Source organism: Cannabis sativa, chromosome 2, assembly GCF_029168945.1.
Source record: "Cannabis sativa cultivar Pink pepper isolate KNU-18-1 chromosome 2, ASM2916894v1, whole genome shotgun sequence".
Taxonomy (NCBI): Eukaryota; Viridiplantae; Streptophyta; class Magnoliopsida; order Rosales; family Cannabaceae; genus Cannabis; species Cannabis sativa.
Window position 1 is genome coordinate 73,219,105 of NC_083602.1, and position 288,358 is coordinate 73,507,462.

A 288,358-nucleotide genomic window follows, 5' to 3' on the forward strand; every position below is an offset into this window, starting at 1 on the left:
TGTTAGCTAGGTTTACTCAAGTTTGAGTTTAGAACTCAAAGCTTGAGCTTTAATGGTGATTTTTGATTATGTGCAATCTGGGTGGTTTTGAAGCTTTAGAAATGTTCTAGGGAATATATAGAACAGGTCTGGAAGGTTTCATGTGATTTGGAGTTGATTTGAGCAAGATATGAATTTTTGATGTTGCTGCCTGCAAGGAACCGGAATTCCGGTTGTGCATCTGGAATTCCGGATGGGGTTCTGAATTTTCCCAGAACCAGAATTCTGGTTGGGCAACCGGTCTACCGGTTGGGGAAAATTCTGAAACTCTAGTTTTCCTCGATTTTGTGTTTTTGGGGGTATTGCCATGCTTTTTATCGATAGGGAAACTTTTAGTTCCTAGTTTAAGTCCCCGGGAAGTGATTTAGCGTATCACTTATAGTGTTGTGATTTTTATGGTTTAGGAGCCTGTAATTCACCGCGCAGTTAAGTTCCAGTCAGGTTGACCGGCACACCTGAATTCGGAATCCAGGTAAGATTAGTATAACAGTATGCATATGTAGATTACATGTTTAGCATGCATGTAGGAAGCCTGTTAGATTACATTAGTTATGTACCCTGTCACGTCGGTACAGGCTGGCGTATGACCAGCAGCCGGAGTATGACCGGTTCGACCAATCAGGCTGACACTTAGGTTGGTGGTTCTGTACTATTGAAGTATCCCGTCGGTACAGGCTGGAGTATGACCAGCAGCCGGAGTATGACCGGTTCGACCGATCAGGCGGATACTGTAACACGTCGGTACAAGCTGGAGTATGACCAGCAGCCGGAGTATGACCGGTTCGACCGATCAGGCTGTTACTTGTCAATAGTACCGTCCCTATGAACGTTCAGAACTCAGTACCGTGTTGGACACGGCAGTTAGGGGGACTCAGTATCGTGTTGGACACCTGCTAGCTAGGGTTATGATCAGGGGTATGGGCGTCTGATCATGACCGGGTTTTATGTATGAATATTATTATGCTTTTCTTACTGAGTCTGTCGACTCACAGTTCTACGTTTATGTGTAGGTAAAGGCAAGGCTAAGCTGATGAACCGTGAACGAGCTTATGAAGGTTGTACATGTCGGGGCGGTTAGGCCTGGAGCGTACGATCCTCGGGACAGCAAGGCTAATTTTTGTAACTAGTCGCTAGGCGACAATTATTTTGTATGAACAGTAAACTTTTGTAAATGATTTTGTAATCGGGATCCCGAGTCTTTTGTATAAATGTTTTATAAGTTTAATTAAAAAGCAAAAATTTTTAATTAATCACGTTTTCCATAAACCTCGTTGATTAGCAACGAGCTGCACAGCATGTTTAAAAATCACGTAATACGCCTATGTTAGTTAGGGTGTTACAAGAACGTTCTTAATGCATCTGAAGCCTTGTAAATAGCTATATGGGTGCCTAGATGCAAGTTGGTATTATGTTATATGTTTTGTGCTTTTCTTACTGAGTTCATTGACTCACAGATATGTTTGCATGTGTAGGTCAAGAAAAGGCAAAAGCTGAGTACCATTGAGTCTAGAGCTTGAGGATGATTGTACATATTAAGATGGTTAGACCTGAAGAGTTTGGTCTCAGGTTGACTTGGGCCTTTATTTTGTAGTCGTTGAACGACATGTTTATAAAATGTATTTTGGCTATTATTATAAATTTTAAAGATGAGATTCCAACTTTTTGTGCGGATATATGTATAATTTTAATGTTTAATTAAAAGTTTAAATTTGACATAATTTTCGAGAATCTCTTTGAATAGGAAAGGCATGCACAATAAGTAGAAAATTACTGTAGCATGCCTAAGCAAATAGGGCTTTACAAGACAAGTTCTTAACACTAAGGTATAATGAGTCTTGGAGGAGTACGAATGGAGAATGTGTGTTTTACGCCCTGAAAGCATGTAAAGACATTTTCAATTATTAATAAGAGTTAAACATTTTGATATATGCATGAATGTTAAATTATTAATATATTTTTTTTTGACGCATCAAATTACTAATATTTAATATGAAATAATTTATATATAAATATCAAAAATCATAATTCTCTCAATTTTAATCGAAATTAAGTTCTATAAAAAAAGAAATTTTCTTAATTTTTCCCAAACTATCTAAATAAAATAATTCCAAATCGTAAATGATATTATTCTTCATAAAATTTTTGCAATTTACAAATAATCATCAATTAAACACATAGATCAACATGAACACTTCAAATCATACAGTAATCATTTTAAATCCATATTTCATAAAAATAAATCAATATCATGACTCAAAGACCAGTTGTTAAAAATTATTTTACTAGAATATAGATTTACTAACATGTATGTTTGATTATATTCTATAATCTAACATCCTAAACATGAATTTCCTAAAACAATGAAATAAACATATATAAAGTTGTAGAAAGCCTTATATTGGTGGCAACAGAATATTATGGCTCCTTCCATTCAGATCTTTAATCTTTGTTCCTTTTTGTCGCAAAGTATTGTCAAGATATGAACCTGGATTTCCTTTAGTGATAGAATTCTTCACAATCTTCCACACTATGATTAGTATTGACTTGATATTTGTGGGCATGTACTCTCTTCACTATAGGTTTGAAATTCAAGAAGGAGAAGAGAAGAGACTTTCAAAAATTATAGGAGCTCTCTTATTTGTCTGACAATGTGATTTCTAGTTATCAGCAACTCTACAAATAAGAGCCTATAATTATCTATCTATACTATACCTATTAAGGTTAAGTTAGGATTTAAATATAAATTAAAAAGATAAAAGATAAAATGGCTTTAAATTAAACTCTTTTGTGGTGAACCCCTTGTGGACCCTACGTGTTTCAATTTTGATACTTTATTAAATAACATATATTTCTTTCTCAAAATACCATATTTTAACTCTAACTTTGTAAATATTATTTTTATCTATTTAACATAAAATTGTCATTTAATCTATTTATTAATTAGACCTATCAAAATCTCTGAATTAATAAACAAACCTTAAAAAAAATTCTCTAAGCCCTTGCTTAGTGAAAATTCACAAATAAGACATAGTCTAATTTAGAATTCTAATTGATTAATTTAAACTAATTAACTGAGTCTACAAGCCAATATTATATCAACTAGTGTGGGGACCATGGCCTATATAATCAAGTTCTCAATAAGTAGTTCTAAAATTTACTAAATAAATTCTCTATCTTATTGTTGTACCCAAAAGTGAGTGTTTTAATATTTATACTCGCAAGTGCACGAATCGTTTTTGAATATAGTGTTCACGTAAGTGCAAAGTTGAGCCCATGAGAGTTGACTAACATCAAAAGAAACTATTTCAAACAAAACAAGAATATTCTAACCTAACTCCAAATATTTGATGGGATTTTAGTTTTGAAAAATAAAATAAAAGACAAGTAACTAAAAGACTTAAGATTAAAGATGAGTGAATATGAAAATGATTTTCAAATAAGATGTGTAAAATAAGATTATTAAGATATTAGAATCCACAAAATGCAAGTTTTGATAGTATTTATAAGTATATTGATTTCTAAGTTTATATATAGTTGAAATAAATCACACTATATTATCCAAAATATATTTCGATTTAAGCACAAGTTATTTTAAAAAATGTAGGATTTTTCTTCACTTATAAAAGGTATAATTTGTAAGCATTAAATGTGTTACAATTTAATGAAACTACACAAAATCAAAGAAACTATGTTTAGGCAAAATGTAACACTTATATTCTAAGAATTAGATGTAAAAAATTTAATGAAAGACATTTAATCAAATAGTATTATATTTTTGCATAATGAAGAATTAAGTGGAAATATGTTTTAACAATCAAAAATACATGATATTGAAGATGACATAGACATATTTTTTCTAGAAAAATCCATGAACTTTATAGCACAAATGGGAAATCAACATACAAAAATAAATCATATCTAGTTACATTTTGCTTCATCATCATCTTAATAATCTTTAAAAGAGATTAGAAGCTCATAACTAGATTGAAATAAAAATTACAAAAGATAAACATACTTGACATGCTCTTCAAAATGTAAAAATGGTAGAAAGAAAATGGTAAAAATGAAGAGTGTGGAATGGAGAGTGAAAGATGTTTGAGATGGAGAGATGTTTTGGTAGTGAAGAGATGTTTTGAAATGGTCTTCCAACACTATATTTATAGGCAAAATTGGAGGATTAAATTAATCAAAATAAAATAAATAAATTGATTAATTTAATTAGTGTTGGGAAGAGAAGGGATAAATAGAGTATGTGTAAGAGTATTGGAAAAAATAAATGTTTTGTAAAGATGTAAAAGTAGTGAAATGATAGGCTAAAAATAAAATGGGAATGTTTATTTAGGTGAAACAAATTGAGAAGAGTAAATAGAGTATTTATGTGTAATGGGAGAAAATGTAATTTTTGGTGTTTGTGAATGTAATTTTCGTATAAAATAAATCAATTAACACTTCATTTTTTTTTCTTCTTCTTTTACTTCTGCAGTTGCCACTTGGCGCAATTTGGTTCGTGGAGGGGCTGACGACTGGGCAATATGGCGCGAGCTGGCTCGTTGTGGGGCTGGCGAGCTGGGGACCAGTGGGACAAGTAGCGCGAGCTGGTGGAAAGAGTAGCTCTAGGCGGGACCAGTTGGCATGGACAACTCTGACGCCCACTTGCTGCTGTCTTCGGGTGGAGCACACGCACACATGGGGGCCATTGGATCAGATGACGGACGGCCCGAATGGAAAGAAGACTTTGACCGAGAGTGGGCTCTATAAAGGCTGATTTGATTTCCTTTTTTAAAAGGAATAATTACATAAGACAATATTTTTTTAAAAAATATTTACATTTTTACGTTCAAATTTTTTTTTACATCTTTATGGTTTTCCAAAAAATACCACGAAAATAACATAAAATCAACAAGAAAACAACATAAAAGTAACATAAAAATAACAATAAAAAAATAACAAAAAATAACATACATATAACAAAAAATTAACAACAAATGAACAAAATTTCAACATAAAAATACCGTATTTTATGTAAATAAAATCAAAAAAATCGTAAAAATGTTTAAAATTTCGTAAAACCGTATTTTTGTTGTTTTTGTGCATTTGTGAAATTAACCCTTTTTAAAATTATGTTTTTGACCCATCTTCTGAAGTTTTTCTTCATTTTAATCCCACATTTCATTCCACAAACACACCTAAAAATATATAAAATTAATTAGAAATTTACAATAAAGTTACAAATAAATAACACATAACATATTATAATGAAAATAAATATAAAAACACAGAAAAACCTATAAAATAAAATAAAGCTTATAAATTCAAAAATAATTAAAAACTTATTAAATTATTAAAAACTTAAGAACTAAACCAATTTTAGTTCAAAAAAATGTGAAAAATAACTCTAATTTCTAGAGTTATCACTTATTAATTTCTTCTGACTCCACTATAGATTTGAAATTGAACTCCTGTTTATATAGAACGCTCTATATGTTCTAAATATAGATACACTATTAATTATTCATTGTTTCAATCTAAATAATCAATGATCCTCTATAGATGATCTACATCGAGTAGGAAAAATTTTACCGTTCTACCCTTCAACATATTTTATTCTTAAAATACTTAGCTCCTTGTAAATAATATTTCAGTATACTAGTAAAAATTACTAAAATGAGTACTCCACCATTTAATCTTGTTTAGCCAAGCTCGAAGGAAATCATCATTTCACTTCTATGCATTTATAGAAGCTATATATTCCGTGTCTATGATTAGAGCTCCCATTTAATTCTACTACCATGTTCTCAAGATGTAAGTATTAGGAAGATCCAATTGGTCAACTTTAATGAACAAGTCAAAGAACACAAATAATACAATTGAACCAGAACTTAACCATCTCAGGATTGAGATCATTGATCTAAGATCAACTAAATGATATTTACTTAGAAAGATATTATGGTAAGTTTATGATATCTATTCTATGTGAATATCAGTCCAGTCCGATGTATAATAATACATCCATTACAAGCTTACTTTACCAATGTCTTAGAAAAGACATACCACTATCTAAGTGTAAGTAAACTACATTGTTGATTATCATATCAGAAAAATCCTGTGTATTATAAATCATGGGGCTAATGTTTAATCACATAATCTTGATAACTTTTCACTGTGTAAACAACATAGTAATCATAAATAACAATGTGATAACGATTTAAAAGAATTTAAAAATCAAATAAATGACCATGAAACAAACATGTGAACCAAGCATTAAATAAGTAATAAAATAATTCTATTCCTTTATTAATAAATAAAATTCAAGATAACATTGAAATAGAATTTTAGTTAGGGCATAAAATCCAACATATGCATGAGTTCAAATCATAAATGTTATTCAGGAGGAAGCTGAAATCTCATATCCAACTGGTGTTATATGCTATGTTTATGATGTATTTAACACACTGCTTCCTTGGCCTAAAGAATTGATTTTGACTGAACAAGTATGCAATAATTTACTTGTATTTACATTAATGTTATATTTTGTATGAATTGTATTATAATTTTACTTGAAATTATCCAGGATTCTCTAATTAAGAAACTTCATAGTTCAAACTATTCAAAGGAAAAAGAGAAATGGAAAGGAAAAGAAACAGAAAAAACAACTAAAAGTAAAGGAAACAAGAAGGCACTGGAACATCTTGATTCAGTTGAAACTTATGTGTCATTTATTGAGAAGGTCCTCAAAAAGACTCATATTTCTCTTCAACCCATGTTCTTGGAATTTATGAGAGTAAAAGTTCAAAATGTGTACGGGAGGGTTCTTGTCAATCCATCCTTATTCTTCCAACTTCATATTTACATAAATTTCGAAGATGTCATACAAGTGGCCACCCAAGATAAACTTATGAGTTCAGCTATGTTATTTGGACTAAGGTATCTCTTTAACTTTGACTAATATGTCATTTATATTATGTTAGTGGAGTTTGAATATCTTAGATATTCATTCGTAGTGAAGTAGGTTCTATGTAACACCCTAACTACCTTAGGCGTATCACGTGATTTTTAAACGTACTGTGCAGCTCGTTGCTAATCAACGAGGTTTATGGAAAAACGTGATTAATTAAAATTTTGCTTTTTGATTAAACTTGTAAAACATATTACAAAAGACTCGGGATCCCGATTATAAAAATATTTACAAAAAGTTTAACTGTTTAACTATTACATCAAAATTAAAGTCGTCTAACGACAGTTACAAAAAATCTCAGCCTTGCTGTCCCGAGGATCGTACGCTCCAGGCCTGACCGCCCCGACATGTACAATCTCATAAGCTCGCTCACGGTCCATCAGCTACAGCCTTGCCTTTACCTACACATGAACATAAACTGTGAGTCGACAGACTCAGTAAGAAAAGCATAATAATATCATACATAACTAACTGCCGTGTCCAACACGATACTGAGTCCCGCTACTGCCATGTCCAACATGGTACTGAGCCACTACTGCCATGTCCAACATGGTACTGAGTTTTGAACGTTCATAGGGACGGTACTATTGACAAGTATCCTCCTGATCGGTCGAACCGGTCATACTCCGGCTGCTGGTCATACTCCAGCCTGTACCGACGGGATAGGTCAATAGCACTGAACCACCAACCAAATGTCAGCCTGATCGGTCGAACCGGTCATACTCCGGCTGCTGGTCATACTCCAGTATTTTGAACATAAAATAACAACAATCACAAGCAGCAGCAACAACATTCAAATTAACATGCATTTACTCATTTTTCATCAAAAACTCAAGAATTTAAGGAAGGAAGAAGATGAGCTAACCTAGCTTGCAAAGGATCTTAAGAATGGATGAAAGTTGCTTGGAAATCAAAGAGAAAATCAGTTCATGCACCCCAAATGCTTCAGCCGAAAATAGAGAGGAAAAGAGAGTGTTTCTTTGAAATTTTCTTTCTTTTCAACACTTAGTCAAATTTTGTAAAAATTGGAGAATAAAACAAAGTCATTTATCTCATTTATTTCAGCCACAAAACAATTAAAATAAACATTTAATTTCCAAATAAAAGTCACTAAAAGACAAAAAGTCATTGGGGCAAAAAGACCATTTTGCCCCTCCACCATAAAATCACATAAATCATACTAAAGAGGTATTTTTGGGAAATTCTAAATTCCCGGCCATTCCCGACATTCCCAATGTCTAAAACCTGTCCCCAAAATACTAACATACTAAGTTGTGATTTCTACTGAGCCAAACGCCGAGTTCCAAAATACCGGACACCGGAAATGCGAAATATAAAAGCTACTGATGACATAATCATGCATTTCTGAATTCCATAAATAACAATAATAAATTATTTAAATATCTATAAATAATTTCATAATTAAACATAAACAACTGCTAATTTCCAAATTAACTAAGCGGGCTTTACATTCTAGGTTTGATTGACTGCGGAGATATAAGAAAAAACTTTATATGTGTTGTTTGTTGTGTTGCTATTTACTTAAAAAATTTAGGGAATGTTATGAAAATAGAGGAAGCCCTCTCCATTTTTTTAGGACACATTATTTGAACTTTTTTTCTTTTTTAAATAGATGCATTTAGAAAAATTTAAATGAAAGAGAAAAAGAGTTATACAAGTTTTATGATATTGAGCTTCTTATTTATAATAACGACCACGACAAGGTGATAGCCATCAATCAATTGTCAACATGGTTAAACACTATGACTCAAATACGATAACATTATTTTATACCATGGAACATAGGGTAAGAATCACACTTTTATTTCACTTTCACTATAATATTTTATTTTTATATTAATTATCATTGTTAATTTTTTCAGCAAACATTAGATGTTGGTTATAACAATGACATTAGGAAGAATTGTATTCTTAAATCCGCTTAAATTTAATATCTCGTCAAACATTGCTGAGATGATAAAAATGTAAGTTTAGAACTTTAAGCTATTCGTTCTAATATAATGATCAATTACTAAATTTTAATAGCTTCACTTATAATTTTTTAATGTCTTTAATAGCGCATACACAAATATTAGTTCAAATACTATCGTCTTTGGCGCAAAAGAACCGCAAATATATACTTTTATTTGTCCAAAATAACTATATATTTACGAATGTGGTTACAATGTACTAACTTACATTTGTGATATACTTCAATATATATTCAAATCCTATCCAAGTCGTAAAATAAAAAGTATATACTCATCTTTACTATAAATACAAAGATATAAAAGTACTTTCCTTTTAATTAATTTTAACTTTTAATTTGAGAGTTTGGTGGCCTATCCCATTATCTCTTACCGCTTCGACAACAATGGTTAAGTCAATTGTTTCCCTTAATATATAATTATTGATTAGTAGTATTTTATTATATTTTTTTAGACACTATGTATAATATTTTAGAGATTTATACACAACATATGAAGTGTTATTTATTAATTGAAGTTACTAATTATTATTATTGTTTTTAAAAATTATATTAATTATTCATTTTTTAGTTAACTTTTTTTTATATACCTATTCCATATAATTATAAAAATAAAAAATTAGATTTATTATTTATTGTTTAAAAAATAAATGAAATGTAATATATTTAAAAAAAATAAATTGAAAACCTACATTTTATTTGCAAAATGTGGGATTAAAATGTCACATTTTATCCCATTTTTTTTTCTAAAAAAAAGTTAGATAAAAGGGTATCATCCTAATTTTTTTTTTATTATAAAAAGTGGGATAAAAAGTACCCTTTTATCCCTTTTTATTTTAATTTTTTTTTTGAAAAAATCGGTATAAAATGTATTTTTTATCTCGATTTTTAAATACTTTTTATCTCACTGGTATACATCATAGTTTTCATCATTTTAGCAAAAATAGAGATAAAAGACATTTGCTTATTGTAGTGTTATCTTAATAATATAGAATTAGAAAACCCTCAAAAAAATTTACAAAATAAAAAATAAAGCAATGTACATTACTAAAATTTGTAGGAATTTGATTTATACCTTAATATACGTTGAGATTCAACGTTTTCTCTACTAAAACCAGTGATCGGGAGTATAACCACCACAACCACTACCTCTACCTTTAGTTTACACTTACAATTGAGGAAAATGTGATTTTTTTGGTATAGTTTTGAGTATGGAACATAGAAGATTTTAAAAAAAAAAAAGAATTGAAATAGTGAAAAAATAGTGAAATGGGGGTAATTAACGTGGTGGTTAGTGGAGAGGGTTTGGAGTTTCTCTGGTTTGGGGGTTTTTGGGTTGGCTGATCGAATGAGGAAGACGAAGAGTTGGGGAGGATTATAAACCCCTTATTGCGTCATTTATTTGGGAATAACCGACAATATAAGGACACACGTGTTATTATTATCACGTCCTTATGGCGTCGGTTATTTCTAAAAAACTGACATCATAAGAGGTTTACAACCTTTCAGTAGATTAACAACCTTATATCGTCCCTTATTTTATTTATTTTTTTTTTTTGAGTGTATATCGTCCCTTATTTTAATTTCTAACAAAAATAACAAATTTTAAAGTTCATTATTGTAGTGGTGAACTAAATGATTGAGTCTAACTAATTCAAATAGGTACTAAGTGTAATAAAAATCCTTACAAATTACTACTCATGAGCTATCAAGAACAAAATAGGTAAGTTTTTATTTTTTATTTATGATATATTAATAAATTAAGGGATTTTTTTATATAAATGTACAACAAAAACAACATAATTACAAAAAATGTGCAAAAAAAAAAAATTATTTAAAGAATTATACATTTTGAAAATTTATTACATGAAACCATACATTTTAATCATTAAATAAAAAAACATGTTTATTAAAACTCAAAATAAAAAAGTTCGTAAAATTAATTAAACAGTTTTATAAAAATAAACAAGTTAAATTTTTTTAATTAAAAAATAAATGTTTATTATCTATTTTAGTATGAATTATTATAATTTAATAAGATTTTTTTTTAATAAAATACAATATCAAAATTATAAACATTAATGTATATAAATATAAATCAATACTTAAAATTACTAAAAATAAACAAGACACATAGAGTGATATAATAAACATATATGAATATTATTATTTTGTTTATTAAATTAGTATGTTTAATAAATAGAAAACAAAATAAATATATATGTAAAGTAATTTATATTATTAGTATGTTTATTATAATTGTAAACATAAAAATAAATATAGCCAATTTATACTATACTAAGATAAGTATATTTTCTTTCTATTATATATTGATTATTTTTTAATGAGTTACTGAACGAATTTTCTATTGAAGTATAATTTTTACATCAAAAAATAAATAAACAAATATAACTTTATAAACTCCAAAAATTATTTAATTAGAAAAAATAAACATGACACAATAAACAAAGAAAAAGATAAAGATAAACAATTTTTTTTATGTATATATTATTTATTTTCTAAGAAAACTAAAAAATAAACATAACACACATAGAGTGATATAATAAACCTATGTGAATATTATTATTATTTTTATTAGATTAGTATGTTTAATTAATAGAAAATAAAATAAACACGTATATAAAATATTTTATATTATTGGTATGTTTATTATAACTGTAAATATAAAAATAAACATAGCCAATATTACCATATATATAATAATCAATAATTATTATTATATATAATATAAAAAGATTAATTTTTTTTAATGATATATAAAAATGTATGAGAAAAGGGTAATAAATTTTTTTTTTTCACATATTTTATAATTAATTAAAATAATGTATATAAAATTGTAAAATGCACATAAATTAATCACACCAAACATACTACTAAAAGGGAAATTTACATGGTATACTAACTTTTGTCATTTTTTTTACAAAAATACTTCCAAGCAGTATTTTTTACTTTTTTACTGTGTTTTTTTATAAGTTTCATACTGCAGTATACTGTGTTAAGTTTTCACTAGTGTTCTACTGGTGTTTTACTGGTGTTCTACTATTGTTTTGAGTTATTCTGCTTTGTGTTTTACTGGTGTTTTATAAAAACACAGTATTTTGAAAATATTTCCGTGTGACAGTATTTTTGTAAAAGTTAACCCAAATTCCAGTATTTTTGTAAATTTTCCTACTAAAACCCTAAAATTAATATAAAGCCCACAATATTTGTTAAATGTCTACATCTTTCTTCTAACAATGAAGATAAGGCTACTAGCCCGTACCATTAATACCCCAAACATGGATTTTAGTGGCTCAATACAATATTGGTAGAAGTAGTTAATTTGGAAGCCCAAGAAATGAGAATTTTCCATAATATTTTATAGGTATTACTATAATACTTTTTACTTTTACACACAATAAAATTTATAATTAAACTTTAAAATTATAAGTGATTTGCTAACACTTTTATTTTTATATTTTTTAATCACAAAAATAAAGTAAAATTTTTGTTTTTAAAATTTTGTTTTTAAAAAATAAAAGAGTGTCTTATAACTATTTTTATTTTTTAATTTTAAAAACAAAAAAACAAAAGTGTGTTCTGTAAATTTATTTTCATTTTTATTTGTTGATTTTATTCAAGTCAGGTCCGAGACCAGTTCTGAGGTCGGGACTGGGGCGGGTTCAATATTAGGATCGAATCTAGGTTTAGTTTCCAAGATTTAAGTTAAGGTCAGAGTCCAAAATATTAATTAAAAAAGCTATTTAAAAAAAAAATTAAAATGGATTTTTTCTTATTTTTAAAATTTAGATTTTTAATTAAAAAATTAAAAAGTAAACAGTTTTATAAAATATGATTTTAAAAAATATTTTCATTTTTTTAATTTTAAAAACAAAAAACACAGAAAATTGTTAACACCCGAAAAATTTTATTTTATTTATTTATTTATATTTTTTTTTGTAACAAAGGGATTTTGAGCGGAAAACGGGAGAAAGTGACTATAATAATTTGCCAACCCCTGAAATTGTATATACATTCATGTATGCTTTTATTTTTATTAGATTTGTATAAATATAATTATTTCTATTTAGTCAAACAAAGAAAGCTATAGCTGGAACCATAACTTTGCGTGGCAGCAAAATATGCTATCCTCTAAAGTGATATACAGACAATAAATTTTGTTTTTTTTTTTTTGCTGAAAGCAATAAATTTGTATTTGAATTTAAAAAGGTCACACAGCTTGAAAAAAAGAGAAAAATTATGAATGAGATAAAGACGAACATTCCATCATTAATTAGCCATATATATTCAATCAAAAAAAAAAAAAACTCGTTTGTTGGAATCAATATTGGCGACTTGACAGATTACATTATTTTTCATATATTGAGTGAAAGTTTCTTTTATTATGCCAATTCAAAAGTAGAGAAGCACTATAATCTTGCATATATTCGTGGTGGAACATAAGGTTAGTGCATGGAAAAACTAGAGTTAACTAAAGAGTCCTTACCTTTACGCCACTACAAACTAAGCATCAATAATAACTATATGCACATATATTTATGAGCCAGTATTATATACTATAGTCTAGAACTATATCAAACTGTAGTTAGGTGAGGACCACATGCAAAACTCAAGTCATAAAAAAATAAGTGTTGTTGGGGAAGTAATATAGGTAAAAACATGGCACAATTATAAGTCAGAGTCGGCTATAATTTTTGTATAGGTGTTTAAAAGTATTAATATTTTACTTTGACAAAAACCAATAATTCTAGAAGACTATAATAATGATGGAGTGAAAAGACTAAATACACTAAATCGTGAATTTTGACCCAAATTGTTTTTAATGTCGATATTGCTTCCTTGTTTCAAAGTGGACACTCAAATAAAATAATATTCATTCTGCTTATGCATTCAGAGAATAGGTCCATTCTCAGTTAACACGGCGAAAAGGAAAAGTTTAAACTTTGCAAATCCATTATAATACAAAGCCATTGGTCAAAAACGGCCATTAGATAATACAAACATAATAACATATAATTTCTTTCTTAGTATATATCTTCGCCCACAGCCTGTATTTTTTCATTGAATTAATATGATATAATATCCTAATATTAATTTGTTAACGGGTGAAGATTGGTTCAACACTCAGCCATCAGGGAAAGATCATATTATATAAAATAAAATAGCCATAGTCAAGCATTATTAGAAAAAAAAAATTTATTTTTTTTTGGCGAACTGTATCTGTAAATACTGAATATTAGTCATGTTACATATACACTGGCCTTGTGAAGCCTAGCATTGATTAAAAAAATGAGAAAAAAACAAAGAAACAAATTAAAAAAAAGCTATTGACATTGTACACAAAAAAAAGGAGGGTTGGTCTTCGAAAAATGATTTAATTTTTGAAACTACCGGTAAAATTAAACCGGCGGCCGGACTGAGTTACTCCGTGGCACATCCGGCCCGATAATTCGTTCCGACGAGGTTCCTTCACCATCGTTTGCAGCTACCTTTGGAGATTTCATCGAAGACATTCTATTGAAAAAACTCCTCGAGAAATTCCAGCGGTCTGACTTAGTCAACCGGTCCACCCTCTTACCGAACCGGCCACCTCTGCTACTCCCTTCACCACCGCCTCGGTACCCACGCCTCGAACTATTTTCTCTAGGCAACACCAATAGGCTAGTGGCCCGTTCCAATTGACGGTGGATTATCTCCTTTCTCACTTCGGCCGGTAACCTCAGAGTGAACCGCTCAGTGTTCTCGCCCGGTTGGATCAACGAGTGTCCGGTCGAGTGAGAACGCGGAAAAAATCTGCTTATCCTGCTTGATCGTGATCCACGTGTACGGTTCCGATTCAAAGTCTTGTTCATATCCAAAACATATGGTTCGGTAGCCGACACAGATGACGGAAGTTGTTCCTCATGGGTTCTTTCTTCCGCTGCTGGTTCAACTCCAGCGGCGTCGTTTTGAGCCTCGATGTCTGCAGCCTGCGTGGGGAACTCGGGTCGGTGCAAGGACTCGTCGGGTCCGGGTACGAGATTGGCCCGGCAAACGGGGCAAGTGGTGTGTGACTCTAGCCACGCGTCAATACATTCGGGGTGGAAAACATGATCGCACTTGGGGATTAAACGCAGCGTTTCATCGTCTTCAAACTCACACAAACACACGGCGCACTCTAACGCGCCTTTTCCAATCTTCAGCCCCTTCACCGCCGAATACTCCAGAGTCGGGAAAGTCTCAAGTACCGCCGCATCGATTCCACGAGCAGCCCTTCTTGACCTCCCCGCTCCAGCTCCGGCGGCGGCGCTATCAGCTGCTGCTTGGGCATCAGAGCAGTGACGAATGTAGATCGAGAAGAATCCCATAAAGAATAACGCTGCTATGAGGACGACGATGATGATCGCCATCGACGGGCTGAACCGGTTATACGCATACGGATCGTTTTCATTATTACTCGGCGGCTGAGCTCCAGCGTAGGGTAACGCCGCCGGCAATAGAAGACAGAGGAAAATGAGAGCATCAATCTCTCGTTTAGAGAACCATAAACTTGGATTTGTCATAGTGTGAGCAGAAGTTGTAGAGTTGTGGGGTTTTGGCGGCTGAAGAAGTGGTGGTGGAGGCTAACGTACGCCTGGGTGGGGGCGTGGGCATAGAGAGCAAATTAAGGAAAGAAATAAGAAAAGAAGAAGGCTTATAAATATGATACAGAGAGAGATAAGAGAGAGAAAAGAATGGTGTGTGAAAGTGTCGTGGGGGTGAAGACACTAGGTGAGTTGGGGCCCACATTGACATTTCAGCATTTATAAGTTCGGTTTTCGTGGGTGCGGAAAGCGATGACGTCAGCAAGAACAGTCGTTTATGGTGTGCCACGTGGACTGACGCGATCCGAGGGGAAGGTTCCTAACATTCTTGACTCCCCAACTCTTTTGAGTTTCTCAGCTCCAAAGTCGCGGGGCATAAATGAGAATGGGAGACAGCAAAGCTAGCAGAGTGCTGTGTTGATGAACTTTTTAGTAGTAAATTTCGTACTTTATTTTTCTAGAAAAAAATAATCTTTTATTAGTTTAGGATTTATTTACGCTACAAGAATCGATCGTATACTAATATAATAGTAGACATTTCTTGGAAATTGTAATCTTTCTTGTTAGTTTAATTAATTAGTTAATTTTAATGGGGTATAAGTAATCTAAACAAATATTATTATAAAAAGTTTTTCGACTTAGACTTTGGTAACATTTTGTTTTTAAAATTTTTAAAATAAAAATATAACAAAATTTGTGCTTTTAAAATTATGTTTTTAAAAAAAATTGTTGCATTTGATAACACTTTTTTAATCAGTTTTTTATTTTTAAAATTGGAAAAGTGAAAATATTTTTTAAAAAACATATTCTCTAAAATTGTTTTCACTTTTCAATTTTTTAATTATAAATCAAAATTTTGAAAAAAAAAAAATTACGTTCAATATTTTTTTAAACAGTTTTTTTTTTTTTCCTAAATCAATATTTTGAACTCCGACCAGATTTGGACCCAAATCCTCCCATTCCCCACGGCCCTGGCGCTAATCTAACTTCTGACCGGAACTTGAGTCTTACCTAGGGTCGGCCCTGACTTTTAGTGGGCCTTAAAAAAAAAATTTGGGCCTTATTTAAAAAAATATGGTATTTTTCAAAATCAATAAAAAAAATTGTATAATTTTAAAAGGAAAATATTTTTTTTGGGCCACTGGACTAGGTGGGCCCTAGGCACAGGCCTAGCCCGCCTATGCCCAGGGCCGAGCCTGGTCTTACCCCAGATCTAGACTCGACTTAAATAAAATCAAAAAATAAAAATAAAAATAAACTTTACAGAGCACACTTTTATTTATTTTTTTTTTAAATTGAAAAACAAAAGTGGTTAGAGAACATATTTTTGTTTTTCATAATCAAAAATTTTAAAAACAAAAATTTTACTTGCATTTCGTAATTAAAAAATTAGAAAGTAAAAGTGTTACCAAACGACACTAAAATGTATTGTATAACCACTTTTGTTTTTAAATTTTAAAAACAAAAAACAAAAGCGTGTTCTATAATTATCATTTTTATTTTTATTTTTTTGACTTTATTTAAGTCAGGTTTAGGTTTGGGTCTGGGACGGGGGTCATGGTCCTGATGGAAATATTTTACCAGGATCTAGATTTACTAACAAGTATGTTTCATTAACATCCTAAATATGAATATCTATAATATGATGAAATTAAACACATAAGAGTTTAAAAAATATTGCATTGATTGCAGCGGAATAATATGACTCATTTTAATTAAAATATAATACATTTTAGTCTATTTATTTTAAATAAATCATCAATGAAAATTACATGATTTAATTAAGTTGAATTTTTAACTTTAATCTAATTTTTAAAATTGAAAATTTTTAAAATATCTACATTTAAAATAAATGTATTTCGAATTTTATGTGGAAAATGATTATTAAAATAAAATAAAATACATTCTGAAAATTATTCTAATATAAGTTGATCTGAAATTGAAAAAATTTCCAATTTAAATATAATGTTATATTTAATTAAATTTATTAAAATAGAAAAAATAATTAATTATCTTGAATAAAATCAACTTAATTATTAATTCTAATGTAATACTTAAGAAAATATTTTAATTTAAGTTGGTCTAAAATTAATTTTTAACTTAAATATATTTTACTATCTAATTAAATTTTTGAAATGGAAATAAATAATTAAGTATCTTGAATAAAAATTATGATATTTTATTTAGCAACAACAACCTATATCCATCTATAACAAAATTAAACATGTAGGCTCACACAGGCACACACTTGGATGGATCCTATCATGTTGTTAGGTCATACACAGATGAAAGAAAATTGTAAAATTTACCTGTTACAAATTATTTACTTGACCTATTGACAATCGAACCATGGGTTAAAATCAGATCATTGGATCTGTCAACAAGTTAACCATGACAATTTAGATCAACCAATAATAGGTTTTATAAAACTTACAAACAAGCTAAAACACATACTCCTGCAACAAGATGAATTAGATAGTTGGATGTAGGAATTATTTAATTTTAAATAATAATTTTCGAAAATATTTAAATAATTAAAAAAAAAATCGATATTTAAATAAAATAATAAAAAAAATTTAAAATTAAACCTACAATTTTTGAAAAATTAGGTTTCAACTAACCTGAATATCATTTCAAAATAATTGCTAACCACCTTTTAAATTTTTAAAGTTTTTTTATAAATTAAATATAAAATAAAAAAAATATTTATTTTTTCAGATTTTATAATTTAATAAAAATAACAAAAAAATTTAAAAGTTAGCAAAATATCTTACTTCTATTTAAAATTACATGATTATAGTAATCTTATTTTAAATTTAAATAAGGTCAAATAATTTTAAAAAAAAATTAATATCTGACCTTTAATTTTTTTAAAAAAAAATAAGATTAAATAATCAAATTTAAAAATAAGATATAAAATCAAGCAATAAGATAGATTTTTACTTGTTTTTCAAATTCAAATTACACTAATATCTGAAATTAAATTTTAAAAAAATTCAAATTAATTTATTTATGATATTAGATTTGAAAATTGAAAAGTAAAAATCAAAATACAAAACTACACAAAAAATCGAAAGTTAATTCCATGAAATAGCATGAAAAAACGAAGAAAAACAAAAAAATTGCGAGCTGTACGGACAGTATGCATTGCATACTGTCCGCGCGCGGGCTAGGGAGGACCTGATCGAGAAATGCCGGCGCAGGAGGCTGCATATTATTGTATGGTATGTGATTTTTGCTATCTATAATATATTATTTATTTAATATGATTTTTAGTTTCTATTTTATTATATATAAATTAATTTTTTGGTATGTATTATTTTAATGGTGGTATATATAATTTTGTTAGCATGATATATATATTTTTTTATGTATTAATTTAGCATTATTATAATTTCTTTGTGGTATATAATTTTATTACTACGGTATATTAATTTTCTGTACTAGGATATATCTAATACTGCTGTATATATTTAAATGATCTAATATATTTATTTATTTTTGTTACAATATAATAATATGCAATACTAAAAAAATTATGTAACTTAATTTTATTATTATATATTTTTTTTTTTTAAAAAAATATGTGATAAATGTATTTTTATAATTTTTATTAGCTTTATTAGATTTGACCATTTTCTTAATTTTTTTAAAAAATGGACATTTACTAACTTAGTTACCAAATTTAGGGCCATTTGTATCTCAATAGCAACCTAGTCCATTTAAATTATTTAGAATTAAATGGGCTTCCTATATGCATCTAAGCCCAAAAGCAAACATATAGGCGTACACAGGTCAAACTGATTTGGATGTGTCCTATCATGTTTCTAGGTTTATCACAGATGAAAGAAAATTAAAAAATTTACATGTTACAAATTATTTATATGATCTATTTACAATTGGACTATGATTAAAATCAGATCATTGGATCTGTGAACAAGTTAATCATAACAATTTAGATCAAATAAATAATAGGTTTTTTTTTTAAAAAAAAATTGATAAACAATTAAAAAAAATAATATCCATGTAACAAATGTGAAATAAGATATTTAAACTTCTATAATTAAATTATCATTTTACTAACCAACCAGATTTTGAAAATTTAAGGTTGTAGAAACAACTTTAAATACCTTTTCAAAATTTAAAATTTAAACTAATTTTAAAATATCTAAGTTTATTTAGATTATTTTATCAAATCAAATTAAATATCTAATAAGATAAATGATTTGAAAATAACCAAATAGATATTTTCAATATCATTTTCTAGTCTTAAAATTTAATAAAATTAAAATAACAAAATAAACTAATTTTAAAATTGATATGGTTAGGCAATTATTATTTTAAGAATAAAGTAATAAAAGAAATGATAATTATCTAAATAATATGTGAAAATATCTTAAATTAAGCCTTTTCAAATTTCTACAAAAATATCTAAAATATTTAACATACTATTTATAGATTTGTGATCAATAAAATGATATAATATTGCAATAAATATCATTTTTCTAACTTATAATTCATAAATAATAAAATATTTCACAAAATAACTAATTTTGAATTTGAAATTTTTATTGTTAGGAATCTATAAAAATATCTACGTTAATTTCAAATTTATTATTATTTAATTTGTCATATAAGATATAATTTGAATATAATATTTCAAATTAAAAAGATAATGCTATGTTTTAATTTAAAATATACCCAATATTAAAATATCTAACCTTATTACTAAATAATATATAAATTTTAACAAATTAACAATTTTTTTAAAATCTGACCATAATTTAAAATATAAAATAGTTAATTTTTTAATTAAACCTCAAAATATCAAAATTAATAATAATCGATTAAATAATTAAATATTATTAATTTAAAAAATTTGATATTTAAGTTTAAATGTAAAAATAATATTTTATTTAAATATTTATGGTTTTGAAAACAAAAATTTGAAATTTGTGAAAAAATATCATAAAAATCGCAATTTTGGTGGAAAATCACTTGTCTGCCCAAGAAGGGTGCACACATCCTCCCTACATGCGCGCAAGTGGAAGTTGCAGGGTGGGATGTGCGAGAAACCTCAGTGGGTTGTAGGGTCATCGTGGGCGGATGTAGCATCACTCGTGTCTGAAGCCTGGGTTTGACCGAGTTCAGACAAGCTTTGTCCCCTTCATGCATGTGCAAATCCTCCTTGTCTGAGGGTCTGTGTGTGCATGGTGCTCGAGTGCTCGACACTCAATGAACCAAAATTTCAACACACCATATCTCTCTCATTTTTTATTGAAATTGAGTTCCGTAAAAATAAAAATTGCTTAATTTTTCACAAGGAATCCAAATAAATTATTTTTATGATTTTTTTTTTAATTCAAATAACATCACCAAATAACACATAAACTACCATGAACACATCCAAATCAACAAATTAACAAATTCATCTTTTTAAATTCATATTTTATGAAAGTAAATCATTACCATGGCTCTGAGGCCAGTTGTTTGGATTTATTTTACCAAGATCTAGATTTACTAACAAGTATGTTTCATTAACATCCTAAATATGAATATCTCTAATACAATGAAATTAAACACAAAAGATTTTAGAAAACCTTACATTGATTGCACCAGAATAATATGACTCATTCCGCTCAGATGTCTAACTCGTATTTCTTTCTCTCGTAGAGTATTAATAAGATCTCAGCCTGGATCTCTTTCTCTCCTTCGGGTTGGTTACCACCGTCTTTCGCACTATGATTGAGTACTTGACTTGATATGTGTGGGTATAGAACTCTATCACTATGGCTCGAGTATGAAGAACAATGAAAGATGTTTGAAATTCTAGAAGGCGTCTCTTATCTACTAGTTGTCTGACAGAGTAAGAAACTAGATTTGGTAGGTTGAAAGTGTTGGATGAGATGAGAGCATCATATTCCTTTTATAGTCTTTCAACTAGGGCTTATGTTTGAATTATATGGATTAAAAAAGAATAAAATAATGGACAAAAATTACACATAGTGGCCGGCCACTAAAGGGCCTTTTACAAGTTACAATTTTGTCACTTTATTTCAACCAATTATTCTTCTTTCAATAATACCATATTTTCCAATTTCAATCATATAAATGTCCAAATTATTTATTTAATAGTTATAATTAATTATCAAATAAAATTACCATTTATATTATTTATTAATTAGACCATGCAAAATCTCTTAATTAATAAATAAACTCCAAAATCTATTTTCTTCACAATTAAGCCCTTGCTTAGTGAAAATTCATAAATAAGACATAGTCTAATTTTAGAATTATAATTGATTAATTAAAACTAATTAATTGAGTCTACAGCAGTATTATCTCAACTAGTGAGGGGATCATGGGCCTATATAACGAGCTTTAATTTCAATAAGTAGATCTAGCATTTATCAAGTAAATTCACTAACTTTTTTAATTTCTCCTTGCACCACTATAGATTCGAAATTGCACTCTCAATTATATAAAACGCTCTATATGTACCAAGATATAGGTGCGTTATGATTATTAATTGTTACAATCTTAATAGTCGAAGATCCTCTATCGATGATCTACACCGAATAGGGACAACTTTACCGTTCTACCCTTCAATTTATTTTATCCTTAAAACACTTAGCTACCTATAAATGATATTTCAGTAAACTAATATAGTTACTAAAATGAGGCCTCAATGATTTATCTCTATTAAGCCAAGCTCAAAGGAAATTATCGTTTCACTTCTAAATACTTATAGAAGCTGTAAATTCTATATCCATGATTAGCGCTCCCACTCAATTGAACTATCATGTTCTTAAGAGTAAGTGTTCAGCCAACCAAACATTAACGAACAACTCTAAGAACATAAATAATACAACTAAGATCGAACCTAACCATATCACGATTAAGATTTTAGACCTATGATCAACTGAAGATATTGACTTAGAAAGATGTAACGGTAAGTTTATGATATTTTATCCAAGTTTAATATTAGTCTAATCCAATGTATACTCCATACATCTGATATTGGTAAACTTTGCCAATACCCTAGAAAGGACATAACACTGACAAATCATGTCAGTCTAAATCCAGTACACTGACATATCATGGGACATAAACTTTTGAACATATAATCTTGATTAAATTTTACTGTGTTGACGACACCATAATTATGAACAAATATATATGTTCTGGACTTAATAGAATTTATGCATTAAATATAATCATGAAATGAATCATGTGAACCATACAACATAGAATGATTTCTGATCTTTTATTAATTAGTAAATCTAATTATATTGAAATAAGTTTTATTTAGGGCAGAAAACCCAACAGGTCTGTATCCATGACTGGGGCCGAGACCAAAAATTATACAGACAGTAAATAAAAGGAAAAAAGAAACTACGAATACTCTACTTATATTAGCAAGTATTCAACAGGAAACTGTTGGAAATTATTTTACCAGGATCTTAGATCTACTCACAAGTATGTTGATTAACACCCTAAATATGAACTTCTAAAACGATTATAAAATTAAACACATATAAAGTATGAGAAACCTTACATTGGGTGCAGCGGAATAAAATGTCTCCTTCCGTAAAGATCTCTAACCCTTGTATCCTTTCTGTCATAGAGTATTATCAAGATCTGAAACTGGATCTCTTTCTCTCCTTTCTTTAGTGCTGAATCTCCTTCTTGTTGAATGTCTTTCTTCACGATCTTCCTCACTATGATTGAGGTATCACTTGCTGTGTGTGGGCACTACTCTATCACTAAGAGGTTCGAAATTTACAAGAGAGAAGAAGAGAGTGAAGGTGGCGACTAGGTATAGAGAGAGAACGCTCAGGTTTTTCTCTGAAGGAAACAAGATGTGAAAAGTGTTAAGTGTAAATTTCCCGAAGCCTTCACTATCTATTTATAGCATACCACATAGGGTTAGGTTTGAATTATTTGGCATTAAAATAATGAAAATATCAGATGATAAAGCCTATAAAAGTGGCCGGCCATGGCATTATGGATTTGAGCCTCACTTTTGCAATTTTACAGTTTTATCATTTCTGCATCTCATTTTCTCAAAAACGTTAATTTTCAAATTCAACCATTTAAATGCCAATTCTAACTATTTAATAACTATAAATAATTATTAAATAATATTTTCATTTATCATATTTATTAATTGAACCATACAAAGTATCTTAATAAACAAATATGCCCTAAAAACTCTTTCTTTACAATTTTGCCATTACTTAGTGAAAAATTCACAAATAGACATAGTCTAATTTGAGAATTATAATTGATTAATTAAAACCAATTAAATGAGTCTTACAAGTAATATTGTCTCAACTAGTGGGGGGACCATGGGTCTATATAACCGAGCTTCCAATGAGCAGATCAAGAATTTATAACCTAAATTCACTGACTTATTAATTCTTCGTTGAATCCACGCATAGAACTTAGAATTGCACTCTCAGTATATAAAACGCTCTATATGTTCCACCATATAGATACGTCATTAGTTATCCATTGTTATAATCCTAATTTGATCAATGATCCTCTATATGAATGATCTACACTGTAAAGGGATTAGATTACCGTAACACCCTACAATGTATTTTATCCTTAAAATACTTAACCCCGTATAAATGATATTTCAGCTATGTGAAATGAGTACTCCACCATTTATTTTCGTTTGGTCAAGCTCGAAGGAAATCATCCTTTACTTTCTATTCGCCAGATAGAAGCTATAGATTCCATATTTATGTTAGCACTCCCACTCAATGGCACTACCGTGTTCCCAAAATGTACGTATCACCCTAACCCAAAAGTAGGCTTAACTAACAAATCAAAGAACACGAATAACACTCTTGAGATTGAGCCTAATCATATCAGGATTAAGATCATTTGATCTAGGATCAACTAGGCGATATTGACTTGAATAGATATTACTGTCAGTTTAATTAATCTATGCCAAAGTTCAATATCGGTCCCTTCCGATGCATACTCCATGCACCCAACTTGAGCTTTACTTTAACCAATGCTATGGAAAGAACATAGCATTTCTCCAAATGCAAGTAAACTCTGTTGTAGATTATCATATCAGTAAAACCCTGTGTCTAATAAACCTAGGAATCTTTATTCACATAGTCATGTTTACTTTCCAATGTGTTGACAACACAATAAACAGGATCAAGTATGTGAAAAGGGTTTCAGATGAATTTATAAATCAAATAGACAAGCAATTGATAAGATGAACCAAAACATACACAAATGAATGAAAAATACTTCTGTTTCTTTATTGATGTTCAATAAAATGGATTACATTGAAATGGAGTTTTATTTAGGGCATAAAACCCAACAAACTCCCACTTGCACTAATATAAAACTAATCAGTACATATCAATTAATCCTAGATTCTGACGGTGCTTTTCAAATGCAGTTACTGCCAAGACTTTGGTGAATGGATCTGCTAAGTTGTCTTGTGTGTCCACTTTCTCAATCAGTACATCCCCTCTTGCCACATATTCTCTGATGATGTGATAGTTGCTTTCTATGTGTTTGCTTCTCTTGTGGCTTCGAGGTTCCTTACTATTGTCTATTGCTCCATTATTATCACAAAGTAGGACAAGAGGCTTTTCCATTCCAGGCACGACACCGATACTGGTGAAGAACTTTCTTAGCCAGACAAGCTCTTTAACAACTTCTGCTGCAGCTATGTATTCTGCTTCCATCGTCGAGTCCGATATCGCGGTTTGTTTAGCACTTCTCCAAACCACTGCTCCACCCCCAAGAGTAAACACCATCCCAGATGTAGATTTTCTGTCTTCAAGACATGCTTGGAAATCTTAATCGGTATAGCCTATGGGATTTAAAGCACCACCCTTGTAGACTAATACAAGAATTCTTGTACTCTTTAAGTATTTCAGAATATACTTAACTGCATTCCAATGTTCCTGTCCTGGATTTGATTGATACCTGCTCACGATTCCAACTGCATAGCAGATGTCAGGTCTAGTGCATAACATTGCATACATTAGACTTCCGACTGCAGAAGCATAAGGAATTGTTACCATGTCCTCTATCTCTTGAGGATCAGTAGGAGACTGTTCCTTAGATAGACAGATACCATATCTAGAAGGCATGTTCGCGCCATTGGTATTGTTCATGGAGAATCTCTCTAAAACTTTGTCAATATAGGTTGTTTGAGAGAGAGCAAGAGATCTGTTCTTCCGGTTTCTGATAATCTGAATACCAAGAACATAGGCTGCCTCACCCAAATCTTTCATATCGAATTGAGTGTTAAGCCATTCCTTGATGTTAGTCATTTTCTTGATATTGTTTCCAATAATCAAAATGTCGTCAACATATAGGACCAGGAATACTACTACTTGGTCTTCCTTGAGTTGGTAAACACAAGGTTCATCTTCATTCTGAAGAAAGCCGTAGGTCTTGATGATTTCATCAAACCTTTTGTTCCACGAGCGAGAAGCTTGCTTAAGTCCATAGATAGACTTATTTAATTTGCAAACTTTCTTTTCTTGCCCGGGAAGAGCATAGCCTTCTGGTTGCTCCATATAGATGGTTTCTTCAAGTACCCCATTAAGGAAGGCAGTCTTGACATCCATTTGCCAGATTTCATAATCGAAGTAGCAGCTATGGAGAGAAGAATTCAGATGGATTTGTGTTGGAAATTATTTTACCAGGGTCTTAGATCTACTCACAAGTATGTTCATTAACACCCTAAATATGAACTTTCTAAAACGATGAAATAAACACATATAAAGTTTAGTAAACCTTACATTGGGTGCAGCGGAATATAATGACTCCTTCCGTTCAGATATCTAGCCCTTGATTCCTTTCTGTAGCAGAGCATTATCAATATCTGAACCTGGATCTCTTTCTCTGATTCTTTAGTGCTGAAACTCCTTCTTGCTGAAAGTCTTTCTTCACGATCATCCTCACTATGATTGAGGTATCACTTGCTGTGTGTGGGCACTACTCTCACACTAAGAATTTTGAAATTCAAGAGGGAAGAGAAAGAAGAAGTGGCGGCTAAAGATAGGGAGAGAGAAAGGCTCAGGTTTTTCTCTGAAGGAAAAACAGAAAATTTAAGTGTAATTTTCCTGAAGCCTTCACTATCTATTTATAGCATTCCACTAGGGTTAGGTTTGAATTATTTGGCATTAAAATAATGAAAATATCAGTTTAAATTCCCTACAAAAGTGGCCGACCTTATACAAGTGGATTTGGGCCTCACTTTTTGCAATTTTGCAGTTTTATCTTTTCTGCATCTAATTTTCTCAAAAACGCCAACTTTCTAATTCAACCATTTACATGCCAATTTTAACTATTTAATAACTATAAATAATTATTAAATAATATTATCATTTATCATATTTATTAATTGAACTATACAAAGTATCATAATTAACAAATATGCCCCTAATAACTCTTTCTTTACAATTTCGCCCTTACTTAGTGAAAAATTCACAAATAGACATAGTTTAATTTGAGAATTATAATTGATTAATCAAAACCAATTATATGAGTCTTACAAGCAATATTATCTCAACTAGTGCGGGGACCATGGGTCTATATAACCGAGCTTCCAATAAGTAGATCAAGAATTCATTACTAAAATTCACTGACTTATCAATTCTTCGTTGAATCCACGCATAGAACTTAGAATTGCACTCTCAGTATATAGAATGCTCTATATGCTCCACCATATAGACACATCATTAGTTATCCATTGTTATAATCCTAATTTGATCAATGATCCTCTATATGAATGATCTACACAGTAAAGGGATTAGATTACCGTTACACCCTACAATGTATTTAATCCTTAAAACACTTAACCCCGTATAAATGATATTTCAGCTTATGTGAAATGAGATCTCCACCATTTATTTTCGTTTGGTCAAGCTCGAAGGAGATCATCCTTTACTTACTATTCGCCAGATAGAAGCTATAAATTCCATGTTTATGTTAGCTGTAATGGCCGCTTTAGTAATTTGGTTTAGTAAAGGCAATTAGCACTAATTTTTATTATTTTACTATTATTTGTGAATTTATTTAATTATGGACCCCAATATTTAGAAATAGATATTAGAGTTATAATTTCTCAATTTCGGAGATTTTATTAAACTCTAGGGGTATTATTTAGTTTATATGTGAAATATGTTATTTTTGTAATTTTTTGTTCGGCGACAACAGAAAATGCGATGGATGGCTAGTTTGATCACATGGGTAAGTTTAAAACCTTATTTCATAGTGGGAAATATTTTAGAGAAAGTAAATTATCGGGATTGAGCAGGGTTATGGATTTTGACCATTTTACCCCTAGCTTTAGAAAAGTCATAGTTTTTGAGTTAAGGGCATTTTAGACATTTGGTTTATGTTGGAAATTATTTTACCAGGATCTTAGATCTACTCACAAGTATGTTTATTAACATCCTAAATAAGAACTTTCTAAAACGATAAATTAAACACATATAAAGTTTAAGAAACCTTACATTGGGTGCAGCGGAATAATATGACTCCTTCCGTTCAAATATCTAGCCCTTGATTCCTTTCTGTAGCAGAGCATTATCAATATCTGAACCTGGATCTCTTTCTCTGAATCTTTGATGCTGAAACTCCTTTGCTGATGATCTTTCTTCACGATCTTCCTCACTATGATTGAGGTATTACTTGATGTGTGTGGGCACTACTCATACACTAAGGATTTCGAAATTATCAAGGAAGAAGAGAGAGAGTGGTCAGCTAAAGATAGGGAGAGAGAAGGCTCAGTTTTTCTGAATAGAAAAAGTCAGAAGAAAAGTATATGTTTTCTGAAGCCTTCACTATCTATTTATAGCATTCCACTAGGGTTAGATTTGAATTATATGGCATTAAAATAATGAAAAAATCAATTTAAAACACAACAATAGGTGGCCGGCCATACACTAATGGATTGGGCCTTGGGCTTTGCAATTTTGCAATTTTACCACCTTTTGTATCTGATTTTCTCAAAAATGCCAATTTCCTAATTCAATCATTTAAATGCCAATTCTAACTATTTAATAACTATAAATAATTATTAAATAATATTGTCATTTATCATATTTATTAATTGAACCATACAAAGTATCATAATTAACAAATATGCCCCTATAAACTCTTTCTTTACAATTTCGCCCTTACTTAGTGAAAATTTCACAAATAGACATAGTCTAATTCGTGAATTATAATTGATTAATCAAAACCAATTACATGAGTCTTACAAGCAATATTATCTCAACTAGTGGGGGGACCATGGGTCTATATAACTGAGCTTCCAATAAGTAGATCAAGAATTTAGCACTAAAATTCACTAACTTATTAATTCTTCGTTGAATCCACGCATAGAACTTAGAATTGCACTCTCAGTATATAGAATGCTCTATATGTTCCACCATATAGACACATCATTAGTTATCCATTGTTATAATCCTAATTTGATCAATGATCCTCTATATGAATGATCTACACTGTAAAGGGATTAAATTACCGTTACACCCTACAATGTATTTATTCCTTAAAACACTTGACCCCGTATAAATGATATTTCAGCTTATGTGAAATGAGTACTCCACCATTTATGTTCGTTTGGTCAAGCTCGAAGGAGATCATCCTTTGCTTACTATTCGCCAGATAGAAGCTATAGATTCCATGTTTATGCTAGCGCTCCCACTCAATTGCACTACCGTGTTCCCAAAATGTACGTATCACCCTGACCTAAAAGTAGGCTTAACTAACAAATCAAAGAACACGAATAGCCTTTCAAGATTGAGCCTAATCATAACAGGATTAAGAACATTTGATCTAGGATCAACTAGGCGATACTGACTTGAATAGATATTACGGTAAGTTTAATAAATCTAAGTCAAAGTTCAATATCGGTCCCTTCCGATGCATACTCCATGCATCCAACCTGAGCTCTACTTTAACCAATGTTCTGGAAAGAACATAGTATTTCTCCAAATACAAGTAAACTCTGTTGTAGATTATCATATCAGTAAAATCCTATGTCTGATAAATCTAGGAAAACTTTATTCACATAGTCATGTTTACTTTCCAATGTGTTGACGGCACAATAAACAGGATCAAGTATGTGAAAAGGGTTTCAGATGAATTTATACATTATGTACATATAATCATGAAATAAATCATGTGAACCATGCAACATTAAATGTTATTTCTGATCTATATTAATAAGTAAATCTGATTATATTGAAATAAGTTTTATTTATGGCATAAAACCCAACAAACTCCCACTTGCACTAATATAAAACAAAAGGTGCGTTTCAATTAATCTCAACACCTTGATATACAAATCAAGTGTAGTAGTAGTAAACTCCTCGTAATAGGATCTGAAAGGTTAAATTAACCACAACCTTTCCTCCACCATTACTCTTCCTTTAATCACAAAATCATTGATAATGTGAAATTCCTCTCTATATGTCTACTCTCTAGGGATACTGGATTCTATTCCTTTGGCAACTACTTTTGGTTAATCCGGAAATTAACACTAGTAGTTTAAGGCAATTTGGAATGGTGCCAAAGATGTATAGAACTTTCCTTAGACTGAATAAGTACCTTTCCTGCAGCTTTAACATTCAGTCTCTCTCTGGTAGACCTGGAGACTTCAGATAGGTTTTTACACTTCTCCAAAATCACTATTCCACCCCCAGAGTAACCACCATCTTATCAGAAATATTTACTAGCACATAGGCAAATTTCGAAATCTGATATGGTGTAGTCTAAGAGTTTTAAACACACCCTTATAGACTAACATATAGTTCCTCTTCTTTATCTTAGGATTTACTTGATTGTCTTCCAATGTTCTTCTCCTGGATTAATCTGATACCTACTCATTACTCCCACTCAACAGCAGGTGTCTGGTCTAAGGCATACAAAAGCATATCTAAGACCTCTCACTGTTGATATGAGAAATTCTTTCATGGCTTTATCTTTTCTGGAATAGTTGAGACTTTTCCTTAGATAAAATCTATGTCTAAGAAGTTGTGAAGCTTCTATAGATTGCCATTAGAAAGAAAATGCTTCAGCATCTTACTAAAGTAAGTTGCTTGCATTAGAGTAAGTAATAACCAGGTATACCACAAGCCATAGGTTTAGATAAACTCAAACCTATAATACTAGGAACAGGAAGTTTTGTTAAGTCCATTGAATGGACTTATAAACGAAAATTTCCTTTTATGTCCTTGTAATAGAAAACTTTAGGTTACTCCATGTGAATGGATTAAACCATAGTTCTATTGGCTTTCTTCTTAGTTTCTTATCTTGACAATCCATCACTTGTTTAAACTCACAATGGATTTTAATCACTAGTGTCTCCCAAGTCATAAGAAGGTGAGTTCCTAGAAACTCTCCCACTACGACAAGGCACCGTGAATTATGTCTAAGAAAACTAAATGGTATTGATCTCTTCTGTTTTGACAAGACAACAGAGGCAGTGGGATCATCATATGTTATATAAGATGATAGAACACTTTTGGAATCAAGAATTAAATATCTCCTTTATTTGCTACTTGTTTTTCAGACTTAGTCATTTTCTTAGAAAAGTAGTATTTGTTTAAACAAACACTTTCTTATCTATTGACAATGGGATGGTCCACCCCTAATCACTTAGAATAGCTAAGAAACCATGGTTAACAGTTCTAGCTTTTCTTAAGATTTTGATTAGGTCATCCATGAATCTAGTAATGATTTACATTAAGTATACAACCATTACATCATTCTGAAATTGTATTACCATAGAAGGAATTAGGCAACGACTAGTAACTAATCATCAACATGCAACTCGAAATTTCTGGGGAGGTAAGTTTGGATATAATTCAAAAATCAATTTAATGATCTTTGAACTGCATATCTACTAACTATTTTTCCACCCCTATCAGTTCGCAAGATCTTTAACCACTTACCTTAATGGTTTTAACCATTGCTAGAAATTAATGAAATTTTTTAAACATTTCAAATTTCTTTGCTAAAAGGTATAATCTAGAGTGATCGTTTTAAGAATACAACGAAAAACTCATATCCACCCCTGAATGTACATCCATCTGCGAATGAGATGAACTACTTTCAGTGGATATAGGCATATTAACTCTTTGCAGAGATTGATCTTGTCAAATCCACTATGAACAAGATACAAATGCCATAGATTAAGAAAAATGTGGTTGTGTCGTTTTGATGACTTAGGTATAGTTACATCAAAGAGTTCTTAGAATACTGCAAGTGGATCCTGGTCATAGAATACCTAACTCATATTCCATACAGTTTTAATCCATTAATAAAAGATGGATATTAAACACTTGAGAAAGTGTAACTGTATTGTATTCTGGAATTAGAAATATAAGAAAATTTCTGTTTGGATTCTAAAATTAAAGTCAAAGACTTAAATTCAACCAAATATAATGAGTAATTCTTTCTTGGACCAGCACTACTAATATAACTCTAAGTCTTATTTGCCCATACAAGTAGGAGATTTCTAAGATTGAGGATTTATATCAATTGGGAATAGAATTTTGGGATCATAATCATATGCGTCATATAAAATGACATGAAATGATTTATAGACCATTCATCCAATGATATGTTTTGAAAGCTAATTCGAAATGAATAAGCTAAGAGGAATTAGGATAATTTCGTTTAAAATAAGAATCCAACGATGCTTCGATTATCGAAAGTCAAAGTAATCTTATTTATATAATCTTCTTGTTTCATATCGTAAAAATACTAGTCTAAGGTGTCATCAATTGATGAACAACTAGATGTCGCATATACAATATTTATCTTTCGAGATCTAACACTATTATGTATGTCTAATGGTGAAAATCCACTAGGGATTTATCTCATTAGATAAACAAGCCAAGTTAGACCAACAATGAAGATTCGAAATTAAACTACAACTTAATAACAGAAAATAACATGGTTCAATATAAATTCATACATAATTCAGAAATTATAAGCATATAGCAAGTAGGAATGACAAGTGAAAATACTAAAACTTACAATCCTAAATAATTTCCAAGGTTTTTCAACAAACTGATACAGTGTCCCGTTTAGGCGAGAGTCAAAGCATCATCCATTGAATAGAGTTGTCAGCTCATCTAAAATGATAACCATTCTAGCAACCTTTTATTCGATCAAGATTGGAATTCAGCGTTGTCCCATTTAGGCGAGAGTCAAGGCAATTCTATCTTATGAGCTTCCACCATTGTTTCATAATTTGCAAGTCAAGTATGGTCGCCACCATTAGGGTGATCCATTCCATACAAAACACTTACAAACTACTTATCATGCGAGGTTAAACGGTGCGAAATTGCTAATGAACGTTCCTCCATTAGGGAGGATTACTCACTAAAACAAACGCGGTGTAAAATCCACAATGGAGATCGAATGTCTCTTGATAATAAAGCTCATTATTTAAAAAGAGTTGTATTTTCTTTTATTCTCTTTATTTTAAATATATATTTATTTAATTAAAATTTCCAATTTAGAATGAAAAATTCTAAATATAAATTTTAATTTAATATTTATAAATTTTACTTAGATGGATATGAAAATAACAGGAATTATTTCCATCTTAGTAATAATTTCCAATAAATATTTAGAAAAAAAAATATTTAAGTTGTTACAAAATTAATTTAAATTAATTTACAACTCAAATTTAATTTTCTATAAATATATATTGCATTTCAAAAAATTAAAGTATATAAGAATACAATTTTCGAAAAATGCATATTAAAATAAAAAATAAATCCTGGAAAAATTATTCTAATTTAATGTTGGCCCAAAATTAATTAATAAAATTAATTTACAACAAAAAATATAATTTTCCTATTTAATTAAATATATAAGAAAAATTACAAATATTTAAGTATGATGATGAAAATCAACTTAAATATTAATTTTCTATTTAATTAAATACACTAGAAAAATACTTCAAGCAAAAATATCATCTATCTAGATTTTCCTTTGACTAATTAATTCAATTTCTAATAATATACTTTAATTCAATTTATTTTAAATTAATCAATAAATGAAAAAATCATTGATTTAAGTTGATCCAAGAATTAATTAAAATAATTAATTTACAACTTAATCTATTTTTCAAGATAAAATTCAAAATTCTAGCATTTAAGAAATGCAATTTCGAAAATTGATTAATAAAATAAAGAAAAAATATATTTTGAAAATTATTTAAATTTAGTTGAAAAATTAAATTTCAACTAAAAATAATTTTCTATTTAATTAAATGTCATGAAAAAGAAATATTTAAGTATGATGATAAAAATCAACTTAGATATTTAATTTTCAAATTAATTAAATGTATTAAATTCAAGAAATAAATAATTAAGTGTAGAGAAGGCTTAATTATTAATCTCTAGTTTAATACTAGGAAAAAATATACTTAAAATAAATTGTACCAAAATTAATTATTTAAATAATTAATTTCACAATGTATAATATTTCCTATTTAATATTAGAAATAATAAGTAGTCTAGAAATAACTATCTAGAAAATATCTTATTTGCCTAAGTATCTTTTCCACAAAATTTGAAATAAAATATCTAATTTAAGTTGTACTAGAAAAATCTAGAACTTAAATATTTTCAAATTTAAATTTAATTAAATATCAAAAATTAAGTTGTAACCACTTAATTTGAAAATATTCTATTTTAAGTTAATATTCGAAAAGATATTAACTTAAAAAAAATATCTAAAGAATCTTAATAACCAATGCCTAAAATTCCTCAACTTAATTTTGAAATTTTGAATTCAAAAGATATTCAGATTTAAGTTGGTTAGTTGAAGATAACTAAATATCAACTTAAATAGGAATATTTAATGAAAAATTTAAATTAAGCTCCAGAAAGAATCTAGATGGTTATAATTCTATATTTAATTAAATACAAGAAAATACATATAGTTTAGCTTAGAATATAAAATTCCTTAAACTATATTTTTCTTAAATTAATTTAAAAAAAAAATGAAATTAATTATGTTGCTAATCAATTTTATTAGGTTAAACTAGTTTAATTAACCTAGTACAGTTATTCAAATCAGGCAAATGGGCCTTCACAATTGGGGTGGTTTGTGTGAGGGGGTGCTGGGTTCAGTATGTCGTACCCACTTCTATGGCTCCCAACTCTCACACAAGGCCCAAAAGAGAGGAATTTAACCTTAATAAGAACAACTGTTATTAATTGAATAAGCCCAATAACTAAATGGGCCTAAATAAATTCTATCAAGAACTATGATAATTTATTTTAGCAACAACAACCTATATGCATCTATAATAAAATTAAACATATAGGCTCACACAGGCACACTTTGGATGGGTCCTATCATGTTGCTAGGTCATACACAGATGAAAGAAGATTGTAAATATACCTGTTACAAATTATTAACTTGACCAAGGGAGCCATCAGATCATTAGATCTGGCAAAAAGTAACCATGGCTATTTGCAATCAAGTAATAATAAGTTTTGAAAACTTACAAACAAGCTAAAATACATACTCCTGCAACAAGGTTAGCTGGATAGTTGGATGTAGGATTTATTTAATTTTAAACTAAATAATTAATTTCGAAATAATTAATTAAATAAATAATAATTTTCGAAAATTAAAAAAAAATATTTCAAAAATTCGAAAGTTTAAAAATAATTTGAATTTAAAATTAAACCTACAATTTTGAAAAATTAGATTTCAACCAACCTAAATATCATTTCAAAATTTGCTAACTACTTTTAAATTTTAAATATTATTTTATAAATAAAAATTAAATAAAAAATTAGAAAAGATAAATAAATATCTTTTTTAAATTTTAAATGTAATTTAAATAAATAAAATAACAAAATTTAAAAAATTAGCAAAATATCTTATATCTATTTAAAATTACATGGTTATAAATATCTTATTTTAAATTTAAATATGGTCAAAATATCTAAAAAGATTTAATTAAAAAATCTTAAAAGATAAGATATTTTAAAAATATCTTAAAAGATATTATAAATATCTTTAAAAGATATTATAAATATCTTAAAAGATAAGATATTTTTAAATATCTTAAAAGATATTATAAATATCTTAAAAGATATTATAAATATCTTAAAATATCTGACTTTAAATTTAAAAAAAAATATAATCAAATTTAAAAATAAGATAGATTTTTAAGCAAAAAGATAAATACTAATTCTATTCAAATTCAAATTACACTAATATCTTGAATTAAATTAAAAAAAATTTAAATTAATTCAAAATGATAATTAGAATTGAATTAGGAATAGTAATAGTATATATACAAAACCATACAAAAAATTGGAAGCTAATTCCATGAAAAAGTATGAAAATTGAAGAAAAAAGGAAAAATTCGAAACTGTACGGACAGTTCTGCGATCGCAGGAAACTATCAGCACAACCCCGATTTTGTCAAATCTTCAAAAAATCATAACTAATTCAAATAAAATCCAAATTGAGTTCTGTAAAAGGCTAACTTGCTTAATTTTTTCCATACTATCCAATAAAAATAATTCCAGAAACGAAATCACAATTATTTTTCACGAAAATTTCACAAACATCAATCAATCATCAAATAACACTCAATACAACATGATACCATCCAAAGAACATACAAACAATCGTTTTAAAGTCCAAATTTCTTGCAAGTAAATCAATTACCATGGCTCTGAGGCCAGTTGTTGGAAATTATTTTACCAGAATCTTAGATCTACTCACAAGTATGTTTATTAACATCCTAAATAAGAACTTTCTAAAACGATAAATTAAACACATATAAAGTTTAAGAAACCTTACATTGGGTGCAGCGGAATAATATGACTCCTTCCGTTCAGATATCTAGCCCTTGATTCCTTTCTGTAGCAGAGCATTATCAATATCTGAACCTGGATCTCTTTCTCTGAATCTTTGATGCTGAAACTCCTTTGCTGATGATCTTTCTTCACGATCTTCCTCACTATGATTGAGGTATTACTTGATGTGTGTGGGCACTACTCATACACTAAGGATTTCGAAATTATCAAGGAAGAAGAGAGAGAGTGGTCAGCTAAAGATAGGGAGAGAGAAGGCTCAGTTTTTCTGAATAGAAAAAGTCAGAAGAAAAGTATATGTTTTCTGAAGCCTTCACTATCTATTTATAGCATTCCACTAGGGTTAGATTTGAATTATATGGCATTAAAATAATGAAAAAATCAATTTAAAACACAACAATAGGTGGCCGGCCATACACTAATGGATTGGGCCTTGGGCTTTGCAATTTTGCAATTTTACCACCTTTTGTATCTGATTTTCTCAAAAATGCCAATTTCCTAATTCAATCATTTAAATGCCAATTCTAACTATTTAATAACTATAAATAATTATTAAATAATATTGTCATTTATCATATTTATTAATTGAACCATACAAAGTATCATAATTAACAAATATGCCCCTATAAACTCTTTCTTTACAATTTCGCCCTTACTTAGTGAAAATTTCACAAATAGACATAGTCTAATTCGTGAATTATAATTGATTAATCAAAACCAATTACATGAGTCTTACAAGCAATATTATCTCAACTAGTGGGGGGACCATGGGTCTATATAACCGAGCTTCCAATAAGTAGATCAAGAATTTAGCACTAAAATTCACTAACTTATTAATTCTTCGTTGAATCCACGCATAGAACTTAGAATTGCACTCTCAGTATATAGAATGCTCTATATGTTCCACCATATAGACACATCATTAGTTATCCATTGTTATAATCCTAATTTGATCAATGATCCTCTATATGAATGATCTACACTGTAAAGGGATTAAATTACCGTTACACCCTACAATGTATTTATTCCTTAAAACACTTGACCCCGTATAAATGATATTTCAGCTTATGTGAAATGAGTACTCCACCATTTATGTTCGTTTGGTCAAGCTCGAAGGAGATCATCCTTTGCTTACTATTCGCCAGATAGAAGCTATAGATTCCATGTTTATGCTAGCGCTCCCACTCAATTGCACTACCGTGTTCCCAAAATGTACGTATCACCCTGACCTAAAAGTAGGCTTAACTAACAAATCAAAGAACACGAATAGCCTTTCAAGATTGAGCCTAATCATAACAGGATTAAGAACATTTGATCTAGGATCAACTAGGCGATATTGACTTGAATAGATATTACGGTAAGTTTAATAAATCTAAGTCAAAGTTCAATATCGGTCCCTTACGATGCATACTCCATGCATCCAACCTGAGCTCTACTTTAACCAATGTTCTGGAAAGAACATAGTATTTCTCCAAATACAAGTAAACTCTGTTGTAGATTATCATATCAGTAAAACCCTATGTCTGATAAATCTAGGAAAACTTTATTCACATAGTCATGTTTACTTTCCAATGTGTTGACGGCACAATAAACAGGATCAAGTATGTGAAAAGGGTTTCAGATGAATTTATACATTATGTACATATAATCATGAAATAAATCATGTGAACCATGCAACATTAAATGTTATTTCTGATCTATATTAATAAGTAAATCTGATTATATTGAAATGAGTTTTATTTAGGGCATAAAACCCAACAGTTTAATGGTGGATTAGGTGGCTGCCATGAATAGGTGACACCTAGCTAAGTTGATTTCAGCAAGGAAAATAGATTTTCCCAACCATTTACTTCATTTAGTGAAATTAAGAAAAACCAAAAAAATTGAAGAACAACTCTTGTCTCTCTCTCTCTCTCTCTCTCTCTCTCTCTCTCTCTCTCTCTCTCTCTCTCTCTCTCTCTCTCTCTCTCTCTCTCTCTCTCTCTCTCTCTCTCTCTCTCTCTCTCTCTCTTCGAAGGCAGCTAGAACAAGGGGAAGGGGCTGTGATTTTCTTGTGTTTCAGCCAAAGATTCAAGGGGAAATCAAACTAAGGTAAGCTCTAGCAACTCCTAGCCCTAATTCTTGAATTTAAGCTTAGGTTGAGTATGTGAAATTGAATTTCAGGGGCTGTTAGGTTTTGAAATGTTTAGGGTTCGAATTCTAGAGTTAGTTTGAGTTGATTTAAGTTCCTAGCAGCTGGTTTTGATGCTTGATGTTAGTTCTAAGCAAGCTTGAGTTTTGAAACTCAAGCTTTGAGCTTTAATGGCAACTTGAATTATAATGGTTTGTTCTGTGAATTGCTGGCTGGAATATGTTGTTTATGCCCTAATTAGGTACTCTGGAAGGTTTCATTGCATTTGGTGGAGAATTGAGCATTGAATGAAAAGTTTGGGGAAAACTGGTGCAAACCGGCTAGCCGGTTTGCAGTGCCACAAAAACCGGCTAGCCGGTTTTGGCAGGGTTCCCCGAGCCTTTCATTTTCTCAATTTTTGCCATTTCGATGCCTCGGTTGGGTGTTTCCCCATTTCCAGAGTTAAAATAACTCATTAAGAATATAACAGAACCTAGGGTTTCGGTTTTGAGTTTCCCGGGATTAGGGTTTTAATTCATGTGACTTACCCGGTTTCAATATATGATTAGGGCATCCATCTAGCACGAGAATTCCGTTCAGGTCGGCCAACACACTTGAATTTGGAAAACAGGTAAGAACTGTGTATAATGTATGATGTGATTATCTGAATGTATGTATGTGTTAATATGTATACATGCTTATTTGTTGTGATTCATACACTACCAACACTTGTACGGTTGCGGTACGGAGTGCATTGGTAATGTGTATGATGTTTGGAAGTACGTCATGGTGTTACCAGCACTTGTACGGGAAGGTATAAGGTGTTTGTGGTACAACACTTGATAGTACTCAAGGTGCGGTCATACCCTACCTACACTAGTACGACGGTATACTGAGTGCATGTGGTACATGGTACATGGTCGTATCCTAGTTAGAACGTTCATACTCATCTGTTAAGCTCTGTAAATAGGTGTATGGGCGCCTATTTACAGGTCGGAAATTATATGATATGTTATATGCATTTCTTACTGAGTCTATTGACTCACAGTTTCTTCTTCCTTGTGTAGGTAAAGGAAAGGCGAAGGCTGAACAGGAGTGAACCTGAGCTCAGATGGGATTGTACATGTCAAAGCAGCGCGACCTGGAGTGTTCGGTCTCGGGACATCTGGGGATCTTATTTTGATAGTCGCTGTGCGACCTGTAACAGTTATATATTTTGGAATGTTAACTTTTAAAAGTTTAAAAACGGGATCCCGATATATGTAAATATTTTATTACATTTCAAAGTTTAATAATTAGTATAAAAGTTTTAATTTGACACGTTTTTCGAGAAAATTCTTTGATTAGCAAAGACTGCACTATAATTGAAAAATCACTGTAGCGTGCCTTAGCATTAGGGCGTTACATTAGCGCTCCCACTCAATTGCACTACCGTGTTCCCAAAATGTACGTATCACCCTGACCTAAAAGTAGGCTTAACTAACAAATCAAAGAACACAAATAACCTCTTGAGATTGAGCCTAATCATAACAGGATTAAGATCATTTGATCTAGGATCAACTAGGCGATATTGACTTGAATAGATATTACGGTAAGTTTAATAAATCTAAGTCAAAGTTCAATATCGGTCCCTTCCGATGCATACTCCATGCATCCAACCTGAGCTTTACTTTAACCAATGCTCTGGAAAGAACATATCATTTCTCCAAATGCAAGTAAACTGTGTTGTAGATTATCATATCAGTAAAACCCTATGTCTGATAAATCTAGGAAACTTTATTCACATAGTCATGTTTACTTTCCAATGTGTTGACAGCACAATAAACAGGATCAAGTATGTGAAAAGGGTTTCAGATGAATTCATACATTATGTATATAATCATGAAATAAATCATGTGAACCATGCAACATTAAATGTTATTTCTGATCTATATTAATAAGTAAATCTGATTATATTGAAATGAGTTTTATTTACGGCATAAAACCCAACAAACTCCCACTTGCACTAATATAAAACAAAATGTGCATTTCAAATAATTTCAACACCTTGATATACAAATCAAGTGTAGTAGTAATAAACTCCTCGTAATAGGATCTGAAAGGTTGAATTAAACACAACCTTTTCTCCACCATCACTCTTCCTTTAATCACAAAATCATTGATAATGTGAAATTCCTCTCTATATGTCTACTCTCTTGGGATACTGGATTCTATACATACCTTTGGCAACTACTTTTGGTTAATAAGGAAATTAACACTAGTAGTTTAGGCAATTTAGAATGGTGCCAAAAATGTATAGAACTTTTCTTAGACTGAATAAGTACCTTTCCTGCAACTTTAACATTCAGTCCCTTTCTGGTAGACCTAGAGACTTCAGATAGGTTTTTACAATTCTCCAAAATCACTATTCCACCCCCAGAGTAATCACCATCTTATCAGAAGATTTTCTAGCACAAAGGCAAATTTCGAAATCTGATGTGGTGTAGTCTAAGAGTTTTAAACACACCCTTATAGACTAACATATAGTTCCTCTTCTTTATCTTAAGATTTACTTGATTGTCTTCCAATGTTCTTCTCCTGGATTAATCTGATACCTACTCATTACTCCCACTCAACAGCAGGTGTCTGGTCTAAGGCATACAAAAGCATATCTAAGACCTCTCACTGTTGATTTAAGAAATTCTTTCATGGCTTTATCTTTTCTGGAATAGTTGAGATTTTTCCTTAGATAAATAAAATCTATGTCTAAGAAGTTGTGAAGCTTCTATAGATTGCCATTAGAAAGAAAATGCTTCAGCATCTTACTAAAGTAAGTTGCTTGCATTAGAGTAAGTAATTACCAGGTATACCACAAGCCCTAGGTTTAGATAAACTCAAACCTATAGTACTAGGAACAGGAAGTTTTGTTAAGTCCATTGAACAGACTTATAAACGCAAATTTCCTTTTATGTCCTTGTAATAGAAAAATTTAGGTTACTCCATGTGAATGGATTAAACCATAGCTCTATTGGCTTTTTCTTCTTAGTTTCTTATCTTGACAATCCATTACTTGTTTAAACTCACAATGGATTTTAATCACTAGTGTCTCCCAAGTCATAAGAAGGTGAGTTCCTAGAAACTCTCCCACTACGACAACGTACCGTGAATTATGTCGAAGAAAACTAAATGGTATTGATCTCTTCGGTTGTGACAAGACAACAGAGGCAGTGGGATCATCATATGTCAAATAAGATTATAGAACACATTTGGAATCAAGAAAAATATCTCTTTTATTTGCTACTTTATTTTCAGACTTAGTCATTTTCTTAGAAAAGTAGTGTTTGTTTAAACAAACACTTTCTTATCTACTGACTATGGGATGGTCCACCCCTAATCACTTAGAATAGCTAACAAAACATGGTTAACAGTTCTAGCTTTTCTTAAGATTTTGATTAGGTCATCCATGAATCTAGTAATGATTTACATTAAGTATACAAGCATTACATCATTCTGAAATTGTATTACCATAGAAGGATTTAGGCAACGACTAGTAACTAATCATCAATATGCAACTCGAAATTTCTGGGGAGGTAAGTTTGGATATAATTCAAAAATCAAATTAATGATCTTTGAACTGCATATCTACTAACTATTTCTCCACCCCTATCAGTTCGCAAAATCTTTAACCACTTACCTTAATGGTTTTCCCCATTGCTAGAAATTATTGAAATTTTTTCAAACATTTCAAATTTCTTTGCCTAACGTATAATCTAGAGTGATCGTTTTAAGAATACAACGAAAAACTCATATCCACCCCTGAATGTACATCCATTTGCGAATGAGATGAACTACTTTCAGTGGATATAGGCATATTAACTCTTTGTAGAGATTGATCTTGTCAAATCCACTATGAACAAGATACAAATGCCATAGATTAATAAAAAATGTGGTTGTGTTTTTGATGACTTAGGTATAGTTACATCAAAGAGTTCTTAGAATAGTGCAAGTGGATCCTGGTCACAGAATACTAAACTCATATTCCATACAGTTTGAATCCATTAATAGAAGATGGATATTAAACACTTGGAAAGTGTAACTGTATTGCTTCCTGGAAATAGAAATTTAAGAAAATTTCTGTTTGGATTCTAAAATTAAAGTCAAAGACTTAAATTCAACCAAATATAATGAGTAATTCTATCTTGGACCACAACTACTAAGATAAATCTAAGTCTGATTTGCCCATACAAGTAGGAGATTTCTAAGATTGAGGATTTATATCAATTGGGAATAGAATTTCGGGATTATAATCATATGCGTCATTTAATTTCTTAAGAGAAAATATAGAATGACATGAAATGATTTATAGACCATTCATCCAATGATATGTTATTGAGCTAATTCAAAATGAATAAGCTAAGAGGAATTTAGGATAATTTCGTTGTTTAAATAAGAATCCAACGATGCTTCAATTAGCGAAAGTCAAAGTAATCTTATTTATATAATCTTCTTGTTTCATATCGTAAAAATACTAGTCTAAGGTGTCATCAATTGATGAACAGCTAGATGTCGCATATACAATATTTATCTTTTGAGATCTAACACTATTATGTATGTCTAATGGTGAAAATCCATTAGGGATTTATCTCATTAGATAAACAAACCAAGTTAGACCAACAATGAAGATTCGAAATTAAACTACAACTTAATAACAGAAAATAACATGGTTCAATATAAATTCATACATAATTCCGAAATTATTAAACATATAGCAAGTAGGAATGACAAGTGAAAATACTAAAACATACAAATCTAAATAATTTCCAAGGTTTTCAACAAACTGATATCAGTGTCGCGTTTAGGCGAGAGTCAAAGTTACCATTCATTGAATAGAGTTGTCAGCTCATCTAAAATGTTAAACATTCTAGCAACCTTTTATTCGATCAAGATTGGAATTCAGCGTTGTCCCGTTTAGGCGAGAGTCAAGGCAATTCTATCTTATGAGCTTCCACCATTGTTTCATAATTTGCAAGTCAAATATGGTCGCCACCATTAGGGTGATCCATACCATATAAAACACTTACAAACTACTTATCTTTCGAGATTAAACGGTACGAAATTGCTAATGAACGTTCCTCCATTAGGGAGGATTACTCACTAAAACAAACACGATGTAAAACCAACAATGGAGATCGAATATCTTAATAATAAAGCTCATTATTTAAAGAGAGGTATTTTTTCTTTGATTCTCTTTATTTAATCTATTTATTTTAAATATATATTTATTTAATTAAAATTTCCAATTTAGAATGAAAAAATTCTAAATATAAATTTTAATTTAATATTTATAAATTTTACTTAGATGGATATGAAAATAATATGAATTATTTCCATCTTAGTAATAATTTCCAATAAATATTTTGAAAAATATTCAATTTAAGTTGTTACAAAAGTAATTTAAATTAATTTACAACTCAAATTTAATTTTCTATAAATATATACTGCATTTCGAAAAAATTAAAGTATTTAAGAATACCATTTTCGAAAATGCATGTTAAAATAAAAATAAATCTTGGAAAAATTATTCTAATTTAATGTTGGCCCATAATTAATTAATAAAATTAATTTACAACAAAAAATATAATTTTCCTATTTAATTAAATATATAAGAAAAATTTCAAATATTTAAGTATGATGATGAAAATCAACTTAAATATTAATTTTCTATTTAATTAAATACACTAGAAAAATACTTCAAGCAAACACAGATAATATCTATCTAGATTTTCCTTTGACTAATTAATTTTGTAATTAAATATATTTTACTTCATTTATTTTAATTAATCATTAAATGAAAAAATCATTGATTAAAGTTGGTCCAAAATTAAAATAAATAATTTACAATTTTAATCTATTTTTCAAATAAAATTCAAAATTCCAGCATTTAAGAAATGCAATTTCGAAATTTGATTAATGAAATAAAGAAAAAATATATTTTGAAAATTATTTAAATTTAGTTAAAAAAATAAATTTCAACTAAAAATAATTTTCTATTTAATTAAGTGTCATGAAAATGAAATATTTAAGTATCATGATGAAAATCAACTTAGATATTTAATTTCAAATTAATTAAATGTATTAAATTTAAGAAATAAATAATTAAGTGTAGAGAAGGCTTAATTATTAATCTCTAGTTTAGTACTAGGAAAAATATACTTAAAATAAATTGTACCAAAATTAATTATTTAAATAATTAATTTCACAATGTATAATATTTTCCTATTTAATATTAGAAATAATAAGTAGTCTAGAAATAACTATCTAGAAAATATCTTATTTGACTAAGTATTTTTTCCACAAAATTTGAAAAAATTATCTAATTTAAGTTGTATTAGAAAAAAAAAATCTAGAACTTAAATATTTTCAAATTTAAATTTAATTAAATATCAAAAATTAAGTTGTAACCACTTAATTTGAATATATTCCATTTTAAGATATTCGAAAAGATATTAACTTAAAAAAAATATCTAAAGAATCTTAATAACCAATGCCTAAAATTCCTCAACTTAATCTTGAAATTTTAAATCCAAAAGATATTCAGATTTAAGTTGATTAGTTAGAGATAACTAAATATCAACTTAAATAGGAATATTTAATGAAAAATTTAAATTAAGCTTCAGAAAGAATCTAGATGGTTATAATTCTATATTTAATTAAATACAAGAAAATACATATAGTTTAGCTTAGAATATAAAATTCTTTAAACTATGGTTTTCTTAAATTAATTTCAAAATAAATGAAATTAATTATGTTGCTAATCAATTTTATTAGGTTAAACTAGTTTAATTAACCTAGTACAGTTATTCAAATCAGGCAAATGAGCCTTCACAATTGGGGTAGTTCATGTGAGAGGGTGCTGGGTTCAGTATGTCGTACCCACTACTATGGCTCCCAACTCTCACACAAGGCCTAAAAGAGAGGAATTTAACCATAAAATGAACAACTGTTATCAATTGAATAGGCCCAAAAAAAAAAAAAAAACTAAATGGGCCTAAATAAAATCTATCAAGAACTATGATAATTTATTGGGAAATTTACATGGTATACTAACTTTTGCCATTTTTTTTACAAAAATACTGCCAGGCGGAATTTTTTACTTTTTTACTGTATTTTTTTATAAGTTTCATACTGCAGTATACTGTGTTAAGTTTTCACTGGTGTTCTACTGGTGTTTTACTAGTGTTCTAATGTTGTTTTGAGTTGTTCTGCTTTGTGTTTTACTGGTGTTTTATAAAAACACAGTATTTTTGAAAAGATTTTCGTGTGACAGTATTTTTGTAAAAATTAACCCAAATTCCAGTATTTTTGTAAGTTTCCCTAATTTATTTATCAAGAACAACCTATATGCATCTATAATGAAATTAAACACATAGGCTCACACAGGCACACATTGGATGGATCCTATCATGTTGCTAGGTCATACACAGATGAAAGAAGATTGTAAATATACCTGTTACAAATTATTGACTTGACCGAGGGAGCCATCAGATCATTAGATCTAGCAAAAAGTTAACCATGGCTATTTGCAATCAAGCAATAATAGGTTTTGAAAACTTACAAACAAGCTAAAACATACACTCCTGCAACAAGGTTAGCTGGATAGTTGGATGTAGGATTTATTTAATTTTAAATAAATAATTTCGAAAAAAAAATAATTTATTAAATAAAAAAAATATTTTCGAAAAATTTAAAAATTAAAAAAAAATCGAAATATTTTAAAAAAAATTTAAATTAAACCTACAATTTTGAAAAATTAGGTTTCAACCAACCTAAATATCATTTCAAAATTTGCTAACTACTTTTAAAAATTAAATGTTATTTTATAAATAAAAATTAAATAAAAAATTAAAAAAGATAAATGAATATCTTTTTCAGATTTTAAATGTAATTTAAATAAATAAATTAACAAAATTTAAAAGTTAGCAAAATATCTTACATCTATTTAAAATTACATGATTATAGTTATCTTATTTTAAATTTAAATAAGGTCAAATTATTTAAAAAAAGATTTAATTTAAAAATTTAAAATTTGACCTTAAATTTAAAAATAAGATAAGATATAATCAAATTTAAAAATAAGATAGATAATTAAGCAAAAAAGATAGATATTTACTATTTTTAAATTCAAATTACACTAATATCATGAATTAAATTTAAAAAATATTAAATAAATTAATTATGATAATTAGAATTGAATTAGGAATAGTAAATGTATAAATACAGAACTACACAAAAAATCAGAAGTTAATTCCATGAAAAAGCATGAAAAAACTAAGAAAAACGAAAAAATTGCGAGCTGTACGGACAGTATGCCAAGCATACTGTCCATGGGCGCGCTAGGGGCTACATGGGCGTGTAACCTCGGCGTAGGGGGCTGCTAGCAGCCTCTCCGTGCGTGCACGTGCCATGTTGCTCAACCCCGATTTTTTTGAAACTTCAAAAAATCATAACTAATTCAAATTAATTTGAAATTGAGTTCTGTAAAAAAGTAACTTGCTTAATTGTTTCCATACTATCCAATAAAAATAATTCCAGAAACAGATATTCAATTATTTTTCACGAAAATTCACAAACATCAATCAATCATCAAATAACACTCAATACAACATGATACCATCCAAAACATCAAACAATCGTTTTAAAGTCCAAATTTCTTGCAAGCAAATCAATTACCATGGCTCTGAGGCCAGTTGTTGGAAATTATTTTACCAGAATCTTAGATCTACTCACAAGTATGTTGATTAACACCCTAAATATGAACTTTCTAAAACGATGAAATAAACACATATAAAGTTTAGTAAACCTTACATTGGGTGTAGCGGAATATAATGACTCCTTCCGTTCAGATATCTAGCCCTTGATTCCTTTCTGTAGCAGAGCATTATCAATATCTGAACCTGGATCTCTTTCTCTGATTCTTTAGTGCTGAAACTCCTTCTTGTTGAAAGTCTTTCTTCATGATCTTCCTCACTATGATTGAGGTATCACTTGCTGTGTGTGGGCACTACTCTCACACTAAGAATTTCGAAATTCAAGAGGGAAGAGAAAGAAGAAGTGGCGGCTAAAGATAGGGAGAGAGAAAGGCTCAGGTTTTTCTCTGAAGGAAAAACAGAAAATTTAAGTGTAATTTTCCTGAAGCCTTCACTATCTATTTATAGCATTCCACTAGGGTTAGGCTTGAATTATTTGGCATTAAAATAATGAAAATATCAGTTTAAATTCCCTACAAAAGTGGCCGGCCTTATACAAGTGGATTTGGGCCTCACTTTTTGCAATTTTGCAGTTTTATCTTTTCTGCATCTAATTTTCTCAAAAACACCAATTTTCTAATTCAACCATTTAAATGCCAATTCTAACTATTTAATAACTATAAATAATTATTAAATAATATTGTCATTTATCATATTTATTAATTGAACCATACAAAGTATCATAATTAATAAATATGCCCCTAATAACTCTTTCTTTACAATTTCGCCCTTACTTAGTGAAAAATTCACAAATAGACATAGTCTAATTTGAGAATTATAATTGATTAATCAAAACCAATTATATGAGTCTTACAAGCAATATTATCTCAACTAGTGCGGGGACCATGAGTCTATATAACCGAGCTTCCAATAAGTAGATCAAGAATTTATTACTAAAATTCACTGACTTATTAATTCTTCGTTGAATCCACGCATAGAACTTAGAATTGCACTCTCAGTATATAGAATGCTCTATATGTTCCACCATATAGACACATCATTAATTATCCATTGTTATAATCCTAATTTGATCAATGATCGTCTATATGAATGATCTACACTGTAAAGGGATTAGATTACCGTTACACCCTAAAATGTATTTAATCCTTAAAACACTTAACCCCGTATAAATGATATTTCAGCTTATGTGAAATGAGATCTCCACCATTTATTTTCGTTTGGTTAAGCTCGAAGGAGATCATCCTTTACTTACTATTCGCCAGATAGAAGCTATAGATTCCATGTTTATGTTAGCGCTCCCACTCAATTGCACTACCGTGTTCCCAAAATGTACGTACCACCCTGACCTAAAAGTAGGCTTAACTAACAAATCAAAGAACACGAATAGCCTCTTGAGATTGAGCCTAATCATAACAGGATTAAGATCATTTGATCTAGGATCAACTAGACGATATTGACTTGAATAGATATTACGGTAAGTTTAATAAATCTAAGTTAAAGTTCAATATCTGTCCCTTCCGATGCATACTACATGCATCCAACTTGAGCTTTACTTTAATCAATGCTCTGGAAAGAACATAGCATTTCTCCAAATGCAAGTAAACTCTGTTGTTGATTATCATATCACTAAAACCCTATGTCTGATAAATCTAGGAAACTTTATTCACATAGTCCTGTTTACTTTCCAATGTGTTGACAGCACAATAAACAGGATCAAGTATGTGAATAGGGTTTCAGATGAATTCATACATTATGTATATAATCATGAAATAAATCATGTGAACCATGCAACATTAAATGTTATTTCTTATCTATATTAATAAGTAAATCTGATTATATTGAAATGAGTTTTATTTAGGGCATAAAACCCAACAATTTGAGCATGGAAACAGGACTAAAAGTTTCCTCATAGTCCACACCTTCTCTTTGGGTATAACCCTTGGCTACAAGTCTAGCTTTAAAAGTTTCGACTTCGCCTCCAGCGCCTCTTTTCTTCTTGTAAACCCACTTACATCCGATTGGATGATAGTCATCAGGTGCGTCTACATATTCCCAGACTTTGTTCTTTTTCATGGAATCCATTTCTGAATCCATGCCGGTTGACCATCGTTTTTGTTACGGACTAGCCATTGCCTGTTTATAAGTTAATGGGTCGTCATTAATACCGTCACCAACGACCATATTGATTTCACCATCCAAGTCATAACGAGCTGGTTTTGTGAAAACCCTCCCACTACGACGAGGAGCGGTGATCTTCTGAACAAGAACTTTGGTAGTAGTTTTCTCAGTAGGTTCGACTGAGGGAGTGGGATTATCCTCTTTTTGAGTGGAAGAGGACGGAACAATGGAAGGAGTTATATCTGAAAGCATTTCCTCCAACACTACTTTACTTTGTGGTTTGAAATTCTTAATATAGTCATCTTCAAGGAAAGTGGCGTTTGTGGAAACAAACACTTTATCATCCTTGCGACTAGAAAATAGTCCACCCCTAGTCTCTTTAGAATTTTCGACAAACATGCAAACTTCAGTTCGTGATTCAAGTTTGCCATCTTTCTTTCTTAAGACACGAGCAGGGCACCCCCAGATTCTATAATGGCGTAAGCTAGGTGTACGACCATTCCATAGTTCTAAAGGTGTCTTAGGGATTGATTTAGATGGAACAACATTTAGAATGTCGGTTGCCATCTGAATCGCATATCCCCAGAAGGACGTAGGTAGAGTTGAATAACTAAGCATGGACCTAACCTTTTCCAAAAACGTGCGATTCCGTCTTTCTGCAACTCCATTTCGCTGTGGAGTGCTAGGGGCGATTAATTGGGATTCAATGCCTAGTTCGATCAAATGATCTTTGAACTGCATATCCATATATTCTCCACCCCTATCAGTTCGCAAGATCTTTAACGTTTTACCTAATTGGTTTTGAGCCAATGCTTGAAATTCCTGAAACTTTCAAACGTTTCAGATTTTTTATGCATAAGGTAAATATGTCCATATCTAGAGTAATCGTCAATGAAAGTGACAAAGTACTCATAACCACCTCGGGCTTTTACATTCAAAGGTCTGCAAACATCTGAATGCACTAACCCTAGGGGTTGTTTGGCACACTCTCCCTTTGCAGAGAAAGAACGTTTGGTCAGCTTTCCTTCTAGGCAAGACTCGCAAACAGGTAATTCACCTAAGACGACATTTTTCAATGGACCGTCTTTGGTTAACCTATTTAGTCTGTCATAGCCTATTTGACCTAAACGTAAATGCCATAGATATGTTTCATTATCATCATCGATCTTTTGCTTTTTGTGGTTTCTAGGTTTAGCTACTTTTAAAAGTTCGTTATGTAGGGTAAATGGTGTTTTTGGTCTAAGAACATAAAGCCCCTGTTCCATGGATGCAACACAAATATGAATGTCATTTCGAGAAATGGTAGAACCAGAACTCGAAAAATCTAATTTGTATTGTTGCAATTGTAAGCATGAAACAGAAACCAAGTTTCTACTGAAATTTGGAATGTATAAGACATTGTCTAATTCCAAAATTCTGTTTTGAAACTTGAGTTTGGCTTTTCCTCTAGCTCTAACCGAAACCATTTCGCCATTACCAACCTTAAGTTTCAACTCTCCGAATTTCAAATAATTCCATTTCTCAAGCCATTGCAATGAACAACTTACATGGTTTGTAGACCCAGAATCAAGAATCCAAATGGATTTATCATTCTCTAAAACACATGATTTGAAGACTAAAGCATCACTGCTTATTCGTTTGTGAATTGTTGTTCTTGCTGGTTCATTTTGTTGTGAAGTATAACTTGAGGAAGTGGAATCACTTTCTCTTATCTTCTCAACTAAGCTTGAAATAGTAGGATTTATGGAGTTATGAACTATTTGCTCTTCAGAGTGAACAATTCCCAGCTTACCTGCTTTCTGGAATTTCATGTTCATCATGAGCACATTTGAAGTATTACTCTGACCAGGAGTTTTATTCATATCTTCAAGTTCATTTGCTAAGATATTAACTAGGAGTGGATTGGGATGAGGGTTATTGGCACTACAATACATCAATAAAACAGAAGTAAGGTTTAGGTTCAAATTCATACACAAGTTCAGAAAATAACAAATAATCACATATGTTATAAAAATACCAAATCTAACATAGTTTATTTTCCAAGGTTTCCAACATAATGAAATACAGTGTTCCGGTAGGCGAGAGTCAAAGATAACATTATTTGAATAGAGTAGTCAGCTCATCTAAAATAAAACCATTTTAGCAATGTTAGGCTATTTTTAGCCTATGTTTTGGATCTAATTTATGTGCGTTTTTAGCTGTGTTAGGACGGAATTACGCTTGTTTTCTATGTTTTCAGGTTCTTTGGAATAAAAGATGTCTCGGGGGCAGAAATTAAACAAGAGACGGGCTGAGCCAAGAAAACGCAAATTACGGGTTATTTTGTACATCTGGCCGCGGCTAGATATAGCTTGGCCGCGGCTAGATCCCAAAATAACGAAAATTTAGAGCTGCTTCAGTGGCCGCGGCGAGGCTCCATATGGCCGCGGCTAAAAGGTGCTTACAGAAAGCACCCAATTTTGCAATATTCTCGCCGCGGCGAGAGGAAGCTTGGCCGCGGCGAGATCCCGTACGGACCAGGGGCATTTTCATCCATCGAACCCTAAATTTCAAGTATAAATAGAAAACTGCGATTGGAAGTCTGGGAGAGCGATTTGGAACCCTAAAACACAGCTGAGAGCGGCAGGAAGAGCATAGAGATTCGAGTGAAGATCCAGAATTCATCCTCAAACAGTTCTTTTCTTTATTCCTCTTTAATTTATTTATGTTGAATATTGCTATAGGAATGGTTATGGATTTATTTCTGAACTAAATTTCCCATTTAGGGAGGATGATGATTGTTGTTTAATGTTTTGCCTAGTTAATGTTTAATTACCATTCCTCAATTCTTGTGTGTGAAATTATCTTAGTTTGTTCTTAATTTCATGTTTAAGATTGATCACCTTGTGCATGCTCTATGATCTCAATTCAAAATCTGAAAAGTGAGAATTGAGAATGCTAAAATTAAGATAATCAATGTTCTATGTGAAACGAAAGTATTTGCATGACTTATGTGACGAGTAGATTATTACTTAATGCTGATTTCATGTTAGTTTAATTAAGGAATTAATTAGATAACATGTGATTTAGAATCTAGAAGATCTGAAAGGAGCTAGGTTATTTCATAATCTGTCATTCACTGCAAGAATAGGATAGTAATTAATCATTAACGATTTGGGTAAACAACAACAGGATTCTCCTCCCTATTGTCTCATCTTGCTCAACCTTAAATTGTGTTATTAAGTTTTCTGAATTTCTTTCATATTTTACTGTTTTTAAATCATACTTGCTTTCGATTTACCGAATAGAATCATAAGTATAATTTAGTGGTACTTAATCCAATTCCCTGTGGGATCGACCTCACCTGTGTGAGATTTACTACTTGATTGCGTATACTTGCGTAGTGTTTATAATTTTTCGCAACAAGTTTTTGGCGCCGTTGCCGGGGAATTGTTAAAGATTAATATTACATAAAATTATACTAACTTCTACTTTGGTATATTTTCTCTTGCTGATTTTTCTAACCTTTTTCTTGCAATATTTTCTTGATTTATTTCAGGAATCCTAAGTGCATGCGCCGTCAAGGACAAACAGTCATATTACCAGTTGATCCTGAAATTGAGAAAACTTGCAGGAGGAATCGAAAGAACAAGAGGCAAGAAAGAGTTTCAGCAACTGCTGAAACATCAGAGATCATGGCTGCGAATGTGAACAATAATGCTGGAAACAATGGGGGTAATAACGGTAATAATGGAGGTGCCGTGGAAGACCAAGCTAATGGCCGTAGCTTGAGAGATTACATTCTCCCTACTCTGACGGGAGTGCAGTCATGTATCAGGCCACCGGCAGTGGATGCAAACAATTTCGAGATTAAGCCTGCCATCCTTCAAATGGTGCAGTCTTCAGTTCAGTTTGGTGGTCTCCCTTCTGAAGATCCTAATTTGCATCTCTCTAACTTCATGGAACTTTGTGAAACTTTTAAAGTTAACGGAGTTAGCGATGATGCCATTCGACTGAGGTTGTTTCCATTCTCGCTCAGAGAACGAGCCAAGAGTTGGTTGAATTCTTTGCCACCTAATTCTATTGCTACATGGAATGATCTGGCAACAAAATTCTTGTCAAAGTTCTTTCCTCCAGCTAAGTCTGCAAAGCTGAGAGGAGAAATCAATAATTTCTGCCAACAAGATAATGAATCTCTCCATGAGGCTTGGGAGAGGTTTAAAGATCTGATCAGGAGGTGTCCTCATCATGGTATAGAGAAGTGGATGCTGGTTCATAACTTTTATAACGGGCTGGTTGGTAATACTAGAACTTTAATAGATGCAGCAGCGGGTGGAGCTTTTATGAGAAAGAGTGCTAATGAAGCGTATGATCTATTGGAGGAGATGGCTCTAAACAATCAGCAGTGGCCAACTGAAAGGAGTCAATCTAAGAAGGTAGCTGGTGTGTTAGAAGTTGATGCCATCACAAAGTTAACAGCTCAGGTTGAGGCATTGACTAAAATCATTGCAGGGCAAGCTAAACAAGCCCAAATTGTTTGTGAGTTATGTGGAGGAAGTCATCATTTTTCAGAGTGTCAAGCAGATGTGGATGATTTGCCAATGGATGAAGCTAAAGCCATTGGGAATTTTTCACAGAACAACAACAACAACAATTATGGGTTCAACCAGGGTAACAACCAAAGAAATAGTGGGTTCTATCAACAAAGAAATCAGAACCAACAGTTTAATCAGCAACAAGCCTCTGGTGGAAGTTCTAGTTTGCAGACAGATTTACTGCTCCAATTCATGACTGAAACTAGATCTTCAATTAAAGACCTGCAGACTCAGATGGGCCAGCTAGCAACTCAGGTAGCAACCCGCCCTCAAGGGAATTTGCCTAGCACAACTGAAGTTAATCCCAAAGAAAATTGCAAGGCAATTACCCTGAGGAGCGGTAAGAAGTATGATGGGCCCGAGTTACCACAACCAATTGAGGTAGACGAAGAAATAATTGCTCAACCAGTGCAAACACCAACACCAACAGCAGAGAAGGCTACTGACAGCCCAGCAGCATCACCACAGTCTCCACCAATTAGTATTGATCATCATGTAAAAATACCCTATCCTCAGAGGCTCAGAAAGTCAAGCTTAGATAAGCAGTTCACCAAGTTTCTAGAAGTCTTCAAAAGACTTCACATTAACATTCCTTTTGCTGAAGCTCTAGAGCAGATGCCAAGTTATGTGAAGTTTATGAAGGAAATTTTGTCAAAGAAGAGGAAGATGGAAGACTATGAGACAGTGGCTCTAACTGAAGAGTGTAGCGCTATTCTACAGAAGAAACTCCCTCCAAAACTCAGAGATCCAGGGAGTTTCACTATTCCTTGTACTATTGGTAAAATTGAAGGAATAAATGCACTATGTGATTTGGGAGCCAGTATAAACTTAATGCCTTTGTCAGTGTTTAAAAGATTGCAGCTAGGTGAAGCAAAGCCAACTACTGTAACTCTTCAATTGGCAGATCGATCGCTAGCTCACCCAAGAGGAGTCATTGAAGATGTGTTAGTAAAGGTGGACAAGTTCATCTTTCCAGCTGATTTCATTGTTCTGGATATGGAAGAAGATAGTAATGTTCCTATCATCCTGGGTAGACCTTTCTTGGCAACAGGGAAAGCACTAATTGATGTTCAGAAAGGAGAGTTAAAGCTAAGGGTACAAGGAGATGAAGTTGTATTTAATGTGCTCAAAGCAATGACCTATCCTACGGCTAGTGACAACTGTTTTGCAATTGATGTGGTGGACCAGTTGGTGGAGACAAAGACACATGCTGAAGATCCTCTTAATCTGAGTTTGGTACAAGAAGAGGTGGTGGAACAAGACGGTAAGGAAGCTTATGAGTATGCTTTGTGGCTCGATTCTTATGGACCACTGAATAGAAAATATTATGAAGAGTTAGGAGTCATACCAACAAAGCCTACCCCATCTACTGAAAAGCCTCCTCAACTAGAGTTAAAAGTCTTACCAGAGCATCTCAGGTATGAATATTTGGGAGAAAATAAGACACTTCCTGTTATTGTGGCTTCTTCCCTATCTTCTGTAGAGACAGATAAGCTATTACGGGTTCTAAGGAAGCATACAAAAGCCATTGGATGGACTTTAGCAGATATTAAAGGGATCAGCCCTTCAACTGTAATGCATAGAATCTTAATGGAGGAAGGAGTGAAGCCAACCATTGATGCACAACGTAGATTAAATCCACCAATGAAGGAGGTTGTCAGAAAAGAAGTCTTGAAGTGGTTAGATGCCGGGGTAGCGTATCCTATTTCAGACAGTAAATGGGTGAGTCCAGTCCAAGTTGTTCCAAAGAAAGGAGGGATGACGGTGGTAAAGAACGAGAAGAATGAACTCATCCCAACTAGAACTGTCACGGGATGGAGAATTTGCATTGACTACCAAAAACTCAACAAGGCCACAAGAAAAGATCACTTTCCACTCCCATTCATTGATCAGATGTTAGACAAGTTGGCAGGACAAGAGTACTATTGTTTCCTAGATGGGTACTCAGGGTATCACCAAATAGCTATAGCACCGGAGGATCAAGAGAAAACAACATTCACATGTCCATATGGTACTTTTGCTTTTCGACGAATGCCATTTGGGCTGTGTAATGCTCCAGCAACATTTCAGAGGTGTATGATGGCCATATTTTCAGATTTAATAGAAAAGTGCATCGAGGTGTTCATGGATGATTTTTCAGTGTTTGGCTCATCGTTTGACCAATGTCTGAGCAACTTGGAATTGGTTTTAGCAAGATGTGAAGACTCTAATTTGGTGCTGAACTGGGAAAAGTGCCATTTCATGGTTACAGAAGGAATAGTGCTGGGACATAAAATCTCAAAAGAAGGTATTGAGGTTGACAGAGCCAAAGTATCTACAATTGAGAACTTGCCTCCTCCAGTTTCAGTTAAGGGAGTTCGAAGCTTCTTGGGTCATGCCGGGTTTTATAGAAGATTTATCAAAGATTTCTCCAAAGTGGCCAAACCGCTATCCAATCTTCTAGCTAGTGGAGTACCTTTTGAATTTGGGAAAGATTGTCTTGAAGCATTCCAGATTCTCAAGGAGAAGTTAATCTCAGCACCGATCGTAACTACACCAAACTGGGAATTACCTTTTGAAATCATGTGCGATGCAAGTGATTATGCTATTGGAGCAGTTTTGGGACAACGGGTTGACAAGGTATTCAGAACCATTTACTATGCAAGCAAAACCTTGAATGATGCCCAACTAAACTACGCTACTACAGAAAAAGAGATGCTGGCTATAGTGTTTGCATGTGACAAATTTCGACCCTACTTGATTGGCAATAAAGTGATAGTGTATACAGATCATTCAGCAATCAAATACTTGATGACTAAGAAGGATGCCAAACCACGACTGATTCGATGGGTTCTTCTTTTGCAAGAATTTGATCTAGACATAAAAGACAAGAAGGGTACTGAGAATTTGGTGGCAGATCACTTATCAAGACTAGAACTTGAAGAAAGTCAGAATACGAAAGAGGTACAAATAAATGAACAATTTCCCGATGAACAACTCTTTAGTGTGAGGGAAAGTCTTATGGTACCATGGTATGCTGATTATGTTAACTACTTAGCTGCTAATATCACTCCTCCTGAGCTATCTCGCCAACAATTAAAGAAATTCTTTTCCGAGGTAAAACATTACTACTGGGAAGAGCCAATCCTCTACAAGCACTGTGCAGATCAGATAATAAGAAGGTGTGTGCCTGAAGAGGAGATGTACTCTATTCTTAATCACTGTCATGCTTTACCATGTGGGGGACACTTCAGTGGAACTAGAACAGCTGCCAAAGTGTTGCAAAGCGGGTTCTTTTGGCCAACGCTTTTCAAAGATGCTAGTACTTTTGTGAAGGCATGTGATCGTTGTCAGCGTACAGGTAACATCTCAAGGAGAAACGAAATGCCTTTGACAGGCATCTTGGAAGTAGAGTTGTTTGATGTATGGGGGATAGACTTTATGGGTCCTTTTCCTTCATCGTTTAGCAATCTATACATTTTACTAGCTGTGGATTACGTATCAAAATGGGTAGAAGCTGCGGAACACCACTAATGATGGAAAAACAGTTCTTCGGTTCCTTCAGAAGAATATATTCACACGGTTTGGTACTCCCCGAGCGATCATAAGCGATGAAGGGAGTCATTTCTGCAACAAACAGTTCGAAGCACTCCTTTCAAAGTATGGTGTTCGTCATCGAAATGCCCTTCCCTATCATCCGCAAAGTAATGGCCAAGCTGAGATTTCTAACCGGGAAATAAAGATGATTCTGGAGAAAACGGTGCAGAGATCAAGGAAAGATTGGTCAAGAAAGTTGGATGACGCATTGTGGGCCTACAGAACAGCGTTCAAAACGCCAATCGGGATGTCACCATATCGGTTGGTGTTTGGAAAGGCGTGTCATTTACCGGTGGAGTTAGAACACAAAGCTTATTGGGCAATGAGAACTCTAAACATGGACATAAAAGCTGCTGGGCAGAAAAGACTACTACAGTTGGATGAGTTGGAAGAATTTCGAAATGAAGCTTATGAAAACGCCAAGATTTACAAGGAAAGAACTAAGAGATGGCATGACCGAAATCTAGTCAGAAAGGAGTTTCAACCTGGTCAACAAGTTCTACTCTTCAACTCAAGACTAAAGTTGTTTCCTGGTAAATTAAAATCAAGGTGGTCAGGGCCATTTACGGTGATCAAAGTGTTTCCCTACGGAGCAGTGGAACTAAAAGGAGAAAGTCCTAATACTTTCAAAGTGAATGGACAGCGATTAAAGCTCTACTTGGGAGGTCAATTTGATCAAACCAAGTCCGCCATGATTCTGGCGCCACTATGAAGATCTCGATCAACGTCTAGCTAAGCGACGATAAAGTCAGCGCTAATTGGGAGGCAACCCAAATTTCTTTATGATTTAGTGAATTATTTTTAGTTCTTGCTGTTATTTTTCTTTCCTAAAAAAAAAAAAAAAAATGGGACTCGCTCAGTGGCCGCGGCGAGATAGACCTTGGCCGCGGCCAAAAGGTCCTTACAGAGAGGGCTAAAATTTATCGAAATCTAGCCGCGGCGAGGCTCCATATGGCCGCGGCTAGACTGGTCAGATTCCCCTTTTTAAACTCCAAATCCCTAACATTTTAAATCAAACCCCACATTCAACCCTTACATTCTCCAGCCGAAAAAAAACCCTCATCAACCTATCTTCTTCATCTAACCCCATTCAAACCAATTTTCATCAAAATTATCCATAAACTCTCATCCTAAATCATCATAATCCCTTATTTCTTTCATCTAACACCCTTTTCCCCTAAAAATCTACTCCAAAATCCCTATATCTCACTTAACTTTCAAAAAAAAAAAATCACTATTCACCTTCTTCTTCCCTAAAGCTTCAAGGTTCTCATCAATGGAGGTTGACTAAAGAGTGATTTTCATTGAGGTAACAAATTTTAATTTCTCTACACAAGTTTGATTGGATTATTTGTGGATTGCTAGAGAGTATTAGACTTTGTGTTGAAATTTTTGGAATTGTTGCTCATACATTGTTGAATATTATTGTGGTGAGTGCAATTGAGTGTGATTGTGTAAGGGTTAAATCCCGGGAAGTCAATTTTTAAGGGGAAGTGCTGTCAAAATTTTGAAAAATCTTGAGAGTTAGAAAAAAAAATTTGGGTGCTATGGGTCCAAAGAGGTCAAGAGTGAGTGAGGAAGTGGGAGCGTCATCATCCAACCCACCTAGGGGTCGCTCTAATCTTGATAGAGTAAGGTTTACCAACATGGATGCTCAAGAGTGGTTTTTGAAATTGAAAGATAGGCCATTCATTGAAGATAGGGGAATAGACATTGTAAACCTAAGCCAAACTGCAAACATCCCTCCTGCCTTTGCGTCTATTAGAGATCAAATCTTAAATAGGCAGTGGACTAAATTTGTAGATGTCACTGAGCGGGGTAACCAAACTCTAGCTTTAGAGTTCTTAGCCAACTGGCCTGAGAGAGAGGATGGCAAAGTAAGAGTTAGGGGGGTTAAGGTGCCTGCTTCCACAGCCGATATCCATGCTCTTTATGAACTTCCAACCTTTACTATAGAGCAGCAACCTTTGAAGCAGCAAATCCGAACAAAGAGTTTGGATTATGTGGATATAGCCGAAACTCTAGGGTATCCAGGACTTAGATTTCATACCTATGATGGAGAACCGTATCAATTGTTTCGGTGTGAACTCAACCAAATAGCCAAAGCGTGGCTGTACTTTGTCAGTGCAAGGTTGCTCCCGAACAAACACTTTTCTGATGCTCAGATTGACAGGCTCAAATATGTTTATGGAATTATGAAAGGGTATAATTTGAATGTGGGGGACATCGTTCGATTGACATTCGATATAATGGTTGAGGGTTCTTGTGGTGGTGGACTTGGGCTTGCTGGCATTATCACTGATCTATGTGAGAAACATAGAGTACCACAGTACTCTTATGATACTAAGGTAGCGCCGCAGCGTAGTATCAATTTATCCACTGTTATGCGACTCAAACCTCCTCATCCTCATGGTCAACCACCAGCTCGGGGAGATCCTCCCGCACAAGAACAAGAGGAGCATGACGACATTGAACCAGCACGTCTTGTCGGGCCTCTTGACCCTGCCATGCAGTACACTCACAATCAGCTGAATTATCTGATTCAGCAAAACATGCATATGCAAAATTACATGGCCCAGAGGAGTATCTTTGATGAGCAGCAGGTGGCTCAATTGAACACACTTGTCACGAGGATGAATATCGGTGTGGATGATCCAAACTATTTTCCCATGCCACCCCGTTTCAACCCTTATGACCAGCCACCGCCGCCAAACCCCTTTTAAGGGGCTCAGGTAAGTTTCTCTCACCCTGGTTTATTTTCACACATTGGGGACAATGTGCATTTTAGTTTGGGGGGGGGGGGAAACTTAATTTATTTTTTTCGCATTTATTTGTTCTAGTTTAGTTTGTTTTAGTTTTTTTTAGTCTTGCATGATAGCTAAATTGAAAGATTGATTGAACTGTTGTTATTCACTTGTGCAATGGATTAAAACATAAACTGTGTGCTTGACTTGCAACTGTTTGAATTAAGATGGATGTGTGCTAGGAAGTGATTCATGTAGACTTAAAACATTTGCTATTCTCACGTATCACCTCTGTTCTATTTGGTTTGTGGAATGATTGATTGAACATGGAATAGAATTTGTATGACATACTCTCTTGAAGCGAAATCCTTGATATTTTCTGTTTGGAAAGTGATTTAGGCAAGTTTTCTTTGGAATGATTGAGCCTTTCAAGCCTACCTAGAAATTTTTACCATAGTATACCCAAAGTTGAGCCTTAGCTTGTTTTTTTTTTTTAAAAAAAAAATTTCACCACTTAACTGAGCTGAATTCGTTATCTTAAACTCTTTTCACCCTGAACATACCTTATTATGCCATGAGCCTTGAAGCAAGTTTGGGGGGGATAAGTGCTGTAAGTGAAAAAAAAAAAAAACAAAACAAAATAAAGTGTAGGAATGAGAGATTGTGAAAAGAAAAGAAAAAAAGAATAATATTGTGTGTTGGGCCTATAAAAAAAAAGAAAGAAAAAATGTATTCTTGAAAAAAGTTAAGAAAATTATGAGGTACACACATAAGAAAAATTGCAATCTCTTATTTCTGTTTTTGGGATATATGGAAAGAAAGCAAAATAAATGGCTAGGCTTGCTTGGTTAAAAGTGTTCATGGTATAGTATAGCTTAAATGACTTCTCACCTACCCATGTACCTAAGCCATGTTGATGTTAACCGAAAAAGACCTATTGATTCTGAATAGAAATTTGTCAACATTAGTGGAGAGAGGTATGTCATTCAAACTTATTGATCATGTGTTAGTGGGATGTTGGAAAGTTTAGAACAGTTGTGATGTTGATGGCAATTGAGATGTTGTATGTTTGTATGAATTACTTACTTGTAAATTGCACATTCAACTTAGTTCTTAGAGTTGGCAAGTTGAAATTCTGGTTATTGATGGATTGAAGTTGTACAGGTGGTGGTAACAGTTAAATTGTCGGAAAGTTTAGCTATCATTGTCAGTTTTTTTAGTTTAGTCTTAGTACTCGGGGACGAGTAAAGAGTCAGTTTGGGGGAGTTTGTTAGGCTATTTTTAGCCTATGTTTTGGATCTAATTTATGTGCGTTTTTAGCTGTGTTAGGACGGAATTACGCTTGTTTTCTATGTTTTCAGGTTCTTTGGAATAAAAGATGTCTCGGGGGCAGAAATTAAACAAGAGACGGGCTGAGCCAAGAAAACGCAAATTACGGGTTATTTTGTACATCTGGCCGCGGCTAGATATAGCTTGGCCGCGGCTAGATCCCAAAATAACGAAAATTTAGAGCTGCTTCAGTGGCCGCGGCGAGGCTCCATATGGCCGCGGCTAAAAGGTGCTTACAGAAAGCACCCAATTTTGCAATATTCTCGCCGCGGCGAGAGGAAGCTTGGCCGCGGCGAGATCCCGTACGGACCAGGGGCATTTTCATCCATCGAACCCTAAATTTCAAGTATAAATAGAAAACTGCGATTGGAAGTCTGGGAGAGCGATTTGGAACCCTAAAACACAGCTGAGAGCGGCAGGAAGAGCATAGAGATTCGAGTGAAGATCCAGAATTCATCCTCAAACAGTTCTTTTCTTTATTCCTCTTTAATTTATTTATGTTGAATATTGCTATAGGAATGGTTATGGATTTATTTCTGAACTAAATTTCCCATTTAGGGAGGATGATGATTGTTGTTTAATGTTTTGCCTAGTTAATGTTTAATTACCATTCCTCAATTCTTGTGTGTGAAATTATCTTAGTTTGTTCTTAATTTCATGTTTAAGATTGATCACCTTGTGCATGCTCTATGATCTCAATTCAAAATCTGAAAAGTGAGAATTGAGAATGCTAAAATTAAGATAATCAATGTTCTATGTGAAACGAAAGTATTTGCATGACTTATGTGACGAGTAGATTATTACTTAATGCTGATTTCATGTTAGTTTAATTAAGGAATTAATTAGATAACATGTGATTTAGAATCTAGAAGATCTGAAAGGAGCTAGGTTATTTCATAATCTGTCATTCACTGCAAGAATAGGATAGTAATTAATCATTAACGATTTGGGTAAACAACAACAGGATTCTCCTCCCTATTGTCTCATCTTGCTCAACCTTAAATTGTGTTATTAAGTTTTCTGAATTTCTTTCATATTTTACTGTTTTTAAATCATACTTGCTTTCGATTTACCGAATAGAATCATAAGTATAATTTAGTGGTACTTAATCCAATTCCCTGTGGGATCGACCTCACCTGTGTGAGATTTACTACTTGATTGCGTATACTTGCGTAGTGTTTATAATTCTTCGCAACAAGCAACCTTTTATTCGATCAAAATGAGAATCCAACGCTGTCCCGGTAGGCGAGAGTCAAGGTTATTCTCACTTTATGAGCTTCCACCATTGTTTCATATTTTATGAGTTTATCTCTAAGTATTCACCGTAGGGGAGAGTCTAATAGAGACGAAAACTCACAAAACACTTATCAAATGAGATCTTACGGTGTTAAAAGTTTTCAACGAATAACCATCCATAAGGGGCACGAAGTCTAGCATCTCGAGGTTATATTGAAAAAATTTAACTATTGTAAGACCAACAATGGAGATTGAATATCTTTTGATTAAAGCTCATTATTTTAAAAATATGTATTTTATTTAATCATCTGTTCCATATTTAAATAATGAAAAATTACAAATTAAAGTTGGTTTAAATAAAAAATCAACTTTAATTAAATTTCAATTATTATTTAAATTCGAAAAATAAATTCGAATATAATGGAACAAATTTGAAAATATCTTGTTTAAGTTGTTTAGAAGAATCTAAAAAATCAACTTAAAAGTATCTTTCAAATTAGATTTAATTAAATATAAAATTAAGTTGTAACCACTTAATTTGAAAATATTCCATTTTAAGTTAATATTTGAAAAAATATCAACTTAAAAAATATCTTAAGGATCTTAATAACCAATTCCTAAAATTCCACAACTTAATTTTGAAATTTGAAATTCAAAAGATATTCAGATTTAAGTTGATTAGTTAGAGATAACTAATTTTCAACTTAAATAGGAATATTAAATGAAAAATTTAAATTAAGCTTCAGAAAGAATCTAATTGGTTATAATTCTATATTTAATTAAATACAAGAAAATACATATAGTTTAGCTTAGAAAATAATTTATTAAACTATGTTTTTCTTAAATTAATTCCAAAATAAATGAAATTAATTATGTTACTAATCAATTTTATTAGGTTAAACTAATTTAATTAACCTAGTACAGTTATCCAAATCAGGCAAATGGGCCTTCACAATTGGGGTAGTTCATGTGAGGGGGAGCTGGGTTCAGTATGTCGTACCCACTTTTATGGCCCCCAACTCTCACACAAGGCCCAAAAGAGAGGAATTTAACCTTAAAATGAACAAGTGTTATTAATTGAATAGGCCCAAAAACTAAATGGGCCTAAATAAAATCTATGAAAAACTATGATATTTTATTTAGCAACAACAACCTATATCCATCTATAAACAAAATTAAACATGTAGGCTCACACAGGCACACACTTGGATGGATCCTATCATGTTGCTAGGTCATACACAGATGAAAGAAAATTGTAAAATTTACCTGTTACAAATTATTTACTTGACCTATTGACAATCGAACCATGGGTTAAAATCAGATCATTGGATCTGTCAACAAGTTAACCATGACAATTTAGATCAAGCAATAATAGGTTTTATAAAACTTACAAACAAGCTAAAATACATACTCCTGCAACAAGATGAATTTGATAGTTGGATGTAGAAATTATTTAATTTTAAATAATAATTTTCGAAAAATATTTAAATAATTAAAAAAAAAATTCGATATTTAAATAAAATAATAAAAAAAATTTAAAATTAAACCTACAATTGCGAGCTGTACGGAAGTTAATTCCATGAAATAGCATGAAAAAACGAAGAAAAACGAAAAAATTGCGAGCTGTACGGACAGTATGCATTGCATACTGTCCGCACGCGGGCTAGGGAGGACCTGATCGAGAAATGCCGGCGCAGGAGGCTGCATATTATTGTATGGTATGTGATTTTTGTTATCTATAATATATTATTTATTTAATATGATTTTAGTTTCTATTTTATTATATATAAATTAATTTTTTGGTATGTATTCATATTTTAATGGTGGTTTATATAATTTTGTTAGCATGATATATATATATTTTATGTATTAATTTAGCATTGTTATAATTTCTTTGTGGTATATAATTTTATTATTACGGTATATTAATTTTCTGTACTACGATATATCTAATACTGCTGTATATATTTAAATGATCTAATATATTTATTTTTGTTACAATATAATAATATGCAATACTAAAAAAATTATGTAACTTAATTTTATTATTATATATTTTTTTAAAAAAAAATATGTGATAAATGTATTTTTATAATTTTTATTAGCTAATTTATTAGATTTGACCATTTTCTTAATATTTTTAAAAAATGGACATTTACTAACTTAGTTACTAAATTTAGGGCCATTTTGCATCTCAATAGCAACCTAGTCCATTTAAATTATTTAGAATTAAATGGGCTTCCTATATGCATCTAAGCCCAAAAACAAACATATAGGCGCACACAGGTCAAGCTGATTTGGATGTGTCCTATCATGTTTCTAGGTTTATCATAGATGAAAGAAAGTTACAAAATTTACATGTTACAAATTATTTATATGATCTATTTACAATTGGACTATGATTAAAATCAGATCATTGGATCTGTTAACAAGTTAATCATAACAATTTAGATCAAATAATAGGTCTTCTTAAAATAAAAATTTTTATAAACAATTAAAAAGAAATAATATCCATGTAACAAATGTGAAATAAGATATTTAAACTTCTATAATTAAATTATCATTTAACTAACCAACCAGATTTTGAAAATTTAAGGTTGTAGAAACAACTTTAAATACCTTTTCAAAATTTAAAATTTAAACTAATTTCAAAATATCTAAGTTTATTTAGATTATTTTATCAAATCAAATTAAATATCTAATAAGATAAATGATTTGAAAATAACCAAATAGCTATTTTCAATATCATTTTCTAATCTTAAAATTTAATAAAATTAAAATAACAAAATAAACTAATTTTAAAATTGATATGGTTAGGCAATTATTATTTTCAGAATAAAGTAATAAAAGAAATGATAATTATCTAAATAATATGTGAAAATATCTTAAATTAAGCCTTTTCAAATTTCTACAAAAATATCTAAAATATTTAACATACTATTTATAGATTTGTGATCAATAAAATGATATAATATTGCAATAAATATCATTTTTCTAACTTATAATTCATAAATAATAAAATATTTCACAAAATAACTAATTTTGAATTTGAAATTTTTATTGTTAGGAATCTATAAAAATATCTACGTTAATTTCAAATTTATTATTATTTAATTTGCCATATAAGATATAATTTGAATATAATATTTCAAATTAAAAAGATAATGCTATGTTTTAATTTAAAATATACCCAATATTAAAATATCTAACCTTATTATTAAATAATATATAAATTTTAACAAATTAACAATTTTTTGAAATTTGACCATAATTTAAAATATAAAATAATTAATTTTTTAATTTAAACCTCAATATATCAAAATTAATAATAATCTATTAAATAATTATATATTATTAATTTAAAAAATTTGATATTTAAGTGTAAATGTAAAAATAATATTTTATTTAGATATTTAGGGTTTTGAAAACAAAAATTTGAAATTTGTGAAAAAATATCACAAAAATCGCAATTTTGGTGGAGAATCACTTGTCTGCCCAAGAAGGGTGAACACATCCTCCCTACACGCGCGCAAGTGAAAGTTGCAGGGTGGGATGTGCGAGAAACCTCAGCGGGTTGTAGGGTCATCGTGGGCGGATGTAGCATCACTCGTGTCTGAAGCCTGGGTTTGACTGAGTTCAGACAAGCTTTGTCCCCTTCATGCGTGTGCAAATCCTCCTTGTCTGAGGGGCTGTGTGTGCATGGTGCTCGAGTGCTCGACACTCAATGAACCAAAATTTTAACACACCATATCTCTCTCATTTTTTATTGAAATTGAGTTCCGTAAATATAAAAATTGCTTAATTTTTCGCAAGGAATCCAAATAAATTATTTTCATGATTCTTTTTTAATTCATATAACATCATCAAATAACACATAAACTACCATGAACACATCGAAATCAACAAATTAACAAATTCATCATTTTAAATTCATATTTTATGAAAGTAAATCATTACCATGGCTCTGAGGCCAGTTGTTTGGATTTATTTTACCAAGATCTAGATTTACTAACAAGTATGTTTCATTAACATCCTAAATATGAATATCTCTAATACAATGAAATTAAACACAAAAGAGTTTAGAAAACCTTACATTGATTGCACCAGAATAATATGACTCATTCCGGTCAGATGTCTAACCCGTATTCCTTTCTCTCGTAGAGTATTAATAAGATCTCAGCCTGGATCTCTTTCTCTCCTTCGGGTTGGTTACCACCATCTTTCGCACTATGATTGAGTACTTGACTTGATATGTGTGGGTATAGAACTCTATCACTATGGCTCGAGTATGAAGAACAATGAAAGATGTTTGAAATTCTAGAAGGCGTCTCTTATCTACTAGTTGTCTGACAGAGTAAGAAACTAGATTTGGTAGGTTGAAAGTGTTGGATGAGATGAGAGCATCATATTCCTTTTGTAGTGTTTTAACTAGGGCTTAGTTTTGAATTATATGGATTAAAAAAGAATAAAATAATGGACAAAAATTACACATAGTGGCCGGCCACTAAAAGGCCTTTTACAAGTTACAATTTTGTCACTTTATTTCAACCAATTATTCTTCTTTCAATAATACCATATTTTCAAATTTCAATCATATAAATGTCCAAACTATTTATTTAATAGTTATAATTAATTATCAAATAAAATTACCATTTATATTATTTATTAATTAGACCATGCAAAGTCTCTTAATTAATAAATAAACCCCAAAATCTCTTTTCTTCACAATTAAGCCCTTGCTTAGTGAAAATTCATGAATAAGACATAGTCTAATTTTAGAATTATAATTGATGAATTAAACTAATTAATTGAGTCTACAGCAGTATTATCTCAACTAGTGAGGGGATCATGAGCCTATATAACGAGCTTTAATTTCAATAAGTAGATCTAGCATTTACCAAGTAAATTCACTAACTTTTTTAATTTCTCCTTGCACCACTATAGATTCGAAATTGCACTCTCAATTATATAAAACGCTCTATATGTACCAAGATATAGGTGCGTTATGATTATTAATTGTTACAACCTTAATAGTCGAAGATCCTCTATAGATGATCTACACCGAATAGGGACAACTTTACCGTTCTACCCTTCAATTTATTTTATCCTTAAAACACTTAGCTACCTATAAATGATATTTCAGTAAACTAATATAGTTACTAAAATGAGGCCTCAATGATTTATCTCTATTAAGCCAAGCTCAAAGGAAATTATCGTTTCACTTCTAAATACTTATAGAAGCTATAGATTCTATATCCATGATTAGCGCTCCCACTCAATTGAACTATCATGTTCCCAAGATGTAAGTGTTCAGCCAACCAAACATTAACGAACAACTCTAAGAACATAAATAATACAACTAAGATCGAACCTAACCATACACGATTAAGATTTTAGACCTATGATCAACTGATGATATTGACTTAGAAAGATGTAACGGTAAGTTTATGATATTTTATCCAAGTTTAATATTAGTCTAATCTAATGTATACTCCATACATCTGATACTGGTAAACTTTGCCAATACCCTAGAAAGGACATAACACTGACAAATCATGTCAGTCTAAATCCAGTACACTGACATATCATGGGACATAAACTTTTGAACATATAATCTTGATTAAATTTTACTGTGTTGACGACACCATAATTATGAACAAATATATATGTTCTGGACTTAATAGAATTTATTCATTAAATATAATCATGAAATAAATCATGTGAACCATACAACATAGAATGATTTCTGATCTTTTATTAATTAGTAAATCTGATTATATTGAAATAAGTTTTATTTAGGGCAGAAAACCCAACAGGTCTGTGTCCAGGACTGGGGCCGAGACCAAAAATTATACAGACAGTAAATAAAAGGAAAAAATAAACTACGAACACTTTACTTATATTAGCAAGTACATTCAACAGGAAACTGTTGGAAATTATTTTACCAGGATCTTAGATCTACTCACAAGTATGTTGATTAACACCCTAAATATGAACTTTTAAAACGATTATAAAATTAAACACATATAAAGTATGAGAAACCTTACATTGGGTGCAGCAGAATAAAATGTCTCCTTCCGTAAAGATCTCTAACCCTTGTATCCTTTCTGTCGCAGAGTATTATCAAGATCTGAACCTCGCTCTCTTTCTCTCCTTTTTTTAGTGCTGAATCTCCTTCTTGTTGAATGTCTTTCTTCACGATCTTCCTCACTATGATTGAGGTATCACTTGCTGTGTGTGGACACTACTCTATCACTAAGAGGTTCGAAATTTACAAGAGAGAAGAAGAGAGTGAAGGTGGCGACTAGGTATAAAGAGAGAAGGCTCAGGTTTTTCTCTGAAGGAAACAAGATGTGAAAAGTGTTAAGTGTAAATTTCCTGAAGCCTTCACTATCTATTTATAGCATTCCACTAGGGTTAGGTTTGAATTATTTGGCATTAAAATAATGAAAATATCAGATGATAAAGCCTATAAAAGTGACCGACCATGGCATAATGGATTTGGGCCTCACTTTTGCAATTTTGCAGTTTTATCATTTCTGCATCTCATTTTCTCAAAAACGCCAATTTTCAAATTCAACCATTTAAATGCCAATTCTAACTATTTAATAACTATAAATAATTATTAAATAATATTGTCATTTATCATATTTATTAATTTAACCATACAAAGTATCTTAATTAACAAATATGCCCTAAAAACTCTTTCTTTACAATTTCGCCCTTACTTAGTGAAAAATTCACAAATAGACATAGTCTAATTTGAGAATTATAATTGATTAATTAAAACCAATTAAATGAGTCTTACATGTAATATTGTCTCAACTAGTGGGGGGACCATGGGTCTATATAGCCGAGCTTCCAATAAGCAGATCAAGAATTTATAACCTAAATTCACTGACTTATTAATTCTTCGTTGAATCCACGCATAGAACTTAGAATTGCACTCTCAGTATATAGAACGCTCTATATGTTCCACCATATAGACACGTCATTAGTTATCCATTGTTATAATCCTAATTTGATCAATGATCCTCTATATGAATGATCTGTTGGGTTTTATGCCCTAAATAAAACTCATTTCAATATAATCTGATTTACTTATTAATAAAGATCAGAAATAACATTTTATGTTGCATGGTTCACATGATTTATTTCATTTCATATAATCAGATTTACTTATTAATAAAGATCAGAAATAACATTTTATGTTGCATGGTTCACATGATTTATTTCATGATTATATGTATATAATGTATGAATTATTATTATTTCTAGTACTAATTATTATTTCTAATATTAAATAGGAAAATATCATTGATTGTGAAATTAATTGTTTCATAATTAATTTTGGTACAATCTAAGTTTAGTATATTTTCCTAGTATTAAACTAGAATTAATAATTAAAGTTTTCTCTATACTTAATTATTTATTTCTTGAATTTAATACATTTAATTAAATTGAAAATTTTAATATCTAAGTTGATTTTCATCATGATACTTAAATATTGTTATTTTCATGTTATTTAATTAAAGTTGAAAATTATCTTAAGTTTGGAATCTTATTTCAGAATAACTTAAATCAATGATTAAATTTTGAAATTGCATTTCTTTAATGTAGAAATTTCGAATTTTATTTGAAAAATAGATTAAAGTTGAAAATTATTGATTTAATTTTGGACCAACTTAAATCAATGATTTTTCATTTAATGATTAATTAAAATAAATGAACTAAAATATATTATAATTAGAAATTAGATTAATTAGTCAATGAAAGTCTAGATAGATATTATCTGTTTTGCTTGAAGTATTTTTCTAGTGTATTTAATTAAATAGAAAATTACTATTTAAGTTGATTTTTAATCATGATACTTAAATATTTGAAATTTTTCTTAGATATTTAATTAAATAGGAAAATTATATTTTTTGTTGAAAATTAATTTTATTAATTAATTTTGGGCCAACATAAAATTAGAGTAATTTTCCTGGATTTATATTTATTTTATTTTAAAGCATTTTCGAAAGTTGTATTCTTATACACTTCATTTTTCGAAATGCAATATATATTTATAGAAAATTAAATTTGAGTTGTAAATTAATTTAAATTAATTTTGAAACAACTTAAATTGAATATTTTCTAAATATTTATGAAAATTATTACTAAGATGGAAATAATTCACGTTATTTTCATATCCATCTAAGTATAATTTATAATATTAAATTAAAATTTATATTTGGAATTTTTCATTCTAAATTGGAAATTTTGATTAAATAAATATATATTTAAAATAAATTGATTAAAATAAATATTAGGAGAAAATACAAGCTTCATTAAATAATGAGCTTTATTATAAGGATATTCGATCTCCATTGTTGGTTTTACATAGCTATTGTTTTAGTGAGTAATCCTCCCTAATGGAGGAACGTTCATTAGCAAGTTAGCACCGTTTAATCTCGAAAGATAAGTAATCTTGTAAGTTTTTTATATAGTTTATGATCACCCTAATGGTGGCGACTGTATAAGACTTGCAAGAATATGAAACAATGGTGGAAGCTCATAAGATAGAATAGCCTTGACTCTCGCCTAAACGGGACAACGCGGATTCACATCTTGATCGAATAAAAGGATGCTAGAATGTTGATCATTTTAGATCAGCTGACAACTCTATTCAATGAATGATAGCTTTGACTCTCGCCTAAACGGGACACTTGTAATAACCAAAATATTCAGGTATTATTTTTTTTTCTATGCTAGTCTAAATATCTTGATGTAGAAATACTAAATTGCAAAGAATATATTATTATTAATTTTTTTAATCTTGTTAGAAATGGATAAGAGATTGTATTAATTTTAAAAGAGTATTAGTAAATTAAAAGCCCAAATATAATATAATGAGAATTTAAGTTAAAGTAAATGGATAGATGAGTATAAATGGTATAGTATAATGCCTTGAGCCATGTATATTCGGCCAAGAAATGGATGATAAGCCCATGCATGATTATAATTATTATTATCATTTAATTAAGTAATAGTTAGTAAATGATATATGATGGTAGTGTATCATTTTATGATGAAATTAGAAATTGTAGTAGTGATATGGTGTAAGCCTTTTATGGCACGTAGAACCAAGTGCAATGAATATAATTTTTAGATATTAATTAAGTTAATGTTTATAAGCATGGACATGTGGCAGTGAGTGGGGTAAATGATGGGATAGAATGGAGAGATTCTAGCTGAGAAGTCACCACGTGGATGTCTATGAGAAATAGGGTCATATTAATAAAACAACTAAGACCAACTAAAACTATTTCAGGTTGCATAGTAGAGCTTCTCTCATTATCTAACAAATTTGACCGAGTAATAAGAGAAAGTCATGGCTTTTTAGTTGAGTATTTGAATATTTTTTTATTTTAACCTTGAGTACTACGGCTGGGTAAGGTTAGTAAAGGCCTATAAATAGAAGCTATCACTCACATATCTTCTCACAAAAAGCCAAAACTAGATATCATTCTCTCTCTCTCTCTCTCTCACTCAAATAATATTCTGCCGAAGTCACTTCTCTTTAAATCCCTTGTTTCAAAATTTACTTTGTTTCATTAAGGGCCAACACCATTACTGCCAAGATCATATATATATATATATTCTCTTTCCCTTAATGCTATCCTATAGTCATCTTCTTCAAGTTTATTAGTTATTTCAAAGGCCAAAAGTATTATCTCATATATATAGATATCTTTCATCTTATCGACGTCACCACCATTATTTTCACAATCAAATTTTAGTACTCTGCCAGATTTCTTTTTCAATTTAAGGTATTTTTATAATTTTAGATTTGTAGATTTAAGATTAAAAATTATATATTTATGTAGTACATATATATATACTATTATGATTAATCCTAACCATTAAGTATGAAATTTAGGTTTTTCGTAAGACCATTATTTCTCAAGGATCACTCTCATTACAATCAAGGCTAGAACTCCACATTCGAGGTAAGGAAATTAAGTAGAAAAACATAAGTTTTCTGTATGCAATAACATTCATAGAAAGGGTGGGAATAGTAAAAGAGAAATTAATTAAGGTCTTCTGCCGGACTCTTTATTGTTTGTTATTTAATGTACTGTATAATATATATTTAAATAATATGTTTATAAGATTCATGTTATTTATGTATATTTACAGTATTAGAGCATGGCCATTGCTAAAGGTATATATATTTAAATAATGTGTTTATAAGATTCATGTTATTTAAGTATGTATGTAAATAGTGTGTTTATAAGATTCACATTATTTAGTTATGATTGTTTTGTTATTTAAATAATGTATAGTAGTTTGCTATTATTTAAATTAGATAGATTATAGTTTATGTGACATGGTTTGGCTGAGAAGATAATGGTCAAATACTTGATTATTGGGTCTATATGGTAGATAGGGGCCATTTAGTAGTGAGTACGATTTTACTGAACCCAGCCCTCCGCCATTTAGTCGAATAGCTCGAGTTTATTTGCCAAAGTCGGACTCGGGCGTAATTATGTGATTTAGCTTAGAACCTAGTTATTAGTGACTAGTGATATAATTAAATTTATATTTTGCTATCTATCTAAATGTGTGCATGTGGATTTTAGTTTAGTGTTATTTTTATTTATGTGACTACTTGACACACATTTCCTTACTGAGTTTAGTAGCTCACCCATATTAAATTACCATGTGCAGACCAAAGTAACTAAAAGTCTAGAATACCGGTGGCGAGTGGAACTTTGGACGCTTGTGTGTGTGAACTCGCTGAGGGCCATATAACTGCGGGCGGTCTAGGGCACTCTGTTTATTTATTTACGTTATTAAACTTATGTCGCAATTATTTTAGTTATTAATTATTATGTTTTTTTTAACGAAAACTGGCCAGTTGTGAATATGTTCAAGTATTAAATAAAAATGCGACATTATAATTTTTCGCGTTTAACGCTTGTAAACAAAATTAATATTTTTTTTTATAAAAGTACGGGCGTTACAGTTTGGTATCAGAGCGACAGTTATATCGGTCCCGAACGTTCTCACGAGTTACACACATCAGCCAAAAAGTTTCCGCTTGCCACCAAGTAAGTCCATTATATATGCTTGTATTTTATGTGTATTTTATTTATTTATTTATTTATTTATTTTTTTTGTAATTTCTAAATTTGCATTTTACTTTTAAAAAAAAAAACCATAGTACCAACATCCAAGTTTAGGTACTACCCATATGAAATAATTTTTTTTTAATACATATAAATATATTTCAAGTTAGTTTAAAATAAAATTTTGGGTGAAATTTTAGAACTTGATGTTAGATAGCACCATATGACTCTTGAAAAAAAAAATCATAGAAATTTTTTCTTTAAGTAACCATATAAAGAAAAGAAAAATGTGTGTCTTATTATTTTATGTGATTATTTATTTTATCTTTGAATAAATAGAAATTATTTGTGAACTAGTTATGTAAGTATGGGCATTTTTTTTTTTGAAAATAGTGATATCTTATTTAAGTTTATCTTCTTTTAGAGATTCTTAGAAACAAACAAGAAACATTAGGAAATAATGTCTCCAAGAAGATCAGTTCGAATCAACGACAATAGAAACATCCACATGGATGCAGCTCCAGCACCCGCAAGGGGCGGAGGCCGAGGTGATGGTCGACGCGGAGGCCGACGTGGAGGCCAAAGCGGTAGGGGAGGTAGACAAGGAGCATTGGTAGCACCGGTAGATGAAGTAGCACTCGAACAACAACAAGCACCTCCCAATGCTCAAGCTGAGATACTCCGAGAAAACGCTCGTATACGTGAGGAGCTAACTTAAGAAATTGGAGGGCCACGAGCTCAGAATGAGGGAAAACGCCGAAATCAAAATCCACCAATTAGACACCTAGCTCTTCAACCAACTGCAGTGAATCCAGAACCAATTCAATGGGAACTCGGACTCACTTGAAGCTGAGGAATGGTTGCGCTCAGTGGAGTCCATATTGGAATATATGGACCTCAGGAGAACCAAGCCGCTCCTGCTCGAGTGTTTGCTCTCACCAGAGGAGAAGTGGCCACAAGCAACACTATTGTCTCAGGTGAGGTTTCTATTTACGGATTGCCTTGTAATGTTCTCTTTGATTCTGGAGCCACTCATTCTTATATAGCTACTAGGTTAATTGATAGTATAGATAAGCCATGTGACCTACTTAGATGTAGTATTGTGACAGAATTACCCTCGGGAGAAACCATGCTATCAACAAGAAGAATGCGAGATGTACCTATCATAATCGAAAGCAAAGAACTCATGGGCGACCTAATAGAGCTGGGAATGAAGGAATATGATGTTATACTTGGGATGGATTGGCTATCTAGTCACGGTGCGACAATCAATTGCCGAAAGAAACTGATCGTTTTTGAAACAAAGGCTGGGGATCGGTTTATATTCAAGGGTGACAAGCTAGCCCTTGGGACTCCATTAATCTCTTCCCTGAAAGCTAGTCAGCTAATGAAGGCGGGATGCATGGCATTCTTGGCCAGTGTAGTGGATCGAGCAATAGAGACGCAACTAAATGTGGAGAATGTGCACATAGTCTGTGAATTTCCAAAGGTCTTTCCAGAAGATCTACCGGGACTACCTCCAGACAGAGAGGTGGAGTTCATCATCGAATTAGCCCCAGGGACTAATCCAATTTCAAAGGCTCCATAAAGAATGGCACCTAATGAGTTAAAAGAGCTTAAAATACAACTACAGGAGCTCTTAGACAAAGGGTTCATTGGACCGAGTTACTCACCTTGGGGTGCGCCGGTACTCTTCGTCAAGAAGAAAGATGGAAGTATGAGGATGTGTGTGGACTACCGTGAGCTCAACAAGGTGACCATCAAGAATAAGTACCCTCTCCCAAGGATTGACGATCTCTTTGATCAATTGCAAGGCTCGGCTGTGTTCTCAAAGATAGATTTAAGATCTGGGTATCACCAGCTGAAGGTCCGGAAGGAAGATATACCCAAGACAACATTCAGAACACGGTATGGACACTATGAGTTCTTAGTAATGTCTTTCGGACTAACTAACGCCCCAGCAGCCTTCATGGATATGATGAATAGGGTGTTCAAGGAGTACCTAGATAAGTTTGTTGTTGTATTCATTGATGACATTCTTATCTACTCCAAAATCGTGGAGGAACATGAGGAACAACTGAGGATGACTCTAAGCCGACTTAAGGAGAACCAACTATATGCCAAATTCAAGAAATGTGAATTCTGGTTAGAGAAGGTGGCATTTCTTGGCCATATAGTTTCCAAAGAAGGAGTCGAGGTGGATCCTACAAAGATCGAAGCGGTCAAGAGCTGGCCAACACCTAAGACTGCAAGTGAAGTAAGAAGCTTCTTGGGACTAGCTGGTTACTATAGACGCTTCGTTGAAGGATTTTCAAAGATCGCAACTCCTCTAACCAACTTGACTCGAAAGACGCAAAAGTTTGTTTGGTCAGAAAAGTGTGAGGGTAGCTTCCAAACACTTAAGGACCAACTAATAACAGCCCCTGTATTATGTGTTCCCATTAACAAGGATAAGTTTGTGGTGTACTGCGATGCATCAAAACAAGGGCTGGGATGCGTGCTGATGCAAAATGACAAAGTAGTAGCGTATGCCTCAAGACAACTTAAGGAGTATGAACAGAGGTACCCAACACATGATCTGGAGTTGGCAGCAGTAGTTTTTGCGCTAAAAATATGGAGGCACTATCTCTACGGGGAGAAATATGAAATTTATACCGACCACAAGAGCCTGAAGTACTTCTTTACGCAAAAGGAACTCAACATGAGGCAGAGGGGATGGCTAGAGCTTGTTAAGGACTATGATTATGAAATCCACTACCATCCAGGGAAGGCCAACGTAGTAGCAGACGCGCTAAGTAGACGCAGTTATGCCAGCTTGGCAATACTGGCACAAATGGAGAAGCCCCTACAACAGGAACTCCAAAGAAGTGGTATAGAGATCATTACACAAGAACTAGCTAACCTAACCATTGTCTCAACGCTGCTACAGGAACTTAAAGATGCACAGATTGTTGATGAGTTCTTACAGAAGAAAAGAGCAGGCTTGCCAGAGAAAGAGGCAGAAAATTTCTCCGAAGGTACAGACAACATGTTGAGGTATAAGGGAAGAGTGTGTGTAGCCAATGACAAAGAGCTTAGAAGAAAGATCATGATGGAAGCACACACTACACCCTACTCAATGCATCCAGGGTCAACCAAAATGTACAATGACTTAAAAACCTTGTATTGGTGGCCAGGGATGAAGAAGGATGTAGCTGAATTTGTAGCTAGATGCCTCACATGTCAACAAGTTAAGGCTGAACATCAAAGACTAGTAGGGATGTTGCAACCCCTGGAAATCCCTGAATGGAAGTGGGAAGATATAGCCATGGATTTTGTGACAGGACTACCTCGAACAACCAAGCAACACGACTCAATTTGGGTAATTATAGATAGACTCACAAAGTCAGCACACTTTGTTCCAGTAAAGTCTACTTACAACGCAGAGCAGTACGCTGACTTGTACGTGCATGAGATATTGAGGTTGCATGGAGTTCCAAAGACAATAGTCTCTGATAGAGGTTCAGTATTCACCTCCAAGTTCTGGGAGAGTCTACATAAGGCAATGGGGACGCGATTGAAATTAAGTACAACATTTCATCCCCAAACAGATGGACAATCTGAACGCACCATCCAAATACTCGAGGATATGCTTCGAGCGTGTGTGCTAGACTTCACTGGCTCGTGGAGCAAGTATTTACCCCTAATGGAGTTCTCCTACAATAATAGTTATCAAGCCACAATCGGAATGGCGCCATATGAGATGTTGTATGGACGAAAATGCAGGACCCCGCTTCACTGGGATGAAGTTGGAGAAAGACGCTACTTAGGTCCAGAAGCAGTAAGAGAAGCTTCAGAAGCAGTTGAAAAGATACGGCAAAGGATGCTCACCGCCCAAAGTAGAGAGAAAAGTTATGCAGATCTGAAAAGACGGGAGGTTGAGTTTTCTGTAGGGGACTTAGTGTTCTTGAAGGTATCACCTATGAAGGGGATTATGCGTTTCGGAAAAAGGGGAAAGTTAAGCCCAAGATTTATAGGTCCTTTTGAAATACTGGACAGAATTGGTCAGGTAGCTTACCGTTTGGTCCTACCGCCAACATTAGCAGAAACGCATAATGTTTTCCATATTTTCATGTTACGGAAGTATGTACCTGATCCGACACATGTGCTTAAATACGAGAACTTGAACTTGCAGCAGGACATGAGTTATATGGCACGTCCTATGCGCGTGATAGAAAAAGGAACAAAAGTCTTACGAAATAAGACTATACCTTTAGTCAAAATCCTGTGGAGTGATAGTTCTGATAGAGAAGCAACATGGGAGTTGGAGAAGGACATGCAGAATTAGTATCCAGGGTTATTCTCTAGTAAGTAAATTTCGAGGACGAAATTCCTGTAAGGAGGGTAGATTGTAATAACCAAAATATTCAGGTATTATTTTTTTTTTCTATGCTAGTCTAAATATCTCGATGTGGAAATACTAAATTGCAAAGAATATATTATTATTATTATTATTTTAATCTTGTTAGAAATGGATAAGAGATTGTATTAATTTTAAAAGAGTATTAGTAAATTAAAAGCCCAAAAAAAAATATAATGAGAATTTAAGTTAAAGTAAATGGATATATGAGTATAAATGGTATAGTATAATGCCTTGGGCCATGTAAATTCGGCCAAGACATGGATGATAAGCCCATGCATGATTATAATTATTATTATCATTTAATCAAGTGATAGTTAGTAAATGATATATGGCATTGTATCATTTTACGATGAAATTAGAAATTATAGTAGTGATATGGTGTAAGCCTTTTATGGCACGTAGAACCAAGTGGAATGAATACAATTTTTAGATATTAATTAGGTTAATGTTTATAAGCATGGACATGTGGCAGTGAGTGGGGTAAATGATGGGATAGAATGGAGAGATTCTAGCTGAGAAGTCACTACGTGGATGTCTATGAGAAATAGGCTCATATTAATAAAACAACTAAGACCAACTAAAACCATTTCAGGCTGCATAGTAGAGCTTCTCTCATTATCTAACAAATTTGACCGAGTAATAAGAGAAAGTCATGGCTTTTTAGTTGAGTATTTGAATATTTTTTAATTTTAACCTTGAGTACTACGGCTGGGTAAGGTTAGTAGAGGCCTATAAATAGAAGCTATCACTCACATATCTTCCCACAAAAAGCCAAAACTAGATATCATTCTCTCTCTCTCTCACTCAAATAATATTCTGCCGAAGTCACTTCTCTTTAAATCCCTTGTTTCATTAAGGGCCAACACCATTACTGCCAAGATCATATATATATATATATATATATATTCTCTTTCCCTTAATGCTATCCTATAGTCATCTTCTTCAAGTTTACTAATTATTTCAAAGGCCAAAAGTATTATCTCATATATATAGATATCTTTCATCTTATCGACATCACCACCTCTATTTTCACAATCAAATTTTAGTACTCTGCCAGATTTCATTTTCAATTTAAGGTATTTTTATAATTTTAGATTTGTAGATTTAAGATTAAAAATTATATATTTATGTAGTACATATTATACCATTATGATTAATCCTAGCCATTAAGTATGAAATTTAGGTTTTTCGTAAGACCATTATTTCTCAAGGATCACTCTCATTACAATTAAGGCTAGAACTCCACATTCGAGGTAAGGAAATTAAGTAGAAAAACATAAGTTTTCTGTATGTAATAACATTCATAGAAAGGGTGGGAATAGTAAAAGAGAAGTTAACTAAGGTCTTCTGCCGGACTCTTTATTGTTTGTTATTTAGTGTGCTGCATAATATATATTTAAATAATATGTTTATAAGATTCATGTTATTTATGTATGTTTACAGTATTAGAGCATGGCCATTGCTAAAGGTATATATTTAAATAATGTGTTTATAAGATTCATGTTATTTAAGTATGTATGTAAATAGTGTGTTTATAAGATTCACATTATTTAGTTATGATTGTTTTGTTATTTAAATAATGTATAGTAGTTTGCCATTATTTAAATTAGATAGATTATAGTTTATGTGACATGGTTTAGCTCAGAAGATAATGGTTAAATACTTGATTATTGGGTCTATATGGTAGATAGGGGGCCATTTAGTAGTGGGTACGATTTTACTGAACCCAGCCCTCCGCCATTTAGTCCAATAGCTCGAGTTTATTTGCCAAAGTCGGACTCGGGCGTAATCATTATTATGTGATTTAGCTTAGAACCTAGTTATTAGTGACTAGTGATATAATTAAGTTTATATTTTACTATCTATCTAAATGTGTGCATGTGCATTTTAGTTTAGTGTTATTTTTATTTACGTGACTACCTGACACACATTTCCTTACTGAGTTTAGTAGCTCACCCTTATTAAATTACCCTGTGTAGACCAAAGTAACTAAAAGTCTAGAATGCCGGTGGCGAGTGGAACTTTGGACGCTTGTGTGTGTGAACTCGCTGAGGGCCATATAGCTGCGGGCGGTCTAGGGCACTCTGTTTATTTATTTACGTTATTAAACTTATTTCGCAATTATTTTAGTTATTAATTATTATGTTTTTTTTTTTTTACGAAAACTGGCCAGTTGTGAATGTTTTCAAGTATTAAATAAAAATGCGACATTATGATTTTTCGCGTTTAACGCTTGTAAACAAAATTAATATTTTTTTTAAAAAAAGTACGGGCGTTACAACACTGATATCAGTTTGTTGAAAACCTTGGAAATTATTTAGGATTGTATGTTTTAGTATTTTCACTTGTCATTCTTACTTGCTATGTGCTTCATAATTTCTGAATTGTGTATGAATTTGTATTGAACCATGTTATTTTCTGTTATTAAATTGTAGTTTAATTTCGAATCTTCATTATTGGTCTAACTTTTTTTGTTTTTCTAATGAGATAAATCCCTAATGGATTTTCACCATTAGACTAACATAATAGTGTTAGATCTCGAAAGATAAATATTGTATATGCAACATCTAGCTGTTCATCAATTGATGACACCTTAGACTAGTATTTTACAATATGAAACAAGAAGATTATATAAATAAGATTACTTTGACTCTCGCTAATCGGAGCATCGTTGGATTCTTATTTAAAACGAAATTATCCTAATTCCTCTTAGCTTATTCATTTCAAATTAGCTTAATGACATATCATTGGATGAATGGTCTATAAATCATATAAAGTCTTATTTTCTCTTAAGAAATTAGATGACGCATATGATTATATTCCCGAAATTCTATCCCAAAATGATATAAATCCTCAATCTTAGAAATCTCCTACTTGTATAGGCAAATCATAGGGTTAGATTAGTAATGGTGGTCCAAGAAAGAATTACTAATTATACAGTTTCACTTTCACAAGTGTTTCATAACCATTTTCTATTAATGGATTCAAACTGTATGAGTTTAGTATTCTGTGACCAGAATCCACTTGCACTATTCTAAGAACTTTTTGTTGTAATTAAAAGATACAACCACATTTTATAAATCTATGACATTTGTATCTTGTTCATAGTGGTTTTGACAAGATCATTCTCTGCAAAGAGTTAATATGCCTATATCCACTGAAAGTAATTTCATCTCATTCGCAGATGGATGTACATTCAGGGGTGGATATGAGTTTTCGTTGTATTCTTAAAACGATCACTCTAGATTTTACCTTACGCAAAAGAAATTTGAAATGTTTGAAAAATTTCATGAATTTCTGGCAAAGATAAGTGGTTAAAGATCTTGCGAACTGATAGGGGTGGAGAAAAACTTAGTAGATATGCAGTTCAAAGATCATTAATTTGATTTTTGAATTATATCCAAACTTACCTCCCCAGAAATTCAATTTGCATATTAATAATTTGTGACTAGTCGTTGCCTAAATCCTTCTATGGTAATATAATTTCAGAATGATACAATGGTTGTATACTTAATGTAAATCATTACTAGATTCATGGATGACCTAATCAAAATCTTAAGAAAAGCTAGAACTACTAACCCTGGTATGCATGTTTGTTAGCTATTCTAAGTGATTAGGGGTGGATCATCCCATAGTCATTAGATAAGAAAGTGTTTGTTTAAACAAATACTACTTTTCTAAGAAAATGACTAAGTCTGAAAATAAAGTAGCAAATAAAGGAGATAATTTTTTCTTGATTCCATAAGTGTTCCATCATCTTATTAGTTACAATATGATCCCACTGCCTCTGTTTTCTTAACACAACCGAAGAGGTCAATACCATTTAGTTTTCTTAGACATAATTCACGGTACCTTGTCGTAGTGGGAGAGTTTCAAGGAACTTTACCTTCTCATGACTTGGAAGAAACTAGTGATTAAAATCCATTGTGAGTTTAAACAAGTAATGGATTGTCAAGATAAGAAACTAAGAAGAAAGCCAATAGAACTATGGTTTGATCCATTCACAAGGAGTAACCTAAAGTTTTCTATTACAAGGACATGAAAGGAAATTTTCGTTCATAAGTCTATTCAATCGACTTAACAAAACTTCCTGTTCCTAGTATTATAGGTTTGAGTTTATCTAAACCTACGACTTGTGGTATACCTGGTAATTGCTTACTCTAATACAAGCATAAGATGCTGAAGCATTTTGTTTCAAATGGCAATCTATAGAAGCTTCACAACTTCTTAGATATAGATTTTGTTTATCTAAGGAAAAGTTTCAACTATTCCAGAAAAGATAAAGCCATGAAAGAATTCTTAAATCAACAGTGAGAGGTCTTAGATATGCTTTTGTATGCCTTAGACCATACACCTGCTATTGATTGGGAGTAATGAGTAAGTATCAAATTAATCCAGGAAAGAAACATTGGAAGACAATCAAGTAAATTTTAAGATTAAGAAGAGGAACTATATGTTAGTCAATAAGGGTGGTTTTGAAACTCTTAGACTACACCACATCAGATTTCGAGACTTCCCTGTGTGCTAGAAAGTCAGCTGATGAGATGGTGATTACTTTGGGGGTGGAGTAGTGATTTTGGAAAAGTGTAAAAACCTATCTGAAATCTCTTAGTCTACCAGAGAGAGACTGAATGTTAAAAGTTGCAGGAAAGATACTTATTCAGTCGAAGGAAAGTTCTATACATTTGTGGCATTATTCCAACTTGCCTTAACTACTAGGGTTACTTCCTCAATAACCAAGAAATAGTTGCCCAAAAGTATAGAATCCAGTATCCCAAGAGAGTATACATATAGAGAGGAATTTCACATTATCAAGGATTTTGTAATTTAGGAAAGTAATAGTGGAGAAAAGGTTGTGTTTAATTCAACCTGTCAGATCCTATTACGAGAAGTTTACTACTATTACACTTGATTGGTATATCAAGGTGTTAATGATTATTTGAAATACACTTTTTGTTTTATATTAGTGCAAGTGGGAGTTTGTTGGGTTTTATGCCCTAAATAAAACTCATTTCAATATAATCAGATTTACTTATTAATAAAGATCAGAAATAACATTTTATGTTGCATGGTTCACATGATTTATTTCATGATTATATGTATATAATGTATGAATTCTTTTTAAGTCCAGAACATATGAGTTTGTTAAAGATTATAGTGTTGTCAGCACAGTGGAATATAATCTTAATAATATGTTCAAAAGTTTATTCCCTGATTTGTCAGAACACTGGATTTAGACTGACATGGTATAATCAGCGATAGGTATTCTTACACCTTGGAAAAGTGTTATGTCCTTTCCAGGACATTGGCAAAGTTTACCAGTATCAGATGTATGGAGTATACATCGGAAGGGACCGATATTGAACTTTGATTAGATATATTAAAACTTACCGTAATATCTATTCAATTCAATATCACCTGTTGATCCTAGATCAAATGATCTTAATCCTGATATGGTTAGGTTCAATCTCAAGAGTGTTACTCGTGTTCTTTGATTTGTTAGTTAAGCCTACTTTTGGGTCAGGGTGATACGTACATTTTGGGAACACGGTAGTGCAATTGAGTGGGAGCGCTAACATAAATATGGAATCTATATCTTCTATTTGGCAAATAGAAAGTAAAGGATGATTTCCTTCGAGCCTAACCAAACGAAGATAAATGGTGGAGATCTCATTTCACTTAGCTGAAATATCATTTATACAGGGTTAAGTGTTTTAAGGATAAAATACATTGAAGGTGTAGCGATAACAGTAGTGCCTTTTCAATGTAGATCATCTATATAGAGGATCATTGATCACATTAGGGTTATAACAATGGATAACTAATGACGTGTCTATATCGTGGAACATATAGAGCGTTCTATATGACTGAGAGTGCAATTCCAAGTTCTAAGTGTGGATTCAGTGAGGAATTAATAAGTTAGGGAATTTACTTGGTAAATTCGGTTCGACTTATTGGAAGCTCAGTTATATAGACCCATGGTCCCCATACTAGTTGAGACCATACTGCTTGTAAGACTCAGTTAATTGATTTTGATTAATCAATTATAATTCTAAAAGTTAGACTATGTCTACTTTTTGAATTTTCACTAAGCAAGGGTGAAATTGTAAAGAAAAGAGGTTTTAGGTTTATTTATTGATTAAGAGACTTTATATGTCTAAATTAATAAATATATTAAATGACAATATTATTTAATAATTATTTCGAAGTTATTAAATAATTAGAATTGGCATTTAAAAGGTTAAATTGGAAAATTGGCATTTTTGAGAAAATGGGAATAGAAAATAACAAAATGGGAAAAATGCAAAGTGAGGCCCAAGACCCTTTGTATGGCCAGCCCTATGCATAGGAAATTCCATATGTAGTTTCCATTATTTTAATGCCATACAATTCTAACCTAAACCTAGAGGGTTTTCTATAAATAGAAAGTGTTGGCTTGAGGAAATTGACACACATCTTTGATCACTTTGTTTCTCTCAGAAAATGCCTCACACGCCTCTCTCTCTTTTCTTGTCTCTAAATTTTGAAACCTTTGAGTGAATGAGTAGTGCCCACACACATCAAGTGGTACCTCAATCATAGTATGTAAGACTATGGAATTTCTGCATCAAAGAAGTAGAAAAGAAGGTCCAGGTTCAGATCTTGGTGTTGCTCTGCTACAGAAAGGAATCAAGGGCTAGAGATCTGAACGGAAGGAGTCATATTATTCGGCTGCACCCACTGTAAGATTTTCTAACTTTATATGTGTTTATTTTCATTGTTTTAGAATTCATATTAGGGTGTTAATCAAACATACTTGTTAGTAAATCTAGATCCTGGTAAAATAATTTCCAACATGATCTACACTGTAAAGGGATTAGATTACCGTAACACCCTACAATGTATTTTATCCTTAAAACACTTAACCCCGTATAGATGATATTTCAGCTATGTTAAATGAGTACTCCACCATTTACATTCGTTTGGTCAAGCTCGAACGAAATCATCCTTTACTTTCTATTCGCCAAATAGAAGCTATAGATTCCATATTTATGTTAGCGCTCCCACTCAATTGCACTACCGTGTTCCCAAAATGTATGTATCACCCTGACCCAAAAGTAGCCTTAATTAACAAATCAAAGAACACGAATAACACTCTTGAGATTGAGCCTAATCATATTAGGATTAAGATCATTTGATCTAGGATCAACTAGGCGATATTGACTTGAATAGATATTACGGTAAGTTTGATTAATCTATGTCAAAGTTCGATATCGGTCCCTTCCGATGCATACTCCATGCACCCAATTTGAGCTTTACTTTAAATAATGCTCTGGAAAGAATATAGCATTTCTCCAAATGCAAGTCAACTCTGTTGTAGATTATCATATCAGTAAAACCTTGTGTCTGATAAATCTTGGAATCTTTATTCACATAGTCATGTTTACTTTCCAATGTGTTGACAACACAATAAACAGGATCAAGTATGTGAAAAGGGTTTCAGATGAATTTATAAATCAAATAGACAAGCAATTGATAATTAAGATGAACCAAAACATACACAAATGAATGAAAAATACTTCTGTTTCTTTATTGATGTTCAATAAAATGGATTACATTGAAATGGAGTTTTATTTAGGGCATAAAACCCAATAGAAACTACCAAGACAATTGAACAACTTGAAAATATAATGATCACAAGGGAATATATGTTGGGGATTATTTACCTGGATCTAGATTTACTACCATGTATGTTATTTAACACCCTAAATATGAATTTCTAAAACAATGTAATTTAAACACATATAAAGTTTAAGAAACCATACATTAGTTACAAAAGAATTAAATGACTCCTTGCACTCAGATCTCTAACCCTTGTATCATTTCTGTAGCAGAGTATCACCAAGATCTGAGCCCGATTCTCCTTCAGTTGAGTTGGATTCTTCACAGTCTTACACATTATGATTGAGTACCAACTTGCTATGTGTGGGGATGTACTCTATCACTATAGCTCGAATTTAATGGCGAAGAAAGACTAGAATTTCGAAATAGAGAAGATAAAAGAAGAAGAAGAAGTCTCAAACTCTCTAGTTGTGAAAACTAGGTCAAGAGTCATTCGTTGGATTATGAGTGTAAAGACCGCTTAGTTTAATTTGGAAATTAGCAGTTAATCACGTTTAATTATGGAAACTTATTTATAGCTATTTAAATAATTATTTATACTGTTATTATTGAATTCTGAAATGCATTTTATGTCATTTAGTGATTTTCATAAGTTTGCATTTCCGGTGCCCGGTAACATGGAACTCGGTGTTTGGCTCAGTAAAATCACAACTTAGTATATTAGTAGATTGGGACGGTTTATTAGACATTGGGAATGTCAGGATTGGCCGGGAATTTATAATTTCCCAAAATACCCTTTAGTGCTCTTTATGTTAATTTAGTGTGAAGGGGCAAAATGGTCATTTTGCCCCATTATTGTTTTGTCCTTTAGTGGACTTTATTTAGTTAAATTATATGCTTATTAATGTTAATTATTGGCTGAAATAAAGGGTTGGGTTGCATGTTTACTCTTTTTATTCAAAATCAAAGTTAGAAAAAATCAAGGAAAAGTATTTTCTCTCAACTCTCTCTCTCTCTCTATTTTTGGCCCCTTGAGCAGCAAGGTTCCTTGAGATTTTTCTTGTGAATTCATCTCCTTTTTGGTGTTCTAATCAAGCTAGGTTAGCTCCTAATCTTTCTCTCTTTAAGTTTGTTGAAAATGATGAAAAATTGAGTAATGCATGTATGGTTTTAATGTTGTTGTTGCTGTTAGTTGTTGTTGTTGTTTCTATGTTTAAAATGCTGAATTAAATGTGATTAGATAGGTTGAAATGCATGCTACTTATCCTTGCTCTAGTTTGACAATTTTCTTGTTCAAAAGTTATGGTTTTTCAAGTGAAAATGTGAAAAGAGCTGCTGTAAAGTTTGATTTTGTTTGAGTTTGGTTTCTGCAGTTTTTATATGCATGAATATGTGATTTTAATCAAGGTTTGATGCATGATAGGGTTGTTTAACCAAGTTTGAGTTTTGAACTCAAAGCTTGGAGCTTTAATGGTGATTTTTGATTCTGTGTGTTCTGGACTGTTTTGTTGCTTTAGAATTGTTCTATGGGATGTTTAGAACAGGTCTGGAAGGTTTGGGTTAAATTGGGTTTGAATTGAGTGAGTTATGAATTTTTGAAAGTGGTCTGCAAGGAACAAGAATTCCAGATGGGGGTTCAGGAATTTCCAGAACCGGAATTCCAGTTGTGCAACCGGTCTGCCGGTTGGGAAATTTTCAGGAACCCTAGATTTCCTCGTTTTTATGTTATTTGGGGTATTGCCATGCTTTTTATCGATAGGGAAACTTTTAGTTCCTAGTTTAAGTCCCCGGGAAGTGATTTAGCGTATCACTTATAGTGTTGTGATTGTTATGGTTTAGGAGCCTGTAAACCGCCGCGCAGTTCGTTCCAGTCAGGTTGACCGGCACACCTGAATTCGGAATTGAGGTAAGATTAGTATAACAGTATGCATATATATTACATGTTTAGCGTGCATGTAGGAAGCCTGTTAGATTACATTAGATATGTATGTTGGCTTCGAACCATCCGACTGTGTCACATCGGTACAGGCTAGAGTATGACTAGCAGCTGGAGTATGACCAGTGTACCGAGTATAGGCTGACACTATATCACATCGGCACAGGCTAGAGTACGACTAGCAGCTGGAGTATGACCAGTGTGCCGAGTATAGGCTGATACTCGGGTTGGTTGTGAGTATGACTAGCAGCTGGAGTATGACCAGTGTACTGAGTATAGGCTGATACTGTAATACATCGGTACTGGCTAGAGTATGACTAGCAGCTGGAGTATTACCAGTGTATCGAGTATAGGCTGTTACTTGTCAATAGTACCGTCTTATGAACGTTCAGGACTCAGTATCGGGTGGGACACGGCAGTTAGGGTTATGGTTAGGGGTATGGGCATCTGATCATAACTCGAAATTTATGTATGATATTTGTTTATGCTTTTCTTACTGAGTCTGTCGACTCACAGTGCTATGTTTATGTGTAGGTAAGGGCAAGGCTAAGGCTGAAGGACCGTGAGAGTGAGCCTGTGAAGATTGTACATGTCGGGGCGGTTAGGCCTGGAGCGTACGATCCTCGAGACAGCAAGGCTATTTTTGTAATTAGTCGCTAGGCGACAAGTATTTTGATTAGTCAATAAAGTTTTGTAAAGTGTTTTGTAATCGGGATCCCGAGTATTTTGTATAAATATTATATAAGTTTAATTAAAAAGCAAAAATTTTAATTAATCACGATTTTCATAAACCTCGTTGATTAGCAACGAGCTGCACAGTTTGCTTAAAAATCACGTAATACGCCTATGCTAGTTAGGGTGTTACAATTTGGTATCAGAGCCGCCAAGTTGTCTTCCGAAGATCGTCACGACTTGTACAATCATCATCAGCAGTTAGCTCGTTCTACGGTTCAGTAAGCTTTACTGCTTTAGTAGTTTATTATTTATTATGATATAAGAAAAGCCTGATAGGACGCATGTTAGTAGCATGATAGTAAAATAGGCGCATGTTTTTAATTTCCAAATTAAGCGGCATTAGCAAGCCCTCTTTGATCATGACCTGACGTGCCAACTCGGGGTTTCGAGGCTGTTCAGACTAGATGGACGCCAGACGAAATATTAGGAGTCAGGGCATCTCGGTCGGGTCAGATCAGGGTCAAGGAGCTCAGTTTTCCCCAAGTGTTATGGGTCGAGGTAGAGGTCCCAGGGGCAGGGTTCGTGGTCGGGGTGATGTTAACCCGCCTCAAGCTGCCCAAGCCAATCAAGAAGCCTAGAATTGGGATGCTAGGTTTGCAGAAATGCAAGCCAGAATAGAGGAGCAAGATAATGAGATTCAGAGATTGAGACAACAGGATGCTCCTGCAGTGCCCGTGCCAGAAGTTCCTGTGGCACCCGCCCCTGCTGCTCAGGCCCAGATAGTAGTAGCGATAAGCTGAATGGGACCCCTGTATGAAAGGTTCCGCGAGCAGATACCTCCGGTTTCTCTGGGAGGTCCGGACGTCATGGAAGCCGAGCAGTGGCTATCAGGAATTACGAGAATATTGAATTTTATGAGTGTGACGGAATACACTAGGCAGTTTGATCAGTTGGCGAGGTTGGCTTCGGGAGTTGTGCCAACCGATTTCAGTAAGAAAGAAAAATATCTTGATGGACTTAATGTGAAGATCAAGTATGACCTTATGATCACTACCGACGACAAGATCACCTCTGCTGAGACGGTGGAGAAAGCACTGCGAGCTGAGGGCGCAGTTGGATGTATGTTGGAGTCAGTTAGGACTCCAGTAAGTGGCGGGGCTCCTACCCCTCCTGCATCAGGTTTCAGCAGGGGAGGTAGTGGTTCGGCCATGGACCAGAGGAGGAAATCATCCACTGCATCCGGTGGCTCGGGGCAGAACAAGAGGTTCCGAGGGAACCAGAATTGAGGCAGTCGTCAGGGTAGTGTCGAGACCCGTTATTCCTACTCGGAGTGTTCCTTTTGTAAGAGGCATCATCCGGGTGAGTGCTAAGGTCAGGGATGCTTTTAGTGTGGCAGCCAGAATCTTTAGTAAATTGGATAGACCGTGTAATAGTTATGAATTAGGATTCGGAACCCTATTACCTGGCGGAGAGTTAGTTATCTCCAAAAGGTGGATTAGGTCTATGCCAATCAGAATAGATGGTAGAGAGTTAAGTGCTTACTTGATAGGAATGAGCCTAGTAGAGTTCGATATTATTTTAGGAATGGATTTCCTATCTAAATATTCGGCTAGTATTGATTGCAAAAGGAAGATGATGATCTTCCAACCGGAAAGTGATGAACCTTTTGTGTTTGTTGGTTCAGTTCGGGGATCTCAGATCCCGGTGATTTCGGCCATGTCAGCTAAGGAGTTATTACATGGCGGTTGTTTAGGGTTTCTGGCCGTGGTGATGGACACCACTCGGCCAGATACCATTCGGCCAGAGGATATCAGAGTGGTTCGGGAATTTCTAGATGTTTTTCTCGAAGAACTTCCAGGGTTACCACCTCAGCGGGAGATTGATTTCGTTATAAATCTGGCACCAGAAGTGGAATCGGTTTCCAAGGCTCCATATAGAATGGCTCCAGTTGAACTTAAGGAATTAAAGATTCAGCTCCACGGGTTGCTTGACATCGGGTTTTTTCGGCCTAGTGTGTCACCCTGGGGAGCCCCAGTTTTATTCGTCAAGAAGAAAGATGGAACTATGAGGATGTGTATCGATTACAGAGAATTGAACAAGCTAACAGTGAAGAATTAATATCCACTACCTAGAATCGATGATCTGTTTGATCAACTTCAGGGGAAGACGGTCTTTTCCAAGATTGATCTCCGTTCGGGTTATCATCAGTTGAAAATCTGAGAGGAGGACATTCCAAAGACGACTTTCCGTACTAGGTATGGACATTATGAATTTCTGGTTATGTCGTTTGGACTAACCAATGCTCCTGCAGCATTCATGGATTTGATGAATATAGTATTCAAGGATTTCCTGGATATCTGTGTGATTGTGTTTATCGACGACATCCTTGTGTACTCTCAGTCAGAAGAGGAGCATGAGTTACTGTTGGGTTTTATGCCCTAAATAAAACTCTATTTCAATGTAATCCAGATTATTAAATATCAATAAAGTAACAGAAGTATTTTTCATTCATTTGTGTATGTTTTGGTTCACTTAATCAATTGTTTGTCTATTTGATTTATAAATTCATCCAAACCTCTTTCACATACTTGATCATGTTTATTGTGTTGCCAACACAGTGGAAAGTAAACATGACTATGTGAATAAAGTATTCCTAGATTTATCAGAACACTGGGTTTTACTGATATGACAATCTACAACAGAGTTTACTTGCATTTGGAGAAATGCTATGTTCTTTCCAGAACATAGGTTAAAGTAAAGCTCAGGTTGGATGCATGGTGTATGTAATGGAATGGACCGATATTGAACTTTGAAATAGATTTATGAAACTTACCGTAAATATCTATTCAATTCAATATCATAAGTTGATCCTAGATCACATGATCGAAATCCTGATATGGTTAGGCTCAATCTCAAGAGTGTTATTCGTGTTCTTTGATTTGTTAGTTAAGCCTAATTTTTGGTCAGGGCAATACATACATTTTGGGAACACGGTAGTACGATTGAGTGGGAGCGCTAACATAAATATGGAATCTATAGCTTCTATCTGGCGAATAGTAAGCAAAGGGTGATTTCCTTCGAGCTTAACCAAACGAGATAAATGATTGAGTACTCATTTCACTTAGTTGAAATATCATTTATACAGGATTAAGTGTTTTAAGGATAAAATACATTGTAGGGTGTTACGGTAATTTAGTCCCTTTACAGTGTAAATCATCCATATAGAGGATCATTGATCACATTAGGATTATAACAATGGATAACTAATGATGTGTCTATATGGTGGAACATATAGAGCATTCTATATACTGAGAGTGCAATTCTGAGTTCTATGTGTGGATTCAACGAAGAATTAATAAGTTAGTGAATTTTAGTAGTAAATTCTAGATCTGCTTATTGGAAGCTCGGATATATAGACCCATGGTCCCCCCGCTAGTTGAGATAATATTACTTGTAAGACTCATTTAATTGATTTTAATTAATCAATTATAATTCTCAAGATAGACTGTGTCTATTTTGAGAATTTATCACTTATTAAGGGCAAAACAGTAAATAGAGATTTGAAGGACATATTTATTAATTAGGAAACTTTAATTAGTTTTATTATTAATAAAATAAATGACAATATATTATTGGATAATTATTTTTAATTATTAAATAATTAGATTTGACATTTATGTGGTTGAACAAAGGAATTGGCAGTTTTTAACAAAACAGGAAACTATCAATGTAGGAAAAGGAAAGTTGGAAAAGTGGCAAGCCTTGTTTCCACAATGCCTAGGCCGGCCACTTAAGCTTCCTTTTCTCTTTGATTTTTTCAATTTTAAATGTCAATTAATTCAATCATAGCCCTGGGTGGTCTTCTATAAATAGAAGGCAAAGGCTTCAGTTTTCAACAACACATTCATAACATTATTCTGACAGAATTTTCTCTCTGAGCTGCCACCCTCTCTCTCTCTATTCCTTCACTGTTTCAAAATCTATAAGTGTTAGGGTAGTGCCCACACACATCAAGTAATACCTCAATCATAGTGAGGAAGGCTGTGTAGAATTCAGAAACAACAAAGAAGGACTATCGGGCTCAGATCTTGATTATACTTTGCTACAGAAAGGAATCAAGGGTTAGAGATCTGAGTGGGAGGAGACATATATTCCGTTGCACCCAATGTAAGATTTCTGATACTTTTATGTGTTTAATTTTCCATCGTTTTAGAAGTTCATATTTAGGTTGTTAATTCAACATACTTGTAAGTAGACCTAAGTTCCTGGTAAAATAATTTCCAACAGTTACATCTTCAAATGGTTTTGCAACGGCTTCGGGAACACAAGCTTTATGCCAAATTCAAGAAATGTGAATTCTGGCTATCTCAGGTGTAACGCCCTAATGCTAAGGCACGCTACAGTGCTTTTTCAATTATTGTGCAATCTTTGCTAATCAAAGAAATTTCTCGAAAAACGTGTCAAGTTAAAACTTTTGTTTTAAATATTAAACTTTGTAATATAATATAATATTTACAAATTCCGGGATCCCGTTTTTAAACTTTGTAAAATTTACATTTTCAAATTATACATTCAAAATACACAAGTTCTAGGTCGCACAGCGACTTTCAAAATACAACTCCCAGATGTCCCGAGACCGAACACTCCAGGTCGCGCCGCTTGACATGTACAATCTCACCCGTGCTCAGGTTCATTCTTGTTCAGCCTTCGCCTTTCCTTTACCTACACATGGAAGCAGAAACTGTGAGTCAACAGACTCAGTAAGAAATGCATATAACATACCATATAATTTCCGACCTGTAAATAGGCGCCCATACACCTATCCACAGAGCTTCACAGATGAGTATGAACGTTCAATACCAAGGTACAACCACTATACCACATACACATCGTACCTCACTGTACGAGTGTTGGTAGGGTTTACCCCGATCACTGAGTAACACTAAGTGATATACCACACACCTTAGCATTTCCCATGCTTGTGTTGGTATCACTGTACCGTACTCACAATCACAATAATCACTATACCAATGCACTCTATAACTTATTCATACAAGTGTTGGTAGTGCTTAACATAATTCAAGCATGCATATATAAACACATATACACACATTCAGATAATCACATCATACATTATACACAGTTCTTACCTGTTTTCTGAATTCAAGTGTGCTGGCCGACCTGAACGGAATTCACGTGCTAGATGGATGCCCTAATCACAATAATTGCAACGCAGATGAGTGACTCGCTAAATAACTTTCCGGGACTTAAACTTGAAACTAAAAGTTTCCCTATCGATAAACCTCATGGTAATACCCTAAATATCTCAAAATTGGCCAAAACTAGGGTTCTGGAAATTCCCCCAACAGGCAGACCGGTTCCTAACCGGCAATCCGGTTCTGGGTCACCAACCGGTCGACCGGTTGGTACTGGACTCCCAGAACTGGAATTTCGGTTCTGCTGCTGGGAACCCAAAAATCATCCCCCTTAATTCAATTCAATCCCAAACCTTACCAAACTCTCCAGTATACCTATACAATGCATACACAATAGAATCCAAGCAGTATTTCACAGAACAAACCAATAAATCCAATTATGCCATTAAAGCTCAAAGCTTGAGTTTCAAAACTCAAGCTTGCTTAGAACCAATATCAAGCACCAAAACCAGAAGCTAGGGACTTAAATCAACTCAAAATAACTCTAGAATTCGAACCCTAAACATTTTAAAACCTAACAGCCACTTATTCTCAAAATCACAAGTTTAAACTAAGTAAAAAGCTCAATAATACATAAACAAGAGTTCTAGGGCTTACCTTAGATGAAACCTCCTTGAATCCTAGCTTAATCCCAGAAAAACAAGATGAAAACTTTGATCCTTTACCCTTGTTCTGCCCCAGCCGAAAGAAAGAGAGAGAGAGAGTTCATGAACAACTCAAATTCCAATTTTCCTTCTTTCTTAATTTTCTTTTCTTCAAAGTAATCTTTTTTTTTTCACTAACTAAAACAAGCTAGGTGTCATCACCCATGGCTGCCACCTACTCCCACCAAGAAAAAGACTAAAATACCCTTTAATGTATAACTTAGGTATTTCTAAAGCTAGGGGTAAAATGGTCAAATTCCATAACCCCGCTTAATCCCGATAATTTATTTTCTCTAAAATATTTCCCACTATGAAATAGAGTTCTAAACTTACCCATGTGATCAATCTAGCCATCCATCGCATTTTCCGTTGTCGCCGAGCAAAAATTACAAAATTAACATATTTCACATATAAGCTAAATAATACCCCTAGAGTTTAATAAAATCTCCGGAATTGAGAAATTATAACTCTAATATTTATTTCTAAATATTGGGATCCACAATAAAATAAATTCATAAATAATAATAATAAAGTAATAAAAATTAGTGCTAATTGCCTTTACTAATCCACATCACTAGAGCGGTCATTACATCAGGTGTCCTTCTTAGGGCACATTGTTAGCAAAGATGGGATCAAGGTGGATCCCGGGAAGATAGAATCCGTCAGGGATTGGCATAGACCGAAGACAGTGACAGAAATTAGAAGCTTCTTGGGTTTAGCTGGGTATTATCGTACATTCGTGGAAGGGTTTTCTAAAATTTCAACACCCTTAACCGAACTTACAAAGAAGAATCAGCTGTTTGTCTGGTCAGACAAGTGCGAAGCTAGTTTTCAGGAGCTTAAATAGAGATTGATTACCGCTCCAGTGCTAGCTTTGCCTTCAGACAACGAAAAATTTGTAGTTTATTGCGATGCATCCAGACAGGGTCTGGGATGTGTGCTGATGCAAGCCGATCGGGTTATCGCTTATGCCTCCCGTCAGCTAAAGGATTATGAACAGCGATACCCGACTCATGATCTAGAGTTAGTCGCGGTAGTTTTTGCTTTGAAGATTTTGCGGCATTACCTTTACGGAGAAAGGTGTGAAATCTATACCGACCATAAAAGTCTCAAATATTTCTTTACTCAGAAAGATTTGAATGTGAGACAGAGGCGTTGGTTGGAATTAGTAAAAGATTACGACTGTGAGATTCCTTATCACCCTGGGAAGGCCAATGTAGTGGCCGATGCCCTGAGCAGGAAGGGTCCCGGGCAGGTAGCTAGCATGGTTCAGATTTCACCTCTGTTAGCAGAGGACATGGTTAGATCCAGCATCGAGTTTGTGGCAGGTCAGCTTCACAACTTAACGCTACAATCTGATCTGTTGGAAAGGATTAAAGCCGCTCAGATGACTGATCCAAAGTTAGTGAAAATCAGAGATGAGGTTTTGGCTGGTCAAGCCAGGGACTTTTCAGTGACAGACAACAAGATGCTTCTGTATAAAGCTAGGGTTTGTGTTCCGAATAGTGTGGAACTCAGGAATGAGATCTTTGAGGAGGCTCATTCTACCCCTTACTCTCTGCATCCCGGGACCACTAAGATGTACCAAGATCTTAAACCGTACTTCTGATGGAGCGGTATGAAGAAGAATTTGGTAGAATTCGTATCGAGATGCCTCACTTGTCAGCAGATTAAGGCTGAACATCAGAGACCAGCAGGGTTGTTGCAGCCTTTAACCCTACCTGAATGGAAGTGGGAAGATATCACGATGGATTTCGTGGTTGGGTTACCTAGAACCACGAGCTTATTTGATTCCATCTGGGTAGTGGTGGATCGATTCACAAAATCTGCTCATTTTCTGCCTGTTAGAACAACCTTTACAGTGGATCAGTTGGCAGAATTGTATGTTAGAGAGATTGTAAGACTTCACAGGGTACCGAAGTCTATAGTTTCGGATAGAGATCCGAAGTTCACTTCCAAGTTTTGGCAGAGTTTGCAACGAGCTATGGGTACAAAACTGAAATTTAGTACAGCATTCCATCCTCAGACAGATGGTCAGACCGAAAGGACAATTCAGATATTGGAGGACATGTTACGAGCCTGTGTTATGGATTTCGAAGGCTCTTGGAATAAATACCTACCGTTGATAGAATTTTCTTACAACAACAGTTATCAGAGTACGATAGGGATGGCTCCCTATGAACTGTTATACGGTAGGAAGTGAAGATCTCTCATCCACTGGGATGAGACAGGGGAGAGGAAGTACTTAGGTCCGGAGCCAGTATAGCGGACCAATGAGGCAATAGAGAAAATAAAAGCTAGAATGCTTGCCTCACAGAGTAGACAGAAAAGTTACGCAGATCCGAAACGCAGAGATGTTGAGTTCCAAGTAGGGGACCATGTGTTTTTACGAGTGTCTCCAATGAAGGGGATCAAACGTTTCGGGAAAAGAGGCAAGTTATGCCCTAGATTTACAGGACCTTTCAAGATTCTCGAGAAGATAGGTCAAGTGGCATACCGGTTAGCATTGCCTCCAGCTTTATCAGCAGTTCACAACGAATTCCATGTCTCTATGTTGAGAAAGTACGTTTCAGATTCCTCTCATATACTCAGTTATGAGAGCCTTGAACTGCAGCCAGATATGTCTTACGAAGAACAGCCAGTGCAGATCCTGGATAGAAAGGATAAAGTCCTTCGAAATAAGACCATAGCATTGGTCAAAGTACTCTGGAGAAACAGCAAGGTGGAGGAAGCCACCTGGGAGCTAGAGTCTGATATGAGAGCTCAATATCCAGAGTTATTCAGGTTAGATTTCGGGGACGAAATCCTTTTAAGGGGGGAATAGTTGTAAAGACCGCTTAGTTTAATTTGGAAATTAGCAGTTAATCACGTTTAATTATGGAAAATTATTTATAGCTATTTAAATAATTATTTATACTGTTATTATTGAATTCTAAAATGCATTTTATGTCATTTAGTTATTTTCATAAGTTTGCATTTCCGGTGCCCGGTAACATGGAACTGGGTGTTTGGCTCAGTAAAATCACAACTTAGTATATTAGTAGATTGGGACTGTTTATTAGACATTGGGAATGTCGGGATTGGCTGGGAATTTAGAATATCCCAAAATACCCCTTTAGTGCTCTTTATCTTATTTTAGTGTGAAGGGGCAAAATGGTCATTTTGCCCCATTACTGTTTTGTCCTTTAGTGGACTTTATTTAGTTAAATTATATGTTTATTAATATTAATTATTGGCTAAAATAAAGGGTTGGGTTGCATGTTTACTCTTTTTATTCAATATCAAAGTTAGAAAAAATTAAGGAAAAGTATTTTCTCTCAACTCTCTCTCTCTCTCTATTTTTGGCCCCTTGAGCAGCAAGGTTCCTTGAGATTTTTCTTGTGAATTCATCTCCTTTTTGGTGTTCTAATCAAGCTAGGTTAGCTCCTAATCTTTCTCTCTTTAAGTTTGTTGAAAATGATGAAAAATTGAGTAATGCATGTTTGGTTTTAATGTTGTTGCTGCTGTTAGTTGTTGTTGTTGTTTCTATGTTTAAAATGCTGAATTAAATGTGATTAGATAGGTTGAAATGCATGCTAGTTATCCTTGCTCTAGTTTGACCATTTTCTTGTTCAAAAGTTATGGTTTTTCAAGTGAAAATGTGAAAAGAGTTGCTGTAAAGTTTGATTGTGTTTGAGTTTAGTTTTTGCAGTTTTTATATGCATGAATATGTGATTTTAATCAAGGTTTGATGCATGATAGGGTTGTTTAACCAAGTTTGAGTTTTGAACTCAAAGCTTGGAGCTTTAATGGTGATTTCTGATTCTGTGTGTTCTGGACTGTTTTGTTGCTTTAGAAATGTTCTATGGGATGTTTAGAACAGGTTTGGAAGGTTTGGGTTAAATTGGGTTTGAATTGAGTGAGTTATGAATTTTTGAAAGTGGTCTACGAGGAACCGGAATTCCGGTTGTGCATCCGGAATTCCGGATGGGGGTTCAGGAATTTCCAGAACCGGAATTCCGGTTGTGCAACCGGTCTGCCGGTTGGGAAATTTTCAGGAACCCTACATTTCCTCGTTTTTATGTTATTTGGGGTATTGCCATGCTTTTTATCGATAGGGAAACTTTTAGTTCCTAGTTTAAGTCCTCGGGAAGTGATTTAGCATATCACTTATAGTGTTGTGATTGTTATGGTTTAGGAGCCTGTAAACCGCCGCGCAGTTCGTTCCAGTCAGGTTGACCTGCACACCTGATTTCAGAATTGAGGTAAGATTAGTATAACAGTATGCATATATATTACATGTTTAGCGTGCATGTAGGAAGCCTGTTAGATTACATTAGATATGTATGTTGGCTTCGAACAATCCGACTGTGTCACATCGGTACAGGCTAGAGTATGACTAGCAGCTGGAGTATATTCAGTGTACCGAGTATAGGCTGACACTGTATCATATCGGCACAGGCTGGAGTACGACTAGCAGCTGGAGTATGACCAGTGTGCCGAGCATAGGCTGATACTCGGGTTGGTGGTTCTGTACTATTTGACGTATCACATCTGTACAGGCTAGAGTATGACTAGCAGCTGGAGTATGACCAGTGTACCGAGTATAGGCTGTTACTTGTCAATAGTACCGTCTTATGAACGTTCAGGACTCAGTATCGTGTGGGACACGACAGTTAGGGTTATGGTTAGGGGTATGGGCGTCTGATCATAACTCGAAATGTATGTATGATATTTGTTTATGCTTTTCTTACTGAGTCTGTCGACTCACAGTGCTATTTTTATCTGTAGGTAAGGGCAAGGCTAAGGCTGAAGGACCGTGAGAGCGAGCCGGTGAAGATTGTACATGTCGGGGCGGTTAGGCCTGGAGCGTACGATCCTTGGGACAGCAAGGCTATTTTTGTAATTAGTCGCTAGGCGACAAGTATTTTGATTAGTCAGTAAACTTTTGTAAAGTGCTTTGTAATCGGGATCCCGAGTATTTTGTATAAATATTTTATAAGTTTAATTAAAAAGCAAAAATTTTAATTAATCACGATTTCCATAAACCTCGTTGATTAGCAACGAGCTGCACAGTTTGTTTAAAAATCACGTAATGCGCCTATGCTAGTTGGGGTGTTACAATGAGACCTTACTCTTCTTTTTATACTAATTCTACTAGGGTTAGGGTTAATTTATTTGGAATAAAAAATGATAAAAATAGAGCAAAAATAGGCACTATTGGCTGGCCATGAAGTGGGCCCAACACTAGTTAGATTTTTGCCATTTAATATATTTATTAATTACACTTTAAAATTTCCATTTAATATATTTATTAATTAGACTTTAAAGTCTCTTAATTAACAAACAAACTCTAAAATTCTATTTCTTTACATTCAAGCCATATCTTAGTGAAAATTCATAAACTAAACATAGTCTAATTTTAGAATTATAATTGATTAATTAAAATCAATTAACTGAGTCTTACAAGCAGTATTGTCTCAACTAGTATGGGGACCATAAGCATATATAACCGAGCTTCCAATAAGCAGATCAAGAATTTACAAAGTAAAGTCCCTAACTTATTAATTCCTCATTGAACCACTATAGAACTTGGAATAGTACTCTCAGTTATATAGAACGCTCTATATGTTCCACGATATAGATATGCTATAAATATTTAACCATTGTTCTAATCTCAATAATCAAAGATGCTCTATAGATGATTTACACCGAGTGGGGACAAATTTACCGTTTCACCCCTCAATGTATTTTATCCTTAAAACACTTAGCTTCCTAAAAATGATATTTCAGTAAACTAATATAATCACTGAAAGAAGAGCTCTTCTATTTATCCCTATTAAGCCAAGCTCGAAGGAAATCATCATTTAACTTCTATGTCTAGATAGAAGCTATAGATTCCATAACTATGTTTAGCGCTCCCACTCAATTGTACTATCATGTTCCCAAAATGTACGTTTTACCCGAACCAAAAGGTAGGCTTAACTAACAAATCAAAGAACACAAATAACACTCTTGAGATTGAACCTAACCATGTCAGGATTAAGATCTTTTGATATAAGATCAACCAGTGATATTGACTTAGAAAGATACATCAGTAAGATTATAATATCTTTACTAAGATCAATATTTGTATACTCCATACATCCAAAACTAGCATACTTTGACAATGTTCTGGAAAGAACATAATACTTATCCAAGGTGTAAGTATAATTTATCGCTGACTATCACATCAGTGTAAATCCAGTGCACTGATGAATCAAGGGATATTATCTTTTGAAGCATATAATCACAATTCCACTGTGTTGACAATACTGTAATTGTGAATAAATATATGTTCTAGATTTAACAGATTTTGTACACATTAAACTATAAACATGAAAAATACATGTAAACATAAATGACTTCTAATCTTCTATTGATAACAAATCAGATTACATTGAAATGGGTTTTATTTAGGGCATAAAATCCCAACAAACTCCCACTTTCACTAACATAAAACAAGTAGTGTATTTCAATCAATCAATTGTCTTGATATCCAGATCAAGTGTAGTGTACTTGACTAAACCCAAATGATGTGTGTCGTAAGCCATAACAAATTTACAATTTTTTTTAATTCCAATACTTCCAATTATTTTAGTATAATCGTAAGTAAGGATCTATCCGACGAGGACTATGTTTATTCAATTATTCACAAATTAGTAACAAGAATTAGAAAAAGGGGAGTTTTGATGATAAAAAATAGCAATAATAAAAATTAAAGAAAACAAGTTTAAAGATAGACTACGATATGAGAAATTAGTTAAAGGTTATTCGCCACCCTGAACAACCATTCCTAATTCCTATTAAAGAATGTAATTTTCAGTTTTTAATCAAACTATTAATCCCGAAGATTACACTGAAGCAGTCAATTATCTCAATTTCTCTATTGTATGTAATCAAGGCGAGGCGCTCAATAATTAACTCTTTACCTAAAAAAGTAAATCCATGAAGCATGCAATTTATTTAACTTAAATAAAGCATTGAGATTTATGGAGATAGACTAATCTAAACAACAAATTAATGAAGCATATAATTCATTTAACTTAGGTTCTATTCTTCATCACAAATAAAAATTGTAATTTGTCAGAAACACTTAGAATCCTAGACTATTAGGTGAATAGTAATCCTAAGATGGGGGTAGATTAAAGTAAAACCTAATTTAGCAGCCATCTAAACAAGATTAAAACAATAATCATAACATTGAACATAGAAGAATAGAAGCAATATGGTATAATGAAAACTAGAAATTAACATTCAAGAAAGAAACTAAGAATTCATGTCTGGAGTTTTGAAATAACCTTTAACTAAAAGAAAACTACTCAAAACTAGACATTATAATGATAATCATAATAAATAGTAAGAGTGGAAGGAGAAGAAAAGAACTAGAATGAAGAACACTTCGAAGTCGCGATCTCCATCTCTTCCTTGCTCTCTCTCTGAGTTTCTCTCTCTAATTTGTAGCTTTTTGAGTTCCCTCAATTCGTAGTCTAAGAGGTCTTATTTATAGTAACGGAAAGTTAGATGAATCCTATTAGAATTAGGATTCTATTTATAGTGGATAGATAAATCCCCTTAGAATTAGGATTCTATTTATAATAGTATTTGGAAATATCTCACTAAAAGAAAAGATAACTCATCTTTTAAACAAAAGATAAAAAAATTGCAACTCTTCTTGAAAATCTATCTTTTCTTCGCTATCTTTTTTTCAGAAATTTCCTACTGCGACGAATGATTGTATTTTTGCCATAACTCTCTCGATATTACTCAGAATTGGACGATTCAAGATGTTCTGGAAAGCTAAGAACAAGATATAAAACTTTCATGTTGAGCTCCAAGTCCAATTCTACCTTTAAGGTCGTCTGCATTTACAATTAAGTTCACTTTGGCCTAACTGCTATATAAATCTGTCCACTTTGTACCCTTTCTTTTACAACAAGGAACTTGATGTGACTATATTTTGACTTCATCGAGCTCCTGTTGTTGTTGAAATACAACACAGCCAATTTATTGTCACAAAATAACTTAAGTGGTCTTTCAATTCCATCCACAATGTGCAGCCTGATAACAAAATTTCTCAGTCATATACCATGGTTATAACCAAAATTCCTAATTAGTGACACTTCTAAATATCACTATTATTAATATTTAGTGACACTTTATATTTTAGTGGCATTGTTTAAAAATGTAAGTTATTCTAATGTCACTAAAGATTGAAGTGTCACTAAACTAATTTTTATTGACATTTTTAAATGACATCTAAATATAAATTGTGACACTTCAAAATGTCACTATAATATTTATTATTTTTTTGTTTAATATTTTCAAAATGATTTAGTGACATTTTTAAAATGTCAAAAAAAAAAAAATAGTGACATTTTTTAAAAATGCCATTAATTTTTTTTTATATAATATATAATTTATTTTGATTAAAGATAATACTCATATTATATTTCTAAGAGTCATGTACACTATTTTTAAAAAAGTTGTTTATTTAAGAATTACGTAATTAATTTTATATAGTTTTTATGTATAAATAATATTTAATATATTTATATTTACTTATATAATATTAAACCAACATTCTAATTAATAATAAAATAAATTTTCTACACATATATTTTAATAATATAAAAGTATAGTATATAATAATTTGTGTTCTTACAACAAACATCAACAACAATAAAATTTATACACAAATTATCTATACAACACCAACAAATATATATAAATATATATACATATATTTACATGAGTCTATTCTTCTAAAATAACAAAGTCACATCATTAAATCATCAAGTTGTGTATGTGATTCTTCTGAAATCTGCATAATTTTTAACACAATATAAACAAACAAATAATCTTTTTAAGTATATATAATATGACGTTCAATAGATGATAAATGACTTAAAAAGTATATTCAACTTACCAAAAAGGTCGTCGGCCATACAATAGGTACACCAACAACTTTACCAATTATCTTAAATTGTCCATATGCTCTAATTAATTGCTCATCACACTTGATAGGAACTTGAACTATAACTTCGGAATAAAAATCTCCAAGCTCTTTTCTTCCAACTTATTTTGATGAATCTTTACTAATAACTAAAGCAATAGCAATTGAATTTAATTTATTAATAATTTTTTTAAAAATAATTTAGTAATACCTAAATTATAAAGTTACAATAATGTTTACCTCAACAACTGGAGTATCATATGATGAACATGAAAACAACAGCTGGCGTCGAGATTCCTTGTTATGTGATGTACAAGCCCTTTTGGCCTACACATATAACAACATTAGTAATTTACTTTAGTGGTTAGTAATCTTTACAATTATTTAAAAGTAAAATCTCAACTGGTTGTGAAGGCGCGACATTGTCATTATGGTTAAAATCTTGCACAAAAATACATTCAATTTTAAGAACTACAAAACATTGAATAATAATTAAAAAAAAAAAAGTGAGAGATTAAAGATCTAACCTTATCAAGTATAGTTAATGTATTATCAACATTGTCATTTTGAACTTTAGATCTGCAATCTTTTAGTTCAGATTCTAAAGCCTCTATATATTTGCTTTGATTTCACTTCTTACTAGATTTGCTTTCCCACACATTAGATGGGCAAACACCAAAACCATAAGTGCGAATTGAACCATATCTTTCCTTACCCATTATTTCAGAATAAGTGTCATTCATGCTTTTTTCTTTTGATATATCTCCATTTATTTCTTCTTTCTCTTGTAATTTTACCTATCATTAATTTCATATAAGTAATAAAACAACATACTAAGAATAATACATGAATTAAGAATTATTGAATTATACCATTGTTTCTTGTGTTGTTCATCCATTACACTCTTATCTTTTTTTGTGTAGCATAGATTAAACATAGCAACACGTGTTGGTGTACTTCCACCACTTTCTTTCTACAAATGAACATATTATTTATAGTTAAATATTAATCAAATTATGCATATTAATGAAACAATGTTCAACCTAAATGTTGAAAATAAATTTTGTAGTTTTACCTCTGCTGATCTAATTTGTGCAATACTTTTTGTACCAGTTGTATGATTGTATATCTTTTTAGCACGACTAGTCTTGTTTGTAGCACTCTTTTTTTGAAACAATATTGAGAATTACAATCAATAAATATAAAATTCATGAAACATGATAAAAATAACATAGTAAATTAAATGTTAAAACAAGAAGTACGTTTGCATCATCTGTTGCCCAATATTTTATTAATTGCTCCCATTGCTTATCATATACTCTTTTATCCTTATATTTTTTTTTGCTCCTCAAAAGATAAAGTTTCTGAATAATAAGTTTTCTTAAGATGAGCTTTCCAATTTTTAAGTTCCTTACCACAAGTTCTCATAGTCCAATTTTCTGCCAGATAAGGAATATCAAATTTTTCCTAGAAGATTCAAAGCATGCATTAAATATTAGAAATTTTAAATATACAAAATATGAATGTCAAAATTACTTTAACTAGTGATCTAAAATGCTAAATTATGTAAAACAAAAATATTAATTTTTACCTGTATGATTCTCCACATTGTAACTTTGTATTTGTCTAGTACTTTATGCCAATTTTCATAGTTAATTGGAGCATTTTTTCCATCTCGTACTAATGTCCCAATGAAGTTTGCAAGTCTACTTGCATTTTTATCATGTGGTTGTCCAAATTTATTACATGTGATTTGTATCTTTTTATCATCACGATTTCCCCAAATGTCACGCATTTGTGTAGGACCTCTACCATTCTTTTTGCCATTATTATTTGTCAACAAATCTGTAAATGATTCTACACTATCTTTATCTTGTTCAGCCAATCTATATTGCATATATCGATCCATAGCTGCAAACATTTTCAATAAAAAAGTAGAATAATTATGAATCTATGAGAATGGTTTAAATCAACAATGAAATTTTATAAACTGAAAAATTAAAAGAAAAAAATTACGAGTAAAGTCATATAAATAGTGATGACAAAAAAGATGCTAAATCAATTGATGGATACTTAAAATATCCATTAAAATAAATATTTACATCAAAATCAATTCATACTACTCTTAACTTCATACAAAATTAATATAATAATACAAAAATATTATTTTTCTAATTTTTACTTTCTATTATGCTTCCATAATAAAAAGTGCTGTTTTTTAATTTTACACTTTTGTTATGCATCCACAACAAAAATAATATTGTTAAAATACACAATTGCAGTTTTGTTATATTCAGGTCCAAAAATTCAAGAGATCCCAACTCAAATTTGGCAATTTAAACCTCACAAGAGTCAAAGACTCTTCTTAGTTGTTGGGCCCAAGAGTCAAACTCTTAACATTCTTCAATATTTGGTTCACTAAAAGGAGATTTCAGCCCAACAAGAACCAAACTCTAATGTATAACCCTAGTATATATATAGGGGGCTATTATGGTAGGGATTGGGTATTTTACCTATCAATAGGGATATTGATTTATAGCCCTTGATTTAATCCAATGGCTCAAATCAACTCTTGAAAACTACACCAAAATTAATATATTTTTTTATTTATAATTAATCTTTAATATTATTAATTGTAGGTTCAACTAACAAACTCCAAACCTAGCTCCAAACCTAATGTTTTTATCTTTCTATTTTTTTTCTATTTAAAATTTAGTTTTAATTATATTTTTTTTATTTTAAATTTACATAAAAAATATTTTAATTAAATTTATTTTAAAACAATAATTACACTTATAAAAACCTATAACATATTCAACTTATAATAATTTTATAATAAGTTGAATATAAAGTATTGAACTCGTGACATTTTAATTATTTTAAGAGTGATTATAATAAAATTATTATAAGTTGAATATGTTATAGGTTTTTATAAGTATAATTATTGTTTTCAAAATAAATTTAATTAAAATATTTTTTATGTAAATTTAAAATAAAAAAAATATAATTAAAACTTAATTTTAAATAGAAATCAAATAGAAAGATAAAAACATTAGGTTTGGAGTTAGGTTTGGAGTTTGTTAGTTGAACCTACAATTAATAATATTAAAGATTAATTATAAATAAAAAATTATATTAATTTTGGTGTAGTTTTCAAGAGTTGATTTGAGCCATTGGATTAAATCAAGGGCTATAAATTAATATCCCTATTGATAGGTAAAATACCCAATCCCTACCATAATAGCCCCCTATATATATAAGGTATATCTCAAACTTTATTACACTATACTCGGTAGCCACTATCCTCTCACACAAAGAGTTGAAAATTATTCAAGAAACACTAATTTTCTTCACTAACAGTAACACTTATTCACCAATTCATCTCATCTTCATCATAAGAGCTAAGTGGAGGCTGAAGAGGAAGCGATGAGCCAGCGATCCAAGTAGATTTTTCAATATATAAGTGATGTTTTCCCCTTTTTATCATTTTATTTCAGATGTTTTGAAATGTTTATTTTTAAATTAGTAAATCAAAACGCAGCTAGTGTTGTATGGGTTAAGAAAATTTATTCTCTTCTTCTTCTTGCTACAGCCACTCTGAGAGAAAAATTCTAAGGTTAGAGCTTTCCAAAAATATCTCTTCTTCTCTTCTAATGGCAGCAAAGGTTTGTATGAATTTTCTTATCTTCTTCTTTCCTTCTTCATCTACGAACGAACACGGGTTCTAGGGTTCTAAGGGTGTTCTTATTTTTCTTTACAACTTATTTTTCTTCTCTTGTTTTCAGCTTAATTGGGATTATGAAGGATCGTTTTATTTCATTGTACAGTGACCAAATTAAATTGAATACTATATCAAATCTAAAATATTTTGATGAGTCCCTAATAATCAAAAAGAGAGGCAGAAAAAGACACTTTCAAAGTGAGAGGCAATCACCAATGCTAGTGATGTTTAGACTCCAAAAGCCCAAAAGCTCAAAAGCTGAAAAATGAAAACCCAAATCAAATTGTTAGATTTTAAAACGTGAATCTATGAAAAATGAAAACAAAAACAAAATCAAATATTTGAAAATACATGACAAAGTAAAAAATACCCAGGAAAGATAAATGGGTGAGGGACAAACAAAACAGTAGAAAAGAAATCTTACCTTAGATGAAAAACTTCTAGCACAGTGGAGGCCGACGAGCTCCTGGCAGCAGCAAGACAAATGCTCCGATAAGAGGAGCCAGATTGAGAGAGATAAGTCACTTTGATAGTTTGCTGAAAATGGCTGAAAAACTAGAGGAAATAAAGAAACCAATTATAGGCCGGTACAATCCTGCTTTTTTTTTCGTTCTAACTTTTTTTTTAAAAAAAAATGTTCTTTTCTTTGTTTAAAAGATATATCAATGAAAAACGCAAAAAATTAAAAAATAAAGGATATAATTTTGTTTTATCTTTTTCTTGACATATAATACTATTTTTTAGGAAAAAATCATAACTATAATAGTGAAATGATAACATTTAATTTAAAATATATAGATACTTATTAAAATAGAATTCAACATAATTAATTTTTAATATTATTATATAATTAAATTTAAAATCTCACATAAGTATATATATATAAATATTATTAACTTTAATAAATAATAATATCTAATTTAAAATTTAGTAAGATATTTTTATTTTAAGTAAAAAATAAACAAAAATTATATTTATAACAAATCTTTTTTTTTTAAAAAAAAAAAAAATCCTATCTTAGAAAACTATATATATAATTGTTCGAAAGTTTTCATAGTACTCTTCTTCTAATACTTTTTATTGAAAAACATATAACAATATTTCCATTATTTTTGAAGTTGAAAAACAAACTTTCGGTAATAATATTATTCTACTTATAATTTTTATTTTATTATTTTAGTCTTTTTATGAATTGCTATGTTTCTTTCTATGTCTTCTTTTGTTTCTTTTTATGTTTTTTTCTAATTAATTTATCTTTTCGTTCATGTTTTCTTTTCAAAATATATATATACAAACTAACATTAAGGGTTTTAATAGGTGTGAATAAAAACTTTCAAAAGATAAATTATGGATAAGAGTTGGATGACACAATCTAGATTGAGTGTTTCATATCAAAACGGAGTTAATTTATTTCTTGATTTTGCATTTGAAAATGGAAGTCTTGAAGGAAAAATTGTATGTCCTTGTGTGAAGTGTGGCCTTATTAATCCTGTCACTCGATCAATCGCGTTTGAACATCTAATATGCAATGGATTTATGAATGGGTACACTAAATGGATATTACACGGAGAAACTTCTTCACATTCTCCACAGAACATTGAGACTATTAGTGATCCTCCTACTATTGATATGCAAGAAGTTATACATGATGCATGTAAGAATGATTGCATGTTGTATAGAAAGGACCATATAAATGATATAGAATGTCAAGTTTGCTCTATACCAAGGTACTGTTGGGTTTTGTGCCCTAAATAAAACTCATTTCAATATAATCAGATTTACTTACTAATAAAGATCAGAAATAACATTTTATGTTGCATGGTTCACATGATTTATTTCATGATTATTTATATAATGTATAAATTCTATTTAAGTCCAGAACATATGAATTTGTTAATGATTATAGTGTTGTCAGCACAGTGGAATATAATCTTGATTATATGTTCGAAAGTTTATTCCCTGATTTGTCAGTTCACTGGATTTAGATTGACATGATAATCAGCAATAGGTATTCTTACACCTTGGATAAGTGGTATGTACTTTCTAGGGCATTGGCAAAGTTTACCAGTATTGGATGTATGGAGTATACATCGAAAGGGACAGGTATTGAACTTTGATTAGATATATTAAAATTTACCGTAACATTTATTCAATTCAATATCACCTGTTGATCCTAGATCAAATGATCTTAATCCTCATATGGTTAGGTTCGATCTCAAGAGTACTATACATGTTATTTGATTTGTTAGTTAAGCCTACTTTCTAGTCAGGGTGATACGTACATTTTGGGAACATGATAGTATAATTGAGTGGGAGTGCTAACATAAATATGGAGTCTATAACTTCTATAGGAATTTAGAAATGAAACGATGATATCCTTCGAGCTTGGCTAAACAGAGATAAATGGTTGAGATCTCATTTCACTTCGCTGAAATATTATTTATACGGAGCTAAGTGTTTTAAGGATAAAATACATTGAAGGTGTAACGGTAATTTAGTTCCTATTCAATGTAGATCATCTATTAGAGGGTCATTGATCAAATTAGGATTATAACAATGGATAATTAATAGCGTATCTATATCGTGGAAATATAGAGCGTTCTATATGACTGAGAGTGCAATTCCAAGTTCTATGTGTGGATTTAATAAGGAATTAATAAGTTAGGGAATTTACTTGGTAAATTCGGTTCGGCTTATTGGAAGCTTGGTTATATAGGCCCATGGTCCCCATACTAATTGAGACCATACTGCTTGTAAGACTCAGTTAATTGATTTTAATCAATTATAATTCTAAAATTGGACTATGTCTACTTTATGAATTTTCACTAAGCAAGGGAAAAATTGTAAGAAAAGAGATTCTAGGTTTTATTTGTTAATTAAGAGACTTTATATATCTAATTAATAAATATATTAAATGACAATATTATTTAATAATTAATTTTTAGTTATTAAATAATTGGAATTGGCATTTAAATGGTTGAATTTAAAAATTGGCATTTTTGAGAAAATGAGATGGAGAAATGATAAAACAGCAAAATTGCATAAGTGAGGCCCATTATCTAAAGCCCATGGTCGGCCACACTTAATGGATTTTCATTTATTTTTTCATTATTTTAATGCCAAATAATTCTAACCTAAACCTAGGTGGTTACCTATAAATAGATAGTGATGGCTCTCATTCACACTTAACTTTGTCAGATGAAAGTTGAGCCTCCTATTCTATACATACCCGCCACCCTCTTCTTCTCTTTTCTTCTCTTCAATTTCAAACATTGAGTGAATGAGTGAGTGCCCAGACACATCAAGTGGTATCTCAATCATAGTGTGGAAGATTGTGTAGAATCCAATCAACAAGAAGGAGAATCAGCATCAAAGCAAGGAGAGAAAGAGATCCAGGTTCAGATCTTGGTGATGCTCTGCTACAGAAAGGAATCAAGGGCTAGAGATCTGAACGGGAGGAGTCATTATATTCCGCTGCACCCAATGTAAGGTTTCCTAAACTTTATATGTGTTTATTTCATTGTTTTAGAATTCATATTAGGATGTTAATGAAACATACATGGTAGTAAATCTAGATCCTGGTAACATATTTCCAACAGGTACACTATTAAATATAACACTTTTTTCTTCTTCTGGTTTTTTTTCTCACATATATTTTTCTAGATTAAAATAACTTTACCTTTTTTTTTATCAAAATAAGAGTGAAGCGAAAGTCTTGCGCCACTTTTCATTAATACCGAGATTATAAAGATTATTTATGTCATCAAAAACATCTGATTTTATGACTTGGCATCATAAAAAAGATTATGCAAATGATGGTTGTCTGAGACACCGAAGAGATTCTTTAGCATGGATGACTTTTAATCACAAACATAAAGATTTTGCTGCAGATCCTCGAAATGTTAGACTTGGGTTAGCTTATGATGGAATGAATCCTTTTAAGATATTAAGTGTAAGTCAAAGTACATGGCCAGTTATTATGATACCATATAATCTCCCTCCATGAATGTGTATGAAACAAACTAATTTTATTATGTCCTTGCTCATAACTGGTCCAGAAGCACCTGGGAATAATATTCATATATTTTTGGAGCCATTAATCGAAGAGTTAAAAACTTTACGGGAAGTGGGAGTTGAAACTTTTGATGCGTCCACGAAAAAAACTACATGTTACGAGCATCACTACTATGGACTATTAGTGATTTCCCAGCATATGCAAACTTATCAGGATGGAGCACTAAAGGGAAATATGCATGCCCGTCTTGTCATGAAGAAACTTATTCTTTGTGGTTGAAGCATAGCAAAAAGCATTGTTATATGGGTCATCGTCGTTGGTTAGAAAACAACCACTCATTTAGAAATGATGAAAAGTCTTTCGACGACAGAAAAGAGAAAAGATTGGCTCCAACACCATTGAATGGATCTATGATACTAGATAGGTTAGAAGGCTACCAAATTAAATTTAGAAAGACAGTTGTTAATCCTCAGTTGCTACATAGTTGGAAGAAAAGGAGTATATTTTTTTGAATTACCTTATTGGAAGAATAATTTATTACGACACAATCTTGATGTGATGCATATTAAAAAAAATGTATGCGAAAGTTTAATTGGGACATTATTCAGTTTAGACACAAAAAATAAAGATAATTTGAATGCACGTCTTGATTTAAAATTTATGGGCATTAGATCTGAACTTCATCCAAAGGAGAGCGAATCTAAGAGAACTATCATACCACCTGCTTGTTTTACTTTAAGCAAAGATGAAAAATTTATCTTTTGTCAATTTTTGAAGACAATTAAAGTTCTAGATGTTTTTGCTGCCAATATTTTAAGATGTGTTGATGAAAAACAACGAAAAATTCATGGCCTCAAAAGTCATGATTTCCATATTATTATGACTCAACTACTACCACTAGCATTGAAGGGAATGTCAAGTCCACATGTTCGTCTATATATAACTACTTTAAGTAACTATTTTCGAATGATGTATTCGAAAGTTGCTCGACAACAAGATTTTATGCAACTTGAACAGGAAATATCAGTTACTCTTTGCAATCTTGAAAAATTGTTTCCCCCATCATTTTTTGATATAATGGTTCATTTGGTGATCCACTTAGCATTTGAGGTGAGAATTGCTGGACCATCAGTTTATCGTTGCATGTACCCCATTGAAAGGTACGTAATATATATAAATTTATTAATTTTTATTTTATTAATTGTAAAAAGTTTCAATACTGCTTCTAATATTCCTATGACAATTATAGGTACTTATCTAAGTTGAAGTCATACACGTTCGAAGCAAAAGCAAACCGGAAGGTTGTATTGCCGAAGGATATCTAGCTGATGAATGCTTAACATTTTGCTCAAGATATATGGAAGGTGTGGGGACAAAATTTAATCGTCAACCTAGAAATTACAGTAACTCGGAACAAAATAGAGAAATTCTACCTATTTTCCAAATGACAGGTCGACATTTGGGGAAAATTGATACTAAGACTTTAGATGAGGATACGAAAACTAAGGCACATAGATATGTATTATTTAATTGTAATGTCGTGGACTTGTTTATTGAGTAGGTATTATTAAATATATATCTAATAATAATGAAATATTGAAACATCAAGTAATTATGTTTAATGCTTATTCATTTTGTAGGGAGCATCGCAATATCATTGCACAACAAAATTCTCGTCAAAGAGCAATGACTGTGAATCATCTTCATAGCCAATTATTTTCTTCCTGGTTTGCTGAAAAGGTAAGTTTATTTTAAATTCATAATTTTGCATTGACTTAATGAGTTCACAAGCACATTGAATGTAGTCATTTATTATATTTTTATCTATTTTTTGTCAAATTAGGTAGAAGAATTATATGATAATGGTGATAATCGAGTTTTTGAAGATCTGCGTTATTTGGCTAAAGGACCGAACAATATTTTCTTTCGATCTAAAATATATTTAATAAATGGTTTTAAGTTTCATACAAAGAAAGTCGAACCGAATTTACCAAGTAAATTCCCTAACTTATTAATTCCTTATTGAATCCACACATAGAACTTGGAATTGGACTCTCAGTCATATAGAATGCTCTATATTTCCACGATATAGATACGCTATTAATTATCTATTGTTATAATCCTAATTTGATCAATGACCCTCTAATAGATGATCTACATTGAATAGAAACTAAATTACCGTTACACCTTCAATGTATTTTCGATCTAAAAAATATTTAATAAATGGTTTTAAGTTTCATACAAAGAAAGCCGAAAAGAAGTTAACAACTCAAAATAGTGGGGTTATTATGACTGCCAAAACTCAAAGTTTTTCAAGTAGTAGGGATCCAAATCCTATTTTTGGAGATGTTACATTTTATGGGATATTAACAGATATTATAGAATTAGATTATTGTTCAGAAAATCGTGTTGTATTATTTAAGTGTGATTGAATTTCAGTAAGTGGCATCAAGAAAGAAGAAGATTGCACAAGAGTAAACTTATCAAAATTGATGCGTGAAGATGAACCATTTATATTAGCTTCGGAAGCAGAACAAGTAATGTATGTGGAAGACCTCAAACACGAAGGATGGCATGTAGCTTTAAAAATAAATCCTAGAGATTATTATAATATGAGCGCGCAATCAAAAAACAAGAATGTGAAGTCTTATTTGCAAAGTGAAGTTTATGGGGCAGCTTTTGATGCTGAGAATGAAAATATTAGTTTAATTAGGAAATATATGCCAGCCATAAGTATTGATACATCAGTGTTATTAGATGCAAATGACTTGGATGAAGAAGTTTAGATATTATTATTATTATTATTATTATTATTATTATTATTATTATTATTATTATTATTTTCTTAATATTTTTTTATAGAGATTAATTTTGTTTATTGAGAAAAAATTATTATGGTCCAATACTAATATTTACTTAGTTATTTTGAATCTACAAAATTAATAAGTAAACGTTAAAATTTAATTTATTGTTATAGATTTATATAATATGCATAACTTGAAAATAAATTATAAATGCCACTAAAATTTTTCACTAGTAACATTTTTGAAATGTCACTAAAATTACTTATTTAATAGACATTTTAAAATGTCACTAAATTTAATATTTTGTGTCATTTTTACAAATGTCACTATTAATTTATTTTTGTAACATTTTTAAAATACTACTAAAATTATATATTCACAAATTAGTGACACTTTTAATTAAATGTAACAAAATACATCAATAGTTACATTTAAAAAAAATGTCACTAATAAAAATGTCACTTATTCTTACTATAGTTACATTTTTAACAAATGTCATTAAAAAATTATTATTGTGATATTTTAAAAAAAAATTCACTAATAAAATGTCACTAATTTAGATTTTTGGTGTAGTGTTAGATGCCTCATAACACGCAACAAATTCTACTGCCATAGTGGATGAAGCTATGAGTATTTATTTTGCACTCCTCCACGATATAGCTCCACCACCAGTGGCGGACCCAGAATTTAAAGTGAGGGGGGGCATAAATAAATTTAAAAAGAAAATATAAAGTGTAGTTAGTGGGATTTGAACCTTTACCCTCTAACTTATTTACCAACTACCTTAACCATTACACCAAGGTTACTATTATGTCTATAATTATCATCTTTTAATACAAATATATGTTGTAACTTAGTAAAATACACATACATTTTTTTCTCGATTTTTTTTTTCAGGGGGGGCGACTGCCCCCCCTCGCTACAATGTGGGTTCGCCCCTGTCCACCACCTAACATAGATATGTAGCCCAAAGTGGATCTCCTACTGTCTTGGCATCTCACAAAGTCAGAGTTTGAATATCCAATGATCTCGAAGTGATTTGACCTCCTATATGTGAGCATATAATCTCTTGTTCTCTTCAAATATCTCATAACCTTTTTGGCTGCTTTTCAGTGATCAATTCCTGGATTGCTTAAGTATCTGCCTAACAGTCCAACAATGTACGTTATATCTGGATGCATACAAACTTGAGCATACATTAGACTCCCAACGGCCGAAGCGTAGTGAATCTTTTGCATTTCTTGAATTTCAAGGCTTCCTTTAGGGTATTGTTTCAGACAAAATTTTTCTCCTTTAACGGCAGTGTATTACCTGGTCTACAATCTTGCATGTCAAACCGTTTGAGTACTTTATCGATATAACTCTTTTGTGATAATCCAAGAATACCCGAATAACGGTCTCGTTGTATTTGAATTCCTAAAATAAAGGAGGCGTCACCAAGATCTTTCATCTCAAAATGCTTATATAGAAATCTCTTGGTTTCATGGAATAAGCCTATATCATTAGGGGCAAGTAATAAGTCATCGACATATAGAACCAAAAATATACACTTACTCCCATTAAACTTATGATACACACAATCATCAACAACATTCATCTCAATACCAAATAAGAGAACCACTTGATGAAATTTGTGATACCATTGACGAGAAGCTTGCTTAAGTCCATAGATGGATTTTTTTAATTTGCAAACCATTTTCTTTGGGTCACCACACACAAAGTTTTTTAGTTGCTCCATATAAATTGTCTCATCAATTTTGCCATTGAGAAACGTTGTTTTAACATCCATATAATGTAACTCAAGATCAAAGTGAGTAACAAGTGCTATTATTATTCTAAAAGAGTCTTTCGAAGAACCTGGAGAGAAAGTCTCTTTATAATCAATGCCTTATTTCTGAGTATAGTCTTTTACTACAGGATGTGCCTTAAACTACACCACATTACCATTTTCATCTCTCTTGGTTTTAAATATCTATTTACAACCAATTAGTTTTACACCTTCTGGTAATGGGATAACTTCTCAAACTTTATTGTCTTGCATTCATTCATGGCATCATTCCACTTTTGAGAGTTAGAACTTCTCATGACCTGATGAAAGCTTATTGGATCATCTTCCATCATTCCAATGTCATCATCATGTTCTTGAAGATACACTATGTATTTATCTAGATTTATAGCATTTTTTCTTTCTCTAGTGGATCGTCGCAAAGGTACTTATTCTTGAGGTTGTTGAGTTTGTACCTCTGGGGTTTGCTTGCTATGTTTGGTTGCTCTTGATCTAAAACTTGATCAATATTAGGATTGGAATCCTGAACATTGTCAAAAGTAACTAATGGAATAGGAATCAACTCATCTTCAAGGAGTGGTTGATTCTAAATCCTCCTAAAAAATAAAATCTTAAACAATATTTCTCCCCCAAACTCAATATCCTCAAAAAACTTTACAGTTCCAGCTTCAAATATATTTCTTACTTTGGGATCATAAGACTTGAAACTCCTAGATCGCTCATAATATCCAATAAAATAGCTGCTCATAGTTTTTGGGTTCCAACTTCTTTTAATTTTGCCTATAAGGCCTAGCCTCAACTGGACATCCCCAAACGTGAAAGTGCTTAAGACTAGGCTTTTGCCCCGTCCAAAGGTCATAAGGTGTTTTTGTAGCTGCTTTAGTTGGAACCCTATTCAAAATGTAGGCTGCTGTCTTAAGTGCCTCTCCCAAGAGTGATTCTGGTAAGGTTGAATGATTGATCATACTCCTTACCATATCTCTAAGAGTATGGTTTCGTCTTTCAGTAACACCATTCATGCTAGGAGATCTTGGCATAATGTACTGCGGGACAATTCCACACTCCTCTAGATATTTGGCAAAAAGTCTTGGACGTTGGATAGCTGATCTGTCACATATACCATAGTACTCACCACTACAGTCAGACCTGACTTTATTTATTCTTTTGCTAAGTTGATTCTCAACTTCAGTCTTAAAAGATTTGAACACGTCCAAGACTTGAGACTTTTCATGAAGTAGAAATAGGTATCATATCTTTATGAATGATACAAAATATTGTTGACCATTCTAAGAAGGTGTAGGAAATGGCCCACAAATATCCGTATGTATCAACTCTAAGACATCTATAGCTCTTTTTACACCAAATTTCTTTATTTTGGTCTGTTTGCCTCTGATGCATTCAATGCAAACATCCAAGTATAAAAAATCAATTGAATCTAAAATTCCATGAGACACAACTCACTCAACTCTTTTTATAGAGATGTGACCTAACTGTTTGCGCCATAAGGAACTTGATTTTTCATTATCTATTTTACGCTTAGTACCACGTGATTCCACATTCAAGGTTTCATTATAAGAAGCAACAACATCAAGAAAATATAAGTTGTTATAAACCATAAGAGAACTAGTTCCAACAATATTTGAATTAATAGATAAACTAAAACAGTTGTTTCCAATTGAACAATAATAACCCAATTTGTCCAAACAAAAAACGAAAAACTAAATTCTGTCTAAATGACGGTACAAAAAAAGTATCTATTAAGTCAAAATAGTAACCAATACTTAACAACAACCTAAAATGCCCTATTGCTTCCACATTCACCGACTTGCTGTCTCCCACATAAATGCTTCTTTCAACATCACTTGGCTTTCTGTTAATCAGGCAATCCTGCATTGAAACACCGATGTTAGTAGTAGCACTGGAATCTAACCACCAAGTGTTTCTTTGTTTCAAAGCTAAATTTACCTCAGAACAGACCAACGTAAGAAATGTACCTTTCTTTGCTCGCCATGTAATGTACTCAGCACATTCCTTCTTCATGTGTCCTTTCATGTTTCAAAAGAATGAACCATTATCATTGTTGACTTGAGTTTGTTTCTTATGTGCAGGACTTTTATCCTTAGCAGTCTCATTCTTCCTTTTCTTGCCCTTATCCTTAGAGGTGGTTGCCAGATGAGCACTTTCAGTCTTCTCTTGCTTCAGTCTTTCTTCCTCTTGAACATAAAATGAAATGAGCTCATTAATAATCCATTTCTCATTTTGGCAGTTGTAATTGACCTTGAATTAGCTAAATTGTGGAGGAAGAGAGATAAGCACTAAAGGCACAAGCAAGTCATTCGAAAGCTCAAGCTTTAGTGCCTTCAACTTTGAATCAAGGTGAAACATTTTCATAATGTAACTCTTATGTTTTCCTTCCCTCAATCTTCATGGAAATAAATTTCTTCATAAGAGTACTTGTTTGTGCCTTATCGCTTTTTGCAAAGCGTTTCTCAATTTCAGCAAGGAAAGTTGTGGCATCGTTGACCTCCGCGGACACTGCACCCCTAAAAGCCTCATGTATGATGCGCTTCATGATCATAAGATTCATGCGGTTTGATCAGTCCCACTTCTCATAAATCCTCTTTTGCTCGAAGTTACTGGTATCTGTAAGAGGAGCAGGACGATCCATCCTTAATAGAAGGTCAAGATCCATGCAGCCAAGAACAATGAAAATATTCTCCTTCCAGTCCTGAAAGTTATTACCATTAAGGACCAGTACCGAATTAAGGTTAGCAAATACACTAGTAACAACTGGAAAAAGAACAAATATCATTACATAAATTAACATGCTCATATATAAAACAAAATAAAAAAATAAATCCAAATAATAGTTAATTCCATCTCAAGATACCAAGCACATCATCAATATTAAGTCTTTAGACAATAATAGTAACTGTAAGCAATATTCTTGTTGTAGCGATCAAACATTGATAATAAATTATGTTATATAATATGCAATCTTTGAATTGACATATTATTCACATAAAATACCTTATAATTATCACACATTTATCACTACAAATATGCATGAAATTCAACTAAATATAAACTCATCTTTGGGTTAGTTAATAAATTTATGAATTACATACACACAATAATCTTAATATTTTTAATTAAATTAATCTACACAAAAGAGATCACTTTGGTGATTATTTTGCTTAAATTAATATAACTAAAATATTATATATCGTTAATAAATTTTAAATTAAAATTTAAATTTAATTGTTGCTGAAATACTTTCAAAATTAATCAACAGTATATATATATTATGTATACAGATAGAAAGATTTTTTTTTAAAAACAAAAGGGCTCGACATATACTGAAACTTTATCATATATATGTCGATTGTTCTTATATATACATGATAAAGTTTCACAAACTTCAATCGCTCTTTTAAAAAAAAAAACTAAATAAAACAAGTTTGAATATATATATTAATTGTAAGTTGACTTAATTGAATATATATAGTAAAACAAAATCTTATATACATGTATTTACAATCACATTTTAATCGCAAAACGTAATACAAAAATTTTAATCGCATAACCATATATATTTGAATGATTTAACTAAATAAAAAATATATATATTTGAGAGTTACCAAATGCAGGAAAAATAATTTAATTAAAGATAACAAATACTACTACATAAATTTCTCAAGAATTAATATAGGGATGCTCTGATACCACATGTTAAAATACTGTAAATCTAAAATTAACCCTACTTAATTCATGATAATCAAACGATAGAATTGTAGATTAGCAGAAGCATACCGGAGTCTATAGAATTGAATTTGAATGGTGTGATCTTCTAATTTTTACATCAAAATTTTTTCTCAGGAATAAACGTACGATATGTGAAGCGATGCAAAAATGGGGACCAATACTTGTTTATTAATAACTGAAAAAATAGTAATTAATCCTTTTTGACTATTTCCAATTTAGCCCTTCATCAAATTAAAAATTATCTTTATGGTATCAACATATTAAAATCATGACAATCATGCCCTTAAATTATAAACTTTATTCTAAAATAAACAACATAAATTTGACTTATTTATTTGATGACCCAACACACATTTTATATACAATCGTAATCCTAATAAATTTCTAACAATTTAGTCTTAACATTGATACATGGATCTAAACAAAAATCTTCATTTACATTACTATCCTTAGAATTTTTGTCTTGTGTGAAACCTCAAATGAAAGTGAGTGTAACACCCTAACTAGCATAGGCGTATTACGTGATTTTTAAACATATTGTTCAGCTCGTTGCTAATCAACGAGGTTTATAGAAAACGTGATTAATTTAAATTTTTGCTTTTTAATTAAACTTGTAAAATATTTATACATAATACTCAGGATCCCGATTACAAAATCATTTACAAAAGTTTACTGTCTATACAAAATATTTGTCGCCTGGCGACTAGTTACAAAAATAGCCTCGTTGTCCCGATGATCGTACGCTCCAGGCCTAACCGCCCCGACATGTACAATCTTCATAGGCTCGTCCTCACGGTCCATCAGCTCTAGTCTTGCCCTTACCTACACATAAACATAGTACTGTGAGTCGACAGACACAGTAAGAAAAGCATAATAATACTCATACATAAATCCCGGTCATGATCAGACGCCCATACCCCTGACCATAACCCTAACTGCCGTGTCCAACACGATACTGAGTCCCCCTAACTGTCGTGTCCAACACGGTACTGAGTTCTGAACGTTCATAGGGACGGTACTATTGACAAGTAACAGCCTAATCGGTCGAACCGGTCATACTCCGGCTGCTGGTCATACTCCAGCCTGTACCGACGTGTTACAGTATCAGCCTAATCGGTCGAACTGGTCATACTCCAGCTGCTGGTCATACTCCAGCCTGTACCGACGTGATACGTCAAATAGTACGGAACCACCAACCTAAGTATCAGCCTAATCGGTCGAACCGGTCATACTCCGGCTGCTGGTCATACTCCAGCCTGTACCGACGTGATACAGTGTCAGCCTAATCGGTCGAACTGGTCATACTCCAGCTGCTGGTCATACTCCAGCCTGTACCGACGTGACACAGTCGGATGGTTCGAAGCCAACATACATATCTAATGTAATCTAACAGGCTTCCTACATGCACGCTAAACATGTAATCTACATATGCATACTGTTATACTAATCTTACCTGGATTCCGAATTCAGGTGTGCCGGTCAACCTGACTGGAACTATCTGCGCGGCGGATTACAGGCTCCTAAACCATAAAAATCACAACACTATAAGTGATACGCTAAATCACTTCCCGGGGACTTAAACTAGGAACTAAAAGTTTCCCTATCGATAAAAAGCATGGCAATACCCCAAATAACATAAAAACGAGGAAATCTAGGGTTCCTGAAATTTCCCCAACCGGTAGACCGGTTGTCCAACCGGAATTCCGGTTCTGGAAATTCCTGGACCCTCATCCGGAATTCCTGATGCCCAACCGGAATTCCGGTTCCTCGCAGGCAGAATTTCAAAATTTCATAACTCAACCAAATCACACCCAAACAACCTCAAACCTTCCAGACCTGTTCTATAGGACCCAAATAACATATCTAAAGCAATAACACAACCCAGAATGCACAGATACAAAAAGTGCCATTAAAGCCCAAGCTTTGAGTTCCAAAACTCAAACTTGGTTAAAGCTCACTTACAACCCTCAAAACTAGATTAAAACCACATAATCATGCATACTAAAGCTGCAGAAAACCAAAACAAACTCATGCAATACTCACAGCCACAAATTTCGAAAATTCTCTTTGAAAACTAAACTTTGAGCTAAAACTTTCAATCTTGAAATCAAAGCAATTAACATGCATTACACTAGCTCTAATCTACTTAAAACAGCCAGATTAAACCTCTGAAACATCACAATAAATCACAGCAACAAGAACCACTAAAACAAGCATGCAACAACACTTCTTTTTCATCAAAATTTCAAGAAAACTTAGAATAAAGTTAGAGGAACATACCAACAACAAGAGATCACAATACTTGACTAAAGAGAGCTTGAAATCCAAGAAAAATGGCTAGAATCCTTGCTGCACAAGGAGGCCGAAAGAGAGAGGAAAAGAGAGAGAGTTTCCTTTGAAAATTTTGTAATTTTTCTAAGTTTGGGAAAAAATGAAATAAATGCCACAAAATCCCTTTTTACTTCAGCCAAAATAAAGCATAATTAAACATATATTTTCCAATTTATTAAGCCACAAAAAGACAAACCAACAATGGGGAAAAATGACCATTTTGCCCCTTCACACTAAAATAGAATAAATAACACTAAAGGGGTATTTTGGGAAATTCTAAATTCCCGGCCATTCCCGACATTTCCAATGTCTAATAAACCGTCCCAAAATACTAACATACTAAGTTGTGATTTTACTGAGCCAAACACCGAGTTCCATGTTATCGGGCACCGGAAATGCAAACTTATGATAATCACTAAATGACATAAAATGCATTTCAGAATTCAACAATAACAGCATAATAATTATTTAAATAGCTATAAATAATTTTCATAATTAAACATGATTAACTGCTAATTTCCAAATTAAACTAAGCGGTCTTTACAACTATTCCCCCCTTAAAAGGATTTCGTCCCCGAAATTTAACCTGAATAACTCTGGATATTGAGCTCTCATATCTGACTCTAGCTCCCAGGTGGCTTCCTCCACCTTACAGTTTCTCCAGAGAACTTTGACCAATGCTATGGTCTTATTCCGAAAGACTTTATCCTTTCTATCCAGGATCTGCACTGGCTGTTCTTCGTAAGTCATATCTGGCTGCAGTTTTAGGCTCTCATAACTAAGTATATGAGAGGGATCTGAAACGTATTTTCTCAACATCGAGACATGGAATACGTTGTGAACTGCTGATAAAGCTGGAGGCAACGCTAACCGGTATGCCACTTGACCTATCTTCTCGAGAATCTCGAAAGGTCCTGAAAAATCTAGGGCATAACTTGCCTCTTTTCCCGAAACGTTTGATCCCCTTCATCGGTGATACCCGTAAAAACACATGGTCCCCTACTTGGAACTCAACATCTCTGCGTTTCGGATCTACATAACTTTTCTGTCTACTCTGTGAGGCAAGCATTCTAGCTTTTATCTTCTCTATTGCCTCATTGGTCCGCTGCACTGACTCTGGACCTAAGTATTTTCTCTCCCCTGTTTCATCCCAGTGGATGGGAGATCTACACTTTCTACCGTATAACAGTTCATAGGGAGCCATCCCTATCGTACTCTGATAACTGTTGTTGTAAGAAAATTCTATCAACGGTAGATATTTATTCCAAGAGCCTTCAAAGTCCATAACACAGGCTCGTAACATGTCCTCCAATATCTGAATTGTCCTTTCGGACTGACTATCGGTCTGAGGATGGAATGTTGTACTGAATTTCAGCTTTGTACCCATTACTCGTTGTAAACTCTGCCAAAATTTGGAGGTGAACTTCGGATCCCTATCCGAAACTATAGACTTCGGTACCCCGTGAAGTCTTACAATCTCTCTGACATACAATTCTGCCAACTGATCCACTGTAAATGTTGTTCTAACAGGCAGAAAATGAGCAGATTTCGTGAATCGATCCACCACTACCCAGATGGAATCAAACAAACCCGTGGTCCTAGGTAACCCGACCACGAAATCCATCATGCTATCTTCCCACTTCCATTCACATATGGTTAGGGGCTGCAACAACCCTGGTGGTCTCTGATGTTCAGCCTTAATCTGCTGACAAGTGAGGCATCTCGATGCAAATTCTACCAAATTCTTTTTCATACCGCTCCACCAGAAGTACGGTTTAAGATCTTGGTACATCTTAGTGGTCCCGGGATGCAGAGAGTAAGGGGTAGAATGAGCCTCCTCAAAGATCTCATTCCTGAGTTCCACACTATTCGGAACACAAACCCTAGCTTTATACAGAAGCATCCTGTTGTCTGTCACTGAAAAGTCCCTGGCTTGACCAGCCAAAACCTCATCTCTGATCTTCACTAACTCTGGATCAGTCATCTGAGCGGCTTTAATTCTTTCCAACAGATCAGACTACAGTGTTAAGTTGTGAAGCTGACCTACCACAAACTCAATGCCGGATCTAACGATATCCGCTGCTAGCTGAGGCGAGATCTTAACCATACTAGCTACTTGCCCGGGACCCTTTCTGCTCAGGGCATCGGCCACTACATTGGCCTTCCCAGGGTGATAGAGAATTTCACAGTCGTAATCTTTGACTAATTCCAACCAACGTCTCTGTCTCATGTTCAAATCTTTCTGAGTAAAGAAATACTTGAGACTTTTATGGTCGGTATAGCTTTCACACCTTTCTCCGTAAAGGTAATGCCGCCAAATCTTCAATGCAAAAACCAACGCGGCTAACTCTAGATCATGAGTCGGGTATCGCAGTTCGTAATCCTTTAACTGACGGGAGGCATAAGCGATAACCCGATCGGCTTGCATCAACACACACCCCAGACCCTGTCTGGATGCATCGCAATAAACAACAAATTTCTCGTTGTCTGAAGGCAAAGCTAGCACTGGAGCGGTAATCAACCTCTGTTTCAGCTCCTGAAAACTAGCTTCGCACTTGTCTGACCAGACAAACCGCTGATTCTTCTTTGTAAGTTCGGTTAAGGGCATTGAAATTTTAGAAAACCCTTCCACGAACCTACGATAATACCCAGCTAAACCCAAGAAGCTTCTAATCTCTGTCACTGTCTTCGGTCTCGGCCAATCCCTGACGGATTCTATCTTCCCGGGATCCACCTTGATCCCATCTTTGCTGACGATGTGCCCTAAGAAGGACACCTGAGATAGCCAGAATTCACATTTCTTGAACTTGGCATAAAGCTTGAGTTCCCGAAGCCGTTGCAGTACCATCTGAAGATGTAATTCATGCTCCTCTTCTGATTGAGAGTACACAAGGATGTCGTCGATAAAAACAATCACACAGATATCGAGGAAATCCTTGAATACTCTATTCATCAAGTCCATAAATGCTGCAGGAGCATTGGTTAGTCCAAACGACATAACCAGAAATTCATAATGTCCATACCTAGTACGGAAAGCCGTCTTCAGAATGTCCTCCTCTCGGATTTTCAACTGATGATAACCCGAGCGGAGATCAATCTTAGAAAAGACCGTCTTCCCCTGAAGCTGATCGAACAGATCATCGATCCTAGGTAATGGATATTTATTCTTCACTGTCAACTTGTTCAATTCTCTGTAATCGATGCACATCCTCATAGTTCCATCTTTCTTCTTGACGAATAAAACCGAGGCTCCCCAGGGTGACACACTAGGCCGAATAAACCCTATGTCAAGCAATCCTTGGAGCTGAATCTTTAATTCCTTAAGTTCAGCTGGAGCCATTCTATTTTGAGCCTTGGAAACCGGTTCCACCCCTGGCGCCAAATCTATTACAAAGTCAATCTCCCGCTGAGGTGGTAACCTTGGAAGTTCTTCAGGAAAAACATCTAAAAATTCCCGAACTACCTTGATGTCCTCTGGCCGAATGGTATCTGGCCGAGTGGTGTCCACCACCACGGCCAGAAACCCTAAACAACCGCCATGCAATAATTCCTTAGCTGACATAGCCGAAATCACTGGGATACGAGATCCCCGAACTGAACCAACAAACACAAACCGTTCTTCACTTTCCGGTTGGAAGATCACCATCTTCCTTTTGCAATCAATACTCGCCGAATATTTAGATAGGAAATCCATTCCTAAAATAATATCGAACTCTACTAAGCTCATCTCTATCAAGTCAGCACTTAACTCTCTACCATCTATTCTGATCGGCATAGACCTAATCCACCTTTTGGAGATAACTAACTCTCCGCCAGGTAATAGGGTTCCAAACCCTGATTCATATCTATCACATGGTCTATCCAATTTACTAAAAAAAAAATTTTTTGGCAGCCACACCAAAAACATCCTTGACCTAAGCACTCACCCGGAGGACGCCTCTTACTAATGAGACATTCCAGTAGGAATAACGGGTCTCAACACTACCCTGACGACCGCCTTGATTCTGGTTCCCTCGGAACTTCTTGTTCTGCCCCGAGCCACCGGATGCAGTGGATGATTTCCTCCTCTACTCCATGGCTGAACCACTACCTCCCCTACTGAAACCCGACATAGGAGGGGTAGGAGCCCCGCCACATACTGGAGTCCTAACTGATTCCAACATACATCTAACTGCGCCCTCAGCTCACAGTGCTTTCTCCACCATCTCAGCATAGATGATCTTGTCTTCGGTAGTGATCATAAGGTCATACTTGATCTTCACATTAAGTCCATCAAGATATTTTTCTTTCTTACTGAAATCGGTTGGCACAAATATTGAGGCTAACCTCGCCAACCGGTTGAACTGAGTAATATACTCTGTCACGCTCATATTCTCCTGCTGTGTCAGGTGGGTGAACTCTTTCCTCTTGGCGCTTCTGACCGCCTCGTTATAATACTTGGCGTTGAAGAGTTCCTGGAACCTTTCCCAGGTCATAGTAATGACGTCATGGATCTGAGACACCATCTCCCACCAGACCAGAGCGTCTTCTTGGAACTAGAAGGTGGCACACACCACTCTATCATTCCCGGTGACACTCATAAAAATTAGAATTCTGGTGACCACCGTTAGCCACTGTTCGGCCTTCATCACATCTGGACCTCCCAGAAAACCGCAGGTGCTTGCTTCCGGAACCTTTCATACAAGGGTTCCATTCAGTTTGCCGCTACCATTAACTCGGCCTGAGCGGCAGGGGCGGGTGCCACTGGAACTTCTGGCACCGGCACTGTAGGAGCACCCTGCTGCCTGTATCTCTGAATCTCATTATCTTGCTCCTCTATTCTGGCTTGCATTTCAGCAACCTAACTTCCCAATTCTGGGCTTCCTGATTGACTTGGGCAGCCTGTGGCGAGTTGACATCACCCCGACCACGAGCCCTGCCCCTGGGACCTCTACCTCGGCCCATAACACTTGGGGGAAACTGAGCTCCTTGACCTTGATCTGACCCGACTGAGATGCCCTGACTCCTAATATTTCGTCTGGCGTCCATCTAGTCTGAACAGCCTCGAAACCCCGAGTTGGCACTTCAGTTCACGATCAACGAGAGCTTACTAATGCCGCTTAATTTGGAAATTAGAAACGAAACATGCGCCTATTCTACTATCAGGCTACTAACATGCTTCCTATGAGGCTTTTCTTATTCATAAATAAATAAATAAACTACTAAAGCAATAAAAGCTTACTGAACCGTGGAACGAGCTAACTGCTGATGATGATTGTACATGTCGTGACGATCTTCGGAAGACAACCTGGCAGCTCTGATACCAAATGTAACACCCTAACTAGCATAGGCGTATTACGTGATTTTTAAACATACTGTGCAGCTCGTTGCTAATCAACGAGGTTTATGGAAAACGTGATTAATTAAATTTTTTTCTTTTTAATTAAACTTGTAAAATATTTATACATAATACTCGGGATCCCGATTACAAAATCATTTACAAAAGTTTACTGTCTATACAAAATATTTGTCGCCTAGCGACTAGTTACAAAAATAGCCTCGCTGTCCCGATGATCGTACGCTCTAGGCCTAACCGCCCCGACATGTACAATCTTCATAGGCTCCTCCTCACGGTCCATCAGCTCTAGTCTTGCCCTTACCTACACATAAACATAGCACTGTGAGTCGACAGACTCAGTAAGAAAAGCATAATAATACTCATACATAAATCCCAGTCATGATCAGACGCCCATAACCTTGACCATAACCCTAACTGCCGTGTCCAACACGATACTGAGTCCCCCTAACAGTCGTGTCCAACACGGTACTGAGATCTGAACATTCATAGGGACGGTACTATTGACAAGTAACAGCCTAATCGGTCGAACCGGTCATACTCCGGCTGCTGGTCATACTCCAGCCTGTACCGACGTGTTACAGTATCAGCCTAATCGGTCGAACTGGTCATACTCCAGCTGCTGGTCATACTCCAGCCTGTACCGACGTGATACGTCAAATAGTACGGAACCACCAACCTAAGTATGAGCCTAATCGGTCGAACCGGTCATACTCCTGTTGGAAATTATTTTACCAGGATCTTGGATCTACTCACAAGTATGTTTATTAACACCCTAAATATGAACTTTCTAAAACGATGAAATAAACACATATAAAGTTTAGGAAACCTTACATTGGGTGAAGTGGAATAATATGACTCCTTCCGTTCAGATATCTAGCCCTTGATTCCTTCCTGTAGCAGAGCATTATCAATATCTGAACCTCGATCTCTTTCTCTGAATCTTTGATGCTGAAACTCCTTCTTGCTGAAAGTCTTTCTTCACGATCTTCCTCACTATGATTGAGGTATCACTTGCTGTGTGTGGGCACTACTCATACACTAAGTATTTCGAAATCTCAATGAGAAAGAGAAAGAGAGTGGATTCGGCCAAAGATAGGGAGAGAGAAGGCTCAGGTTTTTCTCTGAAGGAAAAATAGAAAATTTAAGTGTAATTTTCCTGAAGCCTTCACTATCTATTTATAGCATTCCACTAGGGTTAGGTTTGAACTATTTGGAATTAAAATAATGAAAATATCAGAGGGAAAAACCCTACAAAAGTGGTCGGCCCTACTTAGTGGATTTGGGCCTCACTTTTTGCAATTTTGCAGTTTTACCTTTTCTGCATTTGATTTTCTTAAAAACGCCAATTTTCTAATTCAACCATTTAAATGCCAATTCTAACTATTTAATAACTATAAATAATTATTAAATAATATTGTCATTTATCATATTTATTAATTGAACCATACAAAGTATCATAATTAACAAATATGCCCCTAAAACTCTTTTTTTTTACAATTTTGCCCTTACTTAGTGAAAAATTCACAAATAGACATAGTCTAATTTGAGAATTATAATTGATTAATCAAAACCAATTACATGAGTCTTACAAGCAATATTATCTCAACTAGTGCGGGGACCATGGGTCTATATAACCGAACTTCAAATAAGTAGATCAAGAATTTAGCACTTTCACTAACTTATTAATTCTTCGTTGAATCCACGCATAGAACTTAGAATTGCCCTCTCAGTTATGTAGAATGCTCTATATGTTCCACCATATAGACACTGTTGGGTTTTATGCCCTAAATAAAACTCATTTCAATATAATCAGATTTACTTATTAATATAGATCGGAAATAACATTTAATGTTGCATGGTTCACATGATTTATTTCATGATTATATGTACAGAATGTATGAATTCATCTGAAACCCTTTTCACATACTTGATCTTGTTTATTGTGCCGTCAACACATTGGAAAGTAAACATGACTATGTGAATAAAGTTTCCTAGATTTATCAGACATAGGGTTTTACTGATATGATAATCTACAACAAGAGTTTACTTGTATTTGGAGAAATACTATGTTCTTTACAGAGCATTGGTTAAAGTAAAGCTCAGGTTGGATGCATGGAGTATGCATCGGAAGGGACCGATATTGAACTTTGACTTAGATTAAATTAAACTTACCGTAAAATCTATTCAAGTCAATATCGCCTAGTTGATCCTAGATCAAATGATCTTAATCCTGTTATGATTAGGCTCAATCTTGAAAGGCTATTCGTGTTCTTTGATTTGTTAGTTAAGCCTACTTTTAGGTCAGGGTGATACGTACTTTTTGGGAACACGGTAGTGCAATTGAGTGGGAGCGCTATCATGAACATGGAATCTATAGCTTCTATCTGGCGAATAGTAAGCAAAGGATGATCTCCTTCAAGCTTGACCAAACGAAAATAAATGGTGGAGATCTCATTTCACATAAGCTGAAATATCATATATAGGGTCAAGTGTTTTAAGGATAAAATACATAGTAGGGTGTTACGGTAATTTAATCCCTTTACTGTGTAGATCATTCATATAGAGGATAATTGATCACATTAGGATTATAACAATGGATAACTAATGATGTGTCTATATGGTGGAACATATAGAGCATTCTATATACTCAGAGTGCAATTCTAAGTTCTATGCGTGGATTCAACGAAGAATTAATAAGTCAGTGAATTTTAGTCCTAAATTCTTGATCTACTTATTGGAAGCTCGGTTATATAGACCCATGGTCCCCCCACTAGTTGAGATAATATTGCTTGTAAGACTCATGTAATTGGTTTTGATTAATCAATTATAATTCTCAATTTAGACTATGTCTATTTGGGAATTTTTCACTAAGTAAGGGCAAAATTGTAAAGAAAGAGTTTTAGGGACATATTTGTTAATTATGATACTTTGTATGGTTCAATTAATAAATATAATAAATGACAATATTACTTAATAATTATTTATAGTTATTAAATAGTTAGAATTGGCATTTAAATGGTTGAATTAGAAAATTGGCGTTTTTGAGAAAATCAGATGCAGAAAAGATAAAACTGCAAAATTACAAAAAGTGAGGCCCAAATCCACTAGTATAGGGCCAGCCACTTTTGTAGGAAATTTAAACTGATATTTTCATTATTTTAATGCCAAATAATTCAAACCTAACCCTAGTGGAATGCTATAAATAGATAGTGAAGGCTTCAGGAAAATTACACTTAAATTTTCTATTTTTCCTTCAGAGAAAAACCTGAGCCTTTCTCTCTCCCTATCTTTAGCTGCCACTTCTTCTTTCTCTTCCCTCTTGAATTTTGAAATCCTTAGTGTATGAGTAGTGCCCACACAAAGCAAGTGATACCTCAATCATAGTGAGGAAGATCGTGAAGAAAGATCATCAGCAAAGGAGTTTCAGCATCAAAGATTCAGAGAAAGAGATCCAGGTTCAGATATTGATAATGCTCTGCTACAGAAAGGAATCAAGGGCTAGATATCTGAACGGAAGGAGTCATATTATTCCGCTGCACCCAATGTAAGGTTTCTTAAACTTTATATGTGTTTAATTTATCGTTTTAGAAAGTTCTTATTTAGGATGTTAATAAACATACTTGTGAGTAGATCTAAGATCCTGGTAAAATAATTTCCAACAACTGGCCTCAGAGCCATGGTAATTGATTTACTTGCAAGAGATTTGGACTTTAAAACGATTGTTTGTTTGTTTTTGGATGGTATCATGTTGTATTGAGTGTTATTTGATGATTGATTGATGTTTATAAATTTTCGTGAAAAATAATTGCGATTTTGTTTCTGGAATTATTTTTATTGGATAGTATGGAAAAAATTCAGCAAGTTAGCCTTTTACAGAACTCAATTTTGATTTTATTTGAATTAGTTATGATTTTTTGAAGATTTGAAAAAATCGGGGCTGTGCTGAAATTTTCCTGCGATCGCAAATCTGTCCGTACAGTTCACAATTTTTTCGTTTTTGTTCGATTTTTCATGCTTTTTCATGGAATTAACTTCCGATTTTTGGTATAGTTTTGTATTTATACTATTACTATTCCTAATTCAATTCTAATTATCATTTTGAATTAATTTAATATTTTTAAATTTAATTCAAGATATTAGTGTAATTTGAATTTGAATAGAATTAGTATCTATCTTCTTGCTTAAAAATCTATCTTATTTTAAAATTTGATTATATCTTATCTTATTTTAAATTTAAAAATAAGATATTTATAATCATGTAATTTTTAAATGATATAAGATATTTTGCTAATTTTTTAAATTTTGTTATTTTATTTATTTAAATTACATTTAAAATTTGAAAAAGATATTTATTTATCTTTTCTAATTTTTAATTTAATTTTTATTTATAAAATAACATTTAAAATTTAAAAGTAGTTAGCAAATTTTTCAAAAATTGTAGGTTTAATTTTAAATTTAAATTTTTTAAAAATTTCGAATTTTTCAAATTTTTTTTTAAATTTTCAAATTTTTTTTTATTATTTAATTAATTATTTTCGAAATTAAATATTTAATTTAAAATTAAATAAATCCTACATCCAACTATCCAACTAACCTTGTTGCAGGAGTATGTGTTTTAGCTTATGTGTAAGTTTTCAAAACCTATTATTACTTGATTGCAAATAGCCATGGTTACTTTTTGCCAGATCTAATGATCTGATGGCTCCCTTGGTCAAGATAATAATTTGTAACAGGTATATTTACAATCTTCTTTCATCTGTGTATGACCTAGCAACATGATAGGACCCATCCAAAGTGTGCCTGTGTGAGCCTATGTGTTTAATTTGATTATAGATACATATAGGTTGTTGTTGCTAAAATAAATTATCATAGTTCTTGATAGAATTTATTTAGGCCCATTTAGTTATTGGGCTTATTCAATTAATAACAGTTGTTCTTATTAAGGTTAAATTCCTCTCTTTTGGGCCTTGTGTGAGAGTTGGGAGCCATAGAAGTGGGTACGACATACTGAACCACCCCAATTGTGAAGGCCCATTTGCGTGATTTGAACAACTGTACTAGGTTAATTACACTAGTTTAACCTAATAAAATTGATTAGCAACATAATTAATTTCATTTATTTTGAAATTAATTTAAGAAAATTATAGTTTAAAGAATTTTTTATTCTAAGCTAAACTATATGTATTTTCTTGTATTTAATTAAATATAGAATTATAACCATCTAGATTCTTTCTGGAACTTAATTTAAATTTTTCATTAAATATTCTTATTTAAGTTGATATTTAGTTATCTACAACTAACCAACTTAAATCTGAATATCTTTTGAATTTCAAATTTCAAAATTAAGTTGAGGAATTTTAGGCATTGGTTATTAAGATTCTTTAGATATTTTTTAAGTTAATATCTTTTCGAATATTAACTTAAAATGGAATATTTTCAAATTAAGTGGTTACAACTTAATTTTTTATATTTAATTAAATTTAAATTTGAAAAATATTTAAGTTCTAGATTTTTTCTAATACAACTTAAATTAGATATTTTTTCAAATTTTGTGAAAAAGATACTTAGTCAAATAAGATATTTTCTAGATAGTTATTTCTAGACTACTTATTATTTCTAATATTAAATAGGAAAATATTATACATTGTGAAATTAATTATTTATATAATTAATTTTGGTACAATTTATTTTAAGTATATTTTTCCTAGTATTAAACTAGAGACTAATAATTAAGCCTTCTCTACACTTAATTATTTATTTCTTGAATTTAATACATTTAATTAATTTGAAAATTGAATATCTAAGTTGATTTTTATCATCATACTTAAATATTTCTTTTTCATGACATTTAATTAAATAGAAAATTATTTTTAGTTGAAATTTATTTTTTCAACTAAATTTAAATAATTTTCAAAATATATATTTTTTTTTATTTTATTAATCAATTTTCAAAATTGCATTTCTTAAATGCTAGAATTTCGAATTTTATCTTGAAAAATAGATTAAGTTGTAAATTAATTATTTATTTTAATTAATTCTTGGATCAACTTAAATCAATGATTTTTTCATTTATTGATTAATTTAAAATAAATTGAATTAAAGTATATTATTAGAAATTGAATTAATTAGTCAAAGGAAAATCTAGATAGATGATATTTTTGCTTGAAGTATTTTTCTAGTGTATTTAATTAAATAGAAAATTAATATTTAAGTTGATTTTCATCATCATACTTAAATATTTGAAATTTTTCTTATATATTTAATTAAATAGGAAAATTATATTTTTTGTTGTAAATTAATTTTATTAATTAATTTTGGGCCAACATTAAATTAGAATAATTTTTCCAGGATTAATTTTTTATTTTAACATGCATTTTCAAAAATTATATTCTTAAATACTTTAATTTTTCGAAATGCAATATATATTTATAGAAAATTAAATTTGAGTGGTAAATTAATTTATATTAATTTTGTAACAACTTAAATTGAATATTTTTCTAAATATTTATTGGAAATTATTACTAAGATGGAAATAATTCATGTTATTTTCATATCCATCTAAGTAAAATTTATAAATATTAAATTAAAATTTATATTTAGAATTTTTCATTCTAAATTGGAAATTTTAAATAAATATATATTAAAAATAAATAAATTAAATAAAGAGAATCAAAGAAAATACAACTCACTTTAAATAATGAGCTTGATTATTATTAAGATATTCGATCTCCATTGTTGGTCTTACAAAAGTTAAATGTTTTCAATATAACCTCGAGACGCTAGACTTCGTCCCCCTATGGATGGTTATTCGTTGAACGCATTTAACACCGTAAGATTTCATTTGATAAGTGTTTTGTGAGTTTTTGTCTCTATTTAGACTCTCCCCTACGGTGACTACTTAGAGATAAACTCATAAAACATGAAACAATGGTGGAAGCTCATAAAATGAGAATAACCTTGACTCTCGCCTACCGGGACAACGTTGGATTCTTATTTTGATCGAATAAAAGGTTGCTAGAATGGTTTCTATTTTAGATGAGCTGACAACTCTATTCAATAAATGATGCTTTGACTCTCGCCTACCGGGACACTGTATCAGTTTGTTGAAAACCTTAGAAATTATTTAGGATTGTATGTTTTAGTATTTTCACTAGTCATTCCTACTTGCTATATGTTTATAATTTCTGAATTGTGTATGAATTTATATTAAACCATGTTATTTTCTGTTATTAAGTTGTAGTTTAATTTCGAATCTTCATTGTTGGTCTAACATGTTTGTTTTTCTAATGAGATAAATCCCTAATGGATTTTCACCATTAGACATACATAATAGTGTAAGATCTCGAAAGATAAATATTGTATATGCAACATCTAGCTGTTCATCAATTGATGACACCTTAGACTAGTATTTTTACAATATGAAACAAGAAGATTACATAAATAAGATTACTTTGTCTTTCGCTAATCGAACCATCGTTGGATTCTTATTTATAAACGAAATTATCCTAATTCCTCTTAGCTTATTCATTTCGAATTAGCTTCATGATATATCATTGGATGAATGGTCTATAAATCATTTCATGTCATTCTATATTTTCTCTTAAGAAATTAAATGACGCATATGATTATAATCCCGAAATTCTATTCCCAATTGATATAAATCCTCAATCTTAGAAATCTCCTACTTGTATGGGCAAATCTGACTTAGAGTTTGTATTAGTAGTGGTGGTCCAAGATAGAATTACTCATTATATTTGGTATAAATTTAAGTCTTTGACTTTAATTTTAGATTCCAAACAAAAATTTTCTTATATTTCTAATTCCATAATACAATACAGTTACACTTTCTCAAGTGTTCAACATCCATCTTCTATTAATGGATTAAAACTGTATGGAATATGAGTTAGGTATTCTGTGACCAGGATCCACTTGTAGTATTCTAAGAACTCTTTGATGTAACTAAACCTATGTCATCAAAAGACACTACCACATTTTTTTTTAATCTATGGCATTTGTATCTTGTTCATAGTGGATTTGACAAGATCAATCTCTGCAAAAGAGTTAATATGCCTATATCCACTAAAAGTAGTTCATCTCATTCGCAGATGGATGTACATTCAGGGGTGGATATGAGTTTTTCGTTGTATTCTTAAAACGATAGCTCTAGATTATACCTTTTAGCAAAGAAATTTGAAATGTTTGAAAAATTTCATTAATTTCTAGCAATGGTTAAAACCATTAAGGTAAGTGGTTAAAGATCTTGCGAACTGATAGGGGTGGAGAAATAGTTAGTAGATATGCAGTTCAAAGATCATTAAATTGATTTTTGAATTATATCCAAACTTAGCTCCCCAGAAATTTCGAGTTGCATATTAATGATTAGTTACTAGTCGTTGCCTAAATCCTTCTATGGTAATACAATTTCAGAATGATGTAATGGTTGGGTACTTAATGTAAATCATTACTAGATTCATGGATAACCTAATCAAAATCTTAAGAAAAACTAGAACTATTAACCATAGTTTGTTAGCTATTCTAAGTGATTAGGGGTGGACCATCCCATTGTCAATAGATAAGAAAGTGTTTGTTCAAACAAATACTACTTTTCTAAGAAAATGACTAAGTCTGAAAAACAAGTAGCAAATAAAGGAGATATTTAATTCTTGATTCCAAAAGTGTTCTATCATCTTATATAACATAGGATGATCCCACTGCCTCTATTGTCTTGTCACAACCAAAGAGGTTAATACCATTTAGTTTTCTTCGACATAATTCACGGTACCTTGTCGTAGTGGGAGAGTTTCTAGGAACTCACCTTCTTATGACTTGGGAGACACTAGTGATTAAAATCCATTGTGAGTTTAAACAAATAATGGATTGTCAAGATAAGAAACTAAGAAGAAAGCCAATAGAACTATGGTTTAATCCATTCACATGGAGTAACCTAAAGTTTTCTATTACAAGGACATAAAAGGAAATTTTAGTTAATAAGTCTATTCTATGGACTTAACAAACTTCCTGTTCCTAGTATTATAGGTTTGAGTTTATCTAAACCTATGGCTTGTGGTATACCTGGTAATTACTTACTCTAATGCAAGCAACTTACTTTAGTAAGATGCTGAAGCATTTTCTTTCTAAGGGCAATCTATAGAAGCTTCTCGACTTCTAGGCATAGATTTTATTTATCTAAGGAAAAGTCTCAACTATTCCAGAAAAGATAAAGTCATGAAAGAATTTCTTAAATCAACAGTGAGAGGTCTCAGATATGCTTTAGTATGCCTTAGACCAGACACCTGCTGTTGAGTGGGAGTAATGAGTAGGTATCAGATTAATCCAGGAGAAGAACATTGGAAGACAATCAAGTAAATCTTAAGATAAAGAAGAGGCACTATATGTTAGTTTATAAGGGTGTGTTTAAAACTCTTAGACTACACCATATCAGATTTCGAAATTTGCCTTTGTGCTAGAAAATCTTTCTCATAAGATGGTGATTACTCTGGGGGTGGAATAGTGATTTTGGAGAAGTGTAAAAACCTATCTGAAGTCTCTAGGTCTACTAGAGAGAGACTGAATGTTAAAGCTGCAGGAAAGGTACTTATTCAGTCTAAGGAAAGTTCTATACATTTTTGGCATCATTCCAAATTGCCTTAAACTACTAGTGTTAATTTCCTGATTAACCAAAAGTAGTTGCCAAAGGTATAGAATCCAGTATCCCAAGAGAGTAGACATATAGAGAGGAATTTCACATTATCAATGATTTTGTGATTAAAGGAAGAGTAATAGTGGAGAAAAGGTTGTGGTTAATTCAACCTTTCAGATCCTATTACGAGGAGTTTACTACTACTACACTTGATTTGTATAACAAGGTGTAGAGATTATTTGAAACGCACTTTTTGTTTTATATTAGTGCAAGTGGGAGTTTGTTGGGTTTTATGCCCTAAATAAAACTCATTTCAATATAATCAGATTTACTTATTAATATAGATCAGAAATAACATTTAATGTTGCATGGTTCACATGATTTATTTCATGATTATATGTACAGAATGTATGAATTCATCTGAAACCCTTTTCACATACTTGATCTTGTTTATTGTGCCGTCAACACATTGGAAAGTAAACATGACTATGTGAATAAAGTTTCCTAGATTTATCAGACATAGGGTTTTACTGATATGATAATCTACAACAAGAGTTTACTTGTATTTGGAGAAATACTATGTTCTTTCCAGAGCATTGGTTAAAGTAAAGCTCAGGTTGGATGCATGGAGTATGCATCGGAAGGGACCGATATTGAACTTTGACTTAGATTAAATTAAACTTACCGTAAAATCTATTCAAGTCAATATCGCCTAGTTGATCCTAGATCAAATGATCTTAATCCTGTTATGATTAGGCTCAATCTTGAAAGGCTATTCGTGTTCTTTGATTTGTTAGTTAAGCCTACTTTTAGGTCAGGGTGATACGTACTTTTTGGGAACACGGTAGTGCAATTGAGTGGGAGCGCTATCATGAACATGGAATCTATAGCTTCTATCTGGCGAATAGTAAGCAAAGGATGATCTCCTTCGAGCTTGACCAAACGAAAATAAATAGTGGAGATCTCATTTCACATAAGCTGAAATATCATATATAGGGTCAAGTGTTTTAAGGATAAAATACATAGTAGGGTGTTACGGTAATTTAATCCCTTTACTGTGTAGATCATTCATATAGAGGATAATTGATCACATTAGGATTATAACAATGGATAACTAATGGTGTGTCTATATGGTGGAACATATAGAGCATTCTATATACTCAGAGTGCAATTCTAAGTTCTATGCGTGGATTCAACGAAGAATTAATAAGTCAGTGAATTTTAGTCCTAAATTCTTGATCTACTTATTGGAAGCTCGGTTATATAGACCCATGGTCCCCCCACTAGTTGAGATAATATTGCTTGTAAGACTCATGTAATTGGTTTTGATTAATCAATTATAATTCTCAATTTAGACTATGTCTATTTGTGAATTTTTCACTAAGTAAGGGCGAAATTGTAAAGAAAGTGTTTTAGGGGCATATTTGTTAATTATGATACTTTGTATGGTTCAATTAATAAATATGATAAATGACAATATTACTTAATAATTATTTATAGTTATTAAATAGTTAGAATTGGCATTTAAATGGTTGAATTAGAAAATTGGCGTTTTTGAGAAAATCAGATGCAGAAAAGATAAAATTGCAAAATTGCAAAAAGTGAGGCCGAAATCCACTAGTATAGGGCCAGCCACTTTTGTAGGAAATTTAAACTGATATTTTCATTATTTTAATGCCAAATAATTCAAACCTAACCCTAGTGGAATGCTATAAATAGATAGTGAAGGCTTCAGGAAAATTACACTTAAATTTTCTATTTTTCCTTCAGAGAAAAACCTCAGCCTTTCTCTCTCCCTATCTTTAGCTGCCACTTCTTCTTTCTCTTCCCTCTTGAATTTAGAAATCCTTAGTGTATGAGTAGTGCCCACACAAAGCAAGTGATACCTCAGTCATAGTGAGGAAGATCGTGAAGAAAGATCATCAGCAAAGGAGTTTCAGCATCAAAGATTCAGAGAAAGAGATCCAGGTTCAGATATTGATAATGCTCTGCTACAGAAAGGAATCAAGGGCTAGATATCTGAACGGAAGGAGTCATATTATTCCGCTGCACCCAATGTAAGGTTTCTTAAACTTTATATGTGTTTAATTTATCGTTTTAGAAAGTTCTTATTTGGGATGTTAATAAACATACTTGTGAGTAGATCTAAGATCCTGGTAAAATAATTTCCAACAGACACATCATTAGTTATCCATTGTTAAAATCCTAATGTGATCAATGATCCTCTATATGAATGATCTACACTGTAAAGGGATTAGATTACCGTTACACCCTACAATGTATTTTATCCTTAAAACACTGGACCCCGTATAAATGATATTTCAGCTTATGTGAAATGAGTACTCCACCATTTATGTTCGTTTGGTCAAGCTCGAAGGAGATCATCCTTTGCTTACTATTCGCCAGATAGAAGCTATAGATTCCATGTTTATGTTAGCGCTCCCACTCAATTGCACTACCCTGTTCCCAAAATGTACGTATCACCTTGACCTAAAAGTAGGCTTAACTAACAAATCAAAGAACACGAATAGCCTTTCAAGATTGAGCCTAATCATAACAGGATTAAGAACATTTGATCTACGATCAACTAGGCGATATTGACTTGAATAGATATTACGGTAAGTTTAATAAATCTAAGTCAAAGTTCAATATCGGTCCCTTTCGATGCATACTCCATGCATCCAACCTGAGCTTTACTTTAACCAATGCTCTGGAAAGAACATATCACTTCTCCAAATGCAAGTAAACTCTGTTGTAGATTATCATATCAGGAAAACCCTATGTCTGATAAATCTAGGAAACTTTATTCACATAGTCGTGTTTACTTTCCAATGTGTTGACAGCACAATAAACAGGATCAAGTATGTGAAAAGGGTTTCAGATGAATTTATACATTATGTACATATAATCATGAAATAAATGATGTGAACCATGCAACATTAATCTATATTAATAAGTAAATCTGATTATATTGAAATGAGTTTTATTTAGGGCATAAAACCCAACAACTTCGGCTGCTGGTCATACTCCAGCCTGTACCGACGTGATACAGTGTCAGCCTAATCGGTCCAACTGGTCATACTCCAGCTGCTAGTGATACTCCAGCCTGTACCGACGTGACACAGTCGGATGGTTCGAAGCCAACATACATATCTAATGTAATATAACAGGCTTCCTACATGCACGCTAAACATGTATTCTACATATGCATACTGTTATACTAATCTTACCTGGATTCCGAATTCAGGTGTGCCGGTCAACCTGACTGGAACTATCTGCGCGGCGGATTACAGGCTCCTAAACCATAAAAATCACAACACTATAAGTGATACGCTAAATCACTTCCCCGGGACTTAAACTAGGAACTAAAAGTTTTCCTATCGATAACAAGAATGGCAATACCCCAAATAACATAAAAACGAGGAAATCTAGGGTTCCTGAAATTTCCCCAACCGGTTGTCCAACCGGAATTCCGGTTATGGGAATTCCTGGACCCTCATCCGGAATTCCGGATGCACAACCGGAATTCCGGTTCCTCACAGGCAGAATTTCAAAATTTCATAACTCAACCAAATCACACCCAAACAACCTCAAACCTTCTAGACCTGTTCTATAGGACCCAAATAACATATCTAAAGCAATAACACAACCCAGAATGCACAGATACAAAAGTGCCATTAAAGCCCAAGCTTTGAGTTCCAAAACTCAAACTTGGTTAAAGCTCACTTACAACCCTCAAAACTAGATTAAAACCACATAATCATGCATACTAAAGCTGCAGAAAACCAAAACAAACTCATGCAATACTCACAGCCACAAATTTCGAAAATTCTCTTTGAAAACTAAACTTTGAGCTAAAACTTTCAATCTTGAAATCAAAGCAATTAACATGCATTACACTAGCTCTAATCTACTTAAAACAGCCAGATTAAACCTCTGAAACATCACAATAAATCACAGCAACAAGAACCACTAAAACAAGCATGCAACAACACTTCTTTTTCATCAAAATTTCAAGAAAACTTAGAATAAAGTTAGAGGAACATACAAACAACAAGTGATCACAATACTTGACTAAAGAGAGCTTGAAATCCAAGAAAAATGGCAAGAATCCTTGCTGCACAAGGAGGCCGAAAGAGAGAGGAAAAGAGAGAGAGTTTCCTTTGAAAATTTTGTAATTTTTCTATGTTTGGGAAAAAATGAAATAAATGCCACAAAATCCCTTTTTACTTCAGCCAAAATAAAGCATAATAAAACATATATTTTCCAATTTATTAAGCCACAAAAAGACAAACCAACAATGGGGCAAAATGACCATTTTGCCCCTTCACACTAAAATCACATAAATAACACTAAAGGGGTATTTTGGGAAATTCTAAATTCTCGGCCATTCCCAACATTCCCAATGTCTAATAAACCGTCCCAAACTACTAACATACTAAGTTGTGATTTTACTGAGCCAAACACCGAGTTCCATGTTACCGGGCACCGGAAATACAAAATTATGAAAACTACTACATGACATAGAAATGCATCTCAGAATTCAATAATAACAGCATAAATAATTATTTAAATAGCTATAAATAATTTCATAATTAAACGTGATTAACTGCTAATTTCCAAATTAAACTAAGCGGTCTTTACAGTGAGAAACTTCATAAGTCCCCTATATATCTATAGTATCCTTTAATCATTTAATATTTAATAGTATAAAACAACATACTATACTTAGTGCTCAACAATCAAAAAGTGATATATATATATACACTGTACTAAAATATGATAGCAGCTATCTCATTTCATACGAATTTAGAACAAGAAGCATGAGTAAAACGACAAAGATATTATAAAGGCAAAAAATAATACTATAATAATAATTTCACAAACTTATTAACTTTTTTCCCGTTCTTCTGTAAAGCCCGCTTAGTTAATTTGGAAATTAGCAATTGGTTATGATTAATTAAGAAATTATTTATAGCTATTTAAATAATTTATTACTGTTATTTATGGAATTCAGAAATGCATGGTTATGTTATTCAGTAGTTGCATATTTTGCATTTCCGGTGCCCGGTATTTTGGAACTCGGCGTTTGGCTCAGTAGAAATCACAACTTAGTATGTTAGTAGTTTGGGGACGGGTTTTAGACATTGGGAATGTCGGGAATGGCCGGGAATTTAGAATGTCCCAAAAATGCCCCTTTAGTGTGAATTAGGTGGTTTTATGGTGGAGGGACAAATTGGTCTTTTTGCCCCATTAGTGTTTTGTCTTATGTGAGTTTATTATTTGAAAAGTAAATAATTATTTATGTGTATACTTGGCTGAAATGAATAGTGTATGTGTTATATTTCATTTACTCTTTTTATTAAAAATGCTAAGTTAGAAAAATAGATTTTTTCCAAAGAAAACTCTCTCTTTTCCTCTCTTGTTCGGCCAAGCTTGGGGAGCAGCTAGGGCTGGATTTTCCTTGTTGAATTCAAGTTATTTTAGCAAGATCAAAGTGATTTTCATTGAGGTATTTCTTGGCTTTAGTTTCTTACTTGGTTTTTCTTGAAAAAAATGATGAAAATGATGATGCATGCATGATTAATTGAGGTTGTTGCTGCTGTGTTTTGTTGATGTTTTCTGTGGTTTAAAGCATGATTTTTAGTTGGTAATTAAGCTCTTGTGAAGTATGATTCCTAGGTTGAGCATGCTAGAGGTTTATTATTGCAAAAGTTTGATTTTCAACATGAATTATTGTGAATCTGTTCTGTGATGTTGCTGTTGTTTTTAATTGTTTTTCAGAGGCTTAGATAAGCTTGATTAAGTTGAATTAAGCTAGTGAAATGCATGTTTAGGTGTTTTTGCTCAAGTTTGAGTTTAGAACTCAAGCTTGAGCTCCAATGGCATTTTTCATGTTTGAGGTTTCTGGGTGGTTTTGATGCCTTGGATATGTTCTAGGAATGGTATAGAACAGGTCTGGAAAGTTTGGTACCAATTGGGGTTGAATTGGTCGAGTTATGAAAATTTTGGTTTGCTGCCTGCGAGGAACCGGAATTCCGGTTGTGCATCCGGAATTCCGGATGAGGGTTCTGAATTTTCCAGAACCGGAATTCCGGTTGGGCAACCTGGTCTCCTGGGTTGGGGAAAATTCAGGGACCCTAGTTTTCCTCGTTTTTATGTTTTTAGGGGTATTGCCATGCTTTTTATCGATAGGGAAACTTTTAGTTCCTAGTTTTAGTCCCCGGGAAGTGATTTAGCGTGTCACTTATAGCGTTGTGATTTTTATGGTTTAGGAGCCAGTAATCCGCCGCTCAGCTTCAGTTCCAGTCAGGTTGACCGGCACACCTGAATTCGGAATCCAGGTAAGATTAGTATAACAGTATGCATATGTAGATTACATGTTTAGCGTGCATGTAGGAAGCCTGTTAGATTACATTAGTTATGTATGTTGGCTTCGAACCATCCAACCCTGTCACGTCGGTACGAGCCGGAGTATGACCAAGCCGGAGTATGACCGGCTCGACCGATCAGTGACACTTGGTTGGTGGTTCCGTACTATTGACGTATCCCGTCGGTACAGTGCCGGAGTATGACCAGCAGCTGGAGTATGACAGGTTCGACCGATCAGGAGGATATAGTAACACGTCGGTACAGCCGGAGTATGACCAAGAATGAGTATGACCGGTTCGACCGATCAGGTTGTTACGTGTCAATAGTACCGTCCCTATGAACGTTCAGAACTCAGTACCATGTTGGACATGGCAGTAGTGGCTCAGTACCATGTTGGACATGGCAGTAGCGGGACTCAGTATCGTGTTGGACACGGCAGTTAGTATTATGTATGATATTATTATGCTTTTCTTACTGAGTCTGTCGACTCACAGTTTATGTTCATGTGTAGGTAAAGGCAAGGCTATAGCTGATGGACCGTGAGCGAGCTTATGAGATTGTACATGTCGGGGCGGTTAGGCCTGGAGCGTACGATCCTCGGGACAGCAAGGCTGAAATTTTTGTAACTGGTCGTTAGACGACTTTTAATTTTATGTAATAGTTAAACAGTTAAAACTTTTGTAAATGATTTTATAAATCGGGATCCCGAGTCTTTTGTAATATGGTTTTATAAGTTTAATTAAAAAGCAAAATTTTAATTAATCACGTTTTTCCATAAACCTCGTTGATTAGCAACGAGCTGCACAGTACGTTTAAAAAGCACGTAATACGCCTAAGGTAGTTAGGGTGTTACATCTTCTCTCTCTTTCGGTGCTTCACCGGAGCTATGTCAAAAAAGGGGGAAAATGGCCAAAAAAGGAATTCTAAGAGGAAGAAAACTAGTCCTACATCTTCGGATAGGGTCATCAAGACCAGATATATGGATGCGGTACTAGGAGTGCAGGAATTAGAGATCACTGATGATGCAGAACCAATGGAACAGTACACTAAGAAAATTTTCTTGCCTGAAGAAATAGAATCCTTCTTTAGGAGACGAAGTGAAATTAGCCAAGACTTTTCTTATTAGCTTACTGTGGCAAATTGAACAACTCAAGATATCAGTACAGGGAAGAATCCTTCTCGCCCAATACTCAGATTTGTAGTAGTTCGTAACCTGGAGAACAATTTTGCGAGTTCAGGGAAACCTGTTGAGGCAAATCAGACTGAGACTAAGAAAGTTAAGATTGATTTTACTGATATTGTTGATGAAGTGAACTATTGGCAACCTTCGCTGGTCTGTTATGTAATTGGAGCTAATCCTCCAATCAGCATACTAGAGGGGTATGCTCGAAGGTTATGGAAAGAAACAGTTGTCAAGGTGGGATTACTTGCTAAAGGAATCTTCATTATAAGATTTTAGAACATGGAGCAGAGGGATAAAGTGATGCAATAGGGCTATGTGTTTTTTGATAGGAAATCAATGGTTATGAAACCATGGAATCCTATTGATGATTTCACAAAAAGAAGTCACAAATGTCCCAACCTGGATTCAACTGAAGTGCCTGGAGATTAAATACTGGGGAGAGTGTTCTTTGTTCAAAATTGTGGCATAGCTGGGAGATCCTTTATAGGTGGATGAAATCACTAAAAATAGAGATTGCCTCCAGTATCCCAGGATTCTAATTCAGGTATGTTTATGTTGGAAATTATTTTACCAGGATCTTAGATCTACTCACAAGTATGTTGATTAACACCCTAAACATGAACTTCTAAAACGATTATGAAATAAACACATATAAAGTATGAGAAACCTTACATTGGGTGCAGCGGAATAATATGACTCCTTCCGTTCAGATCTCTAACCCTTGTATCCTTTCTGTCACAGAGTATTATCAAGATCTGAACCTGGATCTCTTTCTCTCCTTCTTTAGTGCTGAAACTCCTTCTTTTGAATGTCTTTCTTCACGATCTTCCTCACTATGATAGAGGTATCACTTGCTGTGTGTGGGCACTACCCTAATCACTAAGAGGTTTCGAAATTTCAAGGAAGAAGAAAGAGAAGAAGGTGGCGGCTAGGTATAGAGAGAGAAGGCTCAGGTTTTTCTCTGAAGGAAATCAGAAGTCAAAGTGTCAATTTCCTGAACCCTTCACTATCTATTTATAGCATTCCACTAGGGTTAGGTTTGAATTATTTGGCATTAAAATAATGAAAATATCAGATGATAAAGCCTATAAAAGTGGCTGGCCTAGGCAATGTGGATTTGGGCCTCACTTTTTGTAATTTTGTAGTTTTATCATTTCTGCATCTCATTTTCTCAAAAACGCCAATTTTCAAATTCAACCATTTAAATGCTAATTCTAACTATTTAATAGCTATATATAATTATTAAATAATATTGTCATTTATCATATTTATTAATTGAACCATACAAAGTATCATAATTAACAAATATGCCCTTAAAACTCTTTCTTTACAATTTCGCCCTTACTTAGTGAAAAATTCACAAATAGACATAGTCTAATTTGAGAATTATAATTGATTAATCAAAACCAATTATATGAGTCTTACAAGCAATATTATCTCAACTAGTGGGGGGACCATGGGTCTATATAACCGAGCTTCCAATAAGCAGATCAAGAATTTATAACCTAAATTCACTGACTTATTAATTCTTCGTTGAATCCACGCATAGAACTTAGAATTGCACTCTCAGTATATAGAATGCTCTATATGTTCCACCATATAGACACATCATTAGTTATCCATTGTTATAATCCTAATTTGATCAATGATCCTCTATATGAATGATCTACACTGTAAAGGGATTAGATTACCATTACACCCTACAATGTATTTTATCCTTAAAACACTTAACCCCGTATAAATGATATTTCAGCTTATGTGAAATGAGTACTCCACCATTTATTTTCGTTTGGTCAAGCTCGAAGGAGATCATCCTTTACTTACTATTCGCCAGATAGAAGCTATAGATTCCATGTTTATGTTAGCGCTCCCACTCAATTGCACTACCGTGTTCCCAAAATGTACGTATCACCCTGACCCAAAAGTAGGCTTAACTAACAAATCAAAGAACATGAATAACCTCTTGAGATTGAGACTAATCATAACAGGATTAAGATCATTTGATCTAGGATCAACAAGGCGATATTGACTTGAATAGATATTACGGTAAGTTTAATAAATCTAAGTCAAAGTTCAATATCGGTCCCTTCCGATGCATACTCCATGCACCCAACCTGAGCTTTACTTTAACCAATGCTCTGGAAAGAACATAGCATTTCTCCAAATGCAAGTAAACTCTGTTGTAGATTATCATATCAGTAAAACACTATGTCTGATAAATCTAGGAAACTTTATTCACATAGTCATGTTTACTTTCCAATGTATTGACAACACAATAAACAGGATCGAGTATGTGAAAAGGGTTTCAGATGAATATATAAATCAAATAGACAAACAATTGATAACATGAACCAAATCATACACAAATGAATGAAAAATACTTCTGTTTCTTTATTGATGTTGAGTAAAATGGATTACTTTGAAATGGATTTTTATTTAGGGCATAAAACCAGACAAACTCCCACTTGCACTAATATAAAACAAAAAGTGCATTCTCAACACCTTGATATACAAATCAAGTTTAGTAGTAGTAAACTCCTCGTAATAGGATCTGAAAGGTTGAATTAAACACAACCTTTTCTCCACCATTACTCTTCCTTAATCACAAAATCATTGATAATGTGAAATTCCTCTCTACATGTCTACTCTTTTTGGGATATTGGATTCTATACCTTTGACAACTACTTTTGGTTAATCAAGAAATTAACACTAGTAGTTAAGGCTTGTTGGAACTGTGCCACAGTTGTATAGAACTTTCCTTAGACTAAATAAGTACCTTTCCTGCAACTTTAACATTCAGTCCTTTTTTGGTAGACCGAGAGACTTCAGATAGGTTTTTACACTTCTCCAAAATCACTATTCCACCCCCAGAGTAATCACCATCTTATCAGAAAGATTTTCTAGCACAAAGGCAAATCTCGAAATCTGATGTGGTGTAGTCTAAGAGTTTTAAATACACCATTATTGACTAACATATAGTTCCTCTTCTTAATCTTAAGATTTACTTGATTGTCTTCCAATGTTCTTCTCCTGGATTAATCTGATACCTACTCATTACTCCCACTCAACAGCAGGTGTCTGGTCTAAGGCATACTAAAGCATATCTGAGACCTCTCACTGTTGATTTAAGAAATTCTTTCATGACTTTATCTTTTCTGGAATAGTTGAGACTTTTCCTTAGATAAATAAAATCTATGCCTAGAAGTCGAGAAGCTTCTATAGATTGCCCTTAGAAAGAAAATGCTTCAGCATCTTACTAAAGTAAGTTGCTTGCATTAGAGTAAGTAATTACCAGGTATACCACAAGCCATAGGTTTAGATAAAATCAAACCTATAATACTAGGAACAGGAAGTTTTTGTTAATCCATTGAATAGACTTATTAACAAAATTTCCTTTTATGTCCTTGTAATAGAAAAACTTAGGTTACTCCATGTGAATGGATTAAACCATAGTTTTATGGGCTTTTCTTCTTAGTTTCTTATCTTGACAATCGATTACTTGTTTAAACTCACAATGGATTTTAATCACTAGTGTCTTCCAAGTCATAAGAAGTGAAGTTCCTAGAAACTCTCCCACTACGACAAGGTACCGTGAATTATGTCTAAGAAAACTAAATGGTATTAACCTCTTTGGTTGTGACAAGACAACAGAGGCAGTGGGATCATCATATGTCAAATAAGATGATAGAACACTTTTGGAATCAAGAAAAAATATCTCCTTTATTTTCTACTTTATTTTCAGACTTAGTCATTTTCTTAGAAAAGTAGTATTTGTTTAAACAAACACTTTCTTATCTATTGACTATGGGATGGTCCACCCCTAATCACTTAGAATAGCTAAGTAACCATGGTTAACAGTTCTAGCTTTTCTTAAGATTTTGATTAGGTCATCCATGAATCTAGTAATGATTTACTTTAATTATACAACCATTGCATCATTCTGAAATTGTATTACCATAGAAGGATTTAGGCAACGACTAGTAACTAATCATCAATATGCAAATCAAAATTTCTGGGGAGGTAAGTTTGGATATAATTCAAAAATCAATTTAATGATCTTTGAACTGCATATCTACTAACTATTTCTCCACCCCTATCAGTTCGCAAGATCTTTAACCACTTACCTTAATGGTTTTAACCATTGCTAGAAATTTATGAAATTTTTCAAACATTTCAAATTTCTTTGCATAAGGTATAATCTAGAGTGATCGTTTTAAGAATACAACGAAAAACTCATATCCACCCCTGAATGTACATCCATCTACGAATGAGATGAACAATTTTCAGTGGATATAGGCATATTAACTCTTTGCAGAGATTGATCTTGTCAAAACTACTATGAACAAGATACAAATGCCATAGATTAATAAAAATGTGGTTGTGTCTTTTTGATGACTTAGGTACAGTTACAACAAAGAGTTCTTAGAATAGTGCAAGTGGATCCTGGTCACTGAATACTAAACTCATATTCCATACTTTAATATACAGTTTTTGAATCCATTAATAGAAGATGCATATTAAACACTTGTGAAAGTGTAACTGTATTGTATTCTCGAAACAGAAATATAAGAAAATTTCTGTTTGGAATCTAAAATTAAAGTCAAAGATTTAAATTTATACCAAATATAATGAGTAATTCTATCTTGGACCACCACTATTAATTTAAACTCTAAGTCAGATTTGCCCATACAAGTAGGAGATTTCTAAGATTGAGGACTTATATCATTGTGGAATAGAATTTCGCGATTATAATCATATGCGTCATTTATTTTCTGAAGAGAAAAAATAGAATGACATGAAATGATATATAGACCATTCATCCAATGATATGTTATTGAGCTAATTCGAAATGAATAAGCTAAGAGGAATTAGGATAATTTCGTTTATAAATAAGAATCCAACGATGCTTCGATTAACGAGAGACAAAGTAATCTTATTTATACAATCTTCTTGTTTCATATTGTAAAAATACTAGTCTAAGGTGTCATCAATTGATGAACAGCTAGATGTTGCATATACAATATTTATCTTTCGAGATCTAACACTTTTATGTATGTCTAATGGTGAAAATCCATTAGGGATTTATCTCATTAGATAAACAAACCAAGTTAGACCAACAATGAAGATTCGAAATTATTCTACAATTTAATAACAGAAAATAACATGGTTCAATATAAATTCATACACAATTCAGAAATTATTAAACATATAGCAAGTAGGAATGACATGTGAAAATACTAAAACATACAATCCTAAATAATTTCCAAGGTTTTCAACAAACTGATATCAGTGTCCCGTTTAGGCGAGAGTCAAAGCTACCATCCATTGAATAGAGTTGTCAGCTCATCTAAAATGTTAAACATTCTAGCAGCCTTTTATTCGATCAAGATTGGAATCCAGCGTTGTCCCGTTTAGGCGAGAGTCAAGGCTATTCTATCTTATGAGCTTCTACCATTGTTTCATATTTTGCAAGTCAAATACAGTCCCCACCATTAGGGTGATCCATACCATATAAAACACTTACAAAGCTACTTATCTTTCGAGATTAAACGGTGTGAACTTGCTAATGAACGTTCCTCCATTAGGGAGGATTACTCACTAAAACAAACGCTATGTAAAACCAACAATGGAGATCGAATATCTTAATAATAATAAAGCTCATTCTTTAAAATGTATTTTTATTATTATTTATAATAAAATATATTCATTAAATATCGAATTTAGAATTAAAATTCTAAATTAGAATTTAATTTAATATTTATAAAATTATACTTAGATGGTGATTGAAATAAATTGAATTATTTCCATCTCAGTAGTAATTTTGATATATAAATATTAAGAAAAATATTTAAGTTGTATTAATTTAAATTAATTTGCAACTCAAAATAAATTTTCATGAGAATATATTTATTGTATTTTAAAAAAGAAAGTATAAAAACTTTATATTTTCGAAATACTTAAATAATAATTACTTAGAAAAATACTTCAAGCAAAAATATCACCTATCTAGATTTTCCTTTAACTAATTAATTCAATTTCTAATAATATACCTGAATTCATTTATTTTAAATTAATCAATAAATGAAAAAGTCATTGATTTAAGTTGGTCCAAGAATTAATTAAAATAAATAAATAATTTAAAACTTAATTTATTTTTCAAGATAAATTTAAAATCATCTTGCATTATGAAATGCAATTTCGAAAATTGATTAATAAAATAAAGAAAAAATATATATTTTGAAAATTATTTAAATTTAAGTTGAAAACATAAATTTCAACTAAAAATAATTTTCTATTTAATTAAGTGACATGAAAAAGAAATATTTAAGTATCATGATGAAAATCAACTTAGATATTTAATTTTCAATTTAATTAAATGTATTAAATTCAAGAAATAAATAATTAAGTGTAGAGAAGGCTTAATTATTAATTTCTAGTTTAATACTAGGAAAAAATATACTTAAAATAAATTGTACCAAAATTAATTATTTAAATAATTAATTTCACAATGTATAATATTTTCCTATTTAATATTAGAAATAATAAGTAGTCTAGAAATAACTATCTAGAAAATATCTTATTTGACTAAGTATCTTTTCCACAAAATTTGAAAAAAAAATCTAATTTAAGTTGTATTAGAAAAAATCTAGAACTTAAATATTTTTAAATTTAAATTTAACTAAATAACAAAAATTAAGTTGTAACCATTTAATTTGAAAATATTCCATTTTAAGTTAATATTTGAAAGAATATCAACTTAAAAAAAATATCTAAAGAATCTTAATAACCAATTCCTAAAATTCCTCAACTTAATTTTGAAATTTAAAATTCAAAAGATATTCAGATTTAACTTGATTAGTTAGTGATAACTAATTTTCAACTTAAATAGGAATATTTAATGAAAAATTTAAATTAACCTTCAGAAAGAATCTAGTTGGTTATAATTCTATATTTAATTAAATACAAGAAAATACATATAGTTTAGCTTAGAATAAAAGTTTTTAAACTATGGTTTTCTTAAATTAATTTCATAATAAATGAAATTAATTATGTTGCGAATCAATTTTATTAGGTTAAACTAATTTAATTAACCTAGTACAGTTATTCAAATCACGCAAATGGGCCTTCACAATTGGGGTAGTTCATGTGAGGGGGTGCTGGGTTCAGTATGTCGTACCCACTTCTATGGCTCCCAACTCTCACACAAGGCCCAAAAGAGAGGAATTTAACCTTAAAATGAACAACTGTTATTAATTGAATAGGCCCAAAACTAAATGGGCCTAAATAAAATCTATCAAAAACTATGATATTTTATTTAGCAACAACAACAACCTATATCCATCTATAACAAAAATTAAACATATAGGCTCACACAGGCACACAATTTGGATGGATCTTATCATGTTGCTAGGTCATACACAGATGAAAGAAGATTGTAAAAATTACCTGTTACAAATTATTTACTTGACCAATGGAACCATGAGTTAAAATTAGATCATTGGATCTGTCAACAAGTTTACCATGGCTATTTGCAATCAAGCAATAATAGGTTTTATAAAACTTACATACAAGCTAAAATACATACTCCTGCAACAAGACGAATTGGATAGTTGGATGTAGGATTTATTTAATTTTAAAATTATTTTCGAAAAAAATATTTAAATAAAAAAAAATCGGTTTTAAAATAAAATAATAATAATAAAAAATTTAAAATTAAACCTATAATTTTTAAAAAATTAGGTTTCAACTAACCTAAATATCATTTCAAAAATAATTGCTAACTACCTTTTAAATTTTTAAAATTATTTTATAAATTAAATATAAAATAAAAAAAATAAATATTTTTTCAGATTTTATAATCTAATTTAAATAAAATAACAAAAATTTAAAAAAATAGCAAAATATCTTACTTCTATTTAAAATTACATGATTATAATAATCTTATTTTAAATTTAAATAAGGTCAAATATTTAAAAAAAAATAATTTAAAAAAAAATTAATATCTGACCTTTAAATTTAAAAGATAAGATAAAATAATCAAATTTAAAAATAAGATATAAAATCAAGCAAAAAGATAGATATTTACTTGTTTTCAAATTCATATTACACTAATATCTAAAATTAAATTTAAAAAATTCAAATTAATTTATTTCTGATATTAGATTTGAAAATTGAAAAGTAAAAATCAAAATACAAAACTACACAAAAAATCGGAAGTTAATTCCATGAAATAGCAGGAAAAAACGAAGAAAAACGAAAAAACTTGCGAGCTGTACAGACAGTATGCATTGCATATTGTCCGCGTGCGCGTATCAGGGTGCTTGACCGAGAAATGGCGGTGCAGGAGGCTGCATGCAGCCCATTCCGCGCGCGCAAGCCTCTGTTTCAGACAAAATCTTGTCTGTTCGCGTGCTGTCCGAGGGATGCCCCTCATGCGCGCGCGTGGCTAGTTGCACCACCCTGATATTTTTCGAAACTTCAAAAAATCATAACTAATTTAAATTAAATCGAAATTGAGTTTTATAAAAAAAAAAGTAAATTGTTTAATTTTTTCCATACTATCCAATAAAAATAATTCCAGAAACAGATATTCAATTATTTTTCACGGAAATTCACAAACATCAATCAATCATCATACAACACTCAAAACAACATGATACCATCCAAAACATCAAACAAATTGTTTTAAGTCCAAATTTCTTGCAAGCAAATCAATAACCTGGCTCAGATACCAGTTGTTGGAAATTATTTTACCAGGATCTTAGATCTACTCACAAGTATGTTAATTAACACCCTAAACATGAACTTCTAAAACGATTATGAAATAAACACATATAAAGTATGAGAAACCTTACATTGGGTGCAGCGGAATAATATGACTCCTTCCGTTCAGATCTCTAACCCTTGTATCCTTTCTGTCGCAGAGTATTATCAAGATCTGAACCTGGATCTCTTTCTCTCCTTCTTTAGTGCTGAAACTCCTTCTTTTGAATGTCTTTCTTCACGATCTTCCTCACTATGATTGAGGTATCACTTGCTGTGTGTGGGCACTACCCTAATCACTAAGAGGTTTCGAAATTTCAAGGAAGAAGAAAGAGAAGAAGGTGGCGGCTAGGTATAGAGAGAGAAGGCTCAGGTTTTTCTCTGAAGGAAATTAGAAGTCAAAGTGTCAATTTCCTGAAGCCTTCACTATCTATTTATAGCATTCCACTAGGGTTAAGTTTGAATTATTTGGCATTAAAATAATGAAAATATCATATGATAAAGCCTATAAAAATGGTCGGCCTAGGCAATGTGGATTTGGGCCTCACTTTTTGCAATTTTGCAGTTTTATCATTTCTGCATCTTATTTTCTCAAAAATGCCAATTTTCAAATTCAACCATTTAAATGCCAATTCTAACTATTTAATAACTATATATAATTATTAAATAATATTGTCATTTATCATATTTATTAATTGAACCATACAAAGTATCATAATTAACAAATATGCCCCTAAAACTCTTTCTTTACAATTTCGCCCTTACTTAGTGAAAAATTCACAAATAGACATAGTCTAATTTGAGAATTATAATTGATTAATCAAAACCAATTATATGAGTCTTACAAGCAATATTATCTCAACTAGTGGGGGGACCATGGGTCTATATAACCGAGCTTCCAATAAGTAGATCAAGAATTTATAACCTAAATTCACTGACTTATTAATTCTTCGTTGAATCCACGCATAGAACTTTGAATTGCACTCTTAGTATATAGAATGCTCTATATGTTCCACCAGTTATCCATTGTTATAATCCTAATTTGATCAATGATCCTCTATATGAATGATCTACACTGTAAAGGGATTAGATTACCGTTACACCCTACAATGTATTTTATCCTTAAAACACTTAACCCCGTATAAATGATATTTCAGCTTATGTGAAATGAGTACTCCACCATTTATTTTCGTTTGGTCAAGCTCGAAGGAGATCATCCTTTACTTACTATTCGCCAGATAGAAGCTATAGATTCCATGTTTATGTTAGCGCTCCCACTCAATTGCACTACCGTGTTCCCAAAATGTACGTATCACCCTGACCCAAAAGTAGGCTTAACTAACAAATCAAAGAACACGAATAACCTGCGAGATTGAGCCTAATCATAACAGGATTAAGATCATTTGATCTAGGATCAACTAGGCGATATTGACTTGAATAGATATTACGGTAAGTTTAATAAATCTAAGTCAAAGTTCAATATCGGTCCCTTCCGATGCATACTCCATGCACCCAACCTGAGCTTTACTTTAACCAATGCTCTGAAAAGAACATAGCATTTCTCCAAATGCAATTAAACTCTGTTGTAGATTATCATATCAGTAAAACCCTATGTTTGATAAATCTAGGAAACTTTATTCACATAGTCATGTTTACTTTCTAATGTGTTGACAACACAATAAACAGGATCAAGTATGTGAAAAGGGTTTCAGATGAATTTATAAATCAAATAGACAAGCAATTGATAACATGGACCAAAACATACACAAATGAATGAAAAATACTTCTGTTTCTTTATTGATGTTGAATAAAATGGATTACTTTGAAATGGAGTTTTATTTAGGGCATAAAACCCAACAGTTTATCTCAAACTTTTCCTGATAAGATTTCATTCATTGATGGGCATGATCATGAGGTGGAGTTGGAGATGAAATATGAATGGATACCGTTGGTCTAACACCCTAACTACCTTAGGCGTATTACGTGATTTTTAAACGTACTGTGCCGCTCGTTGCTAATCAACGAGGTTTATAGAAAAACGTGATTAATTAAAATTTTGCTTTTTAATTAAATTTATGAACCATATTACAAAAGACTCGGGATTTCGATTATAAAATCATTTACAAAAAGGTTTAACTGTTTAACCATTACATAAAAAAAATAAAAGTCGTCTAACGACCAGTTACAAAAATTCAGCCTTGCTGTCCCGAGGATCGTACGCTCCAGGCCTAACCGCCCCGACATGTACAATCTCATAAGCTCGCTCACGGTCCATCAGCTATAGCCTTGCCTTTACCTACACATGAACATAAACTGTGAGTCGACAGACTCAGTAAGAAAAGCATAATAATATCATACATAATTCTGACTGTCGTGTCCAACACGATACTGAGTCCCGCTACTGCCATGTCCAACATGGTACTGAGCCACTACTGCCATGTCCAACATGGTACTGAGTTTTGAACGTTCACAGGGACGGTACTATTGACAAGTATCCTCCTGATCGGTCGAACCGGTCATACTCCGGCTGCTGGTCATACTCCAGCCTGTACCGACGGGATAGGTCAATAGCACTGAACCACCAACCAAATGTCAGCCTGATCGGTCGAACCGGTCATACTCTGGCTGCTGGTCATACTCCAGCCTGTACCGACGTGACAGGGTTGGATGGTTCGAAGCCTATATACATAACTAATGTAATCTAGCAGGCTTCCTACATGCACGCTAAACATGTAATCTACATATGCATACTGTTATACTAATCTTACCTGGATTCCGATTTCAGGTGTGCCGGTCAACCTGACTGGAACTGAAGCTGAGTGGCGGATTACTGGCTCCTAAACCATAAAAATCACAACGCTATAAGTGACACGCTAAATCACTTCCCGGGGACTAAAACTAGGAACTAAAAGTTTCCCTATCGATAAAAAGCATGGCAATACCCCCTAAAACATAAAAACGAGGAAAACTAGGGTCCCTGAATTTTCCCCAACCGGTAGACCGGTTGCCCAACCGGAATTCCGGTTCTGGAAAATTCAGAACCCTCATCCGGAATTCCGGATGCACAACCGGAATTCCGGTTCCTCGCAGGCAGCAAACCAAATTTTTCATAACTCGACCAATTCAACCCCAAATGGTTCCAAACTTTCCAGACCTGCTCTAAACACCCCAAAGAACAAATCCAAGGCAACAAACTAACCCAGAAATCACAGAAACAAAAATCACCATTGGAGCTCAAGCTTTGAGTTCTAAACTCAAACTTGAGCAAATCCACCTAAACATGCATTCCACTAGCTTAATTCTACTTAAACTAGCATAAAATCACCTCTGAAAACTATTAGAAACTACAGCAACAACACAGAAACAGAATCTAAACAATTCTCTTTGAAAACCATATTTTTAGCTAAAAAATTCCAAACTTGAGCAAAGCCATTAACATACATTACTAACAACCAAAATAACCACAATTTAACATGCTTTAATCTCAGAACAACAACAAGAATCACAGCAGCAACATATACCAAAATTATGCATGCATTTCATCAATTTCACTTAAAATTCAAGAAAACACAAAGGGAATTTACAAGAGATCAAACCTTGACTAGAATTACACAAGGATGAGTTGAAAATTACAAGCTTTGAGCAGAAAAATCCCAGCCCTAGCAGCCCAAGCTTTGGCCGAAAAGAGAGAGAGAGAGAGAGCTTTGAGTGTTTTGAAAATTTCTTAAATTTTGACTAAGTGTTGAATGTTTGTGAAGAAAAAGAATATAAATCACATATCACATTTTATTTCAGCCATTAATTAAACAATTAATCATTTATTTTTCCATTTCATAAAATCACAAAAGACAAAATACTAATGGGGCAAAAAGACCATTTTGCCCCTCCACCTTAAAACCACATAAATCATACTAAAGGGGTATTTTTGGGACATTCTAAATTCCCGGCCATTCCCGACATTCCCAATGTCTAAAACCCGTCCCCAAACTACTAACATACTAAGTTGTGATTTCTACTGAGCCAAACGCCGAGTTCCAAAATACCGGACACCGGAAATGCAAAATATGCAAGATACTGAATAACATAAATGACAGTATAATAAATTATTTAAATAGCTATAAATAATTTCATAATTAATTACAATCAACTGATAATTTCCAAATTAACTAAGCGGGCTTTACAGTTGGTATGCTACAATTGTTTAGGAATAGGTCATAGTACTGAGGTATGTAGGAAGAAAGAATCTAAAGATGAACAGGGGAAACAGGTATGGATTCCTAAGAAAAAGCAGACGAAAAAAGAAGTCCAAATTGATGTTGAAGGTTTTCAAAAAGTAGTGAAGGGTAAAAAAGTGATGGTGGAAAAAGAAATTGTAGAGACTATTGTGAATAACAGATTCGAATCCTTAGTGTTTAAACAAGGGAATTTGGCCAACATTGGAGAGGGGGGAGGTCCCCCTAATTCCAATGGATAGTTTTCTTTGTTGGAATGTTAGGGGAATTAACAACCACCAGAAGCATAATGATTTCAAGCGGTTGATTTATTCAAAAGAGGTGGGGTTTGTTAGTCTCCTAGAAAGTAAGGTGCAAAATAAGAATATGGGGGATCTCAATACTAGTCTATTTCAAGGTTGGTGTTTTTCAAATAATAACCCTTGCCTTGATAAAGGGAGAATAATTATTGCTTCGCAACCTAATGTCTACTCTGTTGACATCAACTTCTGCACAAGTCAACTAATTCATTGCTATGTTCACTCGAAGCAACAAGTTGGGAAATTTCATGTCACTTTTGTCTATGGATTCAATGATGAGAAAAAAGGAGAAGAATTATGGACTGATTTGGAGAGGCTAGCACAGAAAATTAATGAGCCATGACTGATGTTAGGGGACTTTAATGAGATACTAAATGCTAATGAAAGGCTTGGGAGGAAAGTTCATGCTCCGCCTTCCCAAAGATTCAAGGATTGTGTTGAGAAATGTAATATGGAGGATTTGAAATACTTTGGAGCCTTCCTTACATAGAATAACAAGTAGAAGCCTGAAGATAGAAGTTATTCTAAAATTCATCGTGCTATGATCAATTCTTTTTAGATGAATTCTTTCCCATGCTCTGAAGCTGTCTTCTGTTGGGTTTTATGCCCTAAATAAAACTCTTTACAATCTGATTAGTTATCAATATAAGAAATTTGAAGTGATTTATGTTTGCATGAATTTTACATGCTAGTGGTTTAATATGTTTATTACATTCACACACACAAAATCAGTTAAATCCATATCATATGTTTATTAATAATTACAGTATCGTCAACACAGTGGAATGTGATTGTGATCATATGAATCAAAAGACTAGGTCCCTGTTTCATCAGTGTTATTGGATTTACACTAATGTGATAATCAGCGATGATGTGTACTTACACTTGGAGTAAGTGTTATGTTCTTTCCAGGACATTAGTAAAGTATACTAGCTTCGAATGTATGGAGTCTACATTGGACTGGACCGATATTGCAACTAAGTTAAGATATTACAAACTTACTGTTATATATATCTTTCCAAGTCAATATCAGTAGTTGATCTTAAGATTAAAAGAATCTAAATCCTGATATGCTTAGGCTCAACTCAGGAGTGCTATTCATGTTCTTTGATTTATTAGTTAAGCCTACTTTTAGGTCAGGGTGATACGTATATTTTGGGAACATGATAGTATGATTGAGTGCGAGTGCTGAACATAAATATGGAATCTATAGCTTCTACTGGTGTATAGAAGTCAAGTGATGATTCCCTTCGAGCTTAGCAAATAGAAGTAAATGGATGAGCTCTTGTTTAACTGACTAATTATTAGATCACTAAACACCATTTACAGGTAGCTAAGTGTTTTAAGGGGAAAAATACATTGAGGGGTGAGAACGGTAAAGAAATCCCATCTTGATGTAAATCATCTATATAGAGGATCTTTAAATCACAATAAGATTATAACAATGGTTAAATGAGATAGCATATTGATATCGTGGAACATATAATATGCTCTATATAAGTCTGAGAGTGCAATTCTAAGTTCTAAGAGTGGATTCAACGAAGAATTAATAAGTAGGAATTTACTTTGTAAATTTGGTTCACTTATTGGAAGCTCAGCATATAGATCCATGGTCCCCATTCTAGTTGAGAATATTCTGCTTGTAAGACTCATTAATTGATTCGTGATTGATCAATTATAATTCTAAAGTTAGACTATGTCTAATTTTATGAATTTTCACTAAGCAGGGGTGAAATTGTAAAGAAAAGAGATTCTAGGTTTATTTATTTATTAATGGACTTTATATGTCTAGTTAATAATTAAATTAAATGACAATATTATTTAATAATCTATTTTAGTATTAAATACTTAGTTTTGGCATTTAAATGGTTAGAATTGGAAAATTGGCGTTTTTGAGAAAATAGAAATAAAATTTGTGAAAACTGCAAAATCAAGTGGGCCCATAAACTACACCATGGCCGGCCACTTCTTTGACTTTTTCAAATTGATATTTTCATTATTTTAATGCCAAATAATTCCTAACCTAAACCTAGTAGTTGCCTATAAATAGAAAGTGATGGCTCAGTCAAAATAACACATTCATTAATCTTCTGACAGAAATTTCTCTCTTCAGAAAATCTGAGTCTTCCCTATTTTCTTCTATAGGCCGAAACCCTCTTCTCTCTTTTCCCTTCATACATTTCGAACCCTAGTGAAAGAGTAAGTGCCCACACACAACAAGCAGTAACTCAATCATAGATTGGAAGACTGTGAAGGATCAAACTCAAAGAAGAAGGACATTCGGGCTCAGATCTTGATTATACTCTGTGACAGAAAGGATACAAGGGTTAGAGATCTGAGTGGAAGGAGACATTAATTCTGCTGCATCAATGTAAGGTTTTCTTAACTTTATATGTGTTTATTTTATCGTTTTAGAAAGTTCATATTTAGGGTGTTAAACAACATACTTGTGAGTAGATCTAAGATCCTGGTAAAATAATTTCCAACATCTTCCTCCCTGAATGAAATTTGACCACAGCCCCATCTTGGTATCTATTTACAAGGATAGGAGCTTTGGCAAGAAACCTTTCAAGTATTTTAATATGTGGAAGCTGGCTCCTCAATTTGAGAAACACGTTGTAGAATCCTGGAGAGAAGAAGTCATTCGCTCTAAAATGTTTAAAGTAGTCATCAAGTTAAGAAGGTTGAAAGATGTGCTGAAGAAGATCAATAAGGAAGGGTTTTCTGAGATACATAAAGTAGAAATAATGGCTAAGTCTGCTCTTGCAGATGCTCATATGAGATTGAACAAGGACCCTATGAACACAGAGTTAGTGGATACATAATGTGTACTTGAAAGGAGCACAATGGTGGGAGTATGAAGCTCCTGTAGACTATTGCTAGTCTTGGAAGAAAATAGTTGGGGCGAAGAACAAATTGAAACAGGTAACTGATCTTGCTGGTTTTGTGCAACAGCAATACAAAGTTCAGCAAGGATATCAGTTGTTATTTTCCAATAATGAGAGAATTTCATGGTCTAAAAGTGTTTGGGATAGGATAATCATTCCTGAGCATAAGTTTATACTATGGCTAGTGTATTGGGAAAGATTAAATACCAAAGAAAGGATAGGCAAATATGATCATAACATGGACATGGCATGTTTGCTGTGTGGAAAAGAAAAAGAAACAGCAGAACATTTGTTCTTTGAGTGTGAATATAGCAGAATATGTTTGAAGGAGATTAAAGCTAGGCTGCAATGGGGATCGAAGACAGACAAAGTGCAGTAATTACTGCAGAACATCAGCAAGAACAAGACCTTTTCAACTGCTCGAAAGAGGATGCTGAGATAGTATGGGAAGGTCTAGTATATCACATTTGGAGAGCAAGAAATGAAGTATAGGTGTTAGTGCAGAGAATTCAACAAGAAAGAAAACTGAGAATTCTAGGGCTACCAAGCAAAATTAAAGAAGAAGATAAACAATGGCTTTTGAAGATGTAAAATGGATACATATGATGTACATTTGATTTGTTTTTTGAAAAAAAAAATAGATAGAAGAAATTTGTAAAGATGTAGACAGATGTAAATATATTGGTTGAGCAATACAATGAATCTTAATTCATAAAAAAAAAGCATCAGTAAAATATAGGACTGAACATTTCGAGCGGGTTTGTCCTGAACCCGAGCAACCCGCACGAACCCGATCCTGTCAACTCACAATTTTTTTTAAAAGAAAATGTTCGGGCGCGTCGGGTTTAACTCGTTACCCTTTGGGCGGGTTCACAGATTAAGTTTTAAGCACCACCGGGTTTCGGGTTGACCCCGAACCCGCCTGCCAACTTGCTTATTAAATATATTAGAAAAGGAAAGGGTAAAAGAAACGGGTTTGGGAATGATATGGGGTGTGTGTGTCAGGGATTATTATGAGGCGCATGTTTGGGGTGAGTTGTCTGCTTGGTCGACCCTGGCATTTTTTAATTTTTTTTAAATGGAAAAGGGAACATTTTTCTATACTCCCTCTACCCAACAATCCAAAAGAAAATCTATTTTCAAACTTTTGAACCCAACTTAACAATGGATTGAGGTCTATTTTTTTATATGAGTTTGAATTTATGTTCTATTTTAAAAAAAATAATTAGAATTATTATTACTAATAAATACTTAAATTTTTAAGTCACCCAACAACTTTCAAGCCATTATATAATATTTATTTTATAAATGCTTATATGGACATTAATTATAAGTAATTTTTAATTTTGAGATATTAATATGGACTTTGGATTTTATAGACTTTATGGACTTTAGGTTTTGATGGACTATGGATATGAATGTATTTTGAAATATTTTAGTTTTCACTTTTATCATGATTCATGAACATGAAGATGAAGTTTGATTTGATGAACAAGTTGTTTGTTGGTTGGATTGATTAATGCTTCTTTTCTTCAATAGTTGATTTGATAAACAAATTGTTATATTATATATATTTAATTTAATAAATTAAATAAATAAAAAATAATAATTATTTGTATAAAAAATTAATTTTTTTAAATAGTTGACTGAGTTGATTGGGTCAACCCGACCAACCAAAACCTGGCAACCTGCCAACCCATGCCTTATCCGGGTTTGGGTTCGGTTTCATTTTTTTGAACCCGAAACCCCCGAACCCAAAAATCGGTAAACCTGACCAATGTTCAGCTCTAGTAAAACATTTATTAGATATAATAACCCATAAATAACGATAAAACATTTATTAGAAATAATAACCCATAAATAACGATGAGATCATAATCATTTCTATATAGAAAAACAAATAGAGTTTAAGAATAAAAGAATGGTGAAATATTACCTTTTAATAAAATTGCACATAAAAAAGAAAATTATTAAAAAAATTAAATAATTAACAAAATGATATTTAACCTAATTATCCTGTATCAATACTGGACTGTTAATGGTTCACATTCTCTGTTAAACTTATTTTTAGATCGACAAAGAGAAAGGTATTATAATAGGAAAATGATATTAATTTCACTATATAATGTAACATTTATTATAGTATTTATGGTAGGTATTATAGTATTAATATAAAAATACATTAATAGATTTTTATAAAGTTGTAATGTGATTATCAATAATATAGGAAAGGAAATTATGTTATTTTATAATTTAATAGATTTGTTCATATAAAGTTGAAAAATACCTATTTTTTTATACATTAACAAAATTTATCTTTAAAAAAATTTAATTTAAATATACATCTTTTTTTAAGTATTGTACCCAAATTAACCTTACACACTCACATAACTAAGATATAATTTCAAACATAATAAATTTGTGTTGTTTGTAGATTGATGTATAGATTTGTGGGAAAATTAGGGCAAAATTTTAATTAGAGAAGAATAAAAACTATCGTGAATTGATGGGGATAAAATTGGTAGAACAGTTTTAAAAAAAAGGGTTAATTTCACAAATGCACAAAAACAACAAAAATACGGTTTCATGGAATTTTAAATATTTTTACAATTTTTTTGATTTTATTTAGATAAAATACGGTCTTTTTATGTTGAAATTTTGTTCATTTGTTGTTAATTTTTTGTTATATGTATGTTATTTTTTGTTTTTTTTTTGTTGTTATTTTGATGTTATTTTTATGTGACTTTTATGTTGTTTTCTTGTTGATTTTATGTTGTTTTCGTGTTATTTTTTGAAAAACCATAAAAATGTAAAAAAAAATATTCTTTGAAGACAAAAACATAAATATTTTACAAAAAATAGTGCCTTACGTAATTATTCCTAAAAAAAAACAAAAATAATTAAATTTTAAAGAAAATAATAATTAAAAACATCAAATTAAAAAAAGTATATAGTATAATTTCTTCGAATAATTAGGGTATATGTTTTTTTTGGGAGGAGGGTAGCATACCTGTCATTATTTCTTCATACAAATGTAGTATTGTAAACTCAAAAATTAAAAGCAGCACCTATAATTATAGGAGACAACTTCTTCTTTTGGGCCTATTTTTATCAAGCCTCTTATGGCCCATAGTTACTTGTACTATTTTGAGTGAATTTGCTAACTGAAATAAAATCCAAAAGTGTGAGCTTTGGGTTTTTATGTGAGGATGAGATCATTTAGCTTCATCAATGTACATCACACAATTATTGTTGACATATTCTTTTCCTTCTTTTATTTTTGGGGAATTTTCATTCTTTCCAAAAAATGTGACATTTTTGGAAAAAAAAATTATGGGAAAAGTTAAAGAAAAAAACAATTAAAAATATGGGAAAGTGGTTACTTTTTAAGTGTTTCCCAAACCCTATTTTTATTTATTATTCTTTTCCTTTCCCCACGTTTTCAGGAAAAAAAAAACTATTTTTTTACACGCATCGTATGAAAAAATTTCCTCTTTATTTTCTTTCACAAATACAACTTTTAATTGTTTTTCTTCTGTATATATTAAACCGGCTATGACAAAGGGCAACTCCCCTAAAAAAACTTGCCAATAATCTTAACAACATGAACATTTGGTGATAGCATACTTGGCCACAAACTACAAATGTAGTTACAACTATAAACATGAAAAGATTAACAAACTCTAAGATAAGAAAATCACCAGCTGAGATATTCCAGCAAGGCATAGAAACCTTGCCTTTTAGGACATCAACCAATGCTTTATTGTCAAAGCTTATGAAAATTTCCTCTCCACCTTCTCTAACTGGCAAGAACTTAGTTGGCGTTTGGTTGGAAGTAATGAAATAGAATGGAATAGAAAAGAAAAGAAACAAACTTCCTTCCATTCATTTATTTGGTTGCATAGTATTAGAATGTCATTCCAATAGAATAACTTTTTTACCATTTTAGTGGAATGACTATTCCATTTTGAAATGAAAGGAAAGATCATTCCAATACATGATTACAAAGAATTTAATAAATTTTTTATCAATTTTTTTTTATACATTTTAAATTTTATTCCATTCCTATTCATATTCCTTCCAACCAAACGTCATCTTAAGTAGTGTTTAGTTTAAATGAATGAGTGTAAGAATAGAATTATTATTCCTAAAGAAAGATCATTCAAGTGTTTTGTTGTTTATTGTGATTTGAAAATTCATTCCAATAGAAATTATAATTCATGTAAACTAGGGAATTACTTTTTCTAAATAAAATGACTTTAAAACTCATTCCATACCAACTAAAAATTATTTTTCCCTATCTACCCTTCTCTTATATAAATGATTAGAGTTATAATTATATAAGTTATATTTTATTATTTTAAAATGTATATCTACAACATTTAATATTACAATAATATGATTAATATATTTTTTTTGTACAGAATTATAAGAAGGAAACACTATTATTATAATTATATAAATAGACGATGTGTGATGATTAAATTATATAAATAACATTTATATTGATACTTAAATATTTAATGTAAAATAGATAATTAAATTAAATATATTTATATATTTTTATTTTTTGAGAATTATATCTAAAAAAACTACAATTTGAGAGTGATACATAAATATATATCATTTTTTTTTATTTGTACTATATTGGCAATTTTATAAAATAAAAATTATTTTAAAAGAGTAAAGGACATTTTGGTCAAAATAATAAAAATTCTATTTTATTTCATACTATATCAAATATCACAATTCTTATCCAGTTATTGGTTCCATAGTCTTTACCAAATAAAAGAATAGAAATTTCATTCTATTCTATTCCTATTCCTATTAACATTCCCATTCCCATTCCATTTTTATTTTGTAACCAAACGCAACCTTAAAAGATAGGTTATGCCTCTATATCAATAGAATTGATGATTAGAAAAGCATGTTAGACTATTTATTTGGACTAACATTAATTTTCATTAGTTTTAATAAAATTGGGTTGATTGGACAGTTTTTTGGCGTGTTAGCTCATATTTTTAGTGATCAATAGTTAATGGACTTAACATTTGTTTGTGTAAAGTTTAGTTGAATCAGAAGTTTGGACTTTTCTAGTTAATTGGTGTCTTTGATGAGCAAGTCTAATTTAACTAGGGTTATGTAGCTAAGTCCTTTCCCTAACTCTATAAATACATATTATCTTATCACAATTGCTTACTTTTGATAATAAAATAAAATAAAATTACTTTTAATTTAGAGATTTAGGAAGGAAGACTTAGTTGATAATATTACACTATATAAATGAGATAATTTTTATGGATCAATCAGGTATGTATACCTAATTATTATCTATTATTATTGTACTCTAAATTATGTACAAATTTTGTATCCTGGTTTATTTAATTTTTTAACATGTGGTATCAGAGCCTATTGTATATGATTTAGGATATATAATTTATGTAACAATTGATATGTGTGGGTTAATTATGTCTAGTTACATATAAATTTCGTAATTATTATTTGTTAATTTTTTTGTTGTTTAATCTTAAAAATTTAATGGTTTTTGTTAACCCAAAACTTTTTCTGGTAATGTGAACATCAATGTTTGACACGTAGTATGAAGGATGACGTCACAGAGTTGAGTAAACCCGAGTCATAGCAGTCAACTTGGGAGGGGACCCTAGCCCTGAGCCCAAGTTGATTCTAGGATCTCTAGGATGGAATTTTGGACTTTAATAACTTGAATCTAACTATCTTTTAGTATTCTGTACTTTGAAGAGATGGAGAAACCTAATACAAGGTCCGGGAGCTGAAATTACACGAACCTGTGACTTATAAGACAATCTTGGAACCTAGGGTTTCCACCTAGTGCCTAGGTTGACATCCCCAACTAGGGTTTCAATTTTTTGGACCGTCTTACTGTAAAATGGCCAAAACTTGTATTGGGACATCGACTTGACATACCACGGACATATTTGAGGCATCAAGATCAGATTTTGAGCAAGTTGATTTTTGAGCACCCGAGGCTCTGAGCACCCAGTGCCTAGGTTGACAATTTGTCAATTTTGGGCCCCTTCCAAGTGTTTGATCAAAGCACCTAAAGTTTCATTGAATTTTTCTTCATCAAAAATAGAGAAATAGGTCCTTCTAGAGGAAAAATAATAATTCTTGGGCAGAAAAAGCAAGATCCAATGCCCAGATTGACATTTGGGGCTGGCCAGCCCAAGTTGGCAATTTGACAACCTAGGCCTCAAAAAATGGAATTTTCCTAGAATTCTTGTGAGAATCATCTCTGTCTTCAGAAAATATTGAGAATTAACTATTTCTTGAGACCAAGCGGAACTTCTAAAGGGGCAGAAGAGGGACCCAGCGCCCAGGTTGACACCTGGGACTCGGCCCTGTGCCCAAGCTGACATTTTGTTAACTTTGGCTGTTTATAATTCAGTTCAGCAAATATTTCTCTAGGCATCTTCACCGTCATTCGAAATAATAAAGAGTCAAGTAAACTCAGGGAGAAAATCACAAACTCGAGTCCTTGGAAACAGGGCCCAGCTCCTAGGTTGACCTGGTGTTGGGTCCAGCACCCAGGTTGACAATCAACCTAGGACACTGCCTTTAATTGTTCAACTACCGAATCTGATGCAACCATTGAATTTTGCATGGTCAAAAATAGGGGAAGAGACCTCGTCCTCAAGTTTAGAAGCCTTGGAAGTATAAAAAATAGAATCTAGAATGCTCGAGTTAAGGGCCCTAACTCCTAGGTCAACAAATGGTCTGGTTCGCTGGGTTCTGTTTATTCGAATATGATGCCATTTTAACCGTTTGTCATGTTTTTCACAAGTTGAATGATCCATGAATTCAGATATTCACAACTTCAATTTTGGCTCATTCAGAAGCCGGAAGTTTTGAGGCTTTCTACAAAATAGTAACATCTCTGAGAATGTGTGACCAGCTTCACACAAACCTATAAAAGGACTAAGGTGTGTCAAAATTATCACTTAAACATCTCAAAGGACTTCCCTTGGACATTTTTACACTTAGACAGTGTCCAAGTTGACATCAGATGTCAACCTAGGCCCTGGAATGTCAACCTAGGCACTGGAATGTCAACCTAAGCACTGGATATCAACTTGGGCGCTGGCATCTAAACTGCCTTCAGTAAAATGGCCATAACTCAATTTTTATCTGATTGACGTAATTCAACTTGTATTTTGAAACTATTTAAGCCCTATATCAAGTCATGTCTCACACTCCATTTAAAATTCTGAAACTATCGTCGTCAAAATTAACTTCCAAGGGAGTTGCAAAAATAAGCTCTGAGTACCTTGCACTGGGATCCCCCAGACACCAAAAATTAGCCATCACCACCAAAAGCTAATTTTATTGTTAGATTATCATCAACGGTGGAAAAAACTTTATTTGTATATTATCTCCTATTTTTTAGGCTTCTTTCACCTATAAAAGGAGAGCTCCCTTAGCTCATTTTTCAGATTCAGAACACTACCCATAAGGTCCAAACTTCTCTCTAGAATTCGAAGCTTCTGATACTTAAACAGTGTTATAATTACCATCTCGTGATAAATAAGAACTCAAAGTAGACATAGCTCCATTACTATCGCGATATATGGGGTAAACTACTATAAATTATTGTGTCTCTCATTAATAGGGGTCTTCATAAAATAGTTGATCCAATCTAATCCGCACGATCCAATCTAATCTAATCCGCAAAGTGTGGATATCCGCACTTGTGCGGATTGGATTGGAAAATTTAAAATCCCCACTTGTGCGGATTGGATGTTGATTGACATGTAAAAGTAACAGATCCAATCTAGTCCACACATATTTATTAAAAAATTAAAAAAATTTGTATACAAATAACATTTTAATATAATATAAAGAAAATAATAATTTAAAAGTCTAATACATATAAAACAATTATATTTCAAAACTTCATATATTAAATGTATATTATATTCTTATATATAATTTTTTTCTAAATTCAATTTAAAATAAAATTACGTTTTTTTATACATACAATTTTTTTTCTTCCTTTGAATTTATTATTTGTTTTTTTATTTTTTATTTTGATATGTTGTTGGAGACATAAAATAACTATACTTTGTTTTATTTTGTTGCTAATTATGTAAAAAAATATTTTTTTTTCATAAATATTAAATAATTTAATATTAAAAAGTAACCAATCCAAAATAACCGATTCAATCCGCACTTTTGCGGATTGGATTGGATTGGATTTGAGCTACTGTGCAAATTGGATTGGATCTAAAAAAGGAAATCCGCACTTAGTGCGGATCGAATGCACTATAAGCAAAATAGTGCGGATTGGATTGGATGAACACTCTTACTCATTCATTACTTTACTAGTTTTCTTATTCACGCAATCTAGCGAGTGAGTATGGCTTAGAATTCTAGTTCAGTTTTCTGAGTCACCAATTTTAATCTTTTGAAATTATCTATTGAATGATGTATAATATGTATAAAATCAACGAGTCAAATTTAGAATATTTTAAGATTGAAGTTTTAGGATTTATATGATTTCGTTGTGAAATTAATTTTATAATTTTTTATTCTATTGATTATAATTTAAAATTGATTAAGAATATATTATTATCAATTATTTTCAATAATCTTACATGATTTATTTTCAAAATTGACTGAGATATACAACATAATCGAGTTTCTTTGAGTTTTTTAATTTTTTTGAATCACATTACAAGATCTACATACTTTTATGCGTTTATACCCAAAATTAATAGTGTAGATCTATTTGAAATTAGTTTCCATAAGAACCCATTGTTTTCCTAATGATTTTCGTTCGTTTTTGGCCCAAATTTTGTGCTGACCTGCTTGGTGCAAACCAGGTGGCACGACCTACTTGGGACCTGGTTGGAGGTTGAAGACAACCTCTTCCATTCAACCCCATTCTTAGTGTTGGCCAGTGGGGGCGCGTGCGGCTGTTCCAAACATCATTTTTTTTATGTTTCTTATTTTTCAAGCGTGATTATAATTTAATTTATGATTTTTCTATAAAATTTAATAAATTTTTTGACTTCGTTTAATAATTATTATTAATTTAATGATAATTATATAGTTAAAAAATTATTAAAAATAATTTTTAATGATTTTTGAAATCTATAAATCATAGAATTTTTTTGGGTTTCTTCTCGTTCTATTTGACATAGTCACTTTCTTATTTTGATGTATCTTGACTATGTAATCTCCACTAATATTTTCTCTATCGCATCTTTTCATTTTTTGTTGTTCTAATATTGTAAAACTTGATTGTTCGATACAAAAATAATATGTTATAGTGAACACTTTATTTTTTGATTATCGATATATTATAACCAAGTAATATATCTCTCTTAGAAATTTATCTACATATTTATTTTCAATGATTGTTTATCACCAAAATTCATATGTTGTAGAAAATATTATTTATGTTGGTTGGCTATATTTGTAACTACTTGCCCAAAGCTAGTAATTATATATATTAGTTCACATTCCCTGAAGTAAGTTAATATTAAATGTGTATGTTTAAATTTCTTTCCCAAAGGTGATAATATAAATATATAAATTTATTATTATTTTTTTATTTTGGATTAATGTATAAAGTTTAAAAAATATATTTTCTCAAAGGTGATAAATTCTTAATTTATACATATTTTTTTATTATTAATTTCATGAAAGGAGATCATGTGTGTCTTATATTCTCGCTCTAAATGGGAGTTTATAATGACCAGTGGATGTTAGACTATAATATAGTATATGCAATATAGCATATACAAACGATATAAAATGCGGAAAACTAACTGTAATCATATCAATAATATATGCAATGAAAGGATCGATATACCTCCAACCATTGATCTTTGAGCTTCAATCCCTGCGATAGCTTCGGTATTGGAGTTCGGGCTTCCTCGCTCTCTCAACTCTCTTTAGATAGAATTTGCTGAATGAATTCAGAATGAGTGAGGAGCTCGGGGACCGAGACCCTATATTTATAGGTGAGATACTCCATCAGTATCTGCGCCACATTAATTGTCAGAATATTTTGACAATTAATTCAGGAAATCAAATCAGGTAACGAATATAGAAATCTGACCATATATAGAATATTACATAATTAATTTTGTCCAGATTCAATGAATATAAAATATTCATTTATCAGAAAATCAATTATTTATTTATTTCCTTAAATAGAAAATCATTTCCTTAATTAGAAAATAATTTCCATAAATAAAATATTCTAATATTCTCCCACTTGGTCAGCATTTAAACTAAAATATTCAAACCCAACGTTCCTCAATATATAATAAACATACGAATCATAGCGACATGTCCTCATTATGAGTCGAATATTATCTTCCATGTATTACAATACATTTACTATATAAGAATGTACTTAAGTGAATAAACCCTAAACCTTATGTTTATTCAGGTCCTCTGAAATTTTTCTCAAATGTAAAATTAAGATGCGCATAAATATGAGAAAAATCAAAATAAGATTTTCATTAATAATAACTTTATTTGTACAAATTACATAAGGGAACCAAGTCCCATGTTCTCTACATGATCCTTGAATTTATGAGGTGGCAAGCCTTTTGTCATAGGATCGGCAATAATCAATTCAGTGCTAATGTGTTGAATGACCACTTTATTTTCCTTAACACGTTCTCTAATAGCTAAGTACTTAATGTCGATGTGCTTGCTTCGACTTCCACTTTTGTTATTCTTAGCCTCGAAAACAGCAGCTGAATTGTCACAGAACATCTTTAGTGGCCTTGCAATGGAATCAACCACTCTAAGGCCTGAAATAAAACTCTTTAGCCATACACCATGTGATGTAGCCTCAAAACAAGAAACGAACTCAGCCTCCATAGTAGAAGTAGCAGTCAAAGTTTGTTTGTTACTCCTCCAGGACACAGCTCCACCAGCAAACATAAACACGTAACCAGATATAGATTTACGTGAATCAGTACAACCAGCGAAATCTGAGTCTGAGTAGCCAACTACTTCTAGATTGTCAGTTCGTTTGAACATCAGTTTGTAATCCTTAGTACCCTGAAGATACCTCATTACTTTCTTTGCAGCTTTCCAGTGGTCTATCCCCGGGTTACTCTGAAATCTTCCTAACATTCCGACAGAATAAGCAATGTCGGGTCTTGTGCACACCTGAGCATACATTAGGCTTCCGACAGCAGAAGCATAAGGAATGTTCTTCATTTGTTCTCTTTCAAAATCATTCTTTGGACACTGGCTCAAATTTAATTTATCACCCTTCACAATTGGAGAAACGCTCGGTGAACAATCTTTCATATGAAATCTTTCTAAAACTCTGTTGATGTAGGCTTCTTGAGATAAACCTAAGATACCTCGGTATCTATCTCTATGAATCTTAATGCCTATGACATAGGATGCTTCACCCATGTCTTTCATCTCAAAGTTCTTTGAAAGAAATTGTTTCACTTCACGTAGCAACCCTTTATCATTGGATGCAAGAAGAATATCATCCACATATAAAACAAGAAAACAGATCTTACTCCCACTTTCCTTCAGGTATATGCATTGATCCATGACATTCTCTTCAAATCCAAAGGAAGAGATGACATCATGAAACTTTAAATACCATTGACGGGATGCTTGTTTTAATCCATAGATGGACTTCTTAAGCTTGCATACCAAATCCTGACCTTCACTAGAGGAGAATCCTTCTGGTTGTTTCATGTATACCTCCTCCTCTAGATCACCATTCAAAAAAGCAGTTTTTACATCCATCTGCTCCAGTTCTAAATCAAAATGAGCAACTAATGCCAAGATGACTCTAAGGGAATCTTTCTTTGATACAGGAGAAAAAGTCTCCGTATAGTCAATTCCTTCCTCTTGAGTGAATCCTTTAGCAACAAGTCTCGCTTTATACCTCTCAGTGTTACCTAATGAGTCTTTCTTAGTTTTATAGTCCCATTTACAACCAATGGCTCTCATAGAATTCATTTCATCATCCATAGCATTGTACCACAATTTTGATTCTCTACTGTTCATAGCTTGTTAAAACGTTTCTGGATCATTTCCAATTCCAATATCAGATTCTAATAAATACACAACATAGTCTTTGTAAATCTTTAGTTTGATAGGTCTAGTAGATCTTCTTAAGACTTCACCAACAGGCTCTTGGGGAGCAACAGCTGGTTCAGCAGGTTGTTCAACAGTTGCAGGCAACTCTTGAACATCTTGATCTACTGGATAATAATTACCAACTTGTGGATCTTCAATGATTGGTAATGATTGTTCAACATTTGTTTGAACTACAGGAGTGTTAACCATTATCAATCTTGCTTTTGAAGTGGAAGGTTCTGAAGGATCTTTCTCAGGACCTAAGTCCTTTGATTGATCACTCCCACTGATCAAGGCATTCTTAAGAAATTTTGCATTCCTTGATTCCACAATTCTTGTGCTATGAGATGGACAATAAAACTTGTAACCTTTAGACTTTTCAGCGTACCCTATAAAGAATCCGCTTATGGTCCTTGGGTCGAATTTCTTCTCTTGTGGATTATATATTCTGACTTCAGATGGACATCCCCAAATGCGTACATGATTCAAACTTGGTTTCCAACCTTTCCATAATTCAAAAGGAGTTTTTGAGACTGCCTTTGTTGGAACTCGGTTTAATATGTACACGGATGTCTTTAATGCTTCAGTCCACAAGGATTTAGGAAGGTTAGAGTTGCTACTAAGCATACTCCGCACCATGTCCATTAATGTTCGGTTTCTTCTTTCTACAACACCATTTTGCTCGGGTGTACCGGGCAAGGTGTAATGGGCAACAATCCCATTTTCTTCAAGAAACTTTGCAAATGCACCAGGTGCTTGTCCATCTTCTGTGTATCTACCATAATACTCACCTCCTCTATCTGATCTCACTATCTTAATTTGCTTGTTGCATTGTTTCTCTACTTCAGCTTTAAATATCTTAAAGACATCTAATGCTTCACTTTTACTATGAAGTAAGTAGATATACATGTAGCGTGAGTAATCATCTATGAATGAGATGAAGTATTTCTGACGATGTGAGTCCATATCTGGACTACATATATCAGTATGTATGATTTCTAATATTTCAGAACTCCTATGGACACCAGTTTTGACAAACTTGGAGGTTTGCTTTCCCTTAATGCAATCCACACAAGTATCAAAGTGAGTAAAATCTAAGGTATTGAGTACCCCATCTTTTACCAACCTTTTAATTCTATCAATGGAGATATGTCCCAATCTCCGGTGCCACAATGTACAGGAATCCTCTTTCATAACACATCTTTTAGTGCCAGCGTGAATATGCATAACATTATTTGTGGTATTATTTTGTAAATTAAGGCAGTAAAGACCATCAGACAAAATACCATTTCCAACACATTCAGATTTATAATATAAATTGAAATATTTGTCTGAAAATGTAAAGGAAAAACCAAAGGGTATAAGTCTTGAAACTGAAATCAAGTTTCTAGAGAAACTTGGTACATAAAAGGTCTTTTCTAACTTTAAAACAAAACCATTACTTAAAACTAAATTGCATGTTCCAATAGCTTCCACATGTGAGCCCATCTTGTTTCCAGATAAGATGCTTTTCTCACTTGCCACTGGCTTCCTTAGATTTTGAATATCCTGCAAGGAATTTGTTATGTGAATTGTTGAACTGGAATCAATCCACCATGTGTTAAGATTAACATTAGCAATATTAGATTCATAACATACTAAGGAAATTGGATTACCTTTGTCATCCATCCATTTCTTGAACTGACTGTACTCCTTTTTCGCATGTCCCTTTTGTTTACAAAAGAAACATTTGATGGAATCTTTCTTTATGGCAGCCTTAGGAGCCATGGGCTTTTTCCCTTTGTTCTTCTTGAATGGCTTGCGTTTCTTAGGTTGAGTGGTCAGGTGAACACTTTCTCCTTGCTCCTGTAGGAGCCTGGCTTCCTCTTGAACACACATTGTCATCAATTCATTGATAGTCCATTTTTCTTTATGTGTGTTATAAGAAATTTTGAAAGGCCCATACTGTGGAGGAAGATTGTGAAGGATGTAATGAACCAAGAAGGTATCAGGAATGATAACGTCGAGTTTCTTCAAATGAGCAGTGATGTCCCTCATTTTAGAAATGTGTTTTCGAACTCCTTTAACACCAGTGAGTTTTGTGGACGAGAACTCTTGGATGAGGTTGATGAACAAAGATTTATCTGAAGTGTCAAATTGCTCATCCATCACTTTGATAAAATCTTTCACCTTCTCAGGTGGCTCCACCGATCCACGCATTCCCATAGGAATTCTGGACATAATGAACATGATGCAAAGACGATTAGATTGCTCCCACTTTTCACGCAGTGCAATCTCAGCAGCAGTGCTAGTATCAGTGATAGCAGCTGGTTCATCTTTCCTTATTGCATAGTCCATGTCAGTGCAAGCTAGGTGGAGAAGAACTCGTTCCTTCCAGATTTTGAAGTTGTCACTCCTAAGCTCAGGGATTTCACTAGTGATTTCAGCATATTTAGAGGTGGATGAAATAGCTGCAAGAATAGGATTACAAAAATTTAGATGTTAAAAGAAATTGAGGCTTTAATGAATTCATGTTTTACCAATGTAGAAACATGATGAAGATGAAAATTTTATTAAATCTAAAATTACCTGTGGGCTAAATTTTAAATCTAATAAAATTATATGACCTTTATGATAGATTTAATGAAGTATTTCATTTAGAAATAATGGAGGAATGAAATCTATCTTTAATTAAAATTTGTGATAACACTATTAAATCAAATCCTCATAACTCCCTGTGGGGTAAATTAAGAGAATTTAACTTAATATATTATCCTAATTAATTATAAAAATATAATAAAATCCCTGTGGGGTAAAATTATTATATCCAAATAATTAATTACAAGTTTTGTCCATTAAGGTGAATTTTAATTAATATATAATTTTATATAATTAAAGATGTTGTGGCTACTCCCTAATTATTTAAAATTATATTTTCACTTAGACATTAGGTATTGGGCTCTACCTAAAAGTAATCTCATTATTAACATAATAGACAATCACTGGGATTAGTGCTCCTAGTGTGGTCGTCCGAAGATCATTAAAAATCGTTCTAGATATGAGCATTTGTCCCAGGTTCATGTTTTCTTATGTCAAACCACAAAATTACTTACGTTTTATTCATATTTTATTCATTTTATAAAGTTTTATGAATATTTTATGAATAATTTTATGAAGTTTTATGAAACTTAATTGCTAAATAAAATATTCAACCTATCTTAATGTTTGAATATTTCTAAATATATCTAGCACTATAAAAGGAATTTATGTATAGCATTTAAATCATACAAATCTAAATTAATTGCATTAAACATAAATTTGTCAAATAAATACAAAATAATACAATTAATATATGATAATTAATTAAATGCTAATTCCTTAACATGAAATTAATGACAGATTTTTCAAAATTAATTTAGACAATAAATTGCATAAAATTGGTAATATATAATTAAATGCACAAATTAGCACAATTTTTACATGCCTAAATAAATCCTGTAATGAATTACCAAATTAAACAAATTTCCATTTTCAATTTATACTAGATATATGTATTAAACAAAAATGGAAAATTAACTAAATGCAATATATTGACTAAATTAACACAAAAATAGGAAAATAATTAATATTCCAAATAAATAAAATTTATAAAAAATTCGGAATTTTTTCCCTTTTTTTTTTGAAAAATCACACTGTATAAACGACATGTCGTTTTTGCAAAATGCAATACGACACGTCGTTTTTGCCAATCTGAAGGGGACTGAAAATGCATAGAAAAACGAAACGTCGTTTCTTCACAAGGGGAAAAACGACACGTCGTTTCTCTCCTGAAGGGCTACTTCACAAGACGGAAAAACGACATGTCGTTTACAACGAACGACAGCTGTAACGTAGGTTTCAAACGACACATCGTTTTTTGACAAATGACACGTCGTTTTTTGACAAACGACCTGTCGTTTGCGTCGTCTTCTTCAGCCAAACCGGGTCAATTTTTACCCGTTTTTCTGCACGCGGGTCCGTCGAACCCGACCCAAACCCGATCGGAATAGACAATTTCGACGACCAAAATGCGTGTTTTCAAATCTAAAATGTTCTAAATCAAATAATAAAGAGATCCACATAGATTTTATGTACGAAAACACGAAAAAATATAAACTTTAATATCACGAAGTTAATCGGGTCCGAAAAAGTTTTAACTAAATTTTTTTTCCATCTTTAAGTTTTTCAATGAATTTTCAATGCTTAGATCGATCTATAATACTATACGAATATAGTAATGTATATAGAATTCGAAATAAACACCGAAAAAAAATGAAAAACGGAAAAAATAAGCTTTACACCGATAACTTTATGTTATATATATATACATGTATATATCACATAAATGAAAATGAATATTATGAATATATTATGCGATAAAGCATATATATAATATACAATATATATATAAACATATATACACGTAAATATACTGAAAAATGAAAATATATATATACAGTAAGTGTATAAGTATATAATATATAAACAGTATGAATAAAGATATATATATGTATATACGTATGAAAATATATATATATACTTGGAATTATATGAATATGGGTATATATATACACGAATCGAACAAAACAAATATATATATATATGAATAGTATATATATGTATATATATATAAAACTCAAATAAAATCAAGGCAGAGATAAAACCGCTCTGATACCAACTGTTAGACTATAATGTAGTATATGTAATATAACATATACAAACGATATGAAATGCGGAAAACTAACTGTAATCATATCAATAATATATGCAATGAAAGGATCGATATACCTCCAGCCATTGATCTTTGAGCTTCAATCCCTGCGATAGCTTCGGTATTGGAGTTCGGGCTTCCTCGCTCTCTCAACTCTCTTTAGATGGAATTTGCTGAATGAATTCAGAATGAGTGCGGAGCTCGGGGAACGAGACCCTATATTTATAGGTGAGATACTCCATCAGTATCTGCGCCACATTAATTGTCAGAATATTTTAACAATTAATTCAGGAAATCAAATCAGGTAATGAATATAGAAATCTGACCATATATAGAATATTACATAATTGATTTTGTCCAGATTCAATGAATATAAAATATTCATTTATCAGAAAATCAATTATTTATTTATTTCCTTAAATAGAAAATCATTTCCTTAATTAGAAAATAATTTCCATAAATAAAATATTCTAATAGTGGACTCTATTATATTTTCTAATTGTATTGCTCATATAGCTTGATCATGTTTTAATTTTTGAGTTTTCAGCCTCCTTTTTATGAAAAACAATAAACGTTTCCATTCAAATTCTGAATGCTCCAACTATTAGAAATGGAAACGAGATGTGAAATTTACTCTAGGCGTAGTTGACTTGATCTTATGCATACAAAAAGAACAACCTACTGATCGTACTGATACCAGCACTGTTGCCTAGAGAAATCTTCATGCACAATGGAAAAGTCAAATTATCTTAGTCCCGTTGATATGAAGGGATCTATTCCTAAACATATATATAGTGGTTTTCCAAACACTTTAATTTTCAAAGAGTTTTTTAATGATGTAGAAAAAACTATATGACACTGGTAAAAACAATGAAGCTAGACATGTTATGGATGAAATGACAACCATTAAAGATGATGAATCAAAAGGAGTGTGAGATTTTATTCTGAAAATTATAAACGTTCAATCCAACTTAAAACATCATAATATTTCTCTTTCTGATTCTTACATTATTTATCATGGTCTTCATGCACTTCCTACCTCTTTTAGCCTTACCAAGACAACCTACAATACCATGGAGTGTCAGTGACCTAACTTCTTAGTACGTAGCTGAGGAAAGCAAGCTAAAAAGAGAGAAGAATTAATCTGCTCACTATGTTTCTCAACTCATTTCCAACAAAGGAAGATAAAAATTCAAGAATAAAAAAGATTATGCTTCTAAACATAATGGTTATTGCAAGGAGCATAAGAATTAAGAGAAGAATAACAATGGTAAGTCAAAATAGACTAATATCAAGTGTTTCTGTAAAAAATTGGAACATTGGAGAACAGAATATCACAAATTCAAAACTTTGTTAGAAAATATGCAAACACAACCAAGGGCTAAGGGATCTTTAAGTGAGAGGGAGCAAAAGCTTAAAGTGGGCAATGATGTTGGAGTTGACGTTATCTATGTTGGTATTTTTATTCTTAATTACAGTCTAGTGTTAAGATTGTTTTCAACAATATTTTTTATATTCCTACTTTTAAGAGAAATTAAGTTTTTCTTTCTCTTTTAGTTAAACATGGATATTCTTTTCTTTTTACAAAAAAATTATGTAGACATTATGTTTGAATCTTAAATTACTAGAAATTATTTTTATTCGGATGGTCTTTACAAGTTATCATTGGCTCCCTTAGTTTCCCTTTTTAATATTGTAAATATTGTGGGTAAGTGATCTTATATTAAGGAAACATCCTTATTGTTATGGCACAAAAGATTGGGTTATATTTCTGAAAAAAAAAAGGTTGATCGTTTAATTAAAGATGAAATCCTTCATCCTCTTGGTGCTTTTGGTTGGGATACTTGTGCTGATTATGCTTGTGGAAAATTTACTAAAATATGAAAAAAGACTGCTAGCTGTAGTCAATCTTTATTTGAAATTATCCACACTAACATTAGTGGGCCTTATTCCACTACGTTATGCAAAAAAACAAGTTTTTTATCACCTTCATAGATGATTTTTCTCTATATGGCTTCATAGTTAATAAATGTTAGTACAATGCCAAAAATGTATAGAACTTTCCTTAGACTGAATAAGTATCTTTCCTGCAACTTTAACATTCAGTCTCTCTGGTAGACTTACAGACTTCAAATAGGTTTGTACACTTCTCCAAAATCACTACTCCACCCCCAGAGTAATCATCATCTTATCAACAGACTTTCTAGCACTAAGGCAAGTCTAGAAACTTCATTTGGTGCAGTCTAAGAGTATTAATTACCACCCTTTTCGACTAACATATAGTTCATCTTCTTGATCATAAGATTTACTTGATTGTCTTCAAATGTTCCTTTCCTGGATTAATTTGATACCTACTCATTACTCCCACTCAACAGCAGGTGTCTGGTCTAATACATTGCAAAGCATATCTGAGACCTCTCACTGTTGATTTAAGGAATTCTTTCACCGACCTTTATCTTTTCTGAAATAGTGGAAACTTTTCCTTAGATAAATAAAATCTATATCTAGAAGTCGAGAAGCTTCTATAGATTGCCATTAGAAAAATGCTCCATCATCTTACTAAAGTAAGTTGCTTGCACTAGAGTAAGTAAATTACCAGGCATACCATAAGCCATAGGTTTAGATAAACTCAAACCTTTAACACTAGGAACAGGAAGTTTTGTTGAGTCCACTGAATAGACTTAATTAACTAGACTTCCTTTCTTTTCCTTGTAATAGAAAACTTTTGGTTGTTCCATATGAATGGTTTTAACCATAGTACTCTTGGCTTTGCTTCTTAGTTTCTTATTCTAACAATCCATTAATTGTTTAAACTAACAATGGATTTTTATCACAAGTGTCTTCCAAGTCATAACAGGGTGAGTTCCTTGAAACCCTCCCACTACGACGATGTACCGTGACTATCTGTCTAAGAATCTAAATGGTATTGTCGTCTTCGATTATTTCAAGATATCAGAGGCAGTGGGGCATCTTATTTCGAATAAGATGATAGAACTCTTTTGGAATAAAAAAAAGATCTCCTCTACTTTGCTACTTTGTTCTCACACGTAGTTATTTTCTTAGAAAAGTAGTATTTGTTGAAACAAACACTTTGTTATCTAATGACTATGGGATGGTCCACCTCTAATCACTTAGGATAGCTATCAAACATACAAACCTTGGTTAACAGTTCTAGCTTTTCTTTGTTGGGTTTTGTGCCCCAAATAAAACTCATTTCAATATAATCAGATTTACTTATTAATAAAGATCAGAAATAACATTTTATGTTGCATGGTTCACATGATTTATTTCATGATTATATGTATATAATGTATGAATTCTTTTTAAGTCCAGAACATATGAATTTGTTAATGATTATAGTGTTGTCAGCACAGTGGAATATAATCTTAATTATATGTTCAAAAATTTATTCCCTGATTTGTAAAAACACTGGATTTAGACTGACATGGTATAATCAACGATAGGTATTCTTACACCTTGGAAAAGTGTTATGTCCTTTCCAAGACATTGGCAAAGTTTACCAGTAACGGATGTATGGAGTATACATCGGAAGGGACCGATATTGAACTTTGATAAGATATATTAAAACTTACCGTAATATCTATTCAATTCAATATCACCTGTGATCCTAGATCAAATGATCTTAATCCTGATATGGTTAGGTTCGATCTCAAGAGTACTATACATGTGGTTGAAATTATTTTACCAGGATCTTAGATCTACTCACAAGTATGTTGATTAACACCCTAAATATGAACTTTCTAAAACGATGAAATAAACACATATAAAGTTTAGGAAACCTTACATTGGGTGCAACGGAATATAATGACTCCTTCCGTTCAGATATCTAGCACTTCATTCCTTTCTGTAGCAGAGCATTATAAATATCTGAACCTGGATCTCTTTCTCTGATTCTTTAGTGTTGAAACTCCTTCTTGCTGAAAGTCTTTCTTCACGATCTTCCTCACTATGATTGAGGTATCACTTGCTGTGTGTGGGCACTACTCTAACACTAAGAATTTCGAAATTCAAGGAAGAAGAGAGAGAGGGAGTGGTCGACCAAAGATAGGGAGAGAGAGAGGCTCAGTTTTTTCTGAATGAAAAGTCAGAAGAAAAGTGTTATTTTCATGAAGCCTTCACTATCTATTTGTAGCATTCCACTAGGGTTAGGTTTGAATTATTTTGCATTAAAATAATGAAAATATCAGTTTAAATTCCCTACAAAAGTGGCCGGCCATGCATAGTGGATTTGGGCCTCACTTTTTGTAATTTTGCAGTTTTATCTTTTCTGCATCTGATTTTCTCAAAAACGCCAATTTTCTAATTCAACCATTTAAATGCCAATTCTAACTATTTAATAACTATAAATAATTACTAAATAATATTGTCATTTATCATATTTATTGATTGAACCATACAAAGTATCATAATTAACAAATATGCCCCTAAAAACTCTTTCTTTACAATTTCGCCCTTACTTAGTGAAAAATTCACAAATAGACATAGTCTAATTTGAGAATTATAATTGATTAATCAAAAACAATTATATGAGTCTTACAAGCAATATTATCTCAACTAGTGCGGGGACCATGGGTCTATATAACCGAGCTTCCAATAAGCAGATCAAGAATTTATCACCTAAATTCACTGACTTATTAATTTTTCGTTGAATCCACGCATAGAAATTAGAATTGCACTCTCAGTATATAGAATGCTCTATATGTTCCACCATATAGACACATCATTAGTTATCCTTTGTTAAAATCCTAATTTGATCAATGATCCTCTATATGAATGATCTACACTGTAAAGGGATTAGATTACCGTTACACCCTACAATGTATTTAATCCTTAAAACACTTAACCCCGTATAAATGATATTTCAGCTTATGTGAAATGAGATCTCCACCATTTATTTTCCTTTGGTCAAGCTCGAAGGAGATCATCCTTTACTTACTATTCGCCAGATAGAAGCTATAGATTCCATGTTTATGTTAGCGCTCCCACTCAATTGCACTACTGTGTTCCCAAAATGTACGTATCACCCTGACCTAAAAGTAGGCTAAACTAACAAATCAAAGAACACGAATAGCCTCTTGAGATTGAACCTAATCATAACAGGATTAAGATCATTTGATCTAGGATCAACTAGGCGATATTGACTTGAATAGATATTACGGTAAGTTTAATAAATCTAAGTCAAAGTTCAATATCGGTCCCTTCCGATGCATACTCCATGCATCCAACCTGAGCTTTACTTTAACCAATGCTCTGAAAAGAACATAGCATTTCTCCAAATGCAAGTAAACTCTGTTGTAGATTATCATATCGGTAAAACCCTATGTCTGATAAATCTAGGAATCTTTATTCACATAGTCATGTTTACTTTCCAATGTGTTGACAGCACAATAAACAGGATCAAGTATGTGAAAAGGGTTTCAGATGAATTCATACATTATGTACATATAATCATGAAATAAATCATGTGAACCATGCAACATTAAATGTTATTTCTGATCTATATTAATAAGTAAATCTGATTATATTGAAATGAGTTTTATTTAGGGCATAAAACCCAACAAACTCCCACTTGCACTAATATAAAACAAAATATGCATTTCAAGTGTAGTAGTAGTAAACTCCTCGTAATAGAATCTGAAAGGTTAAATTAACCACAACCTTTTGTCCACCATTACTCTTCCTTAATCACAAAATTATTGATAATGTGAAATTCCTCTCTATATGTCTACTCTCTTGGGATACTGGATTCTATACTCTTGGCAACTACTTCTTGGTTAATCAGGAAATTAACACTAGTAGTTAAGGCAATTTAGAATGGTGCCAAAAATGTATAGAACTTTTCTTAGACTGAATAAGTACCTTTCCTGCAACTTTAACATTCAGTCCCTTCTTGGTAGACCTAGAGACTTCAGATAGGTTTTTACACTTCTCCAAAATCACTATTCCACCCCCAGAGTAATCACCATCTTATCAGAAAGAATTTCTAGCACAAAGGAAAATTTCGAAATCTGATGTGGTGTAGTCTAAGAGTTTTATATACACCCTTATAGACTAACATATAGTTCCTCTTCTTAATCTTAAGATTTACTTGATACCTACTCATTACTCCCACTCAACAGCAAGTGTCTGGCCTAAGGCATAGTAAAGCATATCTGAGACCTCTCACCGTTTATTTAAGAAATTCTTTCATGACTTTATCTTTTCTGGAATAGTTGAGACTTTTCCTTAGATAAATAAAATCTATGCCTAAGAAGTTGTGAAGCTTTTATAGATTGCCATTAGAAAGAAAATGCTTCAGCATCTTACTAAAGTAAGTTGCTTGCATTAGAGTAAGTGATTACCAGGTATACCAGAAGCCATAGGTTTAGATAAACTCAAACCTATAATACTAGGAACAGGAAGTTTTGTTAAGTCCATAGAATAGACATACACGAAATTTCCTTTTATGTCCTTGTAATAGAAAACTTAGGTTACTCCATGTGAATGGATTTTATCTTGGCTTTCTTCTTAGTTTCTTATCTTGAAAATCCATTACTTGTTTAAACTCACAATGGATTTTAAATCACTAGTGTCTCCCAAGTCATAAGAAGGTGAGTTCCTAGAAACTCTCCCACTACGACAAGGTATTGTGAATTATGTCTAAGAAAACTAAATGGTATTAACCTCTTTGGTTGTGACAAGACAACAGAGGCAGTGGGATCATCATATGTCATATAAGATGATAGAAGACTTTTGGAATCAAGAAAAATATCTCCTTTATTTGCTACATTATTTTCAGACTTAGTAATTTTCTTAGAAAAGTAGTATTTGTTTGGACAAACACTTTCTTATCTATTGACTATGGGATGGTCCACCCCTAATCACTTAGAATAGCTAACAAACCATGGTTAACAGTTCTAGCTTTTCTTAAGATTTTGATTAGGTCATCCATGAATCTAGTAATGATTTACTTTAAGTATACAACCATTACATCAGTCTGAAATTGTATTACCATAGAAGGAATTAGGCAACTACTAGTAACTAATCATCAATATGCAACTCGAAATATCTGGGGAGGTAAGTTTGGATATAATTCAAAAATCAATTTAATGATCTTTGAACTGCATATCTACTAACTATTTCTCCACCTCTATCAGTTCGCAAGATCTTTAACCACTTACCTTAATGGATTTAACCATTGCTAGAAATTTAAGAAAATTTTCAAACATTTCAAATTTCTTTGCATAAGGTATAATCTAGAGTGATCGTTTAAGATTACAACGAAAAAACTCATATCCACCCCTTAATGTACATCCATCTGCGAATGAGATAAACTACTTTCAGTGGATATAGGCATATTAACTCTTTGCAGAGATTGATCTTGTCAAATCCACTATGAACAAGATACAAATGCCATAGATTAAAAAAATGTGGTAGTGTCTTTTGATGACTTAGGTTTAGTTACATCAAAGAATTCTTAGAATAGTGGAAGTGGATCTTGGTCACAGAATACTTAACTCATATTCCATACAGTTTGAATCCATTAATAGAAGATGGATATTAAACCCTTGTGAAGGTGTAACTGTATTGCATCCTGGAATTAGATATATAAGAAAATTTCTGTTTGGAATCTAAAATTAAAGTCAAAGACTTAAATTTATACCAAACATAATGAGTAATTCTTTCTTGGACCACCACTACTAATTTAAACTCTAAATCAGATGTCCAGACAAGTAGGAGATTTCTAAGATTGAGGATTTATATAATTGGGAATAGAATTTCGGGATTATAATCATATGCATCATTTAATTTCTTAAGAGAAAATATAAAGACATGAAATGATTTATAGACCATTCATCCAATGATATATTATTGAGCTAATTCGAAATGAATAAGCTAAGAGGAATTAGGACAATTTCGTTTATAAATAAGAATCCAACGATGCTTCGATTAGCGAAAGTCAAAGTAATCTTATTTATATATATAATCTTCTTGTTTCATATCGTAAAAATACTAAGGTGTCATCAATTGATGAACAGCTAGATGTTGTATATATAATATTTATCTTTCGAGATCTAACACTGTTATGTATGTCTAATGGTGAAAATCCACTAGGGATTTATCTCATTAGATAAACAAACCAAGTTAGACAAACAATGAAGATTCGAAATTAAACTACAACTTAATAACAGAAAATAACATGGTTCAATATAAGTTCATACACAATTCAAAAATTAATAAACATATAGCAAGTAGGAATGACAAGTGAAAATACTAAAATATACACTCCTAAATAATTTCCAAGGTTTTCAACAAACTGATATCAGTGTCCCGTTTAGGCGAGAGTCAAAGCTACCATCCATTGAATAGAGTTGTCAGCTCATCTAAAATGTTAAACATTCTAGCAACCTTTTATTCAATCAAGATTGCAATTCAGCGTTGTCCCGTTTAGGCGAGAGTCAAGGAAATTCTATCTTATGAGCTTCCACCATTGTTTCATAATTTGCAAGTCAAATATGGTCGCCACCATTAGGGTGATCCATACCATATAAAATACTTACAAACTACTTATCTTTCGAGATTAAACGGTGCGAAATTGCTAATGAACGTTCCTCCATTAGGGAGGATTACTCACTAAAATAAACGCGATGTAAAACCAACAATGAAGATCGAATATCTTAATAATAAAGCTCATTATTTAAAGACAGTTGTATTTTCTTTGATTCTCATTTTAATCTATTTATTTTAAATATATATTTATTAATTACAATTTCTAATTTAGAATGAAAAATTCCAAATATAAATTTTAATTTAATATTTATAAATTTTACATAGATGGATATGAAAATAACATGAATTTCTTCCATCTTAGTAATAATTTCCAATAAATATTTAGAAAAATATTCAATATAAGTTGCTGCAAAATTAATTTAAATTAATTTACAACTCAAATTTAATTTTCTATAAATATATATTGCATTTCGAAAAATTAAAGTATTTAAGAATACAATTTTTGAAAATGCATGTTAAAATAAAAAATAAATCCTGGAAAAAATTATTCTAATTTAATGTTGGCCCAAAATTAATTAATAAAATTAATTTACAAAAAAAATATAATTTTCCTATTTAATTAAATATATAAGAAAAATTTCAAATATTTAAGTATGATGATAAAAATCAACTTAAATATTAATTTTCTATTTAATTAAATACACTAGAAAAATACTTCAAGCAAACACAGATAATATCTATCTAGATTTTCCTTTGACTAATTAATTCAATTCTAATTAAATATATTTTACTTCATTTATTTTAATTAATCATTAAATGAAAAAATCATTGATTTAAGTTGGTCCAAAATTAAAATAAATAATTTACAACTTTAATCTATTTTTCAAATAAAATTCGAAATTCCAGCATTTAAGAAAAGCAATTTCGAAATTTAATTAATAAAATAAAAAAAATATATATATATTTTGAAAATTATTTAAATTTAGTTGAAAAAATAAATTTCAACTAAAAATAATTTTCTATTTAATTAAGTGTCATGAAAAAGAAATATTTAAGTATCATGATGAAAATCAACTTAGATATTTAATTTTCAAAATTAATTAAATGTATTAAATTCAAGAAATAAATAATTAAGTGTAGAGAAGGCTTAATTATTAATCTCTAGTTTAGTACTAAGAAAAATATACGTAAAATAAATTGTACCAAAATTAATTATTTAAAAAATTAATTTCACAATGTATAATATTTTCCTATTTAATATTAGAAATAATAAGTAGTCTAGAAATAACTATCTAGAAAATATCTTATTTGACTAAGTATCTTTTCCACAAAATTTGAAAAAATATCTAATTTAAGTTGTATTAAAAAAAATAGAACTTAAAATATTTTCAAATTTAAATTTAATTAAATATCAAAAATTAAGTTGTAACCACTTAATTTGAAAATATTCCATTTTAAGTTAATATTCGAAAAGATATTAACTTAAAAAATATCTAAAATATTCCATTTTAAGTTAATATTCGAAAAGATATTAATTTAAGAAATATCTAAAGAATCTTAATAACCAATGCCTAAAATTCCTCAACTTAATTTTGAAATTTTAAATCCAAAAGATATTCAGATTTAAGTTGGTTAGTTGTAGATAACTAAATATCAACTTAAATAGGAATATTTAATGAGAAATTTAAATTAAGCTTTAGAAGAATCTAGATGGTTATAATTCTATATTTAATTAAATACAAGAAAATACATATAGTTTAGTTTAGAATAAAATTCTTTAAACTATGATTTTCTTAAATTAATTTCAAAATAAATGAAATTAATTATGTTGCTAATCAATTTTATTAGGTTAAACTAGTTTAATTAACCTAGAACAGTTATTCAAATCAGGCAAATGGGCCTTCACAATTGGGGTGGTTCATGTGAGGGGATGCTGGGTTCAGTATGTCGTACTCACTTCTATGGCTCCCAACTCTCACATAAGGCCCAAAAGAGAGGAATTTAACCTTAAAATAAACAACTGTTATTAATTGAATACGCCCAAAAACTAAATGGGCCTAAATAAAATCTATCAAGAACTATGACATTTTATTTAGCAACAACAACCTATATGCATCTATAATGAAATTAAACACATAGGCTCACACAGGCACACTTTGGATGAGTCCTATCATGTTACAAATTATTGACTTGACCAAGGGAGCCATCAGATCATTAGATTTGACAAAAGTTAACCATGGCTATTTGCAATCAAGCAATAATAGGTTTTGAAAACTTACAAATAAGCTAAAACATATACTCCGGCAACAAGGTTAGCTGGATAGTTGGATGTAGGATTTATTTAATTTTAAATAAATAATTTCAAAAAAAAATAATTAATTAAATAAATAAAAAAAATTATTTTCGAAAAAAAAAATTTCGAAATTTTAAAATAAATATTTAAAATTAAACCTACAATTTTGAAAAATTAGGTTTCAACCAACCTAAATATCATTTCAAAATTTGCTAACTACTTTTAAAAATTTAATGTTATTTTATAAATAAAACTTAAATAAAAAATTAAAAAAGATAAATGAATATATTTTTCAGATTTTAAATGTAATTTAAATAAATAAAATAACAAAATTTAAAAGCTAGCAAAAATATCTTACATCTATTTAAAATTACATGATTATAGTTATCTTATTTTAAATTTAAATGAGGTCAAATTATTTAAAAAAAAGATTTAATTAAAAAATTTAAAATCTGACCTTAAATTTAAAAATAAGATAAGATATAATCAAATTTTAAAAAATAAGATAGATAATTAAGCAAAAAATATAGATATTTACTATTTTTCAAATTCAAATTAAACTAATATCATGAATTAAATTTTAAAAATATTTAAAAATTTAATTATGTTAATTAGAATTGAATTAGGAATAGTAAATGTATAAATATAGAACTGCACAAAAAATCGGAAGTTAAATCCATGAAAAAGCATGAAAAATCGAAGAAAAACGAAAAAAATGCGAGCTGCACGGACAGTATGCTGAGCATACATGTCCGCGCGCGCATGGGGGGTGTTTGGGCGTGATAACTCGGCGCAGGGGGAGGTTGCTTGATTTCTGCGCGCGCACGAGGTGCTGCGACACCACCCCGATATTTTTGAAACTTCAAAAAATCATAACTAATTCAAATTAAATCGAAATTGAGTTCTGTAAAAAAGTAACTTGCTTAATTTTTTCCATACTATCCAATTAAAATAATTCTAGAAACAGATATTCAATTATTTTTAACGAAAATTCACAAACATCAATCAATCATCAAATAACACTCAATAAAACATGATACCATCCAAAACATAAAACAATCGTTTTAAAGTCCAAATTTCTTGCAAGCAAATCAATTACCATGGCTCTGAGGCCAGTTGTTGGAAATTATTTTACCAGGATCTTAGATCTACTTACAAGTATGTTGATTAACACCCTAAATATGAACTTTCTAAAACGATGAAATAAACACATATAAAGTTTAAGAAACCTTACATTGGGTGCATCAGAATATATGACTCCTTTCGTTCAGATATCTAGCCCTTGATTCCTTCCCCTAGCAGAGCATTATCAATATCTGAACCTGGATCTCTTTCTCTGATTCTTTAGTGTTGAAACTCCTTCTTACTGAAAGTCTTTCTTCACGATCTTCCTCACTATGATTGAGGTATCACTTGCTGTGTGTGGGCACTACTCTAACACTAAGAATTTCGAAATTCAAGGAAGAAGAGAGAGAGGGAGTGGTCGACCAAAGATAGGGAGAGAGAGAGGCTCAGTTTTTTCTGAATGGAAAGTCAGAAGAAAAGTGTTATTTTCCTGAAGCCTTCACTATCTAGTTATAGCATTCCACTAGGGTTAGGTTTGAATTATTTGGCATTAAAATAATGAAAATATCAGTTTAAATTCCCAACAAAAGTGGCCGGCCATGCATAGTGGATTTGGGCCTCACTTTTTGCAATTTTGCAGTTTTATCTTTTCTGCATCTGATTTTCTCAAAAACACCAATTTTCTAATTCAACCATTTAAATGCCAATTCTAACTATTTAATAACTATAAATAATTATTAAATAATATTGTCATTTATCATATTTATTAATTGAACCATACAAAGTATCATAATTAACAAATATGCCCCTAAAAACTCTTTCTTTACAATTTCGCCCTTACTTAGTGAAAAATTCACAAATAGACATAGTCTAATTTGAGAATTATAATTGATTAATCAAAACCAATTCTTCATTGAATCCACGCATAGAGCTTAGAATTGCACTCTCAGTATATAGAATGCTCTATATGTTCCACCATCAGATTTCAAGACTTGCCTTTGTGCTAGAAAGTCTGCTGATAAGATGGTGATTACTCTTGGGGTGGAGTAGTGATTTTGGAGAAGTGTAAAAAGATATCTGAAATCTCTTAGTCTACCAGAGAGAGATTGAATGTTAAAGTTGCAGGAAAGGTACTTATTCAGTCTAAGGAAAGTTCTATACAATTGTGGCACCATTCCAACTTGTCTTAACTACTAGTGTTAATTTCCCGATTAACCAAAAGTAGTTGCCAAAGGTATAGAATCCAGTATCCCAAAAGAGTAGACATATAGAGAGGAATTTCACAATATCAAGGATTTTGTGATTAAGGGAAAGTAATGGTGGAGAAAAGGTTGTTGTTAACTCAACCTGTCAGATCCTATTACGAGAAGTTTACTACTACTACTACACTTGATTTGTATATCAAGGTGTTAATGATTATTTGAAATGCACATTTTGTTTTATATTAGTGCAAGTGGGAGTTTGTTGGATTTTGTGCCCTAAAGATCAGAAATAACATTTTATGTTGCATGGCTCACATGATTTATTTCATGATTATATGTATGTAATGTATGAATTCTTTTTAAGTCCAGAACATATGAATTTGTTAATGATTATAGTGTTGTCAGCACAGTGGAATATAATCTTAATTATATGTTCGAAAGTTTATTCCGTGATTTGTCAGAACACTGGATTTAGACTGACATGGTATAATCAACGATAGGTATTCTTACACCTTGGAAAAGTGTTATGTCCTTTCCAGGACATTGGCAAAGTTTACCAGTATCGGATGTATGGAGTATACATCGGAAGGGACCGATATTGAACTTTGATTAGATATATTAAAACTTACCGTAATATCTATTCAATTCAATATCACCTATTGATCCTAGATCAAATGATCTTAATCCTGATATGGTTAGTTTCGATCTCAAGAGTACTATACATGTTCTTTGATTTGTTAGTTAAGCCTACTTTTTGGTCAGGGTGATACGTACATTTTGGGAACATGATAGTATAATTGAGTGGGAGCGCTAACATAAATATGGAGTCTATAACTTCTATAGGAATTTAGAAGTGAAACGATGATATCCCTCGAGCTTGGAGAAACAGAGATAAATGGTGGAGATCTCATTATACTTCGCTAAAATATCATTTATACGGAGCTAAGTGTTTTAAGGATAAAATACATTGAAGGTGTAACGGTAACTTAGTGCCTATTCCATGTAGATCATCTATTAGAGGGTTATTGATCAAATTAGGATTATAACAATGGATAACTAATGACGTGTCTATATCATGGAACATATAGAGCATTCTATATGACTGAGAGTGCAATTCCAAGTTCTAAGTGTGGATTCAATAAGGAATTAATAAGTTAGGGAATTTACTTGGTAAATTCGGTTCAACTTATTGGAAGTTCGGTTATATAGACCCATGGTCCCCATACTAGTTGACACCATACTGCTTGTAAGACTCAGTTAATTGATTTTAATTAATCAATTATAATTCTAAAAGTTAGACTATGTCTACTTTATGAATTTTCACTAAGCAAGGGTAAAACAGTAAATAGAGAGTTTAAAGGGTACATTTATTAATTGGGAAACTTTGATTAGTTTTTATTCATAAATAAAATAAATGACAATATATTATTTAATAATTAATTATAGTTATTAAATAACTAGGTTTGACATTTATGTGGTTGAATGAGAAAATTGGCAATTTTGGAGAATGAGAAACTAGGAATGATAAAATAGGACAGTTGCAAAAGTGAGAGGCTTGTTTCCTTATTCCATGGCCGGCCACTTTACTTCCTATTTCTCATTTTATTTTTTCATTTTTACATGCCAAGTAATTCAACCTTAACCCTATGTGGTATTCTATAAATAGAAGGTAAAGGCTTCAGGTTTTACACACACATGACTGTATTATTTTCTTTCACTCAAACACTATGAGGCCGCCACTTTCCCTCTCTCTATTCTCTATTTTTCTAAATTCCTTTGAGTGATGCGTAGTGCCCGCACACATCAAGTGGTACCTCAATCATAGTATGTAAGACTGTGGAAAATCAACATCAAAGAAAGAGAGAAGAAGATCTAGATTTAGATCTTGATTATGCTCTGCTACAAAAAGGAATCAAGGGCTAGAGATCTGAATGGAAGGAGTCATTATATTTCGCTGCACCCAATGTAAGGTTTCTTAAACTCTTATGTGTTTATTTTCATTGTTTTAGAATTCATATTAGGATGTTAATCAAACATACTTGGTAGTAAATCTAGATCCTAGTAAAATATTTCCAACATTCTTAAGGTCACAATCAGGACATCCATGATTCTAGTAATGGTTTACACTAAGTACACAACCATTTCATCATTCTGAAATTTTCCTATCACTAGGGTATATCCCTAGAAGGACTTAGGCAACAACTAGTAACTTATCATAGACCTTATACTATCATCAATATGAAAATTGAATTTCTACGGAAGTAAGTTTGGATACCATTCAAAAAATCAACTTAACGATCTTTGAACTGCATATCTACCAAATATTTCTCCACCCCTATCAGTTTGTAAGATGTTTTTCACTTACCTTAATATTTTTCAACATTGCTAGAAATTCATGAAATTTCTCAAACATTTCAAATTTCCTTGCATAAGGTAAAAGCTAGAGTGATCGTCTTAAGAATGTAACGGAAACTCATATCCACCTCTGAATGTACATCCATTTTTGAATATAGATGATCTTACTTTCAAGTGGATATAGGCATATTGACTCTTTGCAGAGAATGATCTTGTCAAAACCACTATGAACAAGATGAAAATGCCATAAATATAAAGAATGTGGTTGTAACATTTTGATGACTTAGGTCTAATTACAATAAAGAGTTCTTAGAATAGTCTAAGTGGATCCTGGTCACAGAATACTAAACTCAATTTCCATACATTAACATACAGTTTGGATCCATTTGACAGAAAATGGATATTAATACTTGTGAAAGTTGAACTGTATTGTATTCTGGAAACTGAGATAAAAAAAATCTATTTGGAATCTAAAATTTAAAGTCAAAGACTTAAATTTATACCAAATATACATGAGTAATTATTCTTTCTTGGACCACCACTACTATCTAACTCTATGTCTAATTTGCCTAAAGTAAACATATACAAGTAGGAGATTTCTAAGATTGAGGATTTATATCATTTTAGGATAGAATGTCAGGAATATAGATATTTGCGCCATTCAGTTTCTTAAGAGAAAACAGAATGACATCATAAGCAAATGATTTATAAACCATTCATCCAATGATATACTATCATAGCAAATTCGAAAGGAATAAGCTAAGAGGAAAAATTATGATAATTTCAATTAAAATAAGAATCGAACAATGTCCCAGTAGGCAAGAGTCAAAGTTATTTTTATTTTTACATGAAATTTACAACTACAATCAATAATAGAAAACAACATGGTTTAATATAAATTCATGCACAATTCAAAAACTATTAAGCATTTAGCAAGTAAAAAAGACACGTGAAAATACAAAACTATCATATCTTAAATAATTTCCAAGATTGCCAACAAACTGATACAGTGTCCCGGTAGGCTAGAGACAAAGTATCATTCATTGAATAGAGTTGTCAGCTCATCTAAAATGGATACCATTCTAGCAACCTTTTATTCGATCAAAATAAGAATCCAACGTTGTCCCGATAGGCGAGAGTCAAGGTTATTCTTATTTTATGAGCTTTCACCATTGTTTCATACTTCGTAAATTTATCTCTAAGTAGTCACCGTAGGGAGAGTCTAATAGAGACAAAAACTTACAAAATACTTATCATAAGAGATCGTTACTGTGTTTAATGCTTCAACGAATAACCATCCATTAGGGGGACGAAGTCTAGCGTCTCGAGATTATATTAAAAACAAATTAACCTGTAGGACCAACAATCGAGATCAAATATCCTTATTACTAAAGCTCATTATTTTAAAGAATTATATTTTCATTTGATACGTATTTTAATTTATTTATTTTAATATATATTTATTTATTTAAAATTACTAATTTAGATAACTCTAAATATGAATTTTAATTTAATATTTATAAAATTATACTTTTGGAAGATCTAAAAAATTAAAATTTATTTTCCTTCCTTAGTATTAATTTTCCAATAAATATTATGAAAATTACTTAATTTAAGTTGGTCCAAAATAAATTAAACAATTAATTTTCAACTCAAATTTAATTTTCTATAAATATACAACTGAATTTCGAAATCCAATGAATTAAGAAATACATTTTTGAAATTCATTTAAATAAAATAAAATAAAACTGGAAAAATTATTCTAATTTATGTTGGTCTAAAATTAAATAAATTAATTTTCAACATAAATATAATTTTCCTATTTAATTAAATCTCTCAAAAAAATATCAAATATTTAAGTGTCTTGAACAAATCAACTTAAATATGAATTTTCTTATTTAATTAAATATATCTTGAAAAATACCAAAAAATTTACCTAGAAAAATAATCTATCTAGATAATTCATAAACTAATTACTTATTTTCTAATTAAAATAATATATTTTAACCTATTTATTTTAATTAAATCATTAATGAAAATTACTTGATTTAAGTTGATCTAAAATTAATTTTTTTAAAAAAATAATTTTTAACTTCAATCTAATTTTCAAAATTGAAAATTTTTGAAATATCTGCATTTAATATAAATAAATGCAATTGGAAATTATGTGAGAAAATGATTACTAAAATAAAATAAAATATATTCTGAAAAATTATTCTAATTTAAGTTGATGCGAAATTGAAAAATTTCCAATTTAAATATTATTTTCTATTTAATTAAATTCATTAAAAATAGAAATAATTAAATATCTAGAATAAAATCAACTTAATTATTAATTCTAATTTAAATACTAAGACAATATTCTAATTTAAGTTGGTCCAAAATTAATTAAAAAAATAATTTTCAAGTTAAATATATTTTGTAATTTAATTAAATTTCATGAAATAGAAACAAATAATTACCTATCTTGAATAAAATCAACTTAATTATTAATTCTATTTAAATTATAAAAAAATATTCTAATTTAAGTTGGTCCAAAATTAATTAAATAATAAATTTTCAACTTAAATATATTTTTCTACTTAATTAAATATTACTAGAAATCAGTATCTAGAATATTTCATTAAACTAAGTGTATTTATCTAAATTAATTTTAAAATAATCCAATGAAAAAATAATTTCATTTATTTTAAAATTAATTATGTTGCTAATTCAATTTTAATTAGATTAAACTAGTATAATTAGCCTAATACCATTATTTAAATAAGGTAAATGTGCCTTCACAATTGGGGTTGTTCATGTGAGGGAGGGTTGGGTTCAGTATGTCGTACTCACTACTAATGGCCCCCTAACTCTCACACAAGGCCCAAAGGAAAGGAATTTAACCTTTCATTAAATAATTGTTATTCACTGAATAAGCCCAATACTAAATGGGCCTAAATAAAACTATCATATTTGATATTTCATGGAAAACTTACAAAAATATTGCTTTTTTACCAAATGTTTTGAAAAATACTGGGACATGAAAAATTTTATATTTTTACTGTCGAAGGCCATTTTTATTTCTTTTATACTGCCAAGACCCAATATATTTACTTTTATACTGTAAACAGTAACAAAACACAAACTACACCTCTCCTTCGTGGTTGGGGACAGACAAATCAACACCAGAATCATAGAAACACCAGGAAAAACTATAAAATCTGGCAAAGAGAAAAAATTACTAAATCAACAACAAATTACTGTTTTGTAGTGTTATTTTACTGTTGTTTTAATATGAAAAAGAGGCCACGTAATTGAAATATTGTGAAAAATAATAGGACATGGAATCTATACCAGTTCTCATAAAGAGCAATGGACAATGGGAAAAAGAACATAATTATTTCAAGAGAATGTGAAAATGCTCGAAAACAACACAGCAATACTTGAAAACAACACAGCAACAACAGAATCATACACATTGGAACACCAATTAGAAGAAGGAGGAGAGTCAAAAACAAGAGAATTTGAAAACGACAAATTCGACATAGTTGACTATGCGAAGCTGGTTGCTAAAAAAATAGTAGAAAAACTTGAAAACAACAGTAAAAAACTAGATCCAGAAATCGACATCAACAACGCGAAACTAATAACAAACAAACATTACCCAGAAGTTGAAAAATGTAACGCCCTAATGCTAAGGCACGCTACAGTGCTTTTTCAATTACAGTGCTGTCATTGCTAATCAAAGAATTTTCTTGAAAAACGTGTCAAATTAAAACTTTTATATTAAAGAACAACCTTTATAATTTACAAACTTATTATAAGTATCGGGATCTTGTTTTTAAAAGCTTTTATACACAAAATACCAAAGTACATTACAGGCCGCACAACGACTACAAAATTATATCCCCAGATGTCCCGAGACCAAACACTCCAGGTCGCGCTGCCTCGACATGTACAACTTTATCCCAGCTCAGCTCACTCCTGCTCAGCTTTCACCTTTTCTTTACTTACACATGGAAGCAGAACTATGAGTCGACAGACTCAGCAAGAAAAGCATATAACATATCATATAATTTCTGACTTGTATTTAGGCGCCCATACACCCATTTACAAGGCTCAATAGATGAGTAAGAACGTTCCATACTAGGGTATAGCCACTATACCACATACACTACGTACCTCACCGTACGAGTGTTGGTAGGGTTTGTTTCATACCCTGAGTACCACTGAGTGATATACCACACACACTCAGTACTTTTCTGCACTTGTGCTAGTATCACTGTAATGTATTCTTAAATAACATTCACTATACCAATGCACTCTATACCTTAACTGTACTACTGTTGGTAGTGCAATTAACATTTTAAGCATGCATATACACACAACATATACACACACTTAGATATTGATATCACACATTATATACAGTTCTTACCTTCTTTCTAGATTCAAGTGTGCTGGCCGACCTGAATGGAAAGTCTCGCGCTAGATGGATGCCCTAATCACATAATGAAACCGGGTAAATCACATGATCAAAACCTTAATCCGGGAAATCCAAACCTACAACCCTAGGTTCTACTATATTCTCTATGGATTATTTTAACTCAGGAAGTAAGGAATCACCCAACTATGGCACGAAAATGACAAGAATTGAGGAAATGAGAGACTCGGGGAACCCTGCCAAAACTGGCTAACCGGTTTGCACCAGTTCACCAAAGAAATCTAATTTCTTGCTCAAAACTCTACCAAATGTAACCAAACCTTCCAGAGTACCTAATTAGGGTATACACAACATAATCCAGCCAATAAACCACAGCAAAACCCACTGAATCAAAACATGCCATTAAAGATCAAAGTTTAGGTTTTCAAACCCAAACTTGCATAAATCCAATTCCATACATCAAAATCAGCTGCAAAAAGCTATAATAAACTCAAATGAACCCTAGAATTCAAACCCTAAACATCTCTAACCTTAACAGCCACTAACTCTCAAAATCATAAAATCAAACAAAGTAAAAACTTAAAGAATTCTATGACAAAAGTTTCTAGGGTTACCTTAGCTTCAAGAATGATCAATTCCTTATCTATAATCTAGAAAACACGAAGCTTTGAGGGTGAATCCCTCTGGTTTGCTTCAGCCGAAAGAGAGAAAGAGAGAAAGCTCTCTATTTTAGGTTTTTCTTAAATTTTTTCCTTTTTCCCTTGATTTTCCTCAAATGATAAAAGTGAAATTGATTAACCTTGGCTGAATAATTTGAGTGGCCAGTCGCCAACACCAAACTCAGCCACCTAATTGTTGGAAATTATTTTACCAGGATCTTAGATCTACTCACAAGTATGTTGATTAACACCCTAAATATGAACTTCTAAAACGATTATGAAATAAACACATATAAAGTATATGAAATCTTACATTGGGTGCATTGGAATAAAATTTCTCCTTCCGTTCAGATCTCTAACCCTTGTATCCTTTCTGTCACAAAGTATTATCAAGATCTAAACCTGGATCTCTTTCTCTCCTTCTTTAGTGCTGAAACTCCTTCTTGTTGAATGTCTTTCTTCACGATCTTCCTCACTATGATTGATGTATCACTTGTTGTGTGTGAACACTACTCTAATCACTAAGTGGTTTCGAAATTTCAAGGAAGAAGAAGAGAGTATAGGTGGCGGCTAGGTTAGAGAGAGAAGGCTCAGGTTTTTCTCTGAAGGAAAAGTGTGAAAGTTAAGTGTAAATTTCCTGAAGCCTTCACTATCTATTTATAGCATTCCACTAGGGTTAGGTTTGAATTATTTGGCATTAAAATAATGAAAATATCAGATGAAAAAACCTATAAAAGTGGCCGGCCTAGGCAATGTGGATTTGGGCCTCACTTTTTGCAATTTTGCAGTTTTATCATTTCTGCATCTCATTTTCTAAAAAATGCCAATTTTCAAATTCAACCATTTAAATGCCAATTCTAACTATTTAATAACTATAAATAATTATTAAATAATATTGTCATTTATCATATTTATTAATTGAACCATACAAAGTATCATAATTAACAAATATGCCCTAAAAACTCTTTCTTTACAATTTCGCCCTTACTTAGTGAAAAATTCACAAATAGACATAGTCTAATTTGAGAATTATAATTGATTAATCAAAACCCATTATATGAGTCTTACAAGCAATATTATCTCAACTAGTGGGGGGACCATGGGTCTATATAACCAAGCTTCCAATAAGCAGATCAAGAATTTATAACCTAAATTCACTGACTTATTAATTCTTCGTTGAATCCACGCATAGAACTTAGAATTGCACTCTCAGTATATAGAATGCTCTATACGTTCCACCATATAGACACATCATTATTTATCCATTGTTATAATCTTAATTTGATCCATGATCCTCTATATGAATGATCTACACTGTAAAGGGTTTAGAGTACCGTTACACCCTACAATGTATTTTATCCTTAAAACACTTAACCCCGTATAAATGATATTTCAGCTTATGTGCAATGAGTACTCGACCATTTATTTTCGTTTGGTCAAGCTCGAAGGAGATCATCTCTTACTTACTATTCGCTAGATAGAAGCTATAGATTACATGTTTATGTTAGCGCTCCCACTCAATTGCACTACCGTGTTCCTAAAATGTACGTATCACCCTAACCCAAAAGTAGGCTTAACTAACAAATCAAAGAACACGAATAACACTCTTGAGATTGAGCCTAATCATAACAGGACTAAGGTCATTTGATTTATGATCAACTAGGCGATATTGACTTGAATAGATATTACGGTAAGTTTAATAATCTAAGTCAAAGTTCAATATCGGTCCCTTCCGATGCATACTCCATGTACCCAACCTGAGCTTTACTTTAACCAATGCTCTGGAAAGAACATAACATTTCTCCAAATGCAAGTAAACTCTGTTGTAGATTATCATATCAGTAAAACCCTGTGTCTGATAAATCTAGGAATCTTTATTCACATTGTCATGTTTACTTTCCAATATGTTTACAACACAATAAACAGGATCAAGTATGTGAAAAGGGTTTCAGATGAATTTATAAATCAAATAGACAAGCAATTGATAAGATGAACCAAAACATACACAAATGAATGAAAAATACTTCTGTTTCTTTATTGATGTTGAATAAAATGGATTACATTGAAATGGAGTTTTATTTAGGGCATAAAACCCAACAAACTCCCACTTGCACTAATATAAAACTAATCAGTAATATCAATTAATCCTAAATTCTGACGGTGCTTTTTAAATGCAGTCAAGGCCAAGACTTTGGTGAATGGATGAGATAAGTTGTCTTCTGTGTCCACTTTCTCAACTAGTACATCCCCTCTTGCCACATATTCTCGGATGATGTGATACTTCCTTTCTATGTGTTTGCTTCTCTTGTGGCTTCGCGGTTCCTTACTATTGGCTATTGCTCCATTATTATCACAAAGTAGGACCAAAGGCTTTTCCATTCCAGGCACGACACCGATACTGGTGAAGAACTTTCTTAGCCAAACAAGCTCTTTAGCAGCTTCTGCTGCAGCTATGTATTCTGCTTCCATCGTCGAGTCCGATATCGCGGTTTGTTTTGCACTTCTCCAAACAACTGCTCCACCCCCAAGAGTAAACACCATCCCAGATGTAGATTTCCTGTCTTCAAGACATGCCTGGAAATCTGAATCAGTATAGTCTATGGTATTTAAAGCACCAACCTTTTAGACTAACACAAAATTCCTTGTACTCTTTAAGTATTTCAGAATATACTTAACTGCATTCCAATGTTCCTGTCCTGGATTAGACTGATACCTGCTCACGATTTCAACTGCATAGCAGATGTCAGGTCTAGTGCATAACATTACATACATTAGACTTCCAACTGCAGAAGCATAGGGAACTTTTGCCATGTCCTCTATCTCTTGAGGATCAGTAGGAGACTGTTCCTTAGATAGAGGAATACCATATCTAGAAGGCTTGTTTGCCCCATTGGTGTTGTTGATGGAGAATCTCTCTAAAACTTTGTCAATGTAGGTTATTTGAGAGAGAGCAAGAGATCTGTTCTTCCGGTTTCTAATAATCTGAATACCAAGAACATAGGCTGCTTCACCCAAATCTTTCATATCGAATTGAGTGTTAAGCCATTCCTTGATGTGAGTCATTTTCTTGATATTGTTTCTAATAATCAAAATGTCGTCAACATAAAGGACCAGGAATACTACTACTTGGTCTTCCTTGAGTTGGTAAACACAAGGTTCATCTTCATTCTGAAGAAAACTGTAGGTCTTGATGATTTCATCAAACCTTTTGTTCCATGAGCGAGAAGCTTGCTTAAGTCCATAGATAGACCTATTTAGTTTGCAAACTTTCTTTTCCTGCCCTGGAAGAACGTAGCCTTCTGGTTGCTCCATATAGATGGTTTCTTCAAGTACCCCATTAAGGAAGGCAGTCTTGACATCCATTTGCTTGATTTCATAATCGAAAGCAGCAGCTATGGATTGAAAAATTCGGATGGATTTGAGCATGGCAACAGGACTAAAAGTTTCCTCATAGTCCACGCCTTCTCCTTGGGTATAACCCTTGGCTACAAGTCTAGCTTTAAAAGTTTCGACTTCGCCTCGAGCGCCTCCTTTCTTCTTGTAAACCAACTTACATCTGATCGGACGATAGTCATCGGGTGCGTCTACATATTCCCAAACTTTGTTCTTTTTCATGGAATCCATTTCTGAATCCATGCCGGCTGACCATCGTTTTATGTTGCAGACTAGCCATTGCCTATTTATAGGGTAATGGGTCGTCTTCGATACTGTCACCAACGACCATATTGATTTCACCATCCAAGCCATAACGAGCTGGTTTTGTTGAAACCCTCCCACTACGACGAGGAGCGGTGATCTTCTGAACAGGAACTTTGGTAGTAGTTTTCTCAGTTGGTTCGACTGAGGGAGTGGGATTGTCCTCTTCTTGAGTGGAAGAGGACGGAACATTCGAAGGAGTTATATCTGAAAGCATTTCCTCTAAAACAACTTTACTTTTCGATTTGTTGTCTTTAATATAGTTTTCTTCAAGAAAAGTAGCATTTGTAGAAACAAACACTTTGTTATCCTTGTGACTATAAAATAGTCCACCCCTAGTCTCTTTAGAATTTCTGACAAACATGCACACTTCAGTTCGTGATTCAAGTTTGCCTTCTTTCTTTCTCAAGACATGAGCAGGGCACCCCCAAATTCTGTAGTGGCGTAAACTAGGTGTACGACCATTCCAAAGTTCGACGGGTGTCTTAGGGATTGCTTTAGATGGAACAACATTTAAAATGTCATTAGCCATCTGTATAGCATATCCCCAGAAGGACGTAGACAGAGTTGAATAACTTAGCATAGACCTAACTATTTCCAAAAGAGTGTGATTTCTTCTTTCTGCAACTCCATTCTGTTGTGGAGTGCCTGGGGCAGTGTATTGGGATTCAATTCCAAGTTCAATTAAATGATCTTTGAACTGCATATCCATATATTCTCCACCCCTATCAGTTCGCAAGATCTTTAATGTTTTACCTAATTGGTTTTGAGCCAAAGCATGAAATTTTTGAAACTTTTCAAACGTTTCAGATTTCTTTTGCATTAGGTAAAGAAAACTATATCTAGAGTAATCGTCAATGAAAGTGACAAAATACTCATAACCACCTCAGGCTTTTACATTCAAAGGTCCGTAGACATCGGAATGCACTAACCCTAGGGGTTGTTTGGCACGCTCTCCGTTTGCAGAGAAAGAACGTGTAATCATTTTTCTTTCCAGGCAGGACTCGCATACTGGCAATTCACCTAAGACGACATTTTTCAATGGACCGTCTTTGGTAATTAGCCTATTGAGTCTATCAAAGCCTATATGACCTAAACGTAAATGCCATAGATAAGTTTGATCATCATTATCAATCTCTTTTCTTTTGAGGTTTCTAGGTTTAGCTACATTGAAAAGTTTACTGTTTAGTGAGATTTGTGTATTTGGTCTTAAAACATAAAGCCCTTGTTCCATGGAAGCAATACATATTTGAAATGCATTACGAGAAATTGAACAATAAGAACTCAAAAAATTCAATATATAAGATTGTGTTTGCAAACATGAGACACTAATCAAGTTTCTACTAAAGTTTGGAATAAATAAAACATTTTTTAAAATTAAAAATCTTTGTTGAAACTTGATGCGGGCTTTTCCTCTAGCTTTGACCGACACTAACTCGCCATTACCAACTTTAAGCTTTAAATCTTTTGGAAGCAGATTTTCCCAAGTTTCAAGCAGCTGCAGTGAAGAACATACATGGTTAGTAGACCCAGAATCAACAATCCAAGTGAATTTGTCGTTCTCTAAAACACATGATTCAAAGACAAAAGCATTACCTTCGTTTGAATTGTTTATAAGCCGGGGACATCGTTCTTCTTGATGTCCCTTTTCATTACAATTCGAACATAGAAGATTATGTCTGATAATTGTACGTGAAGAAACAGCTTTGCTAGAGCCTTCATGCTTAATCCTTTTCCTCTGATTAAGATTTGCAAACCCAGGTGGTCCCATTGCAATCAGATTCCGTTCATGGGCTCGTAATTCTGCTTCGAGCTTGTCCATGTCGGAGGAGTTGAAATTGTTGATCATGTAAGAAACAACAAATTCATTATACTCTGGAGGAAGACTATTAAGAATGAATTGGACCCATTGTTCTCTTGATAAATCAATCCCTAGTAGATTTGCCTTTTGGAACTTCAGATTCATCATCAACGGGTGCGAGTTTATGCAACTACCAGGATGCATTTTCACACTATAGAGTTCTTTTGCTAAGATATTAACTAGGAGAGGATCGGGGTGAGGGATATTCATATTGGCACTACAACACATCAATAAAACAGAAGTAAGGTTTTGGTTGAAAAATTCATACACATGTTCCGAAAATAACAAATAATCACATATGTTATAAAAATACTAAATCTAACATAGTTTATTTTCCAAGGTTTTTAACAAACTGATACAGTGTCCCGTTTAGGCGAGGGTCAAAGCATCATCCATTGAATAGAATTGTCAATTCGTCTAAAATGATAATCATTCTAGCAACCTTCTAATCGATCAAGATTGGGATTCAGCGTTGTCCGTTTAGGCGAGAGTCAAGGCAATTCCTCTCTTATGAGCTTCCACCATTGTTTCATATTTTGTAAGTCAAATATGGTCGCCACCATTAGGGTGATCCACACCATATAAAACACTTACAAAGCTACTTATCTTTCGAGATTAAACTGTGCGAACTTGCTAATGAACGTTCCTCCATTAGGGAGGACTACTCACTAAAACAAACGCTATGTAAAACCAACAATGGAGATCGAATGTCTCTTGATTAAAGCTCATTATTTAAATATGTATTTTATTTAATCATTTGTTCCGTATTATAATAATGAAAAATTACAAATTAAAGTTGGTTTTCAAAAAAATTTAAAAAAATATCCAACTTTAATTAAATTTCAATTATTATTAAAATTCAAAAAAATAAATTCGAAATAGAATAAATTTGAAAAAATATCTTGTTTAAGTTGTTTAGAAGAATCTAAAAAATCAACTTAAATATCTTACAAATTATAATTAAATATAAAATAAGTTGTAACCACTTAATTTGAAAATATTCTATTTTAAGTTAATATTTGAAAAAATATCAACTTAAAAAATATCTAAAGAATCTTAATAACCAATTCCTAAAATTCCTCAAGTTAATTTTGAAATTTTAAATTCAAAAGATATTCAGATTTAAGTTGATTAGTTAGAGATAACTAAATTTCAACTTCAATAGGAATATTTAATGAAAAATTTAAATTAAGCTTCAGAAAGAATCTAGTTGGTTATAATTTTGTATTTAATTAAATACAAGAAAATATATATAGTTTAGCTTAGAATAAAATTCTTTAAACTATGGTTTTCAAATTAATTTCAAAATAAATGAAATTAATTATGTTGCTAATCAATTTTATTAGGTTAAACTAATTTAATTAACCTAGTACATTTGTTCAAATCAGGCAAATGGGCCTTAACAATTGGGGTAGTTCATGTGAGGGGAGGCTTGGTTCAGTATGTCGTACCCACTACTATGGCTCCCAACTCTCACACAAGGCCCAAAAGAGAGGAATTTAACCTTAAAATGAACAACTGTTATTAATTCAATAGGCCCAAAACTAAATGGTCCTAAATAAAATCTATCAAAAACTATGATATTTTATTTAGCCACAACAACCTATATGCATCTATAACAAAAATTAAACATATAGGCTCACACAGGCACACATTTGGATGGATCCTATCATGTTGCTAGGTCATACACAGATGAAAGAAGATTGTAAAATTTACCTGTTAAAAATTATTTACTTGACCAATTGAACCATGAGTTAAAATCAGATCATTGGATCTGTCAACAAGTTAACCATGACTATTTGCAATCAAGCAATAATAGGTTTTACACAACTTACATGCAAGCTAAAACACATACTCCTGCAACAAGATGAATCGGATAGTTGGATGTAAGATTTATTTAATTTAAATAATTATTTTTCGAAAAATATTTAAATAATAAAAAAAAAATATTTTGGTTTTAAAAAATAAAATAATAAAAAAGAATTTAAAATTAAACCTACAATTTTGAAAAATTAGGTTTCAACTAACCTAAATATCATTTCAAAAATAATTGCTAACTACCTTTTAAATTTTTACAGTTATTTTATAGATTAAATATAAAATAAAAAAAAAGATAAAAAAAATAAATATTTTTTAGATTTTATAATTTAATTTAAATAAAATAACAAAAATTTAAAAAAATTAGCAAAATATCTTACTTCTATTTAAAATTACATGATTATAGTAATCTTATTTTAAATTTAAATAAGGTCAAATAACTTAAAAAATATTTAATATCTGACCTTTAAATTTAAAATTAAGATAAAATAATCAAATTTAAAAATAAGATATAAAATCAAGCAAAAAGATAGATATTTACTTGTTTTCAAATTCAAATTACACTAATATCTAAAATTAAATTGAAAAAATTCAAATTAATTTATTTCTGATATTAGATTTGAAAATTGAAAAGTACAAATCAAAATACAAAACTACACATAAATTCGGAAGTTAAATCCATGAAAAAGCATGAAAAATCGAAGAAAAACAAAAAAATTGCGAGCTGTACGGAGAGTATGCATTGCATACTGTCTGCGCGCGCGTATTAGGGTGCATGACCGAGAATCCTCGATGCAGCCTCTCCACACGCGGAAGCCTCGGTTTCAGACAAGAAACCGTGTCTGAGGGCGTGTTGTCCGAGAGACAAGCCCTCGTGCGCGCGCGTGGGTTGATGCACGACCCCTGATATTTTTCGAAACTTCAAAAAATCATAACTAATTCAAATTAAATCAAAATTGAGTTCTGTAAAAAAGTAAATTGCTTAATTTTTTCAATACTATCCAATAAAACTAATTCTAGAAACAGATATTCAATTATGTTTCACGAAAATTCACAAACATCAATCAACACATCAAACAACACTCAGAAGAACATGATACCATCCAAAACATCAAACAAATCGTTTTAAGTCCAAATTTCTTGCAAGCAAATCAATGACCATGGCTCTGAGGCCAGTTGTTGGAAATTATTTTACCAGGATCTTAGATCTACTCAAAAGTATGTTGATTAACACCCTAAATATGAACTTCTAAAACGATTATGAAATAAACACATATAAAGTATGAGAAATCTTACATTGGGTGCAGCGGAATAAAATGTCTCCTTCTGTTCAGATCTCTAACCCTTGTATCCTTTCTGTTGCAGAGTATTATCAAGATCTGAAACTGGATCTCTTTCTCTCCTTCTTTAGTGCTGAAACTCCTTCTTGTTGAATGTCTTTCTTCACGATCTTCCTCACTATGATTGAGGTATCACTTGCTGTGTGTGGTGTTAGGTTATTTTTAGTATTAATTTTAGATTATGTTTAGTATATTTTTAATTGAGTTTTAATCGTGTTTGGAGCATTTTTATGCTTGTTATCTTTTATTTTTGCAGATTTAAAATAGAAGAAGATTAGAAAAATATCAGAGAAGGAAAAAGACAAAAATATCATGATATTTAAAATAGAGAAAACTGTGCAAGAAAATAAAGCTGAAACTTCAAGCCTGAATTCGAATGTCTTCTGGTTGGATTTTGGAAAAATTCAAAACATAAAAGTTCTAGATCTCTTTTATCTTTCCGGAACATCTTAAATCGTCCAATTCTGAGCAATATTGAGAGAGTTATGGCCAAAATACTATCAGTCGACGCAGCAGAAAAATCACTTCCAACACGGGCCGCGGCATGGCTTTAGCATGCCGCGGCCCGCCTCCCTAAACAGCACAAAAATCGTATTTTTATCTCACGTGGGTATTGGGGGTTTCCTAGTTCGAATAGGCATTTAACATGTGCATTTTTCCATCTTTTTAGACCCTGAATGCCTATATAAAGAGCAGAGGAGAGTTGATTTCATCAAGCAATTTCAGAGAGAAAAAAAAGGAGAGAATTCAGATACAGAGTGGAGAGATCAACTGCAATACTGGAGACATACTGCTTAGGGTTTTCAGCATTCTTCTTTTCTTCTCTTCTCTATTTTTCATCTCTTTTCTATCAGTTAATATGTGTAATTGTGCTTCAATGAACATGAGTAACTAAACACTTTAATTAGGGTTAGATGGATATTGTTTAACATTGTTTATGGTTTTAATATGATTAATTTTTCCCCTAATTTCTATGTATTTTATTTTATTTGTGCTTAATTACTTTTAATTGTCTGGCCACCAATTAACTGTCTATGATTTTGATGCGAGATCTGAGAAGTCAGTGTCAAATATGCTATAGTAGAATAGAACTGAATTTCGATATAGGACGAGAGTACCTATATGGTGTAGATAGCTTATAGGGTTTCTGTGTTTAATGCCTGTTGCATGTTAAATTTATCACGAGAGTAGAAAGTTTACATGTAATTGAGGTTTATATATCTGAGAAGACTATAAATTACCTTAGTAAACCTGCTATTGCATAGGAATTAATATTAGGAAAATAATCATATTAAGCCATATTCAATAAAAATAATTGAAATCGACACCCTAGTTTATTAACTATCAATTTTCTCGAATCTTTGCTTCCAACTATTTTTCTTATACTTCATTGTTTTTCCTATCTTTTATTTAATCAAATAGAAGTAAAAGTTTAATTTTAACGTACTTAACTCCACTCCCTGTGGGATCGACCTCACTCCTAGTGAGTCTACTACTTGAAACGATACGTACACTTGCGTGTGCAAAATATCACAACATGTGGGCACTACTCTAATCACTAAGTGGTTTGGAAATTTCAAGGAAGAAGAAAAGAGTATAGGTGGCAGCTAGGTTAGAGAGAGAAGGCTCAGGTTTTTCTCTGAAGAAAAAGTGTGAAACTTAAGTGTAAATTTCCTGAAGCCTTCACTATCTATTTATAGCATTCCATTAGGGTTAGGTTTGAATTATTTGGCATTAAAATAATGAAAATATCAGATTAAAAAACTTATAAAAGTGGCCGGCCTAGGCAATGTGGATTTGGGCCTCACTTTTTGCAATTTTGCAGTTTTATCATTTCTGCATCTCATTTTCTCAAAAATGCCAATTTTCAAATTCAACCATTTAAATGCCAATTCTAACTATTTAATAACTATAAATAATTATTAAATAATATTGTAATTTATCATATTTATAAATTGAACCATACAAAGTATCATAATTAACAAATATGCCCTAAAAATTCTTTCTTTACAAATAGACATAGTCTAATTTGAGAATAATAATTGATATTTCAGCTTATGTGAAATGAGTACTACACCATTTATTTTCGTTTGGTCAAGCTCGAAGGAGATCATCCTTTACTTACTATTCGCCAGATAGAAGCTATAGATTCCATGTTTATGTTAGCGCTCCCACTCAATTGCACTACGGTGTTCCCAAAATGTACGTATCACCCTGACCCAAAAGTAGGCTTAACTAACAAATCAAAGAACACGAATAGCCTCTCGAGATCGAGCCTAATCATAATAGGGTTAAGATCATTTGATCTAGGATCAACTAGGCGATATTGACTTGAATAGATATTACGGTAAGTTTAATAAATCTAAGTCAAAGTTCAATATCGGTCCCTTCCGATGCATACTCCATGCACCCAACCTGAGCTTTACTTTAGCCAATGCTCTGGAAAGAACATAGCATTTCTCCAAATGCAAGTAAACTCTGTTGTAGATTATCATATCAGTAAAACCCTGTGTCTGATAAATCTAGGAATCTTTATTCACATAGTCATGTTTACTTTCCAATATGTTGACAACACAATAAACAGGATCAAGTATGTGAAAAGGGTTTCAGATGAATTTATAAATCAAATAGACAAGCAATTGATAAGATGAACCAAAACATACACAAATGAATGAAAAATACTTATGTTTCTTTATTGTTGTTGAATAAAATGGATTACATTGAAATGGAGTTTTATTTAGGGCACAAAACCCAACACTAATCCCTTAATTAAAAAGATTAAAATGCCCTTTAAGTCAAAACTTAGGTATTTCCCAAGACTAGGGGTAAAATGGTCAAATTCCATAACCCCGCTTAACCCCGATGTATTATTTTCTCTAAAATAATTCCCACTAAGAAATAAGGCTCTAAACTTACCCATGTGATCAAACTAGCCATCCATCGTATTTTCCGTTGTCGCCAAGCAAAAATTACAAAAATTGAATAATTCACATATAAGACAAATAATACCCCTAGAGTTTAATAAAATCTCTAAAATTGAGAAATTATAACTCTAACACTCATTTCTAATATTGGGGTCCACAAATAATTAATTTCATAAATAATTATAAAAAGAACAGAAATTAGTGCTAATTGTCTTTACTAATCCAAGTTACTTAAGCGGTCATTACAAAAAAGGTCAGGCATACAAAGACAAGGAAACACTGAAGAAAGTTTACAGCTACTACGCAATCAAAAACAACTTCCAAGACAGTTTTTGAAAACATATTTAATTGGGTTTCAGTAAGAATTTTTTTTAATATCTTCAATAACAGAGTAATAACAAGAGTTTATACCTCTGGAATGGTAGTATTCCGATCGGGTGTACTTGGATTTTCAATCCTATAAAAAAAATATAAGAAAATACTACTAAAACAACAGAAAAAAATAAAGAACATAAAAACAAGCATAAAAAAACTCTGGAATAATAGTATTCCGATGCGGTGTACTTGGATTCCCAATCCTATAAAAAAAACATAAGAAAACACTACTAAAATAAAACTAAAACAACGCACAAAAAAAAATAAAGAACATCAGAAACAAGCATAAAAAAATATTAAAACTAAAATAATGAAATGACACACCTCAACAACCCTTTTCCCAATTATGTCTTCAAACCGATCAGTTGATTGAACAATCTTCACTTGGTATTTACCCTTTCCCTAAGCGTTAACAAGATAAAACCAAAACAACAACAGGACACAGAGTCAAACAAACAGAAAACTATAAAATAGGACTAACAAAAAAAAACATGCAAAAAAAAAAAAGAAAGAGAAATGGGAAACATAATCAACTTGAAAAAAACCCTAAAACAAGACAAGATCAATTGAAAAAACCTTATCAGATTTGGGAGACTTTGATGTTGGGTTTTGTGCCCTAAATAAAACCCATTACAATCTGATTAGTTATCAATATAGAATTTTGAAGTGATTTATGTTTACATGTATGTTACATGTTTATGGTTTAATATACATAATATATGCACAAAATCAGTTAAATCCAGAACATATATTCATTCACAATTACAGTATTGTTAATACAGTGGAATGCGATTGCGATTATATGATTCAAAAGATTTAGTCCATGTTCATCAGTGTTTTAGATTTACACTGATGTGATAATCAGCGATAAAGTATGCTTACACTTGGAGTAAGTGTTATGTTCTTTCCCGGACATTGGTAAAGTATACTAGTTTCGAATATATGGAGTATACATTGGACTGGACCGATATTGAACTTAGATAAGATATTATAAACTTACCGTTGTATCTTTCCAAGTCAATATCAGAAATTGATCTTAAATTAAGAGAATCTAAATCCTGATATGCTTAGGCTCAATCTCAGGAGTGCTATTCATGTTCTTTGATTTATTAGTTAAGCCTACTTTTGGGTCAGGGTGATACGTATATTTTGGGAACATGATAGCATAACTGAGTGGGAGTGCTGAACATAAATATGGAATCTATAGCTTCTACTGGTGTATAGAAGTCAAGTGATGATTCCCTTCGAGCTTAGTTAAATAGAAGTAAATGGATGAGCTCTTGTTTCAGTGACTATATATTAGATCACTGAAACATCATTTACAGGTAACTAAGAGTTTTAAGGGGCAAAATACATTGAGGGGTGTAAACGGTAAATTTGTCCCATCTCGATGTAAATCATCTATATAGATGATCTTTTAATCACATTAAGATTATAACAATGGTTAAATGAGATAGCATATGGATATCGTGAAACATATACTATGCTCTATATAAGTCTGAGAGTGTAATTCCAAGTTCTAAGAGTGGATTCAACAAGGAATTAATAAGTTAGGGATTTACTTGGTAAATCGGTTCAACTTGTTGGAAGCTCAGCAATATAGATCCATGGTCCCCATTCTAGTTGAGACTATACTGTTTGTAAGACTCTATAATTGATTCATGATTAATCAATTATAATTCTAAAAGTTAGACTATGTCTAATTTGTGAATTCTCACTGTTTAAGGATGAACTTGTAAATAAAAGGGTTTCTAGGTTTAATTATTAATTAAGAGACTTTGTATGTCTAATTAATAATTATTTTAAATGAAAATATTATTTAATAATCTTTTCAGTTATTAAATAATTAGTTTTGGCATTTAAATGATTAGAATTGGAAAAATGGCATTTTTGGAGAAATAGAAATAAAATTGAGGAAACTGCAAAATCCAAGTGAGGCCCATAACACACCATGGTCGGCCACCTCTTTGCATGTTTCCCAATTATTATTTTCAATTTTAATTGGCATGTAATTACTAATCAAAGCCTATCAATAATAGGAAAGTGGTGGATCACACTAAATAAGGCAGTTAATCAATTACACAGTAAAAGAGGAAACTGTCTATTTGGAAAGTTGAGCTCTCCCTTTCACTATATATTATCGCCCCTCTCTTCTCTTTGTAAGGCATCAATATACACGAAATTAAGAGAGAAAAGAGAGAAATTTCAAATTCTTTGTGAGAGAGAAGTGCCCACACACATCATATAGTACCTCAATCATAGTTTGGAAGACTGTGAAGGATCACATCCAACTAAAAGACTTTCGGGCTCAGATCTTGATTATACTCTGCTACAGACAGGAATCAAGGGTTAGAGATCTGAGTGGAAGGAGACACTTAATTCTGCTGCCATCACTGTAAGTTATTCTTAACTTTTATGTGTTTTGTTTATCGTTTTAGAAGTTCATATTTAGGTTGTTAAATCAACATACTTGTGTTGGAAATTATTTTACCAGGATCTATTTACTATCATGTATGTTGGATTAACAACCTAATATGACTTCTAAAACAATGAAAATAAACACATATAAAGTTAGAAAACCTTACAGTGGGTGCAGCGGAATAATATGACTCCTTCCATTCAGATCTCTAGCCCTTGATTCCTTTCTGTAGCAGAGCATCACCAAGATCTGAACCTGGATCTTCTTTTCTCCTTCTTTGATGCAGAATTTCCATAGTCTTACATACTATGATTGAGGTACCACTTGATGTGTGTGGGCACTACTCATCTCACAAGGATTTCGAAATTTTCTCTCTTTTTCTCTCTTAATTTCGTGGGTTTGAAGCATGTAGAGAAGAGAACAAGGGCTGCTATATATAGGGAAAAGGGAGAGCACAACTTTCCAAATAAGCAGTTTCCTCTTTTACTGTGTAATTGATTAACTGCCTTATTTAGTGTGATCCACCACTTTCCTATTATTGCTAGACTTTGATTAGCAATTACATGGCAATTAAAGTTGAAAATAATAATTGGGAAACAAACAAAGAGGTGGCCAACGATAGGGTAAAATGGGCCTCACTTGGATTTTGCAGTTTCCTCAATTTTATTTCTATTTCTCCAAAAATGCCATTTTTCTAATTCTAATCATTTAAATGCCAAAACTAATTATTTAATAACTAAAATAGATTATTAAATAATATTGTCATTTAAAATAATTATTAATTAGACATACAGAGTCTCTTAATTAATAATTAAACCTAGAAACCCTTTTATTTACGATTTCATCCTTACTTAGTGAGAATTCATAAAGTAGACATAGTCTAACTTTTAGAATTATAATTGATTAATTAAAATCAATTAACTGAGTCTTACAAGCAGTATGGTCTCAACTAGTATGGGGACCATGGGTCTATATAACCGAGCTTCCAATAAGTCGAACCGAATTTACCAAGTAAATTCCCTAACTTATTAATTCCTCATTGAATCCACACTTAGAACTTGGAATTGCAATCTCAGTCATATAGAACGCTCTATATGTTCCATGATATAGACACGTCATTAGTTATCCATTGTTATAACCCTAATGTGATCAATGATCCTCTATATAGATGATTTACACTGAAAAGGCACTACTGTTACCGCTACACCTTCAATGTATTTTATCCTTAAAACACTTAACCCTGTATAAATGATATTTCAGCTAAGTGAAATGAGATCTCCACCATTTATCTTCGTTTGGTTAAGCTCGAAGGAAATCATCCTTTACTTCTATTTGCCAGATAGAAGCTATAGATTCCATATTTATGTTAGCGCCCCCACTCAATTGCATTACTGTATTCCATAAATGTACGTATCACCCTGACCCAAAAGTAGGCTTAACTAACAAATCAAAGAACACGAGTAACACTCTTGAGATTGAACCTAACCATATCAAGATTAAGATCATTTGATCTAGGATCAACAGGTGATATTGAATTGAATAGATATCACGGTAAATTTTAATATATCTAATCAAAGTTCAATATCGGTCCCTTCTGATGTATACTCCATACATCCGATACTGGTAAACCTTGCCAATGTCCTGGAAAGGACATAACACTTTTCCAAGGTGTAAGAATACCTATCGCTGATTATACCATGTCAGTTTAAATCCAGTGTTCTGACAAATCAAGGAATAAACTTTTTAACATATAATTAAGATTATATTCCACTGTGCTGACAACGCTATAATCTTTAACCAACTCATATGTTCTGGACTTAAAAAGAATACATACATTATATACATATAATCATGAAATAAATCATGTGAACCATGCAACATAAAATGCTATTTCTAATCTTTATTAATAAGTAAATCTGATTATTTTGAAATGAGTTTTATTTAGGGCATAAAACCCAACAAACTCCCACTTGCACTATTATAAAACAAAATGTGCATTTCAAATAATCATTAACACCTTGATATACCAATCAAGTGTAATAGTAGTAAACTCCTCGTAATAGGATCTGACAGGTTGAATTAACAACAACCTTTTCTCCACTATTACTTTCCCTTAATCAAAAAATTCTTGATATTGTGAAATTCCTCTCTATATGTCTACTCTCTTGGGATACTGGATTCTATACTTTTGGGCAACTACTTCTTGGTTATTCAGGAAGTAACCCTAGTAGTTAAGGCAAGTTGGAACAGTGCCACAAATGTATAGAACTTTCCTTAGACTGAATAAGTATCTTTCCTGCAACTTTTAACATTCAGTCTCTCTCTGGTAGACTAAGAGATTTCGGATAGGTTTTTACACTTCTCCAAAATCACTACTCCACCCCCAAAGTAATCACCATCTCATCAGCAGACTTTCTAGCACAAAGGCAAGTCTCGAAATCTGATGTGGTGTAGTCTAAGAGTTTTAAACACACCCTTATCGACTAACATATAGTTTCTCTTCTTAATGTTAAAATTTACTTGATTGTCTTCCAATGTTCCTCTCCTGGATTAATCTGATACTTACTCATTGCTCCCACTCAACAGCAGGTGTCTGGTCTAAGGCATACTAAAGCATATCTGACACCTCTCACTGTTGATTTAAGAAATTCCTTCATGGCTTTATCTTCTCTGGAATAGTTGAGACTTTTCCTTAGATAAATAAAATCTATATCTAAGAAGTTGTGAAGCCTCTATAGATTTCCATTAAAAGGAAAATGCTTCAGCATCTTACTAAAGTAAGTTGCTTGCATTAGAGTAAGTAATTACCAGGTATACCACAAGCCATAGGTTCAGATAAACTCAAACCTATAATACTAGGAACAGGAAGTTTTGTTAAGTCCATTGAATAGACTTATGAATGAATACTTCCTTTCATGTCCTTGTAATAGAAAACTTTAGGTTACTCCATGTGAATGGATCAAACCATAGTTCTATTGGCTTTTCTTCTTAGTTTCTTATCTTGACAATCCATTACTTATTTAAACTCACAATGGATTTTAATCACTAGTGTCTTCCAAGAAGGTAAAGTTCCTTGAAACTCTCCCACTACGACAAGGCACCGTGAATTATGTCTAAGAAAACTAAATGGCCTTGACCTCTTCGGTTGTGTTAAGACAACAGAGGCAGTGGGATCATCTTGTAACGAATAAGATGATAGAACACTTATGGAATCAAGAAAAAATTATCTCCTTTATTTTCTACTTTATTTTCAGACTTAGTCATTTTCTTAGAAAAGTAGTATTTGTTTAAACAAACACTTTCTTATCTAATGACTATGGGATGCTCCACCCCTAATCACTTAGAATAGCTAAAAAACATGCAAACTAGGGTTAGCAGTTCTAGCTTTTCTTAATATTTCGATTAGGTCAACCATGAATCTAGTAATGATTTACATTAAGTATACAACCATTGCATCATTCTGAAATTTTATTTCCATAGAAGGATTTAGGCAACGACTAGTAACTAATCATCAATATGCAACTCAAATTTCTGGGGAGGTAAGTTTGGATATAATTCAAAAATCGAATTAATGATCTTTGAACTGCATATCTACTAAGTTTTTCTCCACCCCTTTCAGTTCGCAAGATCTTTAACCACTTACAATTGCTAGAAATTTATGAAATTTTTCAAACATTTCAAATTTCTTTTGGATAAGGTAAAATCTAGAGTGATCGTTTTAAGAATACAACGAAAACTCATATCCACCCCTGAATGTACATCCATCTGCGAATGAGATGAACTTACTTTCAGTGGATATAGGCATATTAATTCTTTGCAGAGAATGATCTTGTCAAAACCACTATGAACAAGATACAAATGCCATAGATTTATAAAATATGTGGTTGTATCTTTTGATGACTTAAGTTTAGTTACATCAAAGAGTTCTTAGAATAGTGCAAGTGGATTCTGGTCACAGAATACTAAACTCATACAGTTTAAATCCATTGAAAGAAAATGGTTATTAAACACTTGTGAAAGTGTAACTGTATAATTAGTAACTCTTTCTTGGACCACCACTACTAATCTAACTCTATGATTTGCCTATACAAGTAGGAGATATCTAAGATTGAGGATTTATATCATTTTGGGATAGAATTCCGGGAATATAATCATATGAGTCATCTAATTTCTTAAGACAAAATAAGACTTTATATGATTTATAGACCATTCATCCAATGATATGTCATTAAGCTAATTCGAAATGAATAAGCTAAGAGGAATTAGGATAATTTTGTTTTAAATAAGAATCCAACGATGCTCCGATTAGCGAGAGTCAAAGTAATCTTATTTATACAATCTTCTTGTTTCATATTGTAAAATACTAGTCTAAGGTGTCATCAATTGATGAACAGCTAGATGTTGCATATATAATATTTATCTTTCGAGATCTAACACTATTATGTTAGTCTAATGGTGAAAATCCATTAGGGATTTATCTCATTAGAAAAACAAACCAAGTTAGACCAACAATGAAGATTCGAAATTAAACTACAATTTATTAACAAAAAATAACATGGTTCAATACAAATTCATACACAATTCAGAAATTATGAAGCACATAACAAGTAGGAATGACAAGTGAAAATACTAAAAAATACAATCCTAAATAATTTCTAAGGTTTTCAACAAACTGATATCAGTGTCCCGTTTAGGCGAGAGTCAAAGCTACCATTCATTGAATAGAGTTGTCAGCTCATCTAAAATGATCAACATTCTAGCAACCTTTTATTCGATCAAGATTGGAATCCGCGTTGTCCCGTTTAGGCGAGAGTCAAGGCTATTCTATCTTATGAGCTTCCACCATTGTTTCATATTCTTGCAAGTCTTATACAGTCGCCACCATTAAGGGTGATCATAAACTATATAAAAAAACTTACAAGATTACTTATCTTTCGATATTAAACGGTGCTAACTTGCTAATAAACGTTCCTCCATTAGGGAGGATTACTCACTAAAACAATAGCTATGTAAAACCAACAATGGAGATCGAATATCCTAATAATAATAAAGCTCATTATTTAATGAAGGTTGTATTTTCTTCTAATATTTATTTTAATCAATTTATTTTAAATATATATTTAATTAAAATTTCCAATTTAGAATGAAAAATTCTAAATATAAATTTTAATGTAATATTTATAAATTATACTTAGATGGATATGAAAATAACGTGAATTATTTCCATCTTAGTAATAATTTCCATAAATATTTAGAAAATTATTCAATTTAAGTTGTTTCAAAATTAATTTAAATTAATTTACAACTCAAATTTAATTTTCTAAAAATATATATTGCATTTCGTAAAAATAAGTGTATAAGAATACTACTTTCGAAATTGCTTTAAAATAAAATAAAAATAAATCCTGGAAAATTACTCTAATTTTATGTTGGCCCAAAATTAATAAAAATTAATTTTCAACAAAAAATATAATTTTCCTATTGAATTAAATATCTAAGAAAAATTTCAAATATTTAAGTATCATGATTAATAATCAACTTAAATATTAATTTTCTATTTAATTAAATACACTAGAAAAATACTTCAAGCAAAACAGATAATATCTATCTAGACTTTCATAGACTAATTAATTCAATTTCTAATTATAATATATTTTATTTCATTTATTTTAATTAAGCATTAAATGAAAAAGTCATTGATTTTAGTTGGTCCAAAATAAATAATTTTCAACTTTAATCTATTTTTCAAATAAAATTCGAAATTTCTGCATCAAAGTGATGTAATTTCGAAATTTTGGGAAATGATTAATAAAATAAAATAAAATATTTTTTTGAAAATTATTCAGCTTTAAGTTATTCTGAATCAAGATTCCAAACTTAAAATAATTTCCAATTTTAATTAAATAACATGAAAATAACAATATTTAAGTATCATGATGAAAATCAACTTAGATATTGAATTTTTAATTTAATTAAATGTATTAAATTCAAGAAATAAATAATTAAGTAAAAAAGGAAACTTAATTATTAATTCTAGTTTAATACTAGGAAAATATACTAAACTTAGATTGTACCAAAATTAATTATGAAACAATTAATTTCACAATCAATGATATTTTCCTATTTAATATTAGAAATAATAACTAGTACTAGAAATAACTATCTAGAATATATATCATTAACTAAGTGTTTTTCTAAAATTAACTTTAAAATATTGCATGAAAAATAAATTTCATATATTTTAAAAGTTAATTATGTTGCTAATTCAATTTTAATTAGGTTAGACTAATATAATTAACCTAATACAATTATTCAAATAAGGCAAATGGGCCTTCACAATTGGGGTAGTGTTGGGTTTTATGCCCTAAATAAAACTCATTTCAATATAATCAGATTTACTTATTAATATAGATCAGAAATAACATTTAATGTTGCATGGTTCACGTGATTTATTTCATGATTATATGTACATAATGTATAAATTCATCTGAAACCCTTTTCACATACTTGATCCTGTTTATTGTGCCGTCAACACATTGGAAAGTAAACATGACTATGTGAATAAAGTTTCCTAGATTTATCAGACATAGGGTTTTACTGATATGATAATCTACAACAGAGTTTACTTGCATTTCGAGAAGTGCTATGTTCTTTCCAGAGCATTGGTTAAAGTAAAGCTCAGGTTGGATGCATGGAGTATGCATCGGAAGGGACCGATATTGAACTTTGACATAGATTTATTAAACTTACCGTAATATCTATTCAAGTCAACATCGCCTAGTTGATCCTAGATCAAATGTTCTTAATCCTGTTATGATTAGGCTCAATCTTGAAAGGCTATTTGTGTTCTTTGATTTGTTAGTTAGGCCTACTTTTAGGTCAGGGTGATACGTACATTTTGGGAACAGGGTAGTACAATTGAGTGGGAGCGCTAGCATAAACATGGAATCTATAGCTTCTATCTGGCGAATAGTAAGCAAAGGATGATCTCCTTCGAGCTTGACCAAACGAACATAAATGGTGGAGTACTCATTTCACATAAGCTGAAATATCATTTATACGCGGTCAAGTGTTTTAAGGAATAAATACATTGTAGGGTGTAACGGCAATCTAATCCCTTTACAGTGTAGATCATTCATATAGAGGATCATTGATCACATTAGGATTATAACAATGGATAACTAATGATGCATCTATATAGTGGAACATATAGAGCATTCTATATACTGAGAGTGCAATTCTAAGTTCTATGCGTGGATTCAACGAAGAATTAATAAGTTAGTGAATTTTAGTGCTAAATTCTTGATCTACGTATTGGAAGCTCGGTTATATAGACCCATGGTCCCCGCACTAGTTGAGATAATATTGTTTGTAAGACTCATGTAATTGGTTTTGATTAATCAATTATAATTCTCAATTTAGACTAATTCTATTTGTGAAATTTTCACTAAGTAAGGGCGAAATCGTAAAGAAAGAGTTTTAGGGGCATATTTGTTAATTATGATACTTTGTATGGTTCAATTAATAAATATGATAGATGAAAATATTATTTAATAATTATTTATAGTTATTAAATAGTTAGAATTGGCATTTAAATGGTTGAATTAGAAAATTGGCGTTTTTGAGAAAATCAGATGCAGAAAAGGTAAAACTGCAAAATTGCAAAAAGTGAGGCCCAAATCCACTAAGCATGGTCGGCCACTTTTGTAGGCAATTTAAACTGATATTTTCATTATTTTAATGCCAAATAATTCAAACCTAACCCTAGTGGAATGCTATAAATAGATAGTGAAGGCTTCAGGAAAATTACACTTTTCTTCTCAGACTTCTGATTCAGAGAAAAACCTGAGCCTTCTCTCTCCCTATCTGGCCGACCACTCCCTCTCTCTTTCTTTCCTCTTAAATTTCGAAATTCCTTTAGTTATTAGAGTAGTGCCCACACACAGCAAGCAATACCTCAATCATAGTGAGGAAGATCGTGAAGAAAGATCATCAGCAAAGGAGTTTCAACATCAAAGATTTAGAGAAAGAAATTCAGGTTCAGATCTTGAGAATACTCTGCTACAGAAAGGATACAAGGGTTAGAGATCTGAACGGAAGGAGTCATATTATTCCGCTGCACCCAATATAAGGTTTCCTAAACTTTATATGTGTTTATTTCATCGTTTTAGAAAGTTCATATTTAGGGTGTTAATCAACATACTTGTGAGTAGATCTAAGATCCTGGTAAAATAATTTCCAAAAACTGGTATCAGAGCCATGGTAATTGATTTACTTGCAAGAAATTTGGACTTTAAAACAATTGTTTGTTTGTTTTTGGATGGTATCATGTTGTATTGAGTGTTATTTGATGATTGATTGGTGTTTGTGAATTTTCGTGAAAAATAATCGAATATCTGTTTCTAGAATTATTTTTACAGAACTCAATTTCGATTCAATTTAAATTAGTTATGATTTTTTGAAGTATCGAAAAAATCGGCGTTGAGCTGAAACCCTCGTGCGCGCGCAGAAATCCTGCCAGAACCCACCAGCGCCGCGTTTTCAGCCCCATGCACTCCCCATGCGCGCGCGGACGGGTATGCACAGCATCCCGTCCGTACAGCTCGCAATTTTTTCATTTTTCTTCGTTTTTTCATGCTTTTTAATGGAATTAACTTCCGATTTTTTGTGTAGATCTGTATTTATACTATTACTATTCTTAATTCAATTCTAATTATCATTATGAATTAATTTAATATTTTTAAAATTTAATTCAAGATATTAGTGTAATTTGAATTTAAAAATAGTTAGTATCTATCTTATTTGCTTAATAATCTATCTTATTTTTAAATTTGATTATATCTTATCTTATTTTAAAATTTAAGGTCAGATTTTAAATATTTTAAATTAATTTTTTTTTAAATAATTTGACCTTATTTAAATTTAAAATAAGATAACTATAATCATGTAATTTTAAAAAGATGTAAGATATTTTGCTAACTTTTAAATTTTGTTATTTTATTTATTTAAATTACATTTAAAATCTGAAAAAGATGTTCATTTATCTTTTTTAATTTTTTATTTAATTTTTATTTATAAAATAACATTTAAATTTTAAAAGTAGTTAGCAAATTTTGAAATGATATTTAGGTTGGTTGAAACCTAATTTTTCAAAATCTGTAGGTTTAATTTTAAATTCAAATTTTTTTAATTTAATTTCGAATTTTTTTAATATTTTTTAAATTTTCGAAAATTATTTTTAATTAATTATTTAATTTCGAAATTAATTATTTAATTTAAAAATTAAATAAATCCTTCATTCAACTATCCAGCTAACCTTGTTGCAGGAGTATGTGTTTTAGCTTGTGTGTAAGTTTTCAAAACCTATTATTACTTGATTGCAAATAGTCATGGTTACTTTTTGCCAGATCTAATGATTTGATGGCTCCCTTGGTCAAGTAAATAATTTGTAACAGGTATATTTACAATCTTCTTTCATCTGTGTATGACCTAGCAACATGATAGGACCCATCCAAAGTGCGCCTGTATGAGCCTATGTGTTTAATTTCATTATAGATGCATATAGGTTGTTGTTGCTAAATAAAATGTCATAGTTTTTGATAGATTTTATTTAGGCCCATTTAGTTTTTGGGCCTATTCAATTAATAACAGTTGTTCATTTTAAGGTTAAATTCCTCTCTTTTGGGCCTTGTGTGAGAGTTGGGAGCCATAGTAGTAGGTACGACATACTGAACCCAACACCCCCTCACATGAACCACCCCAATTGTGAAGGCCCATTTGTCTGATTTGAATAACTGTACTAGGTTAATTAAATTAGTTTAACCTAATAACTGTACTAGCAACATAATTAATTTCATTTATTTTGAAATTAATTTAAGAAAATTATAGTTTAAAGAATTTTTTTTATTCTAAGCTAAACTATATGTATTTTCTTGTATTTAATTAAATATAGAATTATAACCATCTAGATTCTTCTGAAGCTTAATTTAAATTTTTCATTAAATATTCCTATTTAAGTTGATATTTAGTTATCTACAACTAACCAACTTAAATCTGAATATCTTTTGGATTTAAAATTTTAAAATTAAGTTGAGGAATTTTAGGCATTGGTTATTAAGATTCTTTAAATATTTTTTTTAAGTTAATATCTTTTCGAATATTAACTTAAAATGGAATATTTTAGATATTTTTTAAGTTAATATCTTTTCGAATATTAACTTAAAATGGAATATTTTAGATATTTTTTAAGTTAATATCTTTTCGAATATTAACCTAAAATGGAATATTTTCAAATTAAGTGGTTACAACTTAATTTTTGATATTTAATTAAATTTAAATTTGAAAATATTTAAGTTCTAGATTTTTTCTAATACAACTTAAATTAGATATTTTCTTTTCAAATTTTGTGGAAAAGATACTTAGTCAAATAAGATATTTTCTAGATAGTAATTTCTAGACTACTTATTATTTCTAATATTTAAATAGGAAAATATTATACATAGTGAAATTAATGATTTAAATAATTAATTTTGGTACAATTTATTTTAAGTATACTTTTCCAAGTATTAAACTAGAGATTAATAATTAAGCCTTCTCTACACTTAATTATTTATTTCTTGAATTTAATACATTTAATTAATTTGAAAATTAAATATCTAAGTTGATTTTCATCATGATACTTAAATATTTCTTTTTCATGACACTTAATTAAATAGAAAATTATTTTTAGTTGAAATTTAATTTTTCAACTAAATTTAAATAATTTTCAAAAAAAAACATATATATATATATATATCTTTTTCTTTATTTTATTAATCAAATTTTGAAATTGCATTTCTTAAATGCTGGAATTTCAAATTTTATTTGAAAAATAGATTAGAGTTGTAAATTATTTATTTTAATTTTGGACCAAATTAAATCAATGATTTTTTCATTAATTGATTAATTTAAAATAAATGAATTAAAATATATTATTAGAAATTGAATTAATTAGTCAAAGGAAAATCTAGATAGGTGATATTTTTGCTTGAAGTATTTTTCTAATGTATTTAATTAAATAGAAAATTAATATTTAAGTTGATTTTTATCACCTACTTAAATATTTGAAATTTTTCTTATATATTTAATTAAATAGGAAAATTATATTTTTTGTTGTAAATTAATTTTATTAATTAATTTTGGGCCAACATTAAATTAGAATAATTTTTCCAGGATTAATTTTTTATTTTAACATGCATTTTCGAAAATTGTATCCTTGAATACTTTAATTTTTCGAAATGCAATATATATTTATAGGAAAATTAAATTTGAGTTGTAAATTAATTTAAATTAATTTTGTAACAACTTAAATTGAATATTTTTCTAAATATTTATTGGAAATTATTACTAAGATGGAAGAAATTCATGTTATTTTTATATCCATCTAAGTAAAATTTATAAATATTAAATTAAAATTTATATTTAGAATTTTTCATTCTAAATTGGAAATTTTAATTAAATAAATATATATTTAAAATAAATAGATTAAATAAAGAGAATCAAAGAAAATACAACTCACTTTAAATAATGAGCTTTATTATTATTAAGATATTCGATCTCCATTGTTGGTCTTACAATAGTTAAATGTTTTCAATATAACCTCGAGACGCTAGACTTCGTCCCCCTATGGATGGTTATTCGTTGAACGCATTTAAACCGTAAGATCTCCTTTGATAAGTGTTTTGTAAGTTTTCGTCTCTATTAGACTCTCCCCTATGGTGACTACTTAGAGATAAACTTATCAAACATGAAACAATGGTGGGAGCTCATAAAATGAGAATAACCTTGACTCTCGCCTACCGGGACAACGTTGGATTCTTATTTTGATCGAATAAAAGGTTGCTAGAATGGTTTCTATTTTAGATGAGCTACAACTCTATTCAATAAATGATACTTTGACTCTCGCCTACCGGGACACTGTATCAGTTTGTTGGAAACCTTAGAAATTATTTAGGATTGTATGTTTTAGTATTTTCACTTGACATTCCTACTTGCTATATGTTTAATAATTTCTGAATTGTGTATGAATTTATATTTAACCATGTTATTTTCTGTTATTAAATTGTAGTTTAATTTCGAATCTTTGTTGGTCTAACATGTTTGTTTTTCTAATGAGATAAATCCCTAATGGATTTTCACCATTAGACATTCATAATAGTGTAAGATCTCGAAAGATAAATATTGTATATGCAACATCTAGCTGTTCATCAATTGATGACACCTTAGACTAGTATTTTTACAATATGAAACAAGAAGATTACATAAATAAGATTACTTTGTCTTTCGCTAATCGAAGCATCGTTGGATTCTTATTTATAAACGAAATTATCCTAATTCCTCTTAGCTTATTCATTTCGAATTAGCTCAATAACCTATCATTGGATGAATGGTCTATATATCATATCATGTCATTCTATATTTTCTCTTAAGAAATTAAATGACGCATATGATTATAATCCCGAAATTCTATTCCCAATTGATATAAATCCTCAATCTTAGAAATCTCCTACTTGTATGGGAAAATCAGACTAAGAGTTAAATTAGTAGTGGTGGTCCAAGATAGAATTACTCATTATATTTGGTATAAATTTAAGTCTTTGACTTTAATTTTAGATTCCAAATAGAAATTTTCTTATATTTCTAATTCCAAAATACAATACAGTTACACTTTCTCAAGTGTTTAATATCCATGTTCTATTAATGGATTAAAACTGTATGGAATATGAGTTAGGTATTCTGTGACCAGGATCCACTCGCAGTATTCTAAGAACTCTTTGATGTAACTAAACCTAAGTCATCAAAAGACACTACCACATTTTTTTTAATCTATGGCATTTGTATCTTGTTCATAGTGGATTTGACAAGATCAATCTCTGCAAAGAGTTAATATGCCTATATCCACTGAAAGTAGTTCATCTCATTCGCAGATGGATGTACAATCAGGGGTGGATATGAGTTTTTCGTTGTATTCTTAAAACGATAACTCTAGATTATACCTTTTAGCAAGAAATTTGAAATGTTTCAAAATTTCATCAATTTCTAGCAATGGTTAAAACCATAAAGGTAAGTGGTTAAAGATCTTGCGAACTGATAGTGGTGGAGAAATAGTTAGTAGATATGCAGTTCAAAGATCATCAAATTGATTTTTGAATTATATCCAAACTTACCTCCCCAGAAATTTCGAGTTGCATATTGATGATTAGTTACTAGTCGTTGCCTATTTCCTTCTATGGTAATACAATTTGAGAATGATGTAATGGTTGTATACTTAATGTAAATCATTACTAGATTCATGGATGACCTAATCAAAATCTTAAGAAAAGCTAGAACTGTTAACCATGGTTTGTTAGCTATTCTAAGTGATTAGGGGTGGACCATCCCATAGTCAATAGATAAGAAAGTGTATGTTTAAACACATACTAATTTTTTAAGAAAATGACTAAGTCTAAAAATAAAGTAGCAAATAAAGGAGATATTTAATTCTTGATTCCAAAAGTGTTCTATCATCTTATTTGACATATGATGATCCCACTGCCTCTGTTGCCTTGTCACAACCGAAGAGACCAATACCATTTAGTTTTCTTAGACATAATTCACGGTACCTTGTCATAGTGGGAGAGTTTCTAGGAACTCACCTTCTTATGACTTGGGAGACACTAGTGATTAAAATCCATTGTGAGTTTAAACAAGTAATGGATTGTCAAGATAAGAAACTAAGAAGAAAGCCAATAGAACTATGGTTTAATCCATTTACATGGAATAACCTAAAGTTTTCTAATACAAGGACATAAAAGGAAATTTTCGTTTATAAGTCTATTCAATGGACTTAACAAAACTTCCTATTCCTAGTATTATAGGTTTGAGTTAATCTAAACCTATGGCTTGTGGTATACCTGGTAATTACTTACTCTAATGCAAGCAACTTACTTTAATAAGATGCTGAAGCATTTTCTTTCTAATGGCAATCTATAGAAACTTCACAACTTCTTAGGCATATATTTTATTTATCTAAGGAAAAGTCTCAACTATTCCAGAAAAGATAAAGCCATGAAAGAATTTCTTAAATCAACAGTGAGAGGTCTTAGATATGCTTTTGTATGCCTTAGACCAGACACCTGCTGTTGAGTGGGAGTAATGAGTAGGTATCAGATTAATCTAGGAGAAGAACATTGGAAGACAATCAAGTAAATCCTAAGATTAAGAAGAGGAACTATATGTTAGTCTATAAGGGTGTGTTTAAAACTCTTAGACTACACCATATAAGATTTCGAAATTTGCCTTTGTGCTAGAAAATCTTTCTGATAAGATGGTGGTTACTCTGGGGTGGAATAGTGATTTTGGAGAAGTGTAAAAACCTATCTGAAGTCTCTAGGTCTACCAGAAAGGGACTGAATGTTAAAGTTGCAAGAAAGGTACTTATTCAGTCTAAGGAAAGTTCTATACATTTTTGGCACCATTCCAAATTGCCTAAACTACAAGTGTTATTTCCCTATTAACCAAAAGTAGTTGCCAAAAGTATAGAATCCAGTATCCCAAGAGAGTAGACATATAGAGAAGAATTTCACATTATCAATGATTTTGTGATTAAGGAAGAGTAATGGTGGAGAAAAGGTTGTGGTTAATTAAACCTTTCAGATCCTATTACGAGGAGTTTACTACTACTACACTTGATTTGTATATCGAGGTGTTGAGATTATTTGAAAAACACTTTTTTGTTTTATATTAGTGCAAGTGGGAGTTTGTTGGGTTTTATGCCCTAAATAAAACTCATTTCAATATAATCAGATTTACTTATTAATATAGATCAGAAATAACATTTAATGTTGCATGGTTCACGTGATTTATTTCATGATTATATGTACATAATGTATAAATTCATCTGAAACCCTTTTCACATACTTGATCCTGTTTATTGTGCCGTCAACACATTGGAAAGTAAACATGACTATGTGAATAAAGTTTCCTAGATTTATTAGACATAGGGTTTTACTGATATGATAATCTACAACAGAGTTTACTTGCATTTCGAGAAGTGCTATGTTCTTTCCAGAGCATTGGTTAAAGTAAAGCTCAGGTTGGATGCATGGAGTATGCATCGGAAGGGACCGATATTGAACTTTGACATAGATTTATTAAACTTACCGTAATATCTATTCAAGTCAACATCGCCTAGTTGATCCTAGATCAAATGTTCTTAATCCTGTTATGATTAGGCTCAATCTTGAAAGGCTATTTGTGTTCTTTGATTTGTTAGTTAAGCCTACTTTTAGGTCAGGGTGATACGTACATTTTGGGAACACGGTAGTGCAATTGAGTGGGAGCGCTAGCATAAACATGGAATATATAGCTTCTATCTGGCGAATAGTAAGCAAAGGATGATCTCCTTCGAGCTTGACCAAACGAACATAAATGGTGGAGTACTCATTTCACATAAGCTGAAATATCATTTATACGGGGTCAAGTGTTTTAAGGAATAAATACATTGTAAGGTGTAACGGTAATCTAATCCCTTTACAGTGTAGATCATTCATATAGAGGATCATTGATCACATTAGGATTATAACAATGGATAACTAATGATGCATCTATATGGTGGAACATATAGAACATTCTATATACTGAGAGTGCAATTCTAAGTTCTATGCGTGGATTCAACGAAGAATTAATAAGTTAGTGAATTTTAGTGATAAATTCTTGATCTACTTATTGGAAGCTCGGTTATATAGACCCATGGTCCCCGCACTAGTTGAGATAATATTGTTTGTAAGACTCATGTAATTGGTTTTGATTAATCAATTATAATTCTCAATTTAGACTATGTCTATTTGTGAAATTTTCTCTAAGTAAGGGCGAAATTGTAAAGAAAGAGTTTTAGGGGCATATTTGTTAATTACGATACTTTGTATGGTTCAATTAATAAATATGATAAATGACAATATTATTTAATAATTATTTATAGTTATTAAATAGTTAGAATTGGCATTTAAATGGTTGAATTAGAAAATTGGTGTTTTTGAGAAAATCAGATGCAGAAAAGGTAAAACTGCAAAATTGCCAAAAGTGAGGCCCAAATCCACTAAGCATGGCCTGACACTTTTGTAGGCAATTTAAACTGATATTTTCATTATTTTAATGCCAAATAGTTCAAACCTAACCCTAGTGGAATGCTATAAATAGATAGTGAAGGCTTCAGGAAAATTACACTTTTCTTCTGAGACTTCTGATTCAGAGAAAAACCTGAGCCTTCTCTCTCCCTATATGGCCGACCACTCCCTCTCTCTTTCTTTCCTCTTAAATTTCGAAATTCCTTTAGTGATTAGAGTAGTGCCCACACACAGCAAGCAATACCTCAATCATTGTGAGGAAGATCGTGAAGAAAGATCATCAGCAAAGGAGTTTCAGCATCAAAGATTCAGAGAAAGAAATCCAGGTTCAGATCTTGATAATACTCTGCTACAAAAAGGATACAAGGGTTAGAGATCTGAATGGAAGGATTCATATTATTCCGCTGTACCCAATGTAAGGTTTCCTAAACTTTATATGTGTTTATTTCATCGTTTTAGAAAGTTCATATTTAGGGTGTTAATCAACATACTTGTGAGTAGATCTAAGATCCTGGTAAAATAATTTCCAACAGGTAGTTCATGTGAGGGGGAGCTGGGTTTAGTATGTCGTACCCACTTCTATTGGCCCCCAACTCTCACACAAGGCCCAAAAGAGAGGAGTTTAACCTTTAAATAAACAATTGTTATTCATTGAATAAGCCCAAATCTAATTGGACCTAAATAAATTTACTTATGTCAAAATTTATTTTAGCAACCTAGTCCATTTACTTAGTAAAACTTAAATGGGCTTCCTATATGCATCTAAGCCCAAAAGCAAACATATAGGCACACACAGGTCAAATGATTTGGATGGACCCTATCATCTTACTAGGTTTACACAGATGAAAGAAGTACAAAATTTACCTGTTACAAATTATTTATAAGATCTATCGTCAATTGGACTATGATTAAAATCAGATCATTGGATCTGTCAACAAGTTAATCATAGCAATTTAGATCAAATAAATAATAGGTTTGTTAATAAAATTTTTTGAATAAACAATATAAAATAAACAAACATTGTCCATGTAACAGATGTGAAATAAGATATTAATATAATTAAATTATTATTCTTAAACGAACCAAATATAGAAAACTAATTTTAAAATATCTAGGTTTATTTGAATCAAATAAATTAAATATCTAATAAGATCAATGATTTAAAAGGAAAGAATCTTCAATATCACTTTCAGATCTTATAATTTAATAAAATAAACAAATTTTAAAATAGATTTGGTTAGATAATTATTATTTTAGGAATAAAATAATAAATGAATAATAATTACCATAATTATATGTCAAAATATCTGAAATTAAGCAATATTCAAATCTCTACAAAAATATCTATGTTATTTAAATATTTAAGATATGATTTATAAATTTCTAATAAGGAAAAAATGATATATATAAAAAAAATATCATTTTTAAACTTATAATTTATAAATAATTAAATATTTAACAAAATAACAAATTTTTGAATTTGAAAAACATTACGATAAGTATATCTATAAAAATGTCTATGTTAATTTCAAGTTTATTAATTATTTAATTTGACATATAACATAATTTTAATATAATATTTTAAATAAAAAGACAAAGTTATCTTTTAATTTAAAATATCTTAAATATCAAAATACCTAATCTTATAATTAAATAATAAATAAATATTAAAGAAGTTAACAAATTTTTAAATCTGACCATAATAGGAAATATATAAAATTAGAAACATTCCAAAATAGAAATATTTAAAAATTGAAAAAATTCCAAATTGAAAATATTTAAAATTGGAAACATTTCAATTTAGAAATATTTAAAGAAAAATGAAAAATGAATTTTGGGAAACAATTTTTTGAAAAAATTAGATTTTTGGGGAAAAATCCAAAAAATCGCAACTTTAGAAGGGCTGCCACAAGGGCTGCACGCTGCAGCCCCAGGAGGCTGCAAAAAGCTTGGACGCGCGCGGAACAGGGGAAGTTGCAGCATCAAGCGTGCGGCAAACCCCGGCGCATGCAGCAGGTCCGTGGTCGGAACTGCAGGGTGTGCACACGGGCGTGTCACGCGCGCGCGATTGAGCACCCTGCATACCCGAAATCCCGATTTTTCAAAATTCATAACTTTTTCAATTGCTTAATTTTTCATAAGGAATACAAATAAAATATTTTCAAAAATCGAAAAAATATTTTACATGGAAAAAGGTACTGTACAACATCAACATTCATCAAACAACACATAAACCACATGAAACCATCCAAATCAACACAGAAACACATATAACATTGTTTTAATTCATATTTCATGAAAGTAAATCATTACCATGGCTCTGGTGCCAGTTGTTGGAAATTATTTTACCAGGATCTATTTACTATCATGTATGTTGGATTAACAACCTAATATGAGTTCTAAAACAATGAAAATAAACACATATAAAGTTAGAAAACCTTACAGTGGGTGCAGCGGAATAATATGACTCCTTCCGTTCAGATCTCTAGCCCTTGATTCCTTTCTGTAGCAGAGCATCACCAAGATTTGAACCTGGATCTTCTTTTCTCCTTCTTTGATGCAGAATTTCCATAGTCTTACATACTATGATTGAGGTACCACTTGAAGTGTGTGGGCACTACTCATCTCACAAGGATTTCGAAATTTTCTCTCTTTTTCTCTCTTAATTTCGTGGGTTTGAAGCATGTAGAGAAGAGAACAAGGGCTGCTATATATAGGGAAAAGGGAGAGCACAACTTTCCAAATAAGCTGTTTCCTCTTTTACTATGTAATTGATTAACTGCCTTATATAGTGTGATCCACCACTTTCCTATTATTGCTAAGACTTTGATTAGCAATTACATGGCAATTAAAGTTGAAAATAATAATTGGGAAACAAACAAAGAGGTGGCCGGCGATAGGGTGAAATGGGCCTCACTTGGATTTTGCAGTTTCCTCAATTTTATTTCTATTTCTCCAAAAATACCATTTTTCCAATTCTAATCATTTAAATGCCAAAACTAATTATTTAATAACTAAAATAGATTATTAAATAATATTGTCATTTAAAATAATTATTAATTAGACATACAGAGTCTCTTAATTAATAATTAAACCTAGAAACCCTTTACGATTTCATCCTTACTTAGTGAGAATTCATAAAGTAGACATAGTCTAACTTTTAGAATTATAATTGATTAATTAAAATCAATTAACTGAGTCTTACAAGCAGTATGGTCTCAACTAGTATGGGGACCATGGGTCTATATAACCGAGCTTCCACTAAGTCGAAACGAATTTACCAAGTAAATTCCCTAACTTATTAATTCCTCATTGAATCCACACTTAGAACTTGGAATTGCACTCTCAGTCATATAGAACACTCTATATGTTCCATGATATAGACACGTCATTAGTTATCCATTGTTATAACCCTAATGTGATCAATGATCCTCTATATAGATGATTTACACTGAAAAGGCACTACTGTTACCGCTACACCTTCAATGTATTTTATCCTTAAAACACTTAACCCTGTATAAATGATATTTCAGCTAAGTGAAATGAGATCTCCACCATTTATCTTCGTTTGGTTAAGCTCGAAGGAAATTATCCTTTACTTCTATTTGCCAGATAGCAGCTATAAATTCCATATTTATGTTAGCGCTCCCACTCAATTGCATTACCGTGTTCCCAAAATGTACGTATCACCCTGACCCAAAAGTAGACTTAACTAACAAATCAAAGAACACGAGTAACACTCTTGAGATTGAACCTAACCATATCAAGATTAAGATCATTTGATCTAGGATCAACAGGTGATATTGAATTGAATAGATATTACAGTAAATTTTAATATATCTAATCAAAGTTCAATATCGGTCCCTTCCGATGTATACTCCATACATCCGATACTGGTAAACTTTGCCAATGTCTTGGAAAGGACATAACACTTTTCCAAGGTGTAAGAATACCTATCGCTGATTATACCATGTCAGTCTAAATCCAGTGTTCTGACAAATAAGGAAATAAACTTTTTAACATATAATTAAGATTATATTCCACTGTGTTGACAACACTATAATCTTTAACCAACTCATATGTTCTGGACTTAAAATGAATTCATACATTATATACATATAATCATGAAATAAATCATGTGAACCATGCAACATAAAATGTTATTTCTGATCTTTATTAATAAGTAAATCTGATTATTTTGAAATGAGTTTTATTTAGGGCATAAAACCCAACAACTTGTGAGTAGATCTATGATCCTGGTCAAATTAATTCCAACATTTGAAACTTTGGCTCAAACTCAAAATCAGAGTCGGAGTTCTCCAACACAGATTGAGGGCATTTTGATTTAGTGTTCTTCGAAGTACTAGAACCTAGTTTTCTTTTAGCAAGAACTAGGGAAGTATGGGTTGGAGGATTATCTTTCAAACTCTTCTTGTCCATTGATCCTCGTGTTTTATTTTTCTGGGGTTGTTTTGGAGATTTTTTGGCAACAGGGGAGGAAGATCAGTTAACAACCATTGTTAATGAGGAAAAACAATATTTATAGAAGAATTCTAACAAAAAAAGTGGGAAATGTATAGGGAAGTTTAAGATGAAAAATAAAAAAACTCTACAAATTGGAAAAAAAAAATAGAATCCACCCACTTAACAATAAGTGCGTGAAAAAAAAAACTAGAAGAAGAAGATGAATAGTAGAACATGGGGGTGGGATTTTTAATTCTATTTAAATAAAAAGAAAAAGTAAAAAACATGTCACTTTTGTGACAATCCACATCCCATCAGCATTTTAATCAAAAGATAATATAATAATTATTAAATATTAAAAATAATAAATAATAATTTTTACATCCATTAAAATAAAAAAAAAATAAAGAACTTGTCACTTTTGTGACAGCCCATGTCCCAATCAGTCAAAAGAAAAAAAAAACAAAAAAATTGTGCACACAAAAGGCAGTATACTGCCAAATAGAAAAAAAAACAGTAAAAAAGTTAATATCCGCGTGTCACAGTATACTTGTAAGAAAATGAGAAAAGTTAGTAATCTATGTAAATTGTAAAAATTACATGAAATATGGAATTTTGTAAAAAAATTACAAAAATATGGCATTTATAGGTTTGCCACTCTTCTATGCCATTTTTTCATATTTAAGACTTTTTATGGTATTTGATATGCCATATTTTTGTAAACCTATTATTCAAACCCATATTTCATATTTTTGTTTCTAACTTAATTAGTTTTATTTTTTTAGTTTATTTTACATTTACATTTTAGTGTTTCTTTCTATTTGGAAAATTTACACCAAATACTAACTTTTTTTTTTTTTTCAAACATTACATTTATAGTTTGACAAAGAAATTTTTACATTTATACTTTTCTTAATTTTTTTTTTCTTTTTTACTGTTTTTTACTTATTAAAGTTTTAAAAAGCTTTTTTTTTTTATCTTTTTTATATATTTTTTTTGTCAATTTTGGCTCTCTTTTTTCTTTTCATTTTTTAAGTCAGTTGCTGACTTTTTTTTTCTCTCTATTCTCTATCTAATTTTATTTTTTATTTATTTTTTCTAATTTCTCTTTGTGTCTCTCTCTTCTTTTTAAATTTTTTTTTCTCTTTGTATATATACAAATATATATATATATACAATAAGTGTACATTTTTATATCTTATTTTTTTTTACAGAAATTAAACATTTTTTTTATTTAAACTAGTGTTTTTGTTTTTTGTTAAAAACTAACTATTTTATTAAAAACAGCAGAAAAAAAAACCAGCTTTATCAACATCATCATGAAAAAAAAATATAAAAAATCATAATCTAAAAAGAATACAAACTTTAAAAACTAGTTTCATCAACATTGAAAGAAACTAATAATTTCATTAAAACAATAAAAAAAATTAGTTTAATCAACAAGATAATGAAAAAAAATTACAATCTAAAAACGATATTAACTTTAAACACCAGTTTCATCAATATTAATTATTGTTGGAAATTATTTTACCAGGATCTTAGATCTACTCTCAAGTATGTTGATTAATACCTTAAATATGAACTTTCTAAAACGATTTAATAAATACATATAAAGTTTAGTAAACTTTACATTGGGTGCAGCGGAATAATATGACTCCTTCAGTTCACATCTCTAACCCTTGTATCATTTCTGTCGCAGAGTATTATCAAGATTTGAACCAGGATTTCTTTCTCTGATTCTTTAGTGCTGAAACTCCTTCTTGTTGAAAGTCTTTCTTCACGATCTTCCTCACTATGATTGAGGTATCACTTGCTGTGTGTGGGCACTACTCTAATCACTAAGTATTTCGAAATCTTAAGGAAGAAAAGAGAGAGAGAAGTGGCGGCTAGGTATAGAGAGAGAAGGCTCAGGTTTTTCTCTGAAGGAACAAGTAGAAAGTTAACTGTAAATTTCCTGAAGCCTTCACTATCTATTTATAGCATTCCACTAGGGTTAGGTTTGAATTATTTGACATTAAAATAATGAAAATATCAGAAGTAAAACCCTACAAAAGTGGCCGGCCCTATACAATGTGGATATGGGCCTGACTTTTTGTAATTTTGCAATTTTATCACTTTTGCATCTGATTTTCTCAAAAACGCCAATTTTCTAATTCAACCATTTAAATGCCTATTCTAACTATTTAATAACTATAAATAATTATTAAATAGTATTGTCATTTATCATATTTATTAATTGAACCATGCAAAGTATCATAATTAACAAATATGCCCCTAAAACTCTTTCTTTACAATTTCGCCCTTACTTAGTGAAAAATTCACAAATAGACATAGTCTAAATTGAGAATTATAATTGATTAATCAAAACCAATTATATGAGTCTTACAAGCAATATTATCTCAACTAGTGGGGGGACCATGGGTCTATATAACAGAGCTTCCAATAAGCAGATCAAGAATTTATAACCTAAATTCACTGACTTATTAATTCTTCGTTGAATCCACGCATAGAACTTAGAATTGCACTCTAAGTATATAGAATGCTCTATGTAACACCCTAACTAGCATAGGCGTATTACGTGATTTTTAAACATACTGTGCAACTCGTTGCTAATCAACGAGGTTTATGGAAAACGTGATTAATTAAAATTTTTGCTTTTTAATTAAACTTGTAATATATTTATACAAAAGACTCGGGATCCCGATTACAAAACCATTTACAAAAGTTTACTGTTTATACAAAATACTTGTCCCCTAGTGACTAATTACAAAAATAGCCTCGCTGTCCCGATGATCGTACGCTCCAGGCCTAACCGCCCCGACATGTACAATCTTCACCGGCTCGCTCACGGTCCATCAGCTCTAGCATTGCCCTTACCTACACATAAACATAGCACTGTGAGTCGACAGACTCAGTAAGAAAAGCATAATAATACTCATACATAAATCCCGGTCATGATCAGACGCCCATACCTCTGACAATAACCCTAACTGCCGTGTCCAACACGATACTGAGTCCCCCTAACTGCCGTGTCCAACACGGTACTGAGTTTTGAACGTTCATAGGGACGGTACTATTGACAAGTAACAGCCTAATCGGTCGAACCGGTCATACTCCCCATTTGGTCATACTCCGGCCTTTACCGAGCGTGTTACGGTATCGGCCTAATCGGTCGAGCCGGTCATACTCCGCCGCTTGGTCATACTCCGGCTGTACCGACGTGATACGTCAAATACTACTGAACCACCAACCTAAGTATCAGCCTAATCGGTCGAAGCCGGTCATACTCCGCTGCTTGGTCATACTCCAGCTGTCTGGACGTGATACGGTGTCGGCCTAATCGGTCGAATCCGGTCATACTCATTCTTGGTCATACTCCGGCACTGTACACGACGTGACACAGTTGGATGGTTCGAAGCCAACATACATATCTAATGTAATCTAACAGGCTTCCTACATGCACGCTAAACATGTAATCTACATATGCATACTGTTATACTAATCTTACCTGGATTCCGAATTCAGGTGTGCCGGTCAACCTGACTGGAACTATCTGCGCGGCGGATTATAGGCTCCTAAACCATAAAAAATCACAACATTATAAGTGATACGCTAAATCACTTCCCGGAGACTTAAACTAGGAACTAAAAGTTTCCCTATCGATAAAAAGCATGGCAATACCCCAAACAACATAAAAACGAGGAGGACTAGGGTTTCTGAAAAATCACCCAACCGGTAGACCGGTTCCCAACCGGAATTCCGGTTCTGGGAATTTTCAGAACCAAACCAAATCACATAAGACCTTCCAGACCTGTTCTAAATAACCCCTAGAACATTTCTAAAGCAACAAAAGCGAGCTTCACACACAGAAACTCAATTCACCATTAAAGGTCAAAGATTGAGTTCTAAAACTCAAAACTTGACTAAACAACATAACATGCGTTAAACCTTGATCAAAATCACATACTCAAGCATTTAAAAACTGCAGAAATCAAACCCTAACTCATGCAACAACTACAGCCACTAAAATTCCAATTTCTCTTTGAAAACCTTAAGCTTTTACACTAAAAACTCCACAATTCTAACAACCTAACCATCAAGCATTACAAGCAGCTTAATAACATCAATTAATCAAGCTTAAACCTCTGCAAACAACTATAAAATCACAGCAACAATAACAACTTAAACTATGCATGCAAACATCATCATTTCATCAAAATTCTTCAAGAAATTAAAAGGGAGAGCTACAAGGATCTTACCAACAACTTGAGATCCAAATCTATGCTAAAATCAGCTTGAAATCCAAGAGAAATCCCCCCCCCCCCCGAACCCAGCTGCTCAGAACCGAAAAGGAGAGAAAGAAAGAGAGCCTTTGAATACCAATTTTCTAACTTTTGAAATTTTTGACTAAATGAAATAAATGCCACTTAACTCATTTTACTTCAGCCAACATATACTCTAATAAACCACATAATTCCACCAATTAAAATCCACTAAAAGACAAACTAACAATGGGGGCAAAATGATCATTTTGCCCCTCCACACTAAACTAACATAAATAACACTAAAGGGGTATTTTTGGGAAATTCTAAATTCCCGGCCATTCCCGACATTCCCAATGTCTAATAAACCGTCCCAAACTACTAACATACTAAGTTGTGATTTTATTGAGCCAAACACCGAGTTCCATGTTACCGATACCGGAAATGCAAAATTATGAAAACTACTAAATGACATAAAAATGCATCTCTGAATTCAATAATAACAGTATAATAATTATTTAAATAGCTATAAATAATTTCATAATTAAACATGATTAACTGCTAATTTCCAAATTAAACTAAGCGGTCTTTACAACTATTCCCCCCTTAAAAGGATTTTGTCCCCGAAATCTAACCTGAATAACTCTGGATATTGAGCTCTCATATCTGACTCTAGCTCCCAGGTGGCTTCCTCCACCTTGCTGTTTCTCCAGAGAACTTTGACCAATGCTATGGTCTTATTCCGAAGGACTTTATCCTTTTATCCAGGATCTGCACTGGCTGTTCTTCATAAGTCATATCTGGCTACAGTTCTAGGCTCTCATAACTAAGTATATGAGAGGGATCTGAAACGTATTTTCTCAACATCGAGACATGGAATACGTTGGGAACTGCTGATAAAGCTGGAGGCAACGCTAACCGGTATGCCACTTGACCTATCTTCTCAAGAATTTCGAAAGGCCCTGTCAATCTAGGGCATAACTTGCCTCTTTTCTCGAAACGTTTGATCCCCTTCATCGCAGATACCCGTAAAAACACATGGTCCCCTACTTGGAACTCAACATCTCTGCGTTTCGGATCTGCATAACTTTTCTGTCTACTCTGTGAGGCAAGCATTCTAGCTTTTATCTTTTCTATTGCCTCAATGGTCCGCTACACTGACTCTGGACCTAAGTATTTTCTCTCCCCTGTCTCATCCCAGTGGATGGAAGATCTACACTTTCTACCGTATAACAGTTCATAGGGAGCCATCCCTATCGTACTCTGATAACTGTTGTTGTAAGAAAATTCTATCAACGGTAGATATTTATTCCATGAGCCTTCAAAATCCATAACACATGCTCGTAACATGTCCTCCAATATCTGAATTGTCCTTTCGGACTGACCATCTGTCTGAGGATGGAATGTTGTACTGAATTTTAGCTTTGTACCCATTGCTCGTTGCAAACTCTTCCAAAATTTGGAGGTGAACTTCGAATCCCTAGCCGAAACTATAGACTTCGGTACCCCGTGAAGTCTTACAATCTCTCTGACATACAATTCTGCCAACTGATCCACTGTAAACGTTGTTCTAACAGGCAGAAAATGAGCAGATTTCGTGAATCGATCCACCACTACCCAGATGGAATTGAATAAACCCGTGGTCCTAGGTAACCCGACCACGAAATCCATCGTGATATCTTCCCACTTCCATTCAGGTAGGGTTAGAGGCTGCAACAACCCTGCTGGTCTCTGATGTTCAGCCTTAATCTGCTGACAAGTGAGGCATCTCGATACGAATTCTACCAAATTCTTCTTCATACTGCTCCACCAGAAGTACGGTTTAAGATCTTGGTACATCTTAGTGGTGCCGGGATGCAGGGAATAAGGGGTAGAATGAGCCTCCTCAAAGATCTCATTCCTGAGTTCCACACTATTCGGAACACAAACCCTAGCTTTATACAGAAGCATCCCGTTGTCTGACACTGAAAAGTCCCTGGCTTGACCAGCCAAAACCTCATCTCTGATCTTTACTAACTCTGGATCAGTCATCTGAGTGGTTTTAATTCTTTCCAACAGATCAGATTGCAGCGTTACGTTGTGAAGTTGACCTACCACAAACTCAATGCTGGATCTAATCATGTTTTCTGCTAGCTGAGGTGAGATCAGAACCATGCTAGCTACCTGCCCGGGACCCTTTCTGCTCAGGGCATCGACCACTACATTGGCCTTCCCAGGGTGATAGAGAATTTCACAGTCGTAATCTTTGACTAATTCCAACCAACGTCTCTGTCTCATGTTCAAATCTTTCTGAGTAAAGAAATACTTGAGACTTTTATGGTCGGTATAGATTTCACACCTTTCTCCGTAAAGGTAATGCCGCCAAATCTTCAATGCAAAAACCACCGCGGCCAACTCTAGATCATGAGTCGGGTATCTCTGTCCGTAATCCTTTAACTGACGGAAGGCATAAGCGATAACCCGATCGGCTTGCATCAACACACACCCCAGACCCTGTCTGGATGCATCACAATAGACTACAAACTTCTCATTGTCTGAAGGCAAATCTAGCACTGGAGCGGTAATCAACCTCTGATTCAGCTCCTGAAAACTAGCTTCGCACTTATCTGACCAAACAAACCGCTGATTCTTCTTTGTAAGTTCGGTTAGGGGCATTTAAATTTTCAAAAACCGTTCCACGAACCTACGATAGTACCCCGCTAAACCCAAGAAGCTTCTAATCTCTGTCACTGTCTTCGGTCTCGGCCAATCCCTGCCGGATTCGATCTTCCCGAGATCCACCTTTATCTCATCTTTGCTCACAATGTGCCCTAAGAAGGACACCTGAGATAGCCAAAATTCGCATTTCTTGAACTTGGCATAAAGCTTGTGTTCCCGAAGCCGTTGCAGTTTCATCTGAAGATGTAACTCATGCTCCTCTTCTGACTGAGAGTACACAAGGATGTCGTCGATAAACACAATCACACAGATATCGAGGAAATCCTTGAATACTCTATTCATCAAATCCATGAATGCTGCAGGAGCATTGGTTAGTCCAAATGACATAACCAGGAATTCATAATGTCCATACCTAGTGCGGAAAGCCGTCTTTGGAATGTCCTCCTCTCGGATTCTTAACTGATGATAACCCGAACGGAGATCAATCTTAGAAAAGACTGTCTTCTCCTGAAGCTGATTGAACAAATCATCGATCCTAGGTAATGGATATTTATTCTTACTGTCAGCTTGTTCAATTCTCTGTAATCGATGCACATCCTCATAGTTCCATCTTTCTTCTTGACGAATAAAACCGGGGCTCCCCAGGGTGACACACTCGGCCGAATAAACCCTATGTCAAGCAATCCCTGGAGCTGAATCTTTAATTCCTTAAGTTCAGCTGGAGCCATTCTATATGGAGCCTTGGAAACCGGTTCCACCCGTGGTGCCAAATCTATCACGAAGTCAATCTCCCGCTGAGGTGGTAACCCTGGAAGTTCTTCGGGAAAAACATCTAAAAATTCCCAAACCACCTTGATGTCCTTTGGTCGAATGGTATCTGGTCGAGTGGTGTCCACCACCACGGCCAGAAACCCTAAACAACCGCCATGCAATAATTCCCTAGCTGACATGGCTGAAATCACCGGGATCCGAGATCCCCGAACTGAACCAACAAACACGAATGGTTCTTCACTTTCCGATTGGAAGATCACCATCTTCCTCTTGCAATCAATACTAGCCGAATATTTCGATAGGAAATCCATCCCTAAAATAATATCGAACTCTACTAAGCTCATCTCTATCAAGTCAGCACTTAACTCTCTACCATCTATTCTGATCGGCATAGACCTATTCCACCTTTTGGAGATAACTAACTCTTCGCCAGGTAATAGGGTTCCAAACCCTGATTCATAACTATCATACAGTCTATCCAATTTACCAAAGATTTTGGCAGCCACACAAAAACATCCTTGACCTAAGCACTCACCCGGAGGATGCCTCTTACTAATGAGACACTCCGGTAGGAATAACGGGTCTCAACACTACCCTGACAACCGCCTTGATTCTGGTTCCCGCGGAACCTCTTGTTCTGCCCCGAGCCACCTGATGCAGTGGATGATTTCCTCCTCTGGTCCATGGCCGAACCACTACCTCCCCTGCTGAAACCTGAGGCAGGAGGGGTAGGAGCCCCGCCACATACTGGAGTCCTAATTGATTCCAACATACATCTAACTGCGCCCTCAGCTCACAATGCTTTCTCCACCATCTCAGCATAGGTGATCGTGTCATCGGTAGTGATCATCAAGTCGGGTTTAATTTTCACATTTAACCCATCAAGATACTTCTCCTTTTTGCTGAAGTCAGTTGGCACTATTCCCGAGGCCAACCTCGCCGACCGATCAACTGCGTAGTGTATTCCATCACACTCATATTCTCCCGTTGGGTCAGGTGGGTGAACTCTTTCCTCTTGGCGCTTCTGACCGCCTCGTTATAATACTTAGCGTTGAAGAGTTCCTGGAGCCTTTCCCAGGTCATGGTGGTCACATCATGGATCTGAGACACCATGTCCCACCAGACCAGAGCGTCTTCTTGGAATTGGAAGGTGGCACACACCACCCTATCATTCCCGGTGACACCCATAAAGTTCAGAATTTTAATGATCACCGTTAGCCACTGTTCGGCCTTCATCACATCTGGACCTCCCAGAAAGACCGGAGGTGCTTGCTTCCGAAACCTTTCTTACAAAGGTTCCATTCTGTTGGCCGCCACAACTATTTCGGCCTGAGCAGCAGGGGCGGGTGCCACTGGAACTTCTGGCACCGGCACTGCAAGAGCACCCTGCTGCCTGAATCCCTAAATCTCATTATCTTGCTCCTCTATTCTGGCTTGCATTTCAGCAAATCTAACTTCTCAATTCTGGGCTTCCTGATTGACTTGGGCAGCCTGTGGCGAGTTAACATCACCCCGACCACGAGCCTTGCCCCTGGGACCCCTACCTTGGCCCGTAAAACTTGGGGAAAAATTGAGCTCCTCGACCTTGATCTGACCCGACTGAGATGCCCATACTCCTAATATTTCGTCTGGCGTCCATCTAGTCTGAACAGCCTCGAAACCCCGAGTTGGCACTTCAGGTCACGATCATCGAGAGCTTACTAATGCCGGTTAATTTGGAAATTAAAATCGAAACATGCGCCTATTCTACTATCAGGCTACTAACATGCTTCCTATCAGACTTTTCTTATCTCAAAATAAATAAATAAACTACTAAAGCAATAAAAGCTTACTGAACCGTAGAACGAGCTAACTGCTGATGATGATTGTACATGTCGTGACGATCTTCGGAAGACAACGTGGCGGCTCTGATACCAAATTGTAACACCCTAACTAGCATAGGCGTATTACGTGATTTTTAAACATACTGTGCAGCTCGTTGCTAATCAACGAGGTTTATGGAAAACGTGATTAATTAAAATTTTTGCTTTTTAATTAAACTTGTAAAATATTTATACAAAAGACTCGGGATCCCGATTACAAAACCATTTACAAAAGTTTACTGTTTATACAAAATACTTGTCGCCTAGCGACTAATTACAAAAACAGCCTCGCTGTCCCAATGATCGTACGCTCCAGGCCTAACCGCCCCGACATGTACAATCTTCACCGGCTCGCTCACGGTCCATCAGCTCTAGCATTGCCCTTACCTACACATAAACATAGCACTGTGAGTCGACAGACTCAGTAAGAAAAGCATAATAATACTCATACATAAATCCCGGTCATGATCAGACGCCCATACCTCTGACCATAACCCTAACTGCCGTGTCCAACACGATACTGAGTCCCCCTAACTGCCGTGTCCAACACGGTACTGAGTTCTGAACGTTCATAGGGACGGTACTATTGACAAGTACTCCAGCCTGTACCGACGTGTTACAGTATCAGCCTAATCGGTCGAACCGGTCATACTCCGGCTGCTGGTCATACTCCAGCCTGTACCGACGTGATACGTCAAATAGTACTAAACCACCAACCTAAGTATCAGCCTAATCGGTCGAACCGGTCATACTCATTCTTGTTCATACTCCGGCTGTCATCGACGTGATACAAGGTGTCGGCTTAATCGGCCGAGCCGGTCATACTCATTCTTGGTCATACTCCGGCACTGTCTGCAGACGTGACACAGTTGGATGGTTCGAAGCCAACATACATATCTAATGTAATCTAACAGGCTTCCTACATGCACGCTAAACATGTAATCTACATATGCATACTGTTATACTAATCTTACCTGGATTCCGAATTCAGGTGTGTCGGTCAACCTGACTGGAACTATCTGCGCGGCGGATTACAGGCTCCTAAACCATAAAAAATTACAACACTATAAGAGATACGCTAAATCACTTCCCGGGGACTTAAACTAGGAACTAAAAGTTTCCCTATCGATAAAAAGCGTGGCAATACCCCAAACAACATAAAAACGAGGAGGACTAGGGTTTCTGAAAATCACCCAACCGGTAGACCGGTTGCCCAACCGGAATTCCAGTTCTGGGAATTTTCAGAACCCCATCCGGAATTCCGGATGCACAAATTAGGTTCCTCGCAGAAAACACCCAAAAATTCATAACTCTTTCAAATCCAAACCAAATCACATAAGACCTTCCAGACCTGTTCTAAATAACCCCTAGAACATTTCTAAAGCAACAAAAGCGAGCTTCACACACAGAAACTCAATTCACCATTAAAGGTCAAAGATTGAGTTCTAAAACTCAAAACCTTACTAAACAACATAACATGCATTAAACCTTGATCAAAATCACATACTCAAGCATTTAAAAACTACAGAAATCAAACCCTAACTCATGCAACAACTACAGCCACTAAAATTCCAATTTCTCTTTGAAAACCTGAAGCTTTTACACTAAAAACTCCACAATTCTAACAACCTAACCATCAAGCATTACAAGCAGCTTAATAACATCAATTAATCAAGCTTAAACCTCTGTAAACAACTATAAAATCACAGCAACAATAACAACTTAAACTATGCATGCAAACATCATCATTTCATCAAAATTCTTCAAGAAACTAAAAGGGAGAGCTACAAGGATCTTACCAACAACTTGAGATCCAAATCTATGCTAAAATCAGCTTGAAATCCAAGAGAAATCCCCCCCCCCCCGAACCCAGCTGCTCAGAACCGAAAAGGAGAGAAAGAAAGAGAGCCTTTGAATACCAATTTTCTAACTTTTTAAATTTTTGACTAAATGAAATAAATGCCACTTAACTCATTTTACTTCAGCCAACATATACTCTAATAAACCACATAATTCCACCAATTAAAATCCACTAAAAGACAAACTAACAATGCGGCAAAATGATCATTTTGCCCCTCCACACTAAACTAACATAAATAACACTAAAGGGGTATTTTTGGGAAATTCTAAATTCCCGGCAATTCTCGACATTCCCAATGTCTAATAAACCGTCCCAAACTACTAACATACTAAGTTGTGACTTTACTGAGCCAAACACCGAGTTCCATGTTACCGGGCACCGGAAATGCAAAATTATGAAAACTGCTAAATGACATAAAAATACATCTCTGAATTCAATAATAACAGTATAATAATTAATTAAATAGCTATAAATAATTTCATAATTAAACATGATTAATTGCTAATTTCCAAATTAAACTAAGCGGTCTTTACACTCTATATGTTCCACCATATAGACACATCATTAGTTATCCATTGTTATAATCCTAATTTGATCAATGATCCTCTATATGAATGATCTACACTGTAAAGGGATTAGATTACCGTTACACCCTACAATGTATTTAATCCTTAAAACACTTAACCTCGTATAAATGATATTTCAGCTTATGTGAAATGAGTACTCCACCATTTATTTTCGTTTGGTCAAGCTCGAAGGAGATCATCCTTTACTTACTATTCGCCAGATAGAAGCTATAGATTCCATGTTTATGTTAGCGCTCCCACTCAATAGCACTACCGTGTTCCCAAAATGTACGTATCACCCTGACCCAAAAGTAGGCTTAACTAACAAATCAAAGAACACGAATAGCCTCTTGAGATTGAGCCTAATCATAACAGGATTAAGATCATTTGATCTAGGATCTACTAAGCGATATTGACTTGAATAGATATTACGGTAAGTTTAATAAATCTAAGTCAAAGTTCAATATCGGTCCCTTCCGATGCATACTTCTTGCACCCAACCTGAGCTTTACTTTAACCAATGCTCTGGAAAGAACATAGCATTTCTCCAAATGCAAGTAAACTCTGTTGTAGATTATCATATCAGTAAAATCCTGTGTCTGATAAATCTAGGAAACTTTATTCACATAGTCATGTTTACTTTCCAATATGTTGACAACACAATAAACAGGATCAAGTATGTGAAAAGGGTTTCAGATGAATTCATACATTATGTACATATAATCATGAAATAAATCATGTGAACCATGCAACATTAAATGTTATTTCTGATCTATATTAATAAGTAAATCTGACTATATTGAAATGAGTTTTATTTAGGACATAAATAAATAATTAAGTGTAGAGAAGGTTTAATTATTAATCTCTAGTTTAATACAAGGAAAAATATACTTGAAATAAATTGTACCAAAATTAATTATTTAAATAATTAATTTCACAATCTATAATATTTTCCTATTTAATATTAGAATAATAAGTAGTCTAGAAATAACTATCTAGAAAATATCTTATTTGACTAAGTATCTTTTCCATAAAATTTGAAAAAATATTTAATTTAAGTTGTATTAGAAAAAATCTAGAACTTAAATATTTTCAAATTTAAATTTAATTAAATATCAAAAATTAAGTTGTAACCACTTAATTTTGAAAATATTCCATTTTAAGTTAATATTTGAAAAAATATCAACTTAAAAAATATCTAAAGAATCTTAATAACCAATTCCTAAAATTCCTCAACTTAATTTTGAAATTTGAAATTCAAAAGATATTCAGATTTAAGTTGATTAGTTATAGATAACTAAATATCAACTTAAATAGGAATATTTAATGAAAAATTTAAATTAAGCTTCAGAAAGAATCTAGATGGTTATAAATCTATATTTAATTAAATACAAGAAAATACATATAGTTCAGCTAAGAATAAAAAATTCTTTAAACTATGGTTTTCTTAAATTAATTTCAAAATAAATGAAATTAATTATGTTGCTAATCAATTTTATTAGGTTAAACTAATTTAATTAACCTAGTACAGTTATTCAAATCAGGCAAATGGGCCTTCACAATTGGGGTGGTTCATGTGAGGGGGTGCTGGGTTCAGTATATCGTACCCACTTCTATGGCTCCCAACTCTCACACAAGGCCCAAAAGAGAGGAATTTAACCTTAAAATGAACAACTGTTATTAATTGAATAGGCCCAAAAACTAAATGGGCCTAGATAAAATCTATCAAAAACTATGATATTTTATTTAGCAACAACAACCTATATGCATCTATAACAAAATTAAACATATAGGCTCACACAGGCACACAATTTGGATGGATCCTATCATGTTGCTACGTCATACACAGATGAAAGAAGATTGTAAATATACCCGTTACAAATTATTTACTTGACCAAGGGAGCCATGAGTTAAAATCATATCATTAGATCTGTCAACAAGTTAACCATGGCTATTTGCAATCAAGCAATAATAGGTTTTAAAAACTTACAAACAAGCTAAAAACACATACTCTTGCAACAAGGTTAGCTGGATAGTTGGATGTAGGATTTATTTAATTTTAAATAAATAATTTTGAAAAATTAATTAAATAAATAAAAAAAAATTCGGAAAAAAATAATAAAATAAAATTTAAATATTTTCGAAATTAATAAAATAATATTTAAAATTAAACCTACAATTTTGAAAAATTAGGTTTCAACCAACCTAAATATCATTTCAAAATTTGCTAACTACTTTTAAAAATTTAATGTTATTTTATAAATAAAAATTAAAAAAAGATAAATAAATATCTTTTTTCAGATTTTATAATTTAATTTAAATAAATAAAATAACAAAATTTAAAAGTTAGCAAAATATCTTACATCTATTTAAAATTACATGATTATAGTTATCTTATTTTAAATTTAAATAAGGTAAAATTATTTAAAAAAAAAATAATTTATAAAATTTAATATCTGACCTTAAATTTAAAAATAAGATAAGATATAATCAAATTTAAAAATAAGATAGATAATTAAGCAAAAAGATAGATATTTACTAATTTTCAAATTCAAATTACACTAATATCATGAATTAAATTTAAAAAATATTAATTAATTTGATTATGATAATTAGAATAGAATTAGGAATAGTAAATGTATAAATACAGAACTACACAAAAAATCGGAAGTTAAATCCATGAAATAGCATGAAAAATCGAAGAAAAACGAAAAAAATGCGAGCATACTGTCCGTGCGCGCTCTAAGGGTTGCATGGGCGAGGAAACACGGTGCAAGGGGAGGCTGCATGATTTCCGCGCGCGCGCGTGGTGTAGTGACACCACCCCGATATTTTCGAAACTTCAAAAAATCATAACTAATTCAAATTAAATCGAAATTGAGTTCTATAAACAAGTAAATTGCTTAATTTTTTCCATACTATCCAATAAAAATAATTCTAGAAACAGAATTTCAATTATTTTTCACGAAAATTCACAAACATCAATCAATCATCAAACAACACTCAAAACAACATGATACCATCCAAAACACAAACAAATCGTTTTAAGTCCAAATTTCTTGCAAGCAAATCAATTACCATGGCTCTAAGGCCAGTTGTTGGAAATTATTTTACCAGGATCTTAGATCTACTCACAAGTATATTGATTAACACCCTAAATATGAACTTTCTAAAACGATGAAATAAACACATATAAAGTTTAGTAAACCTTACATTGGATGCAGCGGAATAATATGACTCCTTCCGTTCAGATCTCTAACCCTTGTATCCTTTCTGTCGCAGAGTCTTATCAAGATCTGAACCTGGATCTTTTTGCATGATTCTTTAGTGCTGAAACTCCTTCTTGTTGAAAGTCTTTCTTCACGATCTTCCTCACTATGATTGAGGTATCACTTGCTGTGTGTGGGCACTACTCTAATCACTAAGTATTTCAAAATCATAAGGAAGAAAAGAGAGAGAGAAGTGGCGGCTAGGTATAGAGAGAGAAGGCTCAGGTTTTTCTTTGAAGGAAAAAGTAGAAAGTTAAGTGTAAATTTCCTGAAGCTTTCACTATCTATTTATAGCATCCTACTAGTGTTAGGTTTGAATTATTTGGCATTAAAATAATGAAAATATCAGAGGTAAAACCCTACAAAAGTGGCCGGCCCTATACAATGTGGATATGGGCGTGACATTTTGCAATTTTGTAGTTTTATCACTTTTGCATCTGATTTTCTCAAAAATGCCAATTTTCTAATTCAACCATTTAAATGCCAATTCTAACTATTTAATAACTATAAATAATTATTAAATAATATTGTCATTTATCATATTTATTAATTGAACCATACAAAGTATCATAATTAATAAATATGCCCCTAAAACTCTATCTTTACAATTTCGCCCTTACTTAGTGAAAAATTCACAAATAGAGATAGTCTAAATTGAGAATTATAATTGATTTATCGAAACCAATTATATGAGTCTTACAAGCAATATTATCTCAACTAGTGGGGGGACCATGGGTCTATATAACCGAGCTTCCAATAAGCAGATCAAGAATTTATAACCTAAATTCACTGACTTATTAATTCTTCGTTGAATCCACGTATAGAACTTAGAATTGCACTCTCAGTATATAGAATGCTCTATATGTTCCACCATATAAACACATCATTAGTTATCCATTGTTATAATCCTAATTTGATCAATGATCCTCTATATGAATGATCTACACTGTAAAGGGATTAGATTACCGTTACACCGTACAATGTATTTAATCCTTAAAACACTTAATCTCGTATAAATGATATTTCAGCTTATGTGAAATGAGTACTCCACCATTTATTTTCGTTTGGTCAAGCTCGAAGGAGATCATCCTTTACTTACTATTCGCCAGATAGAAGCTATAGATTCCATGTTTATGTTAGCGCTCCCACTCAATTGCACTACCGTGTTCCCAAAATGTACGTATCACCCTGACCCAAAAGTAGGCTTAACTAACAAATCAAAGAACACGAATAGCCTCTTGAGATTGAGCCTAATCATAACAGGATTAAGATCATTTGATCTAGGATCAACTAGGCAATATTGACTTGAATAGATATTACGGTAAGTTTAATAAATCTAAGTCAATGTTCAATATCGGTCCCTTCCAATGCATACTCCATGCACCCAACCTGAGCTTTACTTTAACCAATGCTCTGGAAAGAACATAACATTTCTCCAAATGCAAGTAAACTCTGTTGTAGATTATCATATCAGTAAAACCCTGTGTCTGATAAATCTAGGAAACTTTATTCACATAGTCATGTTTACTTTCCAATATGTTGACAACACAATAAACATGATCAAGTATGTGAAAAGGGTTTCAGATGAATTCATACATTATGTACATATAATCATGAAATAAATCATGTGAACCATGCAACATTAAATATTATTTCTGATCTATATTAATAAGTAAATCTGATTATATTGAAATGAGTTTTATTTAGGGCATAAAACCCAAAAATTATTTCTTTAAAAGAGGCAAAAGAAAAACTAGTTTCATCAATAACATAATGAAAAATATACAATGCCTAATAACTAAACTTTTACAAACGATACTAAATTTAAAAACCAGTTTTGAACATAGAAATTTTATGTCAATACCTAATAACCAAACTTCTAACTTCATTCTTTATTTTGGCATTTAATTTTTATTTGCGTGCTCAAAAAATAGAATTGATTTAAACATACATTATGTAGCAAATATAACAAAGAGAAACAGAAATTAAAATCAAAGAGAAAAAAAGAAATAAAGAAAATTAAAGAGACAAAAATGTAATAAAAACCATAAAAGAATAACAAAAAAAAAAACAATGGAATGTGAGAAACCAGTTGGTAAAACAACCAAAATAAAAACCAGTTTCTTGAAATAATCTAATAAAAAATTGAAACTTAAAACTCAATTATGAACAACAATAAAAAACTAGTTATGAAAACTAGTTACTTAAAAAAAAACCAGTTATGAAAATAATAAAATAATATGTGTGTGAGAAATTGATTATATAAAATAAAATAAAAATTGTTGTTCAAATATCATACAATAATAAAATTGGTTTTATACAAACTAAAAAAAATAGAATAATATTATAAAAATGGAGCAACCCCATTACAGAACAGTTAGAACCGGTGAAACCAGTTTTGACGCTATAAAAAATTATAACAAAATATGAATGTTAATTATAAAGTTAACTGAAACAAATTTCATCAGACAATCAAATAAAAAAAAATAGACACACAAAAATACAAAAAAAAAATACTAATTACACATATAATCAAAACAACACACCATGCATACCAATATTAAAAACAAAACATAAGTGTAAGTTTCGAACCTAGAAACAAAATAATAAAAAAGTAACTTAAAATAAAAAATTTGTAATAACATAATGAAACTATTTTTTTTATTCTTTTAATGAAATTATTAGTTTCTTTCAATGTTGATGAAACTGATTTTTAAAGTTGTATTATTTTTAGATTATATTTTTTAAAATATTTTTTTTTCACGATGATGTTGATGAAACTGGTTTTTCTTTTTTTTTTTGCTTCTGCAGGTTTTAATGAAATAATTACTTTTTAACAAAAAAACAATGAAAAAACAAACAAACAGTAGTTTAAATAAAAAATAAGTTCAATTTCAGTAAAAAAAAAACATCTACAGTTGAGATTATTTTTTATTTATTTTAGTGTTTTATTTTTTAAGAAAAGAAAAAAAACTAAAAAAGAAACACAAATTTGAAGTTTTTTATGGCATTCCTCATGACTTTTTTTTCCCATATTTGTAAGTTTTTTTTAAAAAATGTCATATTTAGGGTAATTAAGTTTTTATGCCATATATATCAAAACATATCTTCATTTTCCCATATTTTTCTAAATAGCCCATGTAAATTTCCCCTTTTCATTTTAGCAACCTAATCCATTTAAATATCTAGAAATAAATGGGCTTCTTATATGCATCTAAGTCCAAAAGCAAATATATAGGCTCACACAGGTCAAATTGATTTGGATGGGCCCTATCATGTTACTATGATTACACTGATGAAAAAAATTACAAAATTTACATGTTACAAATTATTTATAGGCTCTATTAACAATTGGACTATGATTAAAATAAGATCATTGGATCTGTGAACAAGTTAATCATAACAATTTAAACCAAATAAATAATAGGTTTGTTAAAAAAAAGTTTTGAATAAACAATTAAATAAAACAAACACAATATCCATGTAACAATATATGAAATAAGATAATAATATAATTAAATTATTATTTTAAACTAACCAACTAAATTTTGAAAATTTAGGGTTGTTAAAAACAACCTTAAATATGTCATCAAAATTTAAAATTCAAAAGAAATGAAACTAATTTAAAATATCTAGATTTATTTGAATTATTTTTATCAAATTAAATTAAATATCCAATAAGATATATGATTTGAAAATAACCAAATAGATATTTTCAATATCATTTTCTAATCTTATAATTTAATAAAATTAAAATAATAAAATAAACCAATTTTAAAATAGATATGGTTTTTCAATTACTATTTTGTGAATAAAATAATAAACAAAAAATAATTATCCTAATTATATGTCAAAATATCTCAAATTAAGCATTTTTAAAATTTCTACAAAAATATCTAGGTTATTCAAATATTTAAAATATAATTTATAAATTTCTAATATGTAAAATAATATAAAATAACATAAATATCATTTTTCTAACTTATAATTTATAAACAATTAAATATATTACAAAATAACAAATTTTTGAATTTGAAAAATATTATGGTTAGAATATCTATAAAAATATCTAGGTTAATTTCAAATTTATTAATTATTTAATTTATCATATATGATAATTTTAATATAATATTTCAAATTAAAAGATAAAGTTATCTTTTAATTTAAAATATGTCCAATTTTAAAATATCCGATCTTATAATTAAATAATATATAAATGTTACAGAAATTAACAAATTTTTAAGATCGAAACATAATTTAAAAATAAAATAATCAATTTCAAATTTAAACCTCAAAATATCCAAAATTAATAATAATCTATTAAAAATTAAACATTATTAATTTAAAATTGATATTTAAGTTTAAGTATATTAAAAATAATATTTTATTTTAAATTTTAAGGTTTGAAATTGGGTCAAAAATCCCATAAAAATCGATTTTTGGGGTTGTTGGCTGCCCAGGCTGCACGTGCAGTCTCGAGAGGCTGCAAAATGCCTCAGACGCGCTGGAAAGGAGGATGATGCAGGGTGTCCTGCTGAGAAATCTTGGCGCTTGCAGGGTCTCCATGGTGCGAGCGTCCTGTCTGAAGGCAGCCTGCATGCGAGGAAGACCGAGCTTCAGACAGGATTTTTCTGAAGCACGTGCGCGGAATGCTACCTTGTCCAAGGGTCTGGTGCGATGGTGCACCCCCTTCGACACCCAATGGAACTGATTTTTCAAACCACCATAAAATTCTCATTTTTATCAGAATTGAGTTCCGAAAAAACAAAAGTTGCTTAATTTTTAACAAGGAATCCAAATGAAATATTTTCAGAATGAAAATAAAATTATTTTCATGGAAAAATTTCGTAAATCACATTCAATCATCAAATAATCACATAAACCAACATGAACACATCCAAATCAACACACAAACAATATTCATCGTTTTAAATCCATATTTCATGAAAGTAAATCATTACCATGGCTCTGAGGCCAGTTGTTGGGAATATTTTACCTGGATCTAGATTTACTAACAAGTATGTTTCATTAACATCTTAAATATGAATTCTCTAAGATAATGAAATAACCACATAATGGTAAGAAAACCTTACATTGATTGCAACAGAATAATATGACTCCTTCCGTTCAAGATCTCTAGCCCTTTATTCCTTTCTGTAGCAGAGCATTACCAAGATCTGAACTTGGATCTCTTTCTCTCCTTCGGGTTTGGTTACCATCATCTTACTCACTATGATTGAGTACTTGGCTTGCTATGTGTGGGCACGTCACTCATTCACTAAGGGTTCGAATAGGAAGAACAATGAAGGAGGTTGTTGGAAATTATTTTACCAGGATCTTAGATCTACTCACAAGTACGTTTGTTAACATCCTAAATAAGAACTTTCTAAAACGATAAATTAAACACATATAAAGTTTAAGGAACCTTACATTGGGTGCAGCGGAATATAATGACTCCTTCCGTTCAGATCTCTAACCCTTGATTCCTTTCTGTAGCAGAGTATTATCAAGATCTGAACCTGGATCTTCTTCTCTGAATCCTTGATGCTGTATCTCCTTTGCTGATGATCTTTCTTCACGATCTTCCTCACTATGATTGAGGTATTGCTTGATGTGTGTGGGCACTACTCTAATCACTAAGAGAGGTTCGAAATATGAAGGAAGAATAGAGAGAGAGAGTGGCGGCTAGAGAAGAGAGTGGAGGCTCAGGTTTTTCTGATTCAGAAAGTGTAATTTTCCTGAAGCCTTCACTATCTATTTATAGCATTCCACTAGGGTTAGATTTGAATTATATGGCATTAAAATAATGAAAAAATCAATTTAAAAAAGATACAGTAGGTGGCCGGCCATGGCTTAGGTGGACTGGGCCTTGATTTTTGCAATTTTGCAATTTTAACACCTTTTGTATCTGATTTTCTCAAAAATGCCAATTTCCTAATTCAATCATTTAAATGCCAATTCTAACTATTTAATAACTATAAATAATTATTAAATAATATTGTCATTTATCATATTTATTAATTAAACCATACAAAGTATCATAATTAACAAATATGCCCCTATTAACTCTTTCTTTACAATTTCGCCCTTACTTAGTGAAAATTTCACAAATAGACATAGTCTAATTCGTGAATTATAATTGATTAATCAAAACCAATTACATGAGTCTTACAAACAATATTATCTCAACTAGTGGGGGGACCATGGGTCTATATAACCGAGCTTCCAATAAGTAGATCAAGAATTTAGCACTAAAATTCACTAACTTATTAATTCTTCGATGAATCCACGCATAGAACTTAGAATAGCACTCTCAGTATATAGAATGCTCTATATGTTCCACCATATAGACACATCATTAGTTATCCATTGTTATAATCCTAATGTGATCAATGATCCTCTATATGAATGATCTACACAGTAAAGGGATTAAATTACCGTAACACCCTACTATGTATTTTATCCTTAAAACACTTGACCCCGTATAAATGATATTTCAGCTTATGTGAAATGAGATCTCCACCATTTATTTTCGTTTGGTCAAGCTCGAAGGAAATCATCCTTTGCTTACTATTCGCCAGGTAGAAGCTATAGATTCCATGTTTATGCTAGCGCTCCCACTCAATTGCACTACCGTGTTCCCAAAATGTACGTATCACCCTGACCTGAAAGTAGGCTTAACTAACAAATCAAAGAACACGAATAGCCTTTCAAGATTGAGCCTAATCATAACAGGATTAAGATCATTTGATCTAGGATCAACTTGGCGATATTGACTTGAATAGATTTTACGGTAAGTTTAATTAAATCTAAGTCAAAGTTCAATATCGGTCCCTTCCGATGCATACTCCATGCATCCAACCTGAGCTTTACTTTAACCAATGTTCTGGAAAGAACATAGTATTTCTCCAAATACAAGTAAACTCTTGTTGTAGATTATCATATCAGTAAAACCATGTGTCTGATAAATCTAGGAAACTTTATTCACATAGTCATGTTTACTTTCCAATGTGATGACAGCATAATAAACATGATCAAGTATGTGAAAAGGGTTTAAGATGAATTTATAAATCAATTAGACAAGCAATTGATAAAGTGAACCAAAACATACACAAATGAATGAAAAATACTTCTGTTTCTTTATTGATGTTGAATAAAATGGATTACATTGAAATGGAGTTTTATTTAGGGCATAAAACCTAACAAACTCCCACTTGCACTAATATAAAACTAAAAAGTACATATCAATTAATCCTAAATTCTGACGGTGCTTTTCAAAGGCTGTCACGGCCAAGACTTTGGTAAATGGATCAGCTAGGTTGTCCTCTGTGTCAACTTTCTCAACTAGTACATCCCCTCTTACCACGTATTCTCTGATAATGTGATACTTCCTTTCGATGTGTTTGCTTCTCTTGTGGCTTCGAGGTTCTTTGCTGTTTGCTATTGCTCCATTGTTATCACAGAGTAGTACCAGAGGCTTTTCCATTCCAGGAACAACTCCTATCTTTGGTGAAGAACTTTCTTAGCCGGACAAGTTCTTTAGCGGCTTAGAATTTCTTTGCTATGTATTCAGCTTCCATAGTTGAGTCCGATATTGCGGTTTGTTTAGCACTTCTCCAAACCACTGCTCCACCCCCAAGAGTAAACACCATCCCAGATGTTGATTTCCTGTCTTCAAGACTTGCCTGGAAATCTGAATCAGTGTAGCCTATGGGATTTAAAGCACCACCCTTGTAGACTAACACAAGATTCCTTGTACTCTTTAAGTATTTCAGAATATACTTAACTGCATTCCAATGTTCTTGTCCTGGATTAGACTAATACCTGCTCACAATTCCAACAGCATAACAGATGTCAGGTCTAGTGCATAACATTGCATACATTAGACTTCCAACTGCAGAGGCATAGGGAATATTCGCCATGTCTTCTATCTCTTGAGGATCAGTCGGAGACTGTTCCTTAGATAGACGAATACCATATCTAGAAGGCATGTTTGCCCCATTGGTGTTGCTCATGGAGAATCTCTCTAAGACTTTGTCTATGTAGGTTGTTTGAGAGAGAGCAAGAGATCTGTTCTTCCGGTTTCTTATAATCTGAATACCAAGAACATAGGCTGCTTCACCCAAATCTTTCATATCGAATTGAGTGTTGAGCCATTCCTTGATGTGAGTCATTTTCTTGACATTGTTTCCAATGATCAAAATGTCATCAACATAAAGGACCAGGAATACTACTATTTGGTCTTCCTTGAGTTGGTAAACACAAGGTTCATCTTCATTCTGAAGAAAGCCGTAGGTCTTGATGATTTCATCAAACCTCTTGTTCCATGAGCGAGAAGCTTGCTTAAGTCCATAGATAGACTTGTTTAACTTGCAAACTTTCTTTTCCTGCCCAGGAAGAACATAACCTTCTGGTTGCTCCATATAGATGGTTTCTTCAAGTACCCCATTAAGGAAGGCAGTCTTGACATCCATTTGCCAGATTTCATAATCGAAAGCAGCAGCTATGGAGAGAAGAATTCGGATGGATTTGAGCATGGCAACAGGACTAAAAGTTTCCTCATAGTCCACGCCTTCTCTTTGGGTATAACCCTTGGCTACAAGTCTAGCTTTAAAAGTTTCGACTTCGCCTCCAGCTCCTCTTTTCTTCTTGTAAACCCACTTGCATCCTATCGGATGATAGTCGTCAGGTGCGTCTACATATTCCCAGACTTTGTTTTTTTCATGGAATCCATTTCTGAATCCATGCCGGCTGACCATCGTTTCCGTTGCGGACTAGCCATTGCCTGTTTATAGGTTAATGGATCGTCATCAATACCGTCACCTACGACCATATTGATTTCACCATCCAAGCCATAACGAGCGGAGTTTTGTTGAAACCCTCCCACTACGACGAGGTACGGTTGTCTTCTGAACAGAAACTTTAGTAGTAGATTTCTCAGTTTGTTCAACTGAGGGAGTGGGATTGTCTTCTTCACGAGTGGAAGAGGACGGAACATTGGAAGGACTTATATCTGATAGCAATTCCTCTAGAACAACTTTACTTTTCGGTTTGTAGTCTTTAATATAGTTCTCTTCAAGAAAAGTAGCATTTGTAGAAACAAACACTTTGTTATCCTTGTGACTATAAAATAGTCCACCCCTAGTCTCTTTAGAATTTCCGACAAACATGCATACTTCGGTACGTGATTCAAGTTTGCCTTCTTTCTTTCTTAAGACATGAGCAGGGCACCCCCAAATTCTGTAATGGCGTAAACTAGGTGTTCGACCATTCCAAAGTTCGACGGGTGTCTTAGGGACTGCTTTAGATGGAACAACATTTAGAATGTCATTTGCCATCTGTATAGCATATCCCCAGAAGGACGTAGACAGAGTTGAATAACTCAGCATAGACCTAACCATTTCCAAAAGAGTGCGATTTCTTCTTTCTGCAACTCCATTTTGTTGTGGAGTAGATGGGGCAGTGTATTGGGATTCAATTCCAAGTTCAATTAAATGATCTTTGAACTGCATATCCATATATTCTCCACCCCTATCAGTTCGCAAGATCTTTAATGATTTACCTAATTGGTTTTGGGCCAAAGCATGAAATTCTTGAAACTTTTCAAACGTTTCAGATTTCTTTTGCATTAGGTAAAGAAAACTATATCTAGAGAAATCGTCAATGAAAGTGACAAAATACTCATAACCACCTCGGGCTTTGACATTCAAAGGTCCACAGACATCGGAATGCACTAACCCTAGAGGGATTTTGGCACGCTCTGCCTTTGCAGAGAAAGAACGTTTAGTCATTTTTCCTTCTAGGCAGGACTCGCATACTGGCAGTTCACCTAAGACGACATTTTTCAATGGACCGTCTTTGGTGAGCCTATTGAGTCTATCAAAGCCTATATGACCTAAACGTAAATGCCATAGATAAGTTTGATCATCATTATCAATCTCTTTTCTTTTTAGGTTTCTAGGTCTAGCTACACTAAAAAGTTCACTATTTAGTGAGATTTGAGTACTCGGTCTTAAAACATAAAGCCCTTGTTCCATTGTAGCAACACATATTTGAAATCCATTACGAGAAATTGAACAATTTGTACTCGAAAAATTCAATATATAAGATTGTGTTTGTAAACATGAGACACTAATCAAGTTTCTACTAAAGTTTGGAATAAATAAAACATTTTCTAAAATTAAAAATCTTTGTTGAAACTTGATGCGGGCTTTTCCTCTAGCTTTGACCGATACTAATTCGCCATTGCCAACTTTAAGCTGTAACTCCCCTGGAAGCAGATTTTCCCAAGTTTCAAGCAAGCTGATGAAGAACATACATGGTTAGTAGACCCAGAATCAACAATCCAGATGGATTTGTCGTTCTCTAAAACACATGATTCAAAGACAAAAGCATTACCTTCGTTTGAATTGTTTAGAAGCCTGGGACATCGTTCTTCATGATGACCCTTTCCATTACAATTCGAACATAGAAGATTATGTCTGATAATTGTACTTGAAGAAGCAGTTTTGCTAGATCCTTCATACCTAGGCCTTTTCCTTCGATTATTGATTGCAAACCCAGGGGGACCCATTGCAATCAAGTTCCGTTCATGGGCTCGTAATTATACTTCGAGCTTGTCCATGTCGGAGGAGTTAGAATTGTTGATCATGTAAGAGATAACAAATTCATTATACTCCGGAGGAAGACTATTGAGGATAAGTTGGACCCATTGTTCTCTTGATAAATCAATTCCCAGTAGATTTGCCTTTTGGAACTTCAGATTCATCATCAACAGGTGCGAGTTAATGCAACTACCAGGATGCATTTTCACACTATAGAGTTCTTTTGCTAAGATAGTAACTAAGAGAGGATCGGGGTGTGGGTTATTCATAATGACACTACAACACATCAATAAAACAGAAGTAAGGTTTTGGCTCATAAATTCATACACAATTCAGAAAATAACAAGTAATGTTATAGAAATACTAAATCTAACATAGTTTATTTTCCAAGGTATTTCAACAAACTGATACAGTGTCCCGTTTAGGCGAGAGTCAAAGCATCATCCATTGAATAGAGTTGTCAGCTCATCTAAAATGATAACCATTCTAGCAACCTTTTGTTCGATCAAGATTGGAATTCGGCGTTGTCCCGTTTAGGCGAGAGTCAAGGCAATTCTATCTTATGAGCTTCCACCATTGTTTCATAACTTGCAAGTCAAGTATGGTCGCCACCATTAGGGTGATCTATACCATACAAAACACTTACAAATTACTTATCATGCGAGGTTAAACGGTGCGAAATTGCTAATGAACGTTCCTCCATTAGGGAGGATTACTCACTAAAACAAACGCGGTGTCAAACCCACAATGGAGATCGAATGTCTCTTGATTAAAAGCTCATTATTTAAAAATAATATATGTATTTTGTATAATCATTTAAAATTCGATATTATAATAATGAAAAATTACAAATTAAAGTTGGTTTAAATAAAAATCAACTTTAATTAATTTTCAATTATTATTTAAATTTGAAAAATAAATTCAAATAAATATCGAACAAGTTCCATAATGTAATAATGAAAAATTAAAAATCAAAATTGATTTAAATAAAAAATCAACTTTAATTAATTTTCAATTATTAATTAAATTCAAAAAAAATTTGAATAATAATGGAACAAATTTGAAAATATCTTGTTTAAGTTGTTTTAGAAGAATCTAAAAAATCAACTTAAATATCTTTCAAATCAGATTTAATTAAATTCAAAATTAAGTTGTAACCACTTAATTTTGTAGATATTTTAAGTTAATATTCAAAAAGATATTAACCTAAAAATATCTAAAATATTCCATTTTAAGTTACTATTTGAAAAAAATATCAACTTAAAAAATATCTAAAGAATCTTAATAACCAATGCCTAAAATTCCTCAACTTAATTTTGAAACTTTGAATTCAAAAGATATTCAGATTTAAGTTGGTTAGTTTTAGATAACTAAATATCAACTTAAATAGAAATATTTAATGAAAAATTTAAAATAAGTTCCAGAAAGAATCTAGATGGTTATAATTCTATATTTAATTAAATACAAGAAAATACATATAGTTTAGCTTAGAATATAAAATTCTTTAAACTATGATTTTTTAAATTAATTTCAAAATAAATGAAATTAATTATGTTGCTAATTCAATTTTAATTAGGTTAAACTAGTGTAATTAACCTAGTACAGTCATTCAAATCAGGCAAATGGGCCTTCACAATTGGGGTGGTTTGTGTGAGGGGGTGCTGGGTTCAGTATGTCGTACCCACTTCTATGGCTCCCAACTCTCACACAAGGCCCAAAAGAGAGGAATTTAACCTTAATAAGAACAACTGTTATTAATTGAATAGGCCCAAAAACTAAATGGGCCTAAATAAATCCTATCAAGAACTATGATAATTTATTTTAGCAACATTAACCTATATGCATCTATAATAAAATTAAACACATAGGCTCACACAGGCACACTTTGGATGGGTCCTATCATGTTGCTAGGTCATACACAGATGAAAGAAGATTGTAAATTATACCTGTTACAAATTATTATCTTGACCAAGGGAGCCATCAGATCATTAGATCTGGCAAAAGGTAACCATGGCTATTTGCAATCAAGTAATAATAGGTTTTGAAAACTTACACATAAGTTAAAACATATACTCCTGCAACAGGGTTAGCTGGATAGTTGGAAGTAGGATTTATTTAATTTTAAATAAATAATTTCGAATAAATAAATAATTAAATTAAAAAATATTTTAATATTCGAAAAATAATTAAAAAAAAAATTAATTTCGAAAATTAAATTTAAATTTCGAAAAAAAAAATTTAAAATTAAACCTACTTTTATCTTATATCTATTTAAAATTACATGATTATAAATATCTTATTTTAAATTTAAATAAGGTCAAAATATCTAAAAAGATTTAAAAAAAATCTTAAAAGATAAGATATTATTAAAAAAATATCTTAAAAGATAAGATATTTTAAAATATCTAAAAGATTTTATAAATATCTTATAAAATCTGACCTTAAATTTAAAAAAAATAATCAAATTTAAAAATAAGATAGATATTTAAGCAAGAAGATAGATACTAATTCTATTCATATTCAAATTACACTAATATCTTGAATTAAATTTAAAAAATATTAAATTAATTCAAAATGATAATTAAAATTGAATTAGGAATAGTAATAGTATAAATACAAAACTATACAAAAAATTGGAAGTTAATTCCATGAAAAAGCATGAGAAATTGAAGAAAAACAAAAAAATTCGAAACTGTACGGACAGATCTGCGATCGCAGGAAAATATCAGCATAGCCCCGATTTTCTCAAAACTTCAAAAAATCATAACTAATTCAAATAAAATCCAAATTAAATTCTGTAAAAGGCTAACCTGCTTAATTTTTTCCATACTATCCAATAAAAATAATTCCAGAGATAAAATCGCAATTATTTTTCACGAAAATTTCACAAACATCAATCAATCATCAAATAACACTCAATACAACATGATACCATCCAAAGAACATACAAATAATCGTTTTAAAGTCCAAATTTCTTGCAAGTAAATTAATTACCATGGCTCTGAGGCCAGTTGTTGGAAATTATTTTACCAGGATCTTAGATCTACTCACAAGTATGTTTATTAACATCTTAAATAAGAACTTTCTAAAACGATAAATTAAACACATATAAAGTTTAAGGAACCTTACATTGGGTGCAGCGGAATATAATGACTCCTTCCGTTCAGATCTCTAACCCTTGATTCCTTTCTGTAGCAGAGTATTATCAAGATCTGAACCTGGATCTTCTTCTCTGAATCCTTGATGTTGTATCTCCTTTGCTGATGATCTTTCTTCACGATCTTCCTCACTATGATTGAGGTATTGCTTGATGTGTGTGGGCACTACTCTAATCACTAAGAGAGGTTCGAAATATGAAGGAAGAATAGAGAGAGAGAGTGGCGGCTAGAGAAGAGAGTGGAGGCTCAGGTTTTTCTGATTCAGAAAGTGTAATTTTCCTGAAGCCTTCACTATCTATTTATAGCATTCCACTAGGGTTAGATTTGAATTATATGACATTAAAATAATGAAAAAATCAATTTAAAAAAGATACAATAGGTGGCCGGCCATGGCTTAGGTGGACTGGGCCTTGATTTTTGCAATTTTGCAATTTTAACACCTTTTGTATCTGATTTTCTCAAAAATGCCAATTTCCTAATTCAATCATTTAAATGCCAATTCTAACTATTTAATAACTATAAATAATTATTAAATAATATTTTCATTTATCATATTTATTAATTGAACCATACAAAGTATCATAATTAACAAATATGCCCCTATTAACTCTTTCTTTACAATTTCGCCCTTATTTAGTGAAAATTTCACAAATAGACATAGTCTAATTCGTGAATTATAATTGATTAATCAAAACCAATTACATGAGTCTTACAAACAATATTATCTCAACTAGTGGGGGGACCATGGGTCTATATAACCGAGCTTCCAATAAGTAGATCAAGAATTTAGCACTAAAATTCACTAACTTATTAATTCTTCGTTGAATCCACGCATAGAACTTAGAATTGCACTCTCAGTATATAGAATGCTCTATATGTTCCACCATATAGACACATCATTAGTTATCCATTGTTATAATCCTAATGTGATCAATGATCCTCTATATGAATGATCTACACAGTAAAGGGATTAAATTACCGTAACACCCTACTATGTATTTTATCCTTAAAACACTTGACCCCGTATAAATTATATTTCAGCTTATGTGAAATGAGATCTCCACCATTTATTTTCGTTTGGTCAAGCTCGAAGGAAATCATCCTTTGCTTACTATTCGCCAGGTAGAAGCTATAGATTCCATGTTTATGCTAGCGCTCCCACTCAATTGCACTACCGTGTTCCCAAAATGTACGTATCACCCTGACCTGAAAGTAGGCTTAACTAACAAATCAAAGAACACGAATAGCCTTTCAAGATTGAGCCTAATCATAACAGGATTAAGATCATTTGATCTAGGATCAACTTGGCGATATTGACTTGAATAGATTTTACGGTAAGTTTAATTAAATCTAAGTCAAAGTTCAATATCGGTCCCTTCCGATGCATACTCCATGCACCCAACCTGAGCTTTACTTTAACCAATGTTCTGGAAAGAACATAGTATTTCTCCAAATACAAGTAAACTCTTGTTGTAGATTATCATATCAGTAAAACCCTGTGTCTGATAAATCTAGGAAACTTTATTCACATACTCATGTTTACTTTCCAATGTGATGACAGCACAATAAACATGATCAAGTATGTGAAAAGGGTTTAAGATGAATTTATAAATCAATTAGACAAGCAATTGATAAAGTGAACCAAAACATACACAAATGAATGAAAAATACTTCTGTTTCTTTATTGATGTTGAATAAAATGGATTACATTGAAATGGAGTTTTATTTAGGGCATAAAACCTAACAGAGGTTTGAATCACTAAGGAAGGAACTCTCTCATCTAGGTTTGGTTGAATAATCAAGTTGACAAAAGTTGGATGAGTGAGAGTGTCATGTTCCTTTTATAGTATTTCAACTAGGGCTTAGGGTTGAATTATATGGATTAAAAAAGAATAAAATATTGGGCAAAAATACTATATGGCTGCACACTTAAAGTAAGCCACTTTCTAGTTACAATTTTGCCACTTTATTTCAACAACTTATTCTTCTTTTTAATAATACCATATTTTTCAATTCAAACCTATAAATGCCAAAACTATTTATTTAATAATTATAATTAATTACTAAATAAAATTGCCATTTATGTAATTTATTAATTAGACCATACAAAGTCTCTTAATTAATAAATTGACCACAAAACCTCTTTTCTTCACAATTAAGCCCTTGCTTAGTTAAAATTCTTAAATAAGACATAGTCTAATTTTAGAATTATAATTGATTAATTAAAATCAATTGACTGAGTCTACAAGCAGTATTATCTCAACTAGTGAGGGACCACTATAGAACCGAGCTTTCAATAAGTAGATCTATAATTCACTAAGTAAATTCTCAACTTATTAATTCCTCATTGAACCACTATAGAACTTGGAATTGAATACACTCTCAGTTATATAGAACGCTCTATATGTACCACGATATAGATACATTATGATTATCCATTGTTACAATCCTAATAGTCAAGGATCCTCTATAGATAATCTACACTGAATAGGGACAAATTTACCGTTCTACCCTTAAATGTATTTTATCCTTAAAACACTTAGCTACTTATAAATGATATTTCAGTAAACTAATATAATTACTGAAATGAGATCTCAATCATTTATCTCTATTCAGCCAAGCTCGAAGGAAATTATCATTTCACTTCTATGTCTAGATAGAAACTATAGATTCCATATCTATGTTTAGCGCTCCCACTCAATTGTACTATCTGTTGGGTTTTGTGCCCTAAATAAAACTCATTTCAATATAATCAGATTTACTTATTAATAAAGATCAGAAATAACATTTTATGTTACATGGTTCACATGATTTATTTCATGACTATATATATAATGTATGAATTCTATTTAAGTCCAGAACATATGAATTTGTTAAAGATTATAGTGTTGTCAGCACAGTGGAATATAATCTTAATTATATGTTCGAAAGTTTATTACCTGAATCAGAACACTGGATTTAGACTGACATGGTATAATCAGTGATAGGTATTCTTACACCATGGAAAAGTGTTATGTCCTTTCCAGGACATTGGCAAAGTTTACCAGTATCGGATGTATGGAGTATACATCGAAAGTGACCGATATTGAACTTTGATTAGATATATTAAAACTTACCGTAATATCTATTCAATTCAATATCACATGTTGATCCTAGATCAAATGATCTTAATCCTGATATGATTAGGTTCAATCTCAAGAGTGTTATTCATGTTCTTTCATTTGTTAGTTAAGCCTACTTTTGGGTCAGGGTGATGCGTACATTTTGGGAACACGGTAGTGCAATTGAGTGGGAGTGCTAATATAAATATGGAATCTATAGCTTCTATCTGGCGAATAGAAAGTAAAGGATGATTTCCTTCGAGTTTAACCAAACAAAAATAAATTGTTGAGTACTCATTTCACTTAGCTGAAATATCATTTATACAGGGTTAAGTGTTTTAAGGATAAAATATATTGTAGGGTGTTACGGTAATTTAATCCCTTTACAGCGTAAATCATCTATATAGAGGATCATTGATCAAATTAGGATTATAAAAATGGATAACTAATGACGTATCTATATCGTGGAACATATAGAGCGTTCTATATGACTGAGAGTGCAATTCCAAGTTCTAAGAGTGGATTCAATAAGGAATTAATAAGTTAGGGAATGTACTTGGTGAATTCGGTTCGACTTATTGGAAGCTCGGTTATATAGACCCATGGTCTCCATACTAGTTGAGACCATACTGCTTGTAAGACTCATTTAATTGATTTTAATTAATCAATTACAATTCTCAAGATTAAACTATGTCTATTTGTGAATTTATCACTTATTAAGGGTAAAACAGTAAATAGAGAGTTTAAAGGGTATATTTATTAATTGGGAAACTTTGATTAGTTTTTATTAATAAATAAAATAAATGACTATATATTATTTAATAATGAATTATAGTTATTAAATAATTAGGTTTGACATTTATGTGGTTGAATGAGAAAATTGGCCATTTTGGAGAATGGGAAACTAGGAATGATAAAATAGGAAAGCTGCAAAAGTGAGAGGCTTGTTTTCATATTGCTATGGCCGGCCACTTTGCTTCCCTTTTCTCATTTTATTTTTCATTTTTAAATGCCAAGTAATTCAACCTTAACCCTATGTGGTATTCTATAAATAGAAGGTAAAGGCTTTAGGTTTCACACACACATTACTGCATTATTTTCTTTCACTCAAACACTCTGAAGCCGCCACTCCGTCTCTCTCTTTCTTCTCTGTTTTCGAAATTCCTTTGAGTGATAGAGTAGTTCCCACACACATCAAATGGTACCTCAATCATAGTATGTAAGACTGTGGAAAATCATCATCAAAGAAGGAGAGAAGGAGATCCAGATTCAGATCTTGATTATGCTCTGCTACAGAAAGGAATCAAGGGCTAGAGATCTGAATGGAAGGAGTCATTATATTCCGCTGCACCCAATGTAAGGTTTTCTTAAACTCTTATGTGTTTATTTTCATTGTTTTAGAATTCATATTAGGATGTTAATAAAACATACTTGGTAGTAAATCTAGATCCTGGTAAAATATTTCCAACAACAGGCACCAGAGCCATGGTAATGATTTACTTTCATGTAATATGAATTAAAACAATATTTTATATGTTTTTGTGTTGATTTGGATGGTTTCATGTGGTTTATGTGTTAGTTGATGAATATATATGTTGTACAATACCTTTTTTCATAAAAATATTTTTTTTTCTATTTTTGATAATATTTTATTTAGATTCCTTGTGAAAAATTAAGAAATTTTTGTTTTTACGGAACTCGATTCTGATAAAAATTGGAAAAGTTATGAATTTTTGAAATTTGAGAGCCATGGCTGTCGAGTGGGTGCATCGAGTGCACCAGGCACTCGGACATGCTTGGCATCCGCGCGCGTGACATGCCCGTGTCACCCCTGCTGTCCGCCCACATCCGCCTACCAGAAATCCTGCAAACCCCTCAGTCCGCGCGCGTAAGGGTCATTTTGCAGCCTCTGGAGGCTGCACGTGCAACCTCCTGGGCAGCCAGCCCAAAATTGCCATTTTTGTGGTTTTTTCCCCAAAAATCCAATTTTTCATGGGATTGTTTCCCAAAAATTCATTTTTCCAATTTTAAATATTTTTAATTTGAAATATTTCAAATTTTAAAATATTTTCAATTTGGAATTTTTCCAATTTTAAATATTTCTATTTTGAAATATTTTCAATTTTAAATATTTCCTATTATGGTAAGATTTAAAAATTTGTTAACTTCTTTAATATTTATATATTATTTAATTATAAGATTAGATATTTTAATATTTAACATATTTTAAATTAAAAGATAACCTTGTCTTTTCATTTAAAATATTATATTAAAATTATCTTATATGACAAATTAAATAATTAATAAATTTGAAATTAACATAGATATTTTTATAGATACACTTACCATAATATTTTCAAATTCAAAATTTTTTATTTTGTTAAATATTTAATTATTTATAAATTATAAGTTTAAATGATATTTTTCTATATATATCATCTTTTTTATTATTGGAAATTTATAAATCATACCTTAAATATTCAAATAACTTAGATATTTTGTAGAAATTTGAATATTGCTTAATTGAGATATTTTGACATATAATTATGGTAATTATTATTTATTTATTATTTTATTCCTAAAATAATAATTATCTAACCAAATCTATTTTAAAATTGGTTTATTTTAGTACTTTAATTTTATTAAATTATAAGATCTGAAAGTGATATTGAAGATTCTTTCCTTTCAAATCATTGATCTTATTTGATATTTTATTTAATTTGATTCAAATAAACCTAGATATTTTAAAAATTAGTTTCCTTTATTTTTGAGATTTTAAGGTTTCTTTTAACAACCATAAATTTTAAAAAATTTAGTTGGTTAGTATAAGAATAATAATTTAATTATATTAATATCTTATTTCACATCTGTGACATGGACTATGTTTGTTTATTTATTTATATTGTTTATTGAAAAATTTTTTAACAAACCTATTATTTATTTGATCTAAATTGCTATGATTAACTTGTTGACAGATCCAATGATCTGATTTTAATCATAGTCCAATTGTCAATAGATCTTATAAATAATTTGTAACAGGTAAATTTTGTACTTCTTTCATCTGTGTAAACCTAGTAACATGATAGGGCCCATCCAAATCATTTGACCTGTGTGAGCCTATATGTTTGCTATTGGGCTTAGACGCATATATGAAGCCCATTTAAGTTTTTTTTTTACTAAGTAAATGGACTAGGTTGCTAAAATAAAATTTGACATAAGTAATTTTATTTAGGCCCAATTAGATTTGGGCTTATTCAATGAATAACAATTGTTTATTTAAAGGTTAAATTCCTCTCTTTAGGGCCTTGTGTGAGAGTTGGGCGCCAATAGAAGTGGGTACGAGATACTGAACCCAGCTCCCCCTCACATGAACTACCCCAATTATGAAGGCCCATTTGCCTTATTTAAATAATTGTATTAGGTTAATTATATTAGTCTAACCTAATTAAAATTGAATTAGTAACATAATTAACTTTTAAAATATAAGAAAATTTATTTTTCATTTAATATTTTAAAGTTAATTTTAGAAAAACACTTAGTTAATGATATATATTCTTGATAGTTATTTCTATACTAGTTATTATTTCTAATATTAAATAGGAAAATATCATTGATTGTGAAATTAATTGTTTAATAATTAATTTTGGTACAATTTACGTTTAGTATATTTTCCTAGTATTAAACTAGAATTAATAATTAAGTTTCCTCTATACTTAATTATTTATTTCTTGAATTTAATACATTTAATTAAATTGAAAATTTCAATATCTAAGTTGATTTTCATCATGATACTTAAATATTATTATTTTCATGTTATTTAATTAAAATTGGAAATTATTTTAAGTTTGGAATCTTAATTCAGAATAACTTAAGTTTGAATAATTTCAAAATATATTTTATTTTATTATATTAATCTTTTACCCACAATTTCAAAATTACATTTCTTTAATGCAGAAATTTCAAATTTTATTTGAAAAATAGATTAAAGTTGAAAATTATTTATTTTAATTTTGGACCAACTTAAATCAATGATTTTTTCATTTAATGATTAATTAAAATAAATGAACTAAAATATATTATAATTAGAAATTGAATTAATTAGTCAATAAAAGTCTAGATAGATATTACCTGTTTTGCTTGAAGTATTTTTCTAGTGTATTTAATTAAATAGAAAATTAATATTTAAGTTGAGTTTTAATCATGATACTTAAATAGTTGAAATTTTTCTTAAATATTTAATTAGATAGGAAAATTATATTTTTGTTGTAAATTAATTTTATTAAGTAATTTTGGGCCAACATAAAATTAAGATAATTTTTCTAGGATTTATTTTTTATTTTATTTTAAAGCATTTTCGAAAGTAGTATTCCTATATACTTCAATTTTTTGAAATGCAATATATATTTATAGAAAGTTAAATTTGAGTTGTAAATTAATTTAAATTAATTTTGAAACAACTTAAATTGAATAATTTTCTAAATATTTATTGGAAATTATCACTAAGATGGAAATAATTCACGTTATTTTCATATCCATCTAAGTATAATTTATAAAATATTACATTAAAATTTATATTTTGAATTTTTTTCTAAATTGGAAATTTTAATTAAATAGATATATTTAAAATAAATTGATTAAAATAAATATTAGAAGAAAAATACATTTTAAACAATGAGCTTTATTATTAAGACATTCGATCTCCCTTGTTGGTTTTACATAGCTTTTGTTTTAGTGTGTAATCCTCCCTAATGGAGGAACGTTCATTAGCAAGTTAGCACCGTTTAATCTCGAAAGATAAGTATATTTGTAAGTGTTTTATATGGTATTGATCACCCTAATGGTGGCGACTGTATTTGACTTACAAAATATGAAACAATGGTGGAAGCTCATAAGATAGAATAGCCTTGACTCTCGCCTAAACGGGACAACGCTGGATTCCAATCTTGATCGAATAAAAGGTTGCTAGAATGTTTATCATTTTAGATGAGCTGACAACTCTATTCAATGCATGGTATCACTGACTCTCGCTTAAACGGGACATTGATATCAGTTTGTTGAAAACCTTGGAAATTATTTAGGATTGTATGTTTCAGTACTTTCACTTGTCATTCCTACTTGCTATATGTTTAGTAATTTCTGAATTGTGTATGAATTTATATTGAACCATGTTATTTTCTGTTATTAAATTGTAGTTTAATTTCGAATCTTCATTGTTGGTTTAACTTGGTTTGTTTTTGTAATGAGATAAATCCCTAATGGATTTTCACCATTAGACAAACATAATAGTGTTAGATCTCGAAAGATAAATATTGTATATGCAACATCTAGCTGTTCATCAATTGATGACACCTTAGACTAGTATTTTACAATATGAAACAAGAAGATTGTATAAATAAGATTACTTTGACTCTCGCTAATCGGAGCATCGTTGGATTCTTATTTAAAACGAAATTATCCTAATTCCTCTTAGCTTATTCATTTCGAATTAGCTCAATGATATATTATTGGATGAATGGTCTATAAATCATATAAAGTCATTCTATATTTTTTCTTAAGAAATTAAATGACGCATATGATTATATTCCCGAAATTCTATCCCGAAATGATATAAATCCTCAATCTTAGAAATCTCTTACTTGTATGGGCAAATCAACTTAGAGTTAAATTAGTAGGGTGGTCCAAGAAAGAATTACTCATCATACAGTTACACTTTCACAAGTGTTTAATAACCATTTTCTATCAATGGATTCAAACTGTATGAGTTGAGTATCTAGTGACCAGAATCCACTTGCACTATTCTAAGAACTCTTTGATGTAACTAAATCAAGTCATCGAGAGACACAACCAAATAAATCTATGGCTTTTGTATCTTGTTCATAGGGTTTTTGACAATATAAATCTCTACAAAGAGTTACTATGCCTATATCCACAAAAAGTAAGTTCATCTCATTCGCAGATGGATGTACATTCAGGGGTGGATATGAGTTTTCGTTGTATTCTTAAAACGATCACTCTAGATTTTACCTTATGAAAAAGAAATTTGAAATGTTTGAAAAATTTCATGAATTTCTAGCAATGGTGAAAAACTATCAAGGTAAGTGGTTAAAGATCTTGCGAACTGATAGGGGTGGAGAAATAGTTAGTTGATATGCAGTTCAAAGATCATTAATTTGATTTTTGAATTATATCCAAACTTACCTCCCCAGAAATTCGATTTGCATATTGATAATTAGTTACTAGTCGTTGCCTAAATCCTTCTATGGTAATATAATTTCAGAATGATGCAATGGTTGTATACTTAATGTAAATCATTACTAGATTCATGGATGACTTAATCAAAATCTTAAGAAAAGCTAGAACTGCTAACCTTGGTTTGCATGTTTGTTAGCTATTCTAAGTGATTAGGGGTGGACCATCCCATAGTCATTAGATAAGAAAGAGTTTGTTTAAACAAATACTACTTTTCTAAGAAAATGACTAAGTCAGAAAATAAAGTAGCAAATAAAGGAGATTATTTTTTTCTTCATTCCAAAAGTGTTCTATCATCTTATTTGAGATATGATGATCCCACTGCCTCTGTTGTCTTGACACAACCGAAGAGGTTAATACCATTTAGTTTTCTTAGACACAATTTGTACTAACTAGCATAGGCGTATTACGTGATTTTTAAACATACTGTGCAGCTCGTTGCTAATCAACGAGGTTTATGGAAATCATGATTAATTAAAATTTTTGCTTTTTAATTAAACTTATAAAATATTTCATACAAAATACTGTGTGATCCCATTTACAAAAAGCTTTACAAAAGTTTACTGTCTAATACAAAACACTTGTCGCCTAGCGACTAATTACAAAAGCACTGCTATCTCGAGGATCGTACGCTCCAGGCCTAACCGCCTCGACATGTACAATCTTCATTAGCTCGTCCTCACGGTTCCTCAGCCTTGGCCTTGCCCTTACCTACACATAAACATAGCAATGTGAGTCGACAGACTCAGTAAGAAAAGCATAAATCATAATCATACATAAATCCCGGGTTATAATCAGACGCCCATACCCCTGACCATAACCCTAACTGCCATGTCCCACACGATACTGAGTCCCGAACGTTCATAAGACGGTACTATTGACAAGTAACAGCCTATACTCGGTACACTGGTCATACTCCAGCTGCTAGTCATACTCTAGCCTGTACCGATGTGTTACAGTATCAGCCTATACTCGGTTCACTGGTCATACTCCAGCTGCTAGTCATACTCTATCCTAACCGATGTGATACGGTCAAATAGCACAGTACCACCAACCCTAGAATCAGCCTATACTCGGTATAATGGTCATACTCCAGTTGCTAGTCATACTCTAGCCTAACCGATGTGATATGGTCGGATGGTACGAAGCCAACATACATATCTAATGTAATCTAACAGGCTCCCTAACATGTACGCTAAACATGTAATACATATGCATACTGTTATACTAATCTTACCTCAATTCTGAATTCAGGTGTGCCGGTCAACCTGACTGGAACGAACTGCGCGGCGGTTTACAGTCTCCTAAACCATAACAATCACAACACTAATAAGTGATACCCCAAATAACATAAAAATGAGAAAAACTAGGGTTCCTGAAAATCCCCCACCCGGTAGACCGGTTCTGCAACCGGAATTCCGGTTCTGGGAATTCCTGAACCCTCATCCAGAATTCCAGTTGCACAACCGGAATTCCAGTTCCTCGCAGGATACTTTCAAAAATTCATAACTTGCTCAAATTAAATCCAAAACACACCAAAACTTCCAGACCTGTTCTAAATACCCCAAAGAACAATACCAAAGCATCAAAAAAGCCCAGAACACACAGATACTAAAAATGCCATGTGAGCTCCAAGCTTTGAGTTCAAAACTCAAACTTGGCTAAATCTCACCTACAGGCGTCAAAACAAGCTTAGATCTACTCAACCATGCATACAAAAACTGCAGAAACCGAATTCAAACACAAACAATCTCAACAGCAACAAAACTCACAATTTCACTTTGAAAAACCATAGCTTTTGAATAAAAATTCCATAACTTTAAACAACACCACTAAGATGCATTACAAGCAGCTCTATTCTACTCAAATAATCATGAATAAACTTCAGAAATCAACCACAACATATAGCAGCAAGAACACTCTAAAATCAAGATGATTCTTGCTGGAAATGCAGAAGAAAAACTCCAATTCCAGCTGCTCAAGAAGTGGCCGAAAGAGAGAGGAAGAGAGAAAAGCAATTTTCCAAATTTTCTAATTTTCTTACTTTGAACCAAATGAGAATAAATTCATATAATAAACATTTATTTCAGCCAAAAGAAACATAGCATAATATTAAATTTCTAATTTCTAAGTCCACTAAAGGACAAAACATAAATGGGGCAAAATGACCATTTTGCCCCTTCACACTAAAATAACATAAAGAGCACTAAAGGGGTATTTTGGGAAATTCTAAATTCCCGACCAATCCCGACATTCCGAATGTCTAAATAACCGTCCCCTAATACTAACATACTAAGTTGTGATCTTATTGAGCCGAACACCGAGTTCCATGTTACCGGGCACCGAAAATGCAAAATTATGAAAATCACTAAATGACATAACATGCATTTCAGAATTAAATAATAACAACATAAATAATTATTTAAATATCTATAAATAATTTCCATAATTAAACATAGTTAACTGCTAATTTCCAAATTAAACTAAGCGGTCTTTACAACTATTCCCCCCTTAAAAGGATTTCGTCCTCGAAATCTAACCTGAACAACTCTGGATATTGAGCTCTCATATCTGACTCTAGCTCCCAGGTGGCTTCCTCCACCTTGCTGTTTCTCCAGAGTACCTTGACCAATGCTATGGTCTTATTTCGAAGGACTTTATCCTTTCTATCTAGGATCTGCATTGGCTGTTCTTCGTAAGTCATATCTGGCTGCAACTCAAGGCTCTCATAACTGAGTATATGAGAAGGATCTGAAACGTATTTTCTCAACATAGAGACATGGAATACGTTGTGAACTGCTGATAAAGCTGGAGGCAATGCTAACCGGTATGCCACTTGACCTATCTTCTCGAGAATCTCGAAAGGTCTTGTAAATCTAGGGCATAACTTGCCTCTTTTCCCGAAACGTTTGATCCCCTTCATTGGAGACACCCGTAAAAATACATGGTCCCCCTACTCGGAACTCAATATCTCTGCGTTTTGGATCTGCGTAACTTTTCTGTCTACTCTGTGAGGCAAGCATTCTAGCTTTTATTTTCTCAATTGCCTCATTGGTCCGCTGCACTGACTCCGGAACTAGGTATTTCCTCTCCCTTGTCTCATCCCAGTGGATGGGAGATCTACACTTCCTACCGTATAACAGTTCATAGGGAGCCATCCCTATCATACTCTGATAACTGTTGTTGTAAGAAAATTCTATCAATGGTAGACATTTATTCCAAGAGCCTTCAAAATCCATAACACAGGCTCGTAACATGTCCTCCAATATCTGAATTGTCCTTTCGGACTGTCCATCTGTCTGAGGATGGAATGCTGTACTGAATTTCAGTTTTGTACCCATTGCTCGTTGCAAACTCTGCCAAAACTTGGAGGTGAACTTCAGATCTCTACCCGAAACTATAGACTTCGGTACTCCGTGAAGTCTTACAATCTCTTTAACGTACAATTCTGCCAACTGATCCACTGAATAGGTTGTTCTAACAGGCAGAAAATTAGCAGATTTCGTGAATTGATCCACCACTATCCAGATGGAATCGAACAAACCCGTGGTTCTAGGTAACCCAACCATGAAATCCATTGTGATATCTTCCCACTTCCATTCAAGTAGGGTTAAAGGCTGCAACAACCCTGCTGGTCTCTACTGTTCATCCTTAATCTACTGGCAGGTGAGGCATCTCGATATGAATTCTACCAAATTCTTCTTCATACCGCTCCACCAGAAGTACGGCTTAAGATCTTGGTACATCTTGGTGGTGCCGGGATGCAGAGAATAATGGGTAGAATGAGCCTCTTCAAAGATTTCATTCCTGAGTTCCACACTACTCGGAACACAAACCCTAGATTTATACAGAAGCATATACCGTTGTCTGACACTGAAAAATCCCTAACTTGAGCAGCCGAAACCTCATATCTGAGCGACTTTAATTCTTTCCAACATATCAGATTGCAGCGTCAAGTTGTGAAGCTAGCCTATCACAAACTCAATGCTGGATCTAACCATGTCCTCTGCTAACTGAGGTGAGATCCGAATCATGCTAGCTACCTGCCCGGGACCCTTCCTGCTCAAGGCATCGACCACTGCATTGGCCTTCCCAGGGTGATAGAGAATCTCACAGTCATAATCTTTCACTAACTCCAACCATCGCCTCTGTCTCATATTCAAATCTTTCTGAGTAAAGAAATATTTGAGACTTTTATGGTCGGTATAGATTTCACACCTTTCTCCGTAAAGGTAATGCCGCCAGATCTTCAAAGCAAAAACTACCGCGACCAACTCTAGATCATGAGTCGGGTATCGCTGTTCATAATCCTTTAACTGACGAGAGGCGTAAGCGATAACCCGATCGGCTTGCATCAGCACACACCCCAGACCCTGTCTGGATGCATCGCAATAAACTACGAATTTCTCTTTGTCCGAAGGCAAAGCTAGCACTGGAGCTGTAATCAACCTCTGTTTCAGCTCCTGAAAACTAGCTTCGCACTTATCTGACCAAACAAACCGCGAATTCTTCTTTGCAAGTTCGGTTAAGGGTGTTGAAATTTTAGAAAACCCTTCCACGAACCAACGATAATACCCGGCTAAACCCAAGAAGCTTCTAATTTCTGTCACTGTCTTCGGTCTTGGTCAATCCCTGACGGATTCTATTTTCTCGGGATCCACCTTGATCCCATCTTTGCTAACAATGTGCCCTAAGAAAGACACCTGAGATAGCAAAAATTCACATTTCTTGAATTTGGCATAAAGCTTGTGTTCCCGAAGCCGTTGCAGAACCATCTGAAGATGTAACTCATGCTCCTCTTCTGATTGAGAGTACACAAGGATGTCGTCGATAAACACAATTACACAGATATCGAGGAAATCCTTGAATACTCTATTCATCAGATCCATAAATGCTGCAGGAGCATTGGATAGTCCAAACGACATAACCAAGAATTCGTAATGTGCATACCTAGTACGGAAAGCCGTCTTTGGAATGTCCTCCTCTCGGATTTTCAACTGATGATAACCCGATCGGAGATCAATCTTGGAAAAGACCGTCTTCCCCTGAAGTTGATCGAACAGATCATCGATCCTAGGTAGTGGATATTTATTCTTCACTGTTAGCTTGTTTAACTCCCGATAATCGATGCACATCCTCATAGTTCCATCTTTCTTCTTGACGAACAAAACCGGAGCTCGCCAGGGTGACACACTAGGCCGAATAAACCCTATGTCAAGCAACCCCTGAAGCTGAATCTTTAATTCCTTAAGTTCAGCTGGAGCCATTCTATACGGAGCCTTGGAGACCGGCTCCACTCCGGGTGGTGGTAAACCTATAATAAAATCAATCTCCCGCTGAGGTGGTAAACCTGGGAGTTCTTTGGGAATAACATCTAGAAATCCCCGAACCACCTTGATATCCTCTAGTCGAATGGTATCTGGTCGAGCGGTGTCCATCACCACGGGAAGAAACCTTAAACACCCGCCATGCAGTAACTGCCTAGCTGACATGGCCGAAATTACCGGGATTCGGGATCCCCAAACCGAACCAACAAACACAAATGGTTCTTCACTTTCCGGTTGAAAGATCACCATCTTCCTCTTGCAATTAATACTGGCTGAGTATTTAGATAGGAAATCCATTCCTAAAATAATATCGAAATCTACTAGACTCATCTCTATCAAGTCAGCATTTAACTCTCTACCATCTATTCTGATCGGTATAGACCTAATCCACCTTTTGGAGATAACTAACTCTCCGCCAGGTAATAGGGTTCCAAACCCTGATTCATAACTATCACACGGTCTATCCAATTTACTAAAGATTCTGGCTGCCACATAAGAATGTGTGGCCCCAGAATCAAACAGCACTGAGTAAAATGAGTTATTAACTGAGAGCTGACCTGTTACAACTGAAGGGCTGGCTTCTACATCAGCCTGCGTGATGGCGAACACCCTCGCTGGAGTGGGTCTCGCCGGAGCCCTGGGTGCCTCTGATCTGAGCTGGGGACAATCCCTCTTGTAGTGTCCGGGCATGCCACATTGAAAGCATCCCTGACCTCTGCACTCACCCAGATGGTGCCTTTTACAACTGGGGCACTCTGGGTAACGGGTCTCAGCACCTCGCTGACGGCTACCTCTACTCTGGTTCCCTTGGAACCTCTTGTTCTGACCCGAGCCACCGGATGCAGTGGATGCTTTCCTCTTCTGGTCCATGGCCGAACCACTACCTCCCCTGCTGAAGCCTGATGCAGGAGGGGTAGGAGCCCCGCAACTCAATGGAGTCCTAGATGACTCCGACATACATCCAACTGCGCCCTCAGCTTGCAGTGCTTTCTCCACCATCTCAGCATAGGTGGTCTTGTCGTCTGTGGTGATCATTAGGTCATGTTTGATCTTCACATTTAATCCGTCCAGATATTTTTCCTTTTTAATGAAGTCGGTTGGCACGATTCCCGAGGCCAACCTCGCCAATCGGTCAAACTGCGTAGTGTACTCAGTCACACTCATATTCTCCTTCTGGGTCAGGTGGGTGAACTCTTTCCTCTTGGCAGTTCTAACGTCCTCATTATAATACTTCGCGTTAAAGAGTTCCTGGAACCTTTCCGAGGTCATAGTGGTGACATCATGAATCTGGGATACCATATCCCACCAGACTAAGGCGTCTTCTTGAAACTGGAAGGTGGCACACACCACCCAATCATTCTCGGTGACCCCCATAAAGTTCAATATTCTCGTGATCACCGTTAGCCACTGCTCGGCCTTCATGACATCAGGACCTCCCAGAAAAACCGGAGGTGCCTGCTTCCGGAACCTTTCATACAGGGGTTCCATTCTGTTTGCCGCTACCACTATCTCGGCCTAAGCAACAGGGGCAGGTGCCACAGGAGATTTTGGCACCGGCACTGCAGGAGCACCCTGCTGCCTCAATCTCTGAATCTCTAGATCCTGCTCTTGCATTCTGGCTTGCATTTCAGCAAACCTAATTTCCCAATTCTGGGCTTCCTGATCGGCTTGGGCAACCTGGGCAGCTTGTGGCGGGTTATCATCACCCCGACCACGGGCCCTGCCCCTAGGACCTCTACCACGACCCCTAGCATGCGGGGGAAACTGAGCTCCTTTGCCCTGATTTGACCCGACCGAATTACCCTGACTCCTGGTGTTCCGCCTGGAGTCCATCTAGTCTGAACAGCCTGTGAAACCAAGAGTTGGCGCATCAGGTCATGATCAACAAGAGCTTACTAATACCATTTAATTTGAAAATTAAAAACATGCGCCTATTCTACTATCAGGCTACTAACATGCTTCCTATCAGGCTTTTCTTATTCATAATAATTAAATAAACTACTAAAGCAATAAAAGCTTACTGAACCGTAGAACGAGCTAACTGTTGATGATGATTGTCCATGAGGTGACGATCTTTGGAAGACAACCTGGCGGCTCTGATACCGAATTGTAACACCCTAACTAGCATAGGCGTATTACGTGATTTTTAAACATATTGTGCAGCTCGTTGCTAATCAATGAGGTTTATGGAAATCGTAATTAATAAAAATTTTTGCTTTTTAATTAAACTTATAAAATATTTCATACAAAATACTGTGGGATCCCATTTACAAAAAGCTTTACAAAAGTTTACTGTCTCATACAAAACACTTGTCGCCTAGCGACTAATTACAAAAGCATTGTTGTCCCGAGGATCGTACGCTCCAGGCCTAACCGTCCCGACATGTACAATCTTCATCGGCTCATCCTCACGGTTCCTCAGCCTTGGCCTTGCCCTTACCTACACATAAACATAGCATTGTGGGTCGACGGACTGAGTAAGAAAAGCATAAATCATAATCATACATAAATCCCGGGTTATAATCAGACGCCCATACCCCTGACCATAACCCTAACTGCCGTGTCCCACACGATACTGAGTCCCGAACGTTCATAAGACGGTACTATTGACAAGTAACATCCTATACTCGGTACACTGGTCATACTCCAGCTGCTAGTCATACTCTAGCCTGTACCGATGTGTTACAGTATCAGCCTATACTCGGTTCACTGGTCATACTCCAGCTGCTAGTCATACTCTAGCCTAACCGATGTGTGTTGGAAATTTATTTTACCAGGATCTTAGATCTACTCACAAGTATGTTGTTTAAACACCCTAAATATGAACTTTCTAAAACGATAAATTAAACACATATAAAGTTAAGAAAACCTTACATTGATGCAGCGGAATTAATGTCTCCTTCCACTCAGATCTCTAACCCTTGTATCCTTTCTGTTGCAGAGTATAATCAAGATCTAAGCCCGAATGTCCTTCTTCTTCAAGTTTGATCCTTCACAGTCTTCCATTCTATGATTGAGTTACTGCTTGCTGTGTGTGGGCACTTACTCTTTCACTAGGGTCGAAATTGATAAAGGGAAAAGAAGAGAGAGGGTTTCGGCCAGGTATAGAAAGTGAGGAAGGCTCAGTTTTTCTGAAGAGAGAAATTTCTGTCAGATTACTAATGAAAGCATGTGTTGTGACTGAGCCATCACTTTCTATTTATAGGCAACTACTAGGTTTAGGTTAGGAATTATTTGGCATTAAAATAATGAAAATATTAATTTGAAATCCCACATTAAGTGGCCGGCCATGGTGTTATAATGGGCCCCACTTGATTTTGCAGTTTTATCAAATTTTATCTCTATTTTCTCAAAAACGTAAATTTTCCAATTCTAACCTTTTAAATGCCAAAACTAATTATTTAATAACTAAAATACATTATTAAATAATATTGTCATTTAATTTAATTATTAATTAGACATATAAAGTCCATTAATAAATAAATAAACCTAGAAACTCTTTTCTTTACAATTTCACCCCTGCTTAGTGAAAATTCATAAAATTAGACATAGTCTAACTTTAGAATTATAATTGATCAATCACGAATCAATTAATGAGTCTTACAAGCAGAATGTTCTCAACTAGAATGGGGACCATGGATCTATATGCTGAGCTTCCAATAAGTGAACCAAATTTACCAAGTAAATTCCTACTTATTAATTCTTCGTTGAATCCACTCTTAGAACTTAGAATTGCACTCTCAGACTTATATAGCGCATATTGTATGTTCCACGATATCAATATGCTATCTCATTTAACCATTGTTATAATCTTATTGTGATTTAAAGATCCTCTATATAGATGATCTACATCGAGATGGGATTTCTTTACCGTTCTCACCCCTCAATGTATTTTGCCCCTTAAAACACTTAGCTACCTGTAAATGGTGTTTAGTGATCTAATAATTAGTCAGTTAAACAAGAGCTCATCCATTACTTCTATTTGCTAAGCTCGAAGGGAATCATCACTTGACTTCTATACACCAGTAGAAGCTATAGATTCCATATTTATGTTCAGCACTCCCACTCAATCATACTATCATGTTCCCAAAATATACGTATCACCCTGACCCAAAAGTAGGCTTAACTAATAAATCAAAGAACATGAATAGCACTCCTGAGTTGAGCCTAAGCATATCAGGATTTAGATTCTTTTAATCTTAAGATCAACTATCGATATTGACTTGGAAAGATATGTATAACGGTAAGTTTGTAATATCTTAACTTAGTTGCAATATCGGTCCAGTCCAATGTATACTCCATACATTCGAAACTAGTATACATTACTAATGTCCTGGAAAGAACATAACACTTACTCCAAGTGTAAGTACACATCATCGCTGATTATCACATCAGTGTAAATCCAATAACACTGATGAAACAGGGACCAAGTCTTTTGATTCATATGATCACAATCACATTCCACTGTGTTGACGATACTGTAATTGTGAATAAACATATGATCTGGATTTAACTGATTTTGTGTGTATGAATGTAATAAACAAATTAAACATATTAAACCATTAGCATGTAAAATTCATGCAAACATCAATCACTTCAAATTTCTTATATTGATAACTAATCAGATTGTAAAGAGTTTTATTTAGGGCATAAAACCTAACAAACTCCCACTTGCACTAATATAAAACAACCTGTGCAAATAGGTCAATCTGATGTCTTGATCTTCAGATCAAGTGTAGTATATTTTAATCCACCCAAACTTCTGGAACTAGTTCATAAAAACTCTTATGAAACATCCTTTACTATATGCTTTACTTATCAAGGGATACTGAAATCTTTACTGTTTTAAAAGTACATCTGAATTAACAGAAGACATATCTCTCATATTTTAAAATATGTAATTAAGATAATACAGTGTAGACTTTTCTTCAGTGATATAACTTTCTGGTATTTTCGAATAAACAAAGTTATAGTTCTTCTCTGGTAGAGCTTGAATTATTATACAATAATCCCTCCACCCCCAAAGTAAACACCATCTCAAGGATTTCGAAATTAGATGGTGAGATACAAGGACAACTGATACACAGTTCCTTAACATATAGATCACTTTCATAAATCTTTCTTGAATATCTTTTAATGTTCCCTATTTGATTACATTCAGATAGCTCCCACTCAATAGCAGATGTCTGGTTAAATTATACTTTTAACCTCTGATTGTTTAGAGAGTTACCTAGTTGTGACTTTTGTATTAGTCTAAAACTTTAAGTTAAGACTAAGTCATCAACATAGCATACTAGTATTTTGAAGTGAAAAATACATGCCAGAGATAAAGTAATCAAAATTAAGATACTATCAAATTTTATGAGGATTAAGAATTCTTGGTTCAAGTCATTCGAATGGACTGAACTAGAGTTCTTTATCTTATTCTCATTATTCTGATAAGCTATTCCTATCCATGTGAATGGTTAGATTTGCTTTTCAGTAGTGTTCTAAAGTATCTATCACAAGTATCAACCTAATGAAGATGGGTATAGAACTTTAAAATTCTCCCACTCAATTAAGGTAGTGTGAAACTTTAACAAAGAACTTTCAAAAGTATCAAACTTTTACTTACAACAGTAAAACGAAATAGAACATACAATCAAGATCAATAATTTATATTGACAATAGCTGACTCATTATATTACTTCCATGTTTAAAGAAGATATGTGTTACATAGGGAATTGTGGAATAGACTCCACCCCTAAGAATATACATATAGGGTACTTGTGGATAACCTCCACCCCTAAGTATATAGAGATTATGATCCATTCCTAAAGGTTGTAAAGATCATGATTCTCTAAGTGTGATAGAGTTTATGTGGAGTTGAATACTATCCAGAGTTCATTAGATATAAAAGATCGTTGAACTGCATAGTTTTCTTAACTTTTCTCCACCCCTATCAGATCAAAAGATCCTTTTATTAAACAAATTCTTAATAATTGTATTAGAATTAACAATTATTAATAAACATAGAAATAATTTCTAGTGTTTATTTAATATAACTCTATGAAGAGTTGTAAATATTATAGAATTTGCATCAATAATAAAAACACTTACACATACAAACATACAAATATAATGTGGTAATAATTGATGAAGATAAATTAAATGAAGCTCAATCTCATAAATTGCAATGGTGAATTTCGAAAATAAAGAATACTTTATTAATAATAAAATAAAAATGTATTGCAACAATATGAGAGAAACAGGGATAAATATCCCTAACTAAAATTTGAAATCCAAATTGTCTTTAAACTAAAACAATTAATTCAAAAAATAAATTGAAGAGCTTCATCTTCATCTGGACGATTTCGCCCTTGGTCCAGCTTTCTGATCCAACTCTTCTGAGTTCAAGTAGCTTGGCCTATAAGAAGAAGAAAACAAATAAACAAAGTTAGTCCAGAATCATAAATCCAATTGGATAATAATTCACTAAAACTCTTAAAGTTTATAAATGGAAATACCTTGTTTCTTTGCAAGAAGTTTAGGACACTGGGGTTTCCAATGACCTTTCTCATTGCAGTAGAAACACTTTCCTTTAAGTGTAGCATCACCAGAAGGAGCAGCCTTTTTATTCTTTATGGCTTTTGTTCGCTTCTTGGTGTTTTCCACTTCTTCTTCGATTCGGGCTTTGAAGCAGAGGCAACATTTGCTTCAGGTTTCATTGTCCTATTACCATTTCCAGGATTGTGAGGTTTACTCCCTTTCTTCTTGGGTCCTCCAATCAAATTTTCATAAGTTTGAAGGTCGTTGACTAATTCATGAAAGTCAATTTCCTTCTTATTCATGACATAATTTGAAGTGTATGGTAGAAATGCAGGAGTTAGGCTATTCAAGATAAGACTTACTTGAGTAGCACTATCCATTTCAGCACCATGATCCTGGGCTTCTTGGAAATAACTTGACATTAGGAGAACATGGTCACGCACGTTTTGATGAGATTCCATCCGTGCATTAATGTACTTCTTAGTCGCGTCAAAGCGTGACTGAAGTGATGCCTTACCGAATAGCTCATTTAACTTCGTCATAACTTCACCAGCCTTCTCAGTTTTAGAAAACCGAGTTTTGAGGGTGTCAACCATGCTAAAAAGCATAAAGTATAGAGCCTTGTCATTTGCTTTCTGCCAACGCTCATACTTTTCTTTCACAGCTTTGGAAGCATTGTCCCCAGGCCATTCAGGTGACGGCTCAGTTAAAACGAACAAGGCACTTTCTCCTATGAGAGCAATATTAATGTTCTCATTCCACTTATTAAAGTTAGATCCATTCAGCTTGTTTTCAGTCAACAGTGATAATATGGGATTCATTTTGATAATACAGGATACTACAAAATAATAGAAATCAACAAATAAAAATTAATAATGGTTTAACACAAAATCAATTTAGAAATTATAAGCACATAGCAAGTAGGAATGATATGAGAAAATACTTAAAAAATTCAATCCTAAATAATCTCCAAGGTTTTTCAACAAACTGATATCAGTGTCCCGTTTAGGCGAGAGTCAAAGCTACCATCCATTGAATAGAGTTGTCAGCTCATCTAAAATGTTAAACATTCTAGCAACCTTTTATTCGATCAAGATTAGAATCCAGCGTTGTCCCGTTTAGGCGAGAGTCAAGGCTATTCTATCTTATGAGCTTCTACCATTGTTTCGCAATTTGCAAGTCAAATATGGTCGCCACCATTAGGGTGATCTATACCATATAAAACACTTACAAACCACTTATCATGCGAGATTAAACGGTGCGAAATTGCTAATGAACGTTCCTCCATTAGGGAGGATTACTCACTAAAACATACGCGATGTGAAACCCACAATGGAGATAGAATATCTTAATAATAATAAAGCTCATTCTTTAAAATGTATTTTCTTTATTATTCTAATAAATAAATTCTCATTAAATTCGAAATTTAGAATTGAAATTCAAAAATAAGAATTTAATATAATATTTATAAAATTATACTTAGATGGTGATTGAAATAAAATTAATTATTTCCATCTTAGTAATAATCTTAAATATAAATATTAAGGAAATTAATTTAAGTTGAATTAAATTAGATTAATTAGCAACTTAAAAATTTCCTTTGAGAATATATATTTATTGAGTTCGAAAATTTAAAGTATATAAAACTATACAATTTTCGAATATAATAATAAAAATTAGAAAAGAAATACTTCAAGCAAAAATATCACCTATCTAGATTTTTTTTTGACTAGTTAATTCAATTTCTAATAATATATATATATTTTAAATTAATCAATTAAATGAAAAAATCATTGATTGAAGTTGGTGTTAGAAAAATTAATAATAAACCCAAGATCTATTTGTATATAACATAGAACACAATAATAATATATAATAATTAAGTATGCGTACCTGATTGATCCATAGCAATTATCTCTGTTTGATCCACAACAGTTACTCCACTTTGATAGTGCAATACTATCAACTAAGTCTTCCTCCCTAGATCTCTAAATCAGAAGCAGTTTATTTATCTGATTATCAAAAGGTATACAATTGTGATGAGACAATATGTATTTATAGAGTTAGGGAGGGGACTTAGCTACAAAACCCTAGTTGGGCTGGGCCTGCTCATCAAAGGCTTCAGTCAACTAGAAAAGCCCACACTTCTGCTTCACCTAGACTTTACACACAGATGATAAGCCCATTAACAATTGATCACCAACAACATGGGCTAACGCAGCAAAGAACTATCCAATCAACCCAAGTTTTAATAAAACCAATAAAACTTAATGTAAGCCCAATAAAAAATCTAACATTCTCCCACTTGGGCTACATTAATTTTAATACATATATATTATATATCAAAATAATTTTATTTGAAAACGACTCATGGGTTGAACAACAAGAAAACATTTGTGGCCACTTTAAAAATGATAGTTCTCTGATAGCATCTCAACATACCGGTCCAATTTAACCTTTGATAATGAACTATGACAATCATATTGTTTTTAACTCAACAAAAGACATTCATAATCACAAATACCAAAGTATTAAATCGACATGGTCAATAAGTCTAGCAGTGTGGTAAGGAATTATGTTCAACATGTGATCAATTTAAAATAACATAATATCCTTATCAGTCCTCAATTTCACTGATACCGTGATGCTTAATAAATAAGCCAGTGAAATTAAACATACACAACTTAATAAATAAGTCAGTGTCACTAAATTTGCTTAAGAATTAAGCCAACAAAATATCATTGTCATTAAACAGATATACTTAATATACAATGATCACAACAAGATATGAACTACATGTTTTCAATTCAATTATTCTCGAGAATATAACAAAACCTAACTGAAAGCATAAACATCCAATAATCAAAAAGTATTGGCCCACAAAGTAGTTCATAACATCAACAAGTAAATTACATATAAATGTAATCTCAAAAGATAAAATAAGAAACTCCCACTAACCCAAAGGAACAAAAGATTATAAAATGCTCATATGAACAACATGTAATCAAACAATATGGCACTTAATCCTTTGGTTAGAGGATCTGCTAACATCAACTTGGTTTTTCAATATTCTGTCACAATGTCTCCTTTCTTGACCAAGTCTCTAATAGTGAGATACTTTATTTCCATATGTTTAGAAGCACTACTAATCTCATTATTCTTTGAAAAGAAAACAACAATATTATTATCACAATAGATTAGTATAGGAGAGGAAATAGAATCAACTAGTCGTATCTCTAAAATCAAATTCTTTAACCATAAAGCTTACAAAGCTGCCCCATAACATGCAACAAATTTAACATACATAGTAGATGATACGATTAAAGTCTATTTAACACTTTTTCAAGAAATAGCAGCACCGACAAAAGTGAAAATATAGCCAGAAGTTGACTTTAAATCATCTACATAACCACCAAAATCTGAATCTGAATAACCAACAACTTAAAGATTGTTGACATGCTTATACACAAGCATAAAACTCTTCGTTCTATGCAAATATCTCAAAACTTTCTTGGCTGCAACCCAATGATCATGGTCAGGATCAGATTAATATCTCCTAAGAACATCGACCATGAAAGCAATATCAGGTCTAGTGCAAACCTAAGCATACATCAAACTCCCTACTGCACTTGCATATGGGATATTCTTCATTGCTTCTTTTTTTTTTTAAGTCGTTCTTAGGACAATGGTTCTTAGTAAATTTATCCCTTTCAAAATAGGAACGAAACCAGCTTTACACAAATCCATGTTGAACCTTTTGAGCACACGATTATTGTAAGCTTCTTGAGGTAAGCCAAGAAATTTTCAATTCTTATCATGATAAATCTCAATCTCCAAAACTAAAGATGCCTCTCCAAGATCTTTCATATCAAAATTGGTAGATAGAAAACTTTTGGTCTCATTTAGTAATGACAAATCACTGCTGGCAACTAAAATATCATCTACATAAAGAACAAGAAAAAATATGATGACTCCCACTGATCTTCATATAAATACACTAGTCAAACTTGTTCTCGATGAAACCCAACAGTGTCACAACCTTATCAAACTTCAAGTACCACTGGTGAGATGCCTGTTTGAGACCATAAATGGATCATTTCAATTTGCAAAACAAATTGTCATTTCCATTTTCCTCGAAGCCTTCAGATTGAGACATAAAAAATTTGCTCACTCAATTCTCCATTCAGAACAATAGTTTTAACATCCATTTGATGCAACTCTAAATCAAAATGCGCAACTAAGTCCATAATAATTATGAATGAATCTTTAGTGGAAACATGTGAGAAAATTTTGAGTGTAATCAATACCTTCTCTTTGAGTAAAGCCTTTAGCCACTAAACACGCTTTAAACCTTTCAATCTGTCCCTTTTTATCCCTTTTAGTTCTTAAAAAATCCATTTGCAACCTATTGGTTTGAAACCATCAGGTAATAAAACTAGCTCCCATACACCATTTTTCTTCATGGAGTCGATCTCATCATCCGTAGCTTCTATCTATTTTGAAGAATGTGGACTATTAAGTGCTTCACTAAAAGTAAGAGGTTCCACAAAATGACCAAGATCACATTCACCTTCTCCAAGGTAAATAAATTTATCATCACACCTTATTGACATCTTTTGTCTTTGAGATCTCCATATAGGAGGTACTTCTGGAATAACCTCTATTTATTGACCATTATTTTGAATGACATATTCCACAATTAGATTTCTCTGATAACAAGACCCTCATCAACAACAAAACCTTCTTCAATAATAGGTTCCTCATCAATAGTAGGACCCTCGTCATCTTGGATAGTAGGAGCAATATATTCATCAGCAATGGGAGTGTTATCAACTAGAGTAAGAATAAGACTGCTATTATTATCATCTCTTGAAAAAGAGATAGGAATAAAATTTCCTTTAGATGACTCCCCCATTTCAAGAGATGGTGAAGTAATATTTTCAGCAACATCAAATTCCAGAAATTTAGCAGTTTGAGATTCAACAATTCACGTACCACGAGTAGGACAGTAAAAGCGATATCCTTTTGAGCGCATTGGATAACCAATGAAATAACAACGATTTGTTCTCGAATCTAACTTTTACAAATTAGGATCATAAATCCGTACTTCAGCTGGACAACCCCATACATGAAGATGATTTAGACTAGGCTTTCTCTCAATCCACAACTCAAAAGGATTT

The 288,358-nt window shown here is 32.3% G+C and overlaps 1 protein-coding gene and 1 non-coding gene across 2 annotated transcripts; both read right to left on the reverse strand.

Moving 5' to 3' along the window:
• Nucleotides 1–14,197: 14,197 nt before the first annotated feature.
• On the reverse strand, nucleotides 14,198–15,749 carry LOC115719663 (E3 ubiquitin-protein ligase ATL6). Its single transcript, XM_030648784.2, has one exon. It carries the CDS (start codon nucleotides 15,542–15,544, stop codon nucleotides 14,402–14,404), a length of 1,143 nt encoding a protein of 380 aa, XP_030504644.2. The 5' UTR covers nucleotides 15,545–15,749; the 3' UTR covers nucleotides 14,198–14,401.
• A 37,788-nt stretch (nucleotides 15,750–53,537) lies between these two features.
• Nucleotides 53,538–53,644, reverse strand: LOC115721524 (small nucleolar RNA R71). Its single transcript, XR_004012540.2, has one exon. It is a non-coding gene; the product is annotated as a small nucleolar RNA R71 (small nucleolar RNA).
• Nucleotides 53,645–288,358: the final 234,714 nt, after the last annotated feature.

Excerpts from the sequence above, each read along its gene's own strand:
- LOC115719663 (XM_030648784.2), bottom strand. The coding sequence starts at position 15,544 with ATGACAAATCCAAGTTTATGGTTCTCTAAACGAGAGATTGATGCTCTC.